General features: G+C 43.2%; 5 protein-coding genes and 1 long non-coding RNA gene across 25 annotated transcripts; 2 read left to right on the forward strand and 4 right to left on the reverse strand.

The window, feature by feature from the left end:
- Positions 1-1,124: 1,124 nt before the first annotated feature.
- On the reverse strand, positions 1,125-36,802 carry WDR4 (WD repeat domain 4). 3 transcript variants are annotated; one of them, XM_019487185.2, is made up of 11 exons: positions 36,684-36,802; positions 33,480-33,542; positions 32,143-32,289; positions 26,637-26,793; positions 25,652-25,764; positions 22,942-23,002; positions 20,800-20,898; positions 16,635-16,699; positions 14,252-14,435; positions 13,361-13,430; positions 1,125-9,286 (listed from the first exon to the last, which is right to left on the reverse strand). In XM_019487185.2, the coding sequence occupies exons 1-11, from the start codon at positions 36,785-36,787 to the stop codon at positions 9,105-9,107; spliced, it is 1,245 nt and encodes a 414-aa protein (XP_019342730.2). In that variant the 5' UTR covers positions 36,788-36,802; the 3' UTR covers positions 1,125-9,104. The 3 variants fall into 3 exon arrangements, with proteins under 3 accessions (XP_019342730.2, XP_014466725.3, XP_059576745.1); XM_014611239.3 differs by having other exon boundaries at positions 36,583-36,767; XM_059720762.1 differs by lacking the exon at positions 1,125-9,286 and adding an exon at positions 10,481-12,244 and having other exon boundaries at positions 36,583-36,769.
- A 6,041-nt stretch (positions 36,803-42,843) lies between these two features.
- NDUFV3 (NADH:ubiquinone oxidoreductase subunit V3) lies at positions 42,844-59,632 on the forward strand. The gene is made up of 3 exons (XM_019487256.1): positions 42,844-42,868; positions 53,871-54,818; positions 59,103-59,632. The coding sequence occupies exons 1-3, from the start codon at positions 42,844-42,846 to the stop codon at positions 59,267-59,269; spliced, it is 1,140 nt and encodes a 379-aa protein (XP_019342801.1). The 3' UTR covers positions 59,270-59,632.
- Positions 59,633-82,725: 23,093 nt separating this feature from the next.
- Positions 82,726-152,497, forward strand: PKNOX1 (PBX/knotted 1 homeobox 1). Of its 12 annotated transcripts, none has more exons than XM_059720763.1 (14): positions 82,726-82,830; positions 97,655-97,739; positions 99,499-99,698; positions 108,515-108,616; positions 111,784-111,911; positions 113,072-113,243; positions 132,765-132,935; positions 134,365-134,464; positions 135,838-135,935; positions 138,730-138,768; positions 138,932-139,060; positions 140,002-140,078; positions 141,403-141,575; positions 142,644-152,497. In XM_059720763.1, the coding sequence occupies exons 4-14, from the start codon at positions 108,566-108,568 to the stop codon at positions 142,853-142,855; spliced, it is 1,350 nt and encodes a 449-aa protein (XP_059576746.1). In that variant the 5' UTR covers positions 82,726-82,830; positions 97,655-97,739; positions 99,499-99,698; positions 108,515-108,565; the 3' UTR covers positions 142,856-152,497. The 12 variants fall into 12 exon arrangements, with proteins under 12 accessions (XP_059576746.1, XP_014466667.1, XP_019342735.1 ...); XM_014611181.3 differs by having other exon boundaries at positions 99,499-99,662; XM_019487190.2 differs by having other exon boundaries at positions 99,499-99,657.
- An 8,110-nt stretch (positions 152,498-160,607) lies between these two features.
- Positions 160,608-168,457, reverse strand: LOC106740466 (uncharacterized). 2 transcript variants are annotated; one of them, XR_001374009.3, is made up of 3 exons: positions 168,261-168,457; positions 165,155-165,273; positions 160,608-163,011 (listed from the first exon to the last, which is right to left on the reverse strand). It is a non-coding gene; the product is annotated as an uncharacterized LOC106740466 (long non-coding RNA). The 2 variants fall into 2 exon arrangements; XR_001374008.3 differs by having other exon boundaries at positions 165,159-165,273; positions 168,261-168,455.
- Positions 168,458-171,136: 2,679 nt separating this feature from the next.
- Positions 171,137-215,499, reverse strand: LOC102563571 (cystathionine beta-synthase). Its single transcript, XM_059720764.1, has 16 exons — positions 215,399-215,499; positions 212,645-212,829; positions 203,755-203,861; positions 191,489-191,623; positions 188,586-188,665; positions 186,612-186,743; positions 185,073-185,142; positions 183,377-183,468; positions 182,779-182,904; positions 182,545-182,629; positions 178,830-178,935; positions 178,148-178,219; positions 177,246-177,380; positions 175,858-175,966; positions 174,800-174,884; positions 171,137-173,308 (listed from the first exon to the last, which is right to left on the reverse strand). Exons 1-16 carry the CDS (start codon positions 215,417-215,419, stop codon positions 173,142-173,144), a joined length of 1,707 nt encoding a protein of 568 aa, XP_059576747.1. The 5' UTR covers positions 215,420-215,499; the 3' UTR covers positions 171,137-173,141.
- Positions 215,500-231,188: 15,689 nt separating this feature from the next.
- LOC102560906 (cystathionine beta-synthase-like protein) lies at positions 231,189-284,659 on the reverse strand. 6 transcript variants are annotated; one of them, XM_019487196.2, is made up of 18 exons: positions 284,626-284,659; positions 275,555-275,614; positions 273,773-273,993; positions 266,325-266,536; positions 264,080-264,186; positions 262,959-263,093; positions 259,315-259,394; positions 256,715-256,849; positions 255,365-255,434; positions 253,126-253,217; positions 248,737-248,862; positions 248,045-248,129; positions 247,730-247,835; positions 246,899-246,976; positions 245,049-245,183; positions 243,833-243,941; positions 239,503-239,587; positions 231,189-237,978 (listed from the first exon to the last, which is right to left on the reverse strand). In XM_019487196.2, the coding sequence occupies exons 3-18, from the start codon at positions 273,812-273,814 to the stop codon at positions 237,869-237,871; spliced, it is 1,707 nt and encodes a 568-aa protein (XP_019342741.1). In that variant the 5' UTR covers positions 273,815-273,993; positions 275,555-275,614; positions 284,626-284,659; the 3' UTR covers positions 231,189-237,868. The 6 variants fall into 6 exon arrangements, with proteins under 6 accessions (XP_019342741.1, XP_059576748.1, XP_006260536.1 ...); XM_059720765.1 differs by having other exon boundaries at positions 275,544-275,614; positions 284,626-284,642; XM_006260474.4 differs by lacking the exon at positions 284,626-284,659 and adding an exon at positions 283,938-284,024.
- Positions 284,660-288,358: the final 3,699 nt, after the last annotated feature.

Consider the following 288,358-nt stretch of genomic DNA (forward strand, 5'->3'; position numbering starts at 1 on the left):
GTATACTGTAGTTCCTTCTGACCTTCCTTATCATTCTTTCCATAGTTATATCATGCTTCAAGTTGTTTATATTGGTTTAAATAACAGGAAGGCTTTCATTTATTTAAAACTTGCCTGGATCGATGAGGTGTTCTTTCAATATGCTTTTGATCAAGCCATTTTCCTCCTTGAGGGGCTAATTGTGTACAAGTCTCGGCTTGCATATTTATTTATGCACTGAGTTGCTGCAAAAGTGTTACATATATCCAGTTCCATTTGTAGTAGCCTGCACAGGGAAAAAAGGACATGTGCCTCCTTGACCCATTCACTGTTTCCTAGGTATTACTTGGTTCTTGTTTGAGCTAAGTTTTAAGAATAGAGAAAAGAAAGAGGGCAGATGGGAGAAACACAAGAAAGTGGGAAGACAGATTTAGGACTTTTAAGAACTATGAACCTTAACACAAGCCCAGACCTTCAAAGACATTCAGACTCCTAATTCCCACTTAAATCTCCAGAGCTATTTGAGATGGACAAAAGCCTACTGGTTTCAATGAATAACAAGTATAGGCACCATATCCTACATTAAGGTAGATCCCCTGGCAAACCTTACTCCTGGAAAATCTTTAGACTTTCTATCAGCACTAACAATCTGGAGTCAAGTCATCCATGATTTGTATAGATTTTAAATGTTATCTATACTTTTGCTTAGTTAGCTTCTTTGGAGTAAGATGACATTACAATTCTATAGTTGGTGATACATTTGTCAAGCAAAACTTTAAAGGGTTTTATCTCCCATTTTCAAAGGTGACTCAGGCCTTTAGGAAACTCTGGCTGTGTCTACATGAGATGCTTTATTGCGCAGCAAACTAATTTGCGGCACAGTAAAGCATTGCCATCTACATGTGCACACCAATGAGGGAACAGTATACTAATTGCAGTGTACTATGCTGCTAAATAGTCCCGTCAGATAAAAGTGGCATCCAGCAGTGCAGTAAATTACTATGCTTAAATGCATGTGTATGTAACCCAGGCGGTACTCCAAGAGGTACCCCCTCTCCAACTGAAGGGATCAAAGCAGGTGCACAAGCGCTGTGGGAGGTGTAGGGACTCTCCTCCCCCTATAGAGCAGAGCCAGATCACCAATGGGGACTTAACCATATACTTTTTAATGACAGAACAGTACTGGGAACATAACAGAAGGTATAGGGGACACTACAATGCCCCGAGGGGGCAGGATTCAACAAAGGTTAGACACTTACAATTATAGACATATTCATGCAGTTGACAAAAGACAGGGTTAACAAAATATAAAACAATCAATACTGGTTGGTGAAATATAAAAGGCACAAAATACAAAATGTGAAATGACAAGGAATATAGGGCCTAGGTACCTGGAGGGGGAGAAAGGAAGAAAACACAATGACCTTTTTCCACTGCAACAAGAGTTTCTCCCTATTACTTCACTCATCCCAAGTCACCCCAGCTGGGATTTGAACTCAGGTCTCCCACATGGTAGACAGAAACCAGCACACCAGAAACTACCACAAAAACCAGCACCACCAGAAACTACCACACAACCACCATTTCTAGCACTGTGCTAAACAGCTAGGGGTCTTGACCTTCCCGGAGCCCCGGCCTCACTTCAAGCTGCCTGGCCTCTTATTGGAGGAGCTGGAAGCAGAGCTGGGAACCTCTCAGGTCGCTGCTCAGATCCTTGCTGGAGCTAGGGAGCCTCTCCTATTGGCTGCACTCTGTTGTAGGGGACCCTGAAGCCCAGCGGGGAGCCTCTCCTGCTGGCCGCACGCCGCGCTGCTGAGGGTCCAACTGCTGCCTGCAGGCCCCACTCCTTCAGGTGCTTCTGGGACAACTGCTCCCACCCTGCTGGCCCAGCTCTTGCCAGCTCTCTGAGACTCCTTCCTTGTGGTCCCTTACTGGTCTCTCCTGAGTCAGCTGCACTGCCCCTTTTATCCCCCTCCAAGTGACCCAAGGGCCAATCAGGGGACACGGAGGGTGACTCTCTGGGGCCTGATTGGTGAGGAAAGGGAATCCCAAGTCCTCCAATCATCTTTTACCCCTTCAAAACCCCTGGGCTAAGTCACTACCAGCTAGCCCGTCACATATAGATGGTGATATCAGAATTAGTTTACTCCAGCTCAAATTGAGCCCTCTCTGCTCTAAGCCACTTAGGTTGTATCCACATGAGCAGGGGTGTGCATCTGCAGCAGTACAAATAGTAGTGGTGCATATCTGTGCCGCTACTTTGTACTACAGTGCACACCCCTGCCCATACGCTTTGCAGCGGGACGTGTTATCTCACTGCTCCGTGTGCTGCTGGGTGGGATAGGTGGGGCATATGGTGCCTCAGTGCAGGGCTAGTTGGCAGGCAGCTCCCACACTGAGGCACCCTGTAGCCATGCTGAGGCACCCTGAGCCTGATGGGGTATGGCACTTGGAGCCAGGGGAGCAGGCCAACTCCATGACTGGTTGGGATGCAGTGTGCCTTCAGATGGGGACTCCACATACTTCGGAGCAGAGGCTCCATAGCAGAGCCCCCGTGCTGAGGTACGCAGCCAGTCCAGGACTGCCTACTCCCCTGTCTCGAGGCATGCTGTGCCCCAGCCAGCTGGAAAGCAGATGGCCCGGGGTGCGGGGTGCCTCAGTGTGGGGACTCCAGAGTAAATGGAGACAGGGGAGCAGGTAGCTCAGAGCTGCCTGCTCCCCTTTCCCCACATTCGTCCCGGCACACAGCACTTTGGCCTGTTTTGCACCGCTTTTTTTCTTTCAGGGGTTTTTTTTAATTTTCTTTTTTTGCTACCAGGAAATCCTGGTAGAAAACTTTGCACCAGTGTTGCAAATTAGCAGTGCTGCGCATGTTTAATGTGCTACACATGTAGTTTGTGGCACCATAAACCACATGTGCCTGAATGTCTGGATCTGGCCTTAGAGGCTTGGGGGGGGAGGGGAGTGTCCTCACTTTTTTCATATAAAAGGAAAGAGGAAAGCCCAGTGCACAGAAAGGAATGGTGGGGATTTTCTTGCCTAAGAACCATGAGTAAAGTAGGTTACACTGGTGGTTCAGGCTCTTATGGTAAACTCTATATCTGTTCAGGGTTGTGGTACAAGTTTCTTGTGCAGTAAGGGCCAACCTTTTTGGCAAGTGTGCCACAAATTAGCCCTCCACCCTCCACCAGTGCTACTCTGATCCCTTCCCCTTACATGATCTGCTGCTTAGCTGTCTGCTGCATGTTCTGTACTCCCTGACCAAGCTGCTGCTCTGCTTTCTGCATCCTGCTGTGTCACTGTGCTAGCTTTCCCCTCCCAGATCTGCTGCATGCCACACAGGAGACACAAGTGGCATAGACAGCGGGTTGGCCAACCCTGGACTGGGTCATGTCTACACCACCCCTGCCAAGTCTGACACTTCTCTATATGCACCAAATCCCAGATGTGAAGCAACATAGCCATGTTAATGCTGTGCTTATGCTCCCTGGGGCATTACTCAGGGGTCACTCTAAGGCGGCCACATTGTTTTATCCCTGGGATTTGGTGGCGTACAAGTACAGACTTGTGCACTGCTACTTTTGGGAGCAAGCTCTGAAGGCCCTTTAGCTACTCAGCTTTGTGAGTGCTAGTCCTAGTAATCACTTGGGAATGGGGTACTTCCTGGCTTGCCCTGCTGTTGCTACTGCTGCTTCTCCTGCTGCTCCCAAAGGGTAGGCAATGTCCTAAGTCATGGTCTCTTCACACAGTTTATGTACCAATCCTTTTACTGGTCCCAGAAAGAGGAAAAGCAACTTGGCAAGTAACTTCCAACCTCAGGAAGTGAAATTAGCTAAATGTTGAAAACAAGATAGGGAGAAGGAACCTTGTATGGGTACGTGAGGGAGAATCAGCTGACCAATAAAGGAAAGGAAGTAGCGGGGCACAGAGAATACATAGAAAAAAGTTGAGATAACTGAAGCAGAGGATGGGTTCAGGTCACAGGATGAAGCAGAGCCATTCAGCTGAGGTGAGGATGTCTAGTTAGAACTTCAGAAAACTGATATACTTCTTCAGACTGGTGCCTGTTTTAGCTGCTTCTCTGCAGCTGTCTTTGGCACTTGGCAGCTTCTTTCCCCGGGGCACCATAATGAGGAAGATATCATGCAGGGCCTATGCCCACATAAATTGAGCTGATGCCAGGTTGAAAGCCTGGCCTGGGCTGAGCTCTGTTTTAGACCTTCTTTACAGTGCTGCAGTTCCTTACTTAAGCTGTTTCTGCAGTTGCTTCAGTCTGGGAGCAAACTGATAAGCCTGTTGTCAGCACTTGGCAAATTAATGGATGAAAATAAGGCATTTACTCTGATGAGAATACAAAATACATGTATGGGCAAACTTTCAAAAGTACACAGCTCCTGTGGTTCTGCATGAAGGCTGTTGAAAGGCACTTCCATCAGCAATATTTAGTGAAGTTAAGTTTGAGTTGTGCAAGTAGGACCTTGATTTCAAGTACCCCAGGGTTCGGTGTCCAGATCCATGGGGCTATAAGAAAACTAGTCCATGCAGAGTTCTGTGATACTGTTGCTAGATTGCTCCCAGCATCTGAACTGGCCCACTCAAGGTGTACCAGCAATCACCGGACCTTCAGCTGAGGTCATATTTTGTGTTGAAAGAATTGTGGGGTTATCATGCAACAGTAAGCATCCCCCACCCCATCCTTGATTTCCATTCAGAGCAGGAGAGAGCAGTGATCCATACTAAATCCAGGCTTTTAATTCTGTACAGCAAAGAAAGGTAGGAACTGCTCATAAGTTTTATGAGAACTTGTATTCATAAATACATAATTATAGCACTGCAAGCATTCAACACTGTTCATAACTCTTAGCACATCAGAGCACAAGAGAGGTGGGTGTATTAGAGGATGAACATAAATCTAATGCAGTTCTGAGTGAGCTTGCATTTAGCTGTAAATGGCCATTGTAATGTTTCATGGTTCAGTTGTGAAATTATGCCAACAGCTGATATGCCCCTGTTTTACGTGAAGCATTAAGTTATGCTTCAATCCAAAAGAAAATGTAAACATGAACCAAGTTTTAAACACAAGAGATATTTCAAATACCATGGTGGTGAGTATGGCCTAAATGTCTGCACAGAAAAGTGTATGAGATGTAAACAGAAGACAGAAAACATAAAGGGGTGGGAAGGGAGAGAGAGGGCTGTACATAGCTGGGTCATCAATCACTATGAAATCAAGTGCTATTACAATGTAAATCTTGCCTTTCTCTCTGCCTACACTGACCCATATCAGAATTAATGTGTTGCAAGGACTAGTAGGTTTGCACCAAGATGGTAGCTGGGGTTAGGGCACTTACATGAAGTAAATGAACATCTCAGAATTTAATCCTATGCTAAACACAGATGGAAAAAGAAAATCTCTTTTCCCTTTGGGGTTCTGGAAGCTTGCACGTTGCCAAGTTTGCAGTCCGGTAAGTGTAACAACTTGTGATTCCTTTCCACAGAGCTTGAATCCCTAGAATTTCTCGTGTTGGCAATATGAATACCCCTTGAGTTCTAGTTCCCTCCCCCAAAAATCTTCCTCCTCCCAAACATTAATTGTTGCAGTTTTTGTAAACAGAATGCAAAACTATATTTTTGAATGAACGCTACAAATAAAAGTAGGCTAAGAGGCAATGTAAGGTCACATGTAAACCTGCTGTTAAGCAGAGATAGGTCATGTCAAAAGCAGGGGAAAAACTGAAGCTCTTGTCTTGACAACTCTGGCCATCAGATGCCTCAGAGGAATCATGGGATTGTCTTACTTCCAGAGCAGGCCCTTGGGTACCAGGCCCTAGTACAGTAGAACTACAATTCTTTGTACTGTTAAATGCCAACCTCCTCATGTGAAGATAAGCATTGGCAAACTTATGGATTTATGTAGTTACATGGGACCTCAGAGGTGTGCTGACTGTTCACTGTAGCTATTATTTCAGAGTGACACTTCTCCAATCAGCTGTCAGACTGATTGATGATTAGGTTGTATGGGATGGTTTGGATAGGGATAATCCTGTCTCAGGTAGAGGGTTGGACTAGATGACCTCTGGAAGCCCCTTCCAGCCCTACTTCTCTATGACACTATGATCACAGCTATGCTCCAGTAGATTGGAGCAGTGGCACCTTTTAACAGCCAAGCAGCTTGTTCTACTGTGAAATAAACTGGTTGGGAACCACCTGGATATGAAAAATCCTGGTTCTTTGGTACTAATCACGATTCACTCCTCAAGTCTGATTTAAAACTGCTGGCTCCAAGCCCTTTGCTTTGAAACACTAACACTGGTCCATGCAGTGACAAGATAGTTTTCTTAAAGCAAACTACCTGCTTAGAAATAAAGCATTTCAGAAACAACCTAACAAAACAGACTGTATGCACATGTAGCTCTTCCCTCAGCCTTATCTAGGAAGGCCACACATCAAGACTCCCTCCACAGAGTCACTGCTCTGCAATCCTGTCTCCCTAGAAAATTTCCAACAGGTGACCCTTCCCCTCAGAACGGTCTTTAAATCTGTAGCACAATGGTCCTTATGGTCACTTAGCTCCTATTCTGACAAAGCTAGGTTGACACTTCCTTGGAACCCATCATTTCTGATTAAGAACCTGCTCTATCTTCTGTGTGTACTGGCTAATTTGTAGCTTATGTACTGGGTTGCTTTCCTATTTGCCCTTCCAACAGCTACCTACTATTTTAGATCAAAGTAGTTCTATAGGAGTCCAATAACTACTGTATTTTATATATATTAGCATACACATCTTGTTATTACTCACAGTATTGATAACTTTAGCCATCATAGACTGTAGCACAGCATTTAATAGGATACTAGCACATTAAGGGATTAGCACTGTGCACATGCTGTCAATAAGAGTGGATATTCTCTTGCAGACTGCATAAACTGAGGCAGAGGTTATGTCCATATTTTGGTCATACAATAAATGGTCTTTTATTGTAGACCATGGGCTATGGTCTTTTTCCAGGGTGCAAAGCAGCTCTCCCCAATACTGGAGAGCTACAGAAACTCAATGCCTGAATCAAGCTCCTCATTGTCAATGCCTGAGTATACCTGCAGTTAAGCCCCTAGGAGTCAGTCAATTTTGGGACTTTCACCACAGTCACCTATGGAACCTTGAGTAGGAGGGAGTACACTTTCCTTCCTTTACCTTCAAAGTCTCACCCCTTGCTGCTTATATGAGAGGCCTAATCTGACAGCACGCACTAGAAGCCTATAGATGCCAATTTAGCAGAAGTTTAAAAGCTCTCCATGGCACCTAGGTGTTCAGCTGAAACACCTACACCCATTTGTGAATTTAGCTCAGAGTTAGTTTGGTAGAAAACTTTTAGTAATAGAAACATTTGGAATGTGGCACTGTATGAAGGCTCACTTTGTCAGGATCAAGAGGATGCTGCTGGGAACTGAACACACAGAGCATGTCAACAAGATACTAAATGCACAGTAGACTAATTCTATTGTGCATTAGCATGGCAGGCAGAAACCATGTTAATGCACAGTAGAATTAGTCTGCTGTGCATTAGCATCACAAAAAAGTGTGCAATGGTGCTACATTGCAGTAATGTTGATTATGGAACATTCATGCACTTGCAGACAGCTGTACCCATTGAGCAGCTAATCCTGGTCTCACATCTGACACCAAGGCACAAGTCATTTAATAGAATCTCTGAAGGCTCCTTAAAGCAACTGTAAAAGGAACAGACATTGAACCATTAAGATGAAATTCTTACATCTGTCGTTCCATAGTAGCCCATACAACACTTATGTCTCAAAAGGAACTTTCAAAACAAGATACACATGAAAGAAATCAATGTTAAGAATTTTTTTTTTACATCAGTAAGACTAGACGGGCCCCAATCCTGAATATGGTAGTTCTGTCCCCTACTTGGAGTAGATGCCAACAGCAGGCTCTACATTATTCCTGAACAGCCAGTGTGCCAGAAGTGTTCCATGTTCTTTCCCTCACTCCTCACATTTAGTTTGTCAGTCCCTTTTGCATATCAATTGCATGTCATGTTTTACTGCTTTACACTAAACATGCAGTGATAAAAGGAGTGGGATAAATATTCTTAGTTCATACTTTCATATATTTTTGCTGGATTATACATATTTACAAACCCTGCTTTTACAGTCGCATCTGATGAACAGCATATTCTATGAAAACAAGATGCTTCTGGTACATACATGTTCTGTCATTATATCAACTTTGATACCATAACATAACAAAAGAATGAATGCCATAAGATTAAAAGATTAGTTTCTAGCTTCCAAACAAATTTCCATTGAAAGAAGCAAAAAGTATAAAATATTGCTCAGCATTCTCAGAAGCCATTTTCAAAGACAAGCTGGAGAGTCAGAATGCAACAGAAGTCATTTTCAAGTAGTTAGTGGTGGGCTAGTTGACACCTTTTACTGAGTACAAAAAACCCCTATTCTTCTGTGGTTCCTGGGGGAGGTTACTCCAAGTAGTGCTGAACTGGATCCTAAGGCAGAAGTCACAACATAACATCTGCAGGAGTAAAACTTAAAATAAGCAGCAGCAAGAACCTGCCATCTACAGCCTTATATACATAATAAGAAATACAATGTTCATTTTGCATGATTCCTCTTACAGGCTGTTATTAAGTGAACAGTCTAGAACAAAACTAAAAATTGGTGTAAGCTTTAAACTAGTACACTTTCCCTCTTGAGGAATCCAGTCTAAACATAGGTGACATTTGGAAAAGAGTAGACACTATCAATCCCATTCTTCAAGTAAAGCTCTATCTCCAATCTGAAGTTATTAAGCTTTAGATTCTTAAAACTGCATTCACACTCTCTTTTAAGCAGCCACTATAAATTTCAAATTATTAGGATGACACATATGGCAAGGAACAGTATATACAGCAAATACAGTATCTTTTGCAAGCAGGATATTGCCATGTTAACATTAGCCTGATTCATTAGGAAGCCCATCTTAGATTGAGTGTACAAACGCTAATAGCTGTCTGTCATTTACTTGACACTAAAAGGGAAAAAAAAATTCAGTGCCCAGATCAGTTGGTTTTAAGTATGGTGGAAGTTGCATGCAAATGCTGCAGTCAGTGTCATAAGGGAGGTTCTCCTGTCTTGATCTTTTTATTTTGTCCATTAGTACCATGCTGTAGCTCTTTTCTTTTCCTCTTCTGCTGCTGCTGTAACCTTTGCTCTTTCTTCTGTAGATAAGTGGTCATGTTATCGAATGAAGCCTTATAGAGAGTGTGGTAGCAGCTGTCTGTACCAACAGAACCTGTGTTGAGGTGGGGAGAGGGACAAAAGAAGAGAAGCTGAGTACTTTGAGTGCTATACCCAATTACAACTAGCACTGGAAGTCTAAAATAGGATTCTTGACTCCTGTACTGCAGCTCTGGCTAACCTATTACTCAACACTGCATTCTGTTTCAATGCAATTGGGTATTTAAAAGTGTTTCTATTGCAGTCACATGTCCAAGATTTCCAAAGACTGGTGCCTCACATTTAGAGGTTTAAATTGAAAATTAGGTATCAGAGAGTTAACATCTCTCATTTGTAGTATTCTGAACTTGGGTTCCTGTTTTTTAAATTGCTGGTCAGTGTTGTCAACTTTCTAGGAGGCCAGGGGTCACACACCATGTGGGCTACAGCAGGACAAGTGGGCTACAACAGCACGGGTACCCAGGCTGCATGCTGTGTAGATGGCCCTCCTCCCCCTCCCCTGCCCCCCATCTTCCACACACACACATATTGCACCACAGGATGTATCGCTCTGCCCTCCCACCCCAATCCCTGGGGCGGGGGCTGGAAGCAGAAACTGGAGGAGGGAGGGGAAGCCCAGGCCCCCCTGCTGTTCTGCAGCAGGTGTGAGATGGAGGAGTGGTGGCTGATGGGAGCTCAGGGGTTAATCTTCAACCCTGCCAGGGGACACCAGTTGGACAGCCTGATGTAGTCTATTGCTAGAGATCTCACTGAAGCATGACTTGCTCCACAATACTCAAAAAAACACAGCTTAAGCACCAGTGAGAGTACTGTGCTCAGCTGAATATTCCCTGCATCTTTTTAAGTTCAGGGAATGACAGGCTATTGTAAGCAGGACATGCATCCAATTTAGAGCACTGATCCTTCTAGACTCTGCCACTACCTTGTAAGCCTGTCAGAGTACCATCCTTTAAGAGGCTGCGGTTAAGTTTACTGCGCATGACAAACGCTTGCCAATCCTCTAAAAGGATAGGGCCACAAAGGAGGAAAACTGAGAGGTTTCTATGAGGCGTATAGGAGACAGCTGCCAGGTTCAGCCTCTATTTCCAGAAGCTATTCAGATTGTTAATTTTTTTCATCCTCCTTCCTCTTCCTCCCCCCTCCCCCCCCCAAAAAAACCCTTACATGTTAAGAGAAATAGATTGGTTTGGGATGAGAGAAACAAACCACCAGTCTAGGTGTAAAGTAGAATTGACACAAGCACACTGCATTAAGGACTCTGCAGAATCATTCATGGGTAATTTATTCAAATGAAGGGTTAAGTATTCAGTTTCAACCTCTAAAGTTTTAGACGATATAGGGTCTTACAGATTCAGTGATCACAAACTGCATAAGAAGAAAATTAGAGGATATAAAGCATTAAACAGGGTTTATTTGTTTTTTTGGCAGCACAAGCAACCCAATTCTTTTAGCGAATGAAGTCACATTTTTTTCATAATCTGTAAAAGCACTAATTATGCAGCTGGAATAGGTGCTCATCAACTGAGCCTCCTCTTGCTAATTAGCTATAATAATCACTATAATCTGAACAGGCCTTCTTTCCCAACTGCAGATATAGGGAAACTATTGTAATACAGTAAGGTAATTTGCTCTGCTAGAAAGTTACGGGAATTTTTTTTCCTCCCCTAGCATATCTTTCTATATTGTTCACTTCCACTTAGAAGCCTGTTTTTAACATGAATATACCTTGAAATAGGAGCTCTGCAGCAAAGTCTCCCTTCTGATGGGTGGGGATTTCAAAACTGGCTTTCAGACTGAACCTAAGCTCAGCAGAAATCGTTTTCAACACATCACAGTCTCTACCATTCAAAAGTAGTTTACTAAGATGGGATGTTAAAACAGATCATATTTTCCGAAGTTCTGCCCATCTGTTTCGGCTGATTTATGTTTTTCTCCACATATTTATAAAAAAATGTAAGTTTAGTTCCCCAGTTGGGCCAAAATAGACTTCAATCATACATGGAATTAAAAATGCACTTGACTACATAATGAGACACCCACCCCCATCAGTGCATATAACTGGAGCTTCCAATTAAAAGGTTTTTTATTGCCTTGACAATAACCTTTTCTTCCAGGCAAGCCAGTAAGTGGTATATTTCAGGGGTGACGGTAGAAGTGGAGGAGTAGGGAACAACCAGGAACAAAACCTCCTCCAAAACACTACTGCTTAATCCTTTCATTTGGGATACTAGGGTCCCTGCCCCATGTTACACTTAAGATGTGGTTAACCAGAGGAAATAAGAGTATAGGATCTGATGTGCCAGCTCTGCCTTCAGAAGACCAAATCATCATGTGTTCAGCAATCACGACTCGAACAAACCGCTTACTATATAAGGTTGTGGTAACCCCAACTCTTCCCTCTGGCTGTGAAGCTTGAGTGACCTACAGGGAGCCCAACGCTTGGACTGGAATGCTTTCACCAGTGCTACTTCCAGAAGTTCCTTAGCATAAAGTGGAAGGATCATCACACAAATGCCAGTGTCCTCACTGACACGACCACCACCAGTATGGAATCATTCAACATCAGCTGTGGTGAACAAGGCATGGTGTGTGCCTGCCTGATGTATGTTGCTATACTCCCCACTCAGCCAAGGGCAAAGGATATACGGGAGCCAGAGGAAATACTTCAAAGACACTCGAGACAAACAGTAAATAGTGTGGCATTGACATCACAAATTGGGAAAAATTAGCCCGGGACAGGGCTACATGATGACGCCTTGTGAAAGAAGGAAAACCATCTTGCCCTGGACACAGAAAAACAACCAAAATGGAAGGAAAGGAAGCAAGACTAAGAAACCCATGGTCCAACCCTCTCTAACCACCACCTGTGGTCTGCCAGAGTCCGCAGTTCTAGGATCAGCCTTCTTAACCATCAACAGACTCATCTACAACCCTTTACTTGACCCGTGGGAGTGATCATCATCCTTGACTGTGACAGACTGCCGATGACAACGACGACATCCTAAATTGTAACCTGGGCACACATTAAAGCAATTAATGAGTCCTAAAACAAGAAATAAACCACAAAGTTATTACACATTTTTTGTGGAATAATTCTGTGGCTGGTTCCTATTATGCTATTAAGCAAATGTGTGGCCAGGTATGTCCCTGTGGCTGGCAGTCCCATCAGCTGATAGGGCTCCCAGCTGCAGAAGCACATGTTGCACCCCCATGGCTGGGAGCCCGCATCAGCAGATGGAAATTTCAGCTGCAAGGAACACAAGATGCAGGCCCCCCATGGCCAGGAGTTGTGTCAGCTGAGTGGGCTTCCAACCATGGGAGCTTGCTACTTGCTGCTGCAGGGGGAGCCTGCAGTCAGGATTGTGATCGTAATCCCAGACTTCCCCTGCATCAGCAATAAGGCACAATGGAATCTGATGCTTAATCCCATAATCATGTCTCCTGCTGTGCACATGTAGCCTGGCAGGAAGCACAATTGTGTAGATCACACATCAGACCCCATCACAACTTTATCTGCATGTCTGTCAGGGGTTCAACATTCAAAGGCTCTGGGCTGCCAGATCAGAAGCCATGTCCTGTAGTCACAGAACAGGCCCAGCAGGCTTCCTTAGGCTGTCTGATCTTGGTTCAAGTTGGGCAAAAATGGGATCTCCTTTAAAGTGGATGAAGGACTCAACATAGGTGGGAACCTGTTCCCTGCTACCCAATGGCTAACAAATCAACGGGGCATTTTGTTTTGTCTTTAATTTTATGCTTGGGAAAAGACACTGAGAACAGCACTGCAGGTTGGTCTACTAATATGCATGCAGGTCCAAAATGTCCAATTAATTTAATGCATACCATAGTTCAGATATGGACAGCCATACTACAGAATAAGTCTGACATTTCTCTTGCTCTAAGGCCTTTTACAACTGTTTAAAGTGTGCCATAAAGACTTCCACTGGAGGACTGCAAAGCACTTTACAAACACTATATCCTCTTGACTTACAAGGTAGCTACATCGTTGCCTGTTTCCCTCTTCACGCATCTTCTCTAAAGCCTGCGAGAGAACTACAAGTTCTCTCTGAATCCCACTTGTGTTTTAAGCAGTAAATAACATTGTCTGGTTCTTTAAACCAAAGTTCCTCACCTTCAAACACTGTCCAGTTGTCGTGCAGGTATTTTGACATTTTCAGTAATCCTTTGTCATCATTCACAGGCTAGGAAAAGAAAAACATAATTCACTACACTCAAAAGAATTGTACAAGGCATATCACGTTATCCAGCACACCACGGAATGAACACAGCTAACCTCAGCATAGTGATGGCAAGGTCTAACAGAATTCCAAGGGTTGGGGTTTTTTGGTTTTTTTTAGTTTCTCTTTCTTCCCACTCAGGCCTGATCCGAGTTCACCACACTCTGTCTAAGGGGGCCTGGAAAACGATGCCTGCCCACTGATACAGAAGAAAGTGGGAATCAAAAAGGAAATACTGTAGGGAAGAACTAAGGGTCCAAGAACGTGCCCATGAAGCTTAATTTAAATTAACAGCTTTCCAACTGTGTAAATCATTTTACAACGGTAAATGGTCAGCCCAGTTATGAGGGCTACTACAAAGATTCTGATAGCATGCAGCTCAACTCTGACTCAGTTCTCAATGGAAACAAGACCTTTACCAATAGTAGAGCTTTTGCTCTTTTTACTTCTGCTTGCTCTCTTTGATGCACATGGTAAGAAGGGCTGGTGCGGAGTATTACTTCTCAGCTTCTGTCTTTCTTTCTAGCAGAACACTGCCAAGAGCCCCCTGCTTATCATACCAAGCTCAGGGACAAAAAGGACTTTAGAAAAGGCACTAGTGCAAAAATCAATTGGAATAAATTGACTGAGACCACAGGCAAGAAGAGCTAGGTCTGAATTTAGCTTAGAGCCATAATGCATTAAAGCAATTAGGCCACTGCATTTTTATCCATTATAGTTAGATTACTTCTTACTGAGGACTAGAGCAGATGCAAAATAGATGATTTTATCAAAGTGCAGCTAACCTGCCACTGTCCATCCATAGGCCCGTACAACAGAAGAGGTGTTACTTTGTTCTCCTGGAAAATCCAGAGCTCACCCGTTTCCTCCAAGGCAACATCCCAGCCTTTATGGTTCAAAGGGATTTGCTGCTTGTGAATTAGCTGCTGGGTATCAGCAACAAGCTGGAATATGTAAACTGTGGGAATACTTTAGAGAGAAATAAAAAGGTAATTACCATCATTACCAAACCCACCTATAGCTATCACTTATATGCAATAAACTGCATCTACCCACTCTAATTCCAAAACTCCTGCCAGAGTGAAGGCAGCAGCATTAAGTGCACTGCTAAGAAACATCCCCAAACATTTAAGTGGTACTTTATTTATGTCCTCAGAGGACACCCCAATTTGTAGATACTGCAGAATTTTAAACCGCTTTTCAAAAGGTTATCTAGTGGAACCCAGATTCTTCCTTACCCCGGGTGGTCCACAAGCCCTTATCTTCATGGGGGGGCGGGGGGGGGGCTATAAACAGCTGGAACAAACAACTGTGCAAGACTGAGGTACACCAGCTGTTTGCTAATGATTTTACTTCAAAGGGCACCAGTTCTCTGATCTTTTGCAAGGGAGTGCAGCTGTACTTCAGCTGAGTGGAGAAGCCACACCCTCTTGAAGTAAAAACAAAAATAAGTTGCTGGCTAAAAGAGACTTTTTATCATCGGATGCATTGTTTTACTGCAACCTGGCCTCAGGGTTCAGATAGAAGAGGGAGATAAGGGAATGGAACTAGAAGAGTGTGCATGCAGGGAAGCAAGGAGGTCTGTGGAGCTGAAGTGCCCATATGGGCCCAGGGAAGAGGACTTTGTACTGAGGTTGGTGCAAGAGGAAGGCCTCACTGCCAGCATCAGTTTCTCCTCCTGCCCTTTCACTCCCTTCCCCTGCTGCCTCCCCACACACACTCTTGACCTCCAGATGCAAAGCCTCCCAAGATCCATTAGTGCTGACAGTAAGCACCCTAGCCTAGAAGAATGGGGCTTTGGCAACTTCACTGCACAGGCTAATCAGGATGAATCTTCTCCTTTTGTTATGCCTGTATCAGGAGAATTGCCTCTTCCTAGGTTTACTAGGTTGTAGAAAAGTGGAGATGTTAGCCCTGGAGCTAGGCAGCACAGTTGCTCACTGATTCCATATCCGTTGCTCACTATCCTCTGCCCCATGGCAGACCCTATACCAGGGCAGGCAAAGTCTGGCTGGCAGTGGACTCCATTTCCCAGCAGCCCCTGCCTGCACAGCTGGGGCCAGTTTCCATGGAGACCCCAGCAGCAGCCACTATAGCAGGGCCAGGGTTTCCATGGAGACCAGCCCCAGGGCACTTGCAGGCAGCAAAGGTACTAGCTTCTTCCTGGTGTGGAGGCTATGCTGCAGGCAGGAGCAGGGCAGGATCAGCAGCTGCCATCTGTGCAAGGCAGGCAGCGGCAGCACTTGGAGGGGTGGCTATAGCACCCCCCACAGCACCATCCCTGCTGGCAGGGCACACAGCTGCTCTGCAGCTGGGCTAGGGTCTTGCAGCCGGGACAGTGTTGCAAGGAGCCAGGGCAGAGCCAGGAGCTGCTGCCTGGTCCTGCAGATTGGTCCTGGTCCTGCAGGCTGCAGATTGCAGCTCTGCCCCAGCTCTAGACCACGCTGTTACTGTTGCAAGATCCAAGCCCAGCTGCAGAGCAGCTCTGCGCCCTGCCAGCACTGCTGGGGCTAGTCTCCACAGAAACCCCAACCTCACGCTGTCGCTATCATAGTGTGGCTGCTGCTGGGATTTCCATTGAAACTAGCCCCAGCCACACAGGCAGGGGCTGCTGGGAAATGAAGTCTGGCTGCTGGCTGGATCTGCCATTTTGCCCACCCCTGCCCTATACCTTTGGGCCCAAAGTGCACCGTAGTCATCAAGTGTTGATTTTAAGGCTGTTTGAAAATGGAGCACCCCCCCCAATTAAAATTGAACTCCTGTTCTATAGCCCTATGATTTCCATTTGATGGAGATTTCCATTGTTTTTGAGAGCTGCAGGGTAGACAGGGGACAGATGCAGTGCTTTAGGAATTGAGCTTGAGGAATGGCCATAAAATCCTGATTCTGTTCTTGGTGCTTCCCCCCCCACAACTTCCTCACAGAGAGAGATCAACAGAGGGAGACTGCATAGGAAACACCGCAAGAGTTACCCAAGCCAGCCTGAACCGAGTACAATAAGAGCTCTCAAACCTCCAAGTCCCGACATGCCCAAGATGTTTAAAAGATCAAGAGTCACTTAGTATATTTAGAGAAGTCTGATACATCCAGCAGTGAAGGCTTAACTGTCCCCTGCCCTCTCCTTAAGTAGCTATTATGATTATAACAATCATCCCCTTTTATCCTTACCAGTCACATAAAATGGCAATGTTACTTCCTTGACAACAATAAGATATTCTTGACACCGCATATTTCTGTGAGAAAGGGGAGGGGGAAAAAAAAAGGAGAGAGACATGATTACAACCTTAAGCCAGAGATAGAGGGTATGTGTGTGTGGGGGGGGGGGGAGGGGGGAGGTTAATGATTAATTCAGTCTTACTATAAAGCATTATTTTTAAATGGAGACCTCTAGTAAAACTAATTGAATCAAGTTTAAGTTGACACAAGACATTTTGTTCAACAGCAGTCCTAGTTTCCAGGAGCTCTCCGCATTTCTCCCTTCTTGGCCATCGAAAGGGTCAATGAAACCTCCCAAATAATACAATCAGCAAAGATTGTGGGAGATCTATAGCAAATATGCCAGCATTCTGAAGGAGAGGAAAACTTCTTCCTAAACAGATGCACAAGAATTAAGGGAAGGGACCAATTAATGAAGAGTACTTAGCTGGAATACCCTACTATTGGTTCACAGCTTACACATAACAGTAAAACGACAGTCCCAAGCTCTAGTATATAAAAACATACAATGATTAGTAACCAATGTTTTGTAAGATGGTCTCAAATTATCTGTGATAAACCCTGTCTCCCACTGGGGTATGTGCTACAAAAAAGAAGGTGCGAGAGACTGAGGAATTCCATTGCTATTTAAATGAAAGCTCTCATAACCAAGCAAAGAGAGTGTTTTACTAGGCAAAGACAACTGCCCTTGCAGGAAATATTGTTCTTCCTGCTGGAAAACTCAATTGAGCATATGACATCCCACCAAATCAGGTTACACAGATTTTTAATGCTAGGGGGGAATAAAAAACCCATAAGAAGGCTGAGAGAAGTGCGGCCTGAGATAATACTAACCACACAACTAAAAGAGAAGACTGCAAAGGCAAAACCTTGCTCCTTATTAATCTTGCAAGCTCTGGAGAAATGCTGCGTCTAGTAACAGGAGTTTTACTACTCAGATGGGCAAGGAATTCAGCTCTTCCTTTAGAACACAGAACCAGTTCCCAATCTTCCTATCACTCTAAGGGGACATGTTAAAAAGACTTCCCAGCCCCTGGCCAGTACTGGCTGAACCAGCAGTCAGTCACTGCACAGCTTACACTTGCTTGTAAACTGGGAAAATGGGCTGAATTCAGAACCAGTCACTGGATTCTTCCTATGATTTAATGTTTCAACAGTAGTAATCTGGAGAAATAATAATTGCTGCATGAGTCTTTTTTAGCAAAGTTTAATGCAAGGGGCTGGGAATGCAAAGAACCAGATTCACTTCCCTATTTTGTTTATAAGCCCAAGGCTACTGGAAGATAAACAGCTGGAAGGAAGCTTTACATAGTGGCTCCTGTCTGCATTTGCATTGTTAGTTGAAAAACACATCTGTGGAGAGAAGGAAAGACTCCACTATGCAATGTAATCCAACTGAAAATAAGACCTTGCAGCATGGGCTTCTGTCTGGGCAGAAGTACAACACTGGAAAGGTCACTCTCAATAAAGAGAAATACAGTTAAAAACTCTTGAGACTGTTCTACAGCTGATATGCTATAGAAATGCAAAATTATCATTCCACACTTAAACAGGATCCTTTTGTACAGGATAGAGATACTAAGCACTCACAGTTTCAAGTACTAGAAAGGACTGCAGGTGAACAGGTCTGAGAGATTAATTGCATCTAACAAGTACTGTGCTAATTATCCAAACATGGAGTTACATTTACTGCAGCTCTATAGAAAGAGAGATATCCTCCTCTGACAAGAAGCAGCGGTAGGTTCTGTAGTTATTTAAAAAATACTGAATATAGAGTTGTATTCTATAGTATCTACAACACCATATACTTTTATCAAACTGCATCATAACAAAAAGATGAGATGCATCTTGGCATTAAAAAGAAGTGGGAAAAAAGTATGACATGCTCATCAACACAGTTCACCTCTTTGTCAATGTGGCAGCAAGGGGTTTTGCATGGATTTTAAATTACTTGTTACTTTCTTTTTTTCCAATTGTCCAGCTGGCCATGAGATGTCAGGCCCCAGGCAACATTCTGCTCATTTGTGAAACCCCTCCAGTAGCGAACTAAAAGAAATATTTTAACAACAGGCCATAGTTAGCAGAGATTTTACACTCTCTTTACAGGCCTAATGTCTACTCCAGCCAACACCTTAAAATTAACCTCTGATGTCAGTTGTGTGAAGCAGTAACCGGGGGGAAAATTAATCCCACACAATTGAATCTGGGTAAGGTTACACCATTTCTATTTTGACCTGTACATAAGGTCAGGTGAAGGCTTTGGAGGGGGGATATATTCATAGAATGTTACAGAATAAGGTAGTGTAAGAGTGATGTTGTATCCAAGAGAATCCAGAACTTATGCAAGCAACAAGGATTTCTTAAGGTGTTCTCTCTTGTGGGACCAACTATAACTTTATCCCAATTACACAGTCGGTCCCACAAAAAGAAACTACCCTAAGAAATCCTTGCATCTTACAGAATAAGGGACAGAATAAAATTAATTTATGCCCCTTCCCCCCACTTATACAGAATCTGGTCTCTCTTATCAGCTGAGATGACTGATCTGAGACCAGCATTACATCATTTCAGAACAAGCATGCATTCCCCAATGGATGGCCATCAGATGATGAAAATAAATCCACATTTATATGCATTGTCATCCGCAATGAAGCAGGATTATAACAAAAGCAAATTATCACCTCAAGCTTCAGTACATTCACAATGGCGTAAAGAATAAAAAGTAGCAGCAAAAAATCCTGTGATATCCCATCAGATCTCTTGGTAGCCAGAGCCACTAGTTGCTTGTACACTAGCTACAGTCTACAACGAGCTGACAAGAAAAATTATCCCCTTATAGACATGATTACAATTTAGGTCTCAAAAGATGACATTTGTCCTCTGTAGCAGTAACCCAATATAGGCAAATACTGCAGCAGAAAGACTTACAGCTGTGATTTTGTTACTGTCATGCCCCTGAAACCTGGGGTCTCCTCTGGTCCTCAGTTAAGGGCCAACAATGCAGAAATCTGGTTGGCTGAAGAGAATATTGTTTGAATTTTGCTGAACTGGCCTGCTGCCTATTAGGAGTTTTAATACTCATTAGGGCTGTGCAAAACAGTACCATTTTGTTTAGACTTCTGTTTCGCCATTTCGAAGGGACACTGTTTTGTTTCATCGTTTCATTTCCAAGCTCTGTTCCATTAAATTTCATCAAAACTGTTTCAACGCTTTGTCCGTAGGCTATAATGGGGAATCATAAAAATGCCTATAACTTTGTCATTTCTTGCCTGATTCAGATGAAAACCGCAGGGATGGTAGCCCCTTTCAAGGGCATAAAACCTGCCAAGTTTCAAGGAGCTAGGTGCAGGCATTTCTGGGAAACTACATCTCAAACTGCTGACAAGCAAAACTCATATCACTTGCTGGCAGTAGCAGCCTGCTGTCATCCCACATGCAGATCTGAGGGCCCGCACCCCCCAGGAGGGCTGCGGAGCTGTGCCAGACTCCTCCTGGGGGATGCGGGCCCCTGGATCTGCGTGCGGGATGACAGCACACTGCCTGGAGCCAGCACCCGAACCTGCCTGGTTCTCAGCGCAGGCTGCGCCAGGCACACTCGGGTGCTGGCACTGGCCCCAGCTGGCAGCAGCAGCCTGCTGTCATCCCACATGCAGATCTGGGGGCCTGCAACCCCTGGGCAACCTGTGGGGCTATACCAGATTACTCCGGGGGGCACGGGATGACAGCAGGCTGCTGCTGCCAGCTGGGACTGATGCTGGCTATAGCCCATGCCAAGCGCCGGAAAGCCTGGTGCTGCTGCTGGTCTCAGCTGGCAGTGGCAGCCTGCTGTCGTCCCATGAGCAGATCAAGGGGCCCACGGTGTAGCAAACCCATCTTCAAAACTCAAAATGTTTCAAAACTTTCGAAACATTTTGAGTGCCCTCATTTCGTTTTGAAGCCGTTTCGAAGCCTTTTGCTTCATTTCAATTTCACTGTTCTACGATTCTGACCTTTAGATTTCCCTACCCACTGCCATTGGAGAGGTGGTCCCAATTCTAAAGTGATGGAACACATTTGGAAGTTGTAAGACTCCATAGCAGAGTGAACATATGAGTACATACAACTCGCATATCCATACCTTGTCATTGTTGGTTGCATCAGGCTTGCTGATACTGTTTAGATGACAGCAGTACACTTCTTTTCCACTTTTATATTCCCAAAGCCTCAAAGTACAATCCTAAATAAGTTGGAATGGAAAAGTTGATTAATGCTATCTCTGATACAGAGAAGCTACTTATGATCTTAAGAGACAAGCTAAATCATATTTCCCTAGGCAGCCTCACGAACGAGATTCTAAATCTTCACTTCGTTAAACTCTCAAATTGCAGATAAGGCATTTTAATTAACATAATTTAGCTCAATTCTAACTTGTTCAATCATGCAAAAAAAATTCCTTTTGTAGTATAAATTAGGTTGCTGGATGAGTGGATTTACGCCTGCTTTGTAAATAGCACAATAAATGTGCTCATCACCTTAATGGCATTCCTTTAAGGTTGCCCTTCCTTCCCCTCCCCTTGTATATCACCCAAACCAGTTTGAATTGTATAAGATAGTAAAAAAAGTCCTCATTTCATGTTATAGTTGCTTGGATGGAGAGATTAAAGACTTTTCTGAAAGAGAGTCATCTTCAATGATTCTGTTTAAGAATGAAAAACAGACAGGTTCATCACTATCACTAAAACTGCTCAGCAAGGTAGTGCAAAGGAACCAGAGACAGGATCTCTGGAGAAGCAAAACTAAGAAATCAAAGTAAACTTATAAGGGCTACTGTAACATTATAGTAATTCAGTTCTATAGGGTGGGTTGTTTTTGGTGCAGTCATATTAGCATTAAATAATCTATTAGGGCTGCACACATGCACATTAACACACAATATTGTTTCCTTTCTCTGGCACTGAGGCTCACCTCAGATTGGTTAGTCTCTCTAGATCTGGCACTATATCGGGTTGCTCCCAATAAAAAAAAAAAAAAAAAATTTCTATTATCATATGATATAATTCAGAAAGTTTTGCAAGAACCTAGGTTTTTAAGCATTAATCAAGTGTTTTCATCTTAAATGTTCCAAGGAAAAATACCCAGGATTCTAGCATTCATTGCTCATTAAAAGGCCATTAATTGTCACGGCTGCCTGGCCCAACATTTAATCTACCTCCAAACTGCTTTAACAGTCCCTTGATCAAAATGTATCCATGCCCCAAGGTAAGAGTTAATCACAAAGAATTAGAGAGGAGGACTGTGCAATTTCTCCGGCCCAAGAGATAAAAAATATGAGAACCAAGAAGAAACTGAACAGATTATGCAGAACCTACAAGATACACTCTTGGAAGAGGAGAAAACCGGAGTGTGCAGAAGCTTACAGAGACAACAGAATTAGGGAATTATTGATTTTAAAGTAACCCTCTGGTTTGTTCTGAGAATTAAAAAAAAATCTACAAAGAATGACATTTCAGAACTGAAAAGGGAGGCAGAAAGGTGAGGAAGAGAAGAATAAAGGTGGAGAGTCAAAAAGAATAAGACTGAAAGTTGGCAAGAATGGTAGCCATTTCCAAAAGTACTGGAAATAGAAAATTGTGAAATAGGTCTTTGGCTATAAACTTGGATTAAAACATGAGTAGATTCTGAAAATGTTTCAGTGAAACTACTACATGAGATCTGACACTTCAGAAACTTTAATATTTTTTTCTTAGAATGCAGTTCCCACTCCAAGTAGATGAGAGGGCCATACAGTAAAAGTTGAGATTTGGTATCTGCAGGTATTACTGCACCATACATTTGGGCAAATTTTGGATGTTCCAGTATTTTCTGAGTCATGTACTCCAACATACATTAGAATATTCTACTGTTCACACATTCGGTAACTTGCAAAATATTCCATAAACAGACACTGAAATGTTTGGGGTTCCATTACAATTAAAAATACTAAGGTGCAAGTGCTTCCACTTTATATAGAAATGTCAAATCCAGTTCTTTCCAGGAGCCCAATAACAAAATATTACCTACTTAAAAAGCAGCTTGTGGTATTAAAAAGTGTTAAAGCAAATCAAAGCACACCCATCTCACTAATGATAGAAAGACAAAACATGGTAGAATACTGAGAGGGTTGGCACTGAAGTATAATTATTCTGTTTCTAGGGAAAGGAAGTCCCTGAAAAACAAGCAAATAACTGCTGAAGTCAGAGTTCAAGGAGTGACATTTTTGGAGAGGAAATAGAATACATACCCCAGAAGCTGATAACAGAAGATCTGGATAGTCGGGTATTACAAATATTCTGCTTACAAACCTACAGAAAAGTAATTAAAAGTCTGGTATGTGCCAAGAACAAAGCACTAATACAACAATGATAAGACTGTATTTTAGGGTTATGCATCCATCCATTATATAGAAAAGACAACAGAAAGACAAGTTACAGAAAAAGGAGTTGCTTCTCTCCCTCAGAACTGCTAAGCTAGCTGGGAAGAAGATCCATTTGATTAAGTCACAGTTTCTAATATTCCCAGAAAAGCCCTCCACCTAATAATTTTTTTTCTTTCCTGTAGTCTAGGAATTCTACTGATTTCCTTCATGAATGAAGACAATGCTGTTACTGTGGGTGCTTAAGTTTTTGAGACCAGAAGATGCAAACATGAATAGATTTATCTTGCTTTTTGGACTCAATTATGATCATAATATTAAAATAAATGAATGAATGAATAAATAAATAAATAAATAAATCTTGTTTTTATTAGTGAAGGCTGAGGCATCGGTGTATGAGGTCATTCTTATCATAGCTGAGAATTATTCAACACAATCTCTCTTTGTTCTCCTTTCAAACTTATCTATATCCAGTTGGAAAACAATCACTCAGGAGCTTTAAACACTGCACCTTCCACCATGACAACTCCTGGAGTCCTTTGTGAATCCTCAAAGGACTGCTGGAGCATTTTACTATCCCAGGGCTAATGTGTAACAACAAAATGCTGCTGTCAGTGCACTGAACAAATATACATTTGAGTTGTTCTTTAAATAAGGGGATATGCTCTCACTTTTAAAAATAAGCATAATTTCAAACCAATTAATTAAAAAAAAAAGAGTTAAAAATTAGCTCTAGTCAGTGATTCTCAACCAGGGTGCCACAGCACACTGGGTGTCCTGAGATCCGCTCTCAGGTTCTCACCCTTGAGAACTGGAAGGGTGCCATGCATTGCCACGCAATGCTAGCACTGTTAGGTGTGCAAACATGATTCATGACAAACACAGAGATGTCAAACAGGAATCCATAGCGTCAAAAACATTCCAACCTGTTGTGGTCGTTCTGAGGTCTTTACATGAGAAGAATTGCTCTGCTATTTTTCTGTAATCAGAACATGAGTGAAAGCTAACAGCTGGCATTTTCCAAGGGGGGCCTCAAGTCTAAAAAGTTGAGAACCACTGAGCTAATTAAAACTACTCTTATTACAAAAGCAACAACTGCAGGTGCAGTCATAACACTGCAGTTTCCCTAAAAACAATACAAAACATTCATGCAGACTGTTCAAAGAAAGGATACTTTGTAAGGGAGAAACAAGACATCAAAATGCATTATTGAATCTTTCAGTCCATTTATTCTAATTTAAATACCGATTTTTTTTTAAAAGAGCTTGGCCCATTTATACTAAGTACCCTCCTATTGTTGAATTGTTAACGAATTGTTTGTCCAGGTACAATAGCCTCCATTTACTAGAAGGGGTATTTTTCATCATCAAAGCTCTATATTCATTAGAGATATAACTGTCTACACAGTAGACAGAAGAGATCAGATACAGCAGTGTAAACAAGCATTAGAAACCTCATGTTCAAAGGCAGTTTAAGATCTTTGATATTCATTAAAAGCTGTGCAGCTTTTACACAATGCCAAAATCTGTGAAGATTAAACTGCCAGGGATTGAAATGGTTTTATTAACAGTGTCTATTAATCAGATTTGAAGTGTGTTCTTACACACTAAAACCTATCTGTAATTTGAAGAGATTGTACCAAGACAGGGAAAGGCATACAGTCTGTGAACTGGAGTCAGCCCGCCATCCAGCCCACCAGAAGTCTGGCAGGTTAGTGGAAGCTGTGGGGATATGGCCTGCTACAGATTTCAGGATTCCTGGACCCTAACAGAAATGGCCATTGCCAGCAGCCCCCTGGCCCTTCGCCACTGTCCCCATGTTCTGCACGTCTCTAGATGTATGCTGCTGCCTGAGCATGACTCCATGCTGCTGCTTGAACGTGAACCCACCCCAGTTGCTGTTGGCTTCCTATCCACCCTGGGAGGAACACCCACAGTCCAAATCTGACCGGGGTAGTTGGACACCAGGTAAAGGAAGTGACTCTACAGATACCATAACCCAAATGTGTCAGTGTCATGGTGGGATAGTACATTACATCGTATTAGGCTTCTTTGCATATTGCATTTGTATCTCAAAGGGTGTTAGTATCCTCAGGCAGCCGTGCTGCCAGAGAAGCAGAAGTGTGCATGTTCTTTACACTGTGTGCTGCCATGCTCGGTGGCTTTTCCTGTAGTCCCCGTGCTACATCTATAAATTCAAAGATAGAATACTAGTTCTCCATCATGGAGAAATACTAAGGGGGAAAAATGCAAAGATGTTCTTTAGAAGGTTTTCTGAAATGTGACTACATGTGAAATGTAAATTTCCTGATTTTAGAATGTTGTGACATCATGCAAAATCTTCCAGAGTCTGTTTGATATTCACCTTCCTGCCTCACTGCCTGAACACTCGGGCAGAAAGGACACATTTCTGTGGGCCAAGCAAGCAGATAGGGGACTTCCAGCTAGGGCACCTTCTCTACCCCTGTCCAATGCTACTGCTGCCCCACTTCAGCCTTGGAAGCATCTTTGAACCAAACTCCAGTAAATTTTTCTGAGATATCACTTAAATGCAGCAAGCCCTGACACAATAAACTTACTCTTTATGCCCAAGGCAAAAGGCTACGATGTTATGTGGAGCTCTGGTCAAACTGACTCTAATCTTCTCATCTCGGTCTGCAGTTAGGATATACTGATCGTCGGGACTCAGTGCCTAGTGGGACAAGATGGGGGTTACAGAACACAAGATAGGAACATATTGAAATAATTTATTTCCAGCAAAGGTGAAAAAGTAGCAAGCGTAATGACACGATTTTCATCATTTGGATGCCTTGTAATAACATTACGTAAGCTGCAATTTAATATTTAGAATGGAAGCTTTGAACCTTCTAGGTACCAAAGAAGGCAGCAATAGTCAATGTCAGTTATATTGTGGAGTTTTTCAAAACCACCAGAAGTATACAGAAAGCCTCACTGTGCTTTAATAATAGACTAAGTACAAAAACCTCTCATTGCCAAACTATTAGGCTAGGCTAGACCAGTGGCATTCGAGGTTTTGGCCTTGAAGGCCAGATGAATGATATGGGGCTAATCTGCATGGTGCGACCAGGCCCCATGCTGCCCCCACAGGCCAAGATCAGGCTCCACACACCCGATTTAGCATTCAGAGCCACAGCCCACAGGGCTCCCCACAGGCCCATGGGGAGCCCCACAAACTAAATAACAAGGTGCCGGGGGCCAGATTTGGCCTGCAGGCTGGGGTTGAGCATCCCAGGGCTACTGATGACTTAACATGTGTGTTCCATCTCTAAGTTCTAGGAGTCAGGAATGACGAGACTAGCGTTTAAAAATTACATTGTCAGGAAATCTAAATCATTGCATTCCTTCTGTTATACTGTTAACAGGTCTCCTTTTATCTGGCATTTGGACTTCGACAAGAACTCCGAGAGGAAAGATGCTGCTGCTCTTCCATCTCGCTTATAGTAAAAAGACTGGGTTTTTGAAAGCTGTGTGAACATGAGGCAGAGAAAAAGTGTAAAGCTAAATAATCAAGCTAGAAGAAGGTAAATAAACACACATACGTACTACGTCCATTAGCAGAGAAAGGTGCCCAAGCTCAAGCTTTCCTGCTGCTTGGGGGTCTGTTATGGAATAAGAATAGACATCTCCAGATTTGTCTGCAATCAGAATCTTATCTTCTGCTGCTGTAATAATCAAGGATGTACTTCTCCTAACTACAGACCTGAGGGGAAAAAATGGTTAAATTTGTTAATGGAGTTCAGTATGGCTGTTTTATCATGGAAATGGAAGACCAAAACTAAGTTAACTATATGCTGCCACAAAAAAGACTTGGAGATTGCCTTAAGATTCCACCTCCCAAGGATAATGGAGATTAAAATAAGATACAGCACAAACATTAATTTAAACTATTGTAACACAGACACAAAAGGGAGAATTGAAATGTATGGGTATATTTTAAAAAGTTGTTACTTCCTGGCTTAATTATTTTAACTGTGCAGCCTGCATGTTCTTCTCAGGAAGTTTGGACAAGTCTATTAAAAAAGAAGCTGATGACAACCTTAGAAATAGAAGAGGGGAGTATGAAGTTGCAGAAAAGGTCATGTATTGGATCTCTTTGCATCTAAGAAGGTTTACAGCTCAGTCTCTAGCTGTGCTAACACTAGAACAAAGGCCTGGCTCTGCACCTTTGCTGTACTTAATCACCCAAACTGAAGCTCAGGATCCAGAGTTCCTCTGGTAGCAGCAGATATCCCAGCCAGTGAAAAGTTGGCACTTACAGTGCTTGCAGTTTTAATCACCTTCATAGGGGAGATAAGATCTTAATGACCAACTAGCATGTTTTAGTAATATATTTTTCATTCTTAGCTTGCTTTATTTTTTAAAAAGTATTTGCTATTTAGTATTTGCTGCTGCTATTATTTTTTTTATTTCTATAGTATTTTTTCACCAAAGTCTCTCAGTGCTTCTGTGAATTAAACTATGCCTTTATATCTCTGGGTAAATAAGGAAGGCTTCATTTCACTTGACAATGAAATGTGGTAACCGCTGAAAAAAGCACTGTAATGGACTTTGGCAATACATCTAATACCATGTCATTTGTCAGCCAGATTACTTTTTTAGTAGGTTACTTTTTGGGTTGCTGGCAAGTTAGATGCTTACCAAAAGATATAACATGAACAGCCCTAACATCTCTTTCTATGCAGCACCATCAGAGGTTCTCTTGTATTAAAGGAAGGACAGCATATGCCAACATTGTATTAGGCTTCCTATGAGTATTGCCACAAACATATCTATTTCTGCATGTCTGGTTCAGTGTCACTGCAGAGTTATTTTCTCATGCAATGCTCCTTTTGTTGGTATTTCCAGTTTCCTAACAGAAGTGACATCATATAACTCTGGTTAAAATCCAATTGGGTTTCAGGCTGACATGTCAGTAGAAGACTGCAAAAGCAAACAATTATCCTGAAGCACCCTAAAATGAGCAAGAGCAGGCATGAGAGAGGACTGTGTTCCTCCTTTGGGGCTGTGGAAGAGAATACATAAGGAAAGAGAGGTAAAACTCAAACAGTTCTGGCTAGTATCAGCCTAGACATGGGGTCTGACTACATACAACAGCAGCAATATTTCTATAAGCTGCATTGTCACTTTCACCAGAGCCAAAAGGAGAAACCAATGAGGCTCTTGGGTAAAATTAATCAAAATTCATGCAGCACACTGTAACTTAACCAAACTACAAAATTATGTGCGGGGATCAAAGCCGCACATTCTAATAGGCTAATTAGACATCTGTGACCAAAAACACTACAGCTTTTCACAGGGGAAATAAAAAAAAAAAATACCAATCAGAAAACACCATCTCAGTTTTAAAGAGAGCCCAATTATTTGGCACTGTTGATTTTTTTTTTTTATGATGACACAACTAAAGAAACAGAATATTTGTATAGTGTGGTCACCAGGTAAGTGAAGAAATATTTTATTTCTCTTTTTCTTTGTATGCATCTCTAACACACAGAAATTAGAAAAATATTTTAAAATGGGGAAAAAGCTAGAGCCAAGAAACTGACCAGGACCTCAGGGGCAGGTCTAGTACCCGAAAGTACTTCAACTCCTTCTCAGTAATGACACAGTTGTAAATTGAGGGTGTCATTAATTTAGTTTTGCACAACTCCAATAACAAGAAAATGGATGTTTTTATGTTAAAATACTGAATTGAGTTATCTGGTTCTGCCAGACAGCCTAGGATGGCATTTGGCAAGTCATTAAAGGTCTCTCATCTACACCATAAGTAGAACTATGATGGGGAAAGCTTGTCATAGCATTTATTCTGCTCTGAAGACAGAAAATAATCTAGCATTTTTTCCAGATATTTACAGACAAAGTCTTCATTCTGAGAAGTCTAAGGGGTCCTCTCTCTCACAGGACAATCTGCAATGGAAGATTTATAATTGAAGGACCTCTGGTGGACAGCAAGAGATTACTCTTCAAGAGGATGGAATTACCAATAGAAATGTAAATGTATAACAGAACTGATAAAAATCGATTTATTTGGCGTAATAGGGGGGAAACCAGATTTTTATTTTGTTATTCAGACTGCACATTTTAATTTTTAAAAACTAGTCTGTTTAAAATAAACTCTGAATTTAATACAAACCCTGTTTACCCTGTACTTGTTAAATGATTGGAGAGATTATAAAACAAAACAAAAAAAAAACCATGCCAAATTCACAGGCCTCCAACACAAATGCTGAGTTACAGACTGCCTTCTTTTTGATAAAGAGAGTCAGGGGGAAAAAGCATCTGAGTTGAAGTTGAATTGTTGGATCATATACTGTATTAGGGGCTTGTTCCTTTGGCAGAAACTGGGTGTCAGAACCTGGAAAAGTCATTACAAGTGCTGGGATCCCACCTCTAAATTCCAGACACACCACTGTACATCTCATCAAGATGAACTACTGAGCCACCTCCCTGAGCTTTCACTGGCCGTTTTCAAAATTACGAGCATTTGTGATTCCACTTGTGTGGAATGAAACACTATGAAATGTGTTCTTGTGGATGCCAAGACTAGAGATGATGATGATGACTATGACAACGATATATGGATGCATCTGAACAATCTCTTATGGCCTCCCTACCATGTGCCGATATATAATAACTTAGACTGTTGTCATAAATTTTTGTTTTGGGCAGACTGCATACTAATGGAGTATTTCCAAATACTGGCATTAAAATTACAACTGGAATATTAATTTGTTGTGGAAGTAATTTCATAGTTGGTAGGGTCAGAAGGGCCCTAAGCAGATCATCTAGTCTGCCCCCCTGCCATGGGCAGGAAAGAATGCTGGGGTCAAATGACCCCAGCTAGGTGGCTGTCTAGCCTCCTTTTGAAGACCCCCAGGGTATGGGCAAGCACCACTTCCCTTGGAAGTTGGTTCCAGCTCCTAGCCGACCTAACAGTGAAGTGGTGCCTCCTGATATCTAGCCTGAATCTAATCTCAGTCAATTATCAATTGCCATATATCATTTCAGCATCTGTGCTATATTTATTGTCCAATATAACCAAATATAACCAAAGATTTCCTGTTTAAAAGTATAGTTTCAATAGGCATTTATAAAACTTTAAATTTATATTTTTTCCAAGCTGTTTTGCACACTACTCCGGATAACTGTTTAAAACAGATTTATATAATAATTATGATTTATTATTTTTCCCCCTACAAACCTGATTTAGAATAAAATTGTATCATTTGAAGAATTTTACAAACAAGTGAAGGAAGAATCACATCTTTAAAGCACTGAGTAATACAGAGCAAGTAAAAATGACTGTTTAATATTATGGGGTTACAATTATGACCATCCGTCATATGCAATATCTACAAATTAAGGTTTACTGTTCCCAGGATCAGTGCTGCAACTAAACATATGAGACAGTAAGTGTGTATTGAGTTGGAAAAGAAACAAGAAATTTAATTGTCCAGTACAACCCAGGGGTGAGCTAGCAAGCAGGAATGGAAATTTTCAGCAAGACTCCAAGAAATTAAAGATACTGCTTGGCTCACTCAGGCAACAAGTTCTCCCTTTTGTCCTGTTCAGAACGTTCACTGGCATGGTTCAAGCATTCTAGACTATATGAAACAAGCACGGCTGAAATGTTACTGGATCCGCTGTACAAGAAGGAAATTGAATAACATGGCAAAAGCATTGACTGGGAATTTGTTACTCTGATTCTTGATGAGTGGAATTACGTACACAATGATCCATCAATGCTCTTACATAAAAGCAGAAGACGAGGCTATCTGGCTGATGACAAATTTTAAATTACAGGCACGGTGGGATGTAATGTGTGATTCAAACAAGCATACCTCCTGCCATGCCACCGGTGCATGGTAGGTGGCATGACTGTGGAATAAGAGTTCAGATTCAAGGCATGCCACATTGCCAGTGCAAGGGGAGCCTGGGATCATGACTGCAGTACATAATCATGGTCCTGGACTCCCCCTGTACTGGCAAGTAGTAAGACTGGCTCCTATGGCTGGGAGCCCTAATCAGCTGACCAGGACTCCCAGCACTGGGAGCAACAATGGAGTCTTGAAGGGCTCTGGTGTGTTCCAGAGGCTGGGAGCTCTGGCCACACGTTCAATTTAAGGTGCAATGGGAACCAGCCATGGAGTTAATACACAAGTTTTGTGTAATAACTTTGTGGCTTCTTCCATTTGTGTGTGCTATTAATTGAATGAATGTGTGGTTGGGTCACTAAAGACATAATTAACTAGTTAATCACACTTCCAGTGTAATGCCCATCAGGGGCTTGTCTCACAGCAACAGATTATGTGTAAAATGCCCAGACAGCAGAATACTTGGAAGTATCAGTGGTAAAAGCTGTAGAAAACTGAATGAAAATTCAAGTATTAAATGCACACACCTTTGTCACTAGCAATACTACAAAGGTACAAAAGATAAGAAGTTAAGAGCAAAACCTAAAACTTTAAAAATATGAACAGAGCTCATTTGATGCATCTTTTAGCAAAAGACTTGAGTACTTGAGCAATAAAGGAACGTCTTAGAAATGCAAAATAATTCCATAACCACTTTATTTCAGCTTCACTGAAAATGCAGGAAGAGCCAAACAAATTCTTCACCAGATGTAAAATGGAATTGGCTTTTGACTGTTTTGTGCAATTTATTAATTACTAGCCCTTTGATAAAAATGTGTGTTGAAAATCATGTCAAAATAGAGGAAACTATCACACTAAAAATAATTGATATTGAAATAGCTGAGCACACTAAAAATTGAAATAGCTGAGCACACTAAAAATAATTTCCATAGTATTAAACTGCAGAAAGACAGCAACATTATTAATGCTGTGGAAATTTAGTAAAAAAAGACCCACCCAACAACAAAGTTACGTCCGCAGTTTAAGAGAATGAAGCCCTGACTTCATCTCCATTTCCTTGCCAATATTCTCAGCTCCAAGATCAGGGCAGATGCATAACTCCCCCAAACACTGCTACTTAAATATGAGCTATACAGCCTGTTTATAATATACTGGCACATCCTATTCTGCTTCCTTACCTGATGCTAATGCATTCCCAGGAAGGCTTTGTACGAAAAAGAATGAGATGCTTGTTGTCATCTGTCAAAGCAAAATAATTTCCTGATGAAGAGAAGGCAAAAGCTAGGATGTCATTGCTTGCTTTATCTGTTGGCTGTCCAGCCTGTCTGAAATAAAAAAAAAAAAAGGGGGAAAACTAAGTTTGTTCCCAAGCTGACAACTTTGATGGTTTAAGTAAACATGCTCAATCCACTTCCATGGCTACAGTCTTGGTCATATTTTCATTTTAGTAAAGTTTTTCTCTAGTTATTGTGGCCAAGACCAAAACCAAAAAGAAACAAAATTGACAGGGGCCCATTCCAACATGGTGTTGGTGGCCACGTTAGCTGATTGTGATCTATAAACAGCAGAACTGACAAGAGGTAAAGCAGTTACCCATGCTCAAAGTAAAACATGACTAAAGTATTTTTCCATTCTAATAATTATACAAGTTAAAACAAAAATACCCACACAACACAGTAGTGTTGATTGTTGTGGCTGCATTCTTTTCAGGCAATTTACCACAAAAAAAAAGTTTAAATGCATAATAAATAACAAAATAGAGGATCTGTCTGGAAATTAAGTAAATCATGTCTTGCCTACAAGCATTCCCAATTATGTCTTGTTTATCACTCAATTATTGAAAAAGGTCATAGGATCATAGGAAAGTAAGGATGGAAGGGACCTCATGAGGTCATCTAACCATGTTATCCCTCTGCTCAAGGCTAGATAATCCTGTACTAAGACATCCCAGCCAAGTGTCTCTTTAACTTGCTCTTGAAAAATATCCAGACAGAGAGTCCAGAACTTCTCTACGTAGCCTGTTCCAATGCTTGACTCCCCTCATAGTTAAAAAGTTCTTCCTAACCCTCAACCTAAATTTCCTTTGCTGCAGTTTTATGCCATTACTCCTAGCCTTTTCTCTGTGGCTGCAGGGCACAAGACTATCTCCCGTAAAGGTATTCAGAGACTGTTATCAAATCCCCTTTCAGCCTTCTCTTCTCCAGACAATAATCCTAGTTCTCTCACCCTTTCTTCATAAATCATATTTCCCAGGCCTCTAATCATTTATGTTGCTCTCTGCTTTACACATCTGTCCACATCTTTCTTGAAGCGTGGGGCCCAAAACTGAACACAATACTCTAGGTGAGGCCTCACCAATGCCGAATAGAGCAGAAGAATCGCTTCCCTTGATTTGCAAGAGACATTTCTATTAATACAACCCAGCAGGTTGTTGGCTTTTTTTTTTTTTTTTTGCAACGAGGGCAGTGTTACAGCCTCTGGATAGGCAGCAAAAAGTTTAAATGAATTCACTCACCCTTTTTCTTGTGTCCTCTTGTTTGCAGTGACACAGTCATACACAAAGAGATCGCCATCATTACTGGAAAAATAAGGATAAAAAACCCAAATACTACCAGAATTCCCTCACACAGAATACCTTATTCATAATGCACCATTCTTACATACTTTTATGTTCCAATTGTAGTCTGCTCCGATGTTCCCCTACCACCACCACACCTCCAAACACCAACAAAACTGTTCAGGTTATTGATATTTAGCATCTTCCATCCCATATACACACCAAATACAAGTTATCACTTACCAAGCATAAGTTATTAGTTGATGGCAAAACAATGTGATTTTTATTCTGTGAACAGCTGTTTTCATTTTTACTGGTCTCTCAAATGCACCAGTCATTTGCAGTTAATTTATCTTGGCATCTGCTATGTATGTCACTGATTGATCAGGTTGTCTGTGTATGAATGCTGTCAGGCATCAAGACTAGTAAGCTTAAAGTGGAATTTACTGTATACAAACAAGCTGTGTGCCAGTATTTAATGACGTACAAATTTGGTAATCTAGACTGTGCAGGCCGGGAGCGATCTGGGGCCCTTTTTTCAGGCCGCGGGCTGTGGCCAGCAGCCCGGACACGCTGGGTCAGAGAAAGCAGGCGACACGCTAGAATTAGGCACGGACGCTTAGTGGTTGATTCAAGATTGTTTACTTACACCGTAGATGGTCACGGTGTAGGCTGGACAGTTTCCCAGGTAAAACTCCACTTAAATCCCTACGTTAAGGACTTGGACAAAACTCTGACTCACACGAAGTTGTCAAGGCTCTGTGGAACTTTTTGCGTGCAGGGAAGAGGGATACGTTGAGGATTGCGCTCAGCGACGGGGAGAGGCTAGAGGCTGATCAGACCCCCGTTGCCTTCTTGATATTCACGCTGGGTCCAATAGGCTCCGCAGCGCTAAGAGATCTTCACAAGACGTGAAGTCTCCTCCTCCTGATGTTCGTGGAGTCCTCCAACTTGGGCGGAAACCACTCAAGCCTCTTATACGGCTAGCAAGCTCGCTAGCCGCCACGTAGGAATAATTTAGAAACAACCAATAGTGGGGGGTCGAATTTAAATACAAATGGCGGGAACTCCGTGCAACGTGCATTTCTATGCTGCAAAGAAGAAATGCACACTGCAAAGAAAGCTTCAAACAGCGGGAAAATAATTCAGCGGTGCCAAAGCACACACAAACAAAAATCACACCCTTGGGTTGTGACATAGACAAAATGAACAAATGACAAAATCACAGCCCTGTTTCAGTCGCCATTTCCTTAATTATGTCACACTATCTGTGTAACCCTTGGAAAACCTTTCTATTGAAGGATGGGGTGAGATGTACATAAGTAATTACATGATGGCTTTTTCATTGCTGGGTAAACTAACAAGTAAAGCTAATTTCCCAAAGTAACCATACTAGTTTTGGGCTTCTTGAAAGGAACACCATCCACTTTAGGGGAAAGGGAGATATTAACCAAAATTTCCCCTATTACACTAATTAATTGAAACATTAGAGATTTTTTCCTCCCAGTTTTAGCCCCTACTCCTGGGAAAGAATCTATGATCAATTACATCATCCTGAGTAGCCCTATTTAAGTCAATGAAATCAGCAAAACTATATGCGCAAACTTAGGAAAGGACATACAGGTCAGTCGCATCATACACGCATTTAACTTGGGCAAATTCAACTATATGCGGGGTGGGAGGGGGGTGGGGCTTGAGCTTGCACACGGCACTGTCGCTTACCTGGAGGCCCGTTATGGCAGTGATGGCCACTGCCTCCAAAACCTCCTGCTGTCGCCACGGAGCCATGCCCAGAGCTGTGTGGCCAGTTGCCAGGCGGCGGCAGCAACACGGTAGTGGCCGGGCAGCATGCAGCCATCCCCACCACCACCCCGCACTGCGCCGCTGCCGCCAGCCGCACAGCACTAAGCATGGCGCCTCTTGCACGCTCAAGCCCCGCCCTTCTCCCACCCCACGTAGTCACCGATTTTCGCTTTATGCGCTGACTTCAGCACCTAACCCCCGTGTAAGATGCGACTGACCTGTACACTAGTAGATCCCAGAGTGCACAAGGTGATATGAATCAGCGGGGAAACCAGCCATTTTTGGAAGGCATGCCACAAATTAGCCCTGGATTTTCCCTCAGTGCCATCCCCTTTCCCTGCTCAATCTGCCGCTCTGCTTTCTGCTCCCAGCCCTGCACATCCTGCCTGATTTGCTGCTTTGCTTTCTGCTGCACAGCCTGTCCCCTCTCTGATCTACCGCACACCACATCAAGGCTGCCTGTGCCACTTGTGTCACCGGTACCACAGGTTGGCCAGCCTTTATGTAGACAGTTAGTCTGTTACAGGACGATCTCTCATTGGAAACATTTTAAGTTCTCACATGCTGTAAATTTACAAACATCAGCACCAAATCCGGGGCTCCTACTTCATATGAAATTACTTGTTTTAAGTCAGGAGTGTCCAACATGCAGCCTGGAGGCTAGATCCAGCCTGTGGAGCCCTATGATCTGGCCAATGGGTCTCACACTGACCCCACATGCTGCATGCAGCACATGCAGCCAGACTCATGCATGAGCCACATGTGTCACCACAATTCCTGTGCACAGCACTGGGAGTGGGTCCAGGCTGCAGGCTACACGCAGTGCCCCATTTCATGCTCAGCCCTGGCTCTAGCACCCTCTTCAGCCACACACTTAAAAGGAAGGGGAACAGGGGTGCCATGCCTTCAGCACCACCACCTTCCTCTCCCAGTAGGGCAGGAGCTGGGCCCTGAACGACTGTGCACAGAGGGAACGAAATAGGTTGTGGAACTAAGGGCAGGGGGAGGGGGTTCCAGAACCAAGGGCGGGGGAAGGTTCTAGAACCGAGGGCGGGGGTTCTGGAACCAGGTGTGGGGAGAGCAGCAGCTGATGCCCCACAGTTCGCGTAGGGGGAGAGAGGAAGGGAGGGGCCAGCCTTGCACCCAATGCCAGGACCCGCCTGTGCCGCAGCGGCAAGAGCTCCCGCTAGCCTCCCTCCGCTACTCCCACAGCTCCCCCGCACAAGAAGCCTTGCGGCTGCATCCCCCCACTGCTGACCTGGCCCTGAGCTCCTGGTACCGGGCGGCCAGCACCTTGCTCCCTCCACTGACAGCCATCAGGCCCCCGCGCAGCCCCATTCCCGGGCCAGGGCCCCCCACCATCGCCGCTGCTGCCGCCGCTTCCTCCATGCGGACGCCCACCCACGTGCGCCCGGGAAGCAGCTGGAGGCTCCCCCAGCGTCGCGGGATTTAGACATCACCATGGGCGCTGACGCTCGAATGTGACGTAACTAGAGAGCGGCGAAGCGAGGGGGTCGGGGCTTCTGAGTTGCGCTCAGGAGGTTCGGTTAGCCGTAGTTCGGCGTGGGGCTGGAGTTGGGCCCTTGTTCTCACTGCTTTGTCCTAGTTCCTCATTCCCCTTCTCTGGCTCCTTTGTCCAAACCCTGGCTGCTATGTTAAAATCACTTCCCCGGTGTTTGATAGCCAGGGATCCTAGTTTTCTGTGATTAAAAAAATTCCAATTTTCAGATTTAAAAAAGTAACCCAAAATCCACATTCACATTTTTATGTGATTAAAATGCAACTCCACTTATATAGTAGTGTTTTGTTTTAACCACGGAAAAATGTACTATATATATATATATATAGTGGTGTTTCATTTTAATCATGGAAAAACTTGGATTTTTTTTTAAATCTGAAAATTGGGGATTTTTCTTTTTACCAGAGAAAACCAGGGTGCCTGGTGATATTATGCCAGAGTACATGTCTTTTTGCAGCCGCTGGTGATGCTGAATTGCATCTTGGTAAAGTTTATGTATTGGGGAGAGTCTAGTGGAGGGCAAGGAAAATGGTGAGCGGACTGGGCACATGACTTCTGAAGAGAGGCTGAGGGAACTGGGCTTATTTAGTCTGCAGAAGAGAGGACTGAGGGGGGATTTAATAGCCTTCATCTACCTGAAGTGGGGTTTAAAAGAGGATGGCGCTAAACTGTTCTCAGTGGTGGCAGATCACAGGACAAGGAGCAATGGTCTCAAGTTGCAGCAAGGGAGGTTTAAGTTAGATATTAGGAAAAACTGTCTAACAAAGAAGGTAGTAAAATACTGGAACAGGCTACCCAGAAAGGTTGTGCAATCTCCACCCTTGGTGGGTGCTTGGGTTGCCACACCATGTTAGCACCATGTTAGCTCTGCAAACATGATTTGCAAGATAAACGCAAGAGTTTTAAAATAGGAATCCAGAGCGTTAAAACCATTTGGCCCTGTTGGGGTCTTTCTGAGAAGAATTGCTCTAGTATTTTTCTGTAGTCAAAAAAGAAGGGAAAAGTAAGAGCTGTCACTTTCCGTGCCTCAAATCTAGAGAAGTTGAGACTAGCTGGTATACAGTTACAAAGGGTGAACACTTCAAAATAATTAAATCTCTTCTTTCTTTTCCAACTCAATACACACTTACTGTCTCATATGTTTAGTTGCAGCACTGATGCTGGGAACAGTAAACCTTAATTTGTAGATATTGCATATGACGGATGGTCATAATTGTAACCCCATAATATTAAACAGTCATTTTTACTCGCTCTGTATTACTCAATGCTTTAAAGATCTGATTCTTCCTTCACTTGTTTGTAAAATTCTTCAAATGATACAATTTTATTCTAAATCAGGTTTGTAGGGGGAAAAATAATAAATCATAATTATTATATAAATCTGTTTTAAACAGTTATCCGGAGTAGTGTGCAAAACAGCTTGGAAAAAATATAAATTTAAAGTTTTATAAATGTCTATTGAAACTATAGTTTTAAACAGGAAATCTTTGGTTATATTTGGTTATATTGGACAATAAATATAGCACAGATGCTGAAATGATATATGGCAATTGATAATTGACTGAGATTAGATTCAGGCTAGATATCAGGAGGCACCACTTCACTGTTAGGTCGGCTAGGAGCTGGAACCAACTTCCAAGGGAAGTGGTGCTTGCCCCTACCCTGGGGGTCTTCAAAAGGAGGCTAGACAGCCACCTAGCTGGGGTCATTTGACCCCAGCATTCTTTTCTGCCTATGGCAGGGGGTCAGACTAGATGATCTGCTTAGGGCCCTTCTGACCCTACCAACTATGAAACTATGAAAAGGTATAGTCAAGGAAGAAAACTCTTCCTGGATGAAATTTTAACAGAGTGGACAGGGCAGGAATTCATGGGAAGGTGTTCCCCACCTGTCCCCACCCTCACCTAGTGACAAGGGGAAGGTCAAGCAAGAGCAAGGTTCAAATCCCAAGGCAAAAAAAAAAATAAAAATCCGGACTCGGAACATGTATGACTGCGTTCTGTTTAACTGAATCCATGATTGATAATCTATTATGCAAGGTTTAAAGGAGGGGTTGGCAACCTATAGCCCACAAGGGCCCATATCTGGCCCACAGATTGAATCCTTCACATGGTGGACGGGGAGGAGAACAGCAGTAGCAAGGATACTTTCTCCATGCTGTGTCATACGTTTAGCTGTTAGGTGCCACTAGTTCTTTCTACAGCATCCAGCAGATGGCCACCCCAGCCCTCTTTGCTCTGTCATCCTGTTACTACAGTCTGTGCTTACCGGTGCCACCAAATTTACCTATCACCTCTGCCAAAGAAATATGACACTAAGTGGCTAGAGTAAGCAGAAGAAAGAGCAGCCCTCAGCACAGAGCAACTAGGGCTGCAGCAGTAGCTCAGTCATAAACAAGGGACAGCTATGGTTAATTGTTGCTGACCTCTGGTTTAAAGAACAATAAACCAAGAAGGCCAAGTGCCTGCAGAAACCTGCAGCTTGTGCCCATAGCTTGTGACACATCTTCCTTTTTTCAGTCTATGGTACAATATTAGAATTCAGTTGCCATTTAGTGAGATCTCTTTCATTTAAGGTCTGAAAAAATGTACAAAACCATCCATGAGTGCAATGATTTTTTTACAGTTTACTGACTTTTTGAGAGTTTGCTCTGATTAAAATTGGCCCAAAGACATATAAAACAAATTAAGTTCCTGTCACTGTTGCCAAGAAACAATATGCGAAGTAAGTGTTTTTTGTGATCTCTTTTATTGTACTAACTGTAGTTGGGAGAGATGTTGGACATATTTTTTAGGAACCAAGAGCCTTTCCTTAGTTTTAGACTGTGGATTTTCCTTTGTCAGCAGCAGATTTCAGTATCCTTCATCTTGTAGTAGAGTTGAATTGTTGTAGCCATGATGGTCCAGGAAATGTATGAGCCAGGAGTTTTTTGTGATATCTTTTACTGGAACTGAAGAATGGCAGTTTGTTCCTAAAAGTTTGTCCAACATCTCTTCCAATTATACAGTTGGTCTGATAAATTGCACCACAGAACCCCTTCGTTTCTCACATAGTTCCTGGGCCATCCAACCCTACACTCCAATCCTACTAGAAGTAGTATGCCATTCTTTAATTTAAAAAATGTAAAGCCCTTGACTGAAGCTTCCTCCCTATGTTTCTTTGTTGTCTGATAAGTCATTAAAAGGCATCAAGCTTACAAAAGAACGGTTTTGTATCCAATGAGAATGTTGCACAAAAAAGAGAGAAAGTGGCAAAGCAGAATAGCGTACTATGTTGCTAAACAGTAAATTCACCTATCTATTTCCTGATAGATATTTCCTACATATTTCCTCGGTAACTTACATATTTCTTGGGTAAGGTCAAAGTCCTTAAAGTCATTTTTTTGTAAATTGTCATTCATTTGAATTCTCTCTCTTGAGCGCTAAAGTGTATTTATTATATGCATAAACATGACAATAAAAACTGAAAACTGGGGTTACCCCTTTTTGCAGTCCCTGGTAAAAAGTTGGTCATTTTTATTAGGGAGAGGAGATCAGAAGCCTGGAATTAATTTTTTAAGCAGCTTTTTCACTGAAAGTTTTTTTTTCTGCAGAGCTCTGAAAAGAAAAAGATTTCCACCTGCAAAAACTGAATATAATTTTGACATCTTTATGGCAACATGAAAAGGATGTGGACACACATTTTAAAATGTTGTGTGATGTTCTTTTTGGACATAACCAGTTTAATACTAGCAGCTCACATAGCTATATTATTTTTTATATCATTATCATTTTTGGCTAGCAGCCAGAGCAGCTGATCCTGTTCTTTAGTTTTAACTAAGTTACACCCTATGCTTAGTATGACAGTTTTATTGTGTTCCAGCATTACATTTTGAACATTCTGTTCTCAAAATTTGAGGAGACTGTGGAGTAATTTGAAATATATTGCAAAATGATGTATGAGTGTAATTGCTATAATAGATAAAAGATAAAGGAGCAGTGCTAATTTTAAGAACATAATCCATTAAAATGTTTACTCTCTATTAAACGTAAATCTTAAAATGACTGTAAATTAAAGTTTAGAGGGAGGATAACAGAACTTTCATGTTGTATATTTGATAAGATATGATGTATACTCACTTTCACTGTTTTGTTAATGATATGCCCTTCCCAGTACCCCTCTCAGGATACCCAAAACGTACAGTGTCTTTGCACCAAGAGAAGAGGCAACGGTTAGAATAATGGGACTAGAGGACATCTAGTATTATAGCTCTTAGGCCCACCCAAATTATCCTTCTAATAAGCATGAAAAAGGAGTAATCAACTCTCTATAATTTATTTTATAAAGATTGGATTATGTATTTTTAATAGACTGTTACTTTCTGAATCAGTTAGAGTCTAAGATGCCATGCTTTCCTATCTCCTACATATATAAACATTGCACTTCTTAAAATTAATCAAATATTCAAATTGCCAGTTCCTTTAAAGGTCAATCAAGTCTTCCAAGCACTTTAGTTTCATGCAGATAAGTAATTTGATTGAAGTTAATGGTACTACATATGTGTACAGAGTTGGTCACATGTACAGGTGTTTGTCGAATCAGGGCTTGAGAACCATATTTTTTCAAGTCTATTCTAGTATGGGGTTGCATAATAATGTTCACAGGGCAAAGCTTTATTAAAGGTATTTTATTTTAAAGTGCACAATGAATTTGACAGTTATGTGTTCTATCAGTAAAAGTGTTTAAGAGCTGGCTAGTTAAAAACTTGCCTGGGATGAGTTAGACAAGGATGAACCTGCCATGATCAGGGGGTTGGGTTAGATGTGGCCTGAAGTCCCGTCTCACCCTATTTTTCTGATTATGAAATATACTATAATTCGAAGGTCTTCGAGCTGAATTTACTATGCTCCGATTCCTAGGCTTCTGTGACATAAATTTTTAAAGTATATTTAGAAAGTCACTGCAACAAGCAGCCTACTTAACTCTTTATGGATAAATTAAAAAGTGGGGCTAGTGGTATGAAGGCAGGATGCGAAGTCAGGAATCCTGAGAACTACTCCTAGCTCAGAAAGACATTGTTTATATGTCCTGGGATAACCTATTTAGGCAGCAATTCCAGTCTTCAAGATCAGGGGTCTGCTAGTGTTGAGTGCTTTGAGAAACTAATTAAGGTCTTGTAAGGCCTCAGTAGTGCAATTTTCCCATTTGCAACCTGTGGGCTAATGGGTTTTATTTGCTCATCCTGCACTGCCATGACTCATTGGTTTCAACTGTGCTGTGAAAATATAGTTCTGTGGGTGTTGCTGTTCTACTAGGCTTCAGGAAGCCCTGGGGGACCATTCTTCATGTTTCTGCCTACAAACTGATCCCTCCCAGCCCTTTTTTAACCCAACTGCTTTTCAGTTATGCCAGAGGCAAGGATCTCTTGGGGCCCTGCTCCACATTCAAAGAGAGCTGGGCAGAAACCAGATTAGGAATTGTTACACATTTCCGAGCACTAACTTTAGAGCTGGTTGGCTCATTTTATAACTGGAGACACAATTTGTTACCGTGTGGGAAGCACTTTGCATGTGGGGCACTTACTGCACGATGCACCAGTTAATTGCGTGATAAGTACTTTGAACCTGTGGCAGGTCTGCACTCACTGTACCATGCACCAGTTAGTCGTATGATAGGTTACTTTGCCCTTGGGGCCAGCCTGACTTTGCAGGCATGGCCTAAATTTATTGTGCGACTCCCCAAGGAACTGTGTAATATATGGAAGGTGTAGCAGGGGCCTTAGGGTGATGCTTTTTGCCACAGCCGCTCTCCAAGGCAAGCTGTGGCACCCCGCCTCACAACCACATTCACTCCTCAGCGTCAAGAGTACGACCTGGTTCCAGGGCGGGGGAGGAGCCCTTCTGCGCATGCGCCGAGGCCCGTAGGAGCGGGCGGAACCCTTGCGGCCGGGGCGTTGTTTCCGCCCCAAGGGGGGCTGGTGTTGCTGCCGCACGAAAACATGGAGGCCTCCTTTCTGCGCGGATGCGTCCGGGCCGCGGCGTTCAAGGTAACTGTGAGGACGTGATGTGGGTGGGGGATTATATGTTGTGTTATATGTGTTGATGCATCTCATCATGTCCACGCCCTTTTCAAAAACCTAGATCTGCCCGTGGGTGTTAGGGGAAGATTAATTTAGGCAGTTACAGCGGACCATAAACTGAGTACGAGTCAGCAGTGTGCTGGTGTGTTAGAAAAGCCCGTAGAGGCTTGGACAGTGTTAACAGGAGGGTCATACACGAGGTGTACAGGAAGTCATTCTTGTACCGTGGCCAGGCTGCACCTTTGAGTAGGGTGTCCAGTGTTGTGTACTACATTCCTAGCAAGACGTAGACACCATGGGAAAAGGCTAATGGAGAGCAGATTATTTGAGGTTTAGAGAATATGGCATATAAGGAACAACTGATTTTTTTAAAGTTTGGCTGAGAGGATGGGGTTGAGCGATTTAATAACAGCCTTCAGATATAAAATATAAAAGGGTTTGTTATACAAAGGAAAGTTGTTATAAAGAGGGTGGCGACCGGTTGCTGTCTGTCTACAGGACAAAAAATAAGTCTTCAACAAGAGCAGTTTACATTAGCTATAAGGACAGGTTTTTTAACTGTGAGCATAATTTAGTCTTGGAACAGATTACCTAGAGAGGTTAACTTAACATTCAGTGTTAAGTTTAGGTTAACAAACACTGGTTGATTTGGATGGTGTAGGCTGGGATGATTCTGCTTTTGAGCAGGGGGGGTTGGACTAGGTGACCTCCTGATGTCCCTCCCGGCCATATTTTTCTATTATTCTAATCCCCCACCCCCCTCCAATTTGTGCAACAATGGTGCTTAACTTTTTGGTGCCACAGGCCAGATGAGTGGTGTGGGTCAGATCAGGCCTCAAGCTGACAGCTGATTCAGGACTCCATGCTGCTGAATCGGGACTCCATGCTGCCGCCCTCAGCCCCATGCCACCTAATTTGGGCCCTGTGCTGGCTCCTACCGGCCCTTGTGTACCTGGATGGGACATGGGTCACCTCTGTGTGTCAATCTAGTTTGTTAGTCTGGCCTGTAGGGCTCCCTACAAGTGCAGAAATTTGGTGGCAGGGGAATGGCAGTTGCTATCACTGCTACCCCACCACCAAATTTTTGCACCTGTGGAGACTTCTACAGGCCAGATGGCTTGGCTCTGTGGGCCGGATCTAGCCTTTGGGTTGGGGGTTGAGCATCCTTGCACTACCACATTTACATTTGATTATGTTAAATTGGCTTCTTTTTGTAATAGTGGCTACTGCCCAGAACTGGACTAGAGATTAGGTCCATCACTGCACTAAACTGCATTACAGTAACCTTTGGTAGAAATGGCAAACCAACTGCAAAAAAGGCCCTGAAACTTATCAGTCACAAGCTGTTCAGCTTTGTCTAGACTAGATAAAATGAGCATATGTGTTACAGCAGCTTTACCCAACAGTTTATCTAAGAAGCAGGATAAACCAGCCTGTGCTGAACTCCAGTGGGCGACAGCTAGACTGGTAACAGTAGCAAAGTGACATTAGACATTTCCACACTGTGTTACACTCACTGCAGTGTCTGGGTTGTAGACATATCCTTAATAAGTATATTCATGCTAAATATTGAAGATTTCATAACTGCAACTTGAGAAGCTTTTGATATAATTGTATAACAAAAAATCTTACAAATCCTAGTCTATCAAAAGTCATCTAGCTTATTGATCGGTGCAGTTTGTCAGTTCGGGTAGAGCAGATGACTAGGCAGTGGAGACATGGTCAGTGGTTATTAATAGTAAATATGGGCCTCCAATATTAGTCAGGAAGAGGAATAAGGGAGGTGCAATGGACTCTTTGTTCAATATAAGAAAAATAGAAAAAATTCTGTCCTTCACTTCCCATTCCATTTGCCATCAGGCAGATGTTGCTTCTACAGTAGAAGTCCTTGTGGAAGGGTCTGTAGAGCAGGGATGTCAAACTCACTCTGGGTTGGATTTGGACCATGGGACTCCTTGCAGACTGGATCTGATACAGGATGCTCCCAGTTCCCAGTAGCCAGTGGTAGCTCAGTAGGCCAGAGGAAGTGACTCCATGGGCTGGATATGGTCTAGAGGATAAACGACAATGTTGCTTCCTATCAACACCAGTGCATAGTGGAGATAAAGGAAGGCTGAATCTGGCTTTAATATGAAAAAGTAAATAGCATTGTATTGGTGCATTTAGCTAATGTATGGATGAGCTGAAGGATGATGTAATGGGGACTCTGTGTCAGATGAGTAGCAATTTAGATTTTGTAGCCCATGCATTATAGAGAGTCCTTTAACACGTTCTGTTATAACAACTGTAAAGTATTAAAAATTACCATTTCTCATCTCAAGCACAAAGCCACTAAACGTTCTCCCAGCCCCTGGTCTGTGGAGATGGCAGATACCATGCTGGACAGGCCAGAGCAGCTCTAACAAGAGCAAGGGGTGCAGGGGAAGAGGTCAGCTTGGCTACCTTTCTCACTCAGTCCCTCCTATGCAACTCTAGGGACTCATTGCCACCACAGTCTGAGAGTATCACATGAGCTGAGAAATTTATTAACTTCAAGGGTAGTACGGAGGAGAGAGGAGTTAGGCTGCTTTCCTGTGTCTGTCTTCCTAACCCAATGTGACTTTCCTGTTTCATCTTAACGCTTCCCTCCATCTCACCCCTCCTGCTACATGTGATGCCTCTAGTAGTCCATCACCTACTGCTAGAGAGTGGATAAGAGCGCCAGGCTGAATCCAGCATATAGCACCAGAGTCACATTCTGCCATTGGAGGATAATGGCATTCTGCTGCCACCTAATCTCATTCATCCTGTAGTTCAAATGGTAGAAGTCCTTGCTAAAGAACTGTGGTTTAAATACTCCCTTATAGGAAAGCACCTAAGAAAACTTTTTTTTTTTTTTTAATTTTTGTTCTTTTGGAGGAAAAAAACCTCAAGGAAACCCCATTTTAAGATTTTTTACATAATGTTATTTTGCCTGTTTGACTTTGCAAACTAAAGTTAAGGAATGCCTGAGTCATAGTTGTTCATGAATCCCTAGTTCATTTTCCTTATGCATATGCATTATGATCTTTAATGAAATGTTCACATACAACTTTCTTTCTATGGCTGCTTCCTCATTCGTTGTGCAGGTTGGATGTAGTAGATAGCCAACATAAAGTTGCACGGTTAGATGTGTAAACTTGGCATTTCCCAGTGTTGACAGGTTTGTCTTTGTAACCTAATATTCTTTCAACACTTTAATATAGAATATAGCTTTTGGGTATATGAATATAAAAATGTGTCTGCTATATAAATCAGTTCTGTAAGATGTGGTATGTATATCTGACATGCTACCCCCTTTTTTGTTTTCTTCCATACTTATGACTAAATTTATTTAAATTAATTCTAACTGCAGATACTGGTATAAATGGCATATATAGAAAGTAACAAAGTGTTTCTAGTTGATTAAGGGCCTTGTTACACCTTGGATTTTGAGCTGCTCAAATATTGATCAGCTAACGGTGGTTCAGGTTTGGAGCAGTTGCTCCTTAAAGCTAAAAACCTTCTCTGACGGACCCCCACCTGCACAGCTGTGAGTTGTCACTAGAGGGCTGGTGAGCCAGAACAGGCTTCTATCCCTGCTCTAAGCAGGGGTGTGAGAGATGGATTGAGGGGAAGGAAGGAGGAACATGAAGCTGGGAGGCAGAGAATTAATGGGATGGAGGTAGGTAATGAAATGGCAGTTGAAAAGGAAATGGTGGGGGGAGGTCAGCCACTGAAGAATAAAATAAAAAGAAGTAAGGAAAAAAAGAATTTAAAATGAAATAAAGAGGCAGTAAATTTAAAGAAGAGTCTCATATTTTAATAATTTGGGATTGTGGGTTGTGCTTACTGGGGTGACTAGGAGGTGGGGGCAGTGAGAGAAGGAAGGTGCTTTTGTGGGAGTTGCTGCCCCTGCCATGGTAAAGGAAGTCCCAGCTCATGTGGACCTGATCCAGCCCCCTACCTGTTCCTCTCCCACCTCAGAATCAGGCCATGCCCTGTGACCTGGCTAGCTGTCATGTGCTCTGCAGGCTGTTTGCATGGGGTTGCACCCCTGGTGGTGGGAAGGTCACACCCCAAGGAATGGGAGGGGGAATTGGCTTGGTGCCAGAACCCTGGGCAGTAGAGTTAAGGAGATGAAAAGTTTTTTCCATACAGAACAGGAGGGTGGGAGAAGGGGACACTGCATCCTGGGATGCTGGAAGACTGAAACTTGGACAGCTTATGTATGGGGAGTAGCCACACATTAATGGAATGCAAACTAGGCAACATGGATCAGGGATAAACCTGCCCTGGAGCAGTGTAACTTTAAGATGTCTAACATGTGATTAAAACTAGCGTTAGGTGGTCATGTGTGGACAGTCCAGGGGTTAAGAGTTCCAGGAGGCACCTAAAATTAGTATGTAACAAGGCCCTAAAGGGCAGGGAGTTACAATCTCTAATTTTCTGTGAAATTATAATCTCTCAGAGGAGTCCCAATGAGATCTCATAGGGCGTGTCCAGACAAGCACACACGTGCCTCTTGCCCTGTCTCAAACCCCTTTCAGGCGGGACAAGAGGCACATGCGGGAATGAAAAAAGTTTCCCTGTGCTGCAAGTTTGCAGCGTGGGGAGAAAATTAGACAGGGGTCTGAAAAAACCTCTCCGCAGAAGAGCGGAGCAAGGCACTGTCCCAGACCATGCCAGGGAGTCAGTCTTCCAAAAGAGACACTCTGGTGTTGGCCAGAGCATCTCATTGTTCTCCTGCTGACTCCGGCCCCTAGCACTGTCCAAGGTAAGTGCGTGTGTTGGGGGGGCAGGGCATGTCTGGTTCATGGGTGGGGTGGCAGCGGGATGTGGCGGGGGGGTTCAGGAGTGGCAGAGGGGGGGTGTCCCCGGGGGCTGTGGGGGGTATGGACCTGGCCCAGCCCCATGCGGCGCACAGACCCATGCCTCCCGGAGCCGTGTGACCTGCTCCGGTGCAAAGCCGGACTAGCGAGCCACACGAGGCTGACCCAGGTACCACTCCCCCCCCCCCCCCCCCACAGGCACAGTGGGGCAGAGGCAGGACCCGGTGCAGGGTCTGTGCACCGCATCCAGCTGGGACCTGCTGGCCCTAGGGCCTTCCTGCCCAGCCAGGCCGGGCCCTTGGTGGCAGGACCCGGCGCAGCATGCAGAAACCGCGTGCTGGGCCAGGTCCTGCTGCCATGGCTCAGAGCACTCCACTCCTGCTGCTGCTGCTAAAGGTAAGTTATGGGCTCTGGGCAGGGCTGTGGCCCTCCAGGGTGCCTGGGACCCTGGGCAGGGGGGCGCTGTGGCCCTCCAGGGGAAGCTGGGACCCTGGATGGGGGGACTGGGACCCTGTGGGATATAGGGGCTGTGGCCTTCCAGGGGGGAGCTGGGGCCCTGTGGTGGGGCGGGGAGCTGCATCCTGTGGGGGCCAGGGGACCCACCCCTCCTGAGCAGCCCCCCCACAAGGTCCCCACACCCACTGTCCCCCCCCAGCAATTGCCCCATACCTACCCACACACCAACCCACATCCCTCCACACACACACACACCCGCCTTCCTCCACCCCCCTTCCCACTTCCTTCCAGCAAACACCACATCACCCTATCACACACCCATCATGTGCGAAGAAAACCAAAAGTACACATCAACACATAGGTATTTAGAATTTATCATGATGATAGAGACACTGGTAGGCTTCCACATTTCTTTAACATTGTAAATATACCAATAAAGCATTGTCCAACTGATGGCGCGCTCTCTCTCGCTCTCTGTGTGTGTGTGTGTGTGTGTGTGTGTGTGTGTGTGTGTATAGAGTGGTCTTTTGTGTTAATTGTGGAAAAACATAGATTTGGGGGTGTTTTTAAAAATGGATTTGGGATGCTGCTGCAGCAGTCCAGCTGGCACAAGGGGTAGTATACCCAGGTACCAATTGACCAGGCCCCAGAAGCTCCTGAGAGTGAGTAGCCCTGAGCTGCTTGCCAGGGCAGATTTTTTTAAGGATGGGGCCAGGACAGGGCAGCTTTTTATACTGCTGGGGACAGCACAGGTACTGGACCTGGGCTCTAGTTCCCACGGCTGCAGATCTGGGAGGAGCCAGGCAGGGTTATTTTGCTCCAAGTGGCACAATTTGCTCCACAACAAAGTGCATGTCTGAGCACATGTGCTGAGGCAAAACACCCTGGCTCAAATTTTCACCGCTTCTATTTGAGCTGCTGCAAGTGCACGTGCTTGTATGTGTGCATGCACCCATAAAGATGAGGGTGGAATAGTTGTATCCAGAGAATTTCTGTTTGTCATCCCTGTTTGTACTGTACACAAATCATCAGCTAACTGCAAATAAGAAAAATGGCAGATAACACAGCTTTTTCTTTTCCTAATCAAAAGATAACCAGTTTGTCTGGTTTGATGTTGCAGACTTTGCAGCTGGAAGTATGGGGACAACAAGGCCTCGTCCCATCTGTTTCACTTTGCACCAAGTCAGGAGGTTCAGCAAAAGGTCCAGCAAAGAGTAAGAAATCTATTTGTCCTTATTTGATAATTGTGTGCATCAGTCATAGAGATGCATGTCAAAATTAGTGCCTATCCAGGAGAAAGTTCACTTTTAATTTGGTATTAAAACAATTTGAGTAGCTTTTTATTCAGTAGAGTATTCATATTACAAGCTGCAGTTTGTTTTTTTTTTGTCTCCCACATTATGTAACCATTTACACAACCTATCACAGAAACAAATTTTGATCCTGCAGCTCTCGACACTGCAGAGAGCTCATCTAAACACCTGGCACTTTTAACATAATCTAAAAACCCCAGTGCTGTAGGAGTTTATAAAGCTGCCCTAAGCCATGAGACAACTACTGTTTACCATGTTTCATTTCCCCACTAGTCAGCAAACCAATAGAATTTAAATCCTTCACCCTCAACTGCATTAGCCTCTCCACCAGTGTCTAACTGAACAGGGGGTTTTGAAGCATGCCCAGGTTAATGAAGGACTGCTAGCAATAGACTTGTATTGGGTATAATGTAAGCTGTCAGGATAACATTCCTGTCCTTTCTTGCCCATTTCATTGCTGCAACTACATCTCAGACCTCACTTGTAGCATCTCAGCCACTGGGTTTTTGGGCTGGGTTTGAGCAGATAGTCCAAGGGTAGGAGATGCATAAAAATTGTTAGTGGGATGAGTCCAGTTAATTCACTGTTTATCTGTACTGAAAATGGGGAGCGTACTGCATAATGTGGATCTAGACTGTCATATTTCTGGATCTATTTGGGTATGGTAGCCCATTATATGGAGGGATGCCTTTGGCAAGATCATAGTTATTTGCACCTGTTTCAGATGATAGTGTTTTGGAAGTACAGTTATGGCCCCTTCATGGTAGGATTTGTCCAAATGTAACAGAAAGACAGTTCCTGTTTGAAAGAGCTTGCAGAGTAAGTAATTTGTAGGACTGGGTATAGGTTTTGAAACATGCCAAAAATTAGTCATGTAAGCACAGATTGGCGAGACCGATGATTAGTGACCCACTTTTAAATTTAAAATCCATGGAGTTAGGGCTCTGACAGATGTGCAGCTCCCCAGTCTAACTTATGGCACTACACAGAAATTGCCATGAGTTAGACTGACCCTCCCGACCCAACAGACATTCGCTGTTGGAGGATCGTGGAGGATCAAGCTCTGCTTTTGGAGCCGATCCAGTGAGAGAAGCTGTGTGTCTGCAGTCTCTTGCCCTAGCCCCACACTCCCTCTCCCAGCTCCAATGCTGTCTCAGGATGGGAAGGGAAGAAGGAATGGACCTCCTTTCCCTCCCCTTCCCATCCTGAAGACAGTACCGGGGATGAGGCAGGGCTGCTTCACCCCAGGCCTGCTCCCAGCATGCACTAACTAGTTAATGAAGGTGCTCCACTTTGGATCGCCTTCATCTGAACCTTCATGTAATTAGGTTTAAATTGTGGTGCGATCGGGCACTTTTTTAAGTGCTGTGTAGCTATGTGCTTCTGTCAGGGCACAGCTGTAGAGTGTTTTAGTGGCTGATCACGCGACAAAGTGTCACGTCTGTCAGTGTCCTTAAGTTAGATCTGCATTACAGTTTTGCTGGCATACCTATGTTGGCCAGTGGTGTGAAAAAAAATCACAGCAATGTCATCAAAACCCTGGGGGAGGGGGAGGCAGGAGGGTGGATGTAGCTATATCAGTGGAAGAGGGTGTTCATCAGCTTAGCTTAAGATGTTCAGGAAGGTGATGTATCTGTGCTGGCTGAGGAGCTTTTCCTGTCAGCATATGCTGTGTCAAAGTGTGCTGGGACAGTTACAGTGGCACAGGTTCTGAAATGTAAGTGCTAAGTCTTTTATTTGTCTTTGCATAGTCCCCTTGACTTAATAATCATATGTATCAAAGAGATGTTAAAAAGAACCCCCCCGAAAAGATTTCTTGAAAACAAATTCTCCCTAATTTCTAACCTTGTGTTTCTAAAATAGTTTGTGGAAGAAAAGCTTGGGTACTTACTGAGAGAGTCTTTGCTGCTGCTGTTTCTAGTCCTGATTGATAGTACACAGCGTGATATACAGATTTGGGATATTTTAAATTAGTAGCTTCTATCAGCTTTGCATGGTATCTTTGTTTTTGGTATCAAATATAAACAGTTATCAAATAAACTGTTATCTAAGGTGTTCTGGAAACTGTAGCTAAGTTATTTCAATGGTGACTACACCAGAATCTGTCGCACATAATTCTCTGAAGAGAGCCTGAAAAGACCTATGAAACTATCTTCCCTTTAGTATTCTTCTCTTTCTTCTAGCGCAGGGGTGGGCAGCCTACGGCTCCGGAGCCACATGTGGCTTTTCAGAAGTTAATATGTGTCTCCTTGAATCTTCGCACAAGCACATGGTGCAAATGGAAATGGAAGCCGGTCACCATGTGCTTGTGCAAAGATTCAAAGAGTATTAACTTCTGAAGAGCTGCATGTGGCTCCAGAGCCGCAGTTTGGCCACCCCTGTTCTAGTGTATGGTACTGTTCTTTAACAGTATAGCACATTGCTATTGTTAGTTAAAATGTACTAAGTACAGCCTGTCTTTTCAGATTCCAGTTTGAAGAGGCTGGGAAAGTCTCCTTTGCTTTGGTGAAATGATCACACTTGCTACTGGAATGGGGAACATAAGTTTTTCATGAATGTGTTCTTCTATCCTGTCAAATTCAGAGTCTCTGTTAGTGATATGAATGTTCTGTTTAAAATTCATATTGCTTAAGGGGCTTGGTGCAGTCTATTGAATTCAGTAGTATCCAATGGGGGGACACAGGTCAGATGGTACAAACCTTGAAGTGCCTCAGTGTTGCTAGTGGTCCATGCTGCCCTTGCAAATATACCATTTTGTTCAGTTCCTGCTGTTCAGTGTCATTAATCTAACTATTTAAGAGATTTATTTTTAGTTTAATATGTGTTGAAAAATATAATATTTCATTGTTTTAACCTATATCTATTTTCTGGGCTTTAATGATGTTTGGTATTAATGCTACAGTGACGTGACTTCAACATCACTTCTGTCATCAGTTTCTTAAGATGTCCTATTATTAATAGTATTTCAGCTTGATTTGATTTGCCTTTTAGCTCTCCTTGGACACTTGTTCTGTAGCTTAACTCCTGTGTACTTTATTCAAATCTGATAAGGTTGTGTCTTATCTGATTTCTGTTAGTTGATTTTTAAATTTACACACCTATATCTTCCTTAATGTTTTAGCTCCCATGTTGCTAAAGGTTGACCTCTGTTCAGAATCATTATTTTTTCATGTTTCCTAAGAAATCTCTATAATTATAAAATGATTGGTGGAAAGTGTGTGTTGAAATAATCCAATGCTCTGTGAGCTACATTATACTATTAGACCCAAGTTAATGGACTTCTATGTTACATGGCAGAGGTGCATTAAACTACATGTCAAATTGGTAATTAAGCAGCTCTTTATGCAAGTGGGGTTTTGCTGTAGCTGTGCTGCTTGCAGGTCCCAATTCTTCCTGAAGTGCTCTCAGTTTTCACAAATATGGCTGTCTCTTAGACCCCTGCTACTTCTCCAACAGGCCACACACAGTTTTCCTGGAGTGAGTAGCAGCTTAGAAGTTGCTGTCGTCTTTCCAATTCCCCAGTCTGGACAGTAAAAGCTTAGCATCCATACTTCCCTCTACCTCTCCCTCAGAGAAAGAAATGGGTGGCAGGTGTTTTTATTTTAATACAGATGCAGGGTCTGGAAATCCACTGAGACTTCCCTGTAAAGAAATCTCAGAATAAGGAAACAGAAGGCAGAAAAGTAAAAGCAAGTAGAGACGCCTCACAGAGCATCAGAGGGGCAGCATTTTATAGCTGAGTGCGATACAAAGTTCTCGCTAAAAACTTAGCAGGTAGTTACATGCACATTTGAACTCTTTATACAGGGGGTCCTGACCAAATGAGAGGCTTGTACCCATTTAAGCTTCATAAGTTTATTTTTTTCTATTGCTTATGAAGATAACTTGCAGTGGAGCAGAATAATCATGCAGTAGCGAGTGTGCCGCTTTTGTTGGCTTCTCCATCCACATACGTTCATCTTTGTAGGTGCTGAACACCTTGCATTTGCTAATGAACTTTTATCCCTGAGATAGGAATGGGGGGGTTATCCTGTTTTTACTGAAGAGAAACCAAGGCACAATGAGAGAGCAACTTTTCAGGGCTCTTGCAGGAAGTCAGACATAGCAAGGAACAGAAATGAGATCTCATAAGTTTCAGTATGATAGTAGAAAAAGAATATTTGATGCTAAATAGGGCTCTGGTTTTTCTCTCTTTAATCAGTGTATAAATTGTAGTTATCTGTTCCACAATACCTGGACACCTGTCACAGCATTTTCAGTCTGTTCTCTTTAATACCAGATCAGTTCAGAAACTTAAGGTTGGGTGTTTAGGAATACCAAATTAACAAGAGTGTCAGAAATGATAATATTCCTCTTTATGCCATTTCCTAGATATGGCACCACAGGAGAGCACCAAGCTGCTAACCACCAAAACAACTGTTGAGTTTCCTAAAAAGTTGTCTCCTAGTTCTCACCCACCACCTGCAAATAAAGGTGAGATTATAGCTAGTCCTTACCCTGATGAAGCTTTAAAGTTAACAGATGAAGATATGAGGAAATGCATATCAAGGAAAACTTTGGTAATGTTTCCTCAGAGAATAACTCTTTCTTCACATGAGGGGAAAGGTATTAGCACAACAGCTGGAGGTCTGAACAAGAACTTAGTTGAGGAAAAAAGCTCATCTTCATCCAGCTCCGATTCAGATTCTAGTTCTGATTCTGAAGAAGATACAAATGTTGCCCCTAAAGTCAGAGGGGTATTTCCAAGACTAGATCCCCACTTCTTTAAAAATGGTAAAGTGAAGAAAACAACATTGGTTGAACAGAGATTGTCCCAGAAAACTGATGAAGAATATGCACCTACAAAGGAATCTCTCCTATCAAAAATTGAGTTGCCCCACACCAAGCAGATACAGTCTACTCAAACATCAACAACCAATGATAGAATAAAATCAAAACCAAGAGTGTCTACCATAAAACAAACATCAAAAGAAATAGAAATACAGAAGCTAATTTCAAAAATACTTGATTTAAAAAGCCAAAAGTTAACAGAAGTCAGTCTTAAGAACACAAACCTCCTGAAGGAATCGACCACTGAAGCCCAAGCAGTAGCTACACAGCTAAAAGATGTACCAGTAACTAAGGATACAAAGCCAAAGCTGACCTTAGGTGGAGAAGAAAGCAAGACAAAGATGCAGGAGCCTGAAACTCAAGAAATAGCTGCTCCTAAACTACACAAGGAACTTTTGAAAACTACAGCAATGGCAGTAGACGGTACAGCAAAGAAAGAAATCACTCAAGAAGCAGGAACTCAGACTGAAATGAATGGCACTATACAGGGTACAGCTTTAAATTATTTGAACTATATTGTTTCTTCTGGGGTTGGGGCTTGAAGTTGTATAATTTTAAATAAGTCTTCAATGTCACCTTTAATATGGATGCTCTATGTTCTGTATTATGCTGATGTAGCACTGAATCTGTAATGGAGATTGTCATGCCTTGATAAAAAATTCTTGCTGTTAAAAAGGTTTTTAGAACAAGTATTGGTAACGTGGCCTCCAGTTGTTGCAGTGGGAGGAAGCATTTTTAATTTCATTTTGTTTATTTTTGTTCACCCTTAAATCTTCTAAATAAAGTGATGAGGGCTATTTTCATAATTTTGTTAGACCCATGTCTTGAGCACATCCAGTGACCTCTACCCCCTCTTAGGATTTACCTCTTTCTCCTGCCCTTGCAGTTGGTAGCTGCCTTCCTAATGAGCTGAATTGTACTACCATAACATTCATTCTGATGATGGCCCCTTTCTTTTTCTTTTTTTCAGGCTGCAGATTGCATCAGACATTGAGGTAGCACAGTGGGGTTATAGACGCAGGACTTAAGTGTGAGACCAGTAGACTGATCAGAGAGCTGGATGTTGGGGCCAGCAAGATCTCAGGCTTAAAACCAATCTTTAGCAGACGACAGTAGGGGAGAGAAGGGGATATCCATGTGTGTCTGTATTGTATGCTGTATCTTCCCCAGATCACCTCCCAGCTCCTTGTCCCTGTCACGCTTATGCTGACTGGTGATAACTGGACTCATTAAATAATTCCATCCTCTGTGCACAAAGTTGCATGAGCCCAAACCAACAGGCTAGCCATCTGATTGTTCCTACATTCCTCATACTCCAGGTAGATTAAATTATTCCTCCATACCAAGTTGCACAACACCATCTACAGCGCATGTTTCTTTCTTCTGACCCTGTCTAAGTGTTAATAACTGTCCTGTATTCAAGGTTCAGAAATCTGGCCAGCCAAAACCTAGTATGTTTGAGTTTAAAGAAATAACTAATGAGAAGAAACCGTAAATGTAAGACTGCAAAATCAGGATATTATTTATAATAAGCTTAAATGATAAATACATCTCACTTAACACTGTTCAGGATGTAGTGCTGAACAAAAAGGCTAGGGACAGAAATTACATACAAACTCTACAAGTGATCAGAAACTGGTTCAAATAGAAGTTCAGTGCATATAAACTGCTTTCAAAATGGCCAAAACCATTTTAAGATAAACCTGGATGGATGTAGTATCAGACTTAACTGATTTAGGTTCAATTGATTTATTGAACTTGTCCCAGATCCCCTCTGGATTTAAGTTAACTCACAGTCCCCCAGCATCCCAGGATGCTTTGCACCTCCCCTGCAACCCCCTGCATCGCAGGGTGGGTGGACTAGCCTTGGCCCAAGCTATCTGCTTCAGCCCAGCAGGAAGCCATCCTCTAGCGCCCCCCGACTTCTGGCCTTGGCCACTAGAAGCATGTGGTTGCATTTCCGGAATCAAAAATGAATATCTGTTCACTTGGTTATCAGTTCAGTCTGCTCAGCATAGACTAACCTGTGAAGATGGAATCGGTTCAGCCTCAGGCTTTTTGACTGTCTGTACTTAGCCAAGGAGTACTGTAGTTTGAAAGGGACAGGCAGCCTATGATTTGACCTGCCTTTGACTTGTAAAATTCTTGGGGGCGATGGCTTTGGCTTCCAGTGCAGTCACCGTCTACAAAAAAAACTGTCATTTTTTTTTTCTGTGCATTCAGAATAGGGAGCCTAAAAAAGCCTGCATAATTTCCCTGTCACTGTCCACATCTGATGCTTCATCCACTTTCCATCACAATGCTATTGTTGAGGATCAAGCATTACAGTTTTTCCATTCTCACAAAAAAGTTGATGCCTAGAAAACTGCAAGAACAGGCTCAGTTAACTTCCAGACAGGCAGAGGGGGGCTTTATTCTGTGCTTTAAAGTGAAGTGTGCTCCATTTTCTTAACCAATACAGTATATATTTTAAACAGCAGCCCCTACAGTACCTGTGCTGTTTTACAGTGTAAATCTAAAGCAAGATGAGGTTTATGTTTCCTTTTTGCCAGTATAGCTATGTCAATGAGGAGCATGAAATAAAAATCACTCCTTGCTGACATGTTGGCAAACTCCCCCTGGCTGACGGAGGGCTTCTGTTTGCTTAGCTTAGCTTATGTTCCTCCGGGAGTTTGGGGCAGCAAAAATGCTCCTGCTGGCACATGCTACATCTCCACAAGGGGGCTCTACCTGTGTAGCTTTAGCAGCAGAGGCTCCTAACTTCAGGACAGGTCCTAACTTCTAGGTTCCTAACTTTCATTGATGTCAGTGGAGCAGTCATTTAAAAGAGTGTAACTGAAAGCAAAATCTGACTGCTTTATCATGTTTACAGGCACTTTCTGTTTTGTTTTGTTTCAGTCTTTTTCAGTAAAAAGAAAAGTAATAGCTAATAGCTAGCAGTCCTTATTCACAATTTTTCTGTAACCTACATTTCTTTCCTACCTCTATTCCTTCTTGTGTCTGCAAGCTCCTCAGCTGACCAACTTGCAAGACAAACTGAAGATATAAAAACAGTCCTTTGGCCCTTAGAAACGTGAATGTTAGGGAAGCTTCATTCTTTAGAAGTAGGAATGCTAAAGAGCCAACAGAATTTATGTGCCATTAACTGTTGGTAAGTAAAATGAGCAGCAAAGGAATGCAGAAATGTACTCTGACTCACTTAACATCCTCTGGAGAGATCATTCTGCTTGAGAGCACAGCTGAAGTGTGAAGCACGGGGGAGGATCTTGGGGATAAAGTCATCTTTTGAGGAGCCAAGTATGGTGCATTGTGGACAGGGAAAATGTGAGAGTCCATCTGCTTTTCTTCCTGAGCATCTGTCTTCTGCTTTAGAAGAACCCTGTCTTGCAGTTTGAATGTATTCTTTCCTGTGCTTGCTTATTCACAGAGCTGTTTTCAGCAAAGACCACAACAGCTGGGTCAAATATGTATGTAGTGGTTTTTCTTGTGAGCTTTATCCAGCTAGGAAATGAGAAGGATGCCCTGGATTTTTTTTCCAAGTGCCCACCCTAGATTCTACCTGTCATTTAGTCCAAATTGCTGTTTCGTAAATTTAACTGAAGGTTTGTTTATGAAATGCAATGGGTGCTTTTGAATATCCAATATTACTATGTGCCAACTGCAGAAGGATAAAAGTAAAGCAATAGATTTTCATTATGTGTTTGTTTAGTTTTAATTTTTATTGTCAGATTGTTCCATAACAAGATATATCGAGCTTCTGCCAGTGTCTAACACAAACCACCATCACATACAAATTTATGTGGCTTTTCTGTTAGATTGCGCTGACCTATCTTTCTGATTTTTGTGTTTTATGCATACAAGAATGGATTTACAAGGGAAAGAATACTTTTGTTTCTGCTCTTGCTTTGTTCATAATTTTCCTGTATGGTGAAGTCAGAAAGTCAAACAGAAACCGTTCTATAAGAAGTTCTTTTTAAGCTAACAAATTTTTAAAGCATAGAAATTAGTGTCTGCTTATGTGCGTAATATGAGAAATGTAAAGCTTTTAAACTGGATCAAAATTTTCTTTAAAAAAAAAAAAAAAAGCTGACGTGATCTGAAAATAGACCAAAATAAAGTAAAAGGGGGAAGGGGTTAAAATATAAAGTTCTTGATTGGTTGTTGCATAATATAGCCATAATTGAAATAACTTGAAATCCTTAATTATTGCTTTGTTAAATTAGATCAGCTTAGCTTTGTGCATTCTGCCATCTAGTAGTTTTAATGCCTTTGTCTTGTGATTTGACATGATATATCAAGTGCAATGCTCCCTTGCATCTCGTGGCTTGCTAAGTGTCCCACAGTTTTCTTCTGGCTGTGCTGAGGACTAGGAGGTGTTGCCAACTGATGTCAAATATACATGAGGCAATACTTTAAAAGACAAGAAGCCTGGGTATTTTCCCATCGATATTGACTTATTAGTGTTCGAAACACAAACATTTTAGCTACTTTTCCACTCTCCTATGTGTTGACTAGCCATTTGAAATCCTGTAGTAGAGCAGATGAATAAATTCTGTTTTCTTCTAGGGCTCAGTGGTGCTTTGGTCTATTGTAAGGTACTAACAGATGTCTTGTAACTTTATCCTGGTGCTGAACTTGCTGATTTTTTTTTTTTTTTTTTTTAATTAGTCAATGAAGAGTCTCCAATCTCCAGAGGACATTGACTCAGCGAGAAAGAATGTTGCCTCTCTTCTAACATCAGTAGGTTCACTAGTTTTTGTTCTTGTTCCACAGAGATAAAAACGGCTGCTGCATCTGCTCCAGAGGAATTTGATAATTCAACCTACAAGAACCTCCAGCATCATGAATATCATATGTATACCTTTGTGGATTTTGACGTATATCTGTCAAAATTCAGACAGCCTCAGCCATCTTCTGGAAGAATTTCCCCTTGGCAGTAAAAGAGAAGATTAAAACAAATGTTCCGGGATTCTTGATGAATAGCGCAACATCCATATTCAAATAAATCAGTTAACTTGCAGTAATTTATGCTTATGTTTATGACAAGGTCATTTTGGCTGCTAGAGTTGCTTAGTTTGTGGTTAATATTGAACTCATTCACGGTAATAATCCTGATTTTTGGTTTTGTTTTAATAGCTTTTCTTGATCCTAGTGCACATTGTCTGCTAATAGGGAAGATCATTTCAGCTGACCTTCAGATATTGTTGACTCCAATATATGACCTAGATTGTACCTTTTGATTAGTGTTTTCTGTTTTGAAGGAAATCAGTTATTATAATGGACATCTGTTTGTCCAGAAATCACCATTGTATTGATTTTTTTTATTATTATTATTCTGATTGTGCCACATTGATATGCGTATCACACAAGAAGACTGACTCCCAGTGCTAAAGATCTTACCTATGTTGTATACCTGAAGTTAGAACAGAGATGTTGGTTTGGCAAGGGGGTATGGTACAGAACACTCTCCTGTGTAGCAACATGTGAATGTGGCTAAGTACAGAGGTTCAAAAAAAGCCTGAGACAGGAGTGCTCTAATTTTCATGCTTTACTTTAAGTGCCATAGGTTAGGTTGAGAGGGAACAGAACAGACTTTCCTCCTCCTGCTGGCGGGGGGTAGGGGTGAAGCAGGGCATCAAGGGGGAAAGCTGCTGAACTAGGCAGTAAGGGGGAAAGCCCCTGCCTTGCAGGCTTGGCCCCTACTGTGCAGACCCTAGTTGGGTAGGGGGGCTTGATTTTTTTTCCCCCCTCACCTGCGCCCTATGCCTCCACCTGCTGGGCTAGGAAGCAGAGGCTTTGCTGCCTCAGCTCTATGACAGACCAGGGGCCCAGCTTGACTGAAGTAGGGATTGGGGGCAGAGGCTAGCCTACCCACTCTGCGAGAGAAGGCAGCAGGGATCTGCAAAGCATCCTGGAATGCCAGGGGACTGACCTAACTAGATGGGGTGGAGGGCTGGAATCTGGTAATGAAGTTTCTTAGACCAGTTTAACCAAAATCAGTTAAGTGTGATAATACATCAGTCCAGGTCTGTCTTAGACTAGGATCTGCCATCTGTCTATGTGTACTGAAGTTCTTTTTTGTTATGGGTTTAGACTGGTTTCCAATCACTTATGCCAGTGTATATGTAATTTCTGTCCCTAGTCTGTAGGTCGGGTGGGCAGATTACGGCCAGATACAGCCCACCGGGCGATTTTCATCTGGCTTATGGGCAGGTGCCCATCAATTAATTGCATCTGGCCCAGACAGTGGCTGCCCCTGCTGTGCTCTGCATGGGGCCAAGCCCTGCCCACTCCCACTGGGGCAGTGCCCTGCATTCCCACCCTCACCTGTGGGTAGGCCTAGGCCCCAGCCAGTGCACGCAGTTTCCAGGTAGGGCTGCTGCTCCCACTGCTGTAGCCACCCAGGAAACTGCTCAGCTCCCCCGGCATCCAGTAGATCCTCCTCCTGTCCCTGCTGCAGCATTCCAGACAGCAGGTAGAGAAGCAGTAGGGAGGGAAGCTGCAACTGGGTGGGATTGCAGAGCCTGCACCAGGGCCATGGCTGGCGGGAGCACAAAGCCTGGGTTGGCGGGAGTGTGGGGCCTGGACTTGCCTGGCTCCATCATATGGGGCTCCCTGTGGTTCATGTGCAGCTTCTGGGATTTGACTGGAGCCATGTGCCACTGGAGAGAGCCCCGTGTGGTAAAGCTGGTGGCTTGGCCCCATTCGCTGGTGCCACGTGCAGCTCCCAGGATTTGGCCAACGGGTGGCAGGGAGCTCCACACAATGGGAATGGGCTAGCTCAGCCCCACTGTCTGCCACCCTGGCTGAGACCTGGGAGCTGCACTTGGTGGCAGGGAGTAAAGCCAGGCCCCCAGCTCCAATGCGTTGGGCTCCCTGCAGCAGCACGTGGCTCTGGCTGAATCCTGGAAGCTCCATGTGAGCCGCACCAGCCTGGCTCTACTCTCTGCTGCCCTGTGCAACTCAGGACTCAGCCGGAGTTGCGCAGTACCAAGGGGCTCCTCCTGCATGGGCCATGAGCAACTCAAGGGCCTGCTGTTTGCTGCTGCTGCCACTGGCACCATGGGCTGTCCACCATGGCATGGGCAACTGGTGTCTCCTGAGTTTGGGGTGGCATCCGCAGAAGCCAGCAATGGGGATGGGCTGGTGACCACCTGCAGAAGCCAGTGACGGGGACAGGCCTGGTGAGCACCCGCAGAAGCAGCCGGTGGCAGGGATGGGCCTGGCAAGCACCTGCAGAAGCAACCGGTGGCATCAGCAGTGGGGGACAGTCCTGCCAGGGGAGGCACGTGCCCCACCACAGACCCACTACCAGTCACGGATGGGGTGGGGGGGGGCCACCATACGCACACCCCACTAAACCCACACACATGCACACCCAAACCTTCCCCCACAAACCCCACACCTCCCCCCATACACACCCCGCTTCTCCAACCATATCCCACCTACCCCCCCTGCACACAATATAGAAGAGTAAAACTTTATTTTGAGCTATTATGCCATTGCCTCTATATACAAATGTGCATAAATCAGGACAAAATATTTTTTAAATAAAATTAAAATATAAGATTTTTGAGTTTTACTATGCAAGTTGTTTTTTTCTAGTTCTAAGATAGCACTCCCCCAAAGGATGCCTTCCAGGGGGTAAGAGAAGGGGCTTCCAGTGGCAAGATGGCAGCCAGGGAGTGGGGCACCTGTCAAAGGGTGAGACGACTATCCTTATGGTTCTCGACCACACACCAAAACTCCTTAAGCAGCCCTTCAGCTGAAATAATTGCCCTCCCCTGTTGTAGGTGTTGCTCATTTCTCTGTATGGTATCCCACAAGACAAAGTACAGTGAAGTAAAGGTGCACGATGGAAAGTCAGAACAGAGTTACTCCTTCAGTTGGTCTTAGGTTTTTACAGGTCCTTGGAAATAATTAAGGTTAGTACAAGTTCTTGGAAACAAGGTATTGTTTGAGGGGACATCAGTTAGACAATTCTTAATTGGTTACACTACACTGATTCTCTTTTAGGGATATCTTATTTCTATGTGTAGAACTGAATATTTAATTTCAGATATGGCAGCAATCATGTATATCAGCTCTTTGCACTGATAGCTCAGGTGCATAGCAGTGGGGTTATGTTAAAGTTTTCACCATTTGCTAGAATAAAACTGAAGGCAGCTGTCCCCTCTCACTTTAATCTATGTGGTTTATACTGTGAGGTGAGGAAAACTAAAATTCTCAATCAAGATGCTCTGATAATGGTTACACTTATTCCAGTAAACTTTTTATTTTCATCCTCTTAGTAAACATGTTCTATCCACTGGAAAATTGCCTTAATGACTGCCAGCTGCTCTGGGTTTAGCTCCGCTGTGGGTTCTTATTCATTCTTCTTTAAAAAATTAATTGGCCTTTAAGAAGAACTTGCAGCAAACCCTGAGTTTTCCATTACCTGTTTCTACACTTACAAAGAGTGGAGCAAGTTTGATCAAAGGGAAAATGAAGTCAGTCAGTGGACAATCTGGATATTGGCCATAAATCCCTGGGTGCCATTAGCAGTGCAGCTATTTATATCCTAACCCACCAAAACTAATTTGAAAAAGCATTGCATAACTATAATGAAAGCAATCAAGAGATATGCATAAATCTCTTGCTTAAATTTTTAGGTCAGGAACCAAGAGGACAGTTTTATTTGCTTGTAAAATGGAGCTAAGATGCATATTACTTAATCCTCCATTAACTGTGAAATTTAAAATGCAGCAAATGTACAAATCCACCTGGTAGTAAAGAGCCTAGAGAGTCAGTTTTAATGCACAAGTGATGCATCAAGGTTCTCTTGTAACACATGTTGTACTTGGAAACCAAGTATAATGTACCTATAAGAAGGAAAGGAGTGTGCTGTTACTAACAAAAACATGAAAAGGTAAGTATTTGTAGTTCCGAAATGAGCTCTGTGAGGCCTCCTGTTCAAGGGACCAGTCCTCCATCAATGAGAGTTTTGTCATCAAAGTAAATGGGAGCAGAATTGAGACCTAAATGCCTTATCAAGTGGATATAATCAATAGTGGTATCTCTAAATATCAAGTGTGTATAATCAATATTGGTGTCTCTAAATACCAGTAAAGCAAGGTATTAGTATTTTAGTGACTTAAGAATGCTGTAAATCGTGAGCTATGACTCGAACAGGGTAAAAACACAGTATAGGACAGCACTACAGACTTTAGATTTGTTAAGTACCATACCATTTTGGTTCCATGGGCCGCGTGAAAAGAATGGGGCCATCTGTGGGTTGGATCAGACCCCGTGCCCCCGGATCATCGTCCTGTATCATCCCTCATGCCCAGATGGGGACCCCATACCACCCCTGTCCAGCCCCATGTGGCCATGTGTCACTCTTGCCTGGCCCAACACACCAGGATCAGGCCCTGCACACCCAATCTAGTTCATAGGCCCACAGTCTGCAAGGCTCCCCACAGTTATGTGGGGAGACCCCTGGGCTGGATAACCTGGTGCGGGGGGCTGGATTTGACTTGCGGGCTGGGAGCATCCCTGGGTATAGATAGGAACTTCTGGGAATAGATTCATAGATGTTAGGGTCAGAAGGGACCTCAATAGATCATCGAGTCTGACCCCCTGCATAGGCAGGAAAGTGCTGGGTTTAGATGACCCCAGCTAGATGCCTATCTAACCTCCTCTTGAAGACCCCCAGGGTAGGGGAGAGCACCACCTCCCTTGGGAGCCCGTTCCAGACCTTGGCCACTGTAACTGTGAAGAAGTTCTTCCTAATGTCCAATCTAAATCTGCTCTCTGCTAGCCTATGGCCATTATTTCTTGTAACCCCCAGGGGCGCCTTGGTGAGTAAAACCTCACCAATTCCCTTCTGTGCCCCTGTGATGAACTTAAAGGCAGCCACAAGGTCGCCTCTCAACGTTCTCTTGAGGAGGCTGAAGAGGTCCAGGTGCCCCAGTCTCTCTTCATAGGGCTTGGCCTGCAAGCCCTTAACCATACGAGTGGCCCTTCTCTGGACCCTCTCCAGGTTATCCACATCTCTCTTGAAGTGTGGCGCCCAAAACTGCACGCAGTATTCCGACTGCGGTCTGACCAGCGCCCGATAGAGGGGAAGTATCACCTCCTTGGATCTGCTCATCATGCATCTGCTGATGCACAATAAAGTGCCATTATCTTTTCTGATGGCTTCGTCACACTGCCGACTCATGTTCATCGACTCCAAGATCCCTTTCTGCTTCCGTGCCACCAAGCAGGTCATTTCCTAGGCAGTAGGTATGCTGTACATTTTTCCTCCCTAGCTGCAGCACTTTGCATTTCTCCTTGTTGAATTGCATTCTGTTGTTTTCTGCCCATATGTCCAACCTGTCCAGGTCTGCTTGTAGTTGTTCCCTGCCGTCCGGCGTGTCCACTTGTCCCCACAGTTTTGTGTCATCTGCAAACTTGGACAGAGTATGCTTCACTCCCTCGTCCAAGTCGCTGATGAAGACATTGAAGAGTATCGGTCCAAGGACCAAGCCCTGCGGGACCCCACTGCCCACACCCTTCCAGGTCGATACTGACCCATCCACTACGACTCTCTGGGTGCGACCCTCTAGCCAATTCGCCACCCACCGGACTGTGTAGTCTTCCAAGTCACAGCCTCTTAACTTGTTCACCAGTATGGTGTGGGATACCGTATCGAAGGCCTGGGATACCGTATTGAAGTCCCTGTTTAAATAGGGACTGTTTATTTTGTGTACTCTGTAGGCACCCTGTCTGCTAAAAATAAGTGACTGAAGGCATACTCCTTCTGGTCCTGCTGCCCTTGAAGTTGATAGGAATCTGCCACATAAATCAGTGTGGACAGAATTAGGCTTTTGTAATCGTGAGCAAAGTATCGCAGAAAGAGCACACAGAGAATGTCCTTTTTGACTATGTGGCACAGTTCAAGTAAATATCAAATGCTGACCTTCTTTGCCTCACCTCCTGTAAATGTCATAGCTGGAGTAGCTTCACAGCTATTCTAGTACATGCCCTGTTTATTTTACATATATTCATTTACAGCCAGTGTATTGATCTAGCCTTAAAGATAGAGATTTTCTTTGCTGCTGTATGCTTTCTACCATCACCATAGAAATACTCTATCCTAAATTTTATTGAAACAGCTTGGATTTCCTGAAAATATTTATTTCAGATCATATTTTCTGTGTACAGTTCCTTCATGTATGAAAAAAAAATTGAAAGTACTTCTTCCTTTGAGAATAAATTACGATATATTAATTTTTCAGGTTGCTAACCTATTTTGTGGCTTATAATGCACAATGTATTGTACCATGGCAGCATACAAGGTAGGCATACATCCCGTTGTATGGCCACTCATCAGCAATAGCATAGTGCCTGTCTGAAGAATTTATAATGTAGGTTATTTATGGAGTTCAGTAATGGCTCCAAAATTAAGACAGTTTGGACCAGAAATTAAGCTCTGTACAAACAGGCAAGTTCTACAGAATGCAGACCACGCTTCACAAGCAGAGTTTGCAATCCAAATGTTATAGCATTGTGGTACTATTTAGGAATATGAAAGTGAGATTCAATTTCCTGTAACTGAAAATTGAAACACTTATTTTCATGGCCTCTGATGCAAAAGGTAGCATAAAGGCAAATAATGTTTTTAAAAATCAGCAGTGATAATTGAAGTTATTGGTTAAAAAAAATAGTGTGAAGACTTTTGAAGTCCAGGAGACAGCTAGGTATGCAAACATAACACCAATGCAGTCAACAAAATCACATTCAAAATGTGTTAAATAGAGCGGGGGGGTGGGGGGGGGAGATTTTTTAAGCTAATGTTCTTCCACAGGGTGTGCTTCGTTTCCAAGCACTACACAAAAAAAAGTCTCCACTGTTCAAAGTGAATGGTTTCTTAAAAACTTGCATAATCCCTAGCATGTAGGTTTTGGACTCTGCATCGTATGACCAAGATGCCATCAACTAAGCTGCTTTTACTTGAGTATTGAGACTGCTTTTTTTCTTGTCTGCAATTAAAAAGATAATGAAAATACCACTGCTTTTCCCAAGCATTTAGGACTGTCTGAGGAAGATGGGTAATTCCTTAAATAGCTCATGTTCTTTCCTCCACTAATACTAGCAGATGAGAGCCAAGACTGTCTGAGCCTTCTAGAGATGTGTGGAAGAAGAGGAATGCCAGATCTGTGACACGCTTGGAACTCTTCCAGTGCCCTTCATCTAGTGTTCGGTGGGATTTATGCAGTTGTATTTGGGAGACAGGAGCAGGAGAAGTCTCTGAATGCAGACACATTTCTGTTCCAAGTAGCATTCACTGTTGGGTCCCCTTCATGGCTGCTATCATGTAGTCATGATGGAATGGCATTGGGTTCAGGTGGGTGTTCAGGGGCAGGTTATCATTCTGTCCCAAATTCTGCTGGAGTAGGGATCTGTCTAAGAGTTGCATCAGGAATTATTTATATTAACACAGACCCCAGCCACGATCTGGGTTGCCTTATACTAAACACAGTGAGGGATGGTTCCTGTTTTAGACCTGCTCTAAAGCAGAGGTGGCCTACTGGTGGTAGACTATGGCATTCAGCAGGTTTGGGAGGGAGCAGGGAACACAGTGGTACAAAGCAGAGCAGCAAATCAGGCAAGGGATGGAGATCAGACTGACACTCAGGGAGGGTGTGGGGCTAATTTGTGGCGCACCTGCCAAAAAGGTTGGCCTCCACTGGTCTAGAGCTTTTCTCCTGAATTATGTAGCATGTGATAAAATTAGATCATACCGTAATCCATCTGCACAAGTGGTGCTGTATTAAGACATCATAGGAACCTTTGACTTTGCATCTTCAATCTTTTGACTTTTGGTGGATTATTTTGGGGGGGGTTTTTTTCTTTCATGGAAACTCTTTATCAGGGATTAGGATTTTAAATAAGATATCCTGTCAACTTTCCAAATGTTTCTCCTTCTGAATCTACATAAATGGGTTTTTCTTTGCTGAAGGAAAAAAAAGAACGACATTAACTTCCTTCTTTGGATAAGAGGCAAGGTATTTTTGTTTGTTTTTTGTGTAATATCTTTTATTGGACCAACTTGGATATGTATCCTAATTTTGCATTTCACATAAAATATACCTTTCAGTGCAATACACTGTCAGTCTTTCTGATCTATTCTTGATTGCATATATTTAAATCTTTACCCAGCTATATGAAACATTCTTACAATATATGGCTGTCAGAGGAACAAAGGAGCATGACAGTGACTTCTCAATCTGACTTTCATGTTTCAACAGCACACCTATTCAGTCTAATACATACTGTACTATTCATAAAGATTGAAACCTAGGCTTTTAGCAGGTAATACTTTCCCCTCCCCTCTGCCCTCCCCCCACACATTGCTGTATAGTTTGCTTAGTACCATCTGGTGACAGTGCTTCTTTCAAAAAGTGACAGTTTCAGTAACCACACATGTCTAGTTTGAGAAATAGTTGATATCCTGTCACATAAAGACTATTTAACTGTGACTGCATTTCTGCTTTTTTGTTCAAATCATTTTCCAATTACCCAGAAGCTTTTATATTATTCCTCTCTTGTTATGTAGTTTTGGAGCATTCCAAGTGTTTCAGTTCTGTATGTTATTAAGACGTAGTTCATCTCTTCTGCCTAAAAATCCACAAAATGCTCTATTTGTTAGAACTGGAGGAGAGAGATAAAGCCATTATGTGTACCATATAAGGCAAATGCTAGTACTAATTATATCGATGGACTGTGACCTTGATAATGTTTCCTTGGAAATCCTAGAAGGGGGCTAGAGGGGTGTAGCACAGCCATACTTAAATTTCCCATTTTAATTTTCAGTTGCTCAAGTTACTCTCTGGGAAGTAACACTTTTTCCTTAGTTTAAAACAGTGGTGCCCAACTCAGCTGGCCCTGTGAGCTGAATAAATGGTGCGGGGCCAGTCCATGGGCTGTATCTAGAGGACAGAGGCAAGTCACCCGGCCCATGGAACTGGAATTTGGCCACAGCTCCTGGATCCATGGCAATCCCCTCTCTTCCCAGCCCCAAATTTCTACTTCCATGGGCCTTATGATGCAGCTCCGTGCTCCCGATCTGGCCCAGGGGACTTCCCATGGGTCCAGAAATTTGTTGGTAGGACAAGCAGTGGCAGCATTTATTGCTGCAGCTCCAGAAGCCACAGCAGTTACCCCTGCTGCTTTTCTCCACAGTGACAAATTACTGGATGACATGGCTCCATGGGCCAGATCTAGCCTCTGATTTGAACCTCTGGTTTAAAACAATGCCAAATTGAGCAATTCAAACCGTAACATTGTTTAAACTTCTCTTCAGGTTCACTGAAAATATGGGCTGAATTCTTCCCTGTTTAGGAGGGAAAATATACCTACAGATAATGTGGAAAACTCACTTCAGTGTCGTGTGAAATCAGAAGAGTGACGTTGTGGTTAAGACACTGGACTGGGCCTGGATTAATTTTGCAGCTTTGTCACAGGCTCTCTATGTGACCTTAGGCAAGTTACTTAATCTTTGTAGATGTCATATTTCTAAAACAGAAATAGTAGCACTTTCTTTCTCCAGCTATTTGTACATCTTACCCATTTATAATACCAATAGGGATAAAAAACAGTTAAGACACAGATTTTTCTTCATATTTTCTATATAAATGGAAACATGTAACCCAGATACCTTGAGCTGGTTCCTTTTCTCTCTGAAAGATGAAGTTCATATTAATGCCATGAAAAAAAAATATATATTTTAAATGGTCTTTCCGTAATTGCCAGCGATTCTGCAATTACACCAAAGACATTCAGATACAAAAGGGCTTTACAGCTATTCCAAATGTTTACTAGCTGGCAGACTGTTACCAGAGACAGGAAAAGGGGAGGTGTCCAAAACCAGCAGTGCACCCTGGAGAAAAGTCCAACTGCTGGGAAGTAGAGTGGTGCAGGGTTTCCTACCAGGCTGTTGTCGCAGGGCCTATTCAGCGGCCTCCATCGTTGTTTTTTTATCAGCCTCCTGTTAGTAATTCTCTGATAATAAGGCTTCAGATTTTCCAAGCTCCTCTTACTCCTGGTTGCTGGAAGAAGAAAAGGGGCTTTTTCTCTCAATTCCGCAGCGCAGCGCTGCCTTTGTAGCTATTGGAGCATATCCATTCATTTAACCCATCCTAAGCTGGTGACCACCAAAGGTCAGAGAGAAATAGATAGTCTGTGCTTCCCTCCGCTCCTTGGCTGCTGCTATAAACCGAGAGAATCTTGGCAGCCAAAGGCAGAGTATCTCCTTGTATTCTTCCCTTATGATTAGCTTCAGTACTTGCCTCAGATATCACTTAGTGCTCTCCCAGCTGCAGCACTGGCAACTCGGAGTGTTTGAAAATCATGAGGGTAGACCCCCTCATCAGTCATAAGAGGGCTTAAAATCATGAGATGCAACAAATCACAATTTAGAGTTCTTTTTATTTGATTTTTGCTCTTGGAGTCCTTACGGTTCCATTCTGAGCTTTTTTCCCATTGTCATGAAGGCTGGAGAAAATGTCTTTTTTCTAAAATGGCAGTTGAGATCCTTAGGTAATAACATGATTTAGCAACTGGGACCTTAAATCTCACAATATGTAATGATTTAGTCCTGACAGTATGGAGTGAGTTGGCAACACTTGAAACAATAAAGTGAAACCAATGTGTTTATTATAAGTTTCACCTTTGTCTACTTATTTTGTCTGGTAGGTGTGTTTTGCCTATTTCACTGCTATTCTAGGGGGAAAATGGGCAACAGCAAGGAGGCATTTAGTCCTATATGGAAAATGATCTTTGCAATCAAAAGAGATGGGCACTTTTTTCTTAAAATTAGAACTTAATTTTCACAAAAATTGATGACAGGTTCCTCCATATCACTAAATAAAGTCTTTTACTAACCCTGAAGCAAGCCCTAAATACAACACATTATTTACTAACCCTGAATACAACTCATTATTCCACTAGGTTCCCCTTCCTGATGAGGTATTTCATAATGTGTCTGGATTTTTCTTTTTTATCATATGTATATATGACTTTGGACAACAGGACAGATGCATGTTCTGTTTTTTTATATGCAACCCATAAAAGCCTTCTGTTAATAAAGTAAGCAGTTAGTAAAGTAAGGCTCTGCATGCATGGAAGCAGCAGATCTGTTGAGGAAGAACACATTTGCACAGTCACCTTTTGAAGCTAAAAAAAAATTTAATAACCATTTTATAATATTTTATAACGTGATATTGCACTGAGAATAAACTCACCGGAAGTGCATGTTAATTAAAATATGCTGTTTTCAGAGCTCTGTGGATTCTGTGAAAGACACTGTAATGATTACCCCGTATAATACACAGAAAAGTAACCATGTTCTAAAAGGAATTTACAGAGAATGGATAATAAAAACAAGTAAAATAAAATATTATTTATATATATTTGAGGTTATAGATTACATTTTGGCCCATTGAAGATAGGTGACAGTGGGTGCATCTACACGAGACACTAAATGTGCAATAGACTAATTCTACTGCATATTAGCATGTCATGGCAAAATCTGTGCTAATGTGCAGTAGACTTATTCTACTGCGCATTAGCAGCAATAAAAAGGCATGCGCTGGCGCTACTGCGAAGTAGCACCAGTTACCTACTGAATGCACAGTATCTGTTATTACAGATAATAAACATAATGCGCAGGAAGTACAGCACATTAATGCATGTGTAGATGTGCCCAGTGTGTTTCATCCATTTTAAGTTCACTGTTTTTACAAATGTAGATTAATATTGTTGTTGCTTTTCACCTCATGCAGGGCTGTCTTGCAAGTTACTAAGTTGTTGAGCATCTTCTCCCAATGTCGAGGATGCTCAGGAACTTGCATGACAAGCTTCCTACAAGAGAACCTGTGGACAAGTATGCATTTCCTTTGATGGGATTGTGTTTATAGTTGATGATCCTTTTTTATTACTTTTTAAAGGCTTCACAGTTATGTGCAATTCCCCTTTTCTACCCCTAACCACCTCCTCTTTTTATTTTTCAAATCTTGGCTGTGTTATTGCATATCAGATTGCAAGCTGGGGGCATCTGGATGTGTTTGAGATTCCTGACTATCTTAACAAAGACTCATAACTATATTTTTAAGTCCATAATTTTTCATCATTCCCCAATATTCACCTTATTTTTTCTGTATTTCTATTCCTTACACAGTCGCTTGCTATTATACGTTAATGGTTCCCTTTTGTATTGTAGGGATTTTTAGTCCCCTTTCTCTTTTCAACATCCTGTCTTTTGTTTAAGGTAGAATAGGTTAAGTAATACTTATGCAGGGATTACTACATTGTATAGCAAGCTTTAAGTATCTTTTAACAAATACTGGAACTAGCAAGGTTAAGATTATACAGAGGGAGAAGGTTATTGTCAATGTAACTGAATAGGTTAATATATAATGTATAGGTCTGTGTAATGGATAGTTTTTATTCATCATAAAATTTTCAAATGACTTGCGGATGTATTACTGCTGCAGCTGTTGCAGACCCTGTAATGGCATTAGGCTCTGACTCAGAGAGTAATTCCCTGCCAATAGATTCTGGCAGGGGCTACAGTTGTTGTGATATTCCCACTGAGGAAACCATTGTCAGCAGTGGAGATGATGAAGAGACACTAAACCAGAGGCTGACAAAGGGGGAAGCCTGGACCTAGGCATGATGTGGAAACATAGATTCTGAAAATCTTTTCTTAATTATTCTATTAACATCCAATCACAATATTACCCTTTGGGGAAGCATCTGAACTCAGGTGCTCACTATGTATGTTAACAATATACACATCTTATGTTCCCCAAATCTTATAACAGTAAAAGAAAAAAAACATAATGCAAAATATTATTGCTTCTCTTTTCAGTTCCTTTGATTTCTACAGCAGCTATAATTGGGTCCCACTGTGCATACATAAGTCTCTTGTGCATACTTGTTGATAATAACAGTTGTGTGACTACACCTTTGGAGCCAGTCTGTAATATTTACAGCATAATGTTTGGTTGGCTGTGTGAAAAATGTCATTGTACTAAGGACTAACATATATGAAATGACCAACATGCTGAAATTACAGTCACTTATTGAAAATACTGTGTTGAACTGCCTTGTACATGTAGAAATGTCCATGATCATTCTGATGTAACAGACATTTTGCATTCAATTTCCTAGTTGGTTTAATTAAAGAAAGAAAAGATTGACTGTTCAAAGAAACATACAGAGAGTACATTTTGTATAAAAGATATCGTGCTGAGATAGATACACTGCAGGGGTTTGATTCAGTTTTCTGGTACTTAAAATATATGAGAAATCAGAATCTTTATGAGAAATCAAATCTTTTTAAGAGCAGACATTTTCAGCTGGGGCACACAATGTAGAAAAAAAGTGAGTAAGTTTAATAATGGTCAATGATAATGCTCAAAAAGGACAAAGTGAAACAAACCATTTGAGGCAGAAAGCTGAACTGTGCATCTTTGAAATCTTTACTGAGAAAAACAGAAGAGTGTTTTTCATTGTTGTAACTTTCATTATTTCAAGTGATTTTATTGAGTGTGTTGGTTACAGTTAAAGTCACATGTGATATTGTTCCTGGTACTCTTTGAAAGATCTTCAGGTGATGATTCCAGCATTTTACTTCTGCAGCAGCTCAGTGTGATATTTATAAAGGCAACAGTTGGCTCAAGAGTACTTGATTTTATCAAAAGGACGTAATATAACATTCATCTACTGTGTTTAAAATATTCTTGCAACTGTCACAAACAGCTTACATTATTACAAGTAATATTGTTTACTTTTTACTATTTATACTCAATATTCATTGGGTGAGAAAGAATAAGTAACTCAGCAGGATTGTAAAGTAATGGTTAGGGCGCTCAACCAAATCTGGGTTTTAGTCCCTGTTCCAATAAATTTTTAAGTATATATAAATATTAATAATGTATATAGTCTTATTTAAGCTATAGAGTCATGCTTGCCTCCCCTGCCCCCTCCCCTCCACCTCTGTCTTAGCTGATATTTATTTTATGCAAAGTTAGTAGCTTCAATAGGAGAGATGAATACCCTATACCCAAAATACCCTATAGTTTTGTTGCTTTGGAAGATGTGGGTTCAAATCCGCTCAGGCAGGTGTCCCATCCGTGGTGAGTCCTCCCATGACTGGCCTCTTGCATGGAAGGTGGTGTCTTAGGTCCCGAACTCCAGGGCAGAGTTTATGACTATGAATTACGGGTGGTGGGAGGTAGTTGTTTGCAGGTAGGAGAGCGAGCACCAGTCCAGTAGGTCTGTCTAATCTGTCTAGAATGCATCATCCTTTCCTGCAGGGCCAGAAACAGCTGGCCCACAAACCAGAGCAGCTCATCTAACAGATTTGGAGCTTACCCCACCAGGATGAATGCCCATAAGTAAGATATGTGTAAAGCCTGGAAACTTCAGTGAAATATGATAGTAGGTCAAAATCACTTCTGCCCTTTGTGCCACAAATGAACAGCAAATAATCACACCATACACTACAAGCCAGTTCCTGGAAAGGCACTCATTTGTGTGGTTCTAGGAAACCTTGGATGTGACCTCGCTTTCTTCCCCAAATCTAATGCCAAACGCACATACCTGCAGCCACAATGTAGAGACAAGCATACAGGTTTTGGTGCATGTCTGACATTTAATTTTTTATGGTCAAACATTGAAAAGAAGCATGTAGATGTAACCCTCTTCCTCTTTGAGGAGTGAGGCATAAGACTCTCTGATGTCTCCAGCATTTCCTTCTACCCTTCTGACTTTCCTCATTGTACAGGGAGTCCTTAAAATGGGGGGGGTCAGGAGGTTCCATAAGGCAGAAGGGCAGTGCAGTCCTTCTGAAGATCTAGCCTTTGGTCTCTAGCTGCTGTGCCTTTTCTCTTGTACCCACCTACCATTTCCCTCCCATTACTCTCCCATGTTTTATTCTAATTGCTAAGTGTTGCTATTGATTCCTCTTCTGTTCCGCTTATAAAGCAGTGGACTGTGGCAAAGACAGGTCATCTGGCTGGCTGCTTTGCTTCATTCCAAACTGCTTTGCCAAGTCTCCCAGTTCTTGGCTCCAAAAACCTGCAGACCTTTAAAAGCAGCTGGAAATGAAGAGTAAATCTCTCTCGACCACAAGCAAGGGCTCTGTGAAATTTAGTTTAAGAACTTCTGATAAATGCTGTTTGTGGGATTTTGTAGAGCATGACGGGGAGAGGAGAGGGCTCCATTTTACTTATGGCTTAATCCAACTCATTCAAGCCAATGGAAGCTTTTTTTTTCATTGACTTCACTGGGAGTCAGCACTAGCCATACATGGGAAAGTAAAACTAGAGTAGTTGGTTTTACTTTTGTGTTGAGTCAGTTTTATTCTCTGATTGTTGTGTGCCTGAATACTTTTGTTTGCGTTCACACTGCAACTGGGTAATGTTTAAATAAAATATCCTTATTAACTTTTCCTTAAATGTTTTGATACATATTGGGGTGACTCTTCCTCCCCCAACTCTATCTCTAGCCCCTTCCCCCCTCGCAATATTAAATTGATAGTGTCTTTTAATCATCTTGGCAGACAAGGTTCTTTGGGTAGATGTGATGTCTTTTATTAGATCAACTAAATAGTTAGGAAAAGGTTCTTTGCAAGCTGTCAGGCACAAACACCCTTCCTCAGGCATTGGGATCTGCTGATGTTCAGAGATCTCCAAGGTAGAAAAGAAGGTAGAGTAAACAGAAGTCAGTGAAGATGCAGGTGGCGGGGGGAGAGAGAGGGAGGGGAATGTATGAAGGAATGCACATCTTCAGCTAAAGACAGGTTACCTGATGTGTTAGATGTCATGCAGGTTGTAATGTGTCATAATTCCAATGTCTACAATCAGACCATGATTTTTTGTATCCAGTAGATTTATGAAGTGAAGTTTGTAGGCTCATCTATGAAAGGTATTTTGTAAATTCCCTCTGAGGATTAGAACTGAGAGATCGGAGAGGGAGTTATTGTCTTGTGAGAAGTGCACACCCTATGATGGATTTTCAGTGTGAGTTCATTCTGGTACACAGTTGTTTGGTTTATCTTACATATTTTCCATCAGGGCATTTGGTGCACTGGATGAGATACAACATTTCTGGAAGTGCAGGTGTAATATCCAGGAATGGTGATGGTTCTGTTCTGGGATGTCATTATTGTGGAATTGGCAGAGATGTGTTGGCAAGTTTTACAGTTCTTTTTTTGGCATGGCCCAGATCCATTTGGTGGTTTGGGCCATAGGAAGTTCACTTCTGGTGATGAGGTTGAAAAGGTTCGGTGCTTGTTTAAGGGCTAGGATGGGTGGTTCTGAAAAGATCTCTTTAAGAACTGGGTCTTCTTCTAGTATGGGTTGCAAGTGTTTGAGAATTTTCCGTGCAGGTTCCAGGGATGTCATAACTAATGGTGTGTGATTCATGGGGATTTTCTTTTTGTACTGCAGCAATTCTTCGCATGGTATCCAGGTGGCTCTTTCAAAAGTGCAATCTCTTTCTCTCTCTGGAGGAGTGTCTTTGTTGGGTGAAACCCTTTTGAGATTTGTGAGGTGGCAATTGCAGGTATTCTCAGTGCAAATTTGGTGGTATTGGAGAGCTTGGCTGTATACCACAGCTTTTTTGGTGTGTTTAGGGTGATTGCTGGTTCTGTGTAGATATGTATGTTGGTCTGTGGGTTTCTTGTATGGTGGTTTGTATTTTACCATTTTGGACATTGATCATAGTGTCTAAAAAGGAAATGTTGGTGTTGGAGTATTCAAGAGATAGTCTGATGGAGGGGTGATGATTGTTGAATTTGTGATGATAATTAATCAGAGACTGTAGGTTTTTGGTCCAAATGATGAAGATGTCATCTATATATCTCAGGAATAGCATGGATTTGATGGTGCAGTTCTTAAGAAATTCTTCCAGGTGGGCCATAAAAAGGTTGGCATATTGTGGGGCCATTTTAGTGTCCATAGCCGTGCCCATGGTCTGGAGGAAATTTTGGTTGTTGAAACTGAAGTTGTTGTGTGTGAAGATGAAGTGTATAAGTTCAGTAATATCTTGAGGTCTGTACTCTGATTTGTAACCTTGCTCTTGTAGATATATGAGGCAGGTTTGGATGCCATCCTGATGTGGGATGTTTGTATATAAGCTGGTGATGTCCACGGTGGCTAGGAGGGTATTGCTGCGAAGGTGGTCAGTGTTTTTGAGATTTCGCAGGAAGTCTGTTGTGTCTTGGATAAAACTTGGTCTTTGAGTGACAAGAGGTTCTAAGATGGATTCAATGACACCTGATATTTCCTCAGTTAGGGTTCCATGGCTGGAAATTATAGGGCTGCCAGGGTTCCCTTGTCTGTGGATTTCAGGGATCAGGTAAAACATCACTGGATTGGTTGGTGGAGGGATCAGGGTCTGAATTTTTTCTTGTAGTACAGATGGAAATGATGTGATGGTGGTTTTGAGTTTTGAGGTAAAAAGGGGAGTTGGATCTTCTAGTTTTTCATAGTAGGTATGTCAGAAATATCACATCTACTCAAAGAATCTTGCCTGCCTATGTCCTTAGACCAACATGGCTACAACCAACAACCCTTTTAATCATCTTGTACTTTGGAGGAAAGTTTGCAATCAAATGACTAGATTTCTATCCACAACAAAAAAATTGTGGATCCATAAACAGCAGACAATTTGCCCTCAAAATCTCCCTGTACAATTTGTTTATGGTATGCCCCATAGGAAATATATTTGTTAAATTATGAAATTATACAGCTTCATTATAATGGGACTCTAACAGCAGCAACTGTTGGAAGTAGGAAGGTAATAACATCATGGGGGAGATGTTCAGCCCTGCTAACTCTGCAGTATTTTTTACATCAGAACGTTCACTTTAATCTCATTCTTTTAAAAGTTTCTTCAAATTAGCATCTCAAATGCTTTCAAGTAAATGCAGTGTACAAAGGTATTGGAGAATATATAGAAATGGAACATTGTCTTCTATAAATGTTGTCCTTTATGCCCTAGACAATCTAAAATTCTTTCCGAATAATGTGTTAGATATTGGTAATGCAGTGACTCAACTGTATAAACAGATGGAGTAAGTATTATGCAGCCACTGATTCAATTAATATATAGTTCCTTGTTTTAATGAGAGAGGGAAGGTTGAATAAGACATAGGATTTATTCCTTTCTCTTTTTGGAAAGCGCCTTGAGGTCTTGTTTTGTTTTTTGTTTTTTCTCTTGAACAGAAATGGAAAAAGCAGCTTCTGAGTAAACTCTAATCCAAAGGATGCCATCCTGATCAATGTGCTGAATTCCCTTTGAACAGGACTGCATGAGAGTGCCAGCATTTAGTATTAGCCAAAATCTTGCTGTGGCTCAGGATCTCTTGGCCCAGAGGGCATATTACCAACTAAATTATACTGATCTTTATGGTATAGCTCAAAGCTAAACTTAACATTTACTTAGACTGAGTTAAGTTATTCTAGTGTAGACCCTTATATAACATATCCATGCTACAATAAAAAGTCACATGTTTTTCTAAAGCTCCTACTAACCATGTAAATCTCCAGCAGCATATTTGAAAGTTCAACACACATGAATGGTCGCACAAAGACTGCTTTTCTGGATGCTGTCCAAATAGCTATGGGACATCTAATCGTCTTAGTTAACTGTTTTTACAGTAGCAGAAAAAAAGAGAATCTTGTTTGCAATAGGGACCTTCCATCATTGTTACCGTGTCAATGCTTGAACTGATATCAGTTCAAAGGAAAGCTGTGGGAAACCCTATTAATACAACATCATTTCATTCTGATCACTGTTACACATATTAGTTGCTGCCAGTGCATAGGAACCCACATCCACTTTTTAAACATTCTTTTCAATGTTTAACCATAAAAAAGCTTTAAAGTAAATCAGAAAGACTCTTTTTTTGTCAAATATTTGAAACAAAAAGTTTCCTCCTTTTCTGTCTGAAAGTATTAAGTATAAAATCTACATCACCGTTATACTGAGCATGCAGTTTTAACATTCAGGACTTCAGAATTGCAAATGTTAAGGATGTCACATTGACCTCACCTCATGTATGCAAAGTTATATTTGATATTTTACATATGTATGTGCATGCAATCCCACTTGCACTAAAATGTAACTGTAAGAATGTATGGTGGGCTTGCCTATCTTCGCCCAGTTCCTCAGGATTAGAGAATTGCCAAAGCAATAGGTGAGACAAACCCACCCATCAGAGACCAGCAGGGGAGGAGCCTCAGGAAGAGTTTGCCCTGCCCCTACATCAGGGTGAGGTGAGGAGCAGACCAAATTGAAGACTGTGCTCCATCTCCCCTGATTGGCTAGGCTTCAGTCTTGGGGCAGAGCCCCAAAAGGGTATATAAGGAGCTACATGCACAGCACGTGGGGGGGGGAGGGTGGTGTGTGGAGACGATGAGGGATGGAGAAGAAAGAAGAAGCTGGGGCTGAGGAAGAGCTAGGGAAGAGCTACCCAGGGGGTGCTTCTAGTTGCCCTGAAGAGCCATGTCCCCAACCCCTTGCCATGAGAGAGCACAGTGAGCCGGTGCAGACATCACTGCACAGAGGGTCCAACAGTGACTGCGACCTGGAGAGCTGTTCAAGGCGGCTTGGGTCTCCAACCCTAACATGAGGCTGGATGGTGCAGGTGTCACTGCATGGAGGGTCCGGTGAGCTGCTCAAAGTGGCTCAGGTCTCGAACCCCAGCACCAGTGCAGACGCTGCTGCATGGTGAGCCATTGTTGGGCCAAGGGCCCTTGGAGGGGGCAGGGGGTGGTTCCCCATTCCCCACTGCTCGGAACAATGGCCCATGGGCAGCGCAGGCTCCGCAGCAAGGCGGCCCTGTACTGGAGCCCTGGTCCTGGGCACACAACCTGCTGAGAAGACCGAGCCATCTGGACATGTGAACAAGCCACGTGGGAATGAGACAGAGCACTCACTGCAGGAGCCACTTGCCTAGCTGGGGATGAAACACTGGGAACCCCTACTCACCGGGAAGCTTGACTTCTTGGACAAGGGGTTTCCCACTGGGGAGGGATATCAGAGTGGGTTTAGGCTAGAGAGAGAGAGACTCCTCTAGAGGAGGGGGGCATTTGGGATTATCATGCCTTACATTTTGGAGTGTTTATTAATTGCTTGTTGTGTTTTCTATTCTGAAGAGTTTATTCACTATTTATTGTGCTTTACATTTTGGGGGCGCTTACCCACCAGTTGCTGGGACATACTTACCCTCTGAGGATCCATGGGTGAGGTTTCTCTTGTGGATCTTGGGGACTGCTATACTTACCTATTATTTGTTGACTTGAATGTATTATATGTAAAGAGTTATCTTTATCACCCATCCAGTTTATTCTATCCCCTCACCTTTTATTCTGCATCTGAATAAACTATGTATATAGTTAAGATATTGTGTCCTGGTCTTCCTCTAGAGACACTGGAGAAGGGTAAGCTGTGAGCAAGCTGCAGTTTCCATTTCCAGCACATACGCCCTGCTGATCATCCCCTTCTATTGGAAAGGGGGCTTGCACACTCCGGTACACCTGGGATACAAATGTAAGAAAAGAACTGGGTGTTCTAGGTGGTAGGTAAAGTACTTTTAGTAACTTAGACCTTGACCCTAAAAGCACTTACACAAATGCCCACCATTCAGATAACTTGGTACTACTCACTGCAATAAATTTAACCAGGTATAAAATTGTTTCCAGGCCCAGTTGTTAAATGTATCTGATTTAGGGATACACATACAACTTCAGTGCTCAATATGTTCTACTTGCACAAATTGAAATCAGTTTGGGAAGACTGGTATTTCATCATCATTTGCAATTGCAAAGCTTATAAATGTTGCCACTTATTCAAAGCTTCTTCCAATGTGTTATTGCAGGTATTAAACATTTTGTACAGCCAGGTTTACTTGTAAGTTCCATGCTGTCCAAGAAAAGAAGGTGACTGACACTTAAGTTTCACCATTGACTTCCTGTGTGCACCTGTATTTGTGAAGAACACAGTGTAATAGTAAGCCAGTTGCGTGAGTAATCTTCTAATGTATTTATTGTGGAGAAAACCTTCACTGTGGTACTGAGTCCTCAATGTTTTGTGACTGAGAAGGAGAGGCACAGTAAGATCTTAGCACCCAGAGATGGAGAGAAAAAAGGATTTAATTTTCCAAATTTTTCATCTTCTATTATTCTCCACTGTTTTTTCTTCTTCCTCTCACTTTCTATTCTTTTTTCCTCCCTTTCATTCTCTTCAGTTTCTAAATGTTGCAGACTTTCTGAGATGGGTGATCCTGATTTCCCTTCTATTTTCTTTGCTGAATCTTACAAACGTTATTTTCACAGTCCTTAGCTCCACATTGCTCTGCCTGCCTCGAAGAAAACTGGTGAGCACAAGAGCTGACAAAGAGGCAAGAAAAAGGACCAGATGACAATTTGTGACTGGCCAAGTGAGGATGGCAGCATAGGGTGACTAGATTCCCAAAGAAAAAACTGGGATGACATCAGCTGGGAACGGATTGGGGGCATGACAGCAGGGGACAAAAGCTGCTATGTGCAAGGGATATGTGACAAGCCTGTTGCATATATGCTCAGGTAACTTGTCTTGGTAACATGGGCTCTGCTGACCAGTGCTGCCTCAAACAGCCTGGTCTGGCAGAGGACTGTAAAAAACCCAAACTTAGCTACTGGGCTTACAGGGAAGTCAAGATAGGCCCTGAATGCAGGAAGGTCCCCAGGGAAAGCAGGGGTTCATGGCCATCAGGCAGCTTTGCCTGGCCTGACCCTGCCCGGGGCTGCAAAACCTGGGACAAATCACTGGTTTTTAAACAAGCTCCTGCCAGGCACCAGACCATGGCTGGCACTGTGGGGAGGCACTCTGCTCTCTGTAGGGGAAAGGGAGCCAGGCTGCCCCTTTCCCCTCCGTTCATGGCATTGAACGAAGCAGGCTGCCTGTTGCCTCTGCGAGCTCAGGCCTCTCTGAACCAGCTAGTCTGTGAGGCAGGTATTATCAACCAGGCGGCCTTGAGATCCTTTAGGGATGCCCCATGTGAGGCATGCCAGCACAACCCGGAGAGAAACCCAGAGGTTTCCAAGAGGACCCCAGAGTACGGCAAATGTTCTGCCCTGCTGTGGGCTTTCTGGACAGGCCGATGGCCCCTGTACTTTTCCATAAATCCAAAAAAACCCCAAAAACAGGAGAGGAGGGGGGAAACAAAGCCGGCTTTTCCTCAGAAGCACCCTGCGAAGAGGGGCCGGGTGCCTAACTAGGGTTGGCAACCCTGAGTCTATTCGAGGAGGTTTCCAAAATGCCAGTGTGCCTGCAACACAACACGAATGCGCCCACGTACTTGTGTGTATCAGGTACGGATTATGGTGTGTAGACGTTATGTCAAGAAGGCAAATGCACGTGACTGTTACATTTTAAAAACCCACTGGACTACTGTACAAATCAGATTCAACATTTAATCTTTATTTTAATGAACGCCCTGTCATTGATCTCTCAGGTGACTCCCAGCAGTCTCCTGGAGATTTCTTTCTCATTCCTAGAGACACCAGGGCAATGCTGGTGGGTTGGCAACCCCAAGCCAAAGGGTGCCCTGAGCCTCCAGGAGCTGAGCACCCCCTACACGCTGCCTGATCTTTCTCCCGATTCAGGGTGGCGCTGTACAGATGGGCAGTGTCGCCCAATTGGGTGGCAACAGCGGGGCAGTCTGCTAGCTGCCAGGCTCTCAAGGACCGGTGTTTCTAGGAGGGGGGGATAGTGCTGGGGACACATGTGCTCTCGGGAGCTGGTGAGCGGTGTGTTGCAGGGCATGCATGGCGCTGGGACTGCCACGGCCCACCCTGGGGCGCCACTTGCAGCACACCACTCCCCTGGGGCTCACAGGAGCACCTGGGGCAGCCCCAGGCCAGGTCTGCAACCCCCAGAGCCCTTGGGCCCACAAGGGAGGGCCTGTGGGGCAGAGGCCTGAGTTGGGGGGCTGCATAGTAACCACCCCTTCCCTTCCAGGAGGAGTGCGTGGCCTCCCCCTCATTTAATTTGGTATCTTCCCCAAGTCCCCCCACCCTCTACTTCATTTGGTATCTTCCCCCTGCCCCCACCCCGGAGAGTTAGTTCCATCTCCCTCCCACCCCCGACCGAGCTGAAAGGGGCGGTGCAGAGCTGGGCGAGTCCCCGCCCCCTTCATGAATATTCACAAGGCTGGCGGCGCGCAAGCCGGGGAGAGAGAGAGAGAGGAGCGGTGGCCCCACCCCCGAGCCGAAGCTAGCGGCCGGCGCTGGGCGTGTCCGCGGCGGGCCCCGCCCCCGCGGGGGTGAATATTGATGAGGCGTGGCGCGCGGCGCGGTGTCGTGGCGGGCAGCGCGGGCGGCGATTGGCCCGCCGCGGGTGTGCGCGGTGACGCGTGTCGCGGCGGTGCGGGTCCCGATTGCTGCAGCCGCTTGTCAGTGTGACGAAGATTGGCACCCAGGTAAGCGCTGTCACTCAAACCCGCTCCCAGCCAGCTCCGCCAGCCATCCATCACGGCGCGCCCGCCGCCGCCGCCCGGAGCCCCGCCGCGCCGTGCCGCGCGGCCCGGCCGGGGGGGCGGGGGGGGCAGCCCGCCACACGGAACAGCGGCGGGGGAGGGGGCCGCTCGCGCTCATGCCCAACCCGAGCGGGGGGGGGGGAAGGGAGGGAGAGAGGGAGGAAGGGCGGGGGTGAGGGGCGGTGGCGGGCAGGGGAGGGGGGAGCGAGGAAATTTCTGGAACAGCCGCCGTGGAACCGTTGTCTGGGCGAGCGCGCGCCGGCCGGGTGTGGGCAACAGCTGTGCGCGCGCGCGCGTGTGTTGGGGGGGTATTTAAAGGCCCAGCAGCAACTTGGGGCACATTCCGATGGAGCCGGGGGTCCCTAGCTCTGGTCTTAACACCTGCCCCAGTGGGGCTCCCTTCCCCCCGCCCCCCTACGCGCAGTGGTGTAGTCCGCGGGGAAGCGGTACAGCTCCCTCCGGAGTAGTAGTGCGGCCCGGGGTGGGGGGGGGTTTCTCATAGCGCCTGGGTATCGAGTGCCCCCTCCTGCCCCTGCACCCACTCCTACGGCAGGAGGCGGGGCAGCCGTTGCCGCAGTCGCGGCCCCCAAGCGCGTGCAGCGTGAGGCCCCGCCCCGGCGGGGCAGCGGAAGAGCCCGGCCCGCCTAGCCCGCCGAGGCCTGGTCGCGGTGCGCGCGGCTCGGGGAGGGCGGCTGGCTGCGTCCAGCCACCTGCCCGCTGCTGAGCCGGCTGCTGCGTGTGCCCCAGAGGCTGGGCTCGGCTCTGCAGCAGCTGCCGCCAGCAGATGTAATAGTCACCTCGGGCCGCCCAGCGTCCCCCGGGCTTCTCCGCAGCCTGGCCTGGGAGCTACTGCTCCCCCGGGGCCGGACCTGCTCTGAGCTCATGTATTAACACCGACACCAGCACCTGGGCCTGCTCTGTGCTTCTGCATCTCTACTTCTCAATCTCCATTTCACTCTTTCTCTCTTGAATTTTATCCATGCAGTGGTTCTGGGCAGCTAATGCTCCAAATGATTTTAGAGGTGTAGTTGCAGTGGCGTGGGGTTTTTTCCTCTTTTTTTTTTTTTTTATCTTGACTTTTTTTTTCCTGCTGGTGCCCAGGTTCTCAACCTTTTTTGTACCAGGACCCATTTGTAAACATCGATGGCCAGCCCGGACCCAATGCCCCTCACTCCTGACCTGCTGCCCAGTGCCCCCAGTGTGCGCGGGGGCGGGGGGGGAGGGGGCAAGCAGCCCCTTGAGGGGATGGAGCTCTGCCAGCCTGCAAGGGAAAAACCACAGTTTCCCACGTTTTTCTCTAAAGAAAAATCCATTTTTAAAGTTTGTGACCCTTTCATGTATTCTTGCAACCAGTTTTGGGTCATGACCCATGGGTTGCAAAATGCTGTGTTAGTCAGCTTTGATTGATTGATTTGTTCCTCATTTAGGGTAACTAACGTATCTCAGGGGAGACCATTAGGGTCCTGATCTGTTTCCCTTATTCATCGGAGTCTTGTACCTGCTATATATATAGTTTTGGCCACACAGTTACAAATGCTGTCCAGGCAGGGTTCATTTTTTTCCTCAGCCCCTTTTGGAATCTGCTGCGTGTTCCATTAAGTTGGTTACTGAAGTGAAGAGACTGTGTTTTGGCCTGGCTTGCAGACTTTGGAGAACCTTTGAGTCACAGTTGTCTTATGTCACAGTCCCTTTATTCTAAAATCTCATTCAATTAAAATAGTCTTGCATTTTTTCACCTTTTTAAAAATCTTACAATAAAGTGAGCACTCATATTGCTGTTTACCTATTCAGGTGTTCATCATCTTGCTTAGAAATTTATTTCTAAGTGTTCTTCACTTTTCTTTTTGCTACAGTATCACTCTTTTGATAAGATGTGATTTTTAGAGGTTTTTAAAAAATACATATCATTAGTATAGCTACCAACGCTGCAGCAGTTGTATCACTTTACAGATCCTGGTATAGTCCAAGTGGTAAAACGTACTTATTGCAAGAATGAATGTTAATTGTGCATGCAGAAAGCCATAGTCTCTTAAATTGCCTTGAAGGGTAGAAAGCTAATGACTGCTGCAGTATTAGAAATTCCCTGATACAAAGTCACAATATTTAGGGCAGTTTTAGGCAAAAAAAAAAAATATATTGTAGACTCACTTTCTTAATACCTCTGCCAAAAATTGCAGAATTGTGTTTTTTAAATATGAAAATAACTGCTTTTGTATTTAATCATGCATTGGTTTAAATTGTCGAACCTACACACGTAACAAACCATATATTTGGGTAAAACAGTATCTTGCCTCATTTGATTTCATCCTTGGTTTTTAGCTTATCCAAAATCTCTAGTTTTTCAAATTTTGTTACAAATGAGAATATTTTTTGCTGTTTGGTTTATTCTGGGCAGTGAAACATGCTCAGTGCCTGTCCCTGCAAGTAGCAATAATTTTCGATACTTCCCTGCATTCTGACAACAAAAGGCACAAATGAGAGCTTCAGAAGAACATAAGAAGTGCCTTACTAGGCGTGTCTACACATTGATTAATGTAATTACAGCGCATTAAGTTTAGTACCTGCAACTACAGGTACTAACAATGCACCAAAATCAGTGCTACTACACATTAGTGCAGATGAGCACTCTTAATGTGATGTTAATGCATGTGACTTAAGTCTATTGCGCATTAGCATGGTTTTTGCCAGCTGTGCCAGTGCACAGTAGAAGGGTATTCTGTGCATTGTCTTGTGTAGATGCACTCACTGGGTCAGACCAATGGTCCATCTAGCCCAGTATCCTGTTTCCAGGCGTGGCAGAAGTGAATGCTATACCAGGAGATCATTGAATGAAATATCTCTATAGAGTGCTTTATCCCCAGTTCAGTACCCTTCCTGCATCAGCATACAGATTTTGTGTGGTCTTTTTAATTTTAAATCTTGATTTCTTAAATCCCTTAAGAACAAGTGTAAGAGAATAGTTCCATTGATTTTCCTGGCAGAGTGAAAGTAATGTGACTAAGGATCTGGCACTGGCCTGGGGCTTACGGAATCTGGCTTTTATTCCTACTTCTGTTGCTGACTTCATCAGTAACTTTGGGCAAGCCACTTTTCTGTATCAGTACCTAAGTTTCCCCCATTAGTAAATGAGAGTAATTGTGCTTGTCTGGTTTCATCCATAACATAGGAACTGCTGCTCACTTGATCTAAAGTGACTTGCCTGGAATGGTATCTAATTACTTTTTGTTGCACAGAAGTTTTAAGAACTTTAACTTTTACATATTGTTCTGTTACAGTGGAAATTGTGGTCTAGGTTTAGAAAGTAAGATTTGACATACCAAGTTGTCAGCTTACTTGCATTTTCTTTAGAGTACTATTTTTTAAAATAACGTAGCACATCAGATGCAATGCATATTCATTTGAGGTCCTCTCTGTTTAAATACTGTGTTTTTAAAATGGGGGTCCTTCTAATCTTCTGTTACTTGTTGTGTCTGCGCCCACTGATTTTAGTGAGAGTGTGAGATAAACTGGATAAAATTGCTCCATCCTATTTTTTAACTTTTTCACAAAACAGATAATTTTGCTATTTCTAGTTGCTACTTTTTTTCTTTTCAAAAATTCCTGCCAAACAGTCATTGTTTATACATGCTGCTAATGGAGTGTTGTAATAAAATCTTAACAGTTCAAATGATAACTAATATAATTAAACTAGTTTCAGAGGTATTGCTACTCAGTGGAAAAACAGTAACCATTGAATCAATGGCAAATTGTATTGACAGTCAAATATGAATGCATCTTTGTATTGTTGTTAGAATTATCTGGTGTGATGCTTCTATTAATGACTTGAATACTGAAAAGATGTAGACCAAAAATATCTCTGAGAATTTTATTTAGTGGTCTGGGGGCTGAAAGGCTATTCTATAAAACTGTCGTACATACCAAAATTTATAATAAAATAGATGAATGTCTTTGTTATTGCTTTAACAGTCTCAGAACAACACTGCTGTTTTGTACCAGTTCCTTCTTATCTTGTCTGTTGTTGGGGTGTGCATAGCTAAAAACAATAACTTTATCAAGGGATTATCTTACCACAACACCTATCATATAAAGTCTAAAACAGCTCTCTGCTTTTCTAAGCATTACAGGGCTCGAAGAGTAGTAAGTTAAGTATGAATCCACAGATACATTTCTTTGCTTGGCTTCGGTAACACACTGGTAGACGTTGCAAAAAAGTTTTACTGAAAACCATGATGTCCTTTACCACGATTGTCAAGTATGAAAACACTTGCATGTGTTATAAGCGTATTCCTTTTGCTCAGTTCATTCAGTAAGAACGCTATTTGTGGTCACATTTCACATCCATGGAACTGACTGTGATGTTAGAAGTATGGAATGTTCTTATATAATTAAAATCTGGAAATTTGAATAATAAATACAAATAGTAATGCTTATGAGAGAGCATCTGAGCATATCAAATTTTAGTTAAACACGCACCATAGTATGCTTGAGGTAGGTGAACCAGCAGTAACTCAGTTTCTCCATCTTTAGAATGGGAGTCTTTGAGTTAAGTGATTTGTCAAAGATTACAGAATGTGTGAAAGAACTGGGAATAACACCTGGCTCCCAGATATGTTCTGGACACACAGGAAGGGAAAAAACAGATTTTTGAATCACAACTTTAATACAGTGAGCTTGTAGTACATGGTAAGCTAGTAGAAGGCTATCCAAAATGTCTTCTTTAGCAGCAAGTGGCAAAGTACAAGGAACATTTTTGGAAGGTGATGGACTGTGTTTTGCGGTTTGCATATCATGAAAAGAGCTGACAGTTTAGAATCGGACTCATAGGAAAAAGTTTGGACTAATCTTTGCTTCTGGAAATACTTTTCCTGTTCTTTTATATTCTGTGCTTCATTTCTTTTTTAACAGAAAGAGTATATATTTTAATAAAAGATTACATTAATTAAGCATCATGAGATTAACAGTTCATCATTTGAATTAATTTTTAAAAAATCTCTTAAATCAAAGGCCTGCAGTAATATGTAAATTAGCACAGTACAGCGTTTTGTGTTTATAGTTAAAAAACCTAATCTCCTCTCTTCCTTATTTGTCACTTGCAAATGACAGTTTATGAGCATATTCAGATAACTTAGCAAAATAACTTGTTCTATAAAATGTGTAATGTTTGATCTGCTACAGAGAGTTAGAAAGGAGAGACCTGACAGGAGAAATAATAGTGACATGCTGTCTTGCCCTTTTGTCTTTCACTACCATCCTCTGTTGTTCCATATGTTGGCAATAAAAAGGAATGTGGGGATTTACTTCTAGTTGAATAAAATATAGATAAATTGTACTGCTAATATATATATTTGTGGACTTCCAGGCTGGTCTCTATGTACCTCTTGATAACATGGGGAGTTTGGGGGTGCACCCATACAGTGTTTCCCTTTCTAGTTAATGTCTGGCAGTGAAGGTGACAAAGCCTATTGTAAAGCTACTTGATACTTTTCATTATCACATCCTGTTTTCAGTTGCTTCTAATTTTTTTTTTTTATTTTTTTTTTTTGTAAGTCAAATTACTAGGTGATTTTCAACAGGAATTATTTTGGGAAATTTCAGCTAAATAGTTCAGCCTTTTCTGAGAGTGATCTTAGAAGAAAATCATACATGATTTGGCAGGCAAGGTTCTTTGGGTAAATGTGAGATATCTTTTATTAGACTTCCATTGCCTGAAGAAGGGTGCCCAAAAGCTTGCAAAGAACTTCTTTCCAATATTAAATTGGTCTATTAAAAGATATCACATCTACCCAAAGAACCTTGCCTGTCTACATATCCTTAGACCAACACGGTTACAACCAACAAGTCTCACACATGATTAGGCACACGTGCACGCAGCCACTACCACTGGGTCCAGATCCAGTCCACAAGACTTTTTGCTGTCTGTATTGGGCTGGTGGTGAGCCCTGTGGTCCAGATCTGGTCTGTGGTGTGTCCCTGTGCCTTGTGTCAGGAACTTAAAATTTGGTAGGGCATGTTACCTCTGAGCCAGGTAAATGTTCTTTGCTGTCCCTGGGAAGGTGTGCCTAATTCAGGGGTACCAAACTCATCCAGGCCCTAAGCTGAGTGAGGGGCACAGAACCCCCTCAGGGGTTCGGACAGGGGGTCGGACTCGATCTATTGAGGTCCCTTCCGACCCTAACATCTATGAACCGGTCCATGGTCCAGATTGGGCCCACAGGCTGGCCCTGCATATCTGTGACCGGTCCTATGTGCAGCACACACACCAGCTCCTGCCCTGTATGTCACATGCAGCCCATGCTTTGTTGGCCCTGTGCACTGGATGTAATGCATAGGGCCAGTCCTTGGGCCCAGTGCAGTCCATGGGCCACATCTTTGACATCCTGGTCTAATAAATCCAAGATATAAGCTTCTGAAAAAAAACAGTTCATATATGTCCAGCAGAGGTTTGTTAGTCTGGCAGTTAAATTACCTACTATTCATATGCCCTGTGCACACTCCAGCTTGTTATAACTTACATGTTACCTGGCCTGCATTATTATCATCCTCACAGCAGTTGACCATACTCAGTCCCAGGACTTGGTGCTGGGAAGGACTATTCCTGATTACCAAAAGTTGGCTTGAGGGTAGGCAGAGGAATTCATAACAAGGAATATCTCTGCTGTCACAGTGTTCCTCTTTAGTGCTTAAGACAAGATAGAAATGGCCTGACTGGCATGCAGAGGAGTGAAGAGCAGGAACAGATTCATGGGGCAGGAGATAAGAACAGGAAAAGATGACAACAGGATTAGAGGGAGGCAGGGAAAATAAGGAGAAAGAAAGGAATTGGGTGTTGGGGAGCAGCAGGGAAGATTGATAGGAAGGTTGGGTGGCTCAGGGCACAGGAGTGGAATAGTCTGCAACCATTACTTAACACTCTTGCAGGATTTAATTGAATCTTACTCCTGAGTCATCTGTCCTTATTTCTACCAGAGTTGTGAAACAAGGATAGGACACAATTTTTTAAAAGTAAAATAACATGGTTTTAATATTTTCTTTAAACAAATACGTTTAATTTAAAATTTTGACGACTGACGCTAAGACCTAAATTTAGTAAAATCTATTAGAGTAATGTAAATAAAATAACATATTTTAAAATTTGTTGTCAGATATTAAATAAAGTCAAATTATTGAACTGATAGAAGTTGCTGCCTAAGAATTCTACCCAGAACTGTCTAAAACGGGTGTCAAATATGTAGCCTGGATCTAGTCTGCAGCCTACAGGCTCCTAGGTCGGTGAGGTCTGCCACTGAATTCCCAGCTACAGAGCCTTGTTGGAGACTTGTCATTGGGGGAGCAGGGGAGTGACAGCTCTGGTGACCCCAGTGTTACCACCCCCATTTGCCCTGCTGCTGCTGCTGGGTCCAGATCCAGCCTACAAGACTCCTGCCATCTGTATTGAGCTGGTGAGGAGCCCTTTGGTCCAGATCCAGCCTGGGAGCCCAGGTAAGTTTGATATCCCTGGTCTTGGTCTATATGTTTGACAGCATGAGCCTTTTATGCATTTACAGAAAGAATATTTTTTTAATTGCAAGTTATTCAAATAATTCAGTGAATAATTTGATCAAATCTGAGCATCGATTGGGAGATGGAAAAAGGATGAAAACTTATTTTCCTTTTTTGGGTTTATGAGTAAAAACGAGGTGTGAGGGACTTTCAACCAGTTCTAAAATCATGAGGGGGAGGGGGACCAGAAATAAAGAAGAAATATCTGAAAAAATGTATATTAAGCTGTGTATCTTAAATCAATTGTTTCAATATAATGCATCCCCATTGTTAGCAAAAAGCACACAATTGAGCTTAAAGAACATATTTAATTGCAAATCAGTAACTTGATGGTTATCAACCAAGAGAATTAACCAGATTAAAATTGGTGATTAAAATTACTTTGATTTATATCAGTTCACCCTGTCCAAACCATATTGACAAAAACATGTCTATCTCTGTACTAGCAGATTTGGACTGTAGATGATATCAGGCATTTACTACTATGAGTTTACTACATTGGCTGTAGTGTCTGAGGACTTGTACTTAAAAGATCCTGGCCTGCTGAGTATTCATGTGGGGAGTCTGGATCTATGTGATAAACCATTTATAATTATGGTTTTACAGCACTCAAAACATTCTGTCTTGAAGGCAGCATTAAAGGAATGTTAAAATACATCTCAAATCAAGGTTGCTTCTAAAGCCTTAATATGGCCCCCTTACACAGATGCATTAAGGCAGTGGTTCTCAACCTATTTGCCACAGGGGGCCACAGCTCTCAATGTGTTATGTGGGCTGCACCCACACAACTTACTTCCTGTGTATCCATTTAACAAGAGGTCACATGAGCCACAGCAGTGTGCTGATTGGGCTGTAGGTTAAGAACCACTGCATTAAGGTATTTATTTACGTGATCTCTCACTTATTTTTGCCAGGCACACTGAGTCCCTTTTTTCACCACTCCCCTCCCCCTCCACTACCCATGGGACTGGAAAGCAATGAAAAACCCAGCATTTTCAAAGTTGGCTTCATTATCCTGGTGCTCAACAAGAGACGTGTTTGTCCAGATTTCCAAATATATAAAGAACTTGCTGTAGCAGAATATCAGTGGCAGTTTTAGTTGGAACATACGTTTTGTTATAGAGTACTAAGTACTTTGAAAATCCAGGCTCTAGGCTTCTCAAGTTAGACATAAAAATCAGTGAACGCTTGATAATATTGATTTTTGATTTCTGTGCCTCAATTTTAAAATAAGGACTATGGTCATTTATAGACATGCTCCCAGGAGGTGGGGGGAGGGTGCTTATATTAATGAGCCACACTAATTAAAAGTGCCTGAGTGTCACGTGTATCAGCAACCCTGCACTGAAAAATGGTGGTGGTGCGCTGTGAACTAAACCTTATCAAGTGAGCTTTAAATTAAAGAGCCCCGCCTTTTTTTTTTTAGAGGAGGGATGCTGATACACATGACACTGGAGGCTGCTGGAGCGTGTTAATTTCTGTGCTCCGATGTACTGGATTTATAGCACATTGGAACAGCCTAGCTGCATGTCTACAGGAGCCCTAGAATTCTAGTTAATCTCATAAGGGTGTTGTGAAGATAGATTTACTAAATTAGGATTTTGGGAACAGATAAAGGTATTTAACTTCAGTGAGATGTTAGATGTCTAACTATCTTTGTGGATCTGATGCTATGATGAGAGCACCCTAGAAAAAAGTTTTGAGGAAAATTAATAATTCTCTAGTCTGTGCTAATGCAGTGGGAACTGGGGACTGCAATATGCGTTCTAAGTGTTGGTAGGAAACCAAAAGCTTCCTATGGGTTCAAAGGGTAAGGAAGTCAGCAAGGTAATCTTCGTTACTAGGAGCCCCTAAATGGGTTTTGGGAATCAGCAAGGTAGTGAAGGAAGTCATCTGTGCTCTTTGAGACCTGCCTCCTCTGTCTTGGGAACCACAAGAGAGAGATGGGAGTTTCCTTCTCTCTTTCTCACTTTCAAGTCTTCTAGTTCTTCTTTACCACCATCATTCCTGCAAAACCTATGAGGGCTATAGGAATTTGATAGGAAAGGTGCTGCTTGGCTCTGCAGAAAATTTGTGATCCCAAGTACCCTCAGGAATTCACAGACGTTGGACTTCCTTTTTGAAGACTCCAAGAGTTCAGTATCAGGGCCTTTCTTCACAGCACTGGATGGAAATGGAAGGTATGATAACTGGGGGTGCCTATATACGTGCTCCGGGGGGCATTTTAATTAGAGTGGCTCTTGGGAGCTACTCTGATTAAAATGTCTGTAGCATCTCGTGTATTCAGCATCCCATATTTAAATGGTGGCAGGGGCACTTTAACTAAAGCCCCTGCCTCCATTTTGAAATGTGGGTCCCTGAATACATGAGATGCTGCAGCACGGTGGAGCATTCTAATTAAAAAGGTCCAGCAGACTTGATTAATTGAGTCTACACCAACATGTTGTAATTGGAACTCATTGCGGCCTGTGTAAAAGTGTCCTGGAAGACTAAGGGGTTGTTAGACCTCCCTAGACTTTCTGGAGCTAAAACCAACAAAACTGCCTATCCTATGGTTGATAGAAACTCCTGTCTGTAGAATGGCTAAAGATCCTTTCCATGTATTTAGAGAAAAATCTTTATGATGAAGTCAAACTTGCCACATTTAGGCTGAGTTTGTGTTGTATCTCAAGAAATTTATTTATTTATGCAATTTATATGCTACTCAGGGCCGCTAACAGTAAGAGAACAGATCAACTTAAAGGGCGACTGAAACATCAAAAACACAGACCAGAGACCCACTAAACAACATCATGGCTCAGCTTTGTTTGCTAAGTACTTGCACAAATAGGAAGGTCTTGCAGTGCTTCTGAAAAATGGTCTCAAGAGTAGCAGAGCTGAGGAACAACTGCTGAGAATGACCTTCCACGGTTACTTGCCAGATTGACTTGATGTATTCATGGTATTTTCAGGAGTATAAAAAGACTACCTTGTGGTTGATAGAAAAAGAAAAAGGAAATGCAAACAGAGTTGTGCTCCTTAAAGGAACCCAAACTCCCTTAATACAGCTTTCAGAAAGATCCCCTCAGAAAATAAGATATTTATATTGCCTTATTCATTCCAAGCATGTTTCCTGTAAATCTCCATATAGACAAGATTCACTTAATTATATAATGGCTGTGCCACTTAACAGTTTTAGTCATACAGCACACCTGTAAAAAGACTTTTGCCAATTACCTTTTTGATTAAGAGCATTTTTAAGAGAAGAGTCTTTTATTCACTCATTAAGTGCCTAATCCTGCCAAATGCCGACAGAATACAACTGGGCATGTGAAATGGCTCAATCTCTTTAATGCAGCATGAGGACCAGTTTTTCAAGTGTCACTAAATACAAAGTTTCTTGGGTACAGATTTTGTATGGTCAGTTGGGTAATCAATCAACCTACTTGCACTAAAAATTAACCTGGTAACAAAGCAGCACCCTCTATCAGATAAATGACGCTGAAACGAAGCTGGTTTTGTTTACTGCATGCCTTTAGTACTCCATATGCAAAAAAGGATGGTAGGGGTTGTTTGTTTTGTTTGTTTGTTTGTTTCCTCAGGGCAAAATTACCATAGTTTTTATGCCTTATTTGAGAAGTTCAGTCTTCACTCTGTATTTCCTGCATTTCTTACCGTAACATTCTTGAAAGGTAATATGCAATCACACTTCATCTTGTACGTTTATTGGTTTGCAAATGATTTCATTGGAACCCAATGCAGTAAAGGAAAGAAAGTGATAAAATCGATGTCAACTTTTACCATAGTGTATAATTACATACAACTTTCTTATGACCTGTCACTTTCTCCACGTAGACAGGCATAGCTGTAGTGGATCAACTATTTGGCTATAGTTGTGTTGGTATAACAGCTCTATCTGAATACGATAGTCCCTAAAAAGGTGACATTATTCTGGAATAATTACTGCACATTGAGGATGGTTAAACTACATAAAACTTAGGTCACCATATTTTTGAATGAGAATATCCATACAAGGTCATTATACAAGGTAACGTGTGTTACCTTCGTAACTTTAGTTTATTTGCCTTAGCTTTGTGAGTATCTTTGTATAGACAGTCTCCTGGAGACAAGTAATCACTTTGATAGCAGAATGTATGTCTGTTGATTATATTACCTTTATTGTAGACTATACGCCTCTACATTATTGCATTTCTGTATTCATTGATTTAAATAGTAGTTTTACTTTCATTTATGCAAATAGAAATGTATGCACAAGCCTTTGTGATCTTCATAGATGAATAATATCAATTGTTCAATTAAAAAGGGTATTTTTTCATGTGCTTTTTAAAAAATTAAATGGGCTCAGAAAATCCTATTTTACTTTTCGATAAGATTCAGTTGCCCTGTGTGTTAAGTGACAAAAGAAAGTTATCCTTTATTTTGATATCAGAACATGAAAATATGGAGTATTTTCCTCTCCAAATTACTTTCTCCCATCAGAGGATCAAGCTAAATTTTTAGCTTTAAGTCTTGCCCTTTTTTTAGGTTATTGAGAGGAATGAAATAAAACAATCCTGCAATGTTAGATTTAAGTACAGGTTCAACAGCATCCCAACAAGTGGAGGCATCTGTAGCTTGGAGTGCTACATCCTGTATACACCCTATCTTCTTGTTAGCATTATTCCTAAGAAACCATGTAAAAAGGACTTCAGATGTACACCTCTTTTAATTTTATTATCCTGTATCTGTAGACATAGTGGTCTAGTAACTGGTTCAAATAACTTCTGGGGAGGATAGCATAACCCCAACACTCTTTGATCTTTTGCCAGCCAAACCCAATACCCATATCTTCTATCTAGAACACCTTTCCTGTACAAATCCTGTTCTGGCCTTATACCTTTCTCTTCTCACCTTTTATTGTCTTATATGGGGAACAGGTTAGGAACCATATAGCTACTTCTTTCCCCAAAACTCTGGAGGTAAAAAGCTAATCGGTAAGAGCTGCTTTCTTCATCTGGACTATTCGTTAGGGTATATTTTCTTTGTATCTGGTAGCAACAATACAGTTGGGTTGCTCCTGCAGCCAACTCTGAACAACGGAAGTCAGGTTATTCATAATTGCAAAGACTTCAGGATCTTGAATGGAACATCCCAATTTTCTAGCTGGAAGTGATCCACCCTCTGAAGGTTCTGTAGTTCAGAAGAGAATCCTTTTATCTGTAAATTCAGTTGTGAGTAGATTAGAACAGTAGCCATCTGGGGTGGATCCAGGTGGGTGCAGTGGTGCTGTAGCACCCTGCCCCCTTTCAATTCCTGATCCACTCAAAGTTTAAAACCACCTATTTGGCAGTAAGATCAGCATTTCTATTCAGGTAGCAGGGAGAGAGTTACTTGACTTCATGGCTGATTATAATCTATCTGATTCCTTTCAAATTCTTCATGTCACAGATGTTAACAATCCTGTCTGTCCTTTTTAATGGTCCTGATGTTCCACTAATAAAGCTACCTTTCTTCTGCAGTTCTGTTAGCTGCTTCTGGTACTGTAACTCCTGTTTCACTGTCATGTAGAATGTTTTTAACTAGCCGAAAACATTAACTCAGGTGTGGAAACATTAATTCAGGAGAACTCGGGGGTGGAAATAACTTTCAGTGAAGCATTGGATGCACTGTCAAGATGCTCAAGAAGGCTAGATTTTTTTTGTTTATGAATCTGAAAAATATTTAATTCTAAAGACTGCAGGACTAATGAAACAACATATTTTGATTATTTTTGCCTAGTTGTGTTTATTGTAAGTGATCATACAGCAAATCAGTGTATATTCCAGTAAACAAATATAAAGATATATTTGTTTTTGTTCCACTCTTAAACTGAATAATACATCCATAGGCCTTTAGCATATTAGTAAAGCTTCTAGTTTATTTTTAACTGGATAAAAATGTGTGTTGTGTTATATGTAATGATGCACCACACCATCTGCACTCCACTTTTCAAAATCCTAGATCCACCCATGTAGCCATCCCTCAGTATCAAGCTACCACCCTGAATGAGTTTCTAACTAAGGTGAATTTGAAGGCTACAAAATATCCTTTCATAAGGGATCTTTATGTAGTTGTAGAAAAAAGGATGTCCGGATATGTGGGGCTTTGGTAGATCAGAGAAAGTCTGGTGCTGTTGTGTTTTTGTCATCTTGAGGATTTGGTTTTGCACTATACAATTAAAGTTTCAAAACTCAAATTCACATGCCACCCCATCTCCATTTTAAAAATTTGCCCCTCCCCAATCTTTAGAGAAATTGTATAATTAGACATGTAGAGTCCTTTTTTTTTTTTCAGAAAGTGAAGAAATAAAATTATTTTAAATCTCAATTATGTGTGTTAAGCTATTTCACTAAATGGCTTCCATACAGTGCTAGTGTCCTGACTATTCCGAAGATAATTTTTTTCACCATAAACTCTGATTGGAGTAATTAGATTTTGGATCACTGGGGTGTTGCTTTTAGCATTTTCAGGAACCATGTTTCTTGGTGCGTGTCCATAATTTCTGCCTCACTACTCTTAAAATTAGTATTTATTACATCAAGCATAATTATATTATATTTAATAATATTTAAGCTAATTTCAAGTGATCATTTTGGCAAAGATTTTTGTATTGTCTAATAAGTCAGTGCTTTATCCTGTTATTTCAGTGCATATGCTATGAATAAGGCCACAGATTCCTTACATTTATGTTTTGCATATCTTATCATGTGGTACGCTGTTTTTTTCCCCCCCAATAATAACAATAGTTGAATTAATTTTAATAAAACACTATTAAGAAGGATATAAACAAGCTGGTTAGCATTTCTTGGCTCCATATTTGATTTGACATGGAAGAGCTTTCTTCAAGACAGTCTACCATTATTCCTGTTTTGCTGCCCTTTGACTTTTTCAAATATGCCTTTCTGTGCCCAAGCAGTTCAGGGAATAAATTCTAAAAGTTCTGTAATATTTGCTTTCTTGCTGCATTTACTGACAAATTCAAAAAGGTAGGCACTAAAGGTACTGAAAATTCAGATAATTAAATTGCATCATTTTATTGATTTTTAGCACAGTTTATTCTATTTTAATGAAATACTGAAGTTGTAAATGTATTTCTTCATTAGAAATGTTTAGTATTCTGTTCTGTTAAAGATTTTTTTTTCCCATTTCCAGCTGATAGGCTGTTTGTCAAACAGTATTGTGTTCTGAATTTCTCCTTGTTGGTTCATAGGTCTGTATCTTCTGTGGAACAATGACCCTGGAATTCAATCTGCTGGAATAAGACAATGACCTCTACTACCAGATGAAAGCAAAGGGTGAGCAGCTTCCTTACAGCTGATACCATGTTAATTCACTATTAACAAATGGTATGAAATGGAGGCTAATCCTATTCTTTTTTAATACATAGTGAAGTCTATTCTAGATATTTCTCCTGCTCAAGGCAAGCTCATTGTTTCTCTTCCTTCTGTACCTGAAAACAAAAATGGATGGCTGTATAGAAACACTAGAAATTTGGTAAATAAGAACATACAAACCATGCTCGATAAGATCATTGGACCACTTCTGCCTCAAACTGTGGCCAAAACTTAATGCTTCAGAGGAGAGAGGTGTTTAAAAAGTCCTATAAGGCACAGTTAGGCACTAACAAGTCCCTTGGGGTAGTTTCTTTGTAATCTCATATAATTAATGGTAGGGTAATACTCTGAAGCAGGAGAATTTATAGACCTTACACATGTCTGTCTTTTGCTTATGTAGATATAGATAACACTGACAGATATAGCTGTACAGTACATTATACTGTTCTTTTTTTTCCCCCCTTTTATCCTAGGCTGTCTGTTATGTCTTATGTGAATGAATCCAACAAATTTCTTATATTGTGTGTTAAATAGCAGTGGGTGTCCCCTCTGGTCTTTTATTATGAGAAGGAAGTAAAAGCTCATGCCTCTTTCACCTCGCCTCTTCTACACCTACTTGCTGTACTACAGGGCCGTTTTTTATTTGTACAGGGAAGTCCTTCTATACTTCTAACCATTATGTTGCCATCCTCTATCTCTGTTACAGCCTTTTCTTGATATGGTTATATTTCATGACCAGAATTGAACAATGGACTCCTGGTGAACTAGTACAATCAATTTATATCGAAGTCACTTTTAATATATTAACTTTTTTTAGTAATAAAAACTAACATCATCTGTTTTTTACCATCACTACATACTGATCAGATGCATGTTTTAGTTGTCCTTAGTGATGCCTCAATGTTTCCTGAGTGGCTTCAGCTAGTTTAGAAATCACTTATGTGCCTCCTTAGTTCAAATTTTTCTCTTAAGTTTGCATTTCCTTCCTGTTGTCTACAGTAAACTTCTTATGTCTCTGTCTCACCTGACAGCCTTAACTTCCCCTACTATAGCAAAAATCAGAAATAGGCTCTTGAGAAGGGAGGGACCCTGAAAGAGTATTTTTTCATTCCTCCCCAGTCACTGGTGGGAGGAAGGTGTTGGAATCCTTCACCTTGATAGAACAGTCTGCAAATCTGCCCCAAATTCTGCACGGATATCCAAACACAGAGGGCCTCTTCTGTGAAGATATGATATAAGGGGTGGGGACATTCAGATCTATATTGGGATCCCTAAATCAAGAAAATGACAGTGAAAAACTAGTTCAAATATTTTGTCCGTCTTCCCATTTTAATTATCACTGTACTGTTCACATCTTTTTCTGGGCATTGAATGAATGAATGAATGAATGTATGAATTTACATCAGTCTGAGCAAGGTGTCTTATTCACCTTGTTGTTAGCCTCTTTACCTGTTGAAGAGTGTTCATTTATTCCTTTTTTTTTTTTGTTCTTTATCTTTGAACTAATTTCTAGCCAAGAGCGGAAGTTCAAATCTCTCTGTCACAACATGGTTTCCTTAACAACCTTCTATGAGGGACCTCTTGAACTTTAACAAATGTATTAAACTTTTACTTGTTTTGCTTTTTCCATTTATTTGACTTGTTCAATGATTCTATTAGATCAGAGAGGACAGTTTCATTTTAGAACTGGGCTGCTTTGTCCTTCTTATATCACAATTAGGGAAGACCTGCAAGCAGCCTGTACCAGTGGGGAAAATGGAAGAGTTGCTTTCAATACAATTTTCACTCTTTATAAATGAAGACACCTCTGTGGTTCCCCAAATGCAAGCTATTAAACAAGATAGCGCAAGAGGAACCTGAAGATGTGATGAGACCCTGAGTAAGGTGCATCCTTTCAGTACTTAAAAGTGAACATATTTGGTGGGTTTTAAGATTTATTACTGGTACTATGATGAATACTATCATAAGATTGTTTTGTCCTTATCAAGTACCTCAGTACAGTGACAAAATAATTCTATTGTACGTTTACCCAGTAAGTGTATACTTTCTTTTCCTGCCTCTCCCCATTTTGTAACTTATGTAGTGGAGAAAGGTAGTATTTTGGAATGTGAAAGAAACAGATCATTCATAGAGATGAAGTGACAGTTAACTAATAGTATAAAAATGCTTTAAGCTAAATATACTCCTTTTGGTAAAGATAAGGGACAGTGGGATTTAAATATTCAAACCAAGACAAATATAGCAAGAGCTTTGAAATGTTCTCCATTTCATTTGATTCCATCATACCAAGAAATAAAAGTGTATAATAACACTGACGCAGTAATTGTCACTTAATATGTTCAGGTTAGAAGCCTCATAAGGAAATGAAAAACATCTTGTTGATCTAATTCCCAAGAAAATAAATGAAAATTGTCTTATGAAGCCCTAAGTTAGATACTTTAGAGTTTAATTTTTTTCCATTTTATGTTTTATTGGATTTTCTTACAGTGGTAGTATAAAATGTAAACCACTTATTGAATCTTGTTGTATTATAAATAGAAGGAAAGCATAAGAACAAATTAAAGGATTTTTGAACAGAGATTAATTTTTATAGGCCCAAATAAAGATAATTTAATCATATTTCCACATATTAACCACAACAGATTGTAAATGTTGTCCTTTGCAATTTACTGAAGTGACCTTGGGTTAGCTGGGGGGAGTGTTATTTGTTTGATTTGTTTTTGTATGTATGCAAAATCTTTTTCTATGCCAGGGCACTATGGAAAGATTATTTTTTAAAACAATCTAATCTTAGACATTGAGCGCAAAGGCATTTTTGCAGCGTTCAGAAGAAAATGTGTAATTGGTGTAAACTTTGACCTAATTTGCTTTCATTCCATAGAAGTCTGTTCAGCAGTCCTTCTTTGCACAGTTCGCCCATTAATAGTAGTGGAAGGTATGCAAAAATTTGAAGGAGACTAAAACTCTAGAAAAATATGCACATTTTTGTGTGAAATGCATTTGTATTAATATTTAGTTCAGGGATGGGCAAAATGGTGTATCCGGCAGGTGGGTTTCCATTTCCCAGCAGCCCCTATGTGTGTTGTTCTGGATGGTTTCCATGGAGACCCCAGGAGCAGCAGAGCCTTGACAGCATGGGGCCAGGGTCTCCTGGGGCCCATCTCTCCTGGGGTCTCCATGGAAACCAGTCAGAGCAATGCAGGCAGGGGCTTCTGGGAAATGGAGCCTGTTGTGGGCCTGATCTAGCCCATTGGCCTGACTTTGCCCACCCTAGTGCCAGAGCTGGCAGACACTTTTTGCAGCCATATCAAAGAAATTAAATAGTAAAACTTCATCTAGTAAAATAAAGTGATTTGTTGGTGCTTTTGCAGAATATGGGTATGTTCTACATCCTGAAGAGATTAGTCTAAGTTCAGGTAAATGCAAGACATTAATACTACATTATTTCTGAGAGAGCAAGTTAGAGGGCTACTCATGATGAACAGTTTCATAATTAGCTGGATTTATTTGCAGAAGGGCAAAAAGGGCATTCATCAGCTGAGGTCAGGAATGCCTCAGGTGTGGTTACCAGCATTTTAGAAGGCAGAGAAATCTGAAGAGAAGAAAGAAGAAATGAGGGAAGAAGTTGGGAAAAGTATAGGAATTTGAGTATGGTGAAAGAAATGAGAGCCGAAATGTAAGTGGAAGAAAGACTTTTCTAGAGCATTATATGTGAAGACAAGAAGCATCAATTTGTTGCACCAAGCAATGGAAAGGATTGTGACATTTCCAAAAAAGAGCTGGTGGGTGAAATGGAGATGGCATTAAGTACATTGGAATTATATAAATAGGAAAATTGAGAAGTGGTGAGCACAGATTTTTGAAATTCTCAAGAATGAGAGATGATCTGGTGTGGCAAGTTGGAACAATAGTGAAAATGAAGAGGAAGAAATAATGGGAATTATGAGGACTGGTTATATAAAGAGGCCAGTGAATATTGACTTCGGAGTTCGCGAACATGGCTAATGAAACTAGGAAGGTATAAAAGCAAAGATCAGTTCTAATCTGAGAGTTCTGAAGTTTGAGGTGATAGTATGACACCAAAGAATTTCCTTGGAGTAGCTGGGAATGAGAAACTGAACTGATGTAGAGGGCCATTAAACCACATTGAAGCTCAGTAAAACAGAAAGATTTCTTCTTTCAAAAAATTATTATGTATTTTAAGTTTGTAATCTTTATAAGCATTTTCTAAGATCTTTAGATAAATGATATGTTATAGTAGTGTATTTTGCAATTGATGGGTGCATCCAGATGAGCGCACACATGCCTCTTGCAGCATCCCAAACTAGTTTGAGATGCTGCCAGAGGCACACTGTGAATGAAAATATGTTCTCCACACTGCATATTTGTAGCACGGGCTCAAATATGATACCTGAATATCCAGGTATAAAAAAATACCTTGGTGGGGGGAAGGGGGGGCAGGTTACCTGAGGTAACTGGGAAACTGGTCCTCTCGAAAGAGGCTCTTGTTTCTGGCCAGAGTATCTCTGTGCTGCTGCCCCAGCACGTGGGGCACACACCCTTAGCATGCTGTGGCAAGCAGAAGGGCAGCAAGGATAGGGATCCAGGTGCTGTCGGGGTAAGGAGGGACTGTGGCAGAGGGGGAGATTGTGCAGGGGAGAGGGCTTTGCTTGGGGGGGGGGACTGTGGGAGGGGGGGCTAGTCAGGGTGTGTGGGTCCCCTGCAGGGCATACAGCCTCCTTCCCTTCCCCCCCCCCCCCCCCCCCCCCCCCGCAGCAGCGTCCTTGGGGTGCTCAGGGCCCACTGCTGTCAGAGCCCCTTCCCCCACAGCATGGCACAGCTCCAGTCGCCTCAGAACTGGCACTGCCTGTGCTGCTTGTCACGGGTGTGTTGCCATGCAACTTTCTAGAGCCTCAGGCTGTTTGCACTGTTACCGGGGGGTGCATTAACTTGTGGGGACCATGTGCCAGGCCAGTTCCTGCATGCACAGGCCCTGCGCGCTGCCAGGCTGGACTGGTTCCATGGAGGCAGGACCTAGCCCGGCATGACACGTGGTCCCCATGAGTGGCACCGCCCCCTGGGTGACAGTGCAACTGGCATGGGACTGCAGAAAGGTGCACAATCTTGCGCCATGCTGAGTCAGGCCACACCTGCCATAGGCTGCACAGGCAACACCGGCTCTGAAGCGATCGGGGTCGCACTGTGCCATGGGGCAGCTCTAACAGCAGTGGGCCCTGAATGCCCCACGGTTGCTGCTGCTGCAGGGGTGAGCTGTGGGCCCTGTGGGGAGGGGGCTGGGGCCCTGCAGGGAGGAGCTGCCCTCGTGGCCACTTGGGGTGAGGAGGACATGCATTGACAGTTAAGCAGGCCACAACACTGAGAACATCTTCCAGGCGATAGCTGCCCAGATGGCAGGGTGGCGGCACACATGGCAGTAGTGCCGCACAAAGACCAACTATGCAACCACAGCCCAGATGTGAAGATGCCACTGCAGCTGGCCCAGATGTGAAGATGCTGCTGCTATGGCCATGCAGTCCCCATCTGGGTCTGGCAGGCATGCAGCCTTGGGGCCACATGTTTTTGCATGTAGCAGCAGGTCATATCCAGGCAGCAGTTCCCACTGCCAGACTGCTGCAGTGGGTAGAGGTTGCAGGAAATTATCAGTTAAGGCTGCTTCAGCTGGCACAAGAGGTAGTGTCCCTTTGTCAGGGCAGCTTTTCATATTGCTGGGGCCAGCACAGGTGCTGGCCTCAGGCTCTAGCTCCCCCTGACTGCAGATTCAGAAGGAGCTGGACAGAGTTATTTTTGCCCCAAGTGGCACAACTTGCCTCACACCAAAGTGCATGTCCGGGCATGTGCACCAAGACAAAAATCCCTGGCTCTAATTTGTGCTGCTCCTATTTGAGCTGCTGCAGGTGCATGTGCCTGCATATGTGGACATGTCTGGTGTATTCAGAATACTTCTGTTTTACTTTCATCTTTTTTTAATTTTTTTGAATGGTGACATAGGATCTTAGGAAAATAGGGCTGGAAGGGACCTCACAAGGTCATTTAAGTCCAGCCCAGTGGTCAAGGCAGGATCATCCCTGACTAAACCATCCCAGCCAAGCATTTATTGGATCTGCTTTTTAATTCTCAAGGACAGGGAATCTAGAGTTTCCGTAGTTAGCCTGTACCAGTGCTTGACCACCCTCATAGTCAGGAAGTTCTTCCTAATCTTCAACCTAAATTTCCTCTGCTGCAGTTTGAGGCCATTACTCATATCGTTTCTCTGTGGCTGTAGGATACAGGACTATCTCCAACCTTTCTCTAATTTCCCTTCTAGTATTTGAAGACTGGTATCAAATCCTCCTTGGTCTTCTCTTCTCCAAACTAAATAACCCTAGTTCTTTCAGCCTTTCCTCACAGGTCTTAACTCCCAGTCCCTTAATAATTCTTGTTGCTTTGTGCTGGATTCTTTCCAAGCTGTCTACACCCTTCTTGAAGTGTTGGGCCCAAAACTAGTCACAGTACTCTAGGTGAGGTCTCACCAGTGCTGAATAGAGTAGAAAAACTGCTTCCCTTGATTTGCAAGTGACATTCCTGTTAATACAACTCAGCATGCAGTTGCCTTCTCTCTCTCACTTTCTTTTCTTGCACAAAAAAAGGTACACTACACTGCTGGCTTATATTCACCTTATGGCACCCAGAGGTCTTCTTCTGCAGTACTGCCCAGCCAGTCATTCATCCAATCTGTTTTTGTCCATGCAATTAGTCTGTCCCAAGTACAGGACTTTGCACTTTTCCTTTTGGGTCTCCAGTGGACCATTTCTCCAGCCTGTTCAGGTCATTTGGTATCTCGGCTCTACTCTCCAAAATATCTACAACTCCCCCCAACATGGTGTTATCTACACATTGCAAAGCGTTCACTCAATATCATCATCTAGATTATTAAATAAAATATTAAACAATACTAGACCCAGAACAGACCCCTGGGGAATCACTTGATACTTCCTCCCAACTAGACATTGAGCTATTGATAACTGCTTATTGAACACAATGATCCAATCAGTTTTTTATCCACCAGGAAATGTGTATTTCTCATGGGTAAATGAGAGAGGTTTTTTCCCTCTTAGAAAAACTGTGTTAAAGGAATTATGTTAATTTCTGCCTCATACTTCTCTGTGTAGACTAATAAGAATGCAAGGCTGCATTAAAAGTATCTTCGAAACTTTTTTTGAGAAGCTGCATCTTATTGAGATATGAGCCAAGAAGAGTGTTGGGCTATGGATTAAATAAATTAGGTCTACACTCATAAATGCCAGAAACTCACTATCTGCTCTTGGGAGGTTTTAACGTAGAATGGCATAGTTTCTACCAGGCTATTCTTTTGATATTCCCTCTTGGATACTTTGCAAGAATACCTATTCTTATTAGATGTCTGCTGACTTCAAATTACGACTACAAAATGTTTTAATTAAAGTACTCATTGATGATGACTTAAAGAATTTAGAAATGTGAATACACCCTCTTCCCCCCCCCCCCACCACCCATTTTCCACAAGAAATGTTATAATTCTAAAAAGAATGCTTTGGTTCAGATGTGTTTAAACTACCTTGAGCCCTCAGCTGGATCTGGGTCCATCTGTGGAAGCATGGCACCGAGCTGCAGGGATCAATGAGCTGAAATTCAGCAGGGGGTTATGACCCCGCTTTTCCTGCTAGCATTTGTCCCTCCCTGAATTCCCAGTCCTTCTAGTAGCAGGTCAGGTACCTGTGCTCTAGCTCAACCACAAGATTGGGCTAGATTGAGCTTGAATTAGAAATTATTGTGTGAAATTCTGTGGTCTATATTAGACAGGCGGTTGGATTCAGATCATAAGAGTCTTTGACCTTAACCTGTGAATATTTACAGTAATTTCCCTTTGTGATAGAGGCCTCCCATTGGGTGCTTATACACATGTGGTGGGGTTTAGTCCTTAGGGTTGCATTCTGTGCCCCCTAAATTGAAACTGTTTTTAATGGAAACCCATGGTTTCAATTTAGGGGTTTCCATCACTATTATGGCAGGGTGCCTGCCCAGAGCCTGGGGGGCAAGCTGGCGGTGGGCTGAGCAGCCCCTGAGCTGCAGGGGCCTTGGTCCTTCCCTCTGCAGCAGCAGTGCCCCCGCCCAGGGTCAGCCAGGCGGGCTGCTAACGGGCTGGGTGCTTCCCCAGCTTAGAAGTAGTACCTGACCCTATCTAACTCTTCCCTGACCCAGAACTGTGGCAGCACCTTGCCCGCTAGCAGCCCTTCTAGGTGGCCCTCGGGGGTGCTGCCACCACGGAGTAAAGGAGCAGGACCCCTCAGCTCAGGGGCTGCTTGTCCTACCTGCAGCTCACCCCAGCCACGGGAGAGGCGGCAGGCTCCTCTGGGAAAAAGAGGAAAAAAAAGATTGGCCCCCCTCACTGTTTCTTCCTTCCACAGTCACCTGCTGAAGGCAGAAGTGGTGAGGGGCCTGATCCTTTTTTGCTGCAGAGCCTGCCCACCTCTTCTGTGACTGTGGGGGGCAAACTGACTAATAGCTGCAACACATCATTGCAAACTCATTTAAAACCCCCAAAATTCCTGTACATGTACAGTGTGATGCCATTAAGCCACAAAATGATATTTTCATCACATGTACATGGTAATGGTGTCATGTGTACAAGTGCCCATTATGTCAGGTGCTTTTTAAACCAAAACAGGGAATATGCTACTCCTGAAGAGGTATGACTTATGCGATATGAAAACCATTCTGCAAACTATCTAATACATATGCCACTTCGCTGAAGGGTTTATTTCCTGATTTGAAATATTCCATTTTGGACTGTTTTAACCTGTTTAAAAAAATCAGATTTGTAAAACAAGAAATAACTGGTCACAGAGGGAAAAGGGTTGTGACAAGAGCCTCATCTGGTATAAATTGCCATAGGTCCAAGTCCTACAATACTGGTGTTAAGAGGAAAGGCACATTGGGAGAAAAGGACTTTGAAGAAATACTTGGATAGGTGTAAGGGATGTACTTGGTAGCTGTGTTGGTCTGAGACAAAAAGACATACAAAAAACTAGAACTCTTGGTTACAAAATGATACCTTTTATTAGACCAACTGGAAAATGGCAAGAAAATTGTCCTTTTTCTTGCCATTTTCCAGTTGGTCTAATAAAAGGTATCATTTTGGAATCAAGAGTTCTAGTTTTTGTATGTCTTTTTGGATAGGTGTAAACTGTTTCAGGCATAACCCATCCTCGATAGTTTGTGTATCAGTTCCTTGGTAGGACTTCTGAGTGCTACTGTAGTATTTGACAACAATGGAAGAAACATGCATCTTGTACCTAATGATTGAGAACCTGCTGACAAAATAAAATGAAGTCTTTAGCAGAAGTGTAATTGCTAAGGTTTGCACCCTAGGCCAGTGTTCCCCTTCTGCACACTGCTCCTCTACCCTAGAACTGCGTCTCTGCTGTGTCCAAGCTGCCTGCTGCTGTCCCAGCCCTTCTTGCTGTGTGCCAAGGGACGCTCTATCATTCTTGCAACCCCTTCACTGCAGTTGTTACAGCTGATTCATGTTGCCTCCAACTGCCACCAAAGTTGGCAGCGTGAGAAGTGGAAACTATAGTAAGGGGTCATGAGAGTTTTATAGCAGAAAGAGCTAAGGGGCAGCAGGTGACACAGCAGGGATGCAGTCCAGGGATAGTGGAATGCCCAAGGCAAGTTGTGCCTCTGCAAGCAGAAGGAACCTGGGTACTTTCTCTAGATTAGTGTCTGGGTTAATGCTACTGGTCTTTAGTATCAAGGATGAATTCTCACTTACGGTGGAACTAGTAACATGATATACACTTTGATTTGAGAGCTTAGGTTCCATTTTTCAAAACTGATTTAGGGTCACATTAAAGTTACTTACTCACATGCGTGCCCTGTGTGCGCTTTTCAGAAGTGGTAAAATAAGTTAGGCACCTAATTCCCATTGACAGCATAAGGGAAGGAGATGCCTACTGCAGATTTTAAATGCCAATGGGAATACTATTTTCAAAAGCAGCTAAAAGTACCTTTCAAAAAAAGTCTTAAGAGCCTAGGTTGCTAAATCATTTTTGAAAAAGGGACATAAATTGCTAGGTTACTTAGTTCACGTTTTTGAAGATTTTGATGATATTTAGCAATTTTCCACTCTGTGTGTTGCATAGTGACTCCAAAAGTGATTTGAGATGAAGGCTTTTAAATGCCTGAAGTCGCCTTTTGAAGATGGTGACTTCACCTTTACGCTCCTGATTTGGGTTTTTTTTTAAACTTTATAGTTGGAATTTGTCATAGACACAGTATTATTTGGATTGCAGGAATGCTCCAAATACTTCATTTTTCAAACACAGAAACATAAATCCCTGCTCTAATAACATACAAGCCAGTGCTTCTATATTGGCAAATAAATGCTAAAATGTATTTGTGTGAAAATGAGATGAACACTTTCGGTGTGCTGCTTCACACTTTACTTGCAGGTACTTGCAAATTTATTAACAAGGACTCGTCCTATAGTAAAAAATCATGCTAAAATATACAATTATTACTAGTGCACCTTGTTGTGTTTCTTGACATGATGGTTGCCTGTAACTATGCCTGTAATAATTGTACTTCAATAAAATATTTGATTTTGTTATTCCACACAAAACTTTGTAATGTTTTTTCATTGTTTTGAATCCATTCTAAAGGTTTTTTTGTAATGGACCTTTCTTACTTTTTTCTAGAATGTTTGATCTCACTTATGATGATTTGACATTATAATCCCTACATTAACCATGATGGCAACACAGACATTAAGTATAGACAACTATCAAGATGGACAACAAGTGAGCACATTTTTCCTCCTCTACAGTCTGAATGCTATTAGCAAGTGAAAAATTATCTTTTTTTTTTTTTTTTTAATCTGCATCTGATTAAATGTGTGGCTTCTAGTCTGTCAGATGTGATGGTGCATCTTTGAACAGTGATGCATCTAACAATTTTAATGAGATTTTAGGAATTCATTGCAATTTAATGTTAATTTGGGGCAAGCCATGTCATAGATCTGCAGTTTGAAGATCCATTTTCCACTCTGCATGCCAGCCTATATAGTAGGTAGAGTGGCCACTGACGCATCCCTAAAATATCGGCTATCCCCTTGGTGAGAGGTGGGTGCCATCGGCCAATCAGTGGTGAGGGGTGGGGCTGTCACCTCCTTGGCCAATCAGCAGCAAGGAACAGGGCCACCGCCTCCCTCCTTCCCTTCCTCCCTCCTTTGCTGGCTTGGAACGTCTCTCCTGGCTGTGCAGCACTCTACCTCCTAGGCACAGAATCATGAGGACAAATGATTGACATTTATTTCCTCCAGTGAGCTGAAAAACAGGACTTCTTGCTGTCTGCTCTTCATTCAGAAATGGGCAGAGGACAAAGGGTTTAAAAATGGCAGTCTGGGATAAAACAGGACCAGTGGCCACCCTAATAGTAGGTACGAGTGCTTTTTGTTAGCAGAGGCAACAGTGTGAACTGTCAGAAGTGCAGCTGAGAGTTGTCATTCCCCTTTTAGAGGGCTATCTGCCTGAACGTGATCTACTCTGTCTTCAAAAATAGTTCTCTAGATTGGCCTGTGTTTTGCTTTTTTAACCATTCTTATTCTCTTTACACACAAACATACACACACTCTACCCCTTCCCACCCCCAGTCATTTCATAGAAGTTATGGAGCGGTGCCTTGAGTACAAAAAGATGGAGAATCGCATCACCTATGAATGTGTATTGTGGATAATAAAAAGGAACATCTTGTGTCACTACAACTCACTGTGACCCACACACCAACCTGCAAGAGATTTTAGAATTGTTTTTTTTTTCTTTTTTTCCTTTTTCTCCATTTGTATTTTCTCTTTCCCTCTTTCTGATTCCTTGTTTCTTCCTCTTGTATGCCCTCTGGAATCTTACTATACACTAGTATGAGTATGTGATACCCTAGCTTGAGAAATGCTGGTTTAGAATAACGTGTGCTGTGGAGTTGGGGGGTGCAGGAACTAGTGAGGAGAGAGTAGTTCTTTTTTGCTGTACTCAGCAGGAGTATTCTGAGAGATGGTAATCAGCTGGGTTTGATGCATCTCCTTCCTCTAGACAGTAAAAAAACAAAAACAAACAAAAAAAAAACTCTAGAAATAGTAGCTTGCAGTCTTAAGGAACCTGTTTTCTTCTTCCAGTAAGAACACTAGAGCCATGACTCATAGCTGTCATCTCCAGATACTAGATTTAGCCTTAACTTTCATGTTTGTGTGAATCAGCTTTCTGCATTGCCTCTCCTTCCCATCATTAGCCAACAAATTAGTTAATCAGTTATGTCTTTGTGCAGCCATGCTGGCTTTCAAATCAGCTAAGCCCTCTAAGGGAATATCTTACAGGTCAGGAAGCTCTTCTGTTTTCTTATTTTTCTGTATAGCTAGAAGAGAGCTTGGCCATGGTAAGCAATGTTGAATGAACCCTCCAGCCCACACAATTCTGCTAGGATAGTGTCTCAAATGCCTTTTGTTTATTCTGCGTGGAACTATGTGCAACACTGTCAGAGTTGGATACTCTAAGGGTGACTTCTTCTCCTTCAGGAGATTGCTCCTGAGAAAAAAAGCATAATTTATTATGCATATTTGTTCTTTTGTTTGTTTTATCCACCTTCTGAGAGCTTGACTGTAGGCTAGTAGTAGTACTTAATGCCACCAGTCAAAACGGGTTATGGTTCAAGAGGAAAAAGAATCTTATTATGTTGATCCAGTGTCCTTTTGGATCATCTGACCAATGCTTAGGCAGGAAGAAAGGGAAATGTCTTTTTGAAGGAAAGATCTCCTTAAACTGACCCTTGGTTTAAAAGACATCCTGTTTGTAGATGGAGAAACCCAGAAAAAGGTCTCAAAGATATTCCAGTCAATTTGTACTGTGAAGGATGGATTGAGTTATCCTAACATGAGTCTGACAACATTAATGTAACGCTTTAATGAACAGATATTCAGTATGATCTTGCAGTAACAAATATCCACAGCTTACAAGAGGATATATATCCTGTTAATAATGTTTAAATCATGACCTTTTAGGTAATTCTTCTGAAAAGCCTTATCATTGTTCCATTTTGTGTTGGTTTTTTTTTTCTTTTCATTCTAATATTGTAGCTTTTTACTTGCTTTTCTGTAAATGGTACAAAAACCTCTTCAGCATTGTAATCTCTATTTTATTAAACCAGTATCTTCATGAAGGGTGATTTTAATATGTTCTTATGGTTATGATTAGTTAATTTAGTTAAGCTAGCAAACAGTTGCCTTGTTGAAACATTTTTAGTAGTAGTTTGGTGCTCTTGTCTCCTATAAATCTAGCAAATGTTACTTTTTAAGTGCAGATGCTGCTGGTAGTGGTTTTCTTTTCACTGGGGAGGTATTACTAACTTAATTTGTGATTTGCATATGTAAAGTTTAGAAGCAAGTGGGAAGGAGGCATTCCTAATTAGCAAAAGATTGCTAACACACAATGTACCTCAATTTTTTTTATATAACAAAGTGTAAATTTGAACAGATTGGGACTCTAATGCTATTTTTTTTCTTATCTACTTCAGCATTTTTGTGTAACACACAAAAGGTAGAGGGAAGTTTTACCAGGGTTTCCTCATGAAGGCTTTTAACCTAGGCCTCCTTATAAACTGATTTTTGGAGCAAACTGTCTAACATGTTCCAAAAATAGCTGCTTGTGAGACAAAATGCTTTAGCAGTTTACTAATATCACTCATTCCAATTTTAAAGTTGGATGCTGAAACTTGAAGTGACCTTTACACTATCCACCAAAAAGTGTCAAGGATTAAAGGAGTTTTTTGTTACTGCTTATACCATTTGTATAATTGCCAAGTCATACCAACCTTCTGGCAATTTACTGGCCATTTGCATTGCTATTTACTTAGAAAACAGTATACTTACTAGTAAATCTGTGTGCTTGGTGACGTAAAGTAACTTGTCCTCCTTTTTCTACAGATGCAAGTAGTAACAGAGTTAAAAACTGAACAAGATCCAAACTGTTCTGAAACTGATGCAGAGGGAGTGAGTCCTGCCCCTGTAGAATCTCAGACGCCAATGGATGCAGACAAACAGGCCATTTACAGGTAGTAGTATGGACTTTGGTTATGTCTTTGAATGGTAAAAAGTATAGGAGTCAGGGATTTTTTTTTGTCTTCTAACTAATGGGCAGGCTAATGCTGTGCAAGCTTTCAAATGCCAATTTCTGTAGTTTGCAAGGAAATGCTGAATAAATTCAATTAAATTGGTTACACTATCAGATTGTTTAGACAAAGTTTTCCTACCTACAGATTCCTTGCAGCATTCTGAAGTACATATGTATGTATCTGTTATTCAAGGAGAACAAACATCAAGGTTTTAGTTAGTAAATTATTTTTCTCTAGGCTATTGAGTGGTGGCAATTAATGCTGTCATTCTTTATTTTTAAGTATGAATAGTACCTGGAACCTTATTGTTTGTTGTAATCAGCCAGATCTGTACTGCTTTAAAAAAATTGGCTTCAGTAAAGAAACTTCATTTGCCAAATATTTTCATGTGTTTTAAGTGAGAGAACACTGGTACTGATCAAAACTAAGCATATAGAGGCCTTTTTACGCCATTCTCCAGGATGTAATTTTTAGTGTAGCATTTCATTTGAGGATCTTGAAGTATTTTACTAAGGTATTTATTACAGATGAGTTTGCAAATGTGGGAAAGTGAGGCATAAGGAGGCTAAGTGACTTGGCTAAGGTTACAAAGTAAGTTGGCTGTAGAATCATCTTAGTCCTCATCTGAGCCAATCTTGTTAATTTCATAGAGGGCCTCTGAGAGTATAGTCTTACTTTAAATCTGAATTCATCCTGTTTGTAAGTACTAATCCATTATAACCCCACTGAACTGATATATCTTTAAGTACTAATTTACAATTAATACAATGACATTTCATAGCTTCATAACTGATTTGTAATAATAATGACTTTTGCACATTATCTATTTAAATAGACCTAAAATTGCATAAATTATAGCTATATTAACCTTAAACAGTAAATCCCACTGAATAAAACTGTATTGCATATTTATGTAGTCAGTCATACTGTATGTAATTTGTTTCTAAAAAGGTAATGTTACATTTCTAGATGAGTGATAAGCTTTTACTTTTTATTTTTACTTTTTATTTTCTGTTTTATAATGAGAACTTTAAAGTGAAAAAATGTTTTTACCTGTATGTGTTTTTTTTGTTTGTTTGTTTGTTTAACTTTTGTTCTAGGCACCCATTGTTTCCCTTGTTAGCACTATTGTTTGAAAAATGTGAACAATCTACACAGGGCTCAGAAGGCACAACTTCTGCTAGTTTTGATGTAGATATTGAAAATTTTGTAAGAAAGCAAGAGAAGGAAGGAAAACCGTTTTTCTGTGAAGATCCAGAAACTGATAACTTAGTAAGTGAAAAGCCGTTTTTTTGAAGTAAATAATATTTTTGCCTCTTATTTCTAATTACCAATAATTTCTCATTATCTCAGTTGGTGATTATAGTACATCTTCCTTTTTTCTTTTGTCCCACAAAGGCAAACGGGATTTAGACTATGCAATAATGGGTACTTGCAAAACAGATTTCAGGAATTCAGTTGCTCAGAAGAAGCCTGCCAGAACAGCATTCCATCTTAAATAGAAAGTGCTTACTGTCTATACAGAAAAGTCCAAGAGTACTCTGGACATGCATCCCATACAAAATGTTTAATGATCTTATTTGTATAGGAAGTGTATTACCTTTTATTTCTCTCTCTCTCGCTCTCTAAGGCATGTGTACATGTACACATGCATGTACATGCACACCCCCCCTTAATCAGTGAGTCAAGCTTTCTGTATATATAGACTTTGAAGGGCTGGACATTTCTCGTAAATTCAATTTCACAAGGGCTATTTTACCCATCGTTGCTGCTTCTTAATAGGGCTATGACTTCAATGGTTCATAAAGACATGCGGACCAAAAAATGTTGATTTCTGGAACAGTTATCCTTTCGATTTCTTTCTAAGCGACTTAGAATCTAGGCCATCTATGTAGAGTTTAGGCTCAGTTTTACAAAGCATTATTCTTTGAAGTCAACTTCATATAACGATTTGAGGTTTGACTTACAAAATCTATTGGAATGCTTTTGAGTCAAGATAAATATTCCTTTATAATCTGTTTTATGCTCTGTTGCAGTGTATTTTTGTTCTTCCTACATTGCTGAAAGTTTTGTATATTTATGTAGACTCCAGAAGTAGGACTTTATAATGCATTTTGGCAAAAAGAAAGTCCTATGGTTACTTTTTAAAAGTATGCATGTATTTCATAAATTAAAAGACAAAGGTTAATAGGGATGCAGTGAAAGATTTTTGGGGGCCAATATCAATGGCTGATTATTAACAAGACATATTGACCAATACCAATCAGTTTGCCGATATGCAGCTTGGAGAGCAGCATCCAGTTGGTAAGTTAGGAGGAGTGGGGGTGCAAATTGAAGTCCCTGTGTTGGGGGAGTGAGTGGGGCTGGGACTGGGGGAGGCACTGCCCAGCTGGGGTGGAATACAGGACAGAGCCATGAGCGGCTCATCCAGGGGGCACAGGGAGGGAGGGGGGAAGTGGCTACTGATGTTGTGCACACCCTCAGGGGAGGTATGGGGGGGCTGCCCCCCAGATCTGCATGCAGAGCGAGGCTGGGCTGCCATATGTGGGCTGGGGCCAGGGGCAGCTCTGGGCTCTTCCTGGTGTGGGGTTGGGCAGAAGCTGGCCAACCTCCCTGGCCCCAGCCTGCAGACGGCAGCCTGCCCTCACACTGTGCACAGATGCAAGGGGCACACACACCCCTCCAAGCCTCCCCCAGGGCTGCATGCACCCTCAGGATGAGCTACTGGCGGCTCTGTCCCATGCCCTGGTTGTGCAGCGCCTGCCCCAGACCCACTCCCTCCCTCACTGTGGGGGCCTTGATCTGCGCCCCTCCATGTTCATTTCCCCCTGCCCCTTCCCCAGCCCCAACAGGCTTACTGACTGGATGGGCTGCACTCCTGGCCACATGCATGCTGTGGCTGCGGGCATGAATGCAGCATTTATTAGTGACATTATCAGCCAAAAAAGGCTGCTTGCCGATAATGTCAATTTTCCTTTGATCGGTGTCGATACAATATGGACCAATATATTGGTTAATGCTACATGGCAATATGTTGAATTGAGAGAAATAGGCATTAGGGTGACACGGGTTGGTGTTAACTTATATAGCATGCATATGACACTGATGTCATAGTTGAATTGCATAGGGTTGCATGGACTTTTGCAGTATAGTATAACTTTAGGGTGGGCTTGTGAAATTCCTGAAAATAGACAAAACAATTAATAAGGGGTTTGGGGAAGGGATGGACAGCTGATGTGGTGCCACTGGGCAGGGGGCCTGGAGAACCTTATAAGCCCCTTCCAACTTCAGTGTTCAGCATTATAGCCTCCCCTCCCTTTAGTTAATCACCATATAATTTTTAACATGGCATAATATTTTTGTTTGTACTTAGTGTTACGTACTAAGTAAGCATCATGATTGGACACTCGGATCACAAAAATGCACAAAAGTAGTAATATAAACTGTAGCCCTCCAGGTTTGGAGCCCTTGTAACACCCTTCACAAAGAGGCATGCAACTACAATGACTGTTTCTGCTTAATATAACAGGCTTTTGTCAGTCCTGTGCATATAGCATTATCAGGGTTTGACTGCATATCTTCCTTTTCAGCAAGGCAAAGTACCACTCTAATGCAGCTCTACTGCTTAAAGTACCTGTTTGGATCTAGCTTTGATATTACTGGCTGGTACTGCACCAGTGCCATCCCAGCATACTTCCCTTGCAGCATTTCTTAGCATTGTGTGCAATCCATCCTCAGGTTTCTCTTGGCTCTCCAGCAACTTATTCACAGCTCAGAACACAACATTCCCTCTGTTAAAGCTAATTTAATAAATCCTTATGTAGGTACAGTGTCTCTTAACTTGTCAGATTTAACCCTTTCCTTCTGAGGCTACTAATTTGCCTTTGTTCCAGGGCCCCGGGTTCCCTTCTATTTACCTTTCAACCAGAGTACCTGGTCAGTGTCATTTAAATCCCTGGCTTTCTAAAACAATGATTCTCAGCTATAGTGCCATGGCTCCCTGTGGTGCCTTGAGACCCTTTCAAGCATGCCACAAGGTGCTACGCAATCCTAGCACAGTTAGGTATGCAAACATAATTTACAAGATAAACTCAGAGATTTCAAACAGGAATCTTTACTGTTAAAGAAATTCTGACCTGTCATGGTTTTCCCGAGCTCTTTGCAATGAAAGAATTGGTGTGTTAGTTTTGTATAGTCAAAAAACAAGTGAAAACTAGGAGCTGGCATTTTCTAAGGGGTACTTTGGATTGATCAGTGGATACCTTGAGTCTGTCAAGGGGTGCCTCAGCCTTAAATGCTTAAGATCCACTGCTCTAGCAAGTCTGTCCTATAGATCTTTCCCTGTCTCTGTAGCTAGACTTATGAATCCTTTTTCTTTGTTGAGGGCTTCTGAAGCCTTCTTTCATGGGCTATATTAAGTCAGGTTTCCATAGCCTACCCAAATCTAGATTTTGACCCCACATCACAGAGCCTCCCTTTGTCCTTGGTCTTACTCTTTCAGCAAATTCAGGGCAGTTGTGCTAACCTCCTTTTTGGGCCTGTACTCAAATTCGGACAGATTTCCCCAGCCCACTCATTACCTTTCAGGTTCTGGCTTTCATCCCAAGAAACCTCTCCTGCCTCTCTGGTGTACTTTCCAAGCTGTCTTTCTTGTCTCTCCTCCCCAGAGTCACTTAACAGCTGGGTTTTATCATTTCTGGGAGGTAACTAACCCATTAACATTTGACCCCCATTTCCTAACTAACGTGCTGCTCTTTTGAATACCAGGCCCCTTAAACAGACCATTTCATGGTACAGGGGATTTGCTGGTCTCCTATTATTCTTCAAAGGGGAAAGGCCACCCATTTTATTAATTTATGTTAATTTCAATTCATAAATGATACTAAATGGACAGAAGTTGTAAACAGAGTCAGGCTAGAAAAATGTTTCTAATCTTGCTAGGTCCCTTTGTACTAAAACATGAAGCTGACTTCATGTGTGGGGGAGCAAGAAATGCAAGCTAATAATCCATTTGAGGAAAACTAATAAAAAAGAATTCAGCAGGAAGGAGAAAACCTGAAAAGTTGGAAATGATAGAGCTTTTTGGAAGTGATAAAGCTGGTGATAGTGAGAAGCAAATTGGGCTCAAGTACAAATGTTTGCTATATATATATGCCATCACCTCATGGAGCAGGGGAAAATAGTCCTACTCTCTGGGTTGTTTGAAATATTGAGTTTCTTTCTAAGCACAACACAGCCAGTTTATCAATATGTTTCTGGAAAGAGCTCAGAAAAGATGTCAAAAGCTATTGGGGAGCTGATAAAATAAGTGATTTATTTAAAAAAAAAAAACTCTAAAAAAACGCAATACATATTTAAGCTAGGGTGCTGTGGAAGTTTGGGTTTAATGTTTAAAAGTAGACATATTCAGCTTGGATAAATCTTGAGATGCAAAGAATAGTTCACGATGGAGGGTGACACGGAGACTAAACTTGAATGCCAGGGACATGAGAATACGAAGTACTACTGAAGATATTTTCATTTTCAAGCAAGAAGTTTCCTTTGGTGATTTGTACTTGAAGATGAATAAGCAGGAAGAGACAAGAGATGTGTTGAAAAAGATGGGGAAGCAGTTAAGGGAGAAGTTAGGTGCTGGCTAGAACTAACTTTTAATTGCTTTAAAAGGAGATGGTGAGCTGCAACTAAAACTGTTATGTTTGTCTGCTCCTGTAGAGAAAAAAGCAAGTTTTAATCACTGTATATTTAACTCTGACTGAAAAATAGGTAAAATTGCAACTGTTTTGCTATGTGTGTTGTCACTATGTGAGCAGGGAGACTTAAGAGTTGCATCATAACCACTTACTGGAAATATTTGTTAGTAATACAGTTGTTGCGTGTGTCTCACTTTAGCAAAATACAGTATTGCCCCCATTAGAGGTATTGCACAATTAACTGGTTAATTGCTCAATTACCTTGAGACCAGATACATGTGAAAAGTAACAGTCACACCATAAAAAGCTCCAACCAGGTGTATAGACCTTGAAAATGTGTACAGACTTTATAGGTGGTCGTTATTGAGCTTTAATTTACACGTGTAGCAGGGTCTCTCCTGCAGCTTCAGGGTCTCCCCTGCAGTCCCATAGTTGAGGGGACTCTCAGCCCCAGCAGCTGTGGACTCTGGGTCCTGGCAGCACCCCACAGCTGCTGGGACCCAGAGTCCTGCAGCTGTGGAGGCTGAGTCCTCACAGCATACCCAGCACCAGGACCCACCCAGTTGGGTCCTGGCAGCCACAGTATACTTGCAGTGTCCCAGCCTTGAGGGTTTTACGTATGTCTGGGAGATTAACCAAGGGGGCTCTCAGCCATAGGTCCTTGTTTCTTGCCAATGCAGGCAGAGGCTGGGATTGCGCTTCCCCTGCATTGGCAATAGGGAGTGATGGGATCTAATGTGTGATCCCAGAATTGTCTCCTGCCATGCACATGTGGCATGACAGAAGGCGTGATTGTGTGGATCATGTATTAGATCCCATTGTGCTTTTATCTGCGTGTGTAGAAGAAGCCTAGATATAAGTACCGTTGAAAACCTATGAACTTGCATAAATTGTGTGTGTGTGTGTAGGCTTAAACTGCAAAAAGGGAGATTGACATTGTTTATTAGGAAGAACTTTTTCTAACTATGAGGATAGTTATCACTGGAACAGGACTTTGAGAGGTTATGGAATTGCCATTATTGGAAGGTTTTTAATACTGGTTAGATAAACTTTTGTCTGGGATGCTTTGGACACACATTCCTATCTTAAGCAGGCTTGGACTAGATGTCCTCCTGAGGTCCCTTCCAGCACTATTTTTTTTTTTCTGTGATTATATTCCCAATTTACTGATTATTTATTCCCAATTTAAGGAACTGGAGCACATGCACATGACCTTGGTCAAGCCAAGAATAGAATTCAAAACTGCTGAGGCCCAATCTAAATCAATTATGAAATTTTTTCTCTCTCTTGGGGAGAGTCAAAATATGGTTTAATTTTACATAAGAAATGGTCATTGATATAGATTGTGAAATGACTTGCTTAGCTAAAAAGTAGTTACGTATCAGTATACCAAAATAAATTCTGCAGCTAAATCTGGTAGGAAAAATCTGTGGAAGAGAAAGTGGAGGCAAAGAGAAATATACTAACAAGAGTCCTTTGGACATGGGCAACAGGGGCACATGGTGTTTTGTTTCTTTTATGTGGAATGTTAATGACCTAATTAAGCCTTGTGAAGTGCTCAGGCCACTGTGGCAGGTGCCTTTTAAATTTAATAATTATAATTGCTTCATAATGGCTTTAATGAGATAATCTCTCCTGTCATATGAAACATAACTGACCAATTTGACAAACTGAAGGATATTCTGACATACCGCAAAAACCATCACACTGCTACAGCCATTTCAGATTCCTCTCGAAAAGAATGAATCTCTGCAAACATTACACACGTTGAAGATCTGGAGAGAGACATTTGAATGAGAGTCATTGTTAGGGGAGAAAAATAAAATTTTGGTGGTTTTAAATGGCCCTAACATTTCTCCTTAAGAAACGCCGAATCCAAAACAATGGCAGCAGTTTACCACAAAGGTCATGTTGCACTCAGTGCAGAAATTTGTGTGTCTGTTGCATGTTAAAGCGTAAGCAGAATTCTCCATATATACCACTTGTAATGTAGATCCTGATTCTTTGGGACATGCTCCCTACTATATTAACTTGCAGAAATTCTTAATGGCCTGTAATTGTAGGCCATATGTTTTCTTCCCTCATCCTTTCCAGACTATGAACCTACTGTGCTTCTGTTGTTTCTTTTCCACTGCTGATAACAGTGCAGTTCCTGTTCCTCCTGAACCAACTGACATTTTAGATGGGCTTCTGTTAAAATTTCTTATATCTTTCTTACGGAATTTCTTGAATTCTGTTATCAAAATACATACAAAACAATATAAAGTTCATTTTTATAAAGTAGGTCGGATGACTCGAAAAAAAAAAAAAAAAGCTTAAGGAGAAATAGAGAGAAGCCTACCTTTGCTGTGGAACAGTGTGATAAAGGCTTGTGCTTAATTCATAAACAAAATGTCAGTCATACAGAAATACAATATAAAATGGCATTGTTATCCATATCCTAGTTTAATGGTTAGTTGTTGATGGTCAAAAGAGATAACTAGAGCTCTTGCAAAAAGGCCATATTGTACAACAGTCCATGTTTAAAGAGATTGTCCAAGGCAACTAGCTAAATTGTGGCTAATGAAATACCAAAGAAGGTAAACCTTTTACCCATGGTAAGTTCTTCAAAGACTGCTGAAAGTTGTAATATAGTTCCTTCCTACCCTCCCCCCCCACCCCATTTGTGGAAATAATTCATTACTACTACATTATCTATCAGGAAGACATTATGAGTGTTATTTGTTGAAGGTCATACACTTCATAATCTGGGAGGCTCAATCACTGGCAGTTTAAGGCCATTTTAGAAGGTTCAGAAGCTGAATTTGGTGATGTCATATATTTCATAGCAGTTTGACTAAGTACAGGTGCCATCTGGAAATGCTTTTTTCTCTTGAGTAAAGACATATATGAATTTCTGAATAAAAAAGGACAAGATTTTCCTCTGCTGACTAATATTAACTGTCTGTGTGAATAAGAATGCTAAATGAATATTGTTGGTCTTCTCAACAAATTGAAGTCGAAATGTCAAGGCCATGGGAAGTTCACTTTGTTCAATCTAGTGTTAAGTCCTCTGAAAGAAAATTAAAACTACTTCAGAAGCAACTCTAGGAAGATAGTGTCACTCATTTTGCAGCCTGCAAAGTGCTCTTGGATAAAAAACTAGTTTGTAATGAGTATTTGGAAGTACTTCATTCCAGAAAGTATTTCCAGTTTTTTAACATTTGTTGGAAGAATTCAGCAAGAGCTCCTTGGATTTTAAGTGGCTACTTTTGAAAATCCATCTGAAAGTGCTCTGATGGACATGCAGTTAGAAATCAGCAGCTTGCAAAAGTGGACAAGTAAAGACATCTTACCACAAACTTAGTCTGATTGAGTTTTACAAAGGACTCTCTCCAAAAACCTACCCTGCAACATGTAAATGTGGACAGTACCTGACTTCTCTGTTTGGAAGAATTAACGTATGCAAGAAAACTTTTTCTCTACAGCAAATATAAGCAAGTCTAAGTTAAGATCCAGGTGGATAAATGATCAAGAACCAAGACTGCAACACATGCAGCTGAAAAAAGTCAGCTGCATAAATCTCACTCAACAAAAAAAAAAAAAAAAAATAGGTATGAGGCTTTTTCACTTTTATCCAGTATAATGTATTTGTAAATAATTTCTCTAACATTTTTATTTGATTTAATGTTTTTAATATTTGGCAAATAAATTCGTTATTAAAATTAAAGTGTCATTTGTTACTATTTAGTAAACATATATCTTGTGTAATAGTAAAAGAAAAAAAATAAAAATAAAGTTGAAATAATGTTGTTCTGTACTTGTACTTTCCATTTTTATCTAAACTGAAATGTAATACTTTAAGAAACTGTCAGTGTGTGGCCCGCCATCCAGGACTGCCCCTTTGGAATGAAACTTTGGGAACAGCTGCTTTAAGGAAAAGAGTTTACAATGCCAAGGTTTGCATAAGGAAAGCCTGCAGCTGGCTTCAGTGGCAGGTCTTCCTACCTCCATTCATTTTTAAAAATACACGAGGTGTTAGCAGGAACTTTATTGGTCAGGTTAATTTTTTCCCATCCTCTTGCCCCCTTCTGCCTCCAGTTCCAAGTCAGATCATGCACCGAAGGGAAGTATCAACAGCGGCTGTTTTCAAAATAATCTAGGAAGACAGAATGAGCTAGACAACTGAAAAAATCCTCAGCAATTCTATGAAGTTCAATCTACTAATTGTGTAGGAAATTCTGAAGAATCAGGAGTGATGATCTTCAAATCTTGCATGGGTCAGTAGCAGCATCTTGCAGGTGCTTCACACAACACTTGCACTTTTAAATTGTCCTAGATGCTTCTACAGAACTAGGGGTTTGGGTTGTAGCCGTGTTGGTCTAAGGACATAGGCAGACAAGGTTTCTTGGATGAATTTGATATCTTTTATTAGACCAACCCAAATGGTTGGAGAATAGTTATTAAGCAAGCTTTCGGGTTAAAAAAACCCTTCGTCAGGCTAAGGAAGCTTCAGCAGTCGGTGTGTGCTCTTCCTGGATGGAATGAAAAGTAAACAAGCCAGGGGCTGGGCTGGGTTGGGCTGGGGAGTCAGATGCCAGGCAGATTATAATGTATCAAAAATCCAATGTCTATGTTTAGTCCATGATCTCTAGTATCCAGCAGGTTGAAATGGAGCTCGTAGGCTCGTCTCTGGGAAGTGTTGTGTAAGTTTCCCTTGAGGATCAGGACTGAGAGATTGGAGAGAGAGTGGCCCTCCTGTGAGAAATGTGCCCCCACAGGTAATTGGGTATTTCTGTCTTTGATGGATTTCCGGTGTGCGTTCATTCTGGTGCGCAGTTGTCTGGTCTCTCCTACATATCTTCCATCAGGGCATTTGGTGCAGTGGATGAGGTATATTACATTTCTGGAGGTGCAGCTGTAAGATCCTGGGATGCTGATGGCTCTGTTGTGGGGTGTAGTAATAGTGGGGGTGGTGGAGATGTGTTGGCAGGTTTTGTATTTCTTGTCCTGGCACGGTCTGGATCCTTTTGGTGTGTTCTGGGGTTGAGGAAGTTTGCTTCTGGTGATGAGCTTGGCAAGGTTCGGTGCTTGTTTGAAGGCTAGGATGGGTGGCTCTGGGAAGAGCTTTTTAAGAATAGGGTCTCTTTCTAATATGGGTTGCAATTTTTTGAGGATTTTCCGTACAGGTTCGAGGGAGGGGTGATATGTCATAACCAGCGGGGTGCAATTTGTGGGTGTTTTTCTTCTGTACTGCAGCAGTTCTTCACGTGGTATCCGGGTGGCTCTTTCAAACTAGCGATCTACCTTTCTGGAGGAGTGTCCTTGCTGGGTGAAAGCCTTTTTAAGATTGGTGAGGTGGCGATCCCGGGTGTTCTCTTCAGTACAAATGCGGCGGTATCTGAGGGCTTGGCTGTATATCACAGCTTTTTTGGTGTGTTTAGGGTGATTGCTGGTTCTGTGCAGATATGTATGTAGGTCTGTGGGTTTCTTGTATACTGTGGTCTCTATTTTACCCTTCTGGATACTGATTATCGTGACTAAAAAGGAGATGTTGGTGCTGGAGTATTCTAAAGAAAATCAGATGGAGGGATGGTGACTGTTGAATTTCTGGTGGAACTCAATCGGAGATTGCAGGTTCTCAGTCCAAATGATGAAGATGTCATTGATGTATCTTAAGTATAGCCGGGGTTTGATGGTGCAGTTCCTAAGGAAGTCTTCTTCCAGGTGGCTCTCAAAAAGGTTGGCATACTGTGGGGCCATTTTAGTGCCCATAGCTGTTCCCATCATCTGGAGGAAGTGTTGATTATTAAAAGTGAAATTGTTGTGTGTGAGGATGAAGTGTATAAGGTCAGTAATATCTTTGGGTCTGTATTCTGGGTTGTAATCTTGTTCCTGTAGATATGTAAGGCAGGCTTGGATGCCATCCAGGTGTGGGATGTTGGTATATAGGCTGGTAACGTCCATGGTGGCTAGGAGTGTGTTGCTGGGAAGGTGGTCTATGTTTTTAAGTTTCCGTAGAAAGCCTGTAGTGTCTTGTACAAAACTTGCTCTGTGGGTGACAAGCGGTTTTAGGATTGATTCAATGAAACCTGATAATTTCCTCAGTTAGGGTCCCATGGTTGGATATGATGGGTCTGCCAGGGTTCCCTTGTTTGTGGATTTTAGGGAACATGTAAAAAGTCCCCGGGCTAGGTAGCGGGGGGATCAAGGTCTGTAGTTTTTCTTGTAGTCTTGATGGAAATGATTTGATGGTATTGTTGAGTTTTTTTGGTGAAAAGGGGAGTAGGATCTTCTTGTAGTTCTTTGTAGTAGGTGGTGTCAGAGAGCTGTCTCTTGGCTTCCTTTATGTAATCCTCACGGTTTAGGATGACTATGGCTCCTCCTTTATTTGCTGGTTTTATTACTATTTGGTGGTTAGATCTTAGAGATTCTATGGCCTTTTTCTCTGGTAGAACACTACAGAAGTAAGCATTGTTGTCTGTGAAAAGTATAAAATGTCCTAGATTTTTTTTATATGAAATAGCTTGGCTAAAATGAGTGTTGACTGTAAATTCAACTAGACTACAGATTCTTAAAGCAAATTGATTAACCTCAGAAGTTAGCTATGTTAGATACCAATGTTGGATACTTCCTACTGTTTTGATGCTATGATAGTAACTGCTGTGTTGTACCTATATTCTATAGTTTCTTAATTAATGCGATGAAAGTTTTCAACATATGGAATTTATGTGAAGTCTATTTACAAGGACATTTGTGGTGCATGCACAGTTGAGTTGGGCATCTAAATTAAGTTTCAGTACCATCTTGATGTTTGGGTTAAAGTGATTAATTTCTTCCAGGATTCAGCTATTTGAATTAAACACCAGAGGTCATTTTTTTTTTTTTAAAGGCTTCTTCTTTACTTCAGCAATCTGTGGATCAGTTCCATATGAATAAATGTAGTGTGATCTATTATAAAGCATATGAATAGAATAAAGACCTGGAAGAGGCCTTCTGGGCTGTCAGGTCCAGTCCCCTACTATACAAGTAATCACAAGATAAGATCCTTTTCATAAACTGTTTCACTTTGGAAACTATTAGTTTTCTTGCCCACATTACTCCTTTGTTAGTTGGGAATCTTCTGATTTCTGGTCTAAAGTACTCATGGCCAGTTTATGCCTGTTTTTAGGGGGGGGGGTTGTTGTTGTTGTTTTTTTTTTTTTTGTGTGTGCCAAAGTTGGTCCAGGATTTATTTCCTTAATTAGATTTATCATATTGATAGTCTTTCCTTGTCTCTGATCAGTAGCAGAGAGAAAATTTAAAACAACTGTGAGAGGTCAGGTGCTTATGGGCTAAAATAATGAATAACAGGTACAAGGTAAATCTGGGTTTTTATTTACACTTTATAGTAATATTAGGAGGTTTAGGTGAAAGGTCAAGGCAAACAAATTTGACACTGATTTAAAAACAGCTTTCACATAGCATGTAGAATCACTGCCAGAGTACTACTGAACCAGTGCTAAACAAAAATGTCTAATCAATCTGTATGGTTGTACCTGACACCAGCTCTTCATTGAAGTGAATGGGACTCTTCTCATTAATGTTAATCAACTTTGGATTGGGCCCTAGGCAGTTGCATTACGATAACTAATGATAAGGTAGAGCGTTAGAAGGAAACACCTTCACAGGAAGATTATTTAATAATAGTTTTTATTAATTTCCTTAGATATATTTGGAAATAGCCACTTCCTCAGACAGGATATTGGAGCACAAGTACACTTCATTTGATCTTAGATGGCCATTACTATGTTCCTGTTCTCTGTTTTATAGCAGTCTTAAATAAAGTAGCTGTGTTTATAGTGTCATCTGCTATTTCATGAAATTATTCCTCTTAATGCATTTAATTATAACTGCTGTTTTGGATTTATTTCTTCAGCTGAGAAAAACTATTCAGGTACTTATAAATACCCATAGCTATGTGGTATAGGATCTTAGGAAAGTAGATCTGGAAAGGACCTCATGAGGTCATCAATCCAGCTGCCTGTTCAGGGGCATGGTCATCCTTGACTGCCTGTCTTGGCCAAGTGTCTGTTTAACTCAGGGGTGGGCAATTATTTCGGGCGGAGGGCTGCTTACCCAGTTTTGGCAGGCTGTCGAGGGCTGCATGGGTAGCCCCGCCCCTTGACAGGTGCCCCGCCCCCTGGTCACCATCTTGGGACCAGTGTCCTAGGGCCAGCACCGGTGGGGCCCAAAGAGGGGCCATAGGGCAAGCGAGGGGTCGTTTTTCCCCGCACTCAGCACCAGCTTGTAACCCGGCCCTGCTGCCAGCCTCAGCACCAAGCCGGCTCCGAGCTCACCCATCGGCGGCGGCAGCAGCTGTGGCCCCCCTGCTTGCCGCACCGGGCAGTGTTGGCTACTGCTGCCCACCCAGAGCTCGCGCACTGGGCAGCCCAGAGGCGACAGTGGCAAACACTGCCCGGGTTGAGTTGCAAGATGATGCTGAACACGGGGGGGGGGGGGGGGAGTGACCCCTCGCCTGTCCTGTGCCTGGCACCACACACTGCAGCCGCTCGCAGCCTGCCTGGGGCTGCCTGTGCCTGCTACAGAGAGTCCTGCATGGGCTGTGGGCCGCGGGACAGGGGAGGGGCTGCTTTCCTCCACACCAGGAAGGAGTCTGGGGAAAAACTAAGCACGGGGCCGGGTGGGCCTTGCTGTTGTGGGAGCCCGCCGGGATTCCCCTGGGTCCTACTGCCCTTGGTTCCTGTAATTTTTGACAGGAACCAAGGGCAGATAAATAAATATTCATTTTCTAAATTTTTTAGGGGCCCCCGCGGGCTAGATGGAATGGCCTCGTAGGCCGGATCCGGCCCACGGGCCGTATTTTGCCTACCCCTGGTTTAACTTGTGCTGGATAATTTCAAGAGATGGAGATTCTGCAACTTGTTTAGATGGCCTGTTCCAGTGCTTGACAAGCCACAGAGTCCAAAAGTTCTTCCTAATCCCCACTTTAATTTCCTCTGTTGCCGTTTGAGACCCATTGCTTCTAGTCCTGTCCCATACTGTTATCAAATCACCCTCACTGTCTTTTCTCCAGACTGCATCATTGTAGTTTTTTCAACCTTTCCTTATAAGTCAGGCTTCCCAGGCCTCTAATCATTTTTGTTTTCCATATCTTTAAATATGGGGAACAAAACTGGATACTGTACTCCCAGTGAGGCTTCATCAGTGCCAAAGAGAGCTCAAGAATCATCTCCCTTGATTTGCAAGCGACATTCCTGTTACCCAGTATGCTTTTGGCTTTTTTTTTTTTCTTCAGTGTTGGCTCATATTCACTTAATAATGGTCTGTTGTAGACCCAAGGTCCTTCTCTACAGTACTGCAACCTAGTCAGTCATTCCCCAGTCTGTATTTGTGCATGCAATTATTCTGTCCCAAGGGCAGGGCTTTGCACTTATCTTTGCTGAATTTCAGCTCATTGTTTTCTGCCCATTCCTCCAGTGTATCCAGGTCATTTTGGATCCTAGTCCTCCCTCCAAAATACTTGAAACACCACCCAATTGGTGTCACTAGCAAATTTACTAAGTGTGCACTCAATCCTATTGCCCAGAGCATTAATGAAAATATTAAACAAAAAACCTCTTCTGTTCAGTTTCACTGAGGGGGGAAAAGTCTGATTATTTGATTCCCCCCCCCCCCCCCCCCCCCATGGGTAGCTAACAGATTTGGCTGTTAGGCACACAAACAAGGTTGTTCCATATTTCAAGATCTCATTTAATTCTGTCAAGAGAATTGGAATTGAATGTTGCTGCTGTGGTTCAAGGCATTTTTTCTCCGTTCTGTTTGTACAGCATTGGACATTTGTGCCAGTATATCTTTTTTGTTTTCATTTTGTTTTTTGTTTTTGTTTTCTAGGGCATCTAACTCCCATTTTGTCTGCTGTTTAGCTTTTGTCTTTGGTGATGTCCCCAAACTTTAAAATTAAAGTAAGCTGAGGATAAGAGTCAGAACTTAGAAATGGTAATTTATTTCAGACATGTAAAAGTTCTGATAACTGAATAATAATATGAATAATATCCGCCTGGTTTGAGAAACGTATATGATCATATAATAACACTACTGCTGCACTAGTGTGCCCAATTTGACATTTTCATATTGTAAACAATATACTTAGGCTGTATCTTATTCATTTCTTGCTTTGTCAGATGTGTAGAAGTTTTTATCATGCCAGTGCTATAAGACCATTCTAATTCAATAAAGGGCTTAGTCTGTTTGTCCGTAAAACTTTTGGGCAACTGTGCATGTGCCACCACGAAGGCTGGCGGTGATTGACTGTGCGGGCTTCACCTCCTTAGGCAGGGAGGGAGCCTCCGCCACCGCCTCAGGTAGGGGAGGAGGTGAGGGCAGAGGCAGGTGGGGGGGACGGAGCCGCCACTGCCACCGACTCAGGCCAGGAGGCGAGGTGGGCAGGGAGGAGCCACCACCTCAGGCAGAGAGGCAGGGGAGGAGGCGGGTGTGGGGAATGGAGCCCCTGCGCCAGAGCCTGGAGTCGGAGGGGCTGTTTACATGGTTAGCCCCAAGGGTGGGGCAGGGGGAGGAGGTGGCATGTTAACACTCCCTGAAACACTGTCCTTCACAACAGGCAGTTGACTAGCTTTTATAATGATACTTCTTCTGAGAGCTGTATATCCTTAAAGAGAGCTGACATCTGGTTAAAAACCATTAACCTGCATCTTCATGGTAATTTATTTGGGATTTGTAAGAATTTAAGTACAAGTTTTAATGGTAACCTTTGCTGGAAAGCACTAATGTAAAAAGATCATCAGTTTGTATGCTTCTATATGGGGCCCTTGCTTTTGTGTGGATGCAGTTGTTCTTAAAAACTCCTGGTCTGGAGTCAAAACATGAAAACCCATGGAACATTGTTGTGGAGTTGAAACCCTGAAATCTGGGGAACTGGGATTTATATTTTAAATAGCAGCTTTTAATGCCCAGATCTGAGTTTACTGCAGTTTTGCAAGTAAGACTCAAACATTTACTTAGTCAAATTTCTTCCTTTAAAAATAAATTTTGGAAGAAGAACAATTTCCTGTCATTATGGTGAGTTCAAGCATACCATTTTCTAGTTTTGGTTAAGCTTCAAACAGCAAGAAAGAATGCTCTTAAAAAGTAAGAGAAAATTCAAGTCACAAAAGAAACTCAAATCAACCTTGAAAAAGTGCCTTATCTTGATATCCTTACTTTGTCCTTAACTAAGGCTAGTCTTGCTTAGTCTGCAATTATAATACCAAATAGGCAACTACTAAATATGTTTTGTCATTATTGGCTTTGGCGTTTTGATCTATCAAGCAACCCCTTTGCACTTGGCAAATACTTCCAAAATAGTGCACAGGTTGAAGTTGGCGTTGTTGTTTGAGGTTCAAGTCTTACAAAATAAATTCCATTTTATAAAATAGGGATATCATTGAGATCTGGAACAGCAAGTTTAGTGTAGTGAATGGTGCCCTCCACAACAGAAATATGACTAGTGCCTTGTGTCAATTCAGTCTTAACACTGCTGGAACTTCTTGTATTAACTACTGCACCATCAAAATTCAAGCCATCCGATTTTAGGTTTTATTCTAGTTCTTTTGCCATCATTCTTACCCTCAAAGCCGTTTTTATTCCCTATGTGTAACAGTACTTAGCCCAAGTACACCCAGCCAAGAGTGCAATTTTTTTTTTCACGCACAGCTCTTGCCTTCACCCTTGACTTAATTGATTTATCACCAATCTGCATATATTTCTAAGACACTTCCATAAAATACTTCGCTGTTCCCTCTGAAACATTTTTCCATAATTGCTCATAAAACTTGGCCTTAATCTTAAAGGCTACGTCTTGCCTGCAAGTTGCAAAGTATCTTAAAATTCTGTAAGACTGAAATCCTGTTTAGTGTATACATGCAGTCCTCGGACCTACGATACAATTGGTTCCTGAAAAACGCATCTTAAGTCAAAACATTGTAACTCGGAACCAATTTTCTCATAAGAAACAATGTTATAAATGGGGGATTGGTTCCTGAACCAAGGCCCAATACCCTATTTTCACCAAAAATACCCCAGAATTTTGTACTCAAATCAATTATAGATGAGTAATATAGATACATTAATGTATTTATATTGTAAATAGCAATCATATTGATTTGGAAGGACTTCCTTGAGGTGACTTTGCTGGACTTTTTGAAAGGCTCTTGGTTGGACTTTTTGAAGGGTTCTTGGCTGGAGTCTTCTCCGGAGTCTTGGCTGCAGGTTTTTCTGGAGTCTTGCCTGCTTTCTTAAAGAAAGTGTCCAAGGAAGTTTGGACAGGTGTTCTGCAGGGAGATGAGTGAGGCAGCAAACTTGTTCACTGGCGTGGCGTCGCATCAGATCAAATGTTGTAAAGTTGAAACCAATGTCATAAAGTTGAAACAGGGTGTCAATTTATAAATGTTTTAAGTGTGGAGCATTGTAACTTGAAAAATTGTAGATTTCACATATTTCATAGACGTTAGGGCTGGAAGGGACCTCGGAAGATCATCGAGCCAGCCCCCCGCCCAAAGGGCAGGAAGTCTGCCGGGGTCATTAAGATCCCAGCAAGGTAAGCATCCAAATTTCTCTTGAAGGTGTTCCGTGTAGGTGCTTGAACCATCTCCGATGGCAGGCTATTCCAGACCTTGCGGGCTTGGACAGTAAAGAAATTCTTCCTTATGTCCAGCCTGAAACAGTCTTGAAGTAGTTTGTAACTGTTTGACCTCGTCATCCCTTGGGGCGCTCTGGTGAACAAACGTTCCCCCAGATACTGGTGGTCACCCCTGATAAACTTATAGGTGGCCATCAGATCACCCCTGACCCTGCGCTTTTCCAGGCTAAAGAGCCCTGTAGCTCTCAGCCTGTCGTCATAAGGTCTGTTTTCCTGACCTCTGATCATGTGCATGGCTCTTCTCTGGACTCTCTCAAGCATCTTCACATAGTTTTTTGAATTGTGGGGCCCAAAACTGGACGCAGTACTCCAGCCGTGGCCTCACCAAGACCAAGTACAAGGGGAGAATGACATCCCAGGATTTGCTTGAGAAGCATCTATGGATACAAGCCAGCTTTTGCTGGCTTGTAAGTCAAGGACTGTCTGTATTTTAAAAAACTGACAAACTTGTCATTCCTTATTGCAATCTTTAAAGAAATACATAGCGATAGAGTTGCATTGTTGGAAAATGGCACAGTTTCTGCTTCCTGTATTTTGCAAGAATATCAGTTAGTTTTAAGAGCGTTACATCCAATTTAAACCTTTTACACCAATGTCTCTTAAGTTATTAGTGTACAGGTACTCCTCACTTTAACGACTGAGTTCCGTTCCTGCGACTCAGTCGTTAAGCGAATTGGTCGATAAGCGAGGAGCCGCTCTGAGCAGCAAAGTGCTCCCCGCAAGACTGTGTGCTGGCAGCTGCGTCCCTGGGGTGGGGGGCCGAGCTGCTCCCTCCCCCCCTCTTGCCAGCACCAGGGCAGCATTTGGCCCTGAAGCCAGGGCTGGTGGGAAGAGGATGCTGAGAGAGGGAAGGAGCTGGCACCAGGGAGCAGGAGGGAAGCGCGGCCCCGGCAGGCAGAACTAACCACCGCCCTTAAACCCACCCTCCAGACCCGCGCGCGGGGCTGCTCTGCGCCCTGCCGGCTGTTGTCGCGTGGGGCTGGGGGCATCGCGCCTGCAAGCAGGTGGGAGCCGGCGGAGCTGCCCCGGCCCCGGCGAGGAAAGCCTGCTCCGTGCACCCCGCCCCGCCCAGGCCGCGAGCATGGGAGCTGTCCGCCCCGCCGTGCTGAACCTGCGGCGTGCCGTTTCCACAATACAGGTACTCCTCACTTAACGACCTACCTGCTCGGAGTACCAACTGCTCGGAGAGCTGGTCGTAAGTCCGCGCAGTCGTTAAACAAGTAGGTTGTTAAGTGAGGAGTACCTGTACAAGTCAAAGATGGAGGTGAAAAATCAGGCTCTCTTGCTAAGTAGCAAGTTTTCAGTTTGAAAGCTGTAACCAAGTATTATAACTTTCCATCTAGAATAGAACAACATTGTGTCCAGCAGCAGTAAGTAATAATATTTTGCTTAACTTGACTCAATTATAAGCTCTTTGGGGAAGGGACTTTCTTTGTTAGATGTGTATATAAAGCTGAGCACAAGGCAGTCCCAGTCTACAGTGCTAAAGTATAAATAATAATAATAAACAGACTGGTTTGGCTTTTTTTGGAAAATTAATCTGTTTCAGCATGTAGCAAATGCAGCTGACTGCCTTTGAACTATCTGCCTGCAGTTGAAAAGACCAAAGGCAGTCAGCCTCTTCTGTAGTGGGTACAAATTCTCTGATCCAGAGCACTAATGACTGACACATTCAAATTAGTGTTTAGCCTCAGATATGGTTAAAAGAATATATCTTCCTTATACCAGCGCCGGTTTCTAAAGCATTGCATGTTTAATTTATACCAGATGGGTCATGTCCTGTTTGCCCCTTCCTTGTCATTACTAGCTCCATGTTTTCATTCAAAGTTTGCCATAACTGTTGTCCATTTTGATGATGATAGCTCTTGCTGTTAGCTTGGACTTTTTTGTTTTGTGTTTAGTTTTGTTTGTTGAAGTTCTCTATTCTTGTAAAAAATATAACAATTCCATTTCCTCACATCTCTTGTTCTCATGTTATTGCCACTATCCTTTTAGATCGTAGATTGATATTAATGGCCAGAAGGGTTGCTGCCAGATAAGGGAGGGACTTCTCAGCAGGCTTAAAGGTGTTGCTTTCATAGCAGTTTTATTTCTCCTGACTCCAGCAGTGGAAGTAGTGCAACTAAAGAGTGGAACCTGAGTCTTCTGACTGTAGCTCAGAGTACTGAAAATTTACCACCTCTGCCCTAACCCCGTTGTAATAGGACAATAGTACTATGGATTACAATGAGGACGAGACGGATGCTATAGTGACTAATACATAATACTCTAGTTTTTGCTAGAGTATTGTGGCCAGAATTCTGCTATCAGTAGTTATATCTTCTAGTAATAGGGGAAGAAGTATTTGTTTAGCCAGATGAATTATACTTGCAAGTAATACTGTCTTTTTGCCTTATTTCTGAGTTCTTCCTATCTTTTTCTCTCTAGATGGTAAAAGCAATCCAGGTTCTACGTATTCATCTGCTAGAGCTAGAAAAGGTTAATGAACTCTGCAAGGATTTCTGTAGTCGTTACATTGCCTGTCTGAAAACTAAAATGAACAGTGAAACTCTACTAAGTGGAGAACCTGGAAGTCCTTATTCCCCTGTCCAATCCCAGGTACATTTCAAACTAGTTTAAATTCGCTTAAATTTCCTAGGAAATTTATGGTTGTGTTTGAATAGTATTGTAGCCATAGTGGCTCCAGGAACTGTGTGTGAGGCAAGGGTTTCTTAGGAGATATCTTTTTAGTGTTTGTTTTTCTTAGTTTAGTAGCATAAAAGATGTCGCCCCAAAAAATCCTTGCCTCTAGGAAATTTACAAATACACTGTTCTTGCACTTAGTGTTCAAGTAGAATTTTTCACAGTTTACTTGATTCTTTACAATTCTGTTGTTAAAATTAGCAATCTTCTTTTGTACTACTGCAGAGTGGGCAAGTTTATTGAAATCTGCTGACACTTGAAAAAAAAACAGTAATTATTTGAATATTTTCTTTACTACTTGTCTCAGTCTAGAAACTGAAAACATAACATAATAGCTTGGATTTTCTGTCCTGATGGAAGGAGATGTAGGAAGAAACAAAGGGAAAAGTTATCATAATGTACATTGTATCTTTTTGGCAATGTCTCCTTTGCTTTGTCTGCCTCATTTAAAGGTGTCGGGATAGCATGGCAATGTAGATGTGTCAACTGACCATGTAAATTAGTCTGAATGTTCCAAACTGAGTAGACAAGGCTGTGTGTTGGTTTCTAGTCATAATTTTTCAGATGTATGCCTACCCCTAGTGTTTATCATCTGTGTCCACTTTGTAAAATCAGGAATAGCATATTCATGTACATGTGCCCAGCATTTGCTGTGTTGCTGAAGTATCTCATTACAATATTTTATAAAGTAATAAAGCAATCATTACTGCCTGGATTACTCTTCTGGTACTTCTGCTATTCTTTCTTGTGAACTATGATGCCCCAGTATCTAGTAGTCATATAGTCTTATATGCAAGTTATTCCAGAATCAGCGTACATCTTTAACTTTCTGCACTCTAAGTAGTTCAAAGAGCATAAAATTTACTTTAAAATCAATGCAATTATTCACATGCTTAATTAAGATTGGTGAAAGGCTAGAATCAGGGCCTAGCAGTATGATTTAAATTACATAACTATAATGTTGAGTTTAGATATGCTTAAAATAACATTTAGGAATTGTGTGTGCCTACTATATTATTTTAAAGTCCGAAAACTTCAGAAGAAATTAAGTTGTTTCTTAATAACTTGTAATTTTATCTACCATTCTTTATTTCCCATGTCTTTGGAAACAGTTCACTTTTAGTATTGATATATCCAAAATTTCCCACAAATTTCTCCAGATATTTTGCTTCTACTTTAATTATCTCATGACTAATGTTTTCAAACAGATCAGTTTTTGAAAATGGCCTCTACTGATGGTATCTATTTCTTTGAGAGCCTTTTTTTTTTGCCCCAAATTCATTGAGACTAAAATTACAAAACATACTTTTTGTTTTTAAAGAAACTAACTATTTTATTTTTCTAGCAAATTCCAAGTGCCATTGCCGGCACACTCAGTCCCCAAGGGATTATGGTGCCTGCATCAGCATTGCAGCAGGGAAATGTAACTATGGCAACTGTAGCAGGTATGACACAGTCAAGAAAATCTAACCCATTGCTCTTTATTTTAGTTTCTTTTTCAACTGCTAAGAAAAATGCACGAAGATGGGACTGTTTTATTAAAAACTCTTTGACAAGAGCTTCCCACTAAAATACCACGTCAGCTTCTGCATGCTGGTTTCGTATGCTAATTGATGGTTTTCGCTTGATCAAGTATCATACACACAGGCCAGGTACACACATTCATTTTTGACCAGGAGAATCGCTATTCTCCTGGTATGGAGAGGCTCCCTGCTTCTTCTTCAAACCAAGTTGTCCCTGGTTTTGGGAAGAGGCAGGGCAATTTGCAGGCTTCTGCCAGCTTCCCCCTTCTTCCAGTAGGAATTAAAGTCTGTACATAGCCATTTTCTTACATACAGCATCTACTTGAGAGAGATTTCAGTGCAGTGTCTTAAAGAAAACAAAACAAACCCCAAAAACAAAGTTATTCAACTTATGCATTTTCAAGAGTAGCACTTTTTCTGTGTTTTTCAAAATATTGTTAGGCAAACAAAAGTCTTAATCAAAATGAATGCTGCAATAAATGACTCTTTCATTGCATTATATAGCTAGGTAACAGCACCTGGAAGTCAGTCAGTGAAACTTTGAAAACTCCTACATGTGCTGCTGTGGTCAGGCGGCAGGCAGAGTGATTGCATTTCAGTTTGACTACATTTATCTTTTCACAAACATTTCTACATATACCTGAATGAGCTTGCTCAGATACTGGAAGGAAAATAGCTTGCACTAGTGCAACACTCCGCCTCTGCCAATTTACCCAGATGCTTAGAGGCTAATTAATGCTGAGCTAACATGGCTGCACTGGCATATTGGTTCTTGCACCTAAGCTAGATGGAGCAGGAGCATCTGGTCTGGTATTTTGAAAATGTGGCCAAAATGGAGCCATATTTGATACAGATTTCATGAATGGTAAAAAGCTTTAAAATATTGAAGAGTTCTATTCAATGGAAAAGTTGTAATAAAATAACAGGCTTAATATCAGCTATTTAGATAATGCACTTCCACTTCATAGTTTCATAGTTGGTAGGGTCAGAAGGGACCTGAGCAGATCATCAAGTCCAACCCCCTGCCATGGCAGGAAAGAGTACTGGGGTCAAACGACCCTGTCAAGGTGTTCATCACTTATCAGCTGTAAAGTATTTATTTGCAGTGCCTTTGTCCATCTTTAAAGCAGATATGACAACAGAATAATTGTTTATAATGAATTGCATTCTACAAAGACCACAACAATCTTATTCACTTAAGCAGTCTCAGTACTTAAATGCACGTGCTTGATGTTTTGTCTGCTATATAGATATGAATATAAACAAAGTCTGATCATAATTTTCTTTTTTCAAAGGGGGCACAGTGTATCAGCCAGTCACAGTGGTTACTCCACAAGGTCAAGTAGTGACACAAGCGCTGTCACCTGGGACAATTCGGATCCAGAATTCCCAGGTTTGTTTCAGGGTCTTCAATAAAGTTTTGTAGATTAAAAAAAAGTTTTAAGTAGTAAAATATTAAGAGTGATAAATTGCCAGAAGGAACCTTGCATAAAATTAGCAGTTTTCTGCAATTAAAGTAAATGCTGATGCAAAGATTCTTGCCTTTGTTGCCAGGCACGAAATCCCAAAGATCTGCAAAAATCTCCCTTGATGTAATAAAAGCACTATAGGCCCTGACTATCAGTGTCTTTCTGGTGATGGCAGAGTACTTGTATAGAAGAAAAGCAAGTCTACTGACTAAATGTTAAGCATTTTTTTTAATTACCATTTTTTTCTAGCTGTTGAAATAGATTTATGGTAGGATGTCCTGCCGCTTTTACATTATCATTCAATATTACTGGTATCAGAAATTTCAGTTTTTACCAAAAAGGCAGCTACCACCAGAAATTTAGAATTCTGTTTTATGTGTTTCAGAATTTATACATGTTGGGAGGTGTTTCACTATTCAGCTATTCAACCTTCAAAACACTGTGCTGAACTAAATGGGTGATGACCATGTAGTGTGTGTTGTATTGAATTAAAAAAGATAAAAGTAAGCCTGTCCTTACTGGGAAGCCACTTAAAGTTTATAATAGGGCAGTGCTATGACACTTGCATTACAGGAAAGGGAATCATGATAAGAAGTAGATGATCCAAATCAACACAACATCAGGATAGTGGTACATGAATCAGAAAGTGGTATAAATCAAATCTTCCAAGGTGGGAGGAGAATTAAAGGTGGATTAATTTACTAAATATGTCAACAGGAAGATTGTTTTTTACAGTGTAAAGCTGAATGACTATTACTGACTTATTACATTATTAAAGTATGTTTAGAGTAGACTTGTCCTCTGATGTTTATAATAGTATATACTTGGCCAAGTTCTGCTGGCAGAAATGCACACTTCTGAATTAATAAGGATTGCATGTGCATACCCATGAAAGATAAATTAGTTTCATAGTTCAAAGTTTAAGGTTCCAGTCTTGATAGTGTGCATATGAATTTTCCCATTCAAATGTTTAGCAAATTAATCTACCTTAGCATCTCCTTATCCTTTGGAAAAATCTGATTTCTGGGAGACTGGAATCTTTGGAGGGAAAATTCTCACACTTATGGGAGAAAACGTGAAAACAGTAGGAAATATACCTAGCATATGGATACAATTCTTTGCTTACATGCATGTGCCTTTTTTGAGTTCCGCTGTAGTGGTCTACTTCATCCATAGGTAGAGTTTGGGACTTCATTCCAATTTTACTTGTGAGGCATCAGATAGACCTTTGAAATTCCTACTTTCAGTATTCCACTGCTTTCTGAGAAAAAAAGAATTCTTCTCTGGATGCATATTGAAAATATCACTAGTAATCCTCTGTACAGAATTGCTTGGAACTTAAAAAAAGAAAAAATATATTTGTTATTACTTCTGAAAGTACATTTGGAGGTGAGGGGAAAAATCATTTGATATTTGACACTTAGCTCAAAAAAGACCTTTTTAAAATAGATTTGCATCTCTCCTGCTTTGTTTCTTGAAGATAAACAAGGACTCTGTTTAAAAACAGTGGATTTAGAAAGTTATACCATGGTTGTCAAATGCAAACTATATACTTTTTCCTACTAGCTTGGTCTAAATGTTGAAGAGTATCCTTTCTGATGTCCATCAATGCACTTCCTTAATGGGGAAACATATAGGTATATCAATGTAAAATGCAGTAACTCTGCTAGGAGCAGAGGCTTGGTACCTGGCATCCCAGCCTCCCAAGGGACTGCTTAACCATGAGGCTGTACATTCACGCTCCCTTTTCCCACTTTCTCTTCTTGTTCCCATGCAGCTTGCATTTCTTTATGTCCAACGTTTTAGCTTCAAGAGGAGGGAGGAGAATGCCCCATTTGGAGCCTAGCATCTAGACACATTGTTAGGGCACTCCTCTAGGAGATGTGAGTTTTAAGTTTCTACACCTCTGGGTAGAGGAGGACCTGTAACATTTCCCACTTCCTGGATTAGTGGTCTGGCCAATATTTTATAAAAGGCAGATGTCCTTAATACTGGTCACATTTTAGAAATCGGGCCATTGCTAATGCATTTTGTGATGGGTCCGATTTAGTGTATGTTTAGCATACTCAAAAAGTGCCTACTAGATTAGGGTCTGCAGGGGTCTGATGTGTACTCTACCCAGTTTCTGGCCCCCTACAGGGTTTAGCAAGGTTGGGACATTCTGGGTATAGCCAAAACAGAATTGCAGGTGCCCAGGGAACTTTCATGCTGAACTGGGAGGTGCTTATTCAGTTTTTGCTCCCAGGGCTAGATCATTGCTCAGTGGGAGTGGTTTGGACCACAAATTTAGACTGCAACTTGTACAGTCTGCCTAGCTGAATCTGTCATAAGTCTTCTAAGTGACTAAATCCCTGTTAAATATGTAGAACATGATTCTTCCCCTCTGGCTCCCACACTTAGTGTCTTCTGTGCTCAGTGGTTATAAAATAAATCAGTGTAGCATTTTGCATTTGGTGTCCATTATGTGTTAATTGATGCACAAGGTGACTACCAATTGAGAATCAGATCCTTGGTGTGCTGCTTGTAAAAGACTATGCTCCTGGTCCCACTTGTCAGGATGATTTTTATCCTAAATGAAGAAGAAAGGGGGCAGTTGGTAGTTGTGATGTGCTATGTATGTCTTCACAATAATTACTGTAGTTCTTAGAGAGGGGGTCTAGAAAATGCTAAAATTATAGAAACCTGATTCCCCCTAACCCAGCATATGGATCTCTCTAGGATAATACTGCAAGAGAACTACCAGCACGACCTCTACAGGTAAATGAAGTACCATTTTTGACACTGATTATAAAGCTAACTTTTTCGTTCCTTCTGTAAGTTATACATTTTTTCACATAAAAACATTTTTGTGAAATATCTTTATTAATATAGTAAGTTCCTACCTTTAATTTTCTCTGTTTCTTCTAAATTATTTATGTAGCTTCAGTTTCAGTTAAACCAAGATCTAAACATCTTGCATCAAGATGATGGCTCATCAAAAAACAAAAGAGGGGTTCTTCCAAAGCATGCTACAAATGTGATGAGATCATGGCTTTTTCAGCACATTGGGGTAAGGACTAAGCATGATCAACAGTTAAAAGTTTTGACAGAGTCTTTTGATGTCTATTTTGATTTGCATCATCAAGAAGGCATATTTTATCGTGCATTGTATGATCCTAATTCCACTTCCATTGGATCAGAACCTAATCCTGGAGAGATTTAATATTTGAACTCTATGGTCTTATTAGAAGTTTGAGGGGGTGTTGGTACAGTTCCCCTTTATTTTAGTGAGCTAAAGATTTACTGCCATGTTTCTCCAGTCTGTGGCCCAATGAAGAACAGTTATACATAAATTCTATATAGAGGGAAATTGTAGATTGTATGCTTTTATTTATTTCCATTCCATCAAACCTTCCAGCAGTCTGTACGTGCCACCTGTTCATGGTCGCACAAGGATATCATATATGAACTGGAAAGGAAAAATAAGTGGTGGTGGTTGCTGTGGTGGTTATTCTATTAGAAATTCATGGAATATTTTCTGATTTATTTGATTTTACAACAGATAAATAATACAAGAAAATCACACATGCATTTCTTATGTTATACTCTTCCCTTACACTGTTTAATTCATAGTAGTTTTATTTAACCACAAACAGCTTGTCAGCACTCTCATATGATGCTGCCTCTAGACAGTGTAACTAATCAGAACTTATCACATGCTGTATTGTCCAAGGATCACGCTGTCTAACAAGGACTCTGGCAGCCTTGAGAAGCATTTTTTTCCTGAATTTGACACGGCCAATTAAATGGTAGCATATGCACTTTATAAGGGTATAATGTTTTGTAAAGCTTTATTAAATGATGTTATCAGGAAAAGTGTGTGGCTTAATGAATCACATGGTTTTTAGATTCTAGTAGTTTTTAAATTGGAAACAATGGAGCTTTTATTTTTTCTTCTAATGAAAGAAAGAAGCAAAGAAGAAATATTTACGTTTCTTTTTCTGTTCATAGCATCCATATCCAACAGAAGATGAAAAAAAACAGATTGCAGCACAGACAAATCTGACACTACTCCAGGTTAACAATTGGTAAGAACCAGACCTTTGACATAATATTTATTATTGAGGGATGACTCTGAAAAAGAATCTGAGTTGAATCTGAGTTTAGTTAAGTAACTTCTTAACTAAACTTTGGGTAGTTTTAATTGTAATAGCACTTTGCATCTTGACAGCAGTGGTGGCCATTCTTTTTTGTCAGACGTGCCACAAATTTAGTTAGCATGCAACAAGTTCAGCCCTGTCCTCTTCCTAATCTGCCACTGATCCCTGTCCCCTACCTGATATGTCACTCTGCCCACTGGCCAACTTGCCACTCTACTTCCCACCTCCTCCCCAGTCTGCCACATGCCAAACACACTGGCTTTCTCTGCTACTCCTGGTACATGTGCCACTCTTTGGTCCAAGGTGGTCAGCCAATTTCACTTCCTGTCACTCCTGAGACGTATGGAATAGTTTTATGACTGTTTTGTAAGTCAAGGAATCTAGGATTAGATAAATTTAATGATGTGTCTAAAAGTCTTTGGCATATCTGGCAATAGAACACCGTTGTCTTTAACACCTGTGCTCAGGAACGAGACAATTATTCCTTATTGCTGTCATGCCAGCTACAGTGAGATTAATCACTGATGACTGATCAGACTTAGTAGAAAAATGGAAAGGATTCTTGGACTGAAAGTGGAAGGCTGAAGAAAACAGGAGGGGAACAGAGAGAGCTATGGAATTGGGAAAGGGCTGGAGAATCTATTTGGTAGGGACTCTTAACAAGTGAGTGGGTTGATTGGCTCAAGAGCCAAACATGGGAGGCTCAAGAGCCGAACATTGGAGGCTTAGTGAGCCCATCAGTTCCATGGGGGCTTGGAAAATCACTTTAAAGCCACTGAGTAGGAAAGTAAAGCAGAAGACCCAAGTAGGAACCATGGCTACTGGAGAAGCCCTAATTACTTGTTTAGGGCATGCTGTGGTAACTTAACTATATTCCAGTGGGCAGATCTTGGAATATGCACCTTTCCTAGTGGCTAGAAGAAGCAGTGTATTAGCCAATACTAAAGGGGAGGGAGGAAGGTTCAGCTGCCAGCAAGAGAAAAGCAGAAGGGTGCTTCTTAAGTTTACTTAGTAAAATCAAAGGGTTTGGTGTTCTAGTTTAGCAGTTAAGGAAGTTCTGGTACACCTCTATAATGGAGTGTCAGACCAGAGTATTAAGGAACAATGACATTTTGGATCTTATATTTTTCTCTCTTTTTTTTTTACCATTGCACTCTTAATTAAGAGGGCTTAAAGCTGAGTGTGATATTTCATTGCCAACTTGGAATCTTTTGGCAAAATGCGATCTTCTTTATTACTTTTGGTTTTTTAGGTTTATCAATGCTAGAAGGCGAATTCTTCAGCCAATGCTGGATTCCAGTTGTTCGGAAACTCCAAAAACAAAGAAAAAAACAGCTCAAAACAGACCAGTTCAGAGATTCTGGCCTGACTCCATTGCCTCAGGAGTTGCTCAGCAGCAGTCTAATGAACTTACAATGTCAGATGGTAAGGAGTATTGGCTCAAACTTAAATAGAAAAGCTAATTCTGGATAAAATGCCTTAATTACGTAGAACTGAAGTGGCTTCGTTATATTTTAGGTTTCCGGAAGTAGCTGAATTTCTATGCCTTACAGTATGGAAAAAATGAACAGAAGTATCTCTAAATGCTTGAGGGGGTTATTTCTGGTTGTGTTTTTTTTGTTTGGGGGGATGAAATGTATAGAAAAAATGCTAAAAGTCTTGTTCAGGATTTTCAAAGTAAATAACTCAAAAGTTAGGAAATGCTAGAATCAAAATTGTCTATGCAACTCTAATTTTTCCGACCTGTGCATTACAATAGTGTTTTGTTACTTTGATCGCACACTGTATTTCCCAGAGTGGCAGAACTAGAACTGTAACTCAAGGCTTCCTGATTCCCTGACCATCTACTCATTCCTGCAGTATTTCCTGAGGTGCTAAGCAATCGTGGTTCTGCAAATCAAGCTGCAAGTGATTTAGGGTGGGTACTGAAAAAATACTAGAACCTGTGACTTTTTCGGTTAAATGGTCAGTACAGAAACTCTGTGGCCAAGAAGGAAATAGACCCATTTTTCCTTACAGCGCTTTAACCATAAGGCAGTCCTTTCTCTTTCTACAGTCAAGTTGTTTTGCTTACTGCATAATTGCTGATTCTTCAAGGGCTTGACCTAACACCTGTTGAAGTCAATAGCACTTTTTCTGCTGACTTTAGTGGGAGGTAGGAAAGACGGATTAATCGAGAAAACAAATTACTCCATAATCCTGAATTATTTCCTGAGCACTTTCTTTCCTGCACAATTAATAAGGTTGGGATTCTGTGGAAAAAGTATTACACGGTAACGTAATTGAAGAAGAACAATGGGGATGAATTAAGGTTTTAGGGCAACCTTTATTCTGGCATTTCCTGACTTTTGAGTACTTGATTTTACAACTGTAACTTCCTATGCCTTCTCTTTTAAAGGAAAAATGAATTCTGTTATGCATGACCATTAACCCTAAATTATTATTTTAGCCTTGTTCTTATTATGCTAATAGTTTGTTTTTGTTTGTCTCTAGGAGCAGTTGTAACAATTACAGCTCCCGTCAACATGAATGTAGACAGTCTTCAGTCCCTGTCATCTGATGGTGCTACTTTGGCTGTTCAGCAAGTTATGATGGCAGGGCAAAGTGAGGATGAATCTGTGGACAGCGGTGAAGATGATGGAACAGACCTCTCAACAACAAACATCAGTGGGCTGGTCTTGGATAACAGTGATTCTCTGCAGTAGGAAGCAAGAGAATGTGACAGAGTATTTAGGAAAAAGAATGGACTGACTGACTGTTTTTCTAGTTTGCACAGCAAACATTTTACACAAGTTTTATTTCTAATATGTTTTATATGTAGATATAGAAGGGTGCACTTTTTTGTATTTCATAGTAAGCTGAAAGAGTGTTTTTGCAGGTGCAGCGACTTCTTTCAAATGTGTTGTTTGTTTTTTTTGTTGTTGTTTTTTTTTTTCCATTTCTTTTGGCTTTTTATTTCAAAAAATGAAATCTACTAAAGTAATGAACCACATAAACACCCCGTTCTTCTCTTAGATTAATTGAAAGTGCTATAATTTTTAAAGAATTATGCAGTTTCAATTAGTGTTGTTACTTAATACAGCTCTTGGTGGGCTAATGATGTAAATTTTAAAGCATGTGACACTAGTGCGTGGAACTTGGTCATTGAGTTAGACAGACACATTTGAAAGATGCTTCTGCACCTTAAAAACTGCCAGTCTGAGGTGGGCAACAACACACGCACACACGAACACAAAGAAAATGGAGAAGTGTGATTCAATAGCGAATGTATGGCAATTTAAATAAGTTTAGTTTCTCTCATAGTCAGTGAGCCTGTTTATCATTTGGTATAAAAACTCCTATTTTTACCTTATCGGGATTATTGGATAAAAAAAATATTTTTATAAATTCATTAAGAATTGGGATGATGACTGTATTGAGCATGAGAGAAATTTCCGGAGGGGTAAAATAAAAGTTTAGTAGTCCTATTTGGAAGGTTCTGAAAACTGACCAAATTTAATAAACATACATAATGCTAGTGTTCTATGGTTCTCTGCTATCCCACAGTGGTATAGTATATTTGATAATAGCATAAGAGGGGCCCACTGTTTGATGGGATTTTGATATAGTCAAACTCTGATTTATATTATGTGTAAACTAATGCTCAAATTACATTTAACTCTGTATCTAAACTTGTATCTGAGGATATTTGCTAAATAGATATTCAGGTAAGTAAGTACAAATACCCACAATATTTCAAATAGTCATTAGAGAAATTTAACAGTTTACAGTTTTTCACTCTGATTTTGAAACATGAAATGTTGACTTATGCAGTGACTGATTTTTTCCACTTCTGCTATGTCACTGCATTTGAAAAACATTTTACCCTGTATACAAAAGAAAAAAACACATAATTTATAGATTATATAAAGGTCTCTTCAAATCTGAAGGTTACAAGAATATAAAACAGGCTTCTTAGATTATGAAAACCTTCTCTGTCATTGTCAAATTTATTAGAACCAGTGATAAAAACAGATGTATTTGTGATAATGGTTAATTTCAGTTTATTTACAGACTTGGAGTTTTGTATGGTTATTCATACATACCTATTGACACTTGACATTGGAAGTTTGTATTGCCCATTTTTAAATACAAATAACAGCAGATCATGGGAGTCTTGTGGCATGATAGAAATGCTCTTCTGTAAGTGCATTTATTGTACCTGGGTTTTGTAGCAAAGCCAGAAAGCTGTTTTCTGAATTAGAACGCGGCTAGCTTTATCTCCAACAGGACTGTAAGGAAAAGTGCTAGCTTTGAATCATAGGGTCTGACTGAGCAAAGGACTTAAGTGCATAACTTCATACGCCTGCCTAAAGCCATTCCTGTTTCACCTAACATTCAGGTATGTGCTTCAGCTTAACTTTAAACACATGCTTAAATCCATTGTTGAATCAGGGCCTTAAATGCTGTCTTACTGGTCAGTTTACAGGCAGTGTGCACAGAGACCTGAAAAGGAGATGCCAAAAATCGTTGTGTGTACATAGAAGAAAACATATTTTTCCAATTTTTTGAATTGGCATCAGACTTTACTCAGCGTTGGCATAAGCAAATGACTTTCCTGTAGCAGTACTCACTTCCACCTATGATGAATTTGGCCTGTTGCCTCAGCTGCAGTGACAAGGGACTCTGAAATTTAAAGAAAATGCTAAAAGTGTATCATGAAAAATTAAATTATGAAAACTGTGATATAACATAACTGATCTAAGAGATAGTGTCAAGTCAAGTTTGACACACAAATTTAAAAGGCGGAATCAACTTTAAGTCAGACATCTCTAAAAAAGGTTCTACCTATGACTGTTGCAAAGGGCACCTGAGATGACTAAAACTGAGACAATGAAAGAAAATATTTCTTCTCTCTTTCTTTACTCCATCTGCTTTTTGCTTCTGTCAGCACTTTGTATTTTCATTGTTTCCATTGCTTAGTAATTTTTTCCATTTGATTTGTGTGGGTTTCCCACACAACAATAGGTAAATGGGGCAACATTTTAGGGCTTGATTCAGCAACCGTTGCTCACATTTAATAGCATGTTAACCCTCCAGTGCTGCAAGCACTTATGCAGATGAGCAAATGTGAATAAGGCTGGCAGAATCAAGCCCTCAAAAGAGAGAGGGAGAAGGGGGAAGAGAGAGAGAGAATATAATTGTTTATTACAAAACATTGTGGCAAGGGGTTCATAGAGAAGGGGACTCGCTAGTTGAAAGTAACTATATTTCAAGCAGATGATGTCCTCTTTGATTTCATGAGAGAAGGTTTTAACAAAGCCTTACACAATTAAATTATTTTTCATGGATTTTTTTCTTCATTCCAATATAGTTTTTAATCTCTTGTGGAATAATGACAGATAACGTTCAGTGAAATGTGAAGTTGATTAGAAAGTTATCATAGAGAAAGAAAATGGACTAATCAATTTTTATTACAAAATCCAAAAGAATTGTCAAAAGTAGACATCAGAATGAAACAAATTATATTCATAAAGTTATTGTAGTTGTAATAATTTTCCATTGAAATCATTTTGAAGTTTGCAATTAATTTGAATAGACTGAGGACTGAGTCCATGAAAGGACTTTTGTCCTTTCCATGAGTAAAAGAAAGTGGTGAGATTTTTTTTCCATTTTTAAACAGGAAAAGAATTCACGAAAGCACAGCTGTTTAGGAAGGGTACTTGAGCAATGTAAGGGCTTAGCACATAAACATCTATTTAACTTCTTCCCAAATGAGAGTCATAGTCATGCTGTAATAAAAAGACAAGCTAGTTTTAAAAGTCATGTGCTTAAAAGCAGCCAGCATGCAATTGTGAATAGTTTGAAAATATTTGAAAACTGTAGAAATCCTATTTGTTACCTCAAAGTAAATTAACTCAGTTAAAACTTTTTCAGGAAGCCCATGTTTTAAAAAAAATAGACCTTTTAAAAGTCATTTTTTCTGAGCTATCATGGTATAATATAAAACTTTCTGAATGAATAAGCAATAGCCCTCATTATCAAATTATCAAATCTGGCTACTAGGTCAAAGTGCATCCTTTAATGCAGGACTATGTGAGCATACAGGTTTGCAGGCCTTTCTGTGGGTGTGGACCCCTGCCCTGAAGGTTTTTATGTAAAAGAAAACCACTACTTACTACTCCCTAACCTAACAGAAAAGTGAAACATATTCAGGTGTCTGACTTCATTAACTTTATCAGTGAAAGGGATAAACCAAATCTTTCCAAGGACTTTATGAACCTGCAGTGTTTAAAAAGACATTTTGAAAATTGTGCAAAATTTAAAACAGATGCACTTTGTTGGAATGAGGTTAATTAAAGGTATTAATTATTTGATTTCTGAAACCACTTCTCCTTGGAAACGATGATTAATCATTCTGTCTATGCAAGATGAAAGTCATTTATAGGTGCTCAATCATTTGATTTGTGACTCGGTCATTTTTAGGTGCTCTGTTTCTGTTGTATTTTGAACCTCTTATTTTGATGAATCTTACCTACACATTTAATTTAAATTCAGTTGAATTTTAAGGCTAACTACACAAAAAATAATTAAGAAAACATATTGGAAACAAAAGTAACCTTCTTCCCCCTTGTGAAAATCTCACATGTTAACATGGTTCTCAATAGTGCAGTTTTTAAATTTCTAAACCATTCTCCCTTCTGCCATGGTAAATGTAATGTATCCAGACTGGAAATTCCTCCTGCAAAAAAACAAAGCTAGCCAAGAAAAAATAATGAGTCTGCAAGTTTAGCTGCTGTGTTCAAAAGAAAGCAAAACCTAAACCTGTATTATTTATAAATTGAGTATATAGCTTGAAAGATCCTCCTGGATTCTCTTTGCTCTTTATTGAATTTTGTTTTTTCAGTATAGATGGAATAAAAAAGGCTGGCTTTGCTGAACCCAAATCAGATTTTCTGGGCTTGCTAAAACCATTTTTTTTTTTCTTCTTCTTCTTCTTCTTCTTCTTCTTCTTATTTTAATCATAAAAATAGTTTACTTTCTCACCAAGCATGAAATATAGTGAAAGATGGCAGAAGTATGCAGCTAAATGGTCACCCTGTGTGTCACCTGGATGTATAAACATATGTTCCCTTCTGTGATTTAATTCTTTAGGACTTGCTGACTGATCCTACCATCCTTTGAGGGAAAGCACTCCATTGTTCTTACAGAAGCAAACTTGCTGATCTTGTAACACTGTCAAGATATCTACCCAGTGTTATTGCAGTCCTATGTTTTCAGATAGTAACAGAAGTGATCTATCAATTAGCCTTTGTTCTATCAACATTTGGTCTATAATACTGACAATCTTTAAAATGTGAACCTTGTAACCTTGGTTTTTCCTGGATTGCTGTCTTGTGAGGGATTTTGTGAAGCAACGGATCTATCAAAGGAAAAAGATTCATAATCAAAATGTGCTTCATAGATGGTGACATTTTTTCTGATCTGAAAAAGCACGTTGTCTTATCTTTTAAAAGCAAAGCATTGCTTTAATTAGTGTTAGCAGTATAGTTTAGTTTAAACTCATACATATTTTCAGGTGTCTTAAACGTAGCTGAGAAATTTCATTTCAAACTAGTTACCTAAGATTTCTAGCCAGAAACAATTTTGGCTGTTTGTTTGTTTGTTTACACATATGCAAAAAATGTTTACTAGTTCTTAATGGTTTGGAGGTTTTTATGTTTTTGGAATGCAGAAGCAGCTTTGAAAGCAAGACTTAAGCAGGTAAATAATCCATGTGTGTGATTTGTTTTTGTTGTTTTTAAAATTGTTAATTAAAATGGCATGGACTTCGAACTTTCAAAAATGGCTTCCAAGCATGTATGGTAACAACTTTTTCAAAACCATTCAAATGGATTTTTCCTGTTCAGTGCAGTACAAGTTCCATGTGCCAACTTTTTTCTTTTTATCAGGTAGACTGTAAAGGATTTCCAGATCTACCATGTGGTATTAGATTAGAGAATTTCCCTTTAAAAGGTGAATAAGTTTCTTACGTGATGCCCGTAACTTTTCTTTTAGAGTCATTGCTCTGTTGGATATGTAATTACAAGTTGAGAATTAATTTTTTTCAAGGAAAAGAGGGCTTTTGTGATTTACTTCATAGCTCCATTATGCATCTCTGATACAAAAGTTTTGGATCTCAGTACAGAGGATAGCTACATCCTATAAATAGGTTTCTTAAAGGGTTAATCTATGCTTAATTGATCTCCTAGACATGAGCAATATGCATTATAGATGCATCAATATTTTTCATTTATTTATTATGTTTAAGTGTGATATTAAAAACACATATTCAAAGCTCTGAGTTCTCTGCCAATAATTAAACTTAGAATTATTACCTGCTAATAAAATTGCAAATAAATAAATGAAGTCCCCCCAATAGCAATTTATGTAACAATTTCACTCAGGCGGCAGACAACATCAATTTAAAAAAAATGTCTAGAAAAGGCCCTTCTCCTGAAGTTATACCCAAGAGCATGCACATACATCCTCATTCTTCTTCCTTGTTGTCCTACCCTTTCCTCTTCCCCCTCAAAAAAACAAACCAAAACGACAAAAAACAACTATCAAACAAATGGCTTCATTATAAGTAATTATAGGTGGCTGAGAGCCACGGTTATAAAGGAGCTATTGCTCTATTTGGCTCTAAGTATGAACCACATATAAAACTACCTAGTAAACCTTTTTAACTCTCTTATAATCTATACGTATACTCTTTCTTATAAAGCATGAGTAATATTTTAAACTAACATTAGAAAAGGAAATTTAGATGCACAAAACATTTCTAAGATAAGATTCAAGCAGACACAAAACTCTTAAGTGTTCTACCAGATGTTTAGTCTGTCATCCATTCACCAGTGCCTAGGGTATTGTATGACACTCAAGTACCCCGTGCTGCATTACTTGCATACTCAGAATTCCTAGTAAAGTCCATAAAAGTTTTGAATATGCCAAGAATGCAGTAAAATCAACTTTCGAGAGACCCCTGCAAAATCTAGAACCAATAGGATGGTATTGGGCCAGATTTAGCTAGCTCTACTGATGCAAAAAAGGCATAATCCAAAACCCATTGAAGCCAGTGGAAGTACTTCCATTGACTTCAAAGACTTTGGATCTGGCCTAATTGTTCCCTTGACCTCTGTGAGGTCACCTAAAGCACAGAAGATAAGACCCGGGAAGTGATTTCCAATCTTATTTTCTCAGTACACTGCTTTTTCTGTCGGACCCTTCATATTGTGTGATATATTAAAATAAAAAAGAAAGGTTACTAGAATGGAGTTGAAAGAAGATATTTGTTGTAATCCACCCATCTTTATGCTTTGAGGGGTTTTTTTAAGTTATGTGTAAAGTGTACAGATGATACAGATGGACTCCTGAAGCAATTGGTGATTTGTTTATGTACTACTAAACCTGCAAAAGAAAATGAGGACTACAAGCTGACAAGATGCTGCTTTTTCTTTTAATGTTTATCAGTTATATATACTTCTGATGAGGAATACAGTTTTATTACAAATTTCACCTGCTCTTGCAGTTCTTAGCCTCTGTTAATTCCATTGTAGGTTGACGTGGGTAAAGACAGCAGAATTGAGCCCTCTATGCATGTGATCACATAGCTTGCAAAATCAGGAACTACACATGTACAAGATGTGGCTGTGCAAGGCACCTAAAGATATCTTTCTGCTTGGGTGAGACCCACGTTGAGCCCATGTAGAAACATTAGATACTGCTTTTCTTTGATTTTTTTTTTTTTTTTTTTTTTTTTTTTTTTTTTAGTAGGTCAAACTACATGTCAACTATACATGATTTCTTGATACGTGGTGGGATTGAAAAAATGTTTTGCACTGTTGATTTTCGTTAACTTTTTTAGTTTAGTGCTATGGTCAAGCTACATCCGAGACCTAACAAAAATCAACACTTTAGATCAAATAGCATTCTTTAGATAACTCTGAAAAATCCTCAAGTTGTACAGAAGTCAGATATTTGTTAGATTATAAATGCAATAACTGTTTTTTCTCTGTCAAATAGTGCTGAAAAGGGTACTCGTGACTCATTTTTTAAGGTAGTATACTTTATACTGCAGCAAAATTACCATAAGGATTTAAACTGCTTGTATATGCGGCTTCCCTCCACACACCTCTCCTCTTGGAAGGACATAATAATGCTCCTTGATTACACAGCTGGGGATTTCTTATGCATTTTTGAGACTGTTATCAATTCTGAAGACTTTTTTATTATGCCTCTGCATACCACTGTAGGATTTGGAACATGAAACATTTGAAACCATCAAGCCCAAGTTGTTTATAATCAACAATTTTGAATATTAATTGTGGCTTATTTTAATTCAGTATCAGAAAGATTAGTGGAAAATGAAGCATTTGTTAGCTGAAGATGCACAATTTTAAAATTAGTTCACTTGAAAACTAAAATAATGTGTATATAGTTTCCCAAAGTGAATGTACGACATTTTTGTAATGTATATGCTGTTTTCTAATGTTTTAGGTTGTGTTTGTGCTAGTATCAGGTATTAGGCACAAAATATGCATATTTTAATACTTATTTTGCATAACAACATATGCACTGCTTAGGGAAAGATTATGCAAAAAGTAAATTTATTAAATCGTACAAAGCCTAATCTGGTGAATTTTATTAAATTTATATGCATAGTAAATGACTAGATGAATACATTGCAATTTTGAACTTTCAGAAATGGGAAAATATGTAATTTACCAGCAGATTTCAGTATTGAGTGGTAGCCCTGAAATTTGTGACCAGTAAATCTGTCGTCTCCAGCTGCTCCTATAACACTGATTTGATATCTAAGCCCTAAATTTAACTATTATTAGAGGGCTACAAATATATTCTAAATTGCAATTCTGAATGTTGACTTATTTTTCTAAATTTTTTAAATAAAAAGGGACCATGTGCCATTTGTACTATATATAGATAATATGTAGCAGATAATTGGGATTTTTCTACTTTTGAGCACAAACATTATTTTAACTTCCTTTCATTTATTCCTTTCATTTCAATTAACTTGAAACATTTTTGTGTTATACCAGTTAATATTAAAGCAAATGGATATCAAAATAACAAGATCCCATTTTAAAAATCTACTTCAAATTGGTGTTTGATATAGGTTGGTATTATGCTCACCCTATTTCTCTTTTTATGTGGACCCATATCTACAGATTTTTTTATCATTGTATAATGTACACTTGTAGACATAATACATCTCTACCATGTCAACTGGTTTTAGCCATTGGACTGGAGCAGTTATTGTTAAATGAAGCTCTTTTTTTTAACCCATACATTATTCCATAATAAACATTTTTGAGAGAGAAAAATGTAAAACTTCCAGGCTTTCAAGAAAGTTTAAGGTGCAAAAGGATTTTTGGAAATGTACTGAGTACCCACTAAAACATTTGCACTGCTTAGTTCAATCGCTGTAGAAAATACTGGCCTGAAATAAATAAGCATAGACACAACTTCAAGAAATATTGTGTAGACAAGTACATAGTTAAACTAGACAACGTTAAGGAGTAAAGGACAATTCTATTGCAACTAGAAATACTAGTTGTGCTGAGAATGTTACTTTGTTCACTTGTTTAGAGAGAAAAAGGATTCTGACATGAAGCTTTATTATGAAGCCTGAGATGCTTATACCAAAACTTCCCATAATATGGTAATGCAGTTGATTAGAGAATCTACTGGGATCTGGCTAATTAAAACACAGTAAAATCTAAGGAGAATGCCAGGCAGAGTCAACAGGAACAAACTATCCAAGTTACCCTAACATGAGAAATAGTCCAATAATGTGCTGGCCGTACCCACAGAAATGTGTTCTAAAACACGGTAACACTGCCTGTTTGCAAAAGGAGAAAATAAGGATTTGTTTGCACAGATGCTTGGAGAAAGGATGTTCATTGTTCTCATGCAAATATATTGGTATTTGTACAAAGGATATTCATGCAAAAACATGATAATGAATTATTTGCTAGTTGTCAGTTGTGTTTGCTATTTAAAATGTTATCACACAGCCAAAGGGGCAGAAATGAGACTGTGACAAAGAACCTTTTGCTCAACAAAGAGGGGATATTCAAAGATGAAGTTACTTTGTCAGCTGAAGTTTGTAGAATGCATTAGTGAATACCATCAAATTATGAATCTATTTGCAAATGATTCTGATTTCCTTAATCTACAAACAAGAAGGAGGCCTACATGAATTGGTTAACATATTCAATAACTAACATCCTGTACATTATTTCAAGCTCCATTTGTATAATTTTCAAAACCTGCCTAGCATGTGATTAAAACCTTTCATGCATTGATGTTTCTACTGTTTCTGGCAATTAGCACTAACAGTGGTGACAGCCTGAGAATCTTTGGTTGTTGTAGTGGACGGCCTTGGTACCGCGCTCCTTGCTCTAGAAAGGATCAGACCTGTTTTGGGAATTGCCTTGTCTTCTCTAGTCTTGCCTAAAAGAAAGAGATAAACCTCAATACTGCTGAGAGCCATGGGCAGATCCAAAGGGCTGCAGCGGTGTGACTGCATCTGCTTTTGGCTGTGCCATGCATGCACAGCGCATGAGCTTACCAGCTGATCAGCGCAACCAATGGCTGAAGCCACTGCAGGGGAAAAGAGGGAACAAGATGGTAACACTCACCCCCCCTAATGTGAAGCTGTGTAAAAGCAGGGGCTCCACCTGGAGCTCACACTGATCAGTTGGTGAACTCCTAGATGTCACCGTGCCTGCAGAGCACTGGCTGGAGTCTACGCTGATAGGCAGGAACCTCAGGACTTGCTGTGTGAGAGCAGTGCAGACAATGTTGTGTGGCCACAGCCTTTTTTCCACCCTGGATCCCCTGCTGCTGAGAGCTGAGACATTTTTGCTTTCAATTCAAACGCAAAGAAACTAGGTGGGAAGGGAACTGTGAGAGCAAAAGTGGAAATTGCTATTCCTTCTTCCTGTGAATGGACTCCCTTTAGTTAGGATTGTGCTTAGCTGAGTTAGGACACACAAGATGATACATTTATGCTATGCGTACACCTTTACACCCTGCTAAATGGGGTCAAACCTGATTCAGTGTTTTGTATTTTATGTTCTACTTGGCTAGCTTGCAATGAGGAGAGAAGCCTCCCCCACTTAACAGTGAAAATACCCTTTAGCTCAAATGAGGCATCTATACAACTATATTTATCTGCCTCATACAACTGACGAGTAACTGGAGTATTGCCCATGTAATGTCCTGGCACTGCATGTTTGTAATGCGGGCAGGCTCTGGCCTCCTCAGTGGAAGTGGGAAGGGACTGGTCTGCCGTGCAGAAGGTGATTTTGAAACCAGGTGGATGACCACCTCCTAATATAGCTGCTCCACCCTCCTCAGAGGGTGTACTGAGGTGTCAGAGGTGATGTGCAACTTCAAGAGAGATTCGACTGTGGAGTCAGTCAGCAGGCATCTCTGAAGGCAGGGCTGGGTTGGTGACTGGGCTGGAGACTGCTGACTGTAGTGCCCGGGCTTATATTCTGAAAGGAAAGTCAGAGATTTTTGAGGCCTCTACCAATCTAGCAGAGTTTCTTTTTCTCTCTCCAAACACTGGCACGTGCCCCTTCCTGGTAGGGATTTGGGGTCATGGCTTCCAACAGGCCTGTCCTGTATAAAAGACTGGAATGAGGATTACTTGAAGCCTGTCCCAAGAGTGCAGTCTGGACACCTATTCTAGCTCCACAGGGAGAAGTTTCAAGGAGCTGGCGCACCATGAGAAGCCTGTTCTCTGCTTCCAGAGCTGCTTATACACCTTTTCCAATGACTCTAAGGCAAAAAGGTATATGTCTCTAGCGGGTTATGGAATAGAGAAAATCCCACACAATTTACTGATTTGTTTTGATGCACTGGCTGGGGGAGTAGTTAACTGATTGCACGATTTCACAATGATTACACACTTAATTTATACAACACAATTTTATTTTAAAACTCTTTGCTACGTATATAACGCTGCTTAGCTTTAAGAAACACCACAAACATTAAAAACACAATAATTACATATATCAGAAACAATGCTCCGAATGCACTTCCTTCCCAAACAATACTATAAGAATTAGTGTTACAAAAACAACTACAATTACAACTAAAAGTTAAATTTGAATCAATACTATTATTTTCATAATATACTTACAATCCTAGACTTCCAAGAAGCCAAATACCAAAATATGTTTTCATTCCTCAGTAGTACGATTTAATGGGTTGGCCTCAGTAGTACGGTTCAATGAAATGGGCTCAGCAATACAATTCAATAGGCTGGCCTCAGCAGTGATAGGACTAAGTCCCCTTCCTTCAGTCCTTTTCAGGTGCTCCGCGGCTTCAGCGTGAACTAAGAGATTCGTGTTCACGGAGAGGGTAGTTTCAGGTGATCAGTCTGAACCGGGCTATACTTGCGATTTTTCCTTCGTTGTTCTACAAGTATAGTCACCTCCAAATTGGGACAGCAAGTTACCGTTTTTATTGAGCGAGTTGCCGTCAGCGGGCTCCTCCTACTCAATATATGGTTGCTCCCAAATTTGGGCTCGGATCTTACTCAACAGATTCTTTTACCTTTGTTGAGCATTTTAAATTACCTTTGGGAAACTTCCATATCACTGCAAATGCCCTTTTCTTACCAACCTGGTCAAAAGGCCTCAGGGTTTGATCTCTTGGAATTCAGGATATTTGCTCTCTTTGTAAAAGATTTCTAAAAGATGAAATTTAAATTAAGACTTTAAGCGAAGTCAGGATCTTTTGCACGTAGTCCCAAAACAATGAACTAGATAAGGAGATAAATCTTATCTTCTTCCTGAAACTGGCTAATGGGCAACCTTTACAAACATTCAAACTATTTCATTCAATATGACAGTATACAAAGCAGTAGTCCTTAGAGATGATGGGAAGTGGCCATGCAGACCTCAAACAGCAGGATAAAAAGACATTGATTTAAGTTGTGTGCATATGTGAGGCCCCTGCATGTAGACATTTCCTATTTCAAGTCCACGCCAAGGCTTTGTCTAAAGTTCTGCCCGGAGGGGAAGGTAGCGTCTAGTAGCAGATGTCAGTCGTATCCTGTGTTGGGCATGCATGCCCATGTGCTTCTCATGGCCTTGCCTGGCACCCATAGCACTACAACATGAAGCTCACCCTGGCTGATAAATGAACTGTGGCTTCTGAATAGCCCATGGCTCTGCGCACCTTCAGTCAGTGCCAGGGACTAAGATGGTTGCTGGAAAGGAGCGCTCTACTACCCCTGCCGAGAAGCTTTGAGTGGGAAGGCTTTTTGTGTTGCCTCAGAAAACCCACAGCAAAACCACAAGGTGTTGCTTCCAAGGCTTGTTAGCTGCGATGTGCTACAAATCTTCATTGAGTGGCAAAACAAGCTTCAGCTAAGCAGTGCAAAATTTGCTGATTGCCTGAGTTTTGACTCTCTGCTTCCTGTGGTTTCCTATGTGGAAGTTAGTGCCAAGTACCTAGTGTACTGTGAATTCACACCTTACAGCTCATGGCAGGTTCACCTCCTCGTGCCAGTAAGGTCTTAGTTTGAGTTCATGTTTGCATGAAACAAACCAGCCAGGGGCAAACACTGCAAGTAGAGCTGTGGGCTGTGTCTTGGTTTGCCATGGTTCCTAGAGGCCCAGTTACATCCCCCCAAAAAGTCTCTCCTATGACTCAGCCTCATTTTGGAAGTGGGGATGGGCACAGGCAGGTGTCCAGTCAGCTCAGGGGCCAGGCCCTACTTTTGCTGCTCAGGCAAGATTGCTTGGTACAACTAGGAAAAGCAGGTTAGAGCAATCTTGCAAAGGCTATACCTTTCTGTTTGATTTATAATGAAGAGCTCAGTAGTCTCCAAAAATAGTCACCCGAGGCTTGCTATAGTTCCCCAGCTTAAGCACCAGAAGAGCTTGCCTGGATTCTGTCTACACTGGGACAATTTGCAGGCAGCTCTATCATCAGGATGCCCTCTATTACTCCAAGGCCCAAATTCAATTCCCTGTTAGGCAGATGAATAGCACTCAAGTGAGGCATGTAAGTCATATTTCAAGCCACTGATGCAGATTTTGGTTCCTGCTTCCTTGCATGGCCCCCCCTTGCCCTCCTCAGAAACATCCACTCTGGCCACTGTAGCAGTCTTATTCTGTCTTGGAAGGTGTACACTCAGTGTAAGTACCTAAAGTTTTAGCCACAGAAAAATTGCCACTGGCAAGTGTCTGGAAAAGGAACCTCTTGTCCCTATCACCCAGAGAGGACATGAGCTAATCTTTTTTCACCTTGTGGTACAGTGAAAAGCCACTAGACGGTGGGGTAGGTATTGCCCAGGACACCCTCTGCTCTTCTTGCTGAAGTTGCTCCATTGGGCAGCCAAGAGAGGAAAATAAGTACAGCCAGGAGGAAAACAAAGCAGACACAGGGCGGGTCAGTGAGGTGGGTGCTGCCCTAGAGAGAAGGACCAAGGGCTCTGGGCCCTACTCTGAATGGGGCAGAAGATGTCTTCCTGTTGTCTCTCCATTTTACCCAATGAGTGTTTAGCATACAGCCCCACCACTAGGGACAGGAGTAAGAGCAAGGCCCAAAACCCAAAGTTGCCTCCCTTTCAGGGCAGCAGCATGCTACACTTCTCACACTTCTCCCTGAGCTACACCCCTCTACTTCATGGTGCTCCTGGCCCTATGTAAGTTTTCCCTCATAAATGAACAGCCAGGCCAGCTTCAAGAGAAGAGCTGGAGAGCACTTAGCACTGTCTAGCCCAGGGGTAAGTGAGATACAACCCATGAAGCCATTGGATCTAGGCTGTGGAGCTGGGACTTTGGCAGTGTTTGGCTATGGGGATCTTCACCCATACCATGCTGCAATGCGGAGAAGCGGTGGCCAGGTCTTAGGGCTGGCCCACCTTGGACCTGACCCAAGTCATTCTAGCCTGACACCAGAAAAAAATGTGAGGACTGCTGGTCTAGTCCATGGTCTGCTCTTAGAGAGTGTCCTTGAGAAGAGGGAGATGAAGTAGGCCAGCAGTGGTCAACCTTTTTGTCCAGCAGGCTGGATGGGCAGTGCCCCATCCATCCCTGGGCTGGATCTGCCCAGAGGTCCTGATCCAGCACCCAGGACAAGAGCAGTGGTCCTACTTGGCCACACAGAGTGGGGTGTGGGGCAGACTGCCTCAACCTGGCCCTGCAGGAGTAGCATGGCCCAGCCCTGATCCAGATGCAGAGAGGAGAAAGTCATGGCACTGACCTGATTAACCCATGGAGGGGAAGCGGCTGCAGCCTGGTTCCAATCCAGCCATGGTGGGGCATGCCTCTGTCCTGACCCAGCTGTGGAGTTTGGGAATTTGGTAGAGGGGAGAGTGGCTGTATTAATGGCCACCCTGCTGTCTAGAACTGGCTGGTCTGTGAGGTTTTATGTAAATCAAGTCAGCTAGTAAAATTAATTAAAATGTATTGCTGCCTTGGTGACCAGGGTTGCCTAGTCGGTTGTGGTTGCTGGTGTGCCTGCTAACTCAACACTTCAAAAATGTCTCTGTTTGTATTGTACGGCAGCACTTCTAATTCCATTAATGCTAAGTCACAGAGCTTAGTATCTTGCAGTTTTTTCTTGCCTGTGGGACTATTCCCACCATTCTGATCCTTGCTCCTTTGCTTTCCTCTACTCCAGCAGAAGCAAAACTCCAACAGTACGCACTTAAGCCCAAAGGGACTTCTCAGGACATTCATGCCGATTTTTGAGATGAAGTCCTCCGGGAAGGTGTGTAAACTCCCCATTGGGAAAGAGCAGAATCAATTTAGAGGTGTCTCCCCACCAGGTCATGTAAACACTTTATCAGCACCTCATGGACCTGTATTGAAGACCACAGAACGATCAAGACAGACCAGAAGGGCACAGTTTCCCATGTCACTCTCCAAGCAAAGATTATTGACCAAGCCATAAGTGAAGTCTCTGTTCTGTATCCAAAAAGACAGCCAGACTGACAAGTATCCAGGAAACCAATGTCATCCAGATGCACCTATTGAGTGACCACCCATTTGGTTTCATAGACGTTAGGGCTGGAAGGGACCTCAGGAGATCATCAAGGCCAGCCCCCTGCCCCAGGGTCAGGAAGTCAGCTAGAGTCAAAGGCTCCTAGCAAGATAAATGTCCAAAAGTTTCTTATAAGTGTCCAAACGTTTCTTGATGACCTTCCCCAAAAGGGGAGGTTGGAGACATAGTGATAACTGGCTGGGGAATCAGCTCTTTTGTTCCTCCCTGGTCTTTCTCCAAAGGGCAGAACAACTTGACTCCAGTTTGCCACAGTCAGGTGGTGTTGGTGGCATCTCAGCACCAGGGGTCTTTGCCTGCATCTGCTCCTCGGCCAGGCAGCTGGGAGCTGTACCTACACCACTGCTACTTTCCTCAGCCTCCACTCTTGGCGCTGTGGTATGGGCACAGCTTCCAGTTGGTGGGAAGCTGCACCAAGCCCTGGGCAGGAGAAAGTTGTTTCGTCTCTGCTACTGCTTCTCCCTGTATCCCCTCCCCACCTCTCCTCCCAGGTGCAGTGCCACACTGCACTGGCTAGAAACTGCACCTGAGCCACAGCCAGAGAATCGGGGACTAGGGAAAGCTGCAGTGGTGTGGACACAGCTTCCAGCTGCCCAGCCCTGCAGCAGCTCCTTGCTGTCTGGCCCTGGCATGGGAACAGGCATGGGCAAAACCCTCCGGCTCCTTGGACTGGATTCAGCGGCCAGATTCAGGCAGCAGGTGGTTGCTGACCAGTGGTGCTGAACCCTGGTCTAGGCCCAATGCCTGGATTTTTTTCTCTTCTCTGGTTAAAACTAGCCCTCTACTAATCCCTGGCATCCCTGTCCCACTGGAATGTAGATGTTCACTCACAGCAAAGGTCACAGGGAGCCCATTTCCCTGAGAGCCAAGATGGGTCAGACTAATGGGTCAGGGTTTTTTTTTAAAGCCTGCCTCAAAGGTAGTGGGTGCTGGCTGCAGCCCTGGCTAGGGACTGGGGCTAGGCTTTGCCAGTGCTCCTGCTGGGACATAAAGCCAGAGGGTCTTGGCTAGAAGGTCTTGCCTTTCTATTCAGGGTCAGCCCCATTGCCATGTTTGCGGCCAGGAAGAAATTTTACCCTGTGGTCTGCTTGGTATAGACTGTGGAGGTTCTGCCTTCCTCTGCAGCAGGGGATATAGCCCTTTTCCTGGGATCTCTTGAGCATATATTAACAACCTTTTACAGAAGCAGGATGTTGGCTGCTGTGGTCCCCCTGCTTGACCTGGGGCAGGTTAGGATGTTATGTGTTGTGTTGTGTTGTGTTGTGTTAGGGTTGACGGCAGTTTTACTAAGAGGTAAGATGACAGTTGTATGGGATGGTTTATGAAGGGCTGATCCTGCCTCAGGCAGGGAGCTGGACTAGATGACCTCTGGAGGTCCCTTCCAGCCTTACTTATTTATGATGCTAATGATGCTTGTGAACATGACTCCTGACACAAAACTAAGTCGCTAGGGTATGATGAAAGTTCAGCCAGAGATGGGGCATTTTGAAACAACCTTTCCAACCTCTCTTATGCCTTGGGGGAAAAAGCCATTAGTTAGGGCCAGACTATGAACTTTGCCTCTATATGCAACTCCCATAAACATCACTGCAGGGTCATGAATGCAGCTCAAGAGCAGGGGAGGACCTTTCTACCTTGCAAGACCCATGTAAACCGTTTGTTTATTTGTCCATCTTTTAACTTGACAGCCTGCCCAGCTGTGCTCCTGGGCAAATCCTTTCTGTCTTTTGAGCACTGCCTGGCTGCTCTCTCACTGTCTCTCCCAGTGTGACCCTTATTCCTATTGAACATCATTGCTTGAAGTTTTCAGGAAGTGTGGGCCTTTACAAATGATTGGAATGACTTTTGTTAAAAACCCACAGGTGCATTGCTTTGAAATTGTGTCTGCAGTGAACACATTTTTTGCTGTATAAAATCCTTAATAAATCCTTCTTTTTAGAAAGTGCCTGCTAAGTGGGAAATCTTTTGATTCGGTCAGAGGGAGGGAATTTGGTGTCAATACGACTGCCACTCGCCCCCCACCCACCTTTCCCCTGCTGCCAATTTTAGTTACTAGGGGCAACAAAAAACCTTGATTTTGGGTGTAGGTAAGGGGAGCGGAGCGGCAAGCAGTGTTAACTCCCTCCTCACTGAAACAGGAACGTAGGCAGCCACAGAGACTCTAAAAGCTGTAGCAATGGGGCTGATAGGCTGAATACAGCCTGTGGAGGTGGGTGGTTCATCTGCTGAGATGCCCCACAGACAACAGATGCCCCCCTACCTTTGGTTAGTTTTCTGCCAGAAGTTTAGGTAATTTGAGTAGATCAAGGCCTACATTATCCAAGGGGTTTGTTTTCCCCTGCTAATAATGGCTGGCAAGCAAGGAAGTACAAGTACTGCAAAAGATAATCTGTAAACTTGCTTTTATTAGGATACATAGAAGGAACAGAATCCAACATTTCCCAGCATCTCAGCCTCAGATATGCCGTGATTTAGTTACATTGTTCGTATATATATATATGGTTAAAAAAGGAAAATGAAATGCTACTGTGACCTTTCTCCTGAGTTCAGCTGTTGTGAGTGACACAAGTAGAGGTAGGACAGTTGTACTCATTATTAGGAAAGAAATTTCTTTGAGTAAGTTTGTGGCAGTGGACACTATGGCTATGAGATGCCATGCAGGAAAGAATGAAAATCTCCAATTCTGAGTATCAGACACAGGATAAGTCAAGGGGAAATGATAGCAGTCTTCTGTAGATGGTATATAACATAGGGAAATGCATCAAAAGAGCATTTAGGTTTTAGTTACAGGCTCAGAAGGCAGAAGATGACAGAATGGCGGTAGCCTGTACAACCTTAATTCAGTGCCCTTGTCTCAGGTCACAACGCACAGGCCCCGTCTCTCAGTTCTGGTTCCTTGCACTGCAAGAGTTCCTGGCTGCAGGAAGGAGCCTTGTGTCCAATGTCATGATGGGCGAGTGGGAACATGCTTAGTACTGAGAGACTCTTCAGAGTCTTTGCCTGCCATGCTTTAGTCATGCCAGCTTGATGGGCAGCTGAACTCAACTCTGTTTCTCCTGAGCCTGCACCAAATAAAGTTGCCAAAGACTAAAAACATAGGCATATTTGTCTCCAGATCTTCCAGGAGACAGCAAAAAGCATATCCCCACTACAAGGGTAGCCCCCGTGCCAGAACCAAGTCCTTGCTCTAAAACAGAAAGATGCTAAAACTTTTGAAACAGTTCCAAGGCTGTCGTTTTCCTTGGCTTCATGCTGAAAAATGGCAGGACTGATACTTGCTGATGTCCTGAACCTGAAGCAGACGCCTGCTATGGAACATTGCAGCCCCAGTGGTTAAAATTTAACAAAACACCTGCAAACAGGAGCTTAGAACATGATGAAATGTATCAGGCATTGCTACCTATGCCAGCTATATTTACACAATCACACAAAAAAGTGTAATCATCCCATAAATAAATAAATAAGCTGCATTTCCCACCCCCCATCTACCTTCTATTGTACTAACTACCTTGGACACCATCATGGAGAAATCCTAGAGAGAAACAGAAAAAGGTTGCCTTACTATAAATGCTTTGAACTGGCTTATAGATATCATAGAAGATAGCAACTCTATGAAATGCTATAGCAGGAATCTGATTCTTTATTAAATTGTATAGGACAGCTTGAAACACCCATAAGTCAAAGGTCCAGTTGAGCTTAGCTGCCCATAAAGTTAGCATTGCTAAGGCATGCAATCAGCACAAAAGGGAGCAATGTGGCTAGGCTGAATGACCAGATACCTTTTTAAACCCTGATTGACAGGGGATGGCCTATGATAGGGGTGGCATGAGCAGCCTCTGTGTGTGGCATACAGCTGACTGGGGAGGGGACAGGCAGCACAGCAACAGATAGGGCAGGGAGCACAGGCCTGGGAGCAGAAAACAGAGCAGCAGACTGGACAGGAGAAGGGGATCAGAGGGGCCCTCAGGGAGGGTGTGGGGTTAATTCATGGCACGCCTGCTGAAAAGGTTGGTCCCTCACTAGGCTATGGCATGAATCCAGAGTGGGGCATGTTCCCTGGAGCCTTCATGAGATGGTTTCACTGTTCTGGCACTGGGACCCCACCAAAAACACCTCTAGCAAGGCAATCAGTTTCTTTTATATTCTGTGTGAGTTTTCCATAAGCTGCCCAAGGACATTGCTGAACTTCTCCTCTATTCTAACCACAAAGACCTTCCCTTGGCACTGACACTTAGCTCATGCTGAGAGCAGGGCCTACTCTGTGTTGGCGCTGGGTGTACTAGCAATGTGAGATTTAGAGGGGGTGCACTGAAGCTTGCCACCTTCAGGGGGACATTTGCAAATCTCCGCATCTCTTTGGATGGTACTTCCAGCAACTACAAAACTGTAATCCTCAATGTGACAGATACATTGAGGGCAGCCATCAGCCACTCCTCCTGTTTCCTTGCATGTGGGAGAAACCGTAGGGCAAAGCGAGGTGCAGGAGATATTCCCAGGAGAAACACAGGTGCACTTCGTGGTGGCAAAGTCTATGTAGTAAGACTCTCCCAGGGGGATCTTTCCATATTTAAAGCCTTGCATGTTGCATTCAAACTCCTGGTGGTCAGGGCAGGAACACGTAGGGACGCAGGTTGCGCAGCACTTGTTCTTAAATGCCACTGCGATATGTTGCTTTGGACATGTCTTGCATTTTACAAGATCACAATTGGGTTTTAAGGGTTTACAGGCAGCCTCATGTAGAAGAAAGCAGGTCAGTAACAGGTATGGCAAGTGTGTAGGCTTCATTTTTCTGGTGAGAGATGGGAGGAGAATACTTACAGCTGTCATGACTGGCTCAAACACTTGAATCAGGACCACCCACTCAGGAATGTACTCGCACTGTAGTAAATTTAGCTGTGAAACTGTGGTCCTGCAACTATATGGCCAGTATACCATGAAACAGTCACCTCTGAGCAGGTGGTCTGCAATGTATTGCTGTCAGTGCTATTTGTAACATGCCAAGCCTACGGCCTCCCTGTGCTAGGGCCTGTACATAGAGCCCTCCACCCAAGAGTTTATAATCTCTGTGGCAGTGAGATGTAGGCCCATCTTTCCTTCCCTGTCAAGACCTGTGTTGGGCTTCTGGGGTTCTCCCATGACCTCCTAAAGAGAGAACTTGAGGGGCTGGGCACTGAATGTAGCTTGGCTATGTCCACGGACTGCCACAGGGTTTAGTTTTAAGCAGCCTTGTCACCTAGTGCAATCCACGGCCCTGATTGAAGTGTCTGGGCTCCCTATAAAATGCATGGCAAATGGAAGGCACCTAGGAATTGGATCCACAAATGCCAGAGCAATGAGTGGGCTGCTGAGTAAGCCAGCTAACAGGCAATGCTGAGAGAGATGCATCTTGAGTCATTTTAGAGGCTTCACTGTCTTACTTCAGGCTTTGGGCTCCTGTTTCTGAGATTCAGTCCCCTGGACTGAGGTATGCTTTGCTATGCCTCTCATAAGCCATGGTGAGGACACTCCCCTGGGAGCAGGTAGGCCCCAAATGCAAAGCCCTAACCCCAGGACTATTTGTGCATTTTTTTTCAATTAATGCAAAATGCATAAGCAGGCCCTAGAACAGGAATCAGAATCTAGGAGTCCCACAGAAAGGCCCTCCCCACAAAGCTACAGCCAGGCTCTCTCTCTGTAGCTCTGTGCATCCTGCGTTCCTTACTGCAGTGGCCCTTCTTCAATGGGAGAGTGCTCCTACCCAGGACTTGTTTATGGCTCGGGGCTTGGCATATATGGTGTTGGATGCCCTTGGACTAAACAGAGCCCAGGTCTCTTGCACCTAACAAGTTAGGCAGGGGCTTTGAGGACCATGGTCTTGGATCTGGGTCCCTAAATTCTATCTAAGTCCTTTTGTGGGCCTGGGCCCTAGCTGCTAAGTACTGTCAGGATCTAGGCAGATTTGGGGATGCCCAGGAGCAGACCTGTCAGTACCCAGGGAACACAACCAAGGAAAACGTGGTTGCCTACAGGATCTAGGGGTCTATGGCAGCTGAATGATGATTCAGAGGATCTAAATGTTAGACATGGGGTATGCCAATGTGTGCCTGCTATGCAGTATAGAAAATGCCAAGTTAACTTTAAATGAGAAAACCTGGATACTTGTAGCTAAGTAGCTATGCTCACACAGCACTTAGCATGGGTTAACGTAGCTAGATGAGGAATAGGGTAAATTAGCCCAAGCAGAGCCCCCTGCTAGCATGATTGGGCTATGCCTAGTACCCAAGCTAACTTATTTAAAATTAACTGGTATCTCTGTTTGACCTTGCAGTCTGCAGCATAGTCATGGTTTTTCACACCTATAGGAACAATTAGCGAGGACTTAATAATAGGATGAGAGGAACAAAAGATAGGAGGAGGCCTTCTAGACCCTTGAGTCCAGGAAGGCATAGCAAGGCATACCCCAATGCAGGGGACTGGATCTCAGAAGTAAGAAACCCAAAGCCTGAAGTAGGATGCTGAAACCCCTAAGATGACTCAAGACACATCTGTCTCAGCATTTTCTGTTAGCTGGCTTATGCAGCAGGCCACTCGGTGTGCTGGCATTTGTGGATCCAATTCTTAGGTACCTTACTTTCCCCACACTTCATATAGGAAACCTACATGTATACTTACAGTTGCAAACAATCATTAAGCAAAGGAATCCACTTCAAACCCTCACCCCATTGCAAGCAACACTAGCTCAAACACTAAGAATTTCCTATAACATACCACAGGTTAAAGCAAGGGAGACAAGGATGCACCTAAGTCTTTTTGGGGAGCTAACCACCTGCCCCCCACTCCCTCTCTGAAGAGCTACAGCTGGGTGTACCACGAATTCACTTAGTGGTCATGAGTAAATCAGTGATTCCCTAGGCTTCAGCTTCCTCATCTATCAAACCAGGACATTTACTTACCTACCTGCTTCACAGGAGTGATCTAGGGATCAGTGTCTGCACAGTGCTTGGAGATGTTGCTTAGTGTACAACCGTAAGGTGCTGAGATACTCTGCTGATAGGCACAGTCTAGGCACAACCTGTAGAGAACAGAACATCCCTTTGTTCATTTAGTCATAAAAGTTTTCCTGGTGATTTTAACTCATGTGGCACTGCCTGCTTCAACAAAGCATAATCTTATTGCACTCATAGATCTTAGAGCCTGACTACATGATTCCTGTGGGCCTTTTTGACCTCCTCCATAACAGACCGTAGAATTTCATTAAGGTACCCCAATAGCTTGTACTTGAGAGACTCAACCAGCCTTGAGGGCATCAAAAGATGGAGAATCCAACTCCCTTGGTAGTCTTTTTCAGTGGTTAATCACCCTCACTTATACAAATATGTGCTTCATTTTTCATTTGAGTCTGTCTGATTTTACTGTACAACCCTTGGTGCTTCCTTTGCCTTTCTTTGCTGCATTACAGGGTCCTTCACTCCCCAATATTTTCCCCTCATGCACATACCGGTAAACTGTAATCAGTCACCTTTTGTTCTTATGATAAGCAAATTGAGCTCTCCAAATCTGTCACAATAGAGAATATTTTTCAGCCCTTGAATTATTTTTATGGTTCTTTTCTGCAACCTCTATAATAGTTCATCAGCCTTTCTAAAATGGGAGCACTAGATTTGGATCCAGTCTTTAGCATTGGTTTCATTAATGCTATAGACAGAGGTAAAACCATCTGCTCCTACTCACTACTCCCCTACCTGTGCAGCTATGAATCTCACTATGCTTTTGGCACAATATTATGCTGGGAACTTGTGTCAAGTACATCACTACTGCTAGAATTTCCCTAGAGTCAGGACATCCCAAGATCCGGTAAAGAGTGGTTTGTTCCTACACGTATGACTTGGCATTTGGCTATATCCAAATACATTTGGTTTGAAAGGGCTTCACTTACCAAATAACCCCAATCACTCTATATCAATGGTTTTCAACCTTTGGTTCATGAGAGGTTACTATGATCACTCAAAAGTATGTGAATACCCACACACAGAATTCAAAGGGGTCCGCACCTCCATTTGAAATTTCTAAAGGTGTCCACAAATGAAAAAAGGTTGAAAACTACTGCTCTATACGGTTGCCCCAGCATTGTCAACTCTCACATTTTTATTCTAGGTTTCATGGTATTTGGTGGATTCCTTAAAACTGCTGCCCCTTGAGGCATGTGAATACCCGAGAATTTCATCTTACACTTTACAAAATGTAAGTTCCTAGGTTTCACAATGGCAGGAGGGGGAAGCTTGAAAACACAAGCAAGTGCATCCTTAAGGGTTAAAGATGAAAAAGCAACTGAGGAAACCCCCGAAAGTATTTTTTAGGGGGCTTCATGCTTTTTTAGCCAATCTTATGACTTCTGAGGGCTTGGATTGATAATCCGTCTGCCAGGCCATCACTGTTATTTAGCTAGTCTTTGTGTCATTCACAAAGTGTCATCAGTAGTGATTTGACCTCTACTTCTAAATCACTGATTAATACACTGAATAGCCTAGAACTGACTGCCCAGGAAAACCTAATAGAAATACTGCCATTCACTGATGATTCCTCACATACAGTCCCTCTTTGAGCTCTCTGTTGACCTGGTCTTCATCCACTTACTGCATGCTTTTTGATGTTGCATTATGTCACATTTTTAACCTGCAAATTGTTGAGTACCAAGTCAAAAGCTGTATATCTACACAGTAACATATCTCTTGTACAACCTCTACAGCCAAACATAATACTCAACAAGCAACAGGCTTGTTAGACAAAGCCTATTTTACAAACAATGCAATATTACACAGGGATGAATTTCCTGCTCAGGTTGGTCCCTTGAGTTAAAGACACCATTCAATCAGATTATAAACAAGCTTGAATTACCCAAATAGTCTTGTTGGATGTCCAAATGTGACAGATGGCCTGGCCCAGAAGCAGTGATGCCTGTTTAGCTGTCATCCCAGAGTGACCATACCCTTCCAGCTGCAAGGCCAGCTTTTATATGCAATGGCTCTCTGACTCATGATGATAAACTGTGGGGTGAGGGTGCCTTTGTAATGCTAAAATGGGTGGAGCCAGAAAGATTGTTATCATACTAATGGCTTTGGCTCAGTCCTGTATCTCCCTTGATGATCTGCAATTTGGGCAGGATATTCTAGATCCTGGTGCAACTTCCACGGTAGTGTATTTCCACGGTAGCGTATTTCCACGGTAGCAAACAACAAACATATCCAGCTCCTTGTTGCAGTTCCATTATGATGGTTCTGTAGCACTGCATTGCAAAGGATTTATCTTTCCAAACAGACCCCAGAGTGTTCAATGAAATTACACAGTGGAGGCTGTCAAAACTCTTCCAGCCACAGCTTCCTATCACAGCTCCCTTCTCAGTTTCTATGCAATCAAGTGGTGGTGTATGCTCCTCCCTGGAGACCTCTTTCTCAGAGGATCCCCCAACCTGAAAACCCCCCTCCGCATTTCACAAGGTGGTTAACATACACCTCTCTGTGTGTGATCCTGTGTTATCATATAGGTGAGTAATCTCATTCGTGTCAGCCATCCCTTAAAACAGGGTCTTTCCATGGAGAAGTAAGTACAAGACTGGGCCTGCTGAAAGGGTTGCCCTAGATCCTGATCCTGCAAACCCTTACACACATTCTCCATTTGACCTCAGTGCGACAACTCGTGGGGACACAGTGCCACAGAGACAAGCATTGATGGAATGGGGTCCATATGGTCATTTGAAAACAAACATCTCATTTATTTTCTTAGTCATGATCTTACCACCGTCCCAATTAACATTTAGCCTCCCTGATGGGGGAGGAGATGGGGCATCACAAAAGAAAAATGCACATAGTCTTTTTCTCCCTTTTTAAGCTTAAATACCCATGCCAGATTGCTCTGTGGCTGCTGCCATCCCTGTGACATTGTAAGTATGCTCCTACCTAAATGCTGCCTCAAAGGTTCAAACCCTGGATTGGTCAAGGGGGAAAAAAAGGTGCAAGTCACAAGGCAGTGTGGGTTCACTGTGCAATTGCAGTGATTACTCACCTGTGGCTGGCTGAAGATTTACCTAGGGGCCCATGGCTGTCAGCAGTGGAAGAGAGTACGTACGCAGCATTACAGAAAAAAAAATCCTCTTCCAGCTGCCAAACTTGTTTGTAATCCTTTCCCTCCCCCACCCTAACAACTTCCTTGATCTGCTCTCCCGGGTGCCACATAGCCATGAAATCATCCAGTAAGCACTCAGAACTAGCCCCAATCCCAGCCATGAAATCATCCAGGAAGCACTCAGCACTAGCCCCAATCCTAGTTTTTTAATTCATCTGCAAACCCCTCCCCCTGCTCCTCCATGAAGGAGAACACAGCCCCACTTTCAGACAGACTGGAATGTAAAAGATCTCTGCTGTGTAGAAAGTGCAGCTCCATGGACACAACTAGAGAGAACTGTTGCCTCTCCCTTTCCCCTCCGCTTTGCTCACCTTGCTGAAATGTAAAGAAAAGCTCCTACTAAGAGGAGAAGGGAAAATAGCTGGGAAGACAAGTTAGAGTAGATGTTTTGTTACTAGGCTATGTAACTTTGGTACGATGGTCCAAGAGGCAAGGATTTCTTTGGGTGACAGCTCTTATTAGACCTACTGCATCATTGGGATAGAGCAAGAGACAAGCTTTCGAATACAAGGTGTTCTTCTTCAGGTCTTAAATTAATAGGGAAGGGGAACCCAAGGCAAAGGCTGAACTACCTAATTGCTGGTTTTGCACCCCCCCAGCCTTTATAAAGCTTCTGCTGGCTCTCCACAAGAAGGAAACTGAGATTCCACTGCAAAGCAAAGCCATTTGAAGTCTGCAGATGAGAAAAGAGTGAAGTTTCTTCATTATCTCAAATTCCTCACATACCTCCCCAGCAACCCTGCACCTTCATCCAGCTGCCTTATATAAGCCATTACTGCATCGCCTCCAATAAACTTCTACAAGACAGTTTCACAATGTCAGTGCTAGAAGCTTGGTCAAAGTAAAACTATGTATGGGGTCAACTGAAAAAGGGAAACCAAGAATGCTATTCCTATTGTAGTCTAATGCTTAATATAAGAATATATATTCTTTATAATAAGAATATTTAATAACACATTTATGAAGGTACCTGTTGCTACCACAGGATTTCTAGTCTTCCAGAGAAACTGTGTTGTGATACTCATCTTGTCTGATTATAAGGTAAAGGACCCCAAAACACTAACCAGAATCAAGAAGACATGGGGTGTTTATACACATGCTCCAGGAGTGGGGGAGGGAGGGGTGTTTTAAGTAGAGTGTCTCTGAGAGCTATTCTAATTAAAGCGCCCAAAGCATCATGTCTATCAGCATCCCCACGCTGAAAAATGGCAGTAGGGGCGCTTTAACTAAAGCTCATCAATGCATTCTAACACACTGATACATGTGACTCTGGGGTCTGGTGAAGTGTGGTAATTACCATGCTCCAGCAGACTCAATTAATCAAGTGTGCTCTGATGTGCAGTAATTACAGCGCATCAGAGCAGCCTTGCTGTACATCTGTAGGTGCCCATAAGGTACAGACAGAAGTGACAATTTTGCCTGATCTGAACCCTGAAAGTGGTCTACAGCCATGACCAAACACAAATGCATGGCTGCAGAGAGCTTTATAAAGGTCTGATCCCATGAAAATCTGAACTCTCGTTGCATGAAGGCTACATGAGGGTGCTCTATAGTGGAGTGCCCTCAGTAACTTCTGTCTGCACTTGCTGAAAGCAGGGCTTGGCTGATGCAGCCCAGGCACTGTTTTCAGAATAGGAGGAAAGGAGCAGATGGAGCTCATTCTGGGGGTTGCCCAGCTGGCACTGGAGGGTGGGGTGGGTGCAGTAGAGTCCCCCCAAGGTGGGGGGCTCCTATCCACACCACCACTCCTGCGGGGCAGGGGAATGCTCAGAATGGACCTCCTTCCCCTGCCTTCCCCCCTCCCATCCTGAGACAGCATGGGAGCTTGGGGAAGAGGATGGTACTAGGGGACAGATGCTGCACAGATGAAGCCTGTCTCCTTGGACCAGCTCTAAATTAGATCTCCATCTCCCACTCTCCCAACCCTACAGCTAACATCTGTTGGGTTGGGAGGATCGGTCTAACTCATGGTGCTTTCTGGGAACTGCCATGAGTTGGATATGGGAGCTGCATTTCTCTCTGCACCTATGGCATCCACAGTATCATTGAACTAGATGAGAAGATTTCAGTAGGGAATGGATCAAGTTCCTAGTGCAGAGTCCTACAGCTAGAGCCCACACAGTACACAAATAATAGGAGGGATGAGGAAATGGGAGGCCACAGTTAGTGGCAGTAACATCCCCAGATTTCACAAGTTAACAACCTGGTATCATTTGAAAGACTTTTCTCTGCATAAATTAATAAAACCACAACCTTATCCCAGATTATCAGACCACAGTGGGCCTTCAGCTATGCTTTCATGTTACTGACATGTCTCATAATATTTTACAAATGTCATTGGTTCCAGTCCAGCAAAGACCTGGGCGTTTGCTTAACCACCTTAAAGTGCCGGTTCCCTTGCTTAAGGTCAAAGCTTGTGGGTCATTGCTTAAGTCATGGTTAACGTGAAGGAATAGTTCCATTCTTTGCTGAAGTGCCGTTGCCTCTGGAGGAACACAGCAGCTCTCAAAGCGTGCTCAGCAACAGAACATTTTACATTCAGACAAGAACAAAAGGACAGCTTACACTGCAGTGATACTCAGGGCATAGGAACTCCAGGAAGCAGGTTGGCACACGTCCAGATTACTAGTGTTAATAATCCCCTTTCTACACCTGCACAATGTGCCATGGCTTCTTTAATGACCACAAGGGACTCGGCCCTTGGTTTCAGATCTCACTTAGCAGGGACAAGCCTCTAGAATAAATAATTAACTCTATTACCACTTTAAATATTTTATTGCCTGTTATTCCAATGCACAGTGTCAGACACAATCATGTATAACACAATGATTTGCATTCTCTATAGAAAAAGTGACAATTTCTTGCAGGATAAAGCTGCCAGAATTCCCTGCCAACAGGACCTGGGGGCTGCTCTGGACAAGCAATAAATAGAAAAGATCAGCTGTCTTTCACTTAGCAGTGCTGCCAGCCAGGAGCCCTCATTGCTGCCGAATGGTTCTTGTGACTGTGATACATTTGGGACTTCTTTCTCTCCATTCATGAAACAGCCAGTGAATGAACATGAAAAAGAGCTTGAGCAAATGAAGCCATAAGAGAAGGCCCAATGTCATCCGCTTTGACATCAGTGGCAAGTCCCTTTCACTTCAGGGGGCAGTAGTGTGTGGCCTTGAGTCTTCATCTCCATCCACAAAACCAACATAACTGTTCCAGATACCTTCCCTAGGTTGGCACAGAGCCTCATTTGCATTAGAGATACACTCCCCCCCCCCCCCCAATCTTTCCTTAGTGACAGTTTAACCTTTGAAAGATTCCTAGCTTGGATTTAACAGGGATGCTTTTCTGAATTTGCCAAATTCCTTAGTCAGCACATCTGGGCCAAAACTTTCTGCAGAACCTGTTCTCCTGAAATTTCTAGCATTTCCAGTTTCAGCCCCTGTGGAAAATATTCAGAGGGCATTTTATTGAACTGTTTTCCTTTGCTGTGACTGGTCCAGCCATAAACCAGAAGCAAACAAACTCACTCAAATACTTCAGTACATCAAAAGAAAAGAAAAGAAAAGAAAAACCTGGGGTGAAATTCAGTTCTAAAAATGGCAGAAGGTGGAAGGCGCAGGTGGATGGCTCCCTCATCCCTGCATTTTGTGAAACCAAGGAGTGCTTTGAGATATATCCATCAGGAATTGATAATTTAAAAAAAATATACTGTTGGTGGAAAATCCCATTTTTGTCAAAACAAAAACAATTTTTGAAGACATTTTTGACAAAAAAAGGAATGACAAAGTTTAGCTTGCTTGGATTTTTTTGTGGGGAAATTACATATTTCCCTAGAAATTGATAGTGCAAATACAGTTTAATTACCCCCAGTTAGTGACAGAGTTATGGTATTAAATTAACCCACTGGTTCTCAACCTTTGTAGACTCAAGGCCCCCCTTGGAAAATGCCAGTTCAGACCCTTCTCTCCCTGCACACATGTATTGCTTCAGGACAAGGAAGAGAAGATCCCAAGATGTGGGGCTCCTCAACTCCATCCTGTGAAAAGTGTCAGCTCCTGAAAGGTGGTGAGGGGTAGCAGGGGAAGAGTTCTGCCTACTTCATGCAGCAGCCCTGATAGCCTACTCTTCCCCAGGAGGGGGCCAAGTGGACCATGCAGCCAATCAGAGGGGATTTCTTCCCCAGGTAGAGCTGCAGTCCTCAAGAAGGCTGGACTTTCTCCCATCACCAAGACTGGCTTCAGCACTGGCCAAAAATCATGACTCATAAGAATGGCAAAACTTGAAATGTGAAATTAACCAATGTTGATAACATCCGGGCAAGACGACTTGTATGCATTAACCCACCCTTCTCCTCACCTTGCACTCTGTTTTAATGTTAACGTTAATGTTTTACAGTTAGGGTGGCCAAAATCTGGAACCAACTTCCCAGGGAAGTGGTCCTCGCCCCTACCTTGGGCAAATTCAAGAGGAGGTTGGACAATCACCTGTCTGGGGTCTTGTGACTCCAGCATTCATTCCTGCCTGTGGCAGGGGGTCAGGCTAGATGATCTGTTCAGGTCCCTCCTGACCCTAGCTACTATGAAACTATGAAATGTCATCTCAGTGTAACTGCTTATTTGAATTAAACAGAGTTCTTTAATAGGTTGCAGAGATTCCCTTTGATGTTATTGGTGATGACACTTAAGCCTAGAAGCCAATGATTATCACATTATAACCCACCCAGTCATTCTGAAAAACTACTGACTATATTGGAAAACTCTTCAATTGTTAGGTATGGATTTGCATCTTGGAGACGGATCTTGGAGATGCTGATGTGGGTAAAGCAACACAGCATTTATGGTTCTTGTCCTTTCTGGTAACAAAAGTGAGGAGGTCCATGGCTGTGACAATGCCAAATACCATCTGCTTCATGAAGGATCTGCCATCTCCATTGACTGCAACAACATAGGAAGCTTGGTTACTGGGAGATATGAAAAAGCAATTTGAAGACTGCTGTGATTTATGAAGAGAAGACCTCAGATGGGCCTAATTCATCCTTGCTATAACTCCAATATAGGGGATGAAGGTGCAACTCAACTACAGTGAGTGGAAGCACCCCACAGATGTATTCAGCTGCAAATATTGAATTCTTTACTGCTGTAATGAGTTTCTTTTGGCACTTGGGCTTATGAGATACCTGTTCCAATTACTTCTGCTCCTGCTTTCTCTACCCCAAATTGTTTCAGCTGAAGATAACAATATTTTTTTAAAGAAACAATACCTGCATGTATGAACTATCCTTCTGCCTCACTGCATCTCTCATAATGCTGTACAGTGTCAAGCTCAAACAGTACAAAGTGTAAGAAATCATTTTTAAAGCCCTCTTAAAATCAGACAAATCATTTGAGAGTGTTTAAATAAAAGACCAAGGGCATTTTGGTTAAGAAAGTCAGTTGAGGAAAGTAATAAATATAAGGGCCAGCTATGATACTGTGTGTGTGGGGGGGAAGGGGTGATGAGCTAAGTACATCTTGTTGGGATTTTTTTAAATTACTGTTAGTGAAAAATTCCATTTTTGTCAAAATGAAAACAATTTTTGAAGGCATTTTTGACACAAAAAAGGAATGAAAAGGTTTAGCTTGCTTGGATTTTTTTGCGGGGAAATCAAATATTTCCCTAGAAAGCTTTGAATGAAATATTTTTGCAACATTTAAGGTTATTTTTTAACCATCTCTGAAGTGAGGATGGATGGTGGGAGGGAAGGGGCACCAAAGAAAAGGGACCATCAACAGGGCCTTACCAGACCTAGTGTTCAATGTGTTAGGGTTGGAGGATGCATTTGGATTTAAAGGTTTGGCCTCAGCCTGCTGGCCTGACCCTCAAGCTACAGGCCACTTGCTGATAAACCTGTCAACATGGCACAGTATTTCACTAGCTAACACACACAAGTTTGGATGCTGCATGTCCTCCCATAGGGCCAGAATCAGCACACCTTGAGGTTCTTGTGTTACCCAGAGTGCAGGTATCTTAACTGCTTTGTTGTGTCAGTGAAATTTTAAACAAAGCAGCTCCCTCAAGGAAAGGCCTAGTCCTCCCTTGAAAAGCTTTACATTATAACTATGTGGTTAGCAAATAGTTACGTTAAGGCTCCTCCTGCTTCTCCTTGTGCCACTGTACCTAGGGTTTCAGAAATGGCTGGACGGCCTGTGGTCCCAGGACAGTGCAGAGTCAAAGGGCAAAATCTCTCAAGCAAGAGGAGTATGGGGGTTGCACGTGCTGCTGCAATGTTGCCTTGATGTTGCTGTCCTGGCCTAAAGGAGTGGATTCCACCCTACCCCTGTCCCCTGAAAATGCCTCTGCAGGAGTCGGAGCCCTCTGGCTGGGTTCAGAGGCCACAGCCTGGCTTTTTAGGAACCCCTTCCTTTCATCCATTAAAAGATACCTACATTGGATTTGCTCGTGTACAACAATAGCAAAATGGTCATTCTCAAGGATGCAGGAGAGCTTCCCCAGGCTGTCATCTAAGCTAATCTGAAGACAAGAAACAAAAAGAAAAGAGACATTGAAGCACTTCATTTTGGGGATACCACTGGGGACCCAGTTCCTCAGTTCCTTGCTTTAAAGCAGTGGTTTTCAATCTTTTTTTCATTTGTGGATCCGTAAAAAATTTCAAATGTGGGTGTGGACCCCTTGAAATTGTATGTGTGGGTATTCACATAGTTTTGATTGATTGTAGTAATTTTTCATGACCCCTTAGACATGGTCTGCAGACCATAGGATGAAATCCACTTTTAAAGTGCTCAGGGCAGTGCTGACATGAAGTGAGGCAATACCAGAATCACATGTGGCTTCTGCAGGTGGAGTACTTGGGGGGTGGAGGGGACACACATGCATGCAAGCGTGCACACACACATTGCTTTGTTGGCATGTGGCATCCCTTTCTTCTTTGCATGCCACATGCACAAAGGACTAGACTAGGTCAATCAACACTTGTTGGGGATGTGGACCGCTGACATCAACCTTACCCAGGCCTCCCTCCTTTGCACAGCTACACAGGGCCGGGTGTAATCTAACCCTTCCTCAGACAAGTCAGGAAATAGAATACTTCAGAGGCACGTGCTCTGGTACCATTTCTACACTGTGAGCAGAGTCCCCAAATTGACAACGGTGCAAGGATCAAACATAGACCACACACATGGAATATACAAGAATCTCTAACAGGAAATAATCCTTCTGTCTTCCTTGAATAAAATCTTGACTGACCGCACCCTACTGGCTCTGCAGCACTTTTACATGATCCTATTTGCATTCTTTCTCCCCAGATCAGTTCCCTGTTCCAATCTCATTCACACTTTCCCTTCTTCTTACTCACCTTCCCTTTCTCTTTTCCCTGCTCTCACTCAGCTCATCTACCTCTTTTTCTCCCCAATTGCTCTCTTTGGCATTGTGTTGTGCCTCACTCGCCCTGCTTGAAACACTGAAACAGAGACGATAACAGCAGTACCTTTGCAAATTGGTCGTAGATGACCTTGATGACTGAGTCTGAGAACTGAGTGCTCCCAGCCAGTACAGAGGAGAGGATGTTACTGAGAGTCACCATTCCCAAAATGAGACTGCAAAAGAACAGAGAAATTTTCAAAACAGTCAGGGTTGAGGTGGTGAAGTGATTAAGCTGAAGTCAATACTGCTGCCTCTGAATTCAATACAACATGCCCATTGTCTTTAAGTGCTCATTATTCACCTGAGCATCTTGTGCTGTCTCTTCCAAGGTAGCTTCTATTGGTGTCTAACAGCATAAACAAATCTCAAAGATTATTCTGCTGTTAAGCCTCCTTTTCCTTTCACCTGCCTCTTCCTTGGTTGTGATTTTAGACATTTCCTTTATGATATAATCAGTTTCCATTGTAGCAGGACACATTTCTGATTCGTGCACCATCTGGTGTAGAAACAGCCCCGCTGCCATTCATAGCATGGAAATAACAACCATGTAACATTTAGATGCTAAAAGAGAGAAAGATGGGATATGACTTCAGACTAGAAATTTCCCATTTCAAAGCCAGAGCCTGGAGCCAGATCAGGCCTAGCTATGATACAGGAAAAGCTCAAATGGTTTAGCCAGTGGAGCATTCAATTGTATTTCCATCTGTTATGGTGACTGGACAACTAAAGCATGGCAGGTGCGATCATTATAAGGATGCTATCCTTCAAAAAAGTGCTTTTAACAGCAGTTGAAGACTAAAATTTGCAACCCAGAATTCAGCTGGTCTGAGGAAAGTGTGAGCTTCCTACCATTTACCAGTGTTTCACATGCATCCCTTCCTTTCACTGAACACTCCATCGATTAGAGATCTGACCCAACTGCCATTTGTTTCCATAGGCAGCCAGTTTTTCCTCAAAAACTGCATTATTACTGGCTATGGCAAAAATACAGACTTTAAAAAGACACTAGGGGCATGTCCAAATGAGTGGGAATGTGTGCTCTGCAGCACCTCAAAGGCTTTTGACACATGCTGCACATGTGAAAAGGTTCTCCATTTGCAGCACGGAGCCAAAATTTGATACCTGGAAATCCTAGTATGTTGGAAAAAAAAATTAACAAAAAAAAAAGTGAGGTGGTGCACATGGCTGCAGTGTGCACTGCCTGAAAACAGAGCCTGGCCAGCAAGAGCCATGCTCTGGCTGCCGACCAGGCTCTGTGCACCCATATTGCCACTGCTGCAGTCCCAGGAGGCCCGCGGGTGTGCAAGGGCGTTCCGAGGGGACAAGTAATAGTGGCACAACTATGTGATGCTACTATTTGTCCCTGGGGAAACACACATACGTGCTTGTGGGGATGCACCCTACTGGTTTATCCTAAAAAGTCAGTATCCACACAACCAACAAAATAGATACCCTGATTCAGCAACCACGGGTGCCTGGTCATATCCCTTCTCCCGCATGATTTCAATTGCCTTCTGACAGTTGACTTCTGGGAGAAGAATCAGAGGGGCTGACAGATTCAGCTTCTGCACCTTGATATTCCACCACCTATTCAACAATAAGAGCAACCCATTACTATCTACAAGTGGCAGTCGTTTGTGTGGCTGCCTCTGAGCTGCAGCCTGTCCTGTTTAAACAGAACACTCTTGGATGCATGCAAAAGGAGAGGCAGATTTAAATCTTCCCATGTTGACTCTGAGGTGTAACAGGGCAAGCATGAGCCCTGTCTAAAGGATGAAGCCAGCCAGCACTGAGCACTGTGACCCTGATGCAGCAAAGCACTGCAGAAAATATTTAACTTAGAGCATGTGAATAGAGACCAACTGACTTCTCCTTCTCCTTGTTCTCTAGGCTCAGATTTGTAAATCCATCAGAAGGAGGGAGGCATGCAGAGTACTTGGCATGGCTTTGGGAGGACTGGATACTCCTGTTCTCTGTAAGCGGAAGAACATCTCCAAGTCAGAAGTTATTCAACAGTAGGATGCCCTTCAGTCTAATGGTCTAACAGCATCCACCTGCCAGAAACTGGTAACAGGCACCTCCAAAGTGAGAACCGGATGAAACTTTTGAAACAGCAGGAGCTTATACTATCTTCCAAACAGCAACAGCTCCTTTCTGGGCCATATCAAAAAACAGAGAGATTCATATTTTATAGAGAGGACAAGGGGTAACCCTTCAACCTTGCCATAATAGGTTGAATAAATCTCTTTTTAAAAGGACTGGATCCCATTATCTATTTATCATATTCTTTCAGCTATTTGCCAATGCTGAGAGAATATTTCCCTCTGAGTGAATGCAGAATGGGATCGCCTTACCAAGGCTTGTGCTCCTGGCCATCCGTTAGAAATCCATTCTTTATCATCCACTTATCATTCAAAAACTTGGACCTAGGAATTAACAGTGAAGGAGAGAGGTCTGTTACTCATCCAAGAAGAAACTGTACTTTGTTTTGTTTAATGTGCTCTGTGCATTTAGAGGTTGATTTAAGCTGCAGGTGCTTGGTAACTCCTAAGAACATGCTCATTGCTTATGGACTTACTCTTAGGCTCTTGAGTCTGAAAACTGTAGCCTGGATTTTTCCTGGACCATGCAGCAAGTTAGATGTGAAATGAAGAGTCTCCAGCCCCTTGTTCTTCCTACTATAACATAACACTGCCCTCTTACGCTCCCATTCCTGTGAAGATTATGAAGAAGCCTCTGAGTTGGTGAGCTGACTCTTACTCACTGCTCTGTGTCACCACTTTACCTGATTTCAAAATCGTTATGCTGGTGAAAACCCAGTGAAACAGGCTGGTGGTAAAAGCCTTTCAGGTTCTCTCCTCTGCTTGCCAACTCTGACATAGTTTCTGCCTGTGCCATCGAGAATTTCTCACCAATTGTATATGGGGCATACTATTCAGTAGATCTACAAATGTGACCTCCATTGATATGGCATTGCCAGACTGTTGCTTCTGTGATACCAGCAAGTGAGAAGCAGAGCAGGAAATAGCGTCTTACATATAGTTCCTGACAGAGTCAGGCAAGATGACAACACAGCGCTGACCCTCCTTCAGATCCTTAGCAGCCTTCACAGCGACAGACATGGCGCTGCCTGAGCTGCCACCTGATATAGAAACAAATACACAAACAAAAGGCATATGCAAGAACTAAGGATTTGCTGTTATATAAAACACCCTAACACATAAGCTATCCTAAAAAACATCCGAAAGCTAATTCATGGGCAGTGACTCTCTAGCTGCAATAACCCACAACTTTTGGCCCACAGTGTGGTAATGAGATACTGAATCTTTAAGGCTTTTTTTCTCCTTGCTCTCACTAATACCAGTATGTATTGGGAGTAACTCCACCAAAGCCAGCTCAGTTAAAATGGCACATGTGAGAAGAGACTTAGACCTATAATCATATATGTTGCTAGTTCAAGCAGAGCTGAGGGAGTTCTCCACAGAGACCAGGGACATGCCCAGGTAATAGCTCTTGAATGGACAATGCGAGTAGTAATCCCGCTCTAGCTTTTGGAGTCGTCATAAAAAGCCCCCATCATAAATGGCCATTTGTGGGCAGTCCCTGCAGATAGGTCAAGACTTCAAAGGGCCTTAGGACAGGTCAAGACTTCTAAGGGAGTTCACTTGAACTTAAAGTTCACATGAACTCTCTTAGAGCCTTTAAGCTGGCTCCTTCAGGTCAGGGGGTGGACTGGTTGGGGGTCTGGTTGGGAGGAGTTCATATAGCTGGTGCCTACACTGTACCTTTTCTGCACATGAAGAGAACATTTAGTTCTCCAGACATGTTGGGCATTTTACAAAAATGTAATGCCTTGTGGGAAAAAAAAGAAAATTAAAATGGCAGTCATACTTGGCATACCAGCCAGTGACAGGATGAGTGGCCTCTACCTTCCTTTATCAGTGCAAGACAGTGTGTATGGTTCCATGCACGCAGCTGAAAAAAGCTTTTACTTGCTAATTATGTTACAAAATCCACAGGGCCATATTCACCCCTCAAGCCATAAGTGGTACTGCTGAGTTGTACGTGCACTAGAGACAGTACATCTCTATTTATTGCTTGTTCATTGGAGCTGAGTCAATCCTTCTGGAAAAAAACATTAATTTGCAGTTTTGTGGAAACTACAACTATTGTCAAATTTGAGTCAAAATCAGTGAACAATTTCAGCCAAAAAAAAGTTTTAAAATATTGAGCAATTCTGTTTGGACATTTTCTACACAAAATGTTTCATTTTGGAAATGCTAAAAAAATCTCAGAGCAACATTTTCAGATGGCAACATTATGTCTTTTCATCTCAACATGGCATTTGCATCACATAATTAACTCAATTAAAAATGTTGGTGATTTTGCTTAAGATTCCCTCCCCCACTTTTTGATTGAGTAACCAAACTGAAAAGCCCATTATTCTACCAGCAATGATAATGACTTTGTGGTGATCAGGAGAGCTACTGATCTTGCCCTTTTTTTTTTCATTTAAATTGGCTTTGGGTTCATTTCTTTACTCAGCTTGCTGTGTGCAAGTCAGCTGCATCTTACACTGGGCATAGATTCATAGATGCTAGGGTCGGAAGGGACCTCAATAGATCATCGAGTCCGACCCCCTGCATAGGCAGGAAAGAGTGCTGGGTTCAGATGACCCCAGCTAGATGCCTATCTAACCTCCTCTTGAAGACCCCCAGGGTAGGGGAGAGCACCACCTCCCTTGGGAGCCCATTCCAGACCTTGGCTACTCTAACTGTGAAGAAGTTCTTCCTAATGTCCAATCTAAATCTGCTATCTGCTAGCTTGTGGCCATTATTTCTTGTAACCCCCGGGGGCGCCTTGGTGAGTAAAGCCTCACCAATTCCCTTCTGTGCCCCCGTGATGAACTTATAGGCAGCCACAAGGTCGCCTCTCAACCTTCTCTTGCAGAGGCTGAAGAGGTCCAGGTGCCCCAGTCTCTCCTCGTAGGGCTTGGCCTGCAAGCCCTTAACCATACGAGTGGCCCTTCTCTGGACGCTCTCCAGGTTATCCACATCCTTCTTGAAGTGTGGCGCCCAAAACTGCACACAGTATTCCAACTGTTTGAAACTCTGGCTGCCACTGCCTCCCACTCCGTGTTTGTAGACACCTGCACTGCTCCTTCAGGAGGTGATAGCAGAGGGTATGCCCCCATGGTGGTTCTGAATCCCAACAAGACTTGCCCATTTGCTCCCTCTCAGCACATGCTGAGCATGCTGGACAAAAGTGATGTGTAGTCATTTTTAGGCAAGCATGTCCAGCACTGATCTCAGGAGCATGCCTGAGACTGACACCCCTGAGAGTGTCTATAAGCATCTGCCAAAAAGGGACCACATGAAATTGTTCTGGCAAGTGATGCATGTGGAGTGGGAGTGAGTTGGTACGGCTTGTTTCTCTGGGGTCTAACATGGATAAACATATACCTTGAATCTCCCAGTTGTTGTCTTAGGGTGTGGTTATATACCAGCCAACCGACCATCATGCTGGTCAGGAAGAGAAGAGAAGGGCCCTTTGGATTTCAGAACTGGTTCTGCTCTGGGTGGCACTCCACTGGCCTCAAAAGGGAATCTGACCCACATTTCTTTACTGCTAAATGTAACAATTTTGCAAAATGAGCTCAAGTGCCTTTTTCCAAATGAACAGTCTAGTACAGGCTTTTGGGCCCTGTATGACCCAGACTCTCAGGCAGTTTAATGGCAGATTGTCACTTTAGCATTTCTAAGACAATCTCCTTAGCTTTGTAGATACTGTCCTTTGAAAGACAGAAGTCCATCTGTTAAGATGACCTTCAACTCCCATGGCTGTAAGAAGACACTTAGATACTGGTATTTGCACAGCTACAAAGCCAAAGTTTTCAAGTTTGAGTGCCTAAAGTGAGATCCCCCCTAAATCCAACTTGAGGCATCTAAATAAAAGTGATTTTGCTACAGCGCTGAGCACCTGCAGGTGATGTCAGTTGGATGAGTAGGGGCTCCGAACTTCTTTAGCGCTCAGGATGAGCCCTCCTATTGACTGGCACATGACTTGAACCTAAGTATATCTGGACCCTGGGCATGAGTACAATCAGCTGCAAAGTACTGATGCCCTGTGCAGTGTTACTACTTCTTGTTTTTAAAACAATGGTTGAGCAAGGACACCTGTTCCTTTGGGGAAGCTGTTCTGGTACTAGGACAGAGAGAAACACTATGTAAGAAAGTCTAACTCTTACTTTATGCTTTGAACTTCCCTGCTCCAGCCCTAGCTCCCTGTGTATGGCAACAGTCCAGAGCCAGCAACTATAGCTGTCATCGTAGCTGATGTGATGGAGCCTGTGGTTTTCAGTCCACCTGCCTTGCTCTGAATCCCACTAATCCTTCCCCTCGGCTCATCTAACACTGAACTGAATCCTTCCCCCTCCCCCACGGTAAGGCCCAGTGGAACCAATGCCTTGTGCAAAACCTGAGATGAGATCACTGTTATTTTGTGTGCAAGTCAGATCCTCAGCTGCTAGGAAGCACTGCAGCTCTATTGAAGCCAATGGAGCTGTGCTGCCTTATACCCCATCAGGATTTGGCATTATTAGTTTAGCACTAACAGTAGGCTCAGGAGTATGCAAGACAGAAAACACAGGGAGTGCCTGGCCTTAAGGTATTTTAGTCTAGAACGATTAACAGAATGGTTCAACTGAAAAAAATGGTTCTTAATAGACACTGAGCTCCTCAATAACTCTTACCACACAGCAATCCTTCCTCTCTAATCAGCCTGCGAGCCATGAGAAAGGAGTCGCTGTCATTGCACTTGTACCACTGATCCACCACCTGAAAGGAAAAGGGGAAAGATTTTAGGGCCTTGGATATATTATTTCAGGCCCCCATCCCCCATCTTTGATGCATCTACTGTGTATGGGCACAAGGCCTGGGCAACCTTCCTGAAGGGGCCCCATCTCTAATTATAGTACTATACTTACTGATCTATCCAAGACAGTTGGGATAAAGTCATGGCCAATACCCTCCACTTCCATGTCTGAGTCCTCTGTTGTGTTCAGCTCACTGGGCAGGGCAACGATGGAGCCTTCAGGGTCCACACCAATGACCTGAGAGGTAAAAACTGCTGAACAATGGAGCAGACACACCTCCAGTGAAAAACTGCTTATGTTCCTGTGATCATAGACAGCTGCAGCATATTCTGGCCTGGACCCACAGTACCTTTTATCCTGGGAATTTTCTCTCTCATCAGATTTACAATTAGTTTGGAGAGGAATGGGAGGCTAGAGAGCCTGGTACTTGGTAATAAGGCTCTGAAGCCTCATACTTCTGAACCACTAGTTTGAATCCAGCTCCAAGTGAGAGTCACTGAAAGTTGTTACTATCCAAAGTGAACTGCATTTGTACATTTCCTGACTCTTAATAAAAGAATAAATGTAAACTCTAACAATCAGGCTGCTGGCCCAATCCAATCATGATGTGGTGGGGGACAGGAGCATAACTTTAAGAGCACTAGTCTAGTCCTGTTGCGCAGCAGACATTATCTGCCAATTCCTCACACAGAGCTGCCTTCCCACCTACTTTGCATTCTGGGCATTTCTCCTTCAGCTTTCGGGCAATACCAGTGACGGTGCCTCCTGTGCCAGATCCAGCCACTACCATGTGTACCTTGCCTGCAGTTGAAAGAGTCAAGAAACACTGAGAGATTAAGCACATTCTGCAGGTCTATTTTATGTAGTCATTACAACCATTTTATATATGGCTTATATGTACAGGCATTCTGCTTAGAAAACTGTGCAGCATTCATGCCAGTGACCAGAAGTACGCTAGCACTGCAACACCCCAATGCATTCGTTCCACATTATGCATTCCTATATTGGTTTGCATTTTCATAGGAGATTATTAACTCCACCCTTAGGAACTGTACAACACTGAAACTCCGCGTGCACTGGTTCAGCTGGTTTTAGGATCTTACATGCCCGAGAGAAGCTAATTCTGCTCTGCCACTGATGTGAGTCAGGAACCACACCACTGACACCAATATCTTTACAGGAATGTAAACCTGTTGGATGTGAGAACACAACCTGGCTTTCAGAATTGGGGTCAGTAATTTCACTAGCAAAAGTGCGAGCTATAATTTACCAATGGCAGCTGCTAGTGCTAGCGAAGATATAGGCTGTCATGTAGGCAGGGCTCAGGTTTTCTGGGTACTATTGTCTTTTAACCCTGCTCAGGCCATTTAAGAATCCCATCTACACAAGGCTGTTCCTGTCACTAGCAACTGTTTCCATTTCTCCTGAGCAGATATAGGCTGAACACCTTTTTTACCCTCCTCCAGCCCTCATATTGCATGGGATTAGTCTCTTCAGCTATTGCAAAGTTTTGATCCTCATTAATTTGCTAATGACTAGCAAAGTAATTTGCTAATGACTAGCTAAAACTGTCCAATTTTCTAAGGGATGAGTTACAGTAAGCTGTTTGCTCTTACAGATTTATGCTTCCACTGAGGCCTGCCTTTTGTGCCTCTGAGCTGACCAATGACAGTAATACCATAATAGCAGATAGATGGACACCTCCATTTTTCGGTCCCTCACTGTTTCATTTCCATATAGTCCCTTTGCTACACTGCCAAAATAGAAAGCAAGCAGAGGCAGAGCTGAGTCAAACTGGCACAAACAGAGAGGACACTGCTGCTCTGGTAATTCCCGCCAGGAACCCCCTACTTTGCAATTGGCTTCTTCCCTTGGTCCAGAGTAGCCTGAATTGTTGAGCCTTGGGGCATGTGGCAAAGCTCACCTTGCTTATCCCTCAGGCTTTTAAATATGGAGGGGAGTTGTAATGGCAAAGAAATGGAAGTGAACGTGAGATCTTGAATCATAAACTCAGAGAGTAACTTGAATCAGAGTCATCTAGTCATGCAGACCTCACAAAAATCATCTAGAGCAGCTTCCTGCCTAAATTCAGTTCTTAAACCACCTCAGCTAGATGCCTACCCAGCCTCTTCTTGAAAACCTTCAAGAACAGAGATTCCACAACTTTTCTAGACAGATTGTTTCACTAGTCTATGGCTCTAACAATTAGGAAATCTTTCTTGAGATTTCAGTGGATTTGTACCAAGTTATGTTGAACTGCTGCACATAGGGTGTGTTTTTAAGCCGTATCAAGGGTGACTTTACATATAGAGGCTCTGTTTAGCATGGCTCTGCATTTAATTAGATGAATATAGTAACCTAACTCTCCCCAAGAGAGTACATGAACATGATGGAACAAATGGTACCTTCACACTGTTCTAGGATCTCCTCAGCTGTGGTGTCATAATGAGCCAGTGGGTTGCTCGCATTTCGGTACTGTTTATTTTGGAAAAAAGTGCATATTACTGTTAAAAAGGTGGGTCAGATGAACTAGCAATAGCTACAGAAGCATTTCAGTCAAAGCACACAAATGTCCCCCTCCCTGGACCATATAACTTTGCACTGCAGTCTTACCAAGACCGTGTGAGACGTTCCCAGCTGACTAGTAACTTTGGGCCAGACACTATTTAAGGCACTTTGATGCTGTGCTCCAACTGACTCCAATCAAGCTAGATGCCTAAATACCTTTAAAAATCCGGCCGTTTGTGTCCGGGGGAGTGAGGCCAATGAAGGAACAGACAAGAAGTCTAAACTAACATCTCCTGCCTGGAGGCGATGCTGAATGTGGTGCCTGAGCAGGTGACCCTTGTAGCATAAAGAAGTGAGGGAACAGCTTTTCCTACCATGTCCTGTGCTGTCTAAGCCAGTGGTGCTCAACCTCTGGCTTACAGGCCAGATCTGGCCCATGGAGCCATGTCATCTGGCCCGCGGGGCTACCCATGGATTCAGAAATTTGGCAGTTATTGCTGTTATCGCTGCCACTGCTTCCCTACCACCACATTTCCAAACCCTGTGGTGAGGTGACATGGCACTGTGCACCAGATCTGGCCAGTGTGTGGGGCTGGTGCAGCAGGCCCCATCTGGCACATGTGTGGAGCTGGGGTGGCAGGCACATATGCTGATGCCATGCCGGATTGGGCCCACGGACCAATCCTGTGGACCAGCTCTGGCCTGCAAACCAACCCTGCACCACTCATTCAGCCCACAGGCTGGAAAGGTTGGGCACCATCGGTCTGAGGCTAAATTTTCACACATGGTTTCCAATGGTTTCAGTTAGGCCTACACTTCTATTTTAAAGAAGCTGTAAAATACATCTCAACCTAAGCAGAATCAAAATATGCTCAAAATCCCCACTTTGGCCCTGATGCCACAGGCTGTGAACATACTGTATATGCGGTTTTTGCAGTCTAGGACTCACAGGATGAGTAACCAGCCCATGTGCATCACAGAAAAATGGCCCACTGATCAAGTCTGGCTTAGGTTTAAATTGAGACAAAGCCCTCAAATTAGGAAATTTTCTGTGAAGGGAAACAATAAGAAAAAACAATCGTATTGACTGAAACATTTTGTTCTGACTTTACTTTTTAAAAGGATATTAGAATGTAAAGCAGCATTGATTTTTTTTTTAACCCAAATGTTATTACAAAAAGAAACCCCCCAAAGCACTCTTTGAGAAATGGCATAAGAAAGCGTGTTTCTACATCACTGAATTTTTTTTTCTTTACTTCCAAAGAAAATTTGGCAAACATTGATGTGATTCCATGCAGCATTTTGATTAGCTAGAAGTACATTTTCCAATGACAGAAGTTTTTCCAACGCTCTGAAGCCAAGTGATAAAGATGGGTAGACTCAGGATCCATAAAATCCAGACTTAGAAGGAGAACCTGCAGAGTAACTGAATTTACCTGGTCCAGAATGTGGGAGTTTGGGATTTCCTTTTTCAGCCTCCAAGCAACACGGACATTAGACTCAGGGGCATCAAACCTGGCACCTGGAGTCCTAACAATTTCAGCACCAAGAGCCCTTAGTATATCCACCTTTAAGGGAAAAAGCAGACATCATGACGCTGATCTCCTGCACTGCAGGTAACCTGAACCTATGAATTCATGTCAGTCTCAAAAGCCAGATGGTGCTTTGCATTCATAAGACATTTAACATTTAGAGTGATTTAGTGTCCGATTCTCAGTTACAAGAATGCTCTTTGACATTGTTCTGGCACAGAGGGATGTGTAGAGCTGGCAAATGGTTTCTAAATTGTCCCTGTTCCCAGTCTTTGCAGTGTGGGGGTGGGGTTGACAAGTTGCACAGAGCTGGCCTGCACCCTCTGCTTCCCAGGTCCCATAAAGGAGCATAGACAAAGCATAAGACAGGAACCCTGGAGCTCTTCTAAGGCAACCCTTGAGGGGGGCAGGCTTGAGAACAGCCCCAGAACCAAGAGAGTGGAAAGGTATCTTAAAACTATATGTGCACCCTAATCCCCTTTCACTTGGGAAAGGAGTAACAGGGTAAAATTTTTTATCAACAGACTCTTGTCTAGTGATGACAACAAGAGGGCTGAATGTCACAGCTCTGGGGGACTGGGCTATTACAGTTGAGCTGAAGAAGTTGTGTTAGATCCAAATTAGGTTTAGGGGAAGGTTGGTAATTGAGGTTGGTTTTCTGATTATGTTTAGGCTAGGATTTGCGGGTTCAGGTTTGACCTGTCAGGGCCAGGGATCTGCTTTCAAGTTACTGTGCACATCTACATGAGATGTTATGTCACTATAGTGACAAGCTACGGCAACATAGTGTCAGTGGACACAAATTGTGATGCTGATGCTACTGCGCAGTAGCAACAAGTTACTGCGCAGTAGCTCATTGCTACTGCTCAGTAGGGTTGGAAACGACCCATGCACCACTGGGACTGTGCAGGAACGGTGGTTACTGTGTAGTCATTTAGTACTTGTCATTTAGTACTAAAGCTCATCACTACAGCAACGTAGTGTCTCATGTAGACATGCCCAGTGACTTCAAACAAGAGTCCTGTCCCTGACAGGTCAAACCTGAACCTGCAAATCCTAGCCTAAACCTAATCAGACAACCAAGCTTATTGCCTACCTTCCCCTAAACCTAATCTGGATCTAACACAACTTCTTCACCTCAGTTGCAATAGTCCAGTCCCCAAGAGCTCCGACTTGCTAAAGCAAGTACTAAATGACTGCTCAGTAACAACTGCGCAGTTGGGGGCACATGTAGCTGTGCCCACTGGTTCTAATCTTGTAAACTGTTTTTCTGCGGGGTGGGCGGTTGAGGGGGCGTTGTTTGGTGGGATTTGGGCGCTCACAAGATTTTGTGAGATTTCTTCTATCTTGATGACTGACATCTTGCAAATGCCTCCCTTCTAAGGGGGTTTCTGGCATCTTGAGAAATCTGCTTGACACTGTTGTGAGGTGGCTGTAACTAGCTTAAGTTTAGACAGAGGGCAACAGAGGTATGGAGAGGTTAACTCACTTGCCTGAAGACACACAGGAACCTAGCAGAACTGTAAATAGCACCCAGGAGCTCTGCATACCTTTGTACTAACCATCACACCCTCTCACAGAAACACAGCTGTATCACCTTTGCTGTGTGCAGAAATGTACCATATTTGGCTAATGACTGCACCAGCTGCACAGAGATAATCAGTCAGATTTGCATAGTCCACTCTCATTGTCAAGAGGAAATCTTTGAACAACTGCAAAGATATGTCATTCTTCTCAATGAAGCTTATTACCCTTTAAAGGAAATGGGCTCATTAGATCTTGAGAGAGAATCAGAGACAGAAACAGGGGGAGAGGCAGAAAGTGCGAGTGCTTTCTCCAGGACTAGGGTTTCAGTGTAATACCATACAGGACTCTGACCTTCTCCAAGCTCATTTTCTCCGGCAGCACAATGATGCAGCGATAGCCTTTCACTGCAGCCACCAGCGCCAGTCCGATTCCTAGGAAGCAGGGGAGGAAAAGGGGTTATTGGATGACAGTGTTCAGCAAGGTCAGCCAGGACTTAGGCTCTCTGGTGCTTCCTATGTTCAGCTCTCAATGGTAAATGTAATGTGAATTTTTGTTTAAAAGCTAAATAACAGGGCCCCCTCTCTGAGGCTTTTTGACTGCTCTATGAAAGCCAGAGTGAAGGAGGATGTTCCAGTTCAAGTGTTTATTTATATGTCTCTGCATCCCAGAGAGTAAAGAAAAAGCAGTTTAATTTCACAGTGCACAAAGCAAAGTGAACAGTGAGGCTGAGCAGGTTTTTTCGACACTTAACAAAGCTCGCCCCCTCATTTGCCATGTGTGTAGGTTCAGTACCACAGGAACAAAGTCACTTCACTGAAATGGCTCCCTGTTCTCTTCCAAACTGCTTCATACCCTTCCCGAATACCTGACTTGGGTGCACATGGGACAAAGCTGCATATGTGCTAAGCTCTTGCTAAGGCTAGCTGGCAAAGTGCATCTGTGCTCTAGTTGCACACCACATGACTGACAGAGCCAGCTGTTCCACAGCTAGGGTGGGAAAAGTGAGGCCTGAATCAGCATGAGAGGATGCATGACGTGTCCCTATAACATGGTTTCTGTGCTTGGGAACGCTGCGGAAGAAACCTGCATCCTTCCCTGCCTACTTCATAGGTTAACTATGCCCTGTAGCCTGTCGCAAGACTGATAGAAACAGCTTTAATGTTAGATCCAGGTCAAACAAACAGAGAAAACAGACATAAAGAAATTCCTAGCTAGCAGCCTGGAGTGTGGGCTCAACTGGACCGTTCAGGAACAGACTGGCCCTGGGGTCAGCAGGGAAGTCACACCACCGCTAAGGGAATGCAGGCAGGAATGTTGCCTCTGTGCCAACTGAAGGGACACTGAGGGGTGCCGAACCCCCTCCCCAACAGATGCATTGCATCCGGTAACACGCCCTTCCCAAAGGTACAGCATATTCCCTAGCCCACCCTCTCTCCCTGCTTGTTTTGTTATGCATGCCGGTGAAGGGGAAGAGGGATGGGCATACACCAAGGAAACAGGAACAGGGTAGCCTGTGGCCAGTTGTGTCCACTCCTTCTACAGGCTGCAGAATAGCTCCAGAACTTCTTCTGCCTCTCACACTTCTGTCTCCCATGCATGGCCTGTCACAGTCTGCAGGTAGACTGAGGCAACAACATATGGCAGAAACAGGAAAAATGATGGCTAACTGGCAAGGGGGGAGGCAGGGAAATTCCCTTGTGGAAACTTCCTCTCTAACTATTTAGTAATTTCCCAGCCAGGACGCTTCTTCTACTACCTGCATGGTCACAAAGTAACCACACAGTCCTTCCACACCCTTGACATCCTTGGTTTTAACTAGAGGTGCACTGATACATCGGTCCGATACTGGATCGGTACCAATATAAAGAAAATTTGCTGCATCGGATATTGGCCCAATGATCAGTGCCCCCATGGTGAGGGAAGGAGGGGGCGGGGGCAGGGGCACGGGATGGAGCTGCAGCTCATAGGGGGGGAGGCAGCTTCCACTGCTGCTTGCACCCTGGGAGGGTGGTAGGGGGTGGGGGCCCCAGGGATCTGCGCAGGGCAGGCTGCATCCAGGGCCACACAGGACTCTTTTCAGCAGGGGCTGGGCTCAGAGCAGGCACCAGTGGTGCTGAGAGGGGCTGCAGTGAAATTTGAGGTGGCTGCAGCCCCCTCCCAGTGTCTTCTCTGAGCCCAGCCAAGAAGAGCCCAACGCAGCACTGGAAGAGCCTTGGAGCAGGCACTGGTGGCACTGGGAAGGTGCTGCATCCACCCCAAATTTTGCCACAGCTCCGCTCCCAGCACTGCTGCCACCAACAGCTGCCTGGCACAGCCTCAGCTCTTCCCAGCACGTGGGTGGAGGAAGGACATGGAGCCGGGCTGCACCTGGCGGTGCGGGGTTGGGAGAGGAGCTGCGGCAAAATTTGGGGTGGCTACAGCCCCTTCCGGTGCCACTGGTGCCTACTCTGAGCCCAGCCCCTGCTGAGAAGAGCCATGCAGCACCAGCTCCAGCCCACCTGCTCTGCACAGATCCAGGGGGCACCCCCTTGCCCTCCTGGGGTACTGTACTAACAGCGGCAGGACCCCACCCCTCATGAACCACGTCTCCGTTCCATGCCCCTGCCCCTCCCTTGGCAATGCCTGCCCCTGTCCCCTCCCTCCCTCACCATGGGGGCACTGCTCTGCTCCCCCCATGCCCCTTCCCTCCCCCAGCCCCTTCCACCACAGCAGACTTACCACCTGGAGGCAGCTGTATCAGATATCGAATCGGTATTAGCCGATATGCCTCCTTAAATATCAGCTATTGGTATCAGCCCCCAAAATATCTATCAGTGCACCCCTAGTTGTAACCCATAGTATCTCAGTGGTAAAATTCCTCAGAGAGTTTGTGTGCCCTGGTGCACTGACACCCAGGCATACCCGGGAGGTGAGCTGAGGACAGAGACAAGATAATAAGGCCCAAGGCTAATCTCCAGCCTGTCCCACGTAAGAACATGACGCACCAGTTTGCCATTGCACACCAGGTAAAATTCCATTACCAAGTTTCCCTTTGCAAACATGAGAAAAACATGAAGCCCCAGAGTGAGTAGAAAAGGAGAAAACAGCATTTAACAGAAAAGGCTTTATGCGTCTGATTTCTTCTCTCCCCATCATGGTAGGAGGTGAAAGGCTTCATAAAGTTCCATCCTACCACTCCTATTCCCCTTAGATACCAGGCTATCTATTCCATAACCGGGCCATCCAAATACAGATCCACAGAGTACACCTCCTACCTGTGTTTCCAGATGTTGGCTCAATCAACGTGTCTCCAGGCTTTATAATCCCAGCTCTTTCTGCATCTTCTATCATCCTCAAGCTTATTCGGTCCTTCACACTGCCCCCAGCATTGAAGTATTCACACTTTGCCACTGGGATTCAAAGGTGAATCCAAATCATAAAAAATGAACAATCAACCCCCGCCCCCCCATATCCTGCTCTACAGTGCTCAACTGAATCCCTCTTAGCAAATTCCTAGAGGATCTTAAATCCATCACTATGTAATTCTTCTACACAGAGGAATGCATCAGCTTTTCACAGCTGCTCATATTCCCCTACCTGCCAAGGGCCCAGGAGTCTGCATGCATTAGGAAACCCTCCCCGTACATTGCACTCAGCAGCAGTCTAGGAAGCAGAAGGGCTGGGAGGGGGCAAGGAGCATTAGAAAGGCAAGGGCATTTTGCACATGTCATTTTGTGCTGTTTTTCTTATGCTAATGAATAGAATTACATTGTTGTTGATTGTGAGGTAGAGTCTGATACAGTCACCCGGGTCAAGTAGGCCCTGATTTCGCTCCCATTGAAATCTAGGGGACTTTTAATATCAGTCCCAGCCAGATTAGGACCCTATGTCATGAGAGGACCCGCTGAAGTCAGTGGGGGTAGGGATGAACATGGGAACATAAGGCTGGAAGGGGCCTCCTGAGAATCCTCCTAACAGCTATAAGGAACAATTTGTGAAACCCCACGATCACCATCCCAGAGGTATAACTGGTCTGTCCTGCACCCTGGCTGGTGGCAGTGCATGGTGCAGTGTCTGGAAGCTTATGCTGCAGGGGTAGACATCACCTCTTTTTAGTCACAGACCTGTGCCAAGCATCCATTTAAACACCAATTTTTAGCAGTAAGAAAAGGAAGTGACATCTCACCATGCAGCAGCAAAGCTCCAGCTGCTGCCCTTGCCCTCTGAGCTGCTGTCAGGCCCATCACCGATCCCTGCAGCTGGAACCAGAGACTGAACAGCCCCAGAGCCCAAGCATAGGAGGTTTAGGGTGCAGAGAGAGAGACTCAGAAGACAGAGGATGGGAGGTGTAGGAGCTTCCCTGGCTCCATTCTGGTGCCTTCCCTGTAAGCAATGCTGGTGGCTTGGCCTCAGCTTTTACCAGTTTTATGTCACAGGGTGATCCAATAGCATAGCAATGGATGCATTGCTATGCTATTGGATCACCCTGTGACATAAAACTGGGAAAAGCTGGGGAGACAAGGGCACTGCCAGTGCCCGGCCATTGACTTAGTCCCTACTCAGTGGACACGTCTACACAAGACATTTACTGGCAGTTCACTAATTAACTGCGCAGTAAACGTCTCTGCATCTACATATGCACCCCTATTAGGGTGCACAAAACTAATTAACTATACAGCAGGATAGCTTTGTAAAATACAAGTACTACTCTGCTCTGCAGTTTTTTTGTGAGCAGCAGTGCATGTGTAGATGCTGCCCTGGCTGGTGGGGCCCAGGGTGCTTCAGTGTGGGGTTAGCCAGCAAGTAGCCCCCATGCTGAGGCACACTGTGCCTCAGCCAGCCACAGAGCAGCATGCAGAAATGGGGGAGCAGCCAGCTTAGGGTTGTTCCCCGTCTCCGTGTGCTGCACACATGGTGGCTATTGGATCACCCTGTAACATAAAACTGGTAAAAGCTGGGGAGATAAGGGCACTGCTTGGGGCTGTTCCCCATCTCCCAGCCAGCACACCTCCCAGTCTCCATGTGCTGCTCCACAGCTGGCCAGGACACAGTATGCCTCAGCACAGGGCCTGCCTGCTCCATAGTTTTTTGCTCCCAGGTGCACGGTCAAATGGCATGCCTGGGAGAAAAAAACTCCAGAGCAATAAACTCCACAGTTTATTGGTCTGGATTAATTCCGCATGTAGACGTGCCCAGTGTGAATAACAGTAACACAGTCTGGCCCAATTTGTCAAAGGCCAACAATGGGCTTAATGCCACACCTGACATGAAGGAAAGATGTCTCCAGCCTCAAGGAATTTATAGCCGGTGTCTGTCATTCTTAGTCTAACACAGGAGTTATTAGTACTTCATCCTGAAATGAAGGCCCTCAAGGAAAGATGCAGAAGAAAAATGTACCTTTAGCTACTATTACTTTCTGATGAGTTAAACTGGCAAAACCAGGTTACAGAGATACTCCACAATGCAGAAAGACTGCAAGGAATGCATTACGGTTTTCAACCACTGTTAAAATTACTGCAATCACTCATTTATGTTGCAGTGTATTTTGCATTGACTGCCAGGTGTTATAAAAGACAGCATAAGTTGGAAGGCAGGGCAGAATGGCACCTTATAGACTAACTTGTTTAGAGAGGCATGAGCTTTCAGAGGCTACATGCCATGAGGGGTTCACTTCCACTTTTGCACCAGCTTGGGGAGACATCACTGTGGAAAATCGTGTGCTGTTTTTTTGCTTGTTGCCTTTTTGAACAAAGGCTTTTTACTTCACTTCAGGACTTACCTGAGGGGGAGGCTGTCTAGGATATGGATGGTCTGCCATGTTTTACTAACTTTGCTCCCATCCAGCCTCTCAACCACACACTCAGCCTACCAATACTGGTACAGGTGTCCTGCACCAAAGGAAAATAAACTGGAAAACATTTTACCATCTCGAAGCAAATGGTAAAAATGGGGAATCCAGATGGGAACAGTATTCAAGAGACTCATGAAAAAGGAACATTTTAGCTTTTTTAGCATGGAGACATTAGGACAGTAAGTACTTGCGCTTCCTCTGATTTTCTTGAGCACTTGCTCTGCTGCAAGCCTACATATACCTGCAAGCTATGACTTACCAAAAGGCTAGCAAACTCTCAAGAGAAGTTAAAGAAGACGAGAGAAGAGATACTCAGTGAACTAGGAACCAAGAAGGCAGAAGGATGGCAGGATGGTTTCCTGGAGCAGTCTGATAGGTTCAAAAGGAAGTTCTTGGTCCTGGAAACACACATGGTGCAGAGGCAAAGGTCAAACATGACAACCCAACCTTGCCATGCTGTGAAAACAAGGACCACACACCATACTGAGAGTACCCTTTCACTCTCACAGACTGCAGGCCCTCAGCTCACTGGTCATACCCCTGGAGAACAAGAATGTTTTCAAGCACCTCACCTACACAAGTAGATGGATATTTGGCACCATAGGCAAGTCACTGTTCCACAGCTCCTAAGCCTGCACCACATTCTTTATTACCTACAAATGTTTTTTTTTAAGTCAAGCTGTAGGATTTATTAATGCAATATATTCTTGGACAACTGTGGTGAAAAATTTCACTAAGGAGCAGCTCTCCTCCCACCAAATACAGACCATTCCCCCACAGTGACAACCCCAAACCATATCAGCCTCCCAAAATACTGTAGTTATTCCTTTAGTTACAAGATATTAGCTACTCAGGCCTCAAACTCAAAGCAATACATTCCTGACCTAGATTCCTTAACTAGTTGGGACAGTCTATAGAGAGATCATCTCCAGAGGTTTGTGATGTTCTGAAAATCTCAAACTCATCCTCCTACCCACCAGAGAGGCTATCTTTCCAGCTCAGAGATGTTTTGCAAAATGAAGTGAACACTTATCACACAAGGCACATCATAAGAAGTGCCCAACCTTGCCCAGAGGTACCTCTATTTTCCCTTTAGGCTTCCAAACACACAATCCACTGTCATTTCCCTGCTACTCGCAATAAAATTAAACTGCTCCATTATGTAATCCTTGGGGATGTCCACACCACAGCAGATATCCCAAGGGCCTAGTATCATAGGAAAGTAGGGATGGAAGGGACCTCATAAGCTCATCTAGCCCCCTGCTTAAGGTAGGATTTACCCTGACTAGACCATCTCAGCCAAGTGTCTGTCTAACTTGCTCTTGAAAATTTCCAGAGATGGAGATTCCACTTCTCCAGGCAACCTTTCCTATTGCTTGACCATCTTCATAGTCAGGAAGTTCCTCCTAGAAAAGGATTCTTAAGTGGGGGAGTAGAGAGTCAGCTGGGTCTCCCAGGATGACCAGGGAAATCCTAACTCCATTCATCTCCAGAGAAACATGGGGAACAAAAATTATCTTGCTCATACAAGAGAACAAGCATGAGTTGCTAAGGATTCTGGCATCACAGACCTTCCCTGACCACTCCACCTTAATCATGGTGAACTTTCAAATAGGCTTTGCAGGACCATGGACATATACCTCTCCCTACTGACAGTCAGAGGTCTGGTGTGCAGGGGGAAAAAGAATAGGCATGTGGGTCTCAGCCATTGCCTCTGTTCAGTCTGGAAGCACCATCTATTCAGAGCTGACAGTAACCTCCTATGCAGTGCAAAGCTTTATGACACAGTCCAGCAGCATGTTCCAAAGAGCATTTTAAGCCCCCATGCCAACCTCCAGAACAACTGATTTACCAGCACCAAACTGGTTAGGTGCCAATGGGTAGGGGTAGGGGTGCCAGGTGACCATGGCTGCCTACTTTTCCATGCTTATGCTGGTGATTTGCCACTGCGGCTGCAGGATGAGCTCTGATAATCTCTAGATTCTCAGCTCTCCATGGAAGCAGCCTTGTGCCTCCACGTGTTCTGCTTATTGCTGCTCTTGGGCCTACTTCTGCATTGCTACCCTGTGCCACCAATCCAATGCTGTCAGCTGAACCCAGAAGCAAGCCACACTCCACAAAGCAAATGTGCTTTGGATGAATGCCTTGCACAAGCATCTGCTCCATTTCATCCTCCTGTTCCTCCCTTAGTTGCAGCAGCACCCCATGGCAGCCCAAGCACTTCCAAGCTGCCAACACAAACTCCTACAATTGTATGACTCCTATGACTATGTGTGTGCCTCAGCCTATTCATATTAATGGCACATGGCCAATGGCTTCTCAATGTTGCCCGACATTAGGTTAAACATTGGACTGCTAAAATACAGATGAGTTATGGGTTTCCAGAAGGAGAACCATGAGGGAAGAGGGGCTGCTGTTGTGTAATTACTTATTACTAGTTTCATAGTTTCATAGTTGGTAGGGTCAGAAGGGACCTGAGCAGATCAACAAGTCCGACCGCTGCCATGGCAGGAAAGAGTACTGGGGTCAAACGACCCTGGCTAGGTGTTCGTCTAACCTCCTCTTAAAGACCCCCAGGGTAGGAGCCAGCACCACTTCACTTGGAAGTTGGTTCCAGATCCTAGCTGCCCTGAATGTGAAGTAGCGCCTCCTGATGTCTAGTCTGAATCTACCCTCTGCCAGCTTGTGACCGTTATTTCTAGTCACTCCTGGTAGTGCTCAGGAGAACAGGGACTCCCCCAGTGCCTGCTGGTCCCCTCTGACTAGTTTGTAAATGGCCACCAGATCCCCCCTCAGCCTTCTCTTGTGGAGGCTGAACAGGTTCAGGTCCCTCAGCCTCTCCTCATAGGGCCTGCCCTGCTGCCCCCTGATCATGTGGGTGGCCCTTCTCTGGACCCTCTCCATGTTGCCCACATCTCTCCTGAAGTGCGGCGCCCAGAACTGGACACAGTACTCCAACTGTGGCCAAACCAGTGTTGCATAGAGGGGGAGGATCACCTCCTTGGACCTGCTCGAGATGCAGCTGTGGATGCATGAAAAGGTGTGGTTGGCCTTCCTGACCGTGTCCCCACACTGTCAGCCCATGTTCATTTTAGCATCAATAATGACTCCAAGATCCTTTTCTGCCTCCGCACTGACAAGAAGGGAGTTCCCCAGCCTGTAGGTATGCTGCTGGTTCTTCCTCCCCTGGTGCAGCACCTTGCACTTGTCAGTGTTGAAACCCATCCTGTTCTCTTCCACCCACCCCTGTAGCCTGTCTAGGTCTGATTGTGGCCTGTCCCTCCCTTCTAGTGTGCCCATATCCCCCTACATCTTAGTGTTGTCTGTAAATTTGAACAGGGTGCTTTTTACACTCCCGTCCAAGTCGCTGATGAAGATGTTGAACAGTGCAGGTCCCAGGACTGAGCCCTGGGGGACCCCACTGCTCATATCCCTCCAGGTCGAATAAGACCCATCCACCACCACTCCCTGGGTGCAGCCCTCCAGCCAACTAGTGACCCATTTGACTGTGTAGGTATCAACGCCAAGGTCCCCTAGTTTTTTAATGAGAATGGGGTGAGAGACAGTGTCGAAGGCCTTCCTAAAATCCAGAAAGACTACGTCCACTGCTACACCTGCGTCTAAGGATTTTGTGACCTGGTCATAGAAGGCCACCAGGTTGGTGTGACAGGACCTGCCTCTAATGAACCCATGTTGGTTGCCCCTAAGCATAACCTCCTCTGCTGGCCCCTTGCGGACATGCGCCAGGATACCTCTCTCAAAAAGCTTACCCAGTATCGAGGTCAGACTGACTGACCTATAGTTTCCTGAGTCCTCCTTCCTCCCTTTTTTGAAAATGGGAACCACATTGGCCCTTTTCCAATCCTCTGACACCTCGCCAGAGCACCATGAGTGCTCACAAAGCCGTGCCAGGGGTCCTGCAATGACCTCTACTAATTCCCTCAGCACTCTGGGGTGGAGTGCTTAGATACTACTTAGTATCATAGTGGTATCATAGTACTTAGGGTTGGAAGGGACCTAAACAGATCAACACGTCCGACCTCCTGCCCTGGGCAGGAACAGGTGCCAGGTTCATATCACCCCAGCCAAATATCTGTCCAGCCTCCTCTTGAAGACTCCCAAGGTAGGGAAGAGCACCACCTCCCTTGGAAGCCCATTCCAGAGCCTGGCAGCCCTAACTGTAAAGTAATGTCTCCTGATGTCCAGCCTGCACCTTCTCCAACAATTTGCGGCCATTATTCCCAGTAACCCCGGGTGGTGCCCAGGGGAACAGAGCCTCCCCCAATTCCCGCTGGTCCTCCCCCGGTGAGTTTGTAATTGGCCACCAGATCCCCCCTCAGCCTTCTCTTGTGGAGGTTGAATAGATTCAGGCCCTTTAGCTTCTCCTTGTAGGGCCTGCCCTGCTGCCCCCTGATCATGTGAGTGGTGCTCCTCCGGACCCTCTCAATGCTAGCCACATCCCTCCTGAAGTGCGGCGCCCAGAACTGGATGCAGTACTCCAACTGTGGCCTGACCAAAGCCACATAGAGAGGAAAGATCACCTTCCCGGACCTGCTTGTGATGCAAATAGTAATAAGTCATAAGTGCTACTAATTGCATAATTAATTATGATTACTAATAGTAGTAATAATAATAAATTTCAATCCCAAATTCCAGATTTCTGTAGGTTTTACCAGACAATGTGCCACAAGAAAAATATCAGAAGGGATAAAACTGAGCAGTAAAACACTGCACCATGGGATATTTACCCAGAATGTTATACAGAACATTTGAAAACATACAGAGCTGTGTGACAGTGAGTAGCAAGAGAAGTACTATAACCCAGCATAAGAAAGTGGTACAGATTGGGTTTGGGTTTGATATCATTAATTAGTGTATATGGAGTATACAAACTAATCTGGATTAATATCACTTTTTAGACTAACCTTCAGGGAAATACATAGCTCTCCTATCACTAAGGGGAAAAAAGACCCTCCCTGACTTTCACACAGAAATAATAACTCAGCTGTGCACTCAAAAAAAAAACCAAAATCCCATTGCAATGTAATCCCATTGCAAGATAATGCAATGTATTTGGCTCATAGAATAAAACTAACAGCATCACATATCCCAACTCTGCCAAAAAGAGGACTCCATCCAAGAGAAGTACATAACCTGGCTAAATGAAGAAGCAAAATTAAAAGGCTAAATTCACAGAAAAGAGCAGCTCATTTTAAGGGACAGGCCAGGAGTGGGCAAATGGAGCACCAGCTAACTTAGAACAGGCACCGGATTGGCAGCAGCTGCCTCCTCCCGAGCTATGAATATTATAGGAAAGAAATAAAAGAATAAAAACCATTTCAATATGTACCTACAAGACCAGAGCCTAGAGATGAGCAAATCATCTATCTATATGACACCTCCTCCCATTTCAAAACAACTACAACAGTCCGGCAGTGCCTTGTTGTCATTTGTGGTACTGTGCCTATGTTATATTGAGGACATTTTAAAACTGTTCATGGGGCATCCTGGAATCTTTTGCTCTGCCGCAGAATTCATGCATGTGCCTGGGCCAGTCTCTCTGGGCCTCAGTTCCTCACCTGTGAAATGGAAATAATAGCACTGCCCTCCCTCATGGTGGCAGTGTGAGGAAAAATACTTATGTTAAAAATGGTCAAGTGCACTGATGCTGTGGGCCATAAGTGTGCCCAAAATAGACAGAGAAAAGGGAACAAAGTGTGCATCACAGTGAAAGAAGTGCTGCCCAGCCTTGGTGCTCATAAACAGGAAGACAACTGGATCCAACCTCTGCAGATCACAAACTAGCTTAAAGATGATGAAAAGAAGGAGCTTAGAGCTTATTCTGATAATAAAAGGACTATTATCCTTTTACAACCACACCTCATGCGGAGAAAGCCAGAGGTACACTCTGCAGGGGTGAGAAACTTCTGCTCCTGCTGGAAAACCTGGCTCACTCCACAAGCTTAAAAGCCCAATGTTAGTCTACTTGTCTTTATACGTATTTAATCACATAGCCGACATTTGATGGATGAACTTGGCTAATATGTGTTGCATTTCCATAAGGAGTGCCTGTGGGTGCTTGAGAGGAGTCCCAACGGTAAATGTAGTCACAGAGGCATGGGGCTCCTCAAAGCTTGAGCAATGCTACAGGGTTGAGGAAGCCAAACAATACATCCTGGCCCAGATCCAACAAGCCTGGCACACACCTCCAGCATGTTTCATTGACAAGGTGCCAGACCCAGACATGGCCATCCAGGGCATGGACAGTTAGGGGGCTTGAAAATGATAATTTTTTTCCTGTTGTCCAATTATTATTATCATCATCTCTGGCAAAGGGAGGCCGGATACTAAAAGTTTGCCTAGGGCTGCCAGGAGTGTAGGTATAGTGCTGCAAGGAGCAGAATTGTTCCCGAGTTCTTTCTGTGCCAAACACCCCTTAGAGTGCCCTTACAGGGCTGTTCAACGTAAGACATTTTGCATTACACATGCCTCTGCCAGCCCTGGCCCTGCAGGCTGCAAGCCTAAAGGAGCTACCACAGTGGCTATACCTGGCAGTGGAGAGCTGCTGCAGCATCTGCTGCGTAACCAGCCTCACTGCTCCCTCTGCTGGACCTGCATGATGCAGGAGCAGTCAGAAGAGAGGAGCAGCAGCTGGACAGGACAGAAGAGAAAGGCCCTGGATCTCCCCCGAACACATCCACATAGCTCCTCCCACCCAAATCTCAGCACTCCCACATCCTGCAGCCTCTACCGACTCCATGTATCCCAACGTGCACTCAACTACCCCAGCCCCCTCTAGGTACACCCCAACATTCATATATTCCTACCAAAGCTGCCAATGTCCCTACTGCTTGGGATCAGGAGCTCCCCCTCTTCCCTGAGAAACAGCACATACACAGCTACTTAAAATGTATTAGCAGGGAGGATCATCATCACCCAAATCCAAGCTTAGTTCAATTTGGGCTTCTGACTTCTGGTTTGTTGTCATAGGTCCTCATTATACTTGCCTGCATTGATTTAGAAGAGTGTGGGATATACACCTAAAGACCCTGGGGAAATAACCTGACCTGTCACCAACTGTGTTATTCTTGGAAAAACTGTCAGTATTTTGAATGCGAGTCTGGCTGCTCTGTTGTGGGTTGGGAGGACAGAAGGTTGTTATTACTAAAATGAATAGCTTGCCATGGTAAGTTATATAATGAGTCACATTTTGGTTATGAGGAAATGTAAGAGCAAATTAGGCAGGCAAGGTTCTTTGGGTAGACGTGATATCTTTTATTAGACCAACTAAATAGTTGGGGAAAAGTTCTTTGCAAGTTTTTGGGCACAAACACCCTTCCTCAGGCATTGGGAGACTCTGCTGATATGTGTTCTCCATAAGAGCAAATTATGAATTTATGGTTAAAAACTCCAAAAAGGCATCCCTTTGCATTATTTTTAATCATGATCTTGTTTATTTTTCAGCGATCTGTCTAAAAGATCTGAAAGCTGTAAGATTAGCATCTGGAGGCCTGCTAGTTCAGCCTGACACTAGAAACTATACAGGCAGATGGCAGGCAGGAGAGACGCTGCCACCTTTAGGCGACTTAGACTTGGGAAACAGGGTTTCAAGAGCCATGGCAAGTGACTGGGGACAAGTCACTTAATAGGGTCAGATCTAAAAATATGGTTGACCTCAAGGTGATCCAAACCCTACCAGATTTAAGTGGGGGTTAAGGCATTTAAAGGAAGTTTCGCACCTTGGTGGGGCTGGATCTTTTAGTCTTTAAGAGCCAGCCCCATTCCCTAGCTCTGAAAGAGAGATAACAGCACTTTCCTACTGCCCAGTAGGGCTGTGCGAAGCTTCAGACAGAATTTCAGATCCGGAGAAACTTCGGATGTTTCAGGGTCCAAAGCAGCATGTCCGGGTCGAAGTGCTGGCCTTGTGAGGCTTCCTGAAGTGCTTCGGAGCCGCCTTGGAGATCCGGCCATACGGTATAATGGGGAAACAATAAAATATCTATAACTTCGTTGGTTTTTGTCCATTTGGATGACATTTTCAGGGGTGGTAGACTCTGCAGAGAGCATGAAGCCTGCCAAGTTTCAAGAAGATTGGTGCAGGGGTTTAGGGGGAACTGCCGCTCAAGCTGTGAATAAGCAAAACTCGTGCCATGGGTGACACTGCAGGTTTAAGGCGTAGCGGGGTGACAGCTGCAGGGATGGTGGCCCCTGCTGTGGCCACAAAGCCTGCTAGCTGTGGAGGAGATCGGTGCAGGGGATCTGGGGCCCTGCACCCCTAGCTGCTGATGGACAAAACTCATGACATGGGTGCTTGTGCCACTGTGTCTGTCTTGGGGCATGGGAGACACTACTGCAGGTCTGGCTGCTAAGCTACCAGTTACCAATCAATCATGATTCACTCAGGGACCAGCTCAATACACAGGACCTAGTTAATATAGCCAGTTAATTGCCATCAGTTAGCACCTACAAAACCAGACTAAGGAGAGGAAAGAATCAATACAGACAATCAACTGCCCCAAGACGACACAGTCAGTCCCACAAGCACCCATGCCACGAGTTTTGTCTGTCAGCAGCTAGGAGTGTAGGGCCCAAGACTCCCCCTGCACCAATCTCCTCAACAACTGGCAGGTGTTGTGGCCGCAGCAGGGCCCAGCATTTCTGCAGCTGTCACCCTGCTGCGCCTTAACACCCTGCAGTGTCACCCACGTCACAAGTTTTGCTTGTCTGCAGCTTGAGATGCAGTTCCCCCCAAACCCCTGCACCTATCTCCTTGAAACTTGGCAGGCTTTGTGGCCTCAGTAAGAGCTACCATCCTTGCACACACAGACATGACAGGAGTTGTGCTTTCAAGAATTTGGGGTACAGTTTCCCTAAACCCCTGCACCGATCTTCTTGGAACTTGGCAGGCTTTGTGGCCTCACCAGGGGCCTCAGCCCCTGCAGTTTTCTCCCCCCTGTAGTGTAACACACAGCCATGACATGAGTTGTGCTTTCATGAATTTGGGGTACAGTTTCCCCCAAACCCCTGCACCAATCTTCTTGAAACTTAGCGGGTGTCATGCTCTCAGCAGAGGCTACCATCCCTGTATGTTTCATCCAAATAGGACAAAAAACAACAAAGTTATAGATATTTCATTGATTCCCCATTATACCCTATGGCTGGATCTCAGAGGCAGCTCCGAAGCCGATTCATCCGGATTGAGGCAGAAACCCGGTCTGGAGGTCCAGATTGGATCACGGCCATCCGAAGCAGCCGGATCCGAAGCCAGATCGGATCGCTGCCGACTCACACAGGCATACTGCCCAGGGATGTAGTGAAAAGAAATATGTTAAGGATAGTGAGGTGCTCAGATACTACAGTAATGGGCATTTGCATGATGTGGATGGCTTCTTTACCACTGTTTTCTCATCCCCTCCAGCCCCTGCAATGGAATAGAAGCAGGAATGCTTTACAAACAGCTGTCAGAGGCCCTGTGACACTGCTGCTTCTCATTATGGGCTTAATTCTGAAAAATACTAAGCATTCCCAAAACATATGACGTTATTAGAAAAATCCAAACAGCCTCTCCCTTCCAGAATAAAACCATAGAATCCATAGTTTCCAGCTCTGACACTTACACCCCCAGTCAGTGGACCCCCCCTGATGTTACTCTTTGGAAAAATTAAAGAGTAGAGGAAGGACAATACTCACAGAGCTCACACTTGAGCCCATAGGACTTTCCAATCTTGTTGATTTGAACCATAGGAGTGTGGCCAACCTTCTTCAAAATGTTTGGCAGGATCTTTGTTTCTTCTGGCCTGAGTTAGTGAGAGAGAAAAAATATGCATATACTGAAGACAATGACAATCATCCAAGTACAACTGAAATGTAAACCAGAACAAAATTAGAAAGATAGACTCCAGATCCTGAGGAGTAGAGAACTGAGGGAGATTTTGATACCAGAAGGACAGGACCATGTTGATTGCCTAAATTCCTAATGGTGATGAGAGGTTGTGACAGAAAAGAGTGGATGTCTCCATTCTATGGACACCATGTGGGCATAGCAGAACCATAGAAAATCTTGCTACCATTTAAGAAATGACTGCGTTTTTGCTTCTTCTGCGATATGATTAGTAGGGAGAGAGGAATGGGGAAAGTGTCACCCATTCAAAATCAGGCATGTCTTTTTTTACTGTTTTGACCATCTCCTTACCCCTTAGCTCAAATCTGCATAGTTGTGCATGCACTGATACCCTGGAAAGAATTTAGAAAAGCAAGTTGTTAATGGAGCTAGCTTATTGGCCCTGTGAAGGAGAATCTCACTTTTGGTTTTGTAATCAGTTAGTCCCTTTTTCTTGTGAAATTAGCTTTGCAAATATAAACCAGTAAACCAATGACTAGCATTAAAAGAATGAGCATCCTGCCACAGCAGAAGGTTGGGAGACTCCAAAAGTCTTCTGTCCTCTCCCATCTTCCACTCCTCACATTTTTCACATAACATAACTAGTTACATTACTAGTCTGTTCTAAAGTGTGTCCTCTCTGAACAGAACATAAGCCAAGTTTATTCAAAGACACATCAGACTGGTGAGCAAGAATCAGGATTTTATGTCCTAGGCAATAAAAAAAAAGCCTGCACTACACCTGTTTTGCAGGCCCACCCAGAAGCACGGAGACTGACTGACTGTCAGCAATTTTCAGCTGTTTCTGAGCTAGCTGTTGCTCAGTCAGCACAAGTGTGAGTCCTCTGGCAGCACAAGTTAGGGTCCAGCCCTGCACACTCAAGTGGAAACTAGAAGGGAAGTCCTACCCACCTCAAGAGCCCAAGGAAATTCCATTCTTCAATGCACTGCCTTGGTCTACAAGGGAAGGGGCATGCTCTTCTCTGTTGCCACTGCCAGCTAGCTCCTACCACTACTGCTGTCACTGTGAGGAGTAGCTTCCATGTAAGGCAGCTAACCAGGAGCACTACTATGTGCCAGGTAAGCACAGTAAGTCGTGAAATACTGGGCCACGGTAATAGTGGAAACATTCATGGATTTTCCTACTATGTGAAACCATTTGACCCATGACATGTCATATATACTATTCGTGGAGGCTACAGACTTCAGCAGAACCCCTGTTAAATGTTTGGCAGCATATCGCCATGTCCATTGGGAGAGGAGTTATCTGGATCTGGATATCCTAGCCCATCTGTATGGAGTCTGCTTCTGCTTTTTTTTGCCTTTCCTGAAACAAAAGTGGTGCATACATATTGTAAAATGTTCCCCATCCCCTAGTCACTGGCTTGCAAGACAGAGGAGAAGGAAACCAATGGAAAGTAGAAAATTAGTAACCTTGTTCATTAGGTGTGAGGCTGCCTCTAGCCAACTTAAGTCTACACTGGGGCTGTGTCTTTACTAAAGGATGCCTGGGTTTAAAGACAATGTCAGCTTTGATACTTGGGATATTCAAAAAGGAATTATTGGAAATCCTCATGATACTGGGTGCTGAAAGTGAAAAACACTGCCATGGATTGCTGTCCACAGGATGCAAAGTTTCAGAGAATGTGAACCCTTGTCAAATAACTAAATCCAGACCAGACTTTGTCTCTCACCTGTAGAGGTGCAGAGTATTAGCTGGAGAGTCATGTATGTATAACATCAGTCTCAGTCTGACTGTTAACTTGCAATAAGTGTATGCATGTCAGTAAACCAGATCCAGAGTTCGGTCTCTGAAATGCAAATGAATCCTGTGTGCGCCTCCATTTGCTGGTCCAATAAGAACCATCAACCTTGTCGTTTGCAAAATGTGCAACCTCTTTGCTTGCAAGCCTTGTACCTTGACAGAACTATTAATCCTGCCGCATAGCAGACAGCTATAGACTTTTCACAAATGACTAAACTGTGCTCACAGTTAGACTGGGACAATTTGGCCTTCTGGGTTTATCTCTTCTTCGACTGGTGGAACTCATGCATTATTGAGCAAATGAAGTACACTTCTTTTTATTTCAACACACAGGTTGAAATGGCCTTTTGCTAAGTATATTGGGAGCATATGTTCTTGAAACTTTCAACCTCCAAAGGGAAAAAAGATATTATTGAAAGGCTGTTTATTGCACCCACCTCTCAAGGCACTGCTAAGATATTTTCCCCACTTGAATGCCAGAGTGTTTTTCTCTGAGCAGGATAACAAGCTGGATTTTTTCACCTTCCACTGCATTGCAGTCAGACAGGCACAATTCTCATTTATTATCATAATCTCAAACCTAAATCCAAGTAATCCATGGGCTAGCGGAGATGCCCAGGGCTGCCTGGTGACTAAGGCAGTCCATCTATGTGACATGTAAATTATATACACACTGATTTATTTAAAGCCATATATACACACCTTCTTTCATGCTTTCCAAAGCATGACCAAAATAACAGGTTTCCTCTCTCTTGATTTCAAGAGGCACAGGAATAAAGTTGCAATGAGGATAACTGGAGTCTGTGCCTAAGGTGGTCATTTGTCAAAAGAGGAAAGCATCTATATCTCAAAAATTATTCAGAGGATAAAACAGGTTTGGAGTGGATAACACAGAGATTACATTTTTTCCTTTGGTCCAAGTGTCAACCACATACTAGTTTTACAGTGACCCCTGTTGGACAGCTGCTTACCATGACTCAATAATTTACCTGGATCCAAAACCCAGTGAAGCTAACAACTTCAGTTGACTTCAGTGGGGTAGTAATATGGCCAAAGATGCAAAAAAAATTTTCCTCAAATTTGTTATTAAAAATTAAACTGAAGGTTTTTATTGCGAGCATCTATCTCCCCATTCTAGGGATGAATCACAATCATGAACTTTCAGTACTTGATATGAGTTGTCTTGCTTATGTGTGATAGCGGCAGGCTCACGATCACTGCACCATCAATGGCGTGCTCTGCCCGTTTGGTTTTGTCACACTGGGTTCTACTTGCCCACCATGACTTGTTGCCTGGGTTTTACCTGAAGATGTCATTCAGTGATCTCCCTTGGGCCCTGGGTGACTCTGTTGGCACTTCTTTTGTGGGACTCCTCTTCCCCTACACTCCACCCTTTTGAGCTCAAGTGGTATGGATCAGCTTTGATGGTATCCTGGAGTGATGAAGGTGCCAGTGTTCCCGCATTCAGGCTTTGTTTGACACCTCCCTGAAAAAGTATGGCCACAGCCTCATGGGCTAACAAAATGGGCAACCAAACAAGACTTAAACTAAAATAACTGGGATGACACGGTCCGCAGGGCAATGATGCCTGTTGTGCCCAGCGCTTCGTCTCAGTGTTTGGAACTTTTTGAGGCAGAGTTCACCCGGTGCACTTGTGGTCTCACATTGCAGGTGTCCCTGGATTGAACCTGTGCCTTGGGCCAGCTAGCACCTGGCCACATACCGTAAAGTCCCGTGGAGTGTTTCTTCATGCCAACACGACACTCATGATTCTGGTAACTCCCTACTGGGAGGCTCTGACTCCGCAGTCACGCAGGTGGGGTGAGGGGGATGGAAGAGTTCCCGAGCGGGGACTTCCCTGCTGTGGGCCCTGGCAGTGCCCACTGGGACACTATCCCAACCCCAGCTGACCTGTGCATTCCTGAACTTCTCCCTTGTGCTGAGTTGGTCTCAGTGTCCTCAGGTCTCACCAGGTGATTCTGCTCTCGGGGAAGTCCCCCTGTTCTAGGTGCTCCAGCTATGGGACTGGCAGGTACTTTTTCTCTGGCTGCAATCCCTTGACAAGGACACACTGGCTCTGCTCTGACCACAGGGAGAGCATCCGGTTCTGCTGCTGGTTCTCTCTTTTCTCCCTGCTGTGGTTCGGCTCCTTGATTCGTTTTATGCCCTGGGCCTCTAGGTGTCAGACCAACCAGCGGGACTTCTTCTGGCCATGTGGTGCTGGCTGATCCTCCCACAGACCGACCAGCAGGACACTGGTGCCAGGGTAAGTGGGGTGTGAGCCTGTCACATACTCCTCCATCTGTTCGATTGCCAGGCTGCGTCCAATTGGTGTGCTTCTCCTTGACTCAAGATCCGAACTGGAGCCTGCAGGTTCATGCAGTACTTCTTCCTCCTCGTGCTGGCAGGAAAGAAAATCTGCAAACACATTTTTCCTTCCAGGCCAGTGCCATACTGTGAAATAAAGGGTTGCAGTACTAACACCTACCAATCTAAGTGTTGTTCATTTTTACTGATGAGAGCCACCTTAGGGGGGAATGATCTGTCACCAGCATAAACAGTCTGCCCGGTAAACAACTCCACAGCCCATTTGATGGCCAGGCATTCCCACTCAGTAGTAGATTATTGGTGTTCAGACAGGAGCAATTTATGACTCACATACATTATTGGCTACTCCTCTGAGTTCTTACCCTGTGTCAAGACTGCCCCTACTGCAATCCCAGAGGTATCTGTCTATAAAATAAAGGGGCAATTAAAATCAGGAGTGTATAACACAGGGCTCTGGCACCAGGCTAGCTTGGTTTGTTTGAATGCCCTTTGTGCATTAGGTGTCCACTAAATCTTGTTTGGGAGGTGGCCTTGGTTTAAATCTGTTAATGGCATGGTTATTTCTGAAAACTGCAAAATAAACTTCTGATAATAACTGGCGAGTCCCAAGAAGGAGCAGATTTGCTCTTCCATCTTCAGCTGTTCAAAGCAGCATATGGCCCCGACTTCATCTTTCACCAGGCATATCTGACCCTGCCCCACCTGGAAGCCGAGGCGTACACTTGTTGGAGCACTAAGAGGCGGTTCATGAGTCTTTGGGACATGGCAGCCACACTGTGGAGGCTGAACATCATACACCAGAACTTGACCAGGACCCACAGTGTGCCAAAGGCAGTTTTTTCCTGCTGTATTGCTGCCATGGGTATTTGCCTGTACCCTTTTGTCATATCAAGTATGGAGATAAATTGGGACTGTCCTACCTTTTCTAGCATCTCCTCTATGCTTGGCATTGGGAACACATCAAACCTGGCTACCACATTCAGTTTCCTGAAATCTATGCATATGCGCAGAGCCCCATCTTCCTTGGGCAATATGACTAGAAGACTGTGCTGCTGGCTCCTGGATTCCCAGATTATCCCTTTCTCTAGCATTTTCCCCAGCTCTACCTTGATGGCCTCATGGAGTTTGTGGGGAATTTGCTTCCAAGCTTTGTGTATGACACAGCCCTCCAGCGTGATTATCCAATGCATGACTCCTCTGGCTTCCCATATCCTTCAGCAGTTGGTTGCCACTGTTCTTTGCCTCTTTTGGCCCAAAACTTCTGCCTGTAGTGTTTGGGAGAAATTTCCAGGTGATATAAAATGGCATCTTTAACTGTCTGATAGTCCAAGGGCTCAGTGCAGAAAAATGTGCAATAGGTGGCTTGGACCCACCCTGTTAGTAGTGGCCCAAGCTGGGGAGCCCACCAGCTCATGTCCCAGCCTGCCACTGTCACCAGGCATTCAAATGATTCTAAGTAGGTCTCTGGGTCATCCTTCTCAACCATCCAGGTCATCCAGAAAACTTTATGACTACTGCTTCCTGCCACTTGGACCTTAGCCAGTTATTCTACCCAGTTCTGCTGGCAGGAGAACAAGGCGCCATGGGTCAGCATTTTCCCGGATTTTGCCTGTGTAAGTTCCTGTAATAGTTGCAGGATCATCCTCTATGTTCGCTGCCAGGTTTCGTCTGGTCTCATGGCCCCCATCTCGTCCATGGCTGATCGGTTCATGGGTCACCTTGTTTCCTGGCCAATGCACCAAATGTGGCAGGCCCACAATCGCCATACCATCGACAGCATGCTCTACCCGTTTGGTTTTGCCTACTCACCCTCCACAACTTCTTGTCTGAGGTTTTACCTAGAGGTGTTCAATGGTTTCCCTCGGACCCCAGGTGGCTCTATTGGCATTTTTTCTGTGGGGCTCCTCCTCTCCTGCACCCCACCCCTTTCCGCCCAAGTGGTACAGATCAGCCTCAATGCTATCCTGGTGTGATGAAGGTGCCACTGTTTCTGCATTCAGGCCTGGTCTGACAGTTGCCTGTAGGAGTATGACCGCAGCCTCATGGGCTAACCAAATGAGCAACCAAACAATATCTGCGACATTGCAGGTATCCCTGGATTGAACCTGTGAATTTGGCTGGCTAGCACTTGGCCGCTTACCGTAATATCCCATTGAGCATTTCTTCATGCTTATGCAACTCATGATTCTAGTAACTCTTAACTGGGAGGCTCTGGTTCTGTAGTCACACAGGCAGGGTGAGGTGGATGGAAGAACTCCCAAGCAGGGTTGTCCCTGACATGAGCCCTGGCCATACCCACTGGGATGCTCTGTCTCAACCCCAGCTGACCCATGCATTCCTAGACCGCTTCTCCCATGTGCAGGGTCAGTGTTGCCAAGTGATTCTGCTCCTAGGGAAGTCTCCAGTTCCTAGGAGGCAGGTCAAGCCCTCCCTGGATGCTCCAGCTATGGGATGGGCAGGTGCTGCTTCTCTAGCTGCGATCCCTTGACAGGGGCATGCTGACTCTGCTCCAGCGAGAGCTTCCAGTTCTGCTGCCACTGCTCTCTCTTCTCCCCCTATGGTTCAGCTCCTGGGCTTCTTTCATACCTGGAGCCTCTAGGCATCAGACAAACTGGCAGGGCTTCTTCTGGCCATGTGGTGCCAGCTGATTCTCCCATAGACTGGCCACCGGGATACCAGCACCTTGCTAAGTGGGACATGAGCCTGTCACAGTGACTGACCACAGAGAGCATGAGATTTTGTTTTTGCTTCTTGATGGGGCAGCAAAACTGCTCCAGTCAGGAGAAAAGCTTGATGCATGCAGGTGGTTAAATACATTATAAACACTAGAGAGGGTGAAACAGAGTCCTTTCTAAATCACTCAGAATATCTCAGTAGTCGCCCATGTTTTAAGTTTCAAGTGGGAAGGAGGATGCTGACCTTATAGTACAGTAGGAAGGAAGAGCACTAGCAAAATTTCAGGGGCAATATAAGAAACAATAGTTTGTTTTGCTACCTCATTGCTCAGATACACCATTGCAGGGTGGCCTGGACAGAATGGAGTGTCATGTGAACCCTATAAAAGAGACTGCTGCTGGATTCTGTCTACTGGCTATTGAACTGGCAATCTACTCTGTAAAACTTAACAACCTTATTCATAGATAAAGAGAGGCCCTGCTGGGAAACCGACTTTGGATAATAAAGTTACAGAAGTTACTGTAACTTCTCATTTAAAAACTGCTTTGTGCCACTTTCTTTGCACAAGTATTGGCTCAAAACTGAGCTGTGTTATAGGGGGTTGCTGCAGATGTCAAACAGGAACAGGTAATTGCTTCTCCTATTAAGCAGTCAAATCAGATGGTTGTCTGAGGGCACATTGTCCATAGAAGTACTGTGGAAAGCAATTAGAACTGGACACTGCTTCAAAATTCAAGTACTCTCTTCCTCAAAGTTTTGGAAAGTTTGTGTTTAGGGGCTTCAGTTCAGACCTGCTATAGAGAGAGATGGGTCCAGGTCTTTCAGTTTTGACCCAGCTAATAGTGGTGTTTACTAGAGCCTTTCCTACATTTAATTGACTCTCTCTCTACTTCGAGGACAGAAAAAAGCTTCCTTGTCTGATTACTACCAATATTACACAGACTCTACCCTTGTTCTTAGGTCCACTTGTTGTTCATTTAGACTTGGAGACTGGTAGTCATCCTGAAATATATAGGGCAACCCTTATTTATATAGATCGACTTGGCTTGGCTTGCAGGATATTTAGAGAGCCACCAGTTTAGTTTGTTCTGTAGTGCTACATCACTATGAGAGGAAAGGTCATCTAGTATGAGGGGAAGAGCAGTATTGTGCTCATGGTACTGGACTAGGGAGATTTGGATTCATTTTCTACCTCTACCAGACACCTTTTGTGAAAATGGCTTCTTCTGTGCCTCTGTGTGTGACAGTTTCCCCATCTGAGAAGAGTGGATACAATACAATGGGGTTAATGCCTAGTTAATTAACATTGGTAAAGTGTTTTGCTGTAGGACCACAAAGTATTAGCAATTCTTTCTCCTGTATTGCCTTACAATACTAATGATCAGTCCCACAGAACAGTACCACCCTCTGCGAGGAAGGTGGCAGAACTGCTTGCTTAGTCAATGTTCTTTGTGCATTAACAATGCTATAAAGAGCAGTAGTTTAAAAAAGCAATAGTACCTAATAGCTGCAGTCTTCCAAAGCACCTGCTAATTATGAGTACCTTAGCTTTCTGGTTCCTAACTTCAGCCCCCTAGGGGCCTGATTTGCAGCAGCGCTGAGCATTTCAAATTCCAGTTTAATTCAACCTCTGAAAACCTGATTCTCCAAATGATGTTTTTGACTATGTAGCCCTCTGTATGTGCACTTGAGCATGCAGAGCTGGACTGTGAGTCAGCTGCATCCTTCTGTGATGTTAAAGACAGGAAGGGCAGTACTGCATGGACAATTAGAACCTGAAGGATTCTTTGAGGAGAAAATATTACCAATATAAACCATTGCTTAAAATGTTGAATCTGACTGTGCATATTCGAGTGGATCCATGAGGCATAACTTCAGGTGACACTAGGTTTTCTGTATTCAGAACCCAGCTAACACAAGCAGTTACTTACAAGGGCATACAAGAATGAGGTGACTCAGAGCTGGGCGTCTCTGTCGTCCATGTGCATTTACTGGGCAAGTTGGGAGGAGTCCAGGTGGTGTCAGTTTGGTTTTCTGGATTTTCTTCACTGTTGCCATTCAGGAAAGGACAGACCGTTGTTGTCTTATTCATTGTGGAAACAGAACCCATAGTAAGCTGAAAGAATAAGCGTAGGGAAAAATAACTTTTGTCATCGAAGAACTTAATGTTCAAGATTGGGTGTATAAGCCAAGAGACCCATTTGTGTTGAGGGATATATGATAGTATAGGGAACACCCAACTCTAAGTATGGGTAACTAATATAACTTTTCTGATTTCAAATAGGGTCCTCAGTATTTTAGTATTCAGTATTTAGTCCAAGGCAATATTTTTGCCATCAAATTAAGGAACTAGAAATCAGTTGTAGTTAAGTCGGACACAGTCGGCAGTAAATTATAAAAACAAAAAACCAAAAACCCTACAAGACAAAATATGGATTAAAAAAAATCCAGTATTTATTACAGTGTGACCACCACATGGATTACAATAAAACTTAGCTCAACCAAGGACAATTTCCATTAAAAACTTGATTTGTGGCTCTCTATGCCCTCCTAACCTAACACATTTCTCCTTCACCATGCCTATTCAGCAAGACCCAGTGCTTAGTATATACAAGGCCCATTTCTGCTCCCTCCCAACCCAATAGGAGCTTTCCTATTGACTTGAATGAGAGCAGAGGGAAAAATCACAGTATGTGCAATGATTCTTTATGCTTTTATAGCACCATAAGCATGCCTTGCACTCAACGGTGATATGCAGAACAAGGGGATAAAAGCCAAGTTTCTGTATTTCACAATACATTAGGAGGGCCTCAAGGTTCTGCACTGTTCTAAGATGTTTTGAGCTTTTTTACATCAGAAATTCAGGTTTCATGAAGACTGGAGGATTATGATGACTAGAGGGCTTACAAAACAACGGGAGCAGAGAAGGCAAGCCAGAAATCAGATTCAATCCCTCACTGTGGCATCTGCATGCTCTAACAAGAGTTCCCAGACTGAGTTGCATGGAACCTCAAAGAAACAGAGGGATAAATGTTGTTTTTTGGCCAAGCCAACAAAAGAACTTCTTTAGAAGAGGTGCGTAAAGTCATGGCCCATTTATATTACAATTGAAGTTCTTTCAGCACCATAAGTAATGCAGCTATGGTAATGGATTTCTCAATATGGTTGTATTTCTAATAGAGTTTTATAAGAAGGTTCAAATAGCTGCAAACGCATCACTGCAACTTGGATCTGATAAAATGGAACTGACTGTAAGAAATATAAAATGCAAATGCACTTTTGGATCCCCAAAATCTCTTTCCTGCTGGTTCACATGGGAGGCTAAGTCCTGTTTTGAGCTGTGTTAAAGAAACAGACTGTCACGGTGGGGTCCTCGCGGAGGGCCATGATCTCCTTGAGGCCCTCTCACCGTGCTACTCCGGCCCGAGGGCACCCTCCATTCTCGCCCGCCACGTCTTGATGGAATATATAATAGGGAGGCTGCCTTGTGTTTCCTCGGGCCTGTCAGCTCCTGGACCCCTCGTGGGTCTCCCCGTACAATGGGCGCTACCCAAGCGCCCTAGCCTTATGGGCTATGCGTGGCTCCTACCTCCCCTGATACCACGCCCCAAGCCTCGCAGATGTAATGGATGTTGTTCGGTCTATACGCCCGCTTCCCGGGCCTCCTCTCTCATGCCCAGCCTCTTGCTGGGACTCTCGCCTGGCCCACTCTGGGCCTCCCCTGCCGGTGTGGTTCCGCTCCGGGACTCTCCAGCGGGCCTCTGGTCCTATGGGCCAACCGCACGGATACCCTCCCTGACTCTGGCTCCCTGCGCTGCTACTCCCTGTCTTCTCAGGGGCAACCGCAGCGCCCTGCCTTGGTCTGAGGGGTATTACCGTACTAGCCTGCGGCCGGGCTCGCTATGCCCGTGCGCCCACACTGGGCTACCCAATAATACACAAGGGCGTTCCCCCTCTCTGGGGGCTCGCTGCGCCGCACTGGGCTACTCAATAATACACAATGGCGTTCCCCCTCTCTGGGGGCTCGCTGCGCCGCACTGGGCTACTCAATAATACACAATGGCGTTCCCCCTTTCTGGGGCTCGCCGTGCCCACACTGGGCTACTCAATCACGTACAAGGGCATTCCCCCTCTCTGGGGGCTTGCCGCGCCCACACTAGGCTACTCAGTATGGCCCCAATCTCTAGGGCTGCTCAGTATGGCGCTCCCCCCTTCTCTGGGGCTCGCCGTGCCCACACTGGGCTACTCAGTAATACCACCCCTTTCCTGGGGCCGGGGGGCTATGTTCCCCCACACGCAATCCGGGGTCTCGGTCCCCGTCCGCAACCTACGGGTTGCGCCCGCGACCCACTGGCCGCGCTCCTCGCCACCAGCTGCTCGCGCAGTGGCGTGCGAGCTGCGCCTTCGGGGTCTATGTTCCCCCACATGCAATCCAGGGTCTAGGTCCCCATCTGCAACCTACGGGTTGCGCCCGCGACCCACTGGCCGCGCTCCTCGCCGCCAGTTGCTCATATACTGGCGTGCGAGCTGCGCCTTCCCTGGCACTAGGGCACCCCACACTCTCTGGGGTCCCTGTGATTGAGGCCTCCTCCAACCCCTACAGCCTCACCCAAGCCTCCGGGTGTAATAATACAAACACAAAGCAAAACCACAAGCCCCTAGGCTGTAACACAAATGCAAGCCACCTGGCCATAACTCCTCATCATAGCTCAAACCTCCAGGGCTATCATGAGCTGTACTTGCAACTTAGGCTCCTTCCCATATCTCAGCCGAGGGAGCTCCTGCCTCTCCGACTACTGGCAGAGAACTGCCAGCCTGGCCTCAGCCCTGAGCTTTATAAGGGCCAGGCCCTGCCCCCTACAGGCAGCTGGCTCCGCTTGGTTGCTCCGGCAACCCGCAGCTGCGCTCATTACCTGAGCAAGCCTCAGCTGGGCTCGTTATGTCAGGCCAGGGCGCGCTCACTCGCTCCCTGGCAGTTTCTCCTCTCTTAGGAGCAGGCACTAAGGTGCCCTGCGACACAGACCTTGCAACTCAGCAGTCTCAGGTCACAAACTAGTGTTTTGTTTGAATCATGTGACGATTGCTGCCAAATCTTATTGCATTATTGTGGGTGTGGTATTTTGTAATTAGAGCAAGTAGATATACCGTTGTTTAACTTGAGTTGTGCAAACACATGAGGACAGTATCTTGAATCTCCTGTGCTTCGTTTCTGTGAGTCCAAAGGTTTCATTTTGAAATCTTTTAAAGGGCCAGATCATGAGAGTATCTTGAACCTCCTATGCTTCATTTCAGTGAGGTCAAAGGTTTCATTTTGAAATCTCTTAAAGGGCCAGATCAAGCTGTCATTGAAATCAAAGTGATCAGCTGGTTTCGTCAAAAGTAGAGAGGGAACCAAATTCTGATTCAGATCTAAGTTTTACAAATAGTTCCTGTGCTTTATTACGGGCAAATCAAGATTCTGATTCCCTCATCTTCATAGGGTCTTTATCGTTATTATAAACTGAACCAAAACTCCTGATCTAAAAATCCACTGAAATTTGGAAGTGTTTAAACTTTAATTCTATATTAAAATTTTGCAGAAAGATTACTGCACTGTAGATCAATGCCCTATTACAGTTGGAAGCGAACCAAAATTTGATTCCATTTATATATCAATTTGTAATTCTAGTGGTTTGTTTTTTGCTGTGCTCTTCTAAGCAGTTGCCAGTTTAGATTTATATATTGAACTGTGCCAAACTTGGCATCCATTTTGGTTCACACAGGTTTGTAGACCAAGAGCTCTGCTTTGAAATTCACATTCCAACCACTCCAGAAATTCACAATGTAACTCTCTTGCACTCCCCAAGTTTCATGTGAGGTACATTTTGGCTTGAAAAGCTCACGAAAAACTTGGACTGGGTTGGAAGTTTGCAAGAGAACGCAAATTTCATTCATTTGGAAGAACAGCAGAGCTCTGTGCAGATAAACATGCATCTTGGTAAAGAAATAGATGGCTCTGTTTCTATCTTAGATACCTAAATACGCACATTACAGTGATATGAGAGTCTTAGGAATTTGGAAAGATGTGGGATTAGAATATAATACGGAGCTGGAGGAAGACAAGAATTCAACTGCTGAGCAGTGGATGGGATAGATGTGGAGTGGGAGCACCTGCCACAGCAGCCCAATTCCTCTGACTCAACTATGAAAGATCTGGCGGTGATAATTTTCACACACACACACACACACACGTTACATGCCTCCCAAGGCTGCAGGGGCATGGCAACTGCCTGCAGGCAGCAGCGGCAGTGGCAGCAGCAGTGGGAGTGTGGTGGCAGCGAGTGAGGAGCTTCTGGCGGGAGGTGGGGTGGCAAGTGCTGACCACCCACAGGCACTGCCTGCAGCAGCGGTGGCGAAGCTCAGGGGGTGCATGTGCACCTGCGTGCACCCCCTACACATCGCCAATGCACATACACACACACATACACACACCAAGTAAGTGGTTAAAAAGTCCAACAGATAAAAAACACAAGAAAGCACTCAAGATTTTGGAGTATTTTTTTAAAACCGTGTGGGTCATCAGTACTGCTTCTGGTAGTCCTCTGTTGGCCTGTACTAATGTCCAATCTGTTCATTCACCAGGGTGCATGAATAGAACACCCTGCACAGTCTAATCAGAAGAGAAGAGGGAGGTGACTTCTGGTTATTGTTCCTTATCAGACATGGCTGAACGTTCCTAATTGTTTCCCACTGGCTGAGAAATGACCAGGGTGGAGAAGCCACAAGACCTAATTCACCCCCCTCCGCACGAAGCAGAAAGAGAAGGTTGTACTCAAACCAGTGTGGGCTTGTCTGCATGGAGACCACGCTGCTTTCTACTACTTTATCAGAAAGATTAGCTGTGGCACAAAAGGAATAGGGACGTGTGGCCTGCCAACCTTGTGGAGCTCATAGCTCTGTGAGCATTTGCATTTGGAGGCACCACTGTGAAGGCAATCTCGATCTCAGCTAGGCCCTCAGCACACGTTCCCAGTCTCCTTTGCCTCGGGAGAACAGTTGGATTGGTGCCTGCTAGGTTCCTTGCCAGGCCTCCTGAGCTGAAGGCAATAAATGTCACAGAGGGGAAGTCAATGCTGAAACCTGTGTTTATCATAGGAGTTATAGAGGGTAATTATTGTGCTGACTACCATCCTTGCACTTATCTAAATACTCCATTCAGATCCTGACTTGAGACCTACTTTTACTGTGATGCCTATAGAGCACTGCCAACTGATAACAGCCAGACACATGATCAAGTGAGAAAGTCTCTAGTGATATTTGTCTAGTCAAGGACGCAAATACAATCTGACACGTGTGCCCAAGGTTAGTCATCGCATTACCACTACTGCTATTTTCCTTCCAATCCTTTGTTTCACCCACTTGTTGTGTCTTATTTTAAACTGAAGGCCACAGGCTCTTTGCAGTAGGAACCATCCTGTACTCTGTAATTCTGCAGCATCAAGTCCAGTGAGCTTGCAACCAGTTTGAGGCCTTTAGGTACTACTAAAAGGTAAACGAACAAGTAAAATAACAATAATAAAGGTGGAGGTGAGAGCTTGCTGCATAGTACAGCTTTTCCACTTCTTTGTCTCCCTTTTCTGTAACTGGTTGCAGTTTAAATGAGGGAATAACTGTATGCACAAATACAGACTGGGGAATGATTGGCTAGGCTGCAGTACTGCAGAAAACCCTCAGAGGATCAGGTGCTCCTGCAAAAACAGCAACAGCATACTTGGTTGTATTAACAGGAATGTCACTTGTAAATCTAGGGTAGTGATTCTTCTACTGTAGTCAGCACTGATGATGCCTCTCCTGGGGTACTGTGTCCAGTGTTGGGCCCCATACTTCAAGGAAGATAGGAATAGACTGGAAAGAGTCCAGCAGAGAGCAACAAAAATGATTGGAGGCTAAGAAGCAAGATTTATGATGAAAAGCTGAAAGAAATAGGACTATTAATCTGAAGAAGAGAGGACTGAGGAGGGATTTGATAACAATCTTCAAATACCTGAAAGATGATTACAGGTTTCCCTTGCTTTATGCGGGTTCTGTACGTGTGAGGGTCATTTGCTCTTATGCAATGACCCTTTTTATATCAACAATTCATTATATGCAAGGTAAATTCACTCTTATGTGATCGGTGTGGTGGAAGCCCACAGTCAGCTGCTTTGTGAGGTGCATTGTGGGAGTGACGTGCACCAAAATACACTCCTGTGTGGATCTATGCTCCTCGCTTGTTGTCTGCAACACGTGTTTCTGTGGTTGCCATCCCCATTATGGCTTCTAAGCCTCACTCCCCCCAGCCCCACCCCACTGGTGGTGGAGGGTGATGAGAGCCCCGTACCTGCTGATTCTCCTATGGATGTTACCCTGCCTGTACCTCCTACTAGTGATGTGGAGTCTGACACCAAAGACCCTTCACCACCCTCTCTTCACACCAATTCAATATTCACCACTGCACCCTGTGCTTGTGTGTACTGTCTGCTGTTGGTGAGCACCACAATTGTCTTGTAAAAGTGGTAGAAATGGGTCCAGATGGTCAGTACAGTCAAGGTCTTGGAATGTATCCCTATTTGTTACATTGTAAAGTGGGTTTCCTTTATGCTAATTCGAGTTATGTGCCGTTTTCCAGGAACACATGTACAGCATAAAGCAAGGGAAACCTGTGTAAAGGGGATAGAGATAGATTATTCTCTGCGGCTGTATGGAACAGGACTAAGAGCAAGGACCTCAAATTGCAGCAAAGGAAATTTGGGTTGGAGATGAGGAAGGACTTTCTGACTATGAGGGTGATCAAGCACCGACACAGGCTACCTAGAGAAGTTGTGCAACCTTCACCCTTGGAAGCTTTCAGGAGTAGGTTAGAGACTTTACTGGGATGGCTTTTAGTCAGGGGTTATCCTGCCTTGAGCAAGGGATTGGACCTCATCCTTTCCAACCCTCCCTCACTTTCAGCCCTACTTTCTTAGGAGGTCATCTAGTCCAGTCCCCTGCACAAAGCATAATCATCCCTGACTAAAAACCATCTCAGTTAAAGCATTCATTTCTCCTCTGAGGGAGTAAGAGGAGGACAGGGGATGGCTACCTCTAGTGGGAATGAACATGTCACATACCAGCCTTTCCCCTGTGATCCTCTCTCCCAAGTCCCTCTCAAATACATAACGAACCCTTGATGTGCCAGGGAGGAGTGGGGAATGGAGTGGAGCACAGAGCCTTCAATGTGTTCAACAGCAGTGAAAACACCACGGCAAGGAGAACGCCCTGAACACTTTCTCAACATTTGCACTAAACCTCCAGCTTGGTTGGGGGCTCACAATTAAACATGCCATTTTATTTACAACTGTGGCGTGTCAGCCTTGAAAGTGTCTGTCTAAGCAGGTTTCTGTTTGCCTGGTGAGTTAACAGACAAGGAGCAAAAGTCACTGGTATGTAAAGACGAGATAAGCTGAAATGGCATGAATTGTGGCTGTTGATATGCTTCCCAACGTGAAGCTTTCACAAGGGCCACCAGAATACAAACTAAGGTGTTTGAAAAGAGGACTGGCCTGCAAATAGTCTTCTCTGCTGACAGAGCACGTGCATGCACATGCTCACATGCACACCCCTCGGCACCCTCCCTCCCCATACACCTGTCCCATGCTTTAAAATAGGGGCCATAAAGGAGGATGCTTTTAGCTATCAGCAGATTTTACTGTGGCTTTTACCCACATTTCTGGATGGGAGGTGCTGCAGAGCCACTCTGCCCCAGTGGGCACTGAACCCAAGGGAGGAACGTGCCTTCTGAAGCAGCTAGGTGCACTGGGGGCAAAACACTGCTGTGCCTATCACAGAGTGTGGTATACACCCCAGGCAACAGAAACTCCATGCCCTGCAGACAGTGCAGCATGCATGCCCTGCCCTTGGTAAATGCTGTGCCCTTCAAAGGGTGCCCTCCATGTCCTTTGGCAGGTGCAGGAGGCAGGATCATAGCTGTGCCTCTAGGGAGTCAGCAAATTCAAAGCCTGCCCCGAGGCAAAGAAGTGGGAATGGAAGAGGGAGAGGAAAAGCTTGTCCTGTGTTGTGTTTAGGCAGAGAGGTATCTCCGGCAAGCATCAGGCTTATTTCTCATCTGTCTACGAGCACAGGTCTCAGGTAGTATAGTGGGTGCACCAGCCCTCCTTCAATCAGGCTGAAAGGAAGAAGCCATTAGGGGTACTTAGGAAAATGTATCTGAGTTAGTTAAATTACACTAGGGTTCAGTCCTTTGAAGGGATGGGTTTGGTTTTTTTCATTTATTGGTAAATTGAATAAAGTACCTGAACAGCGATGGGGGTAGGGACTGGAGTGGAGGGCTCCCTGCCCCAGCAGAGCACCCTCACCATAAATGCTCGTGCTCCTTCGGATACTTGCTCCTTCTGGCCTCATTGCTCTTCCATGCCTTTCTCCCCACTTCCACAGGACGGATGGAGGCTGCCACTCACCTATATTGGTGGGTAGTGCACTCTTTTGGCAAGTTTTGACTGAAGTCATTTGGACCTCCACGCATGTGTTCAAGAGTAGAGCTTGGCCAAATGAGATGGCTCACGCTCCAAGCTTTAATTTCAAAGCACCTTGTCCCTATCAGGCTGTACCCCAACATCGCCATTGCAGAGAAGGAACACCAGGCTTGCCTGCCTGCCTTCTGGGTAGAAGCAACATTTGGCATTGAAATGACTGAATGAGAGGCACTGGACTACATAAAAAGGAAGCACTATTTTTTCCCCTCATCATTTCTTTTTAAAACTACATTTTGGGCTGGATGTCCTGAATGACAACCATGATATGAAAAGATGCTGAAAGTGGGATTTTTCCACAAAGCTGTCCTCCAAAGTAGGCCCAAATATTTCTTTTACTCTTGAGGGGAAATATATTAATATTTCTTCTTCCTGTCCTTCCCCTTCAAGGTACTATTTCTCAGGGGTCTCCTTAAATGTTTGATTAGCTAATGTAACTCACCTGTTTATACTGTGATTGGGTCATGTGAATAAAGTCCCACTGGGATACTAACTGCATATTGCTACATTACTGTGCCCCAGAATCTAAGTTTACTTTGAAAACATTTCCATTCTTTATGGCTGAAGAAATACAATTAAAGTGTGAGCCATGCAATAACGCCTGCTGGAGTTTACAGACAGCCTGAAACAATAACTCTAATGGAGATGTGAATTCCCTTATTCAGACTGCACTCCAGAGATACGATCAGCAAGCTCTTTCATTGCTGGGTGTTTGAGAGTCTTATTGCGCTAATGGGCTCCATGCTGGATGTAACAGCAGATACTAGGACAAGGAGTAGGAGTGGAGCTGCCATGGAGGGCTTAACTACAGTCAAGTTAATTCATAGATTTCATAGACATTAGGGCTGGAAGGGACCTCGGAAGATCATCGAGTCCAGCCCCCAAAATGTGAGGAATGACAAAAGTATAACAGCTTTTTCCCCAAACGCTATGTGACCTGGTGTCACAAAGCAAAGTTGTGTCCACTTCTGAGTATCCAAGCTCCTAAATACTGAAGCCCAAATGCACTTTCCACATGGGCCCAATGCCTCAGTTGTCCTCTGCATGGTTATCAAAACAGACAGCTCTTTGCCCCCACCACCCAGCAGCCTTTATAAATCACTTGCTCATTTTGACTATGAGAGACCTGTCACTTCCTTGGAAAACTGAGAAGTTTGTAAAAGCTTCAAAGGTCTTGAGTTGATCATATAAGTAACAAGACCATGACGATGCCAGACCAAGAATCTTCAAAGCAGACAGCAAGCACTTGCAGGTGACTCAGGGTCATTGAACTCTGGGACTGAGCTTGGATACATTTCCATCTCATGAACTGCATATGAGATTACAGAATATCAGCTAAAGTTTATTAGGTAGATTGTAGATAGGGTTATTATTTTATGAGACTGCACTGATAATGTCTCAAAGAGAGGGAAAAAAAGCATTCTCCCTATAGGTGGGCATTCTCAGCGGAGCAGAAAGACTTACCTAAATGCATGCAAAGGAATTTCAAATCCTTTATAAAGGAGTGAAGATAAATAGGAAATGTTTCTCTAAAACATGTTTAGCCTCACGGTGCTAAACAAAAACGTTAATTTTCCATATAACAGACTTATCCACTACTTCCCAAAGCACAGACACTCAATGAATTAGAGTCAGCCTTTAAATGTAGCTCAGAATAATCACAGGTTACAGCATTGATCTTTTTTTCAAAGCTTTACATGATAACAGTACATCTTCTCCTAAAAAAGCGGCACGCACAGTGGTAGATAAGAAATGCTTACCTGGCCTCAATGCATTTGCTGAGTGACTTCACTAACTGCTTTAGTTCTCCTGTTTATAGCTATATGTGTGATAGAGAAAGCCAATCAGCTGAGGTAGGACACTTCACGAAAGATGCTGATTGGCTCCTGTCACACTACCTATATACCTACACACACAGGATACTTTGTGTTTAGTTTGAGATTTAAAAATGTAAGTGATCCGGCTATAAAGAGGACATGCAATGATTTATTCATTTTTATTTTACTTAGACTTTTGTGCTCCCATTACTGGATGCGCTAGGCATTTATTATGTTTTTTAGGCTTTAATTTAGCAATGTTCTTAAGCACATAAGCACACACACAAGCACGTGCCTGTTGAATAAGTGCTAGTCAGCAGGATTAGGACCTTTGGTATAAAGCAAATGTTGATCAGGGACAGTATTATGGGAGAAGAGCTGCAGTATAGCGGGGCTGGCTGCATGGAAAGTGTGATACAGCTTGAGACTGAGAGGCAATTAAACATGGGATGCTTTTCCACATTCATATTGCTAGTAGCTCTATTACTAACCTAGGGGACAGCGTGCCATCAACTTTATCTCTATAAGGATCCTCAAGGCATTGCATGATGGCTGGAATAAGCAATTCAAAAACCAGGTGTGTGGGAGACGTCATGATTGTACATGAAAGCAAGTTTTAGAAAGCAGCAGTGCCTCTTGGTGTTGGAAGCCTTTCAGAGGACAGAAAACATGATATGACAGGTACTGCTCTCAGCACAGGAATGACGTTATCTTTGGGTTTTTTGCAACATGTGAAATCCCTAGAAAACATTGCCAGGGATAATCCATCATAGAACAATCCTCGGGGTTATCTGATGTGACCTAGGTCTTCCAGGTCAGACTAAAGATGCTGCAGATACTGTTAGTCCCAGTAAGAACAGTGCTTTCTGCACATTCTGGTTAAAGACTAACCAAGAGGTCTACTTTGTGCTCCCTTCTCATGTTTACTGTGGACCAACCTGTGCTTAAAGGTGAGCTGGGTGAAGAAAGGATTTTTTTTTTTTGTTCAATGGCTGAACTGAAAAAAAAAAAATCAGGAAAAAATTCTGTTCAGGTTGAAATAAAATGACAGGGTTTCCTTTTTTTTTCCTTTTCAGCAAACAAAACAATTTTGCTTGGGTCAAACAAAAATAGTGAATTGTTTGAGCCACACAAAATATTTGGGTTTGGATTATTTTAGCCTTTAGAAAATAAAAAGTAGGTCAACTTTTCAATTAAAACTGACACTTTGAAGGGAAAAGTTTAAAAATATGTATTTCAAAAGCTTCAAAACAAAGCATCGTGCCATTGTTTATTTTGGTATTTCTGAACCAGTGCATTTCATTTAGAACAGTTCAGCATTTTTTGTTTCCTTTAAAATTTGCCTTCCATTCCCTACAGTGGCGCACTGTCAAATTTTAGCATTTACATAGCAGCGCTCCCCTGAAGGATTCCAAAACACCTTTAGCTGAGCTCTAGATAGCTCATGCTTGGAAGATGCAGCCAAGTGGAGAACTAGCCTACAGCCCATTGCAAGTCAACAAGGAAGAGAAGCCTATGCCTTTTGGATAAAGACATCTGGGAAAATGTCCAGAGAAACAGAACATTATTCAGTTTTTAAAGAGCACCTTAAGATAAAGCTGTTTTGCTGTAAGTACCCAGAGTCAAATACTCTACTGGCTGCTATGACTTCATTTCTTTCAATGGGAACATGCCAGTAGTGTATTTTGCTTTTGGAATTGCCTCAATTATGGACACAAAATAGGAATATATATATATATATATATATATATATATATAGAATATATATATATAATTTTTCCCCCTGAAATCTAATATGCTAATGATCTGTTTTGTATGCTTTACTATAGGTACTTCATTTGAATACAACCCCTACCCTGGGGCTGAAACCCAGAAAAATTCTCTCTCAATCAAAAATTTGGTTTCTCTTAGGAGCCCTTCTGTACATTATATTTATGCCACTATTAACATGTTAATCGTTGCACAAATGGCAAGTGTGCTACACCTGCACCTAATTTAAGGTGTCATAAACTGGCAAACTAGCCATAAAAATGTTCCACATACGCGCTCCATGCTGCTACCACTGCTGCTGCTCCTGCCCCCCACTGCCGCTGGGTGCTGGCTCCAGCCAGACTACAGCCCTGCTGGTCAGTACCCCACACCTCACTGTTAGTGCAGAAATCTGGGGGCAAACACCCCACCCCCCCATCCCATGTGTTACCTACACCCACATATAATGTAGGGTATTTGTATGACTGGTTTGTAAGGCACCTTGCACTGAATGTGTGGCATGTCCAGGGCTGAGCCAGGCCAGGGCCAAAAAGTAGCTAATCATTAGCCCTGGCCTCAAAACCACACCAGGGTCTTGAACTAGCCCCAGTGCAGCCCTGGAGCTGGAGCCAACAATTAGGGTTGGCAAAGGCTAGTCCTAAATATTGTGGTATTACAGACATAAATTTAATGAATATAACTAAAGATAACAATTATGTTTTAGGAAATTCAAATTTCCTCTTAATAACCGGAAGACCATGCCTGAAAGTCTGATGTATTTCAAAAGCCTCTTTTCCAGCTGTTCCTTCAATCCTAGGATTTCTAAGTTTGTATGGAAGAAAGAATATGAATTATCTTGTTCAAAGGAACTGCAATCATGTCACATGGCAAAATGGTAAAGTTGTTGGGTAAGCTGTGCTTCCTTAACTTTTCTCCAGCAAGCTGTTAATAGCTTCCCTAAGAATAATCCAAGATAGCACAGTTCCATCAGCTGGAGGAAGGGTCTGTCTCCTCCCTGGAGCTAAGGAGGTTCAGGAGGTTCCCATATAACGTGCCATGTAACATGCTTGTTTTCCCTTCCCTTACAATTGCTGAACAACAGAGATTGTTTAGCACCTAATAAAGCAGCACTTTGGCTTAACCATGGCACATGGCCCTGTTCGCTCCTTAGTTCCGTTATTTGATGAATAAACCTGGCAGCTTCTACAGTATTGAATCAAAAAATTCTATCTTCTTGCTTGAGAATGATTGAAGTGTCAGACTGTTTAAGCACTAGCAGGATTCAACACAACAGTTGGCTAATAAAAGCAATTATTAGGTTGATTAGAGCCCAAGGGATTGAAATAGCAGACAATAATGTGTTGAACCTAAATGCAGTAGTAAGATACACCCGTTTCTGATGGAAAACAATGCTAAATCCTGCAGGATCCTAGAAAGTCTGTGTGAAAAGTATTTGTGACTTACCAACCCTATAAAATTTCCTGGAGGCTATCAGTTAATATATACATTGATATATAACCATGCAATATACATTATGAATATGATTTTATAGTGTATTACATTTATATTTGCTTTATGTATACATTTATATAAATGTATATATGTGAGTCTATAGTAAACGTAGTTCATTTACAATGTATTATTGTAATATTATTAATATATGTATGTATGTGTGTGTATATCAGTTATATGTGTGTATATACACACAAGACATTGTTTAGGAAAGCTGCCCCCCCCCAATAGTTTCCAGGAATGTTTTTTTCCCCCAAAGCCAATTGAAGCTGCTAAGTGCTCAGCACTTTTGAAAAATCCAACTGTGTATTAAGGTGTCTTTGTTTGAATTCTAGGTATTTAAGTTTTAGGCTCCCGTTTTTTTAAATCTTGGCCACACATGCTACAAGCCACATTTTGTGTGACCTGTTTCCTCCTTCTAGTTCTCTGATTTTAACCCAAAGCACTAGGGTCTTAGCCCACTAAAGCCTAGAACATTCCCTAAAGTATTGGAAATAATAGGACCTGGTACTCAGAAGTTATCATATTGCCTCCAGAGAAAGCATGTTGAGTTGATGGCACAGTACCACTGCACTTGGCCAACATGGGCTGTGGTCCTTGTGGAACTGCTCTTCTGAATCTAGGCCTGCATCTAGAGGCCAGATCATAACATCCTGTTTTATGACAGTATGCACTGAGCTCTTCAGATTTCTAAACAGATCTTCAGATATCTAATGCAAAGATTATACAAACACCCTTCTTCAGGCAAAGGGAGCATCTGCAGTTGTTTTATGATCTTCCTGGATAGAAGCTAGAAACCAGTATGCAAGAATGCAGGTCAGTGAAAATGCAAATGTGTGGCAGTGAGGGTCAGAAGGGGTGAGAGACAATGGCTAGGTACAGACACTCAAAAAGTCCAAGGCTGAATCGATTCAGTCTTTGCAGGTTAGCTGAAACTGCAGAGATTAAGTTGAAACAGAAGTAACCAGGCATTTACCTTTGATTCAGGAAATGCAGCCATATGCTTGCAGTGAATCAGGCCAGAAGCGGAGAGGTACTAAAACATGGCTCTCCGGCTGTGTTCACATCCTCTTCCTGCTGCCCCCAAAGTCTCTGGGATTTGCAGTCCAAAATCACAGCAGCAGGACTCTGAAGGGTTACTCATCACTTTCTCTTCCTGCTTCCAGGTGCCTCTGGGATTTGTAGTCCACAGTTGCAGCCAATGGTAAGTTTGAGTAGGGGAAGGGGTGTTTAAGCCCCTTCCTTGGCCCCAGCTGGAGTTTGCAGTGGGGGGGGGGCAGTCCCCATCCCTGCAAACTGGGCTGCACCCCAACTGGACTTGTCCCCCTCCAAACCCATCAGCCAGCCCTCACTGCCCCAGCTAGGGAGCAGAGGCGTGGGGCCAGCCCTGCTCTCTGGAGCAAACAGTTTAGAGCTGGAAAGCATGCTGGGATGCTGGGGGACTGTGATTTAACTTGAACCAGGAAGGGGTCTGGTACTACATTCAACCAAGTTTATCTTAAACCAGTTTTAGCCATTTTGAAATTGGTTTGTGTGCACTGAGCTTCTGTTCTGTTACAGTTTTAAACCAGTTTCTGATCACTTAAACCAGTTTATGTGTAACTTCTGTCCCTAGCCCATGGATGAGAAACAGGTTGGGGTAAGAGGGGTGGGAAATTGTGACCTGGTGACAAAATGTAGCTGATAAATTGTACAGAGTTCACCTGGGGTATCAGATGGCAGGCGGATTATAGTGTGCCATAAATCTAATGTCTATATTTAGTTCATGTTTTTTGTATATAGTAGGTTGATAAAGTGAAGTTCGTAGGCTTGTCTGCAAAAGGCATTTTGTATTCTCTTTGAGGATTAGAACTGAGAGATTGGAGAGATGCTCCCTCTGTCTGAAGAAGGGTGTTTGTACCTGAAAGCTTGCAAAGAATAATTTTTCCAACTATTTTAGTTGGTCTAATAAAAGATATCACATTTACCAAAGACCCTTGTCTGCCTATGGCCTTCAAACAACATGGCTACAACCAACACCCTTCTATCAGTAACATAATTTTTTTCTACAGGGAATGTATTGCTTATGAAAGGAATGTTTGTGGACTGTTGTCCTATTTTTATCTATAGAGCAGGTACAGCAGATTGTACCACACATACTTCCCTGCAGCGTCCCACCCTTATTCAGTAAAGGCACATCTAGAAGTGAGGATAGTTCACTCTTATCAGGTTGGCCCTAGCTGATAGGAAAGCTGTTGCTTCTTTCACTAAAGAGGGATCTCTAGTTCTGCTCAGTCATCATGATGCCTTTAGAACTGAAAGGTGCTGGAGTCCTGCACTCTGCCCACACAGAGCTGATTTGGGCACATGTTGAGGAACTGATGCAGAAATGCAAAGACCCTCTGTGAAGTAGGTAGGGTGAGCAGGCAGCCCAGAACTGCAGGCTGAAAAGGAGGGTGGGAGTGAACTTGTGGAGAGCACATGAGCCCTTTTTTGCTGCACTGGATATGACACAGGCTTAGGCTACCTTGCCCTCTATGCCCAGTCAGACCTCAACCTCCCCGCTGAAGATACACTGATGTAATGGTGGGTTTGTGCATGTGTGTAACAGAGAGAGGGTAACCAAGGCAGCAGCTCTGGGCTCCAACTAGAGGGAGGGGGTAAAAAACATCTGCAGCCACAGTAGCAGCTGGTGGTGCCCCATACACTGCAACTGTCTAGGGCATGAGCTGCCCTATAATGCCTCTGGGCTTCCGAGTGACACCTGTCTGCTAGCTATCTGAATGAAAGGAGCAGAACATATATCCTACAGGTCACCACACATAGCTGTTGGCAAACGCATGTCATCACTACCTACTCAGGCTCTGTTTCAACCAAACATTTAAGACAGGGGTGTCAAATATACAGCCCACAGGCTGAATCTAGCCTGTGGAGCTCCATAATTAGGCCCCTGTTGCCACCTTGTTGACCCATACACTGTGCCAGCCAGCCCTATGCTGCATGTGGTGCTTGCTGGGGTTGGGTCTGGTCTCTGGGCTGTCCTGCACACCACACTCACTGGGGCCAGGTTTGGGTCCCGTACCATGCTGCGTATGGCACTTGTTCAGGCCAGCATCCCAGATGGGTGGGCGCTACATGTGCTGGATCAGGCATGTGGCTAGGGGTCCATGGGTCTGATCCAGTCCATAAACCAGCCCTGGCTCCCCTGATTTAGAAGTATGGACCAGAAGGGAGTCAAAAGGGAATTTTCATATTTTATGCCCATCTGCCGAGCTCTCCAATGTGTCCCGTCTTAGAAAGAACTGTTAGACAAGAACATGGATCAAAATCTCAAAGGAGAAGGTTTTCTAAATCTGAAAGCATGCCTATACTGAAGGTGCAGAAGTAGCAGCAGCTAAGCAGCAAGGTACATTAATTCAGACTTAGCTCTGTGCTGCTGTGACTAGTCATACTCATGCTGGCCGGTTTAAAGCTATAGTTCATGCATATCTATACCACACTTCTGTGCTGACAGCATAGACTTTAACCTGAGTAACAAAATGCTGGAGAGGATGGTACACTATGACTTCTTTAGTAAATTCCTACTGTGAGCTCTTGAAAAACTCTTCTGTTGAGTGGAAATATTAGTAAAAGGGTGGGGGGGAATACAACAACAGAAATCTCTCCAACTTCACACACAGTGCATCCTCAGTTAAGAGAATTTGCCATGCAAGTTAACTTAGAAAAAAAAAAATTAAGCAATTAAATATTTATTTTCATGCACAATGAACATAAAACATTTCTACAATGTTTTGAGAGAAGACATTAGCCAAGGCATTAGGGAACTGTGAAAGAACATAAATGAATGCGTAGCTTCCCAGCAGTGTAATATAGCCAGCAATTTCACTTGCCCCCCCTCACAGCTTAGAAAAAAAAGGAAATTAAATATTAATTTTCATTAATGCAACTCTAATATGTGAGCATACTGAAAACCATAGCAAATTCTCATAGAAACCCATATTGGTCCATCTTTATCGTATATGCAAGCATCAGTCCAATTAGTAATCAAAAATATGACATGTATGCAATGTGGGCAAGTAGGAGTGAGTTGCTGTGGGTATCAAACACCTAATTATCTGGGTCTGTGCTCTTGGTGATAGTGGCGGTGGTAGGGGGTGACAAGAGCTGGGCTGGCTGTGGTGATGACTGCTGTTCTTGAGCTCTATTTAAGTAGGCATCTGGGACTGGTACCTTGGTCGCTCACCTCTCTTTCTGCTACTTGTAGGTACTTTAACATGACACCACATGGCTTTTCCTGTGCCTAAGTTTCCATCTTAACTGTTGCATATCTTATCAACGGGGAGACAATAAACATAGCTCCTTGCCAATATCCTGTCATACTCTCAGCTTCCTCAAGAAATATTGGAGGCATACAATAATTTACAGCCAATGAGGTGAAACAAGGAGTTGCCCTGTAGTGGATGGAAATTTCCTATACTATAAGTATGTAGTCTAAAGTACTAGCCACTTGGGCGGTCAAAGGAAAAATAATAAACAAACTCAATTACAGTGTAATTTAATCCATGTAGTCACTTTTATTGAACTCTTTATAGTGTATGGTGAACAGCAGCATGTGACTTTTTCTGGGCCTAAGTTTGCATTTTAACTGTTGCATATCTTATCAAAGGGAGACAATTACACATGGCTTCTTGCCATCATCCTGTCATACTCTCAGCTGCTTCAAGAAATATGGGAGGAGTACAGCAATTTATAGCCAATAAGGTAAAACAAGGTGCTGCCCTGTAGTAGATGGAAATTTCCTATAATAGGTATATAGTCTAAAGTACTAGCCACTTGGATGGGCAAAGGAAAAATAATAAACTCAATCCGTGTAATTTCACCAATCTAGTGACTTTTATTGAACTCTTTACATTGTACAGTGAACAGGTGTAAAACAAACATGGTACAGTATACATGAATGAATGATTGTTTTCGCTTTAAAGAATAAAAAGACTTCCCTTCACCACTGTAGAGTAGCTTTAACATTGATACTAAGTGAGAAAAAAAATGCTGAAGGAAATCTGCAAGGATTAAGGTGTTTCACACCAGTGGGTATTACCCTGCTTGAAGCTCAGTGTTGTAATCAACAGTTTAAAGACAGTTTAAAGTTTTTTATCCCGTGGTCAGCTAGGTATGCATAAATCTGTTGAAAGGAGGAATTCAATTACATAAAATTCTGGAGTCAGCCACAGATTGGTATGATTGGAAAAAGATACCGGTCACAAGGACTTTAAAATAATCTTTAAACCCTTATCTCGCAACTGTGAAGTTACCGGGCAACTTTGCAGAATTACTCAGTAGTGAATCCAGAAACAGAGTAAGAATGAGGAATGCTTCCCCTGCACTCTGAGCTCACTGCCTGGTTAGTGTGGGCTCCAAGTGAGCAGTCTGCTCTGAACTCACTGTTTGATCAGGGTGGGATCTGGCTAGAGCCCCTGCCTTTGCATGGCTCTGGAGCCCAGGGGGTGAACACCACTCCTGTTCACCCTTCCCCTCCTTTGTCACTAAATTCATCAGCAGAGGAAAGGAGGACCAGGAACCACAAGAAAGCAAGCAGGGACTCAGGGAAGACCTTGTGCAGAGAGCTCGTGTGACACAGCCACAAGGGGGTACAGCCACACCGCCTCAAGCCCTCTTCATTTGTCCCTCCACAGATTTAGTTGGAATTTGTGCCTTTAAGAAAACCTATGTGGTTTTAAAGAGTCACTGCTAAACAGAGAGGTTTGGGCTTGGGCAGGGGGAGAAAATGGATGCACAAATACCATGTCACAATTTAATGTAAATATCCCTGTACAAAGTAGTTGTAGGAAGATGGTCAGCATCTGCTTACAAAAAACTAGACCATCTGGCAGATGCAGGAACCCATGTCAGAAAAAAAAAAAAGGTCTATTCAAGCTTTGGACTTAAGACATGGGCTAAAAACTGCCCACCTTATTTGGTCTTCACAGCACTGTAAACAGAGAAATGCTGCTAGGCAATCAGTGCAGTGCTACCCCTATTGACCAACCCAGGTTAATAACATTCCTGAATAACCAGAGGATGAGCATGTTCCTGAAGGGCTGCACCAGAGGTACTTCAGTCTGTGGCCCTGCTAATGCCCCACTCCTATGTAGGCTTAAAAGTCTTAAATCAGCCACAAAACTCCTGGTTCCTCTAGACAACGAGGGCTACTACTCAGTGGTTGCGTCTACATGAGATGCTGACTACTCAGTAGCCCATGATTACTGTACAGTAGCACTGCAAGGCAGGAAGCACGATGTGACACTACTGTGCAGTAGTCATGAGGTACTGTGCAGTCAGCATCACAAAAAAGCTGTTCCTTGGTGCAAATGCGCTATAACTCCGGTTATGGCAAGGTCATTTAGTACTTGTTTATATAAGTACTAACTGACTGTGCACTAACAACTGTGCTTTCTGTGTCTCATGTAGATGCAGCCAATTTTAAGTAGTTAGCAGACACCCTTTCTCTACTAAGCACTACAGTGTAGCCCCATCACTTGTGTACTTGTTTGTACTGTGCACAAACATAGACATGCAAAGCAATGGGAATTCAAGATTTTCTCTGACTCTTTACTCTCATGGCCACTCTGCCCTCCCAGTTCTACACCAACGCTCTTCCTTAGCACCCACCAGTGCAAAAGTTTATTTTAGAAAGGGGCTGAGAATACTTCAGCACTAGCACTAATTAAGCTCTTAAATATCACCCCTGTGTAAGAGGTGAAGTCCCCCATTAGTCATCTTTGATTCCAAACCCAGCATGGAAATACAGCTTCTTTCCTCAATCGCTTTCCTAAACTGCATCTTTGGCACTTGCAGAATCAATTTCCCTTTTTATTCCCATTGATACCAGCAAGCCTGAAGCATCAGATGGATCTGCAAGCACAACAGTAAAGTGCTGGACTCCTTAAGAACATCAGAAACTCAGATTAGGGAGAGTAAAGCAAATTCGCAATCAGAACCTTTGTCATGACTTCCAAAAAAACCCACTGCCATGACAACAAACCCACTTCACTGGGCACGGCTATAAGAAATGCTAACTGCACTATAGACTAATCCTACTGTGCATTAGTACACCACAGCAAAAACCATGCTATTGTGCTAGTGTGCAGTAGAATTAGTCTATGGCGTATTAGCTTCACTTAAAAGGTGTGCGCTGGGACTACTGCACAGTAGTGCCGGGTACTGCACATTTAGTTAGTATCTGTTATTACAGGTACTAAACTTATTTTGTGCAGTAACCACAGTGCATTAATGCACATGTAGACATGCCCGCTGTGAAGTAAGACAAACTCCCTCACCAGAGGGGGAAATGGAAGAGGTAGTGAAAATGAAACTTCCAACAGTGGTCAGTTTCCCCAACTCCACTCAACACCCTATTTCTCTCTATCCGGAACGGGAGCTGACAACGCTTCTGTGAGATGAAAGAACAGTATTGCAAAGTTGGCAAGGAGGAAAAAGGACGGAGTACCAGCTTCCTTGAGCTTTCATGCCTTGTGGTGTGCAACTAACAGCTCACCCACTCCACTTCACTCGGCAGCAGAAATCCCATTAAGGACATTAACAGCATTTAGAATGGAGATCGTGGTTTGTGTCCATGCTATGAATTCTTCAAAAACTAATTAAGACCTGTGGGGAAAACAATCCGAAAGATGGTTCTGAAAAATAGCATACTAGATCTGCAGACACGGCAGATGTGGGGCACGTCTGTCCAACCTGGTTACACAGAGAGATCTGCAGGGTAAACAATGAACTACCTTTATCCTTCCTGGCCTGGATTCTCTTAAAAAGAAAACACGCACACAAAAACAACACCAACAAAACCCAGCATGCGTTTTTAACTGGAGCTCATATGAGGGCTTTTTCAAATTCTAATTTTAACTCTCAACTGGAAATGTAAGTTTTAGCCAGATTGCTAGTCTGTTTAGAAGAAATTCTTTTAATTCCAATTTGCTGGAAACCTGTGATCTGCAGTTAGCAAATCAGTGACATGCATGTCTAATAAGAACATGCCAGTAACAGGCAATCACTGATCAGTTGCCAACAAAACGGAGGGTCAGCTTCTAGACACCAGAATGAAAACGGAAACAGCTGAATTTCTTAAGGGCCAGCACCTGATGTTTGCTGGCACATCCACACAGTCAAAGGCCTATGATTGGGAGCAGCACAGTGAAGCACAGCATACACTGTGCCATGTGAGCTCACCTCAAAATGGATATAATGTAGTGTAGCCGCACTGACTGAGCACTGGGATGCACCAATCTGCTCTCTCTTGGGCGTGCCTATTGGCATGTGCTCAGCGCCAGGCAGCTCCATTACACCTATTTCAGCTCAGCATTTTTTACACATGTTCTCAAATGCGGTGCCAGGCACTTTAATTATTGAACCACACTAATTAAAAGCATCTGAACGTCATGTTCATCAGTGCTGCCACGCATCCCTGTGCTGAAAAAATGGCGGTGGGGTGCTTTGAACTAAGGCTCATTGGACGTGTTTTATTTCAAAGTGCACCACCACCATTTGTCAGTGAGATGAGCAGCGATGCTGATATGGGTGACATGCAAGGCTGCTGGAGCACATGAATTTCTGTGCTCTAAGCAGACAGTTAATCAAGTCTGCTCCAACATGCTGGATTTCCAGTGCATCAAAGCAAGCTCCCTGCATATGTGTAGGAGCAGTGTGTATGGAGCAGGAATGCTGTGCTCCACTGTGGCACTCCCTCTGCTGTCCCTTTGATGGGGCAGGCAGGCTCAGCAAAACCAGGATTTCCTCCTTGGAGAATGCTTTTTAAATGATACGTCTGCCTATCAGGTCCCAGTGGGGGGCTGTGCTTCTTCATTTCCCCTCTCCCCTCCCAGTCTGATTAAAAATTAGGAATGACTTCCCATCTTTAATCCTTCCTAGCATGATTGTTTGTTCGCCAAGCTTCATCCATTACATTATTGCTTGAAAATGCAAGTAGCACTAGAGAGAGGATGTTTCCTAATGATGCTATAGTGCCTGTATCAGTTACTCTGGTTTAATCCCATCAAACACAAGCTGTTTTTAAAAAGGGGAAGCAGCTTCAGAAATCCCTGATCTGCTACAATGGAGTGAAGAAACTGAACAGACCGGAAAGCAAGGGAGCCTCACGGCATCACTGAAGCCAAGTTGCCATAGACAGCCTAGGAAACCTAACTGTGGATCCTATCAGGGGGTGTTTTGCCATGAGATCCCTGCTGCTGGTAATTAGGCTGACCTTGCCTACTACTGTACTTAACTTTTTCTAGGATTTTTTTTTCTAATACTGTACAGTCCCTTTCTTTTAATTCTTGTTTTCTTGGTGGTGATGACTCCCTGGATTTATATACTTGGAGAATTACTTAGGCCAAGCTAGGACCAAATGAAAGGAAACCATTTCTTTAAAGCATTCAGATCTACGGCTTACAGACTTCACCTTCTGCCTCAAGACCAAGTCTTTCAGATACTCTGCCTGAATGTATAAATGTCAATATAGTAATAACTTGGGGTGACTTCCAGCATCTGAGGCAATAACATACAGAGGTAACAGGCAGGAGAGTTTGGTCTACTTTGGGCACAACGCTAAAGACTTACCACAAAGTGTCCTGAAATTATTATCCTGTAATGACATTTTTAAATGGGGAAGTTAAAAGGGAAGAGGATGCAAAGCAAACTCTTGAAATTACTGACAGATAAGTGTTGCTACCAGTACTTCTCTTCAGTCTCATCTTCTCAACCATCTACTGCTTTATTTCCTTCACTCCCTCAACCTTTCTTTTTCTTCACTTACTTCCAGGCCAGCAAGTCTGTGGTCACTATGATGATAAATATTTTTGTTAACCTTTTTTTGTTCATTTCCTTCTGGATTGGAAGGAAAAGGCCCTGTGGATTTTTGCAAGAGAAAGCTAGCAGCTAAAAGAGCTGTTGTTATCTAGGAATGGCCGGACAGAAGGAAATGAGGCCGGTGGTGGTGTGTGGTGAGAACCACGGTTAAAACCAATGATTTTCCTCTTGTCCAACTGCCTATTCAAACTTTGCTGGATGTTGTTATTTGGTGTCTCTTTTTTCATGTACATTTTTCTTCAGCAGAGGAAAGTGAGAAACTGGAACAGAATTACTGCTGCTGAAGGAAGCTTTGCTCCTAACAAATAGCCAATCAGAGAAGGAGGATTACAGCACCCATAATAAGGATGAAATATGGTGATTTTTTTCCATAAACAAAATCCATGGAGTGCTTATGTAAATCACCCAACTGTTTGGCTGATGCTTGCCTTTAAGCCACAGTATGGGGATATATGGATTATGCTATTAACTGAGATACAACTATATTCCCATTATGTAAAGTCAGAGGCACATGAGAGTCCAGACAATTTTGGAAGTGGAAGAAATCTGTACAGCTGCATGTAGCTAATGTTCAGCATCCCTGTACTCCCTGACCAGCTGAGACAACACCATTTCAATCGAGCACAGGTACTGTAAGGCACAGAGAATCCAGAATATTTGTCTCATAGAATTAGTCAAATTTTGTCATAAACATGTAGTCCTGATGGCTGCAGTACAGTTTATATGCTCGTTATCTAGGCCAGGATTTGTCTTTGATGCAGTTATGTTTTCGTTCACTTTACAAACAAACATTGTTTTTCCCCTGCAGTAGATAGCTAGAGGTCAGAAGCACTTGAAAAACTGATGGGTTGCTAAGAAAGATTGTTAACCTGGCCACTGTAAAGTTATAGGACCACCTGTAAATTAAACACCCGTACAAAGCTTGCTCCAATTTTGTTCTCGTGTTTGCACCTATGCTTATTTACCAAGGTGGAAATAAGCAACAGAGTTTCTGTCCTCACAAATTAAAAAGTGCATCTTTTGCATGGACACTTATTTACTATCTCACTGTAACATCATAGGTAAGACAAGGCAAGCAGTAGGTTTGCTTCATGGTAACTGGTTGAGGAAAACCTTAAAACCAGCCTCCACAATTGAAATTTACTTTAACCCTTTCCCTGATGGCTACCTTGCTGTAAATGAAAACATCATCCCTCCCCTGCCCCCAAACACACTCAACACTAACCATCTCCTACTACAAAGGGGCATACTGCTATTGGCACTATGCCCACCTTCTTTGACTTACTCAACATCCATAAACCAAATACTATATCTCACAGATAGTCTTCCCTTTAGTTAGGTTCCAGAATTGTTTCAAACAATTAAATGTTAGGACACAATCAATTAGGTTCACACTAGTTCATTTAGGTAGCATTTAGAAAAATAGAAACATATATCTTGGCAGGGAATATTGCCTCTCTGATTCAGAACCAAACCAAAAAAACCATGAAATATTTAGATGTGCCAGTTACATTACAGAAGTCAGGATGGCCAGCTGTGTTTATTTCTGAAAAGTTAAAAAACAAAAAACAAGAGACAGAACTTTCTATCTAAGAAAAGAAAGGGACCTGGTATTCTTTTTGGAGACTGGAAAATGTTGTTGCAGAAGCTGCAAACATGCTGACCCTGTAGCTTAGGTGTTTTTTCTTTGCCGCTCCCGTGCAGTCACAAAGTTAAGCAGGTCGATGGCTGTAACAATGCCAAACACCATCTGTCTCTTGCTGGATGTGCCATCGCTATGATCTATATGAAAACATAAAAGAGTTTTTTCCCCACCTTTACAAAACTTGAGCCAGTTGACAAATGATCTTATACCAAACAGAACAGACTGAGCCACTCACGCAAATTTTCACACCATGCCTTTCTCAAACTAGAAGTCAGGGCAAATGATTCCAAAAGTCCAGAGGTAGGGTCAGACATTACTATGTGCTGTAGCTGGTGGAAGCCAGCTCCTATTTCAGCTGAGAGAACTCTGGGAATGGCTGAAATGTCTGATAAGGGCTCCCAAGAGGTAGCTGTTGGCACTAAACAGTCATGGGAGGAAAGGCAAGAATCTGTTATGATAAAAACCAACTGAGAAAAAGGGACAGAAATAAGCAGTCTGTTATTAAGATGGAAAAACAACAGCTCTAAAATATGGTACTAGGACTTGATATTTAACATTCTTAGTTATCTGGAATTGGGGTGAACAACTGTGTTACTGAAGACTCCAGAGGACTGTGAATGACTTCAGAGGGAATTCAGCAAACAAATAGGCCTTACGTTAACAGGTGAAATTCTATGTAGAAAATGCAAGATAACAGACAAGGGAAAGAATAAACTGAATTATCATGACACCATGATGAACTGTAAATTAACTGCATATATCCACCCCCCTCCTAAGGTAAATGTCAAGATAGGCAGCTCACTGAAAACATTTTCTCAGTGCTGTGATGCACATCCCCTGTGTCCATAGCTTATAATACAAGAAGGTACCTGGTGATAATTCATAATACAATGCCACTTGCATAAGCCAATGGCACATCCTAACTCTGAGTATCACTTTTGGTCACCTCACCTATTACAGGATATTGCAGAAAGACTAGAGCATGGCAACAAAAATTAGAGGCTTCAAAAATCTCTTATAGGAGAAGTTATTTAGGTAAATTTAAAGAGGAAATGAGCAGGAATATGAAATGCTGAATTGTTTTAGAGATGGTTACAGGTATGCTCTCATTTATCTTTTATCTGCTTCCAAAGAAATTAAAAGGCAAGAAGGTTTTTCCATTGAACAACAAAAACCAAAGTAATAAAAAGCCCCAGTGTGAGTTAATCTGTGGAACTTGTTGCCATGGGAGAACTGCAATTTAGATCATGGGCATCATAAGAAAAAAAACAAAAAACAGGCTTGATTACAACAGGTTATTCATTAGCTAACTCCTACCAAAACAAAGAATAGAATATAATTTATTGAAATGACAAACACAACAGGGTAGGGCCTGTTAGCACTGCTCATTTTGGGCCATTCTTTATTCTGGAATAATGCCACAGAAATCTGTGAAGCAACTCCTGGATTTAATTATTACTTCATATGGATAACAGAAGCAGAACTGCTCCCATTGTTAGCAGTGTAATTATACAGAAATACCACAGTGTAATAGAGACTCTTGCTTTTGCCGACTTGTACCACACAGGACATCAAAAGCCTCCTATACAGGGTCTTCCTTTGTCACATGGTACTGTGTACATAAGGGCTACATTTTAAAAGGTGCAGTACATTATACTTACATTGAATCTGTTCATGGACTACTAGAGCAAAGTGGTCTATTTCCAGGATATGAGAGAGTTTCCCCAAGTTGTCTTTCAGATGAATCTACAAAGAGGAAGTAACATAAAAGCAAAGTGTCTAGTGGTAGCTAAATGATAGCGAGCCCCCCCCCTCACCTCATTAAAATTAAAATAATAAGCACACAGATGACACTGTTGATGATCAGAGCGCTCCATGATGCTATATCCTAATGGGTACATCCACAACACAGCAATGGCATGCCCTAGTCTGGCCATTTTGAACATGCTCCACCTACCCTCCCTCCCTCCCTCAGCTCACACTCATACTCCAAACCCAGAAGTGTCCCCTTGCGGCCCCTCCAGTGGCTGCTCTCAAACACACTGGAGACCAGAGTCCTAAGAGTGGAGTGGCAGTAGTGGGATGCCCTGGAGCAGCCTTACCAACATATTTCCAAGTTTAGAGTGTACAGTGGGAGCATGTTTAGAAACTGCCTGCCTGGGACACACCCCTGCTGGGGGCATCGATATACCCTATTAAATGCTGTTGCTTTTTTGCCGTTTTTTTTGTTTTTTTTTTTTTAAAGAAGCTGAAACTTAAAAAGGAAATACAAAAGAATGTAGCATTTGACATTTTCATTCTGACTAAAATGTAGGAGAGCTGTTTTTTAAAAACAGGGAGTAACGTTGATCCAAGAGTCTAATAAAAGACCGACACCATATCAACTCAAGAGTATGTTTACCCACAGAGCTCTGGAAAGACTAGGAAGAAAAAACAAATTCATTCAGGCTTTCAATTTATTCAGAAGAGAATTTTGGGGGACGTTTGCAAAGGGGGTAGAGAAAAGCCATAAGAAAAACAAAACCCGCCAAGAGTGAAGAATGCCGAGTTAATGTCTTGGTCAGACTCAGGATAAAGAACCCAGGACCAAGAATTCATTTTTAGCATCAGTAAAGCTGTTTAAACTAGTTCTTGAGCAAATTGGAACAATAAAACAATACAAGGGCCAGATTTTTTTTAAAGGCAACATATTCCCATTTGAAATAACTGTACTTTAAAAAAAACCTGGCCTTGACTATTAATCTTATTTGTTGGCAGTGGCTAAAAGGAAGCCAAAAACCCTACATTGCACAAACAACCAGTTTAATATTTTCTATGTGCCTCATTCAAGAAAAAAAAAATCTGTTTTTTTGGCTGGGCTACTAAACATCTGCTCTGGGAGGGAGCTTTCATAAAAGTAAAGGATGAATGGGTATAGTGAATGGCCTTTAGCTTGATAAAACCTCAGAATGGGACTAGGAAATAAATGTTGCCCTGAGAACAGTCTAGGCTGAGTTGTAAAACTGAGCTCTGGCTAGTATACTATGGACTAGACCAGGAGTTGGCAACATGTGACCTGCGGGCCAAATCCAGCCCATGGAGCCACTGGATCTGGCAGGGGAGGAGGATGGGACAGACAGTGCACGGAGAACGACAGCAGTGTGGATGCAACTTCCAGCTGGCTTGCCCTGGTGCAACTCCCCACCAGCAGGAAGCTGTGCCCATGCTACAGCAGGGGAGCAAGGGGCTGGGAAAAGCAATGCTAGTGCTAGCACAATTCCCAGCTGGCTATCCATCCCACAAGACACTCCTGTGTGCTTCACAAACCTGTTAAAGTGAGAACTCAGTATAGACTATGAGGTTTTCCCACCTCCTTACAATTTCAAGAAGTTTCCCTTTCTTAAGCCAAATATTTTACCTGAAAACTGTCTTCAAACCATGTTCTTTTATACAAAGATTTTCCACCATGTCACTGCATGCATTTTATTCATTTGAATAAACTGTCAACTTTTTCTGGTATCTGGGTTTTCCTACAGATTGATAAATGCTGAGGTGTTTCATAAATATCTCTTTCCAATGACTGTTCAAAGCTCAGACTAGCTAGGATAAGTTATCAAAAGAAAGTGAGTACAGAGACAGATACAACCAATGCTTAAATTTAAGTATTTTTTATTCTTAATGGAAGTGAACTTATAGAATCTCGTCTGATTTCTTCCTCACCATTATTTTTTAAATAGCTCTAATTAAAGCACTCACAGCGTCTCGTGTATTCAGCATCCCACACTTCAAAGTGGTGGTGGGGATGCTTTATTAAAGCTCGTTCGGCTAACTTTAGTTAAAGTGCCCCTGGTGCCATTTTGAAGTGTGGGGACACTGAATACATGAGATGCAGAGCTGCTGGAGCATGCTAATTAGCACACTCCAGCAGATAATCAAGTCTGCTCCAACATGTTGTAATTACAGCGTGTCAGAGCAGCGTCCCAGCATGTCTACAGGCACCCAAGATGCCTAGAAGGGTTAGATTTGCACACAAGAGTAGAGGCAAAACTCTAAACAATGTTAATGGAACCAACACATATTGGATCAGGCTCAAAGTTTTCTTGCCAACTAGCATATAAACTCTCTTCTTCAGTCAATGGAAACAAGATACAGTGGAGGTGTTCGCTATATGGCGAGTAAAAAATTTAAACCATACTAAGAGGTGGCCAAGTAAACCCAAAATGCTTTGCTTGCAAATTCTCTCTTCCCCTACAGTTTTTGACTGTTTGGAACTTTTTGGTTCATTTGATCTTCAAAGCAGCTACTATATTTTCTATGCATCTGCATAACACTGGGCAATTGTTAGTAGCTGATGCATTATTCTGTTGTTCTTTTTCTGAAAGAATTTGGCAATAACATTACCCAGCTTCTTTGAGTCACACTTTTGCAGCTTGCTTGTGAGAATGGTCTTCTCTGTCTGTCAACGTGCAATACTTGATTGACTAAATTATTTCATGACTTAAGGCTTCAGTTTTAGGCTAAGGCTCATTTGGTAACTTTAAATCAAAGCTGGAGTTAATGTTCTTCAAATCTAAGGTGACCAAATTAGTAAGAAAAGATTGTGACAGCCATACCAGAGAGGGTTTTCATGGTCTTGGTAGCATCACATTGTCTTTGTCTTTTACTTGAGGTGTGCTGTGCCGAAGATCTTTATCTACAAAAAATACTATATGCTATCTTTGTAAAAATGTAGCACCCTTACTATCCCAGTTTCACTAGCAGAGGTTCTAAATAAGCATAACCAAAAAGAGCAAGAATCTATGGTGCTTCTGAAAGGTAGTGTATGTAACCATGTTGCTCCAATGTATCAGTAATTCAAAACTTTAAAAAAAGTAAAGTTCTAAAAATTTAAACAAGAATGAATTATACCATGACCAGTACATCTGGCATGATAGTGGTTACCAGATGTAGTTGGAGGAAAGGTGGATATTCAATTTGAGACCATTTAAGGAAACTGGAGGATGGGTAGTGTGTCCATGGAAAAATACAACCTCAGAAGCACAGGAAATTGCCTGCTGTAGCTACAACCATGACTACACCATACAGCATAATCAACACATGGCTTATTAAGGTGAGGGAGGATAGGAGCTACACAGCTTTGTTACGCACCAGACTGTCACCTGACGTTTGATTTGCTGTCTGGGGAGGAAAAATATATATATTTTTAATTACATCTACAAAGCACTAGTGCTTCCTTTCATTCTCAGCTATGAAGTAAACATCCAGTAGAATATACACAAAGCTAATATAATAATTATGTATGATTGAGTAGAGTTCCTAAGTATGGGATATTATTTGCTACTAAATGCAATATTGAAACTACGGCCTGGAGAAAGTGGTGTCAATGACTTCACATGAAAGGCAGGCCTTTCCTTAAACAAAGGGAAACAAAACACGTAATTAATTAAACATACTTATGATATGATAAATTTGGCCCATTGGGACTGCCAGTTAAAGCTGGCTGCTATAATGCGTTGTGCACTTTGAGGACAGTCGGAATTAGTCAGCCATCAAGCTGCTGAAGGGAGGTATTTGTTGCAGAGAGACAACACTTGCTAGTTTCAGCCACCATTGGACCACCATTCCCCAGAGCGGTTTGAAATTCCATCATTTCATCCGAAGCAGCTTCACATTGCTCAGTTTTGCCATTAAGGTTTGGAAAAAGACAGACAGAAGTACTAAAAGAAGTCCTAGCAACAAACACAACCCAACCACTATCAAAGTCAGAGAGAGTTTTAATGGTCTAATACAAAACCATGAATCAGCTCAAACTTGAGAACTTTTCAGTGACTCTGGGATCACTTTATAAAGTTGGAAGTGTGCCCTAAACCCAGATCTGCATGGCTGTGCTCTCCTCATGAAGATATTGTCAAATCTCCCTTCAAATCTTATCCCAGTTGATGCCAGTGTAGTGTTGGGACATCTCCACAGTACTTTAATAGTAAAGGAGAAGATGACCTAGAATACACTTACCTGTCTGAACTGCTTATAAATTACTTTGCTGACTTGGTCTGAAGGCTTAACTTTCCCCGCAAGTAACGAAGAAAGCATGTTTCCAAGGGTAACCATTCCCAAAATCACACTGAAAAGAGAAGGCATGGTCAAATAATGACAAACATCCAAGGTTTTCTAGAGACAAGTGACACATGCTCATTCTGAGCAGGTTTCTGCAGTGCAGTAACCCAAGAAAGTCAGTATAATGGGCTTAAAGGTTTAAACACTATATCCTGAGGCATTACAAGATGCTGAGTGTCCACCTGGAGTTGCCTTAGGTCTGGTTTTCAAGCGTGATGGGTACCTGCTCTCAAACTGAAATCAGTCGGAGCTGCAGGTGGTCTGCAGCACTAATGATCAGGTGCCTTGTCCCTTCAGCTGGACACACACATTCAGGGAAGACTTTTATAGATTAGACTTTGTTTTATTGTATCCCACTTTGCCCTTCTGAAAGTTCAAGAATAAAATTTCTCTCTGCCTCTACCTATTGTTCTGGCAACCTTTCCCCATTTGGCAAGCTTTGACTTTTCCCTTATGGTGCAGTGTAGCTCTTCCTTGCCTCTGTCCCATCACCACAAAGTGCCAAATGCTGAATCATAAGTGGCCCACTCCAGCCTGAGGTTCAGAACTAGCATGATCAGAAATGGCCAGTTTTTGCATATCTCATTTCTGGGTGCAAACTTCCTGTCTGGATTAAGTGGGAAATCCCCAAGGTGTATTTTTAAGTTTCTTTAGGACCTAGTTAATAACACTTCCCTGATTTCACTGCAGCAAAAAGGTGTGAAGAGTCTGTAAAGGCAACAGAACCATGGTAGTGGTATTTCTTGCTTAGTTTCTTTTAAATAGGAGGTTGTGTTCTGACCTTTTCCTCCCTAGAGGCCCACAACAGTCTGCCAGACATAAGCAGAGGGATAACTTCATTATAGACAGACACTGTGTGTCATGTCCCCGTACTTGGAGGCATATTAGATCAACAGTAGGACAGTTCCAACCTAACAACATTTTAAGTCTGGGCTCAGCATGGCATTTAAGCAGAACATTTCTGAAACCTTGTAGACCCTTCCTGAAGAAGACAAATGACAGAATTCATACTGCTTATTTACAGTGCATAAATAAACCTGTTGTCTGTTTCCAAGGGGTTTCTGTATTTGCAAAGGAGGAGGCCAAGAAGGAAAAGATGGATAAATGAACATACCCAGATTCATCAACAACTGGTGCCTGGTCGAATCCCTTCACTCGGAGGATTTCAATGGTCTTTTCACAGGTGACAGTGGGAAGCACTGTCAAGGGGGCAGAGAGGCTTAATTCCTGAACGCTGAGGTGCCACCACCTGAGGACCAAAAGTCAATCACCAAAAAATAAATTTGCTCCAAAACCAATAATAGGTTATTTTAAAAGCCTAGAGCACTACCGGTGCCATAAATCTCAACAACAACATGTTTTCTTCAGAGGGCCATTAGCCACGTTTAAAAATAATCTTTATTTAAAATGTTCACGGCTTCCCACCCCAGCACCAGAAGGATCTCTAAAAGATTCTAAGACTTGGGAAGGGAAAGTATGTCCCTTTTCCATTTTATTTCATTCATCTTGTTTCATAATCTTATCCGGCAGATGGCCAGTAAAAATTACTGACTGCCCTAGTATGGTTATTTAAAATTTCATTTATAAAAACGGAAAGGAAAGGTTTTAATTACTGTATTTCACACTGTATAAGTTGAGTTTTGAAGCCTAATTCTTAACTCTTAAAATTCAACCTCGACTTATACACCGTATTACCATCCCTCGTGAGTGGCACTGGACTCGGTGCTCAGCTGGGGCAGCCCAGGCAGCATCACTCGCAGGGGATGGGGGCACTCTACCCGAGCGCCGAGCCCAGCCCTGCCCTCTATGAGTGGCGTTGCCAAGCACTGAGCCCAGCCCTGTCCCCTGCGAGTGGCACCAGGCTCAGTGCCTGGCCCTCAGTATAGGCACACAGGGTCCAGTATTAGTTGACCCCATATTTCTGATCCAAAGAGTTAGGAATTTTGTAAATCTGGTATATAAATCGACCTAACTTTTTGGATCAGAAAAATGGGGTTGACATATACACTATGTCGACCTACACACTGTGAAACATGGTACAAAATTTTAACTACGTAAGCACCTAGATTAAGTATGGCGCTATGTGTTCCTTAAGGCTTCTGTTCTGAATCTCCATTTCACGTGATTGTTACAATTACTCACTGTAGTTGCAGCTTGTCTCAAATTATAGCACCAATTATTTGTAATGTAGTAATACCTAGAGACCCCAGCTCAGGTCAGAGTTCTTCTATGCTAGGCACTGTACATACATATTGAAAGTGTCAAAGGTCAAGGCAAAAGGTGTGCTTGTGCCTAGTTCACCCTGTCTAGCATGGCTAAGGCCCATCATTTTCTGTATGCATACAGAGGAGTCATGTGATTAGTGTCACATCTGGCTGCCTATAACCCCCTCACCCTCCAAGCTTGAAAAATCTGGTACTTGTTTACAGATGGGTTGATTGGCGCTGGCCTTTGTCATGAGTCTGGAGCGATTTGAGTACAGTCAATTTCCTTGGCCTATCTAGGCAGCTAATACAGTTTCCTCTTTGTGTTTGTATGTGGGTTTTCCACATAGCAAATAAGAAAGAAAAATATTTAAATAAAAAATAGCAAAAAGGGATTGTAAAAACCATGCCCATTACAAAGGTCCTGGTGGTAGTAATATACTTGAAACTATTTTTAATTCTCTTGCTACTGACTAGATTTCAACTAGACAATGTCCATTTCCTGGGAAAGGATGCTTCACAATTGGAGGAGTTTTTTCCAACCATTTTCACCAAGACTTGCAAGTACCAATCCTTACCAAAAGTATAACTCAAAAGGAAATATTCAAGTGATTTAAGAAGGCTTCCTGTTCCCACAACTGTACCCAGACACCAAGTTCAGTGACAAATAAAAATAGCTAGCGAACCTTGGCAAGTTAGAGAAAAAACGGAGTAGTTAGAATAAGCTCACAAAAACTTGAGTGAATCTTACAAAACTTACCAAGGTTTGTTACTGCGGGTATCTTCTTCTTTCATGAACCCTTTCTGCGTCATCCATTTGTCACTCAGGAACTTAGACCTAGAAACCACCAAGAATCAATGAGCAAACCGGGGGTTACAAATCTACTAACAATATGCAACATCACATATGCAACATTGTAACTGTACATCGCATCCTCACACATAATGGGGTAATTGCAAACTTGTCGCCTTTAGAAAGTCAATTCTAACAATTAGGAGGAACGGAAGTAGAACATTATTAGAAAAAAGAATAGAAACCCCTAGAAAATGAAACAATAATACAAATATGTACCTTGTAATGGAGGAGTGACTGCATGAAATTGGCGTGTGCGGGCAGTTTCAATGTAATTTATAATGCGAAATGTAAGAGTACTACATAACATTACTAAAAGAAAGACTTTGGGAAGGTATTTTCCAAGGCGATAAGAGGGGAAGTTAGCAATGGAAATTAGGCCAAGAATATTACGGAGCTCCCCTATGACACTGGCTGTTTCTTCAATGTAAAGTCTTACAGTAGTCACCACAAGGCAGGGAGAATAAGGGACAGGCTTAAATATGACTTTCAAAACATTAAATGCCACTAACAATTCCCATTAAAGTAGCAAAAGAGAAAATTGGGAGTAAACCATGGGTCCCACTTTCAGAAAATGCTGTGCTCCCCACCTATATCTGACCCCAGCAAAGCTGTCAAAAGTTGTACCTAAAAGACATCTGATACTTGGGGAAATGGTCGCTGCAGCATGTACTCACACTGCTACTTCTGTGACAGTAGCCAGCATGAAACAGGAAGTAAACCAGGTCATTTCCTTACATGTAGTTCCTGACAGAGTCGGGCAAGATGACAACACAGCGCTGACCCTCCTTCAGATCCTTGGCAGCCTTCACAGCGACAGACATTGCGCTACCCGAGCTGCCACCTGCCAAAACCCAGATCATACAGTAAAAAATAAAATAAAATAAAAAATAGAAAAAAAACACTGTATATGGAAGTCATTTTTGAGACAGAAGGTAGTCAGAACTTTAATTTCAGCACTGCCCAGGTCTCCCATCACTAGCGTAAAAGATGCACATGAGGCCATCCCACTGAATTTAGAGGAAAATTTGGAGGACTAGTGCTGGCTCTTACCACACAACATTCCCTCCTCTCTGATCAGCATGCGTGCCAAGACAAAAGACTCCTCATCATTGCTCTTGTACCACTTGTCCACCACCTATAAACATGTGGTGGGGAAGGGAGTCAAAACAACATAGTTTTAATTTTTCCCCAAATAAACAGATACCGTTCAAATTATATATGTAGAAAATTCCTCGCAAACTGATCCATATATTCTAGCTCACATCGCTAAATTGCTTTTTTGCTTAGTTAACATTACTGTGTTATTTGCAGTTTTCGGTATTCTAATAGAAAGTACCTTGCCTTTTAAAAAGGCAAGCATGGAAAACACTACAAGGAAAAGCGATTGTTCTACTTTCTTCTCACTTGACTTTCCAGGAAATATACTCCTCTTTGACACTTAATGTCACTAAGGATCAAGTTGTTGGGTTTCTTTAAAGAACAGTATTAGGTTTCCAAGGAAAACTATCTGCATGGCATGTTTTCACCCAGAGCTGCAAGAAAGTGAGAGGTATGTGCACTATGTAGGCTATTTTAACCTCTGGGAGGCAGTGGGGAGGGCCTTTCATTGTGAATACACAGTTATTTAAAATTAAGGAATACTTCTCTTTCTCCCACTCTATCACTCCCACTCACAGTGCTATTTCCCGTTTATCCAAAGCCTTTTCTTCCTCAAAGCAAAAAGTAAAGAGCATCTGACTTACCGATCTATCCAGCACCGTAGGGATGAAATCATATCCAATTCCCTCCACCTCATATGTCGTCACGTCCGTCTTATTCAGTACTTCAGGCTCAGCAAGAATGGAGCCTTCGGGATCAACGCCAATGATCTGGAGAAGCGATTTCAGATTTGACTGCTGTTAGGTTATTTTCAAAATGCAGTTACATCACATCAAGTTATTCAGGCCTGACAGCTATCTCCCCAAACTGTCACACCATCCATCCAAATGCCAGCCACGCTAAGGGCAGCAGGTCTTATTTATTATTTTCTGACACTTGGCAAGTTTCCAAGGATGAACTCTCCTGCTGCTCTCAGCAACTTCTTCTATTTCAAATGCCAGCCTGCATGACACTGTATGTGAAAGGCAGTGCTCATTCTTTGCAGCTTTCATTTGCCTCCAAGGAGGCTATGGGGCAAAGAGAGCCTTGGATCCCCATTCAAATGCTAGTTCTCATTATGGTAAATACACTGCATGCCAAAAGAAGTCAGCATGTCTTTCTAGTATAACAAGGCCCTGCTTTTAGAAACTGGATACTGGCTTTAATGGGAAATGGAAAGCAGCCACCAGGAGTCATGAAGAGAGAGAGGTGGGAAGAATGTGTAACCTAGCAAGGCATGCAAAAAATTGCCACCTTACTTGAGAATTTTCACAAAAAATGGCAAATCAATAAAATTGCCCACTGTAAAACTCAGTAAGGGTATGGAGATGTATAAACATCTTTTAGAAACATCAGAAGTGTCTGGAAGATTTGCTACAGAAGAAAAGACCAGCAGTTTCCCCAATCGGTGCCACCTGTAATTGGTGATTTCATAGCTTTCATAGACATTAGGGCTGGAAGGGACCTCGGAAGATCATCGAGTCCAGCCCCCTGCCCAAAGGCAGGAAGTCAGCTGGGGTCATAGGATCCCAGCAAGATAAGCATCCAGTTTGCTCTTGAAGGTGTTCAATGTAGGCGCTTGAACCACCTCCGGTGGCAGGCTGTTCCAGACCTTGGGGGCTCGGACAGTAAAGAAATATTTCCTTATGTCCAGCCTGAAACGGTCTTGTAGTAGTTTATGACCATTCGACCTAGTCGTCATCCCTTGGGGCGCTCTGGTGAACAAACGTTCCCCCAGATACTGGTGGTCACCCCTGATAAACTTGTAGGTGGCCATCAGATCACCCCTGAGCCTGCACTTCTCCAGGCTAAAGAGCCCCAGGGCTCTCAGCCTGTCATCGTAGGGTCTGCTTCCCTGACCTCTGATCATGCACATGGCTCTTCTCTGGACTCTCTCAAGCTTCTCCACATCCTTTTTGAATTGTGGAGCCCAAAACTGGACACAGTACTCCAGCTGCGGCCTCACTAAGGCCGAGTACAGAGGGAGAATGACGTCCCGGGATTTTCTTGAGAAGCATCTATGGATGCAAGCCAGCGTTTTGGTCACTTTACTAGCTGCAGCATCGCATTGCAGGCTCATGTTCATCTTGTGGTCAATGATGACCCCCAAGTCTCTTTCTTCCATAGTGCTAGCCAACATAGCACTGCCGAGCCTATAAGGATGCTGCGGGTTTTTTTTCCCCAAGGTGGAGAACCTTGCATTTATCGGCGTTGAATACCATCAGATTCTCGTCCGCCCACTTGCTGAGCCTGTCCAGGTCAGCCTGGATCACCCGCCTGTCTTCTGGTGTGGATGCTTTGCCCCAAAGTTTGGTGTCATCGGCGAACTTGGCCAGTCCGCTTCTGACTCCAGTGTCCACATCATTAATGAAGATGTTGAACAGTATGGGTCCAAGGACAGAGCCTTGGGGGATCCCACTTGTCACAGGACACCACGATGAGTGACTTCCATCAATTACTACCCTCTGGGTCCGACCCCGGAGCCAGTTTTCCAGCCAGTGGATCATGGAGGACCCAAGGCAACAATTAGCCAGTTTCTCCAAGAGGCGATCATGGGACACCAGATCGAAGGCTTTTTTGAAGTCAAGATATATGACATCAATCTCTTCTCCCTTGTCCAGGTGATAGGTCACCTGGTCGTAGAAGGAAATGAGATTGGTCAAGCAAGACCTACCCGCAACAAACCCGTGCTGGCTATCCCTTAAGATGTTGGCGTTGGCCAGTCCATTAAGGATGACCTCTTTAATAAACTTTTCTAAGATCTTCCCCGGGATAGAAGTCAGGCTGATGGGCCTATAGTTAGCTGGATCCACTTTCCTCCCTTTCTTGAAGACAGGCACCACACTGGCCTTCTTCCAGTCTTCGGGCACTACACCAGAGCACCAAGAGTTTTCAAAGATCCATGCTAGAGGCTGGGTTATGATGCTCGCCAGCTCCTTGAGTACCCTGGGGTGAAGATTGTCAGGGCTGGCTGACTTGAAGGTCACATCCAGCTTCTCAAGATGTTCATTCGGAAAGTCAGCATTTATGGAGGGCAGGGGATCACCCTCACCTGGACTTCCCGGCCCTGTAGCGGGCATGGGCGTCCCATGGGGCTGATGAAAGACTGACGCAAAGTACCTATTTAATAGGCTGGCTTTTTCCTGGGCGTCAGTTGCCCCATCTGGTTCAGCAGGGGTCCAATGTTGCCCCTGCTTTTCCTCCGGCTCCCCACATATCTGAAAAAGGACTTTTTATTGTCCTTGATGCTCAAAGCTAGTTGGAGTTCAGTTGCAGCCTTGGCTTTCCTGGTCTGCTCCCTACAGGACCGGACCAGTGCAGAATAATCCTCCTTGGAGGTGACTCCCATCCTCCATCCTTTGTAGGCCTTTCTTTTTAGCCTCAGGAGGTCTGCTAGGTCCCTGGAGAGCCAGGGGGGCTGCTGTGCCCTCTTGCTGCCTTTCCTCCGAGATGGAATAGACTTAGTTTGTGCATTGAGGATCGCTCCCTTGAGGAGCAACCACTCTTCTTGAACTCCCCTCTCCCTGTGGTCACGGTCCCTTAGGGCCTCACCGACAAGCCTCCTGAGCTTGTCAAAGTCAGCTTTCCTGAAGTCAAGGACTTGCGTGTTGCTGACTGACTTGCCAGCTTTTCGGCGGATGGTGAAGGTGATCAGCTCATGGTCACTGTCACCCAGTTTCCCATCGATCACTAGGTCGCCGACTAGGTCCTCCCCAGTAGCCAGTACCAGGTCAAGCAGCGCTTTGCCTCTCATTGGCCCATAGACTTCTTGAGTCAGGTAGAGGTCATCCACACACGAGAGGAAGCTCTGCGACCGCTCAGATCTTGCTGAGCGATCCTCCCACGAGATGTCCAGGTAATTGAAGTCACCCATGACAACCATGGTCCTGGAGCAAGCTGCCTCAGCCAGTTCCTGGGCAAACTCCTGGTCTAGCTCAGGACTTTGGGTGGGAGGTCTGTAATAGACTCCCACCATTGTGTCCCCTGTGCCGTGTTCCCCACGGATTTTAACCCAGAGGGTCTCCAGCTGTCCACCCTGGTCGCCAATATCAGCTTGCAGGGACGTGTAGCTTTCCTTAACATAGAGAGCTACACCCCCGCCCCTTTTCTCTACACGATCCCTCCTGTACAGGGTATAGACATCTATACCCGTGGTGCAGTCATGGGTGGAGTCCCACCAGGTCTCCGTTATCCCTATGACATTGTAACTGTTTGCACTGAGCAGGAGGATGAGCTTCTCCTGCTTATTCCCCAAGCTCCTGGCATTAGTGTACAGGCAGGCAAGTGCCCCCTGGGGGGCTCCTTCCTTGCCCACAGATTTTACCAGGGCTGGGGCAGGGGTGGGCTCCCTGAAGTGCCATGATCCGCTGGCTTTGCAAGGATTGCTCAGCGGGCCAGCAGTGGCGGTAGTCCCCCCGTCCCCCAACGGGCTTAGTTTAAAGCCCGGTGGAGTAGGTCAGCCAATCTGGCTGAGAAGAGCCTCCTCCCTAGGGGAGAGAGGTAGAGGCCATCTCTTCCCAGTAGGTGGATCAACTTTCATTTCAGGAGCAAAATGTAGACTTGGGTCACAAATGAAAAGAGAATGTGGTGGCTTTGCAACTTTGTGAGCATCTTTTCACAGCTCATAACTACCGTTCAGTGATGAACAGCTCAGAGCCTCTCCCTCTCCCTCAGTAAGGCACAGTATTGAAATAACAGGAATGGCACAGGGAAGTAGTGAGAGGTTATTTCCTCCCTTGAGAAACTTGGCAAGCCACTTGCACCTAGACCAGTGGTTTTCAACCTGTGGTCCATGGACCCCATGCAGGTCTGCAAACTATGTCTAAGGGGTCCATGAAAGATGACTATGATCAATCAAAAGTATGCGAATACTCACACTTACCATTCCAAGGATTCTGCACCTCCATTCAAAATTTGTAAGGGTCAGTAAATGAAAAAAGTTTGAAAACCACTGGTCTAGAGGGTTAAGAAGATGCTTTAATTTTGCCACTTACTTTGCATTCTGGGCATTTCTCCTTCAACTTTCTGGCAATGCCAGTGATGGTTCCTCCTGTTCCAGCTCCAGCCACCAGCATGTCTACTTTTCCTGTTTAAGTAAAAGGAAACCAAATACCATAATGAAAACATCTCCTAGCATTATTGAAAATGCTTTTACAGGCCAGGAAGGGGAAGATTTATTGCTTTCTCCAATGAAAGTACAACTGGTGCAAGAAAGCTGATAATGTAAATGGCTTGTTACCTCCCTGTAGGTATATTCAAAGTCCTAATATTTTACTTTTTTCAAGCCCTACTTTGTCTAAGAGGGCCCAGTTTTATCATCAGTCTTTTGGGTGATCTTTAAGGCTCTGAGGCAGGGCTAAGGGTAGATAGGTCATATGCACCATGTTGTTTCATTATACTGTGCTGATACATATATACCTGTCCTCTAAAATGGGATAAACTGGCCATTATCAAATATAAATTAATGAATTTTAAAGGGGCCCATTGCATGGAAGTCTTTTATAAGTCAGAATAGAGAAAATAATTTCTTACTTTCATGACAACAATAATTTATTATTGCTCTTTGCTCCTCATAGCATGGCAGCTCACTTTGTAAGTGAGCTGTTTGTTCTCCAACTCATTTTAGTTCTTCATATGCATCAGCAGCATTGTTGACTAAATCCTGATTGTAGTGCTCATATTTCTGGTAATAATTTACTTGAAAAAAAATAGCACTTAATTTCCAGGCTTTTATAAAAAAGTGAATATATGCAAACCAAAACAAGGACAGACAGACAAACAGGGCCAGATTCTGATTTTACACTGAGGTAATTCCCGTGACTGACAGAATTACTGGTATATTCTCATGTAAATGAGATTAAAAAAAATGCTCCAGACTTTAAGAGACCAAGGGAACTCATCTGGACTCTCAGGCCTGTCCACATGTGGTGTGGACATTTGGTTCCCCAGGGACAACTAGCACTGGTGTACTTTGTGCCACAGCTAGGTATCCCTGGGGCAAGCCTGTGCCACGTGCACTGTGGCACACGGTAAGTTACTCTGGAGGCAGTAAGGGAGGCTGGGGCCAGCACTGGGATGGCCCCAGCAGCCTAACTGGGGTTCTTGGGGCCTCCCGGGTGGTTCTGCTGCACGAAGCTTGGTTGGCAGCCGCAGCGCAGCTCCGGGAGGCCTGGCTTCACTTTTGAGTGGTGTGCGCAGCCTGCGCATGCACTGCTCCGCTTTTTTCCCCTCTGTTTTTTTTATCCAGGGGTCAAAAAACCCCTCCGCACTGCTTCCTTGCAGCGTGAAGAACAACTGAACATGTGGTATGTGGCGCCGCAGATGTGTCTGCAGTGCCACCTACTGCATGACCACGTTCATCTGGACGCAGCCTCAGAGGCTAGTTAGCAGGGGTGACATCCCAACATGCGTAAACTGCGGAGAGCATGCACAGACAAAGCAAATAAACTCACTCCACTATTTTTAAGAGTATAACTACACTTTATCATCCAGATTGTTTTCATCAAAAAATCTAATGTAATCACATATTTTGTTATTAAGCCCAATAAACACAGAGAGAAGCTGAAACCAATAGTTTTATGGGAAAGACCAAGATACCTGATATAATGCTCCCCCTGAAGCAACAACTGACCAATAAACTTGTCATTAATACAAATCACCTATGCAAGGCAGGTATATTCCTAGGGACATCATTAGTTATGAACACCTTGTTTTGACAGAGTAAAGGCCTTTCCACAGCATCTGCTAGAGTGGAATTAAAATCATGCATCAAACCAAATAAAAAACCCAAAAAATGAATAGCCCTTTCAATGACAAAAAAAAATCCCCCAAGCATGGTTTAAGCTAAGAGGGTGTAAAGAGCCAGGGCTTTTCAAAAACTTCTTGGGTGCTCATAAACTCACTGAAAATGCTTGGTACTTTCACTCTTCTGAAAGTTTTTTTTATCATTATCACCATCTTGCTTGGCCAGCCACATTGACAGAACAGTAAAATAAAAGGCTGGGTGCAGGGGTATTATGAGATAGTTTTCACTTGACCCCACACATTTCTTCCCTAGCTAAAGGTTTGCCTAATTTCAGCTGTTTAAAAACTATCATGAACTGTACGAGAGCCAAAGCAGTTTTATGCTACCCTGCCCCCAAGAACACCTTTCTCCTAATTGGTGGTATACGTAAACAAGGATAAATCTAGAGACTAATTAAAAAAAGGAGATGATCAGAAGAATAAACATACCATCACACTGCTGCAGAATCTCCTCAGCTGTGGTGTCATAGTGGGCCAATGGGTTACTGACATTGCGGTACTGTAACAAAACACAGAGGAAAAGATCTATGGAACGATAGAACAAGTGATGAGATCAGAGTTTAAAAAGCAAAAGGAATGGCAAATAGTCTTCAAGCCCCACATTGGCAAATATTACTGTCATTAGTTTTTAAATTCGTCAAACTGTCTTGGTTCAGAATTGCCTCCTTTTAATGCATCAGTATAAGCAGGATAAGCACAGGTACTTCTAAGGTCCCAGCATTCCTTACAGCTAAGATCAATTTGCTTGTGGGCTTATTAGCTGTAAAAGTTTAAACTTTTCTACAATTCGGATATGTAGAACTGTTGATTTAAAAGAAAACACTTTTCACTGTGTAAGCCAGGCTAACTGTGTGGCTCTTTATTCCCCTCTAGTGGGTAAGCCATATGTATAAAATAGTGTTTCCCAAACTTTAATACCTGAGGTTACTTTCTACCTGGATTAAAACTAGAGGCACACTTCTCTCTTACACTTGAAAAGGTGTGTGTATCTATATATGTGCACACATGTATGCACATGTGTATATAGATATACACATACACACACGCGTGTGCGTGTGAGGGCACACATGTTTGTAAGCATGTGTGTATTTATGCATGCACACATATACACCAACCCTTTTCATTCCCCCACCCCCTAGCTTCTCCCGATGGCCCAGGGAGCAACAGAGTAGTGGAGGGGACAAGCTGGGTTGCAAAGTGTGGTTCCATTTGTGCATCCATCCGCTGGCATCAGAGCTTGCTGCTGGGAACATGGGGGAAAGGGGGAAGGAAGGTGGCACAAGGACTGCACAGGGCTGGGATGGGCACAGGAAAGATAGCAGCAGTGGCAGCAGTCTCCTGAGAAGCAGTCACAGATACCACTGGAGTAGTTGCACAGGCACAGGGTGCCAGACAGAGGAGGAGGGCATTTACCTCTTCACACAGGAAGATCTTGTAGCACTTCTATCACTCTTGCAACACTCCAGCATGCTGGTGTGGAATCACTGGTATAAAAGACAGCATCCACAAGAATTCTTGCCTCCACATACTTCCTGGACCACCATGGCAATAACATCACCTCAATACTACTAAACCATCTGTAGCAATTTAGGAGTCTGCTCCTTTTTCTGAGCTAAAGGATGCTGTAATCTTATGTCTAGGCCCAGAGGTCTTCTGTTCAGATTCCACAGAGACCTGTCTGGGCCTGGTGTTCTAGTTTCATCCATGGAGACCAGAAGAAGACATTACCAATCAATCTGTCTAGCTCATGGAGCAACTCTATTATTCAGGGCTGTATACCTGGTCTAGTATGTGAGAATTGGGAATTTCATTTTTCAGTCTCCATGCTACTCCCACATGAGATTCAGGCGAGTCAAATCTGGCAGTTGTCGGAGTCCTCACAATCTCAGCACCAAGAGCTCTCAGAACATCCACCTGAAATTAGACAGACAGTCAGCCATAAAAGTCCATCAGCACAGAGATCTTAGGGGCAGGCAGGAAAACAATAAAATTAACACAAACAGCAGTGGGATTTCTCAGGCCTCCCTTGCCTGCTGTCCCATGTCTCTACTGTTAAGCCTCTGGGGGTAAAGGACCAGATCTAAATAAAGTTTTAGGCACCAAAGGCACATCCAGATGAACAGGCATGCTCAGAGGCACATATACTTGTGCCGCTGCATTATGCCCCAGGACATCTGGCACACAGCAAATTGTCCCGAGTAGGGTAGAGGAGGCTGGGGCCAATACCTGTGCTGGCCCCAGCAGCCTTACCTTGGGTCCTGACGTCCTTTCAAGGCAACAGCAGTACTGATCCAGCCACATGGAGCCTGGCCAGCAACCAGAGTGTGGCTCTGGATGGCCAGGCTTCATTTCTGGTGGGTCATGCTGGTACTGAATTTTGGTGCCATTCTGGTGTCAAATTTTGGTGCCACTCTGCAGATTAACAACACAACAAATGGATGCAAGTGCGCTGCATACAGTGTGCAACTTAGGAGAAATACAGGTACCCAAGTTTAAATGAGTGATTCACAAAACTCCACCTACCTGCTTAGACACCTGAGAAACCATGGGTATCTCAGTTTTAACCAATAAAGGTCTAGTAATGCCCTTGCCTAAAACTGCCACCATCTTAGTTAAACTGATGCAGCACCTCATGATGAAGTCCACGTGGGATCCACGAACTAGGTGTTCCCTATGCCTCAGTGCCCTCTGGGGTTCTATAAGGAAGGACCTTATAGTGGTTGGAACATGGACCCAAGGAGTGGAAGAACTCAGTTTCAGGCCTTCTTCAGCCTGAGGGTATTCAAACCCACAGATCCCACTTCCTAGAAGAGTGCCCTATCTACAATGTTATAGGAAACCCAGGATGAGGGATACTCTTCTCCATCTCCCACCGGTCACCACAGAGAGAGGAATGCAAGATTCAGGGAAGCAGGTGGAAGAGGAAGCCTGGCTTCCTAGTCCAGGAATGAGGGCACACCCCTGGAACAGGTCAGTCTTGGGTTCCATCCTCTGCTCTCAACACTGTTCGTGTATTTTACCCAGTGGTTCTTTAGTGCAAAAGAGCATAAACGGGTCCAGAATATGAACTTGGCCCAGAACCACTTCCTCTTCTTCTGGCCATGCTTTGACTGGGACTTCAGGAGAGGGGCAGGATTGCAGACATGCTTTTCCCTTCTTCATTTCATGTGGATCAAAGTTTCCTTAAATCAAGGAAAGACCATCTTTGCTTTTTATCTGTCTGCCAATATTCCAAGGACTGAACTTAATTTTAGACCCCTCTCTCTGATCTCACCACTCAATAGGTAACGCAGTGGTAGAACGTCCTGTTCTAAACTGTTTCCATTGAATTGACCCAGAGCATCTATTCATCCTTTCTTTCCCTAAATAAACACCTTTGTATTTCTACTCACATCTGATACTGGTCTCATCAGCAGGCCTGTCACCACTCCTACATTTGGCAGTTTTACAATGACTGGCAATGTCACCTCTATATAACCAATACCTTTTCTGTTTGCAGCTGCCCACCAACCTTCCCATCAGCTCCAACAGCAAACTATACAATGCACCTTTGTCTGACCAATTACTGGCAGTACATCCATATTCAGTTTCACAACCAAGCACAGAGCATCCTCCTCCCTCATCATGATCTCTGTATGTTCAGGCAAGTTTAACCTTGTGAAGCACAAGTCATTCTGACTGACAAGCCCAGTCATAGCCAGAGGACCCACTCATAACCACTCTTTCATGACTAAGGGAGAACCAGTTTAAATTGGAACAGATCCCCGCTGCTCTAACTAGTTCTAACTAGCTGGAGCAGAATAGAAGACAGCAGTAAACCTTAGTCTGGAGAAGAAAAGACTGAGGGGGGATTTAATAGCAGCTTTCAACTACCTGAAGGGGGGTCACAAGGAGGATGAAGTTGAACTGTTCTCCATGGTGGCAGATGAGAGAAAAAGGGGCAACAGTCTTAAGCTGTAGTAAGGGAAGTTTAGGTTAGATATTAGGAAAGCTTCTCATTAGGAGGGTAGTAAAGCAAGCTACCCAGAGAGGTTGTGAAATCTCCATCCTTGGGGATTTAAGACATGGGCAGACAAAGCTTTGGCTGGGATGATCTAGTTGGGCATGGTCCTGCTTTGAGCAGGGGGCTGGACTAGACCTCCTGAGGCCCCTTCAACTCTTATTTTCTATGATTTAAAAAAAGGTGGATGTTGAGCTAGATGCAGCATCAATGTCACTGTATGGGCACTGCTATCCATGTATGCTTATATGGTTAGAGTAAATGAATATTGACTAATACGGTCTCAGTTCAAAAGTTGAAAAATGTTCTATATTCCCCTCCACACACTTCCACATTATTCTCCCCCACATTACATGTCCCCTTCTAGGTTAACACTGACCTTCTCCATGCTCATTTTTTCTGGCATCACAATGATGCAGCGGTAGCCTTTCACGGCAGCAGCCAGGGCCAGCCCAATACCTAGAAACAGGCAAAAACATACAGAGTATGTTATGAGGGATTCTGCATAGCTCCATTTTAAAGAGGACAATTCTTCTCAGACTGAGGGGGATGTTCTTGCAGCAGCCAAAAGGTTAATCAGATCTTGAAGGTACTTAGGGAATTGGATTTTTGCACTGTCAGCATGTGCTGACTCACTCCTGACCAAAGTCAGAAGCAAGTTAAGCAAATCTTAAGTAAATCTAAGTTTCCTGGACAGGTTTCTCAAAACCACTCTGGCACTGCCCCCCCATTGTTCAGAGTAAGCATGGAGGTGAACAGGAATTCATGGATTTTAAGGGCAGACAGACCATTGCAATTATCTAGCCCAGTGGAGCCCAAGCTTTTTGCCTGTAGGCCAGATGGGAGGTGCCAGGTCCATCTGCAGGTTGCATCTGGCCAGTGGACCTGATCCAATAAGCAGAGCCAGTGAGGTGGGGACTAGATCTGGCAATGGGGTGGGAGGGATGCACAGCCCAACCCTAATCCATTTGCCTGGGGGATGAGTAGGGAGTGGGCTGGTCCTAATCTGGATGCATGGGAGGAAGAGAGGAAGGGCGAAGCATCCAGGTCCCAATGCAGACATGAGGGGAGGTAGGGGGGACATGGAGGTGGGAGCAGCTCAGTCCAATGCGGATGTGTGGGTGGCAGGCCTGGCCCTGATCCTGCTGTGCAACAGTGGCCCAGGCAGGGTGAATCCAGCCACACACAACTTCTACCACTCCCCTACTGCCAAATTTTCCAACCTGTAGGGATCTCCATGGACTGGATGCCATGGCTCTGTGGGCCAGATAGGACACATGAGCAAGAAGTTGAGCACCCTGATCTAGTCTGACCTCTTGAATAACAAATGGCTAATCTCATCCAAAATTTTTGTTAAGCCCATAACCTTGGGTTAAACTGTAACTTTTAGGAAGATGTCTACAAGTACTGAACAATCTACTGCATCTCTGGATAACTTGTACCAGTAGTTGATTACACCCTCCTGTTAAACACTGTACCTCATTCCTAGCCTGAATTAATCTAGCTTTAAGCTCTGACTGTTTTCTTTCATCATGGGTTTTTCTGCTTGGAATCCCTTCCCCACTTATGTTCTTGTAGATTCTGACCAAATCTCCACTTAGTTTTCTCTAGGATCAACTAAATACATTGATCCCAAAACAGACAGCTTTTTCAGGCTCTCATTATTGGGCATGATTGCCAGATTGCAAATAATTCCTTCAATGATACTCTAAACCAGGAGCGTTAAACTCATCTGGCCCTGTGGACCAGATCTGAGGGGCCACACATTTCAAATGAGGGCTCAAGATGCATAGTAGAAGGGGTGCATGGAAGGAGAGAAACCCATTCCCATTGCTAAAGTGACTGGTTTAGTAGCTATGGGCAGAGACGTGGGGAGAAAAGCACTTCCCTGTAATAACTGCCTGATTGTCTTCATTACCTTTAATAAAACAAGGCACTTTTCAAGAAGTCCTTTACCCTGCGCCTTCTGCCCCAAAGATCTTGTGGCAGGAAGGACTACTTGATTAGGAGACCTCACTGTATAAAAGAGCAGGCCATTACTTAAAGCCTGCAGTGTCACCACATGTGAGGAGATGCGGGAGATGCAGAATACAGATTCAGACTCCTACACCTCACATATGACTCAGGCCCCTGGCAGATGTTACACTTACAATGCAATCAGTCTGTTAATCATGCCTTAAATTGTAACCCAGCCACATGTTCAGGGAATTAATGGCACCACAAAAATGGAAACCAGCTGCAAAATTAGTACACATTTTTTGTGTAATGGTTTTGTGGCTGGCTTCCATCATGTCTTAAATTGAATGTATGGCAAGGTCAGGACTGCACCAGGATCTCCAACTGGTCTTGGTGCAGTTCCTGCCAGCTGACAATGAGCTGATTGTTGGCAGGTTCTAGGACCACATGGTCCGGTTTGAGCCCTGGGGCAGTTGCTATCCAACTGATTATCAGGCACCCAGCTTTCTACTTGCTGGTGCAGGTGGAGCCTGGATCATGAAGGAAGGCTGGACAGTCACCTGGCTGGGGTCACCTGACCCCAGATGTCTTTCCTGCTCATGCAGGAGGCTGGACCCGATGATCCTTCAGGTCCCTTCCAGCTCTATGATTTTATGATTCTATGATCTCAGAGTCTGATAGCACTAGCAAGTAGGGTGCAACAGGGATCTGACCCCCAATTCTAAAATCATGCATTCTGACATGCATGTGTGGGATCAGGGATCAGATCCTATTGGCCTTTAAATGAATGTGTGCCAGCAGCTGCAGGCTGCAGTTGCAGCTCTGGAAGAGTTAGTGGCAAGAGCAGAGTGCTGCCAGGATTCAGTATTTTCTATTATGATGCTGTTTGCATGTGTCAGAGGCTCTACCCTTCATACTACTTTTCTTCCTCCTGTCCAGGGCTCTTTCCTACCTATGCTTTAGAGCTGCGTGTAATTAAATGTGGCCCAAGATACCAACTGCATTTGCAATCTGAGCAGGAGCCACCTGTGTCAGCTCTCCAAAGGGGCACCTCTGTGCTGCAAGAACTGGTTCTGCCAATTCAACAGACAATGCTCAGTTCCCAGCCAGCTCCTCAGAAGAGTGCTCTGTACTGCTGGAAGTGCTGGCATTGAGACAGGAGCCCTTGGTTAGGAATCACACTCTACTCTTCTCAAGAGGAACCATGCTGTTCTGGGCTGTTTCTGATGCAGTAGCAGCTGGAAGCCCTTGTAATGAATTAGGTTCCCCATTCATCCTAACTCTTGCCGTCCCTCTCTGCCATATCCCTTGGGTACAGGATTATTCATTTCCTGTCCTCAGCTACTGGGCAGGGTCACAATTATAGAAGCTACTACAGAGAGGAATGAACTAGTGATCTTCGTACTTCAGGACAGAAGTGGAAAATTAATTGCAGACTGTACCCATCAAACGCTCTTCCCTCAATCACTGAATAACTTCGGAATTTGGAGGGAGGGGTGGGAATTACACCTTCCTATCAGGGATCCGACGCTGGCCGCTGTCTGAACAAGATATTGGACTACTGATTTACTCATTCAGACAAACAAGTAGGAGGGATGACCTTTAGGATAGGGACATTGGATAGGACTGCAGGAGGCCTGGTTCAGCTCCTAGATCAGCCACACACTCCCTATATGGCCCTGTGAACTTGATCTGCTCCACAGGTCAGTACATGGCAGGGTGTGGAAAAGACAAACATCCATTCATAATGGTGACGCAGGCTATATGAGTTACCAGACAGGCAGGCAATGAAACTCCGATGTATGTAGAAACTGCCCCTGCAAAATCTTAATCACCTGCTTCCCAGGCACTTAGAGGAACACCACAGTATTGTATTTCCACCACATCAGACCTTGAGTTGGGAACAAAACCACTGTGATGTTGTCCCATCCTACCAAGAGAAGATTTTTTTTAGTCCTTTGAGTGACCAGACCTCTATAATCAGATACTCTCCTGCTTGTGCTGTGGAAGGCATTGGATTGTTTCCCCAACATTACTTCATAGTTTCTGGGACCTGCAAATTCCTACCTGTGTTTCCTGATGTTGGCTCAATGATAGTGTCCCCAGGCTTCAAAATCCCATCTCTCTCTGCATCTTCCACCATCCGCAGGCTGATTCGGTCCTTCACACTCCCCCCAGCATTGAAGAACTCACACTTTGCCACTAAGAACAGACACATCAAACAGATTTCTTTATTCTTTTTGAAAGAAACAAATGACAAACATTCACCAGTAGCATGACAAACAGCCTTCTTGGCTTCAAAAGGGCTGTAGCCAAAATGGTTTCTGTCTCAGTTTTAAATTCCTCCCCAGCCCAGACAAAGCACCTCTGGTGTTCTTGGCCAACTTGCAATAAATATATTGGTACATTTTTGTTAGTCACAGGAATTAGAAGCCCTGCACTGCGTCTGTTTCATCATAACCCATCAATACCTTCCTTTGTTGTCTTTTCTCTGCTTGTTGCAGTGAGGTAGAGGATCAAAAAGGATTAGGAGCCCAGATGCAGGTGAAATCAAGTGAGGGGGAGTAGGGAAATATGCTGCCATTGTATTTAATCTAGAAAGTATTTTAAAAGACTGTTCCTTCACCAGTGAAGAATTGTCCCCTATTGCACTTTTTCATCAGGTGGGAGCCTGTCCTAACAGTTAAGAAGTTTCTTAAAATGTTCTGCCTGCCTCATTTCATTTCTCCTAGTTCTAACACCTGAGACAATAGTGAATAGAAACTCTCAGGTCTCTACGATTATTGACTTTTAAACTGTACCCATGCAGCAGTCACTGTTTAACCAGGTTATACCAATGACATCTGTTCATTTCAAGCTTTCCTTAAAAAGTCAGTTCTCCCAGCCCTTTTAACATTTCTTGTTTCCCTTTGACTTAAAACCCTGGACCTCCCGCTGGTTAAGCTCATGGCAACCATGAATATTAAAGTGGGTTGACAGGTTCATTTAAAATGTGGGGGGAGAAGGGTGGTGTTTAATTAAAATACACATTTTGTACCGTAATTTCCATGCTTGATGGAGTTCGGGTGAGTTTTTTAAGCTTTTATTTTTGTCAATTTTTCAGAAGAACAACAACAGCTACCTTTAGCAAATGCTGTTATGTGGGATTACCCACAGACTTAACAGTTGTATCTGCAGCCTGTACTCACAGAGCTCACACTTCAGTCCAAACTGCTTTCCAATCTTGTTGATCCTCACCATGGGTGTATCACCAATTTTCTCCAGGATGTTCGGCAGGATGTTTGGTGTTTTTGACCTAACACACACACACACACACACACACACAAGCATGGTTCTTGACAATGACAACAAGCAGGTCATACAATAGCACTAGATGCAATTCACTCCTTTCACTACTTCATTGTTTTCAATGTACTTTTTAAAACCTATTAAAGTTTAGAAAGGCCAGAAAACCCCTGATCCAGAACCTGTGGGATAATTGACCATCAGTCAGGTGTCATGGATAGACTAAAATATGTTGCATTTACTTCAAGCATCATCGTTACAAACCACTTCACCAAATGAATGGATGAATAAACAATTTACATTGTTTACCTGATTACGACAACTGCTTCACCAGGTTACTTAAAATGAGTTAATTTTGGTTCAGCTTCTCTGAACAAGAGCTTGACAGTAACTGAGTGATTACATATTGTTGTGAATATTTTTTAAAGAATAGAAAGAGGTCTAATTTATTAAAGTTGGTTAAGAACAGAGTTTTCCAGCTTGGAAGAAACAGGTCCTAGTTTTAAGAATATTTTACTTAAGACTATTTCACTCCAGAGTGGTCACTGGAGGAAGAGCATAAATAGTACTCAATGAAATGGCCAGAACCTAGCCTCCCACCTCACAGGGAAGCATCTTAACTACCAACCTGAGGAGTTATGCTCACTTTTACTCCCTCTTTCTGACTCAATGAACCTTGAACATTTTTCTGCACAGACACACATCTTCACCACGGTGCGTGACAAGTACCCCCACCTAGATTAGCCTGTAGCCTGATGGTTACATCCCTTTTGGGAGAGGGAGCTTGGGGAGAGATGCAAATTGGAAACATCTCAGGCTGAGGAGGTATTTAATCACAGGTCTCCCACCTCCCCGGCAAGTGGTCTAGCTCCCTCACCACAACACCACCCGTTTCTCCTCTTGTAGTGCTTTTAAAATAAAGCAGTTGCAACTGTATTTTTTTTAGAGAGCCCCATCCTGTCAGATGTGCACTGACCCTGCCCAAGACTGGGTCCCTCAGGCTGGATACTTAGGGCATCTTTACACATATTCGGGGCAGGAGGGGGTGGGGGGGGGTGCTTTAATTAAAGTGGCTCTTGGAGTTGTTCTAATTAAAGTGCCCACAGTGTCTCGTGTATTCAGTGTCCTGTTCTTCAAAATCACAGTGGGGGCGTTTTAACTAAAGCTCTTCGACAAGCTTTAATACACCCCAGATGCCATTTTGAAGCACAGGGATGCTGAATACATGACACACGAAAGCTGCTGGAGTGTACTAATTAGCGCACTCCAGCAGACTTGAGTCTGCTCTGACATGCTGTAATTACAATGTGTCGGAGCAGAATCCCTGCATGTCTATAGGATCCCTTAGTTCCTGGATCCTGACCATGCTTAGACATTAGATAGGTACCAAGCGGTTGAGATTTGACCAGTTCTGGGTATACACAGGCACACACTGAGAGAACATTAAGGCAATAATTTAAGATGCTCAGTGAGTTCAGGTGCCACCAGTTGGGTGGCAGCTGAGCAGCAGTTTTATGGATCATGATGTTGGAGTTGTCTATATTCTGCTTAAATCCTGCTCAAGCAGGGCACCCAAGTTCTTAACTACATCTAGCCTCAGATTCCTGGTCATCTTATTAATGTTCTGTCTGCAATTGCTTTTAAGCTAGCAGTGTGTAGGTAAGAGGAAAGAGAATGTGTAATCATGACAGAATGAAGGAGTTAGGAAGAGAAACAACATATAAACCTTCAAGACACAAGAACTGGGTCACAGCAGGATCACCCGCTGGAGGCATCATCTTACTCAGCAACAGTGCTAGCTAGAATGATCCATGTCCTCCTGAACAGCTGCCTTGTTTAAATCAAACAAAATTCAGAGTTTGGGAAACAGAGAGTGAAGTCCTGAAGACTCATTGGGAGTTTACTACTAGCTTCAGCAATGCCAGGATATCACCCAGAGCATCTGCACCAGTATAAATTATTTAAAAAAACACTAATTAACTAAACTGATGCAAACCCATCCTATAACACAAACTAAGTTTAAACTGTTATCACTTTGGTTTGAACCAGCTAACTAAAGCTACTTTTAGTTAATCCTATGGAATTCTTGGAGGGGACCAGCTTCTGGTTAACAAAAGCAGACAGAGCAGAAACGGTGGTATTACTTACAAAGTTGAATGATAATGAGGGGATTCTGAAAAGGGCTTCCCCAGTTTCCAGGTACACTTGCTAGGTGTGTCAGGTCGGATCCACTTCCTTTCTTTCTCCCCGGTGTTACAGGGCTCCTTCTCCAGTCCTCCATTCTGCACACAACTGGCAGACAAGTGAGGGCAAGAATTTGTGTCCATCTCAAGTTTGGGAGGGACAGAAGGCATCGGATCCTTCAAAGAGAAAAAAGAGCCTGCCATTACTCACCCTTACCAAAAACTATTTGCTGGTCAACGGCAAATATAATTCAAGTCCACAACAGTGTCAAATCATTGGTGTTGCTGCTGCTGTCACTATTATTATTACACAGCCCTACACACTGGCATTTCTTCTTCTTTTGCAGCTTAATTAACCCTTGCCTGGAATTTCACCCTGTAGATATGTAATACTCACATGATACATATGGCAGATTACTTAATTCAGTCACTGGCACTAAATCCCAATGGGATACATAAAGTGATATATTATTATAGAAGCAACCCTATATGATGGTGGTGCCAAGTTACACTATGTCCTGCTACTGTCTTGCCAACATTAAGCAAAATAAAACTTATGCTTCCTGGAACCTGTAGCTCTCCTTAGACACATCATGGATTTATAAAGTGGCATGATGATACTTTTAGTTTTGTTTACAATTTCCTTCTTAAAAATCCCTAATATTGTTTGCCTTTCTGATGGCTGCTGAACACTGAGCTGATGTTTTTAGTGAGCTGTCCACAATGACTCCCAGATCTCTTTCCTAGATGGTAATAGCTAATGTAGAACCCAACACAACACAGGTATACTTTGGGTTATTTTTGCCCAGGTGTATCACTTCACACTTATCTACATTGAATTTCATCTAACATTTAGTTGTTCATTTGCTCAATCATGCTTAATTCCTCGCAGTCCACGTTGGTTTTTACCACTTTGAATAATTTCGTGTCATTGGCAAATATAGCCACCTCACTATTCATCCCCTTTTCCAGATCAATTTTGAAAATGTTAAACAGCACTGGTCCCAACACGCATCCCTGGGGGACCCTGCTGTTTACTTCTTTCCATGCTGAAAACTGACCATTTATACTCAATGTTTGCTTTCTTTGAGCCAATCTCTAATCCACGAGTGGACATTCCCTGTAATCCCCCGACTCCCTAATTTGGGTAACAACCTCTGATAGGGGACCTTTTTTAGAAGTCCAAATATAATATATCAACTGGATTGCTCTGATCCACCTGCTTACGGACACCCTCAGAGAACTCTAGGAATTTGGTGAGGTATGATTTCCCTTTGACAAAGCCATGTTATGTTCTCTAGCAAGTCATGTTCATCCATGTGCTGAACAATTCTATTTTTTATTTTTGTTTCTACCAGTTTTCCAAACCAGAAGTTAGGTTCACTGGCCTGTAATTCCCTGCAACCCCACTAGAGCCTTTTTTAAAACCGGCAACCCTCCAGTCCTCTGGTACTGTTTTTAGTGATAGGTTATATACTACAGTTAGGAGTTCAGCAATTCTTGAACTAAAATCCTTCAGAACCCTAGGGTGAATGCCATCAAGTCCTGGTGATTTTCTGTTCTTTAGTTTATCAGTTCCTCTGCAACCTCATCTATTGAGACCTCAATTTGGGTCACCTCTACTAACTTGTCCTTAGCATCTTCCACAATTAACACAGATGCAAAGAATGCATTTAGTTTCTCAGAAATAGCTCCGTCATCCTTTAATGCCCCTTTTACACCTTGAACATCCAATAGCCCAGCTGACTCCTCTGGCTTTGGTTTCTAAAGTACTTAAAGAATTTTTTATTATCACCTTTTGTGTCTCTAGCAAATTTCTCCTCAAATTCTCTCAGCTTGTCTTATTCCAGTTTTACATTTGATTTGCCAGAGTTTGTGCTTTTCCCCCCGCCCCTCATTAGGATTTTACTTCAACTTCTTGAAAAAAGCATGTTTTCTGCTTATTACCTCTACAACTCTGCCATTAAACCATGCTGGCTTTCTTTTGGTCCACTTTCCGTTTTGTTTTGTTTTTGATTTGCAGTAAGCATTTCCTCTGCACAACAAATATGGTGTCTGTAAGCAGTTCCCATGCTGCTTGCAAGTTCCTCACCTCCTTAGGGACCCCTTTTAACTTCTCACTTCCTCATTTTGGTGAAGTCTCCCTTTTTAAAGTCACAGATGACTGTGGTCAATTTTCTTCTCATCTCCCCTCCTACATGGACCCAACTGCATTGTGGTCACGGTTGCTGAGCAGCTCAGTAACCTTTTGCACCAAATCCTGAGCATTGCTTAGGACTAGGTCAAAAATGGCCTTTTCTCTTATACGTTCCAGGACTAACAGCTCTAGTAGAAGTTCTTTATAACTCAAGAAATGTGGTTTCTGTATCCTGGCTTGATATTAGATTGACCCAGTCTATTTGTGGCTGGTTGAAGTTCCCCATTATTGCTGTGTTTTCTGCTGTTGCAGCCTCTCTCATCTCCCTAGCATTTTTTGTTCACTACTGCTATCCCAGTATGTTTCTAGATGGACTTTTTTTCTATTTTAACTCAGGATTTCTATCCACAAAGATTGTATGGTACCTCTCTTATGAGTTGAAAAATCTACCCTATTCAATTTGATGCAGTCTTTGATGTAGAGTGCAACTCCTTTGATGTGGAGTACGACCTACTCCATCATAGCTGTATAATTTGCATCCTGGTATTAAAGCATGCCATGGATTTTCCTCATTCCACCATGTTTCAGAGATACCCATTATGTCAATATCATTATTTACTGCTAAGCATTCGAGTTCCCCCACCTTTGATCTGAGACTTCTAGCATTGGTATAAAAGCATGTTAACCATCGCATATTAACCAATTACTTCCAATGTCTGGTCAGTGCAATGGCAGGACAGGAATCTCATCTCCTTTGCTTTTACCTATGGCATATTGCAAGGGATTCTTATGTTTATGGTTTGTGCCAGGTAGTAGAGTTGGATATTTGAGTGGTCAATAAAAACATTATCAATTAACTGGTCAAATAATGTGTTAAAACAGTAAAGAGAGAAACTTTAATCTTCACTTGGTTAGATACTTAGGCTGTTACAAAAATCATATTAGTTGTTATTTAAGAAATAATGGAACTGAATTCTAAAAAAAAATGAAATTAATTATTATAGCTTGGAATGTTAGGCAAGTACAAATCTGAATGGTATTCAATAATGAACAGTTCTCTACTTTGGCTCTTACCCTGGACACCCAGGGTCAGCTCAAACAATTTAAAATTAAAAAAGAAAATAAATTAAAGCACATATAACAACTATAATGCACCAAATCCAGTTTTTAAATGTAGGTAGGCTAAGTAGGCAACAAGCCAACTCTTCAAGCATCTTGCTGTTTGAATCTTCCTGTTTCTGTTTGGAGATTAATGCAGGCATGGCAGATGGCAAGTAGGAGAAACATTTCTATGCTGCTGGTTTGGGCTTTTCCTTCAGCACAGAGTAGGTCCTGTAGCTCCATATGGCTTAAGATTGGGACAGGGCAGCAGCATAATTAGGGGTGGGTGAACAAGGTGCCAACTTAGGAGGGGTGCCAGAATGGTCTCCCAGCACTTCAGTGTCTACTCCAGAAAAAAAAAAAAAATGGCTCTTGCATAGACACTGCACTGCTACCGTAACAGCAGTTGTTGGGGTGGGCAGACTATGCTGTGGCTGCAGCAGCTGGGGGCTGTTTGAGTCTCTGGCCTAGGTAAGTCTCCTGAGTTTCCTCTCCAACACCCACCATCTCTTCTCCCAGCTCTCAGAACACCTTCCTGAGCATCTCCTCCCACGCTTCCCTGCCCATGTCTTTACAGTCGTCTCCCCGCTCTCCTGCAGGGCTTACCCGGACTGCATGGGTGACTGACTGGTACCTCCTGGCTCTGGGGGGCACCAGCTGCTGATCACCAATGGGGGAGGTCCCCCAGCAGCCAATAGCTGACCTAGGGGAAGTGTGTGTGTGTGTGGGGGGGGGGTGTCCAGCAGGGGCCAATAGCCACCGGCAGCAAAAATGCCAGCACTTATTGTAGGGGAGGAGGGGCAGCACTGGCCAGCGCTCCCCATGCTGGAGTGCAAACCCTGCTCATCACACCTTTGACAAGGTGGGGGAAGGATAGGAAAAGGCTGAAAAAACTCAGGAAAGAGGAACAAGGTGGGGAGGGGTACCTGCTCCTAAATGGGGTGTATTTGTATCTCTTGACTCTTGTCCCCAATGAAATGGAATAATTGATCAACTGACAGGATGGTCGGGACAAGCGTTTACAATGGGACTGTCCCAGCAAAAGCAGAAGCTTTGGTCACCCTATTCATGGAATATTTAACAATATTTGACCATAAGCGAATAATAGGCAGTCAGTTGACAATATCTGACTGATCCATTGACTGGCCTTCCAGCCATTGCCTGGCTTTCCAGCCCTACCTGGCAGGGGAAACACGATGTATCTGGGTCCATGAAGGCAGTTTTCCTTGAGCAGTTTTCTTCAAGCATGCTTTTCTGGCGTGGTTTAGTACCCACCGAGGTTTTGGGGCTTTAAGGTTTTGGGGCCCACTTTATGGAAATGGAAGGCCATATGGCTGAGGGCACGTGAAACTAGGGGGCATCTGAACCCCAAACCTCCAGGCTTGGGCCTGCACATAAGATGCCTGCCAAAGACCTTGGAAACATATGAAGTCCCAGCTGGGGGTAGAAGATGTTTGCCAGCTGTAGGGCCACTAATGGTTCTGGACTGAGTCATGGATTTGGATTGATTTGGCTTGGAACATGAAAAATGTCCTTAAAAAAAATATATATATCTTGGGAGTAGGGAATGAGGATTTAAAGTGGCAATTTTGATAAACCCTTGGTTCAATGGTAACTGCTGAATGCAGAAGACCAGACTCAATGGCCTGAGAGACCTCCTTCAGCCCTTTGTTTCCCCCTTCCCCTGCGGGTCAGAGGCTGAGACTTGTAGGGGGCAGAGCTGTGCAGCTGGCCCTGCCAGCAGCGGAGGGAGTGGAGGAACCCCTCCAGTGTGGGGCCCCTCCTAGCTGGGTAGACCCCAACTTGGGGGGAACCTGGGGCCAGGCGGGGGGGGGGGGGGCAGCTCTGGAGACCACTGTGGAATGGAGACCATTCTGGCACCCCTCCTAAGTTGGCACCTTGTTCACCCACCCCTAATTATGCTGGGCTGAAAAGAGGAGGCAGGATGCAGGGCTAGGGAGCAAAGGCTTTGCTGCCTCAGCTCTGTGACAGCCTGGAGGCAGGACCAGCTTAGCTCAGCTGAGCTGGAACACAGGAGTATAGGCAGAGATTAGCCTGCCCATTAGCAAAGGAGGGGGAGATAAGCTGCAAAGCATCCTGGGATGCTGGGGGACTGCATCCTAACTTCAGTTGGGAGGGAATCTGATACACAAGTTTGATAGACCACTTTAACCTAAACTGCTTAAATCTGATACTACATCCACCCTAGTCTATTTTTAATGGTGTTCTGCCATTTTGAAGCCAGTCTAAGTGCACTGAACTTCTGTTCTGTTCCAGGTCTGGACCAGTTTCCGACCACTTATACCAGTTTATACACAATGTTTGTCTCTAGCCAAATGGTTCTTCTCAGTCTCTTCAGCAAGGTAATGAGGGAAATGGGTCTGAGCATATGGAAAATTTTTCAAAACAAATGAAAACTCGCACACAAATTCAAACCAAGCCCCTACCTGAAGTTCTTTCACTACACCACACAGGATAGTAAACACGGGCAGGTTCTCATGGAGGGTTTTACAGAGGTTTACAAGAGGGTTTTTTCCCACTAAATACATTTCCTGAAATACTCACTCACTGTCTAATGTCTCACTAATGAGGAATATTCCACAGAGATGGTTAAAACAGGTCTTTAGATAAAGTTGTGTCTAAAAAAGCCCCAGTGAAATGGCTTTAAAAAATGAGGGGTAAGATTTTTTTGTGGATGATCTCTTTTATTGGATTGACCACGTGGTTAGGATAGACCCAAGGAACAGACTTGAGGAAGGGTATTATGATACCTGAAAACTTACCTATGTCTATTCCAACCATGCAGTTAGTCCAATAAAAGAGATCATCCACAAACATTTTTGCCTCATGCACATTTCCTGGACTATCATGGCTACAGCATCACTTCAACACTTCAGAAAATACAGTTCATTTTCTAACTACCTTACATGGAAATTGACACTAAGCATTCCCCTTGCTTGAAAGATTATGAATCGTTAAAGATTCTGTCAAAAATTATTATAAATTCACTGCATTAGATGGACGTCATAGTTTGCCTTTTGCTCTGGAAGCTGTTTTCTAGAGCTGTGCTAAAACCAGAACTTCAAACTTCTTGAAATTGTTACTGGATGGAGAAATCTAAATTCTCTTCCCTTGTATGAGCTTAGTTCCATGTCAGAGCCAATACTAGAAGGCATCCGTTTTCTAGTAATGGTTAGGGTGGAGCTAAATTCTTGCAAGGGCTGATTTTGTGATAAAGCAGCTAAAGAGGCAAAATTACTCAATAACTGATCTTGTTACATGTTGGAGCCACCTTGGCCCCAAGCCAGCCTAAAATTTGAACATCACTCTGATGTGGGTCCAAGCACTACTGCTTCATATTACTTACGCTGTTTTCATGCCTAAGGTGCCCAACTCGTATTCCAGCTCTTCATTTTTGCTCTCACCTCAATTAGCCTGCTTGAAGGTCTGTAGCATGTTCAAGATATGTACCCCAACAATAAAACATCTGTGTTCATTAATTTGTTCCCACTGTCTCAATGAAAGCATTTTAAGTCCACATCTAGACCAAGTTCTATCCCGATTAACCCATGAAGCCCCACTGATTTTGGTGCACAGCAGAATTTGGTGCTTTTGAATGAAGTAAATCAACTGCTAGACAAACTACAGTTATGGATGAGGGGCAAAGCACTCTACAAAAGTGGTTACAATAGGTCTCGGGGCAAGCTGTGCTTAACAAAAAGGTCCTTTACCTAAGCTTTGTTTCATTTACCTTCTCGCTTTGCATCTTAACAAGATTGCCAAGTCTTCTGCTAACATTATGCTCAAGCTTAACAGCCTTTCCCCTTTAGGTCTTAGAGATTCATTTCATTTTCATTGAACTATAGCCCTCGGGCTATAGCTGCTGCTGCTGTAAGCAATGCTGGCATAGTTACGTCAGTAGTGCCTCCTATCACAGACATGTTGTCTGAAGTAGGAATGCATTTTCAGCTGGCGGCAAGTTACGAGACCACCATGAACAGCATTAGCTAAGCCACGTCTACCAGCAGAGCTGCATCCAAACAAGGGGTTTTGCTGGCACAGCTACATTTCCTATGGGTTCTGACCTTCTCACATCCTGAAACAATAAAACAATGCCAGCAAAGCCAGATCTTAACAGAAAGCTTCCACAGAACAAATCCTATCAGACTGAGTACCTCAAGCACGGCACCAGATCTCCTTAGTGCTGACTTCGACATGTTCCTAAGCGTGGATTTAATACATAAGAGACTCGATTCACTCCAGAGTCTCTTTTTGCTACTGTTCACAAAGAAGAGTTTCTCCAAGGCTTCAGGGTATGAAGGTTAAAATGCTGAGTGTCAGGCAAACTTTTATACTGGGTGTAAGACACGTGCGCTGCTTTTAATGAGCCAAGATGCTGCAAAACAAAGCGGACAAGACATGCAAACATAGCATTAGGAAGAGCTGGGCAATAGAGGTACCAAGTTAAGCCAAATCTGAACTACTACACAATAGTTGGAAGATTCCCTCACAGAGGTGAACAACTGAAGCTCCTTTGATAGCACTCATCCTATTCAATGCCACCCTTCATCACTGTTGAAGAAGCACCCTTGATGAATCAACGAAATATGTGCAAGTGTTACAAGAGGCACCCAGCAAGGGAACAATTTGAGAAATGACTTTTTGAAGAAAACACGGGCAATGTTCTTCCCATTCTGCTTTTCCTCCATAGGAAGAGTCCAATCACAAGACAAATCTGTAGCAAATTCTTCCTACTGTTAAATTAGTGCTGCCTGTATGAATCCAGTAGAACTGCATGCAGCAAACAAAAAAATTTTTGGACGTTAGGAAATGAGATCTAAAAAGAGTCTTGGTGTTTTATAAATTAAATGATGCCTGTAACAGAATGAGCTAGTATCTCCAAGTCCAGCTGCACAAAGGGGATTTCCCATGTCTGCAGAGATGTACATCTGGCTCAAGTCTTTCAAAATATCTGTGTTTTTTCTTATTTTTTTTAATTGGATTCTGTAATGATGTTGTGGTAGGTTCCACATCTACTTTCATGTTTGTACAGCACCTGGAACAAGGCCCCAGTGTGGAGCTTAGTCTCTGGGTTCAACCACAAAACAAATATTATGTAAAAACAGACAAATTCTCTGTATATTTATCTGATCAATGGAAGAGCAATGAGAAAGTGGAACCATGTGATACATGAACTTCAGCATATGAGTCTTCAATTTAGCACACACCATTGATCACTTTACCTTCTGCCCACTAATTACCTTCCCTGGCAATGATTCAGGAAGGCTCCAAATCCCTAAACAGGTTTAAATAGTCACCATTTAGAACAAACATAAAACAATCCACAAACCTAAAACCTCTAAGTTGAGTGTTTCTGTCTTTCCCTCATCCCATCCCAAATTAAAAACTACACAAGTCTGAGGCCCAGCACAGGTCAAATTCAGTCTAAAGGCTTATTAGACAGGTACCGATAAGGTCTAATATGTCACAAGCACACAGGGCTAAAAGATTTCAGTCTCATCAGTAGGAAAGGGGATATTCTCAGCAACCCAGTGGAACCCAACACTTACTTTTATTCTTGGAATATCCCGAGATGTACCAAAAATGGCATCATTTAGGGCAATATAAGAAAGGTCTTTTACAGAGGGTTTTGTGACTCCTCTTGGTATACAAATTGTTGTGTAAAGGATCACTAAGAAAGCTGGCATGCATTTGCTGAGAATGGGTGTGTGATGTCACTGGAGGCTGGGAGCCAACAGAATTTAAGAGGAAATAATCCTAGTTTACAAAGCAAGTCCAACAAGAACCGTGTGGTCTAGCAATGCCAATGCCTCTGGAGTGTCCCAGAAGAAAGGAGGCAGAGTTTGTTAACAGAAAAGGGATGTGCTTATTTTATTACTATGACCTGCTGTACAAGAAGGGTGTGGCTTAGAAACAATTCTGTACCTGGTACTTACCACCACACCTCTTTAGCCTTCTTGCTTCAAGAGGCTCCAGTAAGGGTTTTTTTCCCTCTCCTTCAAAAAAAGAAAAAAAGGAAAATGCATTAAAATGTTGTGAAAGTCTTCTTAAGGGACAGCAACGTCATGTTCACCATAATGGAACCAATATCACCAGCTTCATGGATAGACAGCTGCAAGGCACAAAGAATACAGATTGTTCACTATAACAATAGGTGGCAAGGAGAGAGGGTTTTGAACAGTGCCTTCTGTTTTCACAAAGGCACTCCGTGCAATGTATTTGAGGGCGAGGAAGACAGAAGGCATTTTCCAAGAGTAACTCTAGATCTCTTCAGATTTTGCTATCTTTCTCACAAAGCCTTTGAGAATCATTGCTAAGTCCCTACCAGCTGAACATGGAGTGTGATATGTATATACATTACAAAAGAGTACATATTGCAGGGAGGGAAGAACCCATAGAACTGCTCCCCAGTGGAGCAGCAAGATTATAAACACAGATCCTGGTTTTCTCTGATAAAAAAAATCCCCAATTTTTGGATTTAAAAAATTAACCCAAAATACATATTTTTTTGAGATTAAAAATCAAACACCACTCCCACATATATATATATATATATATATATATATAGCCTTACTCCTTCAAAGAAACTCCCTACTCATTAGTTCACACCCTCCTCAACAACTCCTCCCATGAGACAGTCTTCTTCCTTATATCCTATTTCATGGATAAGAGGATATCTTCCCCGCCCCAAACACACACTCCCTCTCCTGATACTGACTGCTCTACAAACTCCCTCATCATCCCCTTTCTTATAGGGCCAGCGAAGTCTGCTTCACAACAAACCCCACAGACTAGCACTACTAACTACACTTGATCACAGGGATGTTATTTCTGTTTAACCAGAAATTACAGAACTGTTAAGAGTAAAAAGCTGTGTCTGCCATGTTCAGCCAGATTTTGAACATGTTCATTTTGAAAGAAGGGGACACAGGTTCAGGATTTTAAACAATGTTTCTGGCTGGGACTACTATTTTTGCATAACAGGAACAATTCCAAGGTAGAAAAAAGCAGAACAAATTATCACAGCTGCCACAAAACCCCTATCCTGGGACACAATATTGACTTTAGAAGATATTGCTCCCATGAAAAAAATGCAAGGCTGGCACTTGGCAAAGACTCCACGAACAAAATAGATACACCAACATCTTTGCCGCACCAGCCCAGACACTAGTATATTTACCAACAGTCACCAGAACATAGGACAAGCTGCTGCTATAAAGAACAAGACCCTGGAGTACTTCCAAAAATACTTTTTTCCAGGGTGAGGGATTGGTTTGGGCCATGTTGGTCTAAAAGCATAGGCAGATAAAATTCTTGGGGTAGAGGCAATATCTTTTATTCGACCAACTAAATAGTAGCACAGAGTTTTTTTGCTACTATTTAGTTGGTCTAATAAAAGATATCACTTCTACCTCAAGAGTTTTGCCCATCTTTCCCAGGATGACACCCTTTTAGTGAAGATATTCTGGAGGGCTTCAACAGGATGGAGGCAAGGACCAGATTCATGCCAGAACCTGCACTGGGCTTTGCTGCTGGTGGCCCATCACTGGTAGGGAGTACATGGAAAAAGTGGGATAAAACAGAAACAAAGCTGCAGAGACAGAAAATTGCAGCAACCGCCTCTTTTTCTGGCCTGCCTCCTATGAGCAGCTGGCAAGGAGGGGTTGGGGGAAGGGCATAGACTGGGCAGCCAAGGTGTACTATGACTCAGTGGACCTCACCATCAGCCTCTACCAGGGAGCAGTGCAGCTGTGCTGACTCCCCTATCAAACTCCTCCATCATAAAAAAAAGCCAAGGCAGACCAGCAGCACTAACCCTCTCCCTGAAGGAAATCTCTCATGGGCCATAAGCTTTTAGCCAGGCTGTAAAAGCTACACCCTTATTAGGAATAAATTAGCCATGCTAATTAGAAGGGCTGATCTAACCTCCTCCACTACACACACACAGCAAGACATTGGAGAGAAGCTGAATAGAAACATGTATAAACTGTGGAAAGGCATTTATTCCAATGCTCATGTCAACTACTTTCTAGAACATAAACCAAAAAAAAAAAAAAAAAAAAAAGCAATCTATAGAAAACCTTAGTTGTATCCAATCCCTTAAAGTTGGGGAGATGAAGAAAAATGCCCTTAAAATCTGCTCCTCCCCCTTTTCTATAGAACTTTCTTCAATCTGAGAGCACCCAGCTATGAGCTTTGTATCTCTTATTACTGCAAATCAGGGTATTCATCTATGAAGCACCAGGCTAGGTGAACAGTGGCTACAAGCTGTTACCATTTTGTGGGTGCTTGGTACACTGGTAATCTCAGTTCAGATCCAGATGAACCAGGAGCCACATCCCCAGGCAGAAGTTTCCAAAGACAATTTTTCCAGCTGCTCTGCCTTCCTGGCTGTAAAGATCAAGACTGAAAATCAGCTTGGGAATTTGTTCCTAATAGTGTCTGTGCCGCACTTTTTCAGGATGAAGAATGTCAGTTTCCAAAGCTATTAACCCAATGCGTTCCCTGAACACTTCACATATGGGTGTATTTCCCACACCATTTAAAAGAAACGAATCAACTAGACCTGTCTGTGCAGTTTCTGAGTCCTGGCTGCAGCTAAAATTTTGTCCAAAAGGCAGGTCCACAAGTTAGACCTGGTGGATCAGAGTCAACAATACTAAGGTCTGACTGCCAAAGAGGAGGTAAAGTGTACAAGTCCCTTCAGCCTTGGCCTGAGAATGGGATACACTTTACTTCAAGCATGCAAAAAATCCAGCTGAAGGCAGCAGGCATTCTCATGGGCTTAAGTGCTTTGCTGGAGTGGATACTTAGCATCCTTCCCAGCTTTGCCTCTTATAGGTATTGCTGTAACATCTGGATACCACACACAGCCATTAGAAGCCTCCAGAAAGACCACTAATGCCACAGGTAATTTTTATGCTCTCTCTTTGTGACTCCCTCAGAGCAGTCAGTCTGTGTCAGTCGCATCAGTCAAGGACCACTGAGTAATATGAAATTACTGGGGACTGAAATAATCACATTCTGGTTCTGGAAAAAAGACATCTCAGAAGAGGGGGTGCAGATGTGCCCCTAGAGGATTCCAGAGTTGAAAGCCCAATTCTCTCTCAGTGATCTCATCCAATAGGGGAAGATGTGGGTGCAAGCTTTTCCCTGGATCAATAATCATCTTCAACCTTGGATTAGTAGATCCAAATACTTCGTGATTTGAAATGGAAGTGTTACAATTTTCCCCTGCCTTTTTAATGCTCCAGGATTTTACAGCTATGATGGCAAAGGAACTGTAAAGGTTTTGTTTAAGAACTTCTGGCCTAAGGACAGCAAAATGTTCTATTTTGCCATCTTGCCCAGATGGGGAGGATTGCATGTAGGCAGTTATGGAGCTGGTGAAACTGGTGCAGTGAACAGGGACACGATTTCTGGCATGTCCTCAATTTGCATGAGAATCAACAAATCAGCTTTTTTGGGACTAGTCTGACAAGTTAGAAGAAGAGACTTTTTAATGAGAGAGCATTACAAGAAGAAACCAGAAAACTTCTGTCTTTAATTTTAAGTAACCCTAGCCTTAACTTTCATTATCCAGTTCTGTATTAGAGCACATTACTCTTGTCTATACTTAGAGTAGACCTGATGTTTCTCTACTCAGAACATAAGTATGGAGAACTATATTATTCATCTGTAAAACTCAGAATATACTTTACTAGTCAAAGCAAGAGAAGTATTATTCCTTTAATTATACAAGGCACCAAAATGAAGTGGCTTGCCCATGGCTAACTACTGCAAAAAGTGGACTCTCAGCTTGGTTCCTGGCACAGTTCACCGGATCACAGGCTTCCCCAAGAACTACACTCTTCCAAGGTCCTTTCTATGTCATATATTTTGTTGGGGTGGCATCTGTGATAAAAGCTGGCAGAAAGGTGTACTTGTTCCCACTGAATGCAGAGGAGATTGGCAGTTGTGAGTGACATGTTTCTAGTAGGAGAAAGTAAAAATGAGAGGCTCAGGTCTAGTCAACACACAGACTTGAACAGATTTAACTGTTATTTCAAATTGATTTAACTGAAACATGGTGATTTCAAGTATCGACATATACCCGTCTTCCTGCGTTAAATTCAGGTAAGTATATCCCAGCTGTTTATATTAAAAAAAAAAAAAAAAAAAAAAGAAATCCTATTTCAAATAAACAGTTCAGATGTGTATGTAGAAAGGCCCCCAGCAGGGGCGGATCTAGGATTTTGAAAAGGGGGATATGGGTGGTGTGGTGCATCATCCTATATAGCACAGCATATATTTTTCTCCAGGTAAAAGGAAACAAGAAGCTTTATTAATATGCCAGGGGCCTAGGGCTATATTATTCAGTTTAAGATCAAAACAAAAACAAATAGAACTTTACTGGAACGAGTTAAAAACAGTCTGCAAAGCTGTGAAATAGGAGCTACCAGAAGCAAGGAAGGAATAATAGAATTGCAGAAGAAAGGCTAGCTTGATTAGTGGAACGTCAAGATCATTGAAAAGGGGAGTGTGTCATTAACACCCATGAAATAAGAAATTCAGAAGGAACTAGGTAGATTTGTAATAAACCATGAATTCAACTAACGAAATCAAAGGGAGGGTGTGAGCGCACCAGTGTAAGCCCTAGATCTGCCCCTGGCCCCCAGCTATAATAAAAACCTTGAAGCAAACAGAGAGAAAGCGCTTAGACTGGAGGCAACTCATAGACTAACCAGTGAACATTTGAAAACAAAAAATTAACTTAGCTCAGCAGTCTTGCTCTTTCAACCAAAACAAACCACTTGTGGATGCTCCCCCTTACAAATCACATGGCACAAGAGATGCTTCTTACATAACACAACATAAGATTAAACATAGCAGATAAAATCACTGTACAACAGCCTTAAGCTACAACTTTGCCTCGGTTCTGCTTATCACATTGAGAAAATTACCTGCTTCTTTGGCAGACAAACCGTATTAGAGTGGGCTTGCCAAAAGCAGAGCTACATCATAATAAAACCTTAACAATTTCATAACTCTCTTTCTAAATTAAAGATAACAAAAACACATGGGGGATTTTGTCCTCTTGTTTTATTTTAGCTCACTGCTGTTTAAATCACCCACACCAGTTAAATACAAGGCTTCAAGCCACAGGCCTCCTTCTCCAAAACCACAAATGGCAAGTGTTACATTACAGACCAAGAGTTGCCGAGTCACCATCAAAAGCAGAATTATATCAATTCAAGCACTTGGACTAGCATATAGGAACTCATCTCAGCAACAGCAGGCAACTGAATTTTGCTTGTGCTGTGGTTCCACTCACACCGAGAATTACCAGACTATAGCAAGCCTGAATTTTTTATTTATTTATTTATTTATTTTTTACAGGTAACCTCCAGCAGCAGCATTGATTTGTTATCTCTTTCACTCGCACACCCTTTTATTCTCATATGTAAAATTGCCAGGCCCCATTTTTACTCCTCTAGAACGGCCTTCCTCTTATTCAAAGAGAAGTTTTGCAAGGGGGCCCAAATTCAGTTGTTTGTTTAACTGGCAAGCACATGCTTGATTAGCTCAGCGGATTGGGGCCATAGTGCTTGACATTCTCCAGGATCAAGCTTTAGAAAACATGCAGGTTTCCTACGAGAATCAGAGGATTATCTAAAACAGGGAAAAGAAAAAATACGAAGTTCACCATTACCATCAATAAAAATGCCACTGAATTGACCATTACTAGTAATCTGTTCTACTGTGGCAGCTCTCAAAGGCTCCAGTCAGGTTCAAGAACTCCTCATGTTGGACAGGCTATAAAACAGGGATGGCCAACCAGCTGTATAAAAGTGCCACTAGTGGCACAGGCAGCCTGTGTGTGTGACATGGTACATTAGGAGGGGGACAGGGAGCACAGACCCAGATAAGATAGGAAGCAGAAAGCAAAGCAGAAAGCAAGCAGATCAAGCAAATAGCACAGGAAAGGAAGCAGAGAGCAGAGCAGCAGATCAGGCAGAGGAAGAGGACTGGAGTGGCATTTTGGGAGGGTGCTGTGCCGATGCGTGGCATGCCTGCCAAGGAGGTTGGTTCCCACTGGAAAACACATTCCTGTCCCAACAAGCTATGCAAATACTGCCGAACAGGTAAGAAAAAACATGTAAGGGAGGGTCCTGGGCAGAACCATCTCCCCAGGATGGGCAAAGAGCCAGTGCCAAGCCTGTAACCGACAGGAAGAAAAACTTGGATGTTATCTCACAAGCATGAGAAAACTTTAAATGTGGCCTGTGTTATCAGGCTAGTAAGGGAGGTTCTTTTAAAAACAGTAGGCATCAGAGTAGCAGACTTGGAGCCCTCCCATTTGGTTCTGTGCTTATGGCTTCATAGCCATTAGAAAAAATAAGCTCAAGCATTACAAAACCTCCACTCATTCAGCACATCCTTTCCTTGCAATTCAGTATTCCATAACTGTTGTTATCTTTCTTTCAATCCCATCTTTCTGTTCATCACTAGGAAATAAGAGAGTCTCAAACGCTTCTAAAAAAACAAAACCATCCACATTGTGATCTGGTTTTGAGGGGCTGGAAAGACAATAAAATTCATCAGGGCAGGGACATCAGTGGGAAGGGGAAGAAATCAAATCAAACCATTAATAAGATACTTCACAAAAGATCATCCTGGGTGTGTCTACACCAGCTGACTAATTAGCTCTGCAGTAAATGTCTCAGCATCTTCATGTGCTGATTAGGGCACAGGAAACTAATAAAATCTGCAGCAGGGTAACACTTGTAAATATAGGGCAATAAACTGCTGTGGAGTTTTTTCATGCGCAGCAGTGCACATGCTGATGCTGATGGTGCTGGCTGAGGCATGAGGGTGCTTCAGTGCAGGGGCTGCCTGCAGGCTAGCCCCATGCTGAACCACCCTCCTGCCCCAGCCAGCCCCTCCACAGCACATTGAGCCTGGTTAGAGCAGCCCTGGGCTGGCAGGCTGACCCCTGGACTAGGCTCCATACGCTGCACATGAATAAACTCCAGAGCCAATTGCACCCAGGCACATGTTCAAATGGCGCACCCAGAAGCAAAAAACTCCAGAGCAATAAGCCCCAGAGTTTCTTTATGTGCACTATTTGCACATGTAGACATGCCTCCTGTTTAGTCCAACAACATTATTTTCTCTGAACTATTCAGCAGAGCACAGACCCTAACCTAAGTACAATTAAACCACTAGGCTCCAGCACACCAAAATGTTGCCAGAACACAATCTGGTCCAAAACCTTTTCTCCTGTGTGCTGTGAATGAAGGCAATCCTACCCCCACGCCTGCAAAAGCCATTTGTAACCCGAGCTTACACTTGGTGCTTAAAGAGGATCCTGTTCCTAGCGCAGCAAATGAGCAGCACTCAGGATTTCAGCGAGGCCTGGAATAGGAGATGCAGGGAGCAGGCTCTGGTGTCTGCACCGTGGCCAGACTGCTACACATTTTCTGACACTCCTTTGCATCGCAACTCCGGCACTTTGTCCAAAGCTTATCCACCAGGCCGAGAAGGCAGCCAGATTTCAAGGGGGGGGGGGGCCACCTTTGTATTTAATTTACCTGGACTAGCAAACTAGCAACACACCTTGCACCTCTCCCTAAACAAGCCCTGCCTTGGGCCCATGGCTGACCTGGGCTTATGGTGTGTCCACATGGTGCCCTTATGATGAAGGTGAGGGTTCAGTGAGTGGCTGAATACAACCATTGACCAGACAAAGGGATCCAGGGGGGAGGGGGTGGGAAACTGCTCCGGGCATAAGACACCAGAATGAACTGGGGGCAAGTGAGGGTTTATCCTGGGGGACCCAGCTCTGTCCCGCTGGGTCTCCTTAAAGGCTGGGGGGAGGCAGGCAGCACTGTACCCAGGCTCCTGGCAGCCCTGAGAGAACTTTTATTATCAGCCCGCCTTCACCAGAGATAATGAAAATAATTATCAAACAGTTACCATTTTCGGACCCCCTTTGTGTCCCAGCCCTGGGGGGCTGCCCGGTTTGCCTATGCCCTGTCCAGCCCTGGAAGCAGGGACCTCTACCTTTGTTCTCTGAGCCTAACCCAGCGCCCTGCGGAGGACCTAGGCCCGAGCTCCATCTCTCCAACCTTCTTCACACCGGCTGCGAGGGCCAGAGGGCTGGCAGGGGCGGGCAGTGCCCAGCCTCTCAGCCCCGCAGGGCCAGGAGGGTGCGAGCCGCGCAGAGGAGCAGGTGCTGCGGGATGATACAAGAGGAAAGCCAAGGCGCAGGGACACCCCCATCGAGCCCCCCCCGGGACTCCCCCATCCCCTGCCCCACTGTGCCCCGGCACTCACGGCAGTGGCGGAGCCGGCACCCCCCGCCCCGATCGCAGCGCGCGCGGGCAGGATGCAGCGGGGCTCCAGCGCTCCTGGCGGGGGGGAGGGGGAGCGGCGCGTGCTCTGATTGGCTGGACCGGGGGCGTGGGGGGCACACGCCCCACCAATGGGAAGGCGGAGAGTCAGTCCTGCAGCCCTGTGGCTGGGGGGATGGGGCACTCCTCTCCCCTGGGGGGGCGCCCCCCGCCGCCCGCTTTGTGACGTCACAGAGGGATGGGGCGGGCGGCAGCGGGGGGCGCTGGCGGGGCGGAGGGGGAGGGGCAGGGGGTGCCCCCGCCACGTGCCCGCCTGGCAAAGGCCCACAGATGCCCCCGTCCTAAACCGGGCCAGAGCGCAGTGGCTCTGACTCATGCGGGCCCAGCACAGACTGGAGGGAGGAAGAAGGGACGCCTGTGGCACCTCGGCCCTGGGCTGGGGCTCCCACACCGCACCACGCAGCCTGGCTATGGCCCTCCTCGCAGCCACCCTGCCCCCACGAGCATGGACTCCGGGCCTGCCGCCGCGCCCAAAAGGACTCCTCTGCCTGCTTTCCCTGCTGGAGAGGCAGGTGCTTCCCCCACACCCTGCCACAGCCCTGGTGCCCAGACAGCCTCCCCTCCCCCACATCAGCAGGCAGGTGTATAAACCCACACACAAATAGACTTACCTGCATCCAGCCGCCAAGGCTGCACCCACTGCCCTGCCTGGCTACATGCCGGCCATGTGCATATACACGTGGTGCCCTCTGCCTCCAGTTGCCCTGCCCCTGCTCCCACCAGCAGAGCACAGATAGATCCTGGTCATTTGTTCAGATTTCAAAACACTGCTTGGACAGAGATGAGAGGACCTAAAAAGAGGATGCATCCAGAAAACCCAGAGGTATGATAACCCTATGCCTGCCACCTGGCCCGGTTGCCCCCAGGGTCTTTGGAAGCAGTGGGGAAAGGGCCAGGAAACGCTGGCTCAGGCTTGTTCCTGCCAGGCTCCTCTGCAAGGAGGGCAGAGCTGGGATCTAGGCAGCCATTTTAGGAGTGGGGGGCGCCCCTGTCACAGAAATTATGGAGGAGACCTCAAGGTCAGTGAGGGGGACCTTGAGTCTGATGAGGGGGGCCTTGAGTTCAACAACAAGGGCCTTGAGTCCAGTGAGAGGGGCCGTAAGTCAAATGACGTTGGCCTGGAGTCCAAGGATGCGGGCCTTGAGTCTGGTGACAGAGGCTTTCAGTCCAGTGAGGGAAGCCTTGAGTCTAGTGAGGGGAACCTCCTCTAGTCAGTCCAACAGTTTTCAACCTATGGTCTGAAGCTCCCTGGGGGGACCACAGACTATGTCTAAGTGGTCCATGAAAGATGACCATGATCACTCAGAAACAGGTGAATACCCACACTTGCAATTCAACAGGGTCCACACCACCATTCGAAATTTTGTTGGGGTCTGCAGATGAAAAATGGTTGAAAACCACTGCTCCAGTGCAGTGACATGGGCCTCCAGCCCTGCAAGGGGGACCTTGAGTCCAAAAAGGTTGAGAACTACTGCTCCAGGCTAATTACATCTCTAACTACACAGAAGTCCCAGCACCAGACAAGGGCTGTCTACATACATGGATGTGATGCTGGGCCTCTGATCAGGATGGTTCCCAGGGGAGACGCAGAACCTAAGGTGCTGAGTGGTATTAAAAGCATCTAAAAAGAGATTTCACTAATAAGTTAGAATAGACAGCATCGATTACCGTGACAGTATCTTTGTCACAAACCAACAAGTTGGATCTTCTGTTTAATGGGGAAAGATTAAATCCTGACAGGTATTGCCATCCCTGACTAGGGACCTGGAAGACACTTTGAGTTCCTCCTTCACTTTAAATACAGGGGTCATATCCCACTACAAGTAAATCCTTAAATGATTTGTTAGACGTGGGGACTGAGTGGTAGATAAGTTGCAGGAAAAGCAGTCATCATCATGCAGCCCTGTAAAGGTTCAATCTGTAACCTAAGTAGGCACAGGCAGGTGCAGCATTTAAAATCAGTCCTCACTGCTACAGTAGATGTGTCATGCCAGTAATGCAAATGAGCCATACAATTTTAATTCATGTTTTCTTAAGAAACAATATAGAGAAATTTGCCTGTGTGCTGTACTGTTCATTAGTTGTTACATGCAGTACTGCTTCTTTAAATATCACAAGTTTATATGCCTCCCCAGGAGCCCTATTTGCTTTCATTTTGGGGTCTTTGCTCAGAAAAATAAAAAGTCACCAGCCATGATAGTTGTGCTGTGGAGTTAAAAAAGAGAATAGTTCAATCTGCGGAAAGGCCAGTGCTGCAGTGCTATTTTTATCAACGTGGGGAACTGTACTTTTAAGAGGCTCACGTACCGTAAAGCAAAGGGAATAAAACTGGCTGGTCTGAGACACATTGGAGTCTCAGACCAGCAGAAACTCCCTATGCCTGACAAAGGGTGACTGCGCCCAAAAGCTTGCTAAGAACTTTTTTCCAACAACTCAGTTGGTCTCATAAAAGATATCGCATTTACTCAAAGAACCTTGCCTGCCAGGAGCAAAACTGACATTTAAAAGGATGCCATGAGTGAGTGTGTGAAGCAGTTTAAAGCCCCAAGAACATAAAACTCCAGAAGTGTAGAAGGGAAATGAAAGATCAAAAGATACTTTACTCTGTATCTGCAAGCAATGGATGCCAGGAAAAACTTAAGACAACGAGAAGGTAGATAGTGATTGATTCTGAAGCAAGCAAATGTTAAGTCATTCTTAACATTTAAGTTAAGAATGATTAAGTTAAGTCTAGATAGTTCTGGATCTTTCTGAGCTGACTGTTAAGGCAGAAGGAGGCTAACCCTTGATAAGGCAATTCACATTTGCCGGGCTAAGGTCATCTAGTCCAAATTGGACAGTGATTTTGCTATCAGCATAACTGACAATATGCTCAAAATAGATTCACAAAGTAGGCAAAACACAAAGAGCAACATGGAGCTACACTTTCTGTAATAAACTAGTACAGCTATGTGTAAAAAAGATGTGAGAAATGCAGTGGATCACTGCAGAAGTTTGCACAATGTGGACAAAGAGGAGGATGACACTCGGATGAATTATTTGGAGGAACAATGGTCAAGACTGTAGCAGATGAAGGCTATCTCCTGTCAAGAAGGGCTGAGCATTAGGGCTGTGAGAGGCTTCGGACTGTGCTTTGGATCTGGAGAAGCTGCAGATGCTTCGGTATCCAAAGCAGCATGTCTGGATTGAAGCACTGGCTTCGTTAGGCACCTCAAGCTGCTGACAGGCAAAACTTGTGACATAGATGACCCTGTGTGTGTTATGGTTCAGTGGGCTGAAAACTGCAGTAGTCACTCCTGTTGAGGCCACAAAGCCTGTCGGCTGTCAAGGAGATAGGTGCAGGGGCAGTCTGGCTTCTGGGGTCCTGCGCCTCTGGCTGCTGACAGGCAAAACTCGTGACATGGGTGCTTGTGCCACTGTGTGTGTCTTGGGGCAGTTGATTGTCTGTATTGATTCTTTCCTCTCCTTGGTCGGGTTTTGTAGGTGCTAATTGATGGCAATTAACTGGCTACATTAGCTAGGTCCTGTGTATTGAGCTGGTCCCTGAGTGAATCATGATCGATTGGTAACTGGTAACACAGTAGCTTAGCAGCCAGGCCTGCAGTAGTCCGTCCAAAACTTCGGAGCTGCTTCAGCAAGATCAAAGTGGGAAACCAATCCGAAGCTCCGGATCAGATCCCTGGCATCTGAAGTGGCCGGATCTGAAGCCAGGTCAAATAGGTGCCTACTCACACAGGCCTACTGGGCACACACGTGTCCCAGTAATAGAGATTTGTTTTTCAGCTATCAAGTATATAATTCATAAATCAAGAGATTTATTTGATGATTGTAGAAGGGGTGTGCCTCATTTAGTACAATGCAGCACCCACCTGGGCTGATTTAAAATGCTGGCTTGAGTGAGCACTTCAAGCAGCACAGCCCAGGACCCAGCCCCAGCAACTGCCACAAGCAGCTTATCCCAGAACTGGCCCCAGAGAGTACTGCAGGTGATGCAGCCCAGAACACAGCCCAATCCAGCACCCCATGTAGCACAGGGCCAATCCAACAGCACGTGGGTCCACAAGACAACACCCAGGGCTGGGTTATGGGGCTCTGCGTGTTTGACACCTATGGTCCAAAGTGTTTGATAAAGGTGCAGTACAGCACAAGTATAGAGAAATCTATAAGGCCTAACAGAAGTTAAAAGCACAATATGGTTTTTGGTCCCAGGAACTGACCTCATTTCAAGAGTGAGTCAATGGTCGCAAATGCTTGAGGCATCCCAAGTGACCTTCCCTGATGCAACAAAGTTGTCATAAAAAAACATACATAACAAAGTAACGCTGTAGGAAGCTTCATGGCTCG

The sequence above is a fragment of the Alligator mississippiensis genome, chromosome 1 (assembly GCF_030867095.1).
Source record: "Alligator mississippiensis isolate rAllMis1 chromosome 1, rAllMis1, whole genome shotgun sequence".
Taxonomy (NCBI): Eukaryota; Metazoa; Chordata; order Crocodylia; family Alligatoridae; genus Alligator; species Alligator mississippiensis.

Excerpts from the sequence above, each read along its gene's own strand:
- WDR4 (XM_014611239.3), bottom strand. The coding sequence starts at position 36,713 with ATGGAGGAAGCGGCGGCAGCAGCGGCGATGGTGGGGGGCCCTGGCCCG. Across the intron at positions 14,436-16,634 it reads ATTGCCATTTTATGTGACTG|TATTCCCACAGTTTACATAT; the intron begins GTAAGGATAAAA and ends TTCTCTCTAAAG. Across the intron at positions 9,287-13,360 it reads CAACTGGACAGTGTTTGAAG|GTTCTGTTGGTACAGACAGC; the intron begins GTGAGGAACTTT and ends ACCTCAACACAG.
- NDUFV3 (XM_019487256.1), top strand. The coding sequence starts at position 42,844 with ATGCGTCCGGGCCGCGGCGTTCAAG. Across the intron at positions 42,869-53,870 it reads TCCGGGCCGCGGCGTTCAAG|ATATGGCACCACAGGAGAGC; the intron begins GTAACTGTGAGG and ends GCCATTTCCTAG. Across the intron at positions 54,819-59,102 it reads AATGAATGGCACTATACAGG|AGATAAAAACGGCTGCTGCA; the intron begins GTACAGCTTTAA and ends CTTGTTCCACAG.
- PKNOX1 (XM_059720763.1), top strand. The coding sequence starts at position 108,566 with ATGATGGCAACACAGACATTAAGTATAGACAACTATCAAGATGGACAA. Across the intron at positions 111,912-113,071 it reads GACAAACAGGCCATTTACAG|GCACCCATTGTTTCCCTTGT; the intron begins GTAGTAGTATGG and ends CTTTTGTTCTAG. Across the intron at positions 138,769-138,931 it reads TACCAGCACGACCTCTACAG|CTTCAGTTTCAGTTAAACCA; the intron begins GTAAATGAAGTA and ends TTATTTATGTAG.
- LOC102563571 (XM_059720764.1), bottom strand. The coding sequence starts at position 215,419 with ATGATGAGGAGTTATGGCCAG. Across the intron at positions 188,666-191,488 it reads GCCAACATCTGGAAACACAG|GAATCGGACTGGCGCTGGTG; the intron begins GTAGGAGGTGTA and ends CCTGCTTCCTAG. Across the intron at positions 178,936-182,544 it reads AGAGGAAGGATTGCTGTGTG|GTGGCAGCTCAGGCAGCGCC; the intron begins GTAAGAGTTATT and ends TTTCTATATCAG.
- LOC102560906 (XM_019487196.2), bottom strand. The coding sequence starts at position 273,814 with ATGTCGAAGTCAGCACTAAGGAGATCTGGTGCCGTGCTTGAG. Across the intron at positions 255,435-256,714 it reads ATTCTCACATACTAGACCAG|TACCGCAATGTCAGTAACCC; the intron begins GTATACAGCCCT and ends GTTTTGTTACAG. Across the intron at positions 248,863-253,125 it reads AGAAATGCCCAGAATGCAAA|ATCATTGGCGTTGATCCCGA; the intron begins GTAAGTGGCAAA and ends TCGCTTCTCCAG.